This window comes from Furipterus horrens, unplaced genomic scaffold, assembly GCF_987537825.1.
Source record: "Furipterus horrens unplaced genomic scaffold, mFurHor1.1.pri manual_scaffold_10, whole genome shotgun sequence".
Taxonomy (NCBI): domain Eukaryota; kingdom Metazoa; phylum Chordata; class Mammalia; order Chiroptera; family Furipteridae; genus Furipterus; species Furipterus horrens.
In genome coordinates, this window is record NW_028327180.1 from 38,059,502 (window position 1) to 38,337,440 (window position 277,939).

At 50.8% G+C, this 277,939-nt stretch overlaps 14 protein-coding genes, 1 long non-coding RNA gene and 1 pseudogene across 18 annotated transcripts; 8 read left to right on the forward strand and 8 right to left on the reverse strand.

Moving 5' to 3' along the window:
• Positions 1 to 2,178: 2,178 nt before the first annotated feature.
• Positions 2,179 to 8,550, reverse strand: LOC149999613 (uncharacterized). The gene is made up of 2 exons (XR_016513355.1): positions 7,926 to 8,550; positions 2,179 to 4,335 (listed from the first exon to the last, which is right to left on the reverse strand). It is a non-coding gene; the product is annotated as an uncharacterized LOC149999613 (long non-coding RNA).
• Positions 8,551 to 8,719: 169 nt separating this feature from the next.
• DOT1L (DOT1 like histone lysine methyltransferase) lies at positions 8,720 to 67,408 on the forward strand. Its single transcript, XM_090289219.1, has 29 exons — positions 8,720 to 9,020; positions 20,257 to 20,300; positions 25,730 to 25,804; positions 28,803 to 28,866; positions 29,380 to 29,608; positions 31,351 to 31,445; positions 32,002 to 32,064; positions 38,836 to 38,891; positions 41,802 to 41,881; positions 44,020 to 44,088; positions 44,790 to 44,896; positions 45,382 to 45,423; positions 46,401 to 46,511; positions 46,789 to 47,023; positions 47,435 to 47,548; positions 48,423 to 48,514; positions 48,920 to 49,021; positions 49,387 to 49,524; positions 50,228 to 50,353; positions 52,212 to 52,696; positions 52,868 to 53,003; positions 53,563 to 53,709; positions 54,870 to 54,999; positions 57,522 to 58,102; positions 58,394 to 58,599; positions 60,181 to 60,245; positions 60,680 to 61,615; positions 62,379 to 62,999; positions 64,681 to 67,408. The coding sequence occupies exons 1-28, from the start codon at positions 8,940 to 8,942 to the stop codon at positions 62,963 to 62,965; spliced, it is 5,196 nt and encodes a 1,731-aa protein (XP_090145345.1). The 5' UTR covers positions 8,720 to 8,939; the 3' UTR covers positions 62,966 to 62,999; positions 64,681 to 67,408.
• Positions 67,409 to 67,936: 528 nt separating this feature from the next.
• PLEKHJ1 (pleckstrin homology domain containing J1) lies at positions 67,937 to 70,143 on the reverse strand. Its single transcript, XM_090289218.1, has 6 exons — positions 69,939 to 70,143; positions 69,766 to 69,833; positions 69,622 to 69,688; positions 68,732 to 68,822; positions 68,583 to 68,646; positions 67,937 to 68,507 (listed from the first exon to the last, which is right to left on the reverse strand). Exons 1-6 carry the CDS (start codon positions 70,030 to 70,032, stop codon positions 68,436 to 68,438), a joined length of 456 nt encoding a protein of 151 aa, XP_090145344.1. The 5' UTR covers positions 70,033 to 70,143; the 3' UTR covers positions 67,937 to 68,435.
• A 60-nt stretch (positions 70,144 to 70,203) lies between these two features.
• Positions 70,204 to 80,068, forward strand: SF3A2 (splicing factor 3a subunit 2). Its single transcript, XM_090289220.1, has 9 exons — positions 70,204 to 70,664; positions 74,168 to 74,331; positions 75,679 to 75,750; positions 76,749 to 76,795; positions 77,302 to 77,411; positions 78,367 to 78,416; positions 78,496 to 78,636; positions 79,020 to 79,088; positions 79,203 to 80,068. Exons 2-9 carry the CDS (start codon positions 74,206 to 74,208, stop codon positions 79,938 to 79,940), a joined length of 1,353 nt encoding a protein of 450 aa, XP_090145346.1. The 5' UTR covers positions 70,204 to 70,664; positions 74,168 to 74,205; the 3' UTR covers positions 79,941 to 80,068.
• A 700-nt stretch (positions 80,069 to 80,768) lies between these two features.
• On the forward strand, positions 80,769 to 83,709 carry AMH (anti-Mullerian hormone). Its single transcript, XM_090289222.1, has 5 exons — positions 80,769 to 81,283; positions 81,984 to 82,123; positions 82,309 to 82,438; positions 82,527 to 82,686; positions 82,769 to 83,709. Exons 1-5 carry the CDS (start codon positions 80,863 to 80,865, stop codon positions 83,634 to 83,636), a joined length of 1,719 nt encoding a protein of 572 aa, XP_090145348.1. The 5' UTR covers positions 80,769 to 80,862; the 3' UTR covers positions 83,637 to 83,709.
• Positions 83,710 to 83,903: 194 nt separating this feature from the next.
• Positions 83,904 to 87,770, reverse strand: JSRP1 (junctional sarcoplasmic reticulum protein 1). Its single transcript, XM_090289221.1, has 7 exons — positions 87,712 to 87,770; positions 86,623 to 86,712; positions 86,128 to 86,165; positions 85,837 to 85,966; positions 85,281 to 85,451; positions 84,568 to 84,662; positions 83,904 to 84,458 (listed from the first exon to the last, which is right to left on the reverse strand). Exons 2-7 carry the CDS (start codon positions 86,675 to 86,677, stop codon positions 83,994 to 83,996), a joined length of 954 nt encoding a protein of 317 aa, XP_090145347.1. The 5' UTR covers positions 86,678 to 86,712; positions 87,712 to 87,770; the 3' UTR covers positions 83,904 to 83,993.
• Positions 87,771 to 98,096: 10,326 nt separating this feature from the next.
• OAZ1 (ornithine decarboxylase antizyme 1) lies at positions 98,097 to 101,627 on the forward strand. The gene is given in 6 exon segments (XM_090289223.1): positions 98,097 to 98,328; positions 99,830 to 99,887; positions 99,889 to 99,975; positions 100,423 to 100,595; positions 100,924 to 101,009; positions 101,304 to 101,627. Coding segments are annotated over 6 exon segments (684 nt in total). The 5' UTR covers positions 98,097 to 98,182; the 3' UTR covers positions 101,438 to 101,627.
• Positions 101,628 to 104,152: 2,525 nt separating this feature from the next.
• On the reverse strand, positions 104,153 to 107,982 carry PEAK3 (PEAK family member 3). The gene is given in 9 exon segments (XM_090290176.1): positions 104,153 to 104,311; positions 104,962 to 105,149; positions 105,152 to 105,253; positions 105,256 to 105,322; positions 105,325 to 105,353; positions 105,356 to 105,383; positions 107,446 to 107,503; positions 107,505 to 107,628; positions 107,631 to 107,982. Coding segments are annotated over 9 exon segments (1,107 nt in total).
• A 1,576-nt stretch (positions 107,983 to 109,558) lies between these two features.
• On the forward strand, positions 109,559 to 110,249 carry LOC149999621 (anaphase-promoting complex subunit 13 pseudogene; annotated as a pseudogene).
• Positions 110,250 to 114,892: 4,643 nt separating this feature from the next.
• On the reverse strand, positions 114,893 to 116,900 carry LINGO3 (leucine rich repeat and Ig domain containing 3). The gene has a single exon (XM_090288722.1). It carries the CDS (start codon positions 116,854 to 116,856, stop codon positions 115,078 to 115,080), a length of 1,779 nt encoding a protein of 592 aa, XP_090144848.1. The 5' UTR covers positions 116,857 to 116,900; the 3' UTR covers positions 114,893 to 115,077.
• A 17,899-nt stretch (positions 116,901 to 134,799) lies between these two features.
• On the reverse strand, positions 134,800 to 138,156 carry LSM7 (LSM7 homolog, U6 small nuclear RNA and mRNA degradation associated). Its single transcript, XM_090289228.1, has 4 exons — positions 138,078 to 138,156; positions 137,890 to 137,980; positions 136,563 to 136,634; positions 134,800 to 135,097 (listed from the first exon to the last, which is right to left on the reverse strand). Exons 1-4 carry the CDS (start codon positions 138,081 to 138,083, stop codon positions 134,955 to 134,957), a joined length of 312 nt encoding a protein of 103 aa, XP_090145354.1. The 5' UTR covers positions 138,084 to 138,156; the 3' UTR covers positions 134,800 to 134,954.
• Positions 138,157 to 138,198: 42 nt separating this feature from the next.
• SPPL2B (signal peptide peptidase like 2B) lies at positions 138,199 to 155,848 on the forward strand. 3 transcript variants are annotated; one of them, XM_090289227.1, is made up of 15 exons: positions 138,199 to 138,293; positions 142,635 to 142,754; positions 143,625 to 143,807; positions 144,380 to 144,469; positions 145,413 to 145,552; positions 146,120 to 146,262; positions 146,461 to 146,557; positions 147,603 to 147,719; positions 149,511 to 149,592; positions 150,129 to 150,203; positions 150,292 to 150,354; positions 150,432 to 150,531; positions 150,986 to 151,063; positions 152,663 to 152,889; positions 153,950 to 154,013. In XM_090289227.1, the coding sequence occupies exons 1-14, from the start codon at positions 138,240 to 138,242 to the stop codon at positions 152,842 to 152,844; spliced, it is 1,524 nt and encodes a 507-aa protein (XP_090145353.1). In that variant the 5' UTR covers positions 138,199 to 138,239; the 3' UTR covers positions 152,845 to 152,889; positions 153,950 to 154,013. The 3 variants fall into 3 exon arrangements, with proteins under 3 accessions (XP_090145353.1, XP_090145351.1, XP_090145352.1); XM_090289225.1 differs by having other exon boundaries at positions 138,201 to 138,293; positions 152,663 to 152,823; positions 153,950 to 155,848; XM_090289226.1 differs by having other exon boundaries at positions 138,201 to 138,293; positions 146,123 to 146,262; positions 152,663 to 152,823; positions 153,950 to 155,848.
• An 18,218-nt stretch (positions 155,849 to 174,066) lies between these two features.
• Positions 174,067 to 196,618, forward strand: TMPRSS9 (transmembrane serine protease 9). The gene is made up of 18 exons (XM_090289231.1): positions 174,067 to 174,208; positions 176,809 to 176,936; positions 178,726 to 178,793; positions 178,902 to 179,081; positions 179,998 to 180,035; positions 182,201 to 182,314; positions 182,511 to 182,682; positions 183,478 to 183,752; positions 186,535 to 186,671; positions 187,605 to 187,923; positions 188,556 to 188,727; positions 189,367 to 189,638; positions 190,380 to 190,516; positions 191,067 to 191,466; positions 194,431 to 194,602; positions 195,247 to 195,512; positions 195,627 to 195,763; positions 196,278 to 196,618. The coding sequence occupies exons 1-18, from the start codon at positions 174,067 to 174,069 to the stop codon at positions 196,437 to 196,439; spliced, it is 3,291 nt and encodes a 1,096-aa protein (XP_090145357.1). The 3' UTR covers positions 196,440 to 196,618.
• Positions 196,619 to 196,929: 311 nt separating this feature from the next.
• On the reverse strand, positions 196,930 to 197,935 carry TIMM13 (translocase of inner mitochondrial membrane 13). Its single transcript, XM_090289230.1, has 3 exons — positions 197,767 to 197,935; positions 197,615 to 197,683; positions 196,930 to 197,419 (listed from the first exon to the last, which is right to left on the reverse strand). The coding sequence occupies exons 1-3, from the start codon at positions 197,884 to 197,886 to the stop codon at positions 197,321 to 197,323; spliced, it is 288 nt and encodes a 95-aa protein (XP_090145356.1). The 5' UTR covers positions 197,887 to 197,935; the 3' UTR covers positions 196,930 to 197,320.
• Positions 197,936 to 209,587: 11,652 nt separating this feature from the next.
• Positions 209,588 to 236,008, reverse strand: LMNB2 (lamin B2). Of its 2 annotated transcripts, XM_090289232.1 has the most exons (12): positions 235,682 to 236,008; positions 229,117 to 229,253; positions 223,695 to 223,851; positions 223,377 to 223,502; positions 215,625 to 215,795; positions 215,360 to 215,485; positions 214,873 to 215,093; positions 214,308 to 214,593; positions 214,121 to 214,228; positions 213,454 to 213,573; positions 213,075 to 213,188; positions 209,588 to 212,173 (listed from the first exon to the last, which is right to left on the reverse strand). In XM_090289232.1, the coding sequence occupies exons 1-12, from the start codon at positions 235,883 to 235,885 to the stop codon at positions 212,132 to 212,134; spliced, it is 1,812 nt and encodes a 603-aa protein (XP_090145358.1). In that variant the 5' UTR covers positions 235,886 to 236,008; the 3' UTR covers positions 209,588 to 212,131. The 2 variants fall into 2 exon arrangements, with proteins under 2 accessions (XP_090145358.1, XP_090145359.1); XM_090289233.1 differs by lacking the exon at positions 209,588 to 212,173 and having other exon boundaries at positions 213,081 to 213,188; positions 213,495 to 213,573.
• Positions 236,009 to 253,989: 17,981 nt separating this feature from the next.
• On the forward strand, positions 253,990 to 256,178 carry GADD45B (growth arrest and DNA damage inducible beta). Its single transcript, XM_090288597.1, has 4 exons — positions 253,990 to 254,206; positions 254,296 to 254,397; positions 254,973 to 255,195; positions 255,455 to 256,178. Exons 1-4 carry the CDS (start codon positions 254,163 to 254,165, stop codon positions 255,566 to 255,568), a joined length of 483 nt encoding a protein of 160 aa, XP_090144723.1. The 5' UTR covers positions 253,990 to 254,162; the 3' UTR covers positions 255,569 to 256,178.
• Positions 256,179 to 277,939: the final 21,761 nt, after the last annotated feature.

Consider the following 277,939-nt stretch of genomic DNA (forward strand, 5'->3'; position numbering starts at 1 on the left):
GTGAAGAGCTGTCAACTTTGCCATTTCCCTTCTGAGGGAAATTTGGTGAAATCACTGAGAATTCCCAGAGGAGCTGGAGACAAAATTTCATCCTCTGGATGCATGTCTTTGCCATGAAAAAAATTCCCATTGTGGTCCTGGGGTTCTCAGATATCATAAAGGCCATAAAAGTGTAGTAGAAATAGTCACAAGCTAAATATTCACTGGAAGAAAATGTAGCATAATGGGGAGCTGAAGTGTCTGGGATTCTGTGTGGTAGAAAAGAGGGCAGATAAATAATTCACTGCTTCTTGTGCTTTGAGCCCCAGTAATCAGGGACTCAATAAACCACAACACCCGGGGCCAAGTCTAGCAGGAGAATATTGGTGAGGTTAGTTCTACATTTGGGGATATGCAAGAGATAAGTACATACTCTGCTGCCTTACATCAGGGGCTGGCACACTTTCTGCAAAGGACCATGGAGCAAATATCTTTGGCTTTGCAGCCCAGATGGTTTCTGTCACAATCGTCAACTGTGCAGTTGTAGGAGTAAAGGTGCCACAGATGATATATAAACGAACGCATGTGGTTGTGTCCCAATAAAACTTTATTTATGAAAAAGAGGGGTAAGCTGAATTAGACCTTGTCTTAGACCAATCCTCCTTAGGGGAGAAGGAATGGGCCCTTAAAACCTCCCCAAAGGGCCTCAATAATGGGAAGCTTCCATCCTTATCCTCTTACAGTCATTAGAACACCATGATGTATGAAAGCCTGGCTCTCCCATTATGGGATAAGCCCTCTAGGTCAGTCGGCCTGCAACTGACCCACTAAATGACCCCACATATGTGAGTGGCAAGACCAGCAGAACTGCCCAGCTGGGCCCAGTCCAAATTGCTGACCTACAGAACAAGGAGTGAATTGAACAATGGTCGTTTTAATCCTAGTCAGGGGGACAGGGATATATGCTCTGACAGTTCTCCTGGGAAGCCCTGCAAACTCACGTGGTAAAGGGTGAGGATGTGCACAAACAGTCAGGAGCAGCAATTTCCTCCTCCATTCCAGTGCTGACCACTCACTGTAATGCTTCTCTTACGAGTCAGGAAGACCTTGCTTACATGCAAGCATATTTCAAGTATGTGTACACATATATTTAAATACAAATATCAGCTTGGTTAGCACCTTGCTTTTTTCACCTAACATGTCACTATATCATGTACGTCTTTCTCCATGTGGACATCTTTCAGACATCTTTCTGAAGTTACGTCTGCTGGATGAGCTTAACTTGGCATACAGATTTACAATACTTCTTCCCTGCTGACACAGAGGCATCTGTGCCTCCAGTCCTGCCAAGAATGATCTCACTGACCCCAGGACAAAGCAAATGAGGCAGCAGGAATGCAGCAAGGGGACTGTCACAGGGTTCTAGATTTCTATGGCACAAGCCTACCCTTGTCTACAAAGCTGGTCAGTGTGATTCTATACACTACAACTGTTGTTGTTTTTGGTATTAAATGATGTTTCAGGGAGGTGTACAATTCTATATCATCTGTATACTGTATTGTGTGTTTACCATCCCAAGTGTTTCTTTTTAAAGTTGCAAAAAAAATGTAAATAACATTTACCATCTTAACCATTTTTCGGTGCACAGCTCAGTGGCATTAAGTACACTCCTATTGTGCAACCATCCTTACCATCTGTCTTCAGGACTTTCTCCATCTTCCCAAATTGATACTGTACCTATTAAACAGACTCTCCCTCCCAAGCCCTTGGTACTGGCTATCCACTGTCTGTCCATGGATTTGACTCCTCTAGGGACCTCCTATGAGTGGAATCACACACAGTATTTGTCCTTTGTGTCTGGCTATGTCACTGACCTTAATATCCTCAAGGTTCATTCATGTCGTAGCATGGGTCAGAATTTCTTTCTTTTTTATGGTTGAATAATGTTCTAGTGTGTGGATGGACCACATTTTGTTTATCCATTCATCTGCTGATGGAAATTTGGGGTGTTCCTGCCTTTTGAATATTGTGAATGATGCTTCTATTAACATTGGTTTACACTGCAGTGGTTCTCAACCTTCCTAATGCTGCGACCCTTTTAATACATTTCCTCATGTTGTGGTGACCCCCAACCATAAAATTATTTTCGTTGCTACTTCATAACTGTAATTTTGCTAGTTATGAATCGTAATGTAAATATCTGATATGCAGGATATATTTTAATTGTTACAAATTGAACATAATTAAAGCATAGTGATTAATTACAAAAACAATATATAATTACATAACGTGTTTTCCAATGGTCTTAGGCAACCCCTATGAAAGGGTCATTCGACCCCCAAAGGGGTCATGATCCATAGATTGAGAACCGCTGGTTTACAGTATCTGAGTCCCTCTTTTCAATTCTTTTGGATATATACCTAGGCGTAGAATCAGTGAATCATATGGTTTAACTATGTTTAACTTTCCTAGGAACTGCCAGACTGTTTTCCACAGTAGCTGTACTATGTACCAATCCAGACCTAGTTTTATGTTATTCTTTATTTCTTTTATTATTATTTGAGGGGTGACATACATATAAAAAGGACACAAATGTGCTGGTGTTAAGTGAATACCTTAATACATCTTATCTCTTTCTGTCCAAGTAACCACCACTCAGATCACAATGTAGAACATACCCATTCCCCAAGTTCCATATGCCCTTTTCTAGTCAACATTCCCCCAGATGACAACCTCTATCTGACTTAACTTCCTATAAATGGAGTTATAAAGCAAGTCTTATTTTTTCTGTTTGACTGCCTTCACTTAACCACTGTGGTTGAGACGCATCCAGCTTAGTGCGTGTGTCAGTAGCTCCCTCCTTTTTAAATGCCATGTGGTGTCCCTTTGCGTGAAGATACAATTTATTCACCCATTCTGCTCTGGAAGGACATTTAAATCATTTCCAGTTGGCAACTATCATGAATAAAGCAATTGGGAACATTCTAGTGCACCTTTTTCAGTGGTGACATAGGCACTCATTTCTTTTGGGTGTACTCCACCAAGAGGAGCTTCTTAGACACAGAGTACATGCAATTAGTTTTTGTGGATTCTGCCAGTTGTCCAACGTGGCTGCTCCCATTTGCACTCCACTAGCAAAGCATGGGAGTTCTAGCAGCTTTCCATCCTGACCAACACTAGTTATTGTTAGTCTCTTTAATTTTGGCTCTTTGGGGAAGGGGAATGTCCCCCATGCTTTGAAAGATAATAGTGGCCAGGGGATCAAGGTTAACATCATCAGTCATAAGTCCTGCTGATGATGTGTACCCTTGATGTGATCTGATGAGAAAAGCATTTTATCTGTTTGGGTCTTCTTCCTCATATCCCTTAAACTTTAGTCTAATCATAAGAAAAACTCCAGAAGAAAAAAATCACAAATTGAGGGACAAAATACCTGACCAGTACTCCTCAAAGCAATCAAGGTATCAAAAGCCAGGAAAGTCTGAGAAATTGGCATAGCTCAGAGGACACTGGGACTGAAAAGGATGTTAGGGGAAAACTAAAGAAATTCAAATAAAGTCTGGACTTAATTAATAATGTATCAAGAACGGTCCTTTAAAATGCATCATACTAATGTGATATGCTACAAGGGAAACTGGGTACAGGGTCTATAAGCATAGGAACACTGTCCAATCTATACTACTTTTTGGTAAAGTGTATTTACCAAAGATTAAATAGTGTATTTCCTTGATTTGAACATGCCTGGACTTCTTTTCTTCTTTACATATTTGATATCTGGATGTATGCCTCTTATAAGCAATAACAAAGGAAAGTTCCCAGCCCCTGGGCAGGTGTGGGTGGTAAGGGGATTTGCTCTGGAGCTGGAAACAAGATCATGGGGGAAGTGTGACACGTCTGGGAGTATTTAGAGCCATGGGACAGGATAAGCCAGCTCACTTAGGGACTGATTCTGACATGGTTGGTGCTCTGGCCTTTTCTGTTGGACGTGACTGTTTTGAGAGTCCAACAGCCAGCATCTGTATCTTGTACCTGAGGACATGTCCAAGAGTGTGCAGGCCAGAAGTGCCTGGGAATTCACACCTCCATTCAACACCCGCCCTGCAGAACCCATAGGTTTTGGTGTAGAAGTACTCTAGTTCCCTCACTTCTCGGTGGGCTAATTTCAAGGCGTGTGTACCCATTCCCTCTGATGGTGAAGATCCCAATTGTCCCCTGTGGCAGCTGGCACGAGAACCGCTCTGTTTTGGTGTCTTCTCTTCCTTTGTGTTACCACCACCATGCCATGCCGTTGTCTGCCCTTCTCAAATCAACAACCTGCACTCAAGCTCTCGTTCTCCAAGTCTTGAGGAGCTCAACCTGCGAAGGAACAGTGACAATGATGAGAGGAAATACTAGGGAAAGATACAGAGAGGGCCACAGAGACATCACAGCTGGTGTCCAGTGCCACTACTCCAGCTCTGAGTGGCGGGTGGGATCGGCATGGCGTTTGTCATTTCATCCACAACGCTTGTCTGGACCCTGCCTGGCTGCCCCAGTCCAGGTAATCTCAGGATGCAGAGATGAACAGGAGAGAGTCCCTGCCCTCCTGGATTCTGCAGGAACCAACAGATCAGAATAATGTTAGAGCAGGGTCTCCCCTTGGCACTGTAGGGTGTTAAGCAGCATCTCTGACCCCCAACCACTAGACGTCAGAAGTACCCTCAGTCATGACAACTACATATGTCCCAGTCATTGCCCAGTATTCCCGTGGGGGCAGAGTCACCCTGGTGCAAACAGCTGTGTTGAAGCTGCCAACATGGCCCTGGGCAATGTTGGTCCCTTTAGGGTCACTGCCTGCACGGAAAGCTGTCTCTCCCTCTACTCCTCCCCTGTTTTAACTCTCCCTGAAACATCACCTCCATATAATAAATTGCATCTTGTCAGTTCATTGATCACTGCCCTCTCCAGAACAGGAGCTCTGTGAGGACAGGGATCCTCAACTGCTCTCTTGGCTGTTACGTCTCCAGCACCAGGATGAATGTTTGGTATGTAGTAGGTGCTTATAAACACTAGTTGAATATAGAGTTGAACAAAGGCATGAGTGCATGAATGAATAAAGGGTTACAAAGAAGGAAGGAAGGAGGGGGAGATTTCCTTTCCATCTGTGTGGGAAGATCTAAGGGTTAATCTTAAATGGAGTGATTGGCCATCCAGTTTGCCTGGGACCAAGGGGTTCTCCGGATTACTCAGATAGTTGGTCACACTACCTAAGAGCAATAACAACTGCAGCAGCAAGAGTGACGGTAAATAACTTACATTGATCAGGCACTGTTTTAGCACTTTCTATACTAACTCATTGAACCTTCACAAACATTCTGATGTCGGGACTATTAGCAGTGGCTGTTTGTCAGAGCTTAAGTGATTTACCCAAGGACCCAGGCAGGGAAGGGTGTGCCAGGACTGGAAGTCTAGGGGCACAGCGGGGGTACAAGGTATATCCTGGGGCTTGGCCTTGTTGGGGGGAGGTGCAGGAAAGTTCTGGAGAGAGTGAGGGGAGGGTGAGAGTGACACCAGAGGGAGGAGTCTAAGGAAGAATGTTCTATGCAGGGCAACAGCACATGTAGGTGGCCCTGGGTCCAAGGTCCCACCAGGCCAGGGCTCGCTTTGATATCCCTCAAATGGGGGGTGGGAGTGCACATGGGAGGGTTTGGACCCTAGCAGCTGCTGTGAGCCGCTCTCTGGTTGGCTGCCTAAATCAGGGTCTGAGAGGACCCTGGGGGTCTCTCTGCAGGAAGTGGGGGAAAGGAGACACAGAGGGGGAGGGAGGGATGGAGAGGGGAGAGATGAAGGAGGAGGGAAGGGAGAGAAAGAGATATGGATGGGGACAGAGAGATCCAGGAGGAGGGAGGGAGAACATGGGGAGAGAGAGAGAAGATAGAGGAGGGAAGGAGGGAGGGAGCACATGGGGAGAGAGACAAAAGATAGAAGAGGGAAGGAGGGAGGGAGAGAGGTAAAGGAGGAGAAGAGAGAGGGAGTTTCCTGAGCCACTGGCTCCAGCTGCTGCTGTGTCTTATGGGAAGAAAGCTTAAAATAGTTCCTAGTGTAGGGAGTTGGGAAGCCCAAATGACTGACTCTCCTCCCTGGTAGGAGGAGGGGTGGCTCTGGGCTTTGGATGTCTCAGGCTGGAAAGGGGGTATTGAGAAGGGAGAGGGCAGGGGCCCCTCTCTCTAGAACCTCCTAGGCTGTCCTTGACTCGCAGAGCGGAACCACTCCTGGCTGTGAACATCCCTATGTAACCCCCCCCACCCAGTGGTAACCACCATCCACACTTCTAACCCCTCAGTCAGTGGGCCTTGGCTGGGGCTTCACACAAATGGAAGCGACCACATCTCCTCCTTCAGATCTGGTCCCTTTTCCTCAGCACTGCTTGTGAGAATCACCCATAGGAGTGTGTGTGCTGCTGTCAGAACTCCACAGGGCTCCATTCTCAGGCTCCCCACCTTAAGGCTGTGTGAACTTGGGTACTTTGCTAAACATTTCTGCCCTCGGGCACCTTCCCCTGGGACAGTGTCACCTTCCCTTCTGGGCAACTGTGACACTTAATGGGACAAGTGGTTGGCTCCCTAGCTGCACAGAGCCAACATACATATATAATATATACAAAATATACTCATACACACATACATGTATACAATGTATATACACAGATATATAAATGTATAGCTGGCATAGAGTTGTGCTCAGTTGTCAGTCAGGTGGCTGTGTTGGTGAGGATGTCCGAATAGAATCCATGGAATGTGTGTGTACACACATATGTACATATATAAATACACATACACACCTATATGTAAGTATGGGTGTGTAATATACAGTATGCATACCATTCACAATACACATACATATATACTATATATACCTATATATTTATAAGTGTTTATGTATAGTACATGTATATAAAGTATATATAGTACATATAAATGTGGGTCTGTATATATACACTTACATGTATAATATACACATTACACCTACATATATATGCATACATATATAAACATACATACAGGTGTGTATATACGGTATTTGTATTGGGTCAGTCAAAAAGTCCATTACATTTTTTCCGTACGATGGCTCTAGTATTGCTTAGTTGTCTTTAACTCTACTAAAAACAATTCTGGTAAGATTGCATTGTGACAGCTGTCATATCAATGTGCATTAAAAAAAACCACATCAAAATTGGTGAAGTTTTGTGCAGCCATTTTAATATTGAAGGTGGAAGAAGATACACAACATTTTTTGGATTTTATGCTTTATTATTTCAAGAAAGGTAAAAACGCAAGTGAAATGCAAAAAATGATTTGTGCACTGTATGGAGAAGGTGCTGTGACTGACTGATCGAACGTGTCAAAAATGGTTTGCCAAGTTTCTTGGTACTATTGACATTTTGGCCAAATAATTCTTTGCTGTGGGGCTGTCTTATGCATTGGAAGATGTTGAGAGGCACCCCTGGCCCCTACTCACTAAAAACCACAATAGTGGGTGACAGCCGACATACTCAGAATATCCAAATCAATAAAGTTATTGGTGATAATGAAAAATGTCACCGGCCTGTGAATCAAAAGGTCGCGGGGTTCGATTCCCAGTCAGGGCACATGCCTGGGTTGTGGGCCAGGTCCCTGGTTGGGGGAAAGTGAGAGGAAACCACACACTGATGTTTCTCTACCTCTCTTTCTCCCTCCCTTCCCCTCTCTCTAGAAATAAATTAATAAAATCTTTTTTTTTAAATGAAAATTATTTTACGGAAAAAAGTAACGGACTTTTGGGCTAACCAAATACATGTATAATATACATACACACTATATACACATATACTTACATATGCACTATATATGCACACATAAACATGTATGTGCATATTCGCTACGTATACTATTACACACATATAGTTTTACGTCAAGGCGTTGGCTCACCTGACGGTGCTGACATCACGTCAGAAATCTCCAGTGTTCGGCCTCAGCGGGAAACCCATGGAAAAGCTGGAGTCCACAGGCCCTTAGAAGCAGTTTCCTCTTTCTAGGAAATTTCATTTTCTTCTCTTAAGTTCCACCCACACTACAGCGGTCACAACCTCCTTTACACAAAGTCGGCTCGTTTCAGTGTTAATCTCATCTGAAAAATACCTAGGGGCCACATCTGTGATGAAGTTTCAGGGCTTGGAGCCTAGCCCAGCGAACATTAAGATTAACCATCCCGTGACATTTGTGACACTTATCGTCCTCCATTATTATTGTCAGTTAAACCGGCAGCTATGGGGTAATGACTTCTTCCTTGCTAGCATTGAGTGCCTGGGGTCTGGGCCTAGATGCTCGATAAGCGGCATTCCGGTTGAGCGAGTTCTGTATTTCGAGCTGGAGCAAAGGCCTGGACGCCGGCCATCATATATAATAGAGAATTATGGCTTAATTTTGGGGGGGAGACTGTCCCCTTTTTTCAAGGGCGGGGCTCGAACTCCTCAGTCCATACCCCGTGGGGTCTCCCCGGGACCCGCTTCAGCCGGCTGGGGCAGCCGAGGGCAGCCGAGGACGCGCGTGCGTGCGATCGTGAGGGAGAGTCCATGGGGCGGGACGTCAGGGGAGGCGCATGCGGCCGGCGGGCGGGGCAACGGGCGCGGCTGCTGCATCGCGCCGGTCCCCCCCCCCCGCGCGCGTGGAGAGTGGTTCGGCCCGGTCCCGGGCTCATTGTGCTCGCTTCACGCCGGCCCAAGATGGCGGCCGCGCTGGGGGCCCGGGTCCTGTGACCACAAAGAGGGAGCCGGGGGCCGGACGGGAGCGCGGCGGCGGCGGTGGCGGCCGAGGCCCAGGTTGGGTCCCCTCCCTCAGCCTTCCGCCCGCCTTCCTTCACTATCCTGCCCCGCCCCCGCCGGCGGCGCCCCGCCCCTCCCCCAACTGCCCGACTAGCATGGTGCGACGGCCGCGCGCGCCGACATGGGGGAGAAGCTGGAGCTGAGGCTCAAGTCGCCCGTGGGGGCCGAGCCCGCCGTCTACCCGTGGCCGCTGCCGGTCTACGTGAGTACCGCCGTCTCTTCTCCTTCCGCCCCTCTCTACGGGCCCCCACCCAGCGCGGCATGCATTAGGGGTCCACCGAGCAACGGAAGGACTCAATTCCAAAAACACTCCTGGGGACTCCTTTTCCTGTCTGCCGGGGGTCTCCGCCGCCGTTTTGAGCCGCTGCGCAGAGGATAGGCAGCGGGGACTCTGCGCCTCCGAGGGGTGCCCGAGCTCGGGCTACCGTTGCCTATGCGGGGCTGGGACCCCGGTCAGGGTGCTCGGCGAACTTGCTTTCCTGTGTTTCATGTTTTGACATTCAGGATTTCTTTCGTTTGGTAGTTTATTCTTTGAGCTGTCAATAGGGTTTATTTTTATTTTTAAGGGCATCTTTTCTTTTTCCCTCCACGTAGTGTGTGTGTGTGTATGTTTTAAAGCAGTTTGCCCTTTTGATCTTAAAAGGGCAGGACTGGCCGGACCAGAATGAGGCATTCTATCCAGTAATGTTAAGTGGGTGAACTGGCCGGACCCTTGGAAGTGAGACATTCTGTCCCCCTAATCTTGAGTAGGTGGGCTGGCCGGACCCTTGCAAACGAGGCATTCTGTCCCCTAATCCCAAGTGACCCTTGGAAAATGACAGGCCGAGCGGAAATTTACTAAAGCGTCCCCTGGGTGATTTTAGAAATGCAAGGCGCAGGATGGGTGCCTCGGTCTCTCGCTCTTGGGTGCATTGTGGTCCGTGCTCGGGCCGGGCACTGTGCCGTTGGGAGGGAAAGCGCGGCAGGCGCCCTGGGCAGGCGTCTTTGGGGCGTCCTTTCGCGCGCTGGTCTTGCGGGCGGGGGCGGGGCCTCCAGGGGACCCGGTGGGGAAGCCCGAGAGCCCTCGGAGTGTGTCAATTTTTGGAAACGACGCGTCCGGGGCGGGGTCGAGACGTAAGGACCGCCCGGGAGCCGGTGTCGTGGGAGGGTTCCGTGGTTTCCAGCCTGCCTCTCACACTGGCGCGATGGAGTTTTTTGCTCATCCGGCACCCAGAGGCGAGGTCGATCCCGGCTCTGGCTTTTCCGGTTGGGCAGCTCTGGTGTGCATCTTGCTGGCAGCCTGAGCAGTGGGCAGGGCAGAGAGACAGCGAAGACGACAGGAAACAGAGTGGGGAGAACCTTCAAACTCCAATCGTTCCCACCAGCCTCTGTGGCAGCCCAGTGAATTGTTTAAAATTTAATTATTTCATTATCTTGAGTGGCACGCAGTACAATTCACTTTTTTGAGGATACAGTTCTAGGGGTTTTGACAGGTCCATGGCAACCAGGCTGCAGAACAATCATGTCATTCCCCAGTGTCCCTTCTGCTGCCCTTTGCCACCAACTGTCTTCTCACCTCCTGGCAATCACAGACCTCCTCTCTATCCCTACAGTTTTGCCTTTTCCAGAAAGTTAGATCAATGGACTCAGCAGCACACAGCGTTTTGATTCTGGCTGCTTTCACCCAGTAAAACATACCTGAGAGTCATCCATGTTGCAGCAGATAAAAAACAACTCCTTTTTCTTGCTGTTTTATCCTGATTTTCCACTGAGCCATTAGGCTGACAGTGGCAGGACACTTGGGATATTTCCAGTTTGGGGTGGGGGGATTACAAATAAAGCTGCTCTAAACATCTGTGCCCAGGTTTTTATATGAACTTGAGTTTCACCTCTCTTGGGAAACTCAGAAGCAGGACTGGAGTGGGTGTGCTGTACTGAATGTATGTTAAGCAACATTTGTGTGTCTTATAAATTGGTATTTTTGAGCATGGGAAGAGTTAAACCCACTGTGACTCATCATTCAGGAATTTTATACTAAGGTGAAAATTTACCCAGGACACTTGTTACCATCACCTGCTTTCATTCAGGGTGGGATAAGGCCATGGGGGTTTGTAACCCTTGCACTTAAGGCCTCCTGGGTTGGGGCCTAACCTTCTAGTAGCAGGGGTTTCTGCACTATAAAGCATCTTTCCTTTGCAGGCCCTAGCCTTGCTTGGCTGGGGTGGGGCTGTGCAGCTCTTCAGGCCAGGTGTGCTGCTGCCTGATGTCAGCAGACCCCTTCCTGGTATGGCTGTCTCACTGCCAGGCCATCCTAGTGAAATTCTCAGCCAGCTGCCAGGGCTTAAAACAACCTTAGAGCTTTGCAGTGATGTCTGTCAGCCTTAGTTTCCCCACTGAGGAATTTTGCTTTTCACGGGAAATGAGGAGGCAGTACTTACAGAGTTCATATTTTGTGATGACTTGATGATGAATATATGAAGAAAACGGGCTACTTTAGAAGCTTCACTTTTTGAAAGGTCAGATTACTCATGTGACCACACATTTGAAATGACTGAGCTTATTTGTTCACTGATTCATTCCCTCTTAGCACCTCATGAAAATATGCAGCATTCCTGAGGGGCACAGAGGGCAGTAAACACTGTACTTATTCTCGAGAAGCTCATAGATGGAGGAAGGTGGGTCATGTATAAACACAAAAGTTAGCAGAGTTATAGTGCCCCTATAAAGGGTTAGCTGAGGTTCCAGAGAAAGAGGATGCCAATTTTGCCCTGGTGGAGGTGTGGGTGACTTCTCCTAGGAGGGGCATCTGTAGGAGGAAGTGCAAACAGCCACAGTGGGCCACACTTACAAGTGTCCAGCCTTGGAAACTGGCTTTTATGCAACTGACAAGCATGAGTGGGAGGCCCGGCACATTCTGTTCCTTCAGTGACTGAGTTTCTGATACCCACTTGCAGTTCACAGTGGCATCACTTATAAAGTAAGGATGGCCCTTCTTGGGTGGGAAACCAGCTCACAACTCAGAAGGGAGTAAATGACATCTTGGGTGGCAGGGCAAAAATCTTCAAGAGGAAAGCATGCAAGGAAGGGTCCTATGCCTGGGTGACTTAGTAGGGCAGGGTGTGGGGGTGGGGGTGGGGAGCATCCTCAGCATGACTGTCTCCACCCTCGACTTCCTACTGGGAACCCACAGTTCTCTGATGAGTGTCCTCTGAGCAATCATGCCCTTAATGCTGGCGGTGAGTAGTAGCTGAGTGGGCAGGCCAAGTGAGCCAGCCATCCTGTGACTCAGAAGATATTTTCTGATCTGACTTCTGCCCGTGTGAGTCCTGCCTAAACCAAGTTCAGGTGAAAGGCAGATTAACCCTCCTATGGCTTCGTGTGGGTGAAGTAGCCAATTAACAGGGGAAGGGATGATCCAAAAAGTTTGGTGTTCTACATATGACTGTTAGTTTTTGTACTTTGGTCCCTAAGGTCTAAATGCCTACTATGTACTCTGGTCTTGATGGGTTGGTGCTGGAGGGAGCTAGAGGGAGCCCAGGAACTTTGAACATTTCCTAGGGAGGAGAAGATGGAGCCACAGGAGACCCTTCCCTCTGGGAGTTCTATCCTTTTTTTCTTTATTAAACTTTTTGTTTGAAATAATCGTGGATTCTCATGCAGCCTTAAGAGATAATACAGAGACACCACATGTTCTCTTTTAAAAAAGATTTTATTTATTTTTAGAGAGAAAGGAAGGGAGAGAGAAGGAGAGAAACAGTATTGTGTGGTTGCCTCTTGTGCTCCCTCAACGGGAGACCTGGCCCGCAACCCAGGCATGTGCCCTGACTGGGGATCGAACTGGTAACCCTTCGGTTCGCAAGCTCGCACTCTATCCACTGAACCACACCAGCCAGGGACCCCATGTTCTCTTTACCCAGTTTTCTTCAGTGGTGACATCTTACAAAACTAGAGAATAATACATAGTAATATTCATCTTCCAGAAACCCTGTCCCTATCGGCAGTCACTCCCATTCACCTGTCCAGCCCCCAGCAACCACTAACCCAGTTCCTGTCTCTGTGGACTTACCTGTTCTGGACATTTCACATCATTGGAATCTGGCTTCTCTCAATCAGCATCATGTTCGAGTTTTGTGGGTTTTTAAAAAAGATTTTATTTATTTACTTTCAGAGAGAGGGGAAGGGAGGGAGGAATAGAGGGTGAGAAACATCAATGTGTGAGAGATACCTCAGTAGGTTGCTTGTTGCATGCCCCTAACTGGGGACCTGGCCTGCAATCCAGGCATCTGCCCTGACTATGAGTCAAACCGGTGACCTTTCAGTTTGCAGGCTGGCACTCAGTCCACTGAGCCACATCAGTCAGGGCCATATTCAAGTTTTATCCATGTAGCGAGTGTCAGTGCTTCACTCCTTTTCATGGCTGAGTTATAAGGAAAGGCCAGATTGTGGGCTCTTTAGGCACTGGTGAGGCATTCATTTGGCCCTCATCCTGGTGGTAGGGGTGATCCCAAATGAACTGGTGTGGCACTAATAGTGACTGCTTGCTGGAGGTAGAAACATTTGGAGTTCTTGAGCATATTGTGTCTTGGCTTCCCAGATCTCAGAGTTGAGTCTTTTCTGCCACTTGGTGGCAGGGTCTCCTGGGTGAGTTCTCCCAGTCAGAGGGGCCTCATCAGTTCCTGTGCTGTCTCCCTTCCCCTCATACCCTTGGCCTCAAGCTGGAGTGGTCTGTGGCAATAAAGCATTTTTTTTTTTCTGATGAGAAAAAAATGAAAAGTTCTGGGGATGAAATTTTGGTTCTCGTGTCCCACTGTCCCACTAGTGTCACTTCATGAAGACCTCCATCATGTGGTCACTTGGCATTTGTAGAGGGGCTTCTTTGGAGACGGGGCACCTCAGACTGTTACTGATGAGCTAGCTTTTATTAAAGCAACTGAAGTTTTCTCAACAAACTGCCTTTGGTCTTGGCTCTGTTCCCTGGGGCTATAGGTGGCACTTGCCCTCCTGTGTAGGTCTAAGTGCCCTTTGCACACCTGTCTCGACCTGTGAAAGACACTGCCCAGGGCACTGGGTATCACATACCTGGTCCCAGCTCTGCAGGGACCCCAGTCTGCTGTGGATTTCATGTTCAGGATGAAGCCTAAAAATGCTCTGTCAGTTACAGAGGTAACCCTAGGGTACATGAGGTGATCTCTGGTGGGACTAGCACATGAGCCACACATGTGATATCAGCATTTTCAGTAGCCATGTTAAGCAAGTCAAAAGAAACATGTGAGAAAAGTTTTTAAAATTATTTCATTTTGTGGACAAAATTCTATCATTTCAACATGTGATTAAAATGTCAGGAACAACCTTTTTTGTTGTGTATTCTAAGTCTTTGAAATTAGTGTGAGTTCTGCACTTAGAGCACAGCTTGGTCCAGGCCAGCTTATATCAAGTGTCCCATAGGTGGCCCGTGCCTGCCATAAGGATAGCATACCTCTAGATCCCTTCTTCCTCCCAACCGCAGAGCTTAGCGTGCAGGGCTGTGGGACTTTGTTTGCACCCTCGGTGTCACTACCGAAATGAGGTCCAGGGTCCTAGCTGCTTGCTGCTCAGCAGGTAGTGGGGTAGTGAAAACTAGTGGTGGTGCTGAGACAGTGTTTGGTGGGGCTTCCTTGTCCCATGGAGGTGGGGGTTGTAGGGGCTGCAGGTCTGGTGGGTAGGGCATGTGTAGATGCAGATCTGTCCTCTGGCCAGCCTTGCTTGTTGCCTTGCTTGTGCAGGGCAGAGCTGGCATTGAGCATCAGTGAGTGGGGCGGTGTAGCCCTGCAAGGAGAGCTGTCACAGGGGTGATTGTAGGAGATGAGCCTTCTGTCCTGGTGAGTCACTGCTGGTCGTTGACTCAGCTCTGTTTTCTGTATAAGCAGAAGACATTCCCTGACAGCAGGAGTAAGCATAGGTCAGGGCTGGACCAGCCCGTGACAGCACCGACTCAGTACCTTCCCCCGCACAGAGCAGCGTCATCCACCCCTTTCTGTCCCCTTTTGTAACATGACATTATTTGGAGGGCCATATAAGCATAGTTCTTAAAACTGGTGAGCTCAAAAGCAGTGAGTGGGTGAACTTGACTTTTTCTGTAGCTTCTGAGAGTGCGTTCACTGCAATTGATTGAGACGTCTTGCCTCGCTGTTCCTTTTCTCCTTGTGCTGCCCCCTGTCCCTGACAGCAGACTCAGAGCCTAGTATATGTTGCTGTGAGGACACAGGTGCTGTGAACCTGGGGGATCATCTCCACAGATCTCTCCCTGGGTGGGTACATGAAGGTCTGGCAGCAGGACTGGGACACACAAGAGGGCTTCCCAGTACACACATGTCCTCACAGGGTCCAGTGTACAGATGAGAGAGCCATGAGCTGGGGCTATGTGATCTGTCCAAGATCCCATTTCTAGAACCAGCACTGTTGGATTCAAACTCCAGTCTGTCCTGCCTGCAAACCTCCCTGTAGAAGGGCCTGGCTTGGCTGATGCTCTGCAGTTGCCACTGGAACTTGCTAAACATTTCTGAACAAGGCACCCACATTTTCCTCTTGTCTTGCATCCCATGAATCTGGCCACCCTCAGCCCATCTGACCCACCATCTTTGGCCTGGGTGCCATAGCAGCCAGGTGTCTCATCCCACAGACCTGACCTCTAACTGCCCACCCTGCATCCCATCAGTACCTGCTCTTTGCCCTGGCCATTTGCCAGGTGGTTTTTTATTTTTTCCCTCTTAATTTTTTTGGACATGTGGCTTCTCTTTTGGGTTTCCTGCTTATTTTGAGTTAGTGAAGGTACTATCATGCTCAGTACTTGAATTGACCATATAAAGAATAAACCATAAACTAATTACTGTCACTCCCATCTGAACAGCAGAGGGCCTCAGGCCCAGCTAAGGTGCTTAGCCTAATCTGTGAGCCTGCTGCCTTGCTTTAGCTGGCACTGGAACACTCAGAAGCAGGGAGTGGGATAGCGAAGACAAGGGCCAGTATGGGATAGGCACCTGCAGGGCCTGGCAGCCCCACTCTGCCTCCCTGGCCACACCCTTTTGGTTTTCCTTTGGTGCTGACGAGAGTTTTCAGGATGTCTATTGACAGGGTGTAAGTGCACCAAATCCCATCTCATTCTGCCACTCTTCCAGCCAGATACCTGCTCATCAAAACCCTGCCATTAAAACATCTCATCTCTTCCCTTTGTCCATGTTTTAAAAGTCTGTTCATACATCATATTTCCTGTCCTCTGTGACCCCTATGTCCATCCACAGCATACATCTGCCCCTCTGCTCCCCACCCCCGGCTGGTCCAACTGTGTTCATGTGCCCCTGAGTGGACCTCTTCTGCAGTGGCTGCTTGGGGGGCAGCCAGCAATGGCCTGTCCTGGGTTCATGTGATCTGTACCAGAAACCATTTTGTTTGACTTGCTTTGGCTTCAGGGACCGTGTGTGATGAAAGTGGCACGGCACTTCCACCCTAGGGCTCCAGAGTTGTGTGGAGCCACTGGAAAAGAAGGCAGCACTCTAGAGATCAGGAAGCAGGTGCCCTCGCTGCAGGACACGTCCTTCTGCCTACCAGAGTAGTCTGCCCTATTGTCTTGGTAGTATTTCCAATCAGCTCTTATTTCCCCGAGGAGAGAAGGGAGAATATTTCCTACCTGCCAATGTAAGCTTTTGTTCTATCAGAGGGCGGTCCATGGGAACTTGTTAGGAATGCACGTTCCAGGCCTCCAGACCTCATGAATCTGACACTTAAGGGCGGGACATAGGGTCTCTCTCACGAGCCCTGCACAGGATTTTGATTCTGGTCATCATGTGAGAGCCCTGCTTCAGAGGACCATGTGTACTGCCCTCCATCTGTAAATGACCCTGTGGGCACTCCCTGCATATCATTTTCCTGTTGCTAATGGGAGTGAGGAGGGTGAAGTTGACAGTGGATCCAGTGCAGCAGCAAATTTATTGTGCCCATTGTGGGCCCCTAGTGTTGATCTCTTGTCTCTGCCTCTCGCTTTGTGTACTCTGGGCACACAGACTCTAGAAGTCCAAGTCGTGCAGACTTGGAAAGAACAGGGCTGAGTGTTCAGAATGGTGGACTCCTGCCGGAGATCTGAGAGACCCTTCTGTCTAAACTCCTCAGAGGGAGATAGGGGAACAGTTGGTGACAGAGCTGGAGTCACATCCCCACCTGTGGCTGGACCTTGAGTTCTTGTTGTGGGTGCTGTTCTTAAGTTTATCTTTCTGGTGAAGGAGGAGGCTGGGCACCTGCTGAAAGTGACAGCAAGGGTCCCCACACTCACCCTCCCTCCCTTTGTCTGCACCCCCTCCACGCAGCCCCTGAGCATGCAAGGGTTAGCATCTGGAAGAATAAGCCACAGGCCTCACACATGAGTTGGGGAGGTGAGTGGTACCATAAGAGACAGTTTGGTGTCATCTCAGGGCATGATGAAGGCTTCTCGTGCAGTGCAAAGTTTAAAATGAAACAGTTGTGCTTATTGTGAATCTTTTCACATATTCCTCAAAGAAGGGGACTTGGTGAACCCCAGATACCCACCACTCAGCTTTCCCAGATGTCAATATTCTGCCAGACAGATCGTTATGGGAAGAACCTCTCTCAGCTACTTCTTTTGGGTGCTCTAGTACAAGAAGTGAGAAGTGCATGGATCAGTCAAATAGAACTTCCTGCCATGGGCCACGTGGGGCTGGGAATGTGGGCAATGAAGGAGGCAGTGAAGGGGTGTCCCTGCGTAATGAGCAGAGGGCTGGGCTGTCAAATCAGTGTCCAGGGGTCCTGAAATGCAGGGGTGGGGGTATGAGGAGGTGTCCTTGCATAATTAGACAAGGGCTGGCCCATCAGTCCAGGGCTCCTGTGGTGCAGGAGGGAGTATGAGGGGGTATCCCTGCAAAACAAGAGGAGAGCTGAGCTATCAATCCAAGGATTCTTTGGGGCTATTCCCAGTCTGACCTTTCCTGGTAGGCATTTGACATCTCTCTCCTCCAACGGCCTGTGGAGAAGAAAGAAGAATCCATGGTCAAGAGGCCATGAGATCTTCTGATCATTGATAGTGACCAGGGCTTCTAAAGTTATACCTCTCAGTACTGTGTGAGGAAACTGGCCCTGCCCTAAAAGGATCTCTGTGAGACCTCAGACGGTACAGTTGTCAAGTTTTCTTTTCCTTTGTTTTGGTTTTAAAGCTGAGAACTCATCAGTTCATCTCATAACAGAGACCAAATTCCAGACTCTTGTGTCTTTGCAGGCTGGCGTGTATGTTTGGGCCAAGATAGTTAATTCAGTGAGGGCCATGGCCTGGTGACAGCTGCCAGCTGCATTGCTCTCTTGGTGATTGTGAATCATGGTGCTGTGAATGCTTACATATGAGTTTCTGTGTAGATGTACGATGTGTGTCCAGAAGGTATCTAGCCATGTAATATGAAAAATAGACACATTTATTGAAGAAGATACAACATACAAAAAGCATTGTACATTCGGCAGTGATGCCTCAGTCCCCTTCAAAGTAGGCACCTTGGGACCTCACACAGTTCTCCCAATTGCCATTAGCTGCCTCATCGTATTTTCCTGAATCTCGTCGATGGTCTGAAATCTCTTCCCATTCAAAGATGATTTTAGTTTTGGGAAAAGTCAGAAGTCACAGGGCACCAAATCCGGGCTGTAGAGGGCTGAGTCACCTGGGTAATTTGATGTTTCCCCAAAAAATCTCTGTACAAGAAGTGATACGTTATTGTGATGAAGCTGCCAATCACCAGTTGCCTCATAGCTGCAGACTTCTGAATCATCCGAATAGTTTCTATGATAGAGTGTTCAAGCTTAATGCAAAATTTCATGCAGATTTGTTGCTCTACTCGCTCAGTCATTTTTAATGCAACGGCTACACAGTACACATGCTCACTCAATGGTGTCTACTGTCCCCACTGACTAGTGCCACGAAGTTGTAATTATTCACATACGTGGATCCCAGTCTACTCTCCTTGGCTGCCGGGTTACATTGATGTCATGCAAACTGTTCCTGTTATATTAACAATGACTGAACTTTTTCTGGACAGACCTCATATAATTTCATCTTGCCCCCACCTTGTCTAAATGATAGCAGTTTAGTATTTGTTGCTTGATTCTTTGTAAGTGGGAAAACATCATCCTGAATACTAGAAAGATGGTTTTTCTTTTGCCTTTAAAAATAAAGCATTGCACAAAAGGCCATGTAGTATATGGTTCCATTTGTGTGAAATGTCCAGAAGAGGCAAATCCATGGAGACAGGAAGTGGGTTAGTGGTTGTCAGAGGCTGGGAGGGGGCTGGCGAATGAATGCTGATGGGGGTGGAGCTTCCTTTTTGGGTGATAGAATATTCTAGAATTAGTGTAGTGGTTGCACAGCACTGACTACTAAGAACCACTGAACTGTGTACTTGAACAGGTGAGCTCCATTCTATCTAAATTATATCTCAATAGAGCTATTATTTAAAAAATAATGCTTAGGACTCAAGGGTATGTAAAAAGCTGTTTTGATTCTATAATTGAATGCTGAAACATGTGAGGTACTCTACTGTGGTCACTGTCCTGTTGTAAAGCAGTGGAAATGGTGGCCTGGGCTAAGAGGCATCATTACTGTCACAGAGCAGCTGTTGGCAGGCCTCTCCCTCCAAGCCCATTTTCTTGAGCCAGTCCTCTTTGCTGACCCACTTGCACTTAGGACTGTATTAACCCTCACCACAATGCAGAAGGCATAGTGCTTACATGAGAGAAGGACAGAGACGGGGGCCACTTGGTGCTTCCTGATCCTGGTTTCGGTGAGGTTTTGGGTTAGCTTGCCCACACCCTGGTGAAAGACCTGGAGCGACTCCTGAGCTTCCTTTTGAGGAAGAAGCCCTGATGAACACGCCCCCACCGCCATGAAAACACACACACAGTGAGCAGAGTCCTGGCGGGCAGTGGAAGTGGTAGGAGGTGTCTTCATTCAGGCAGGAGGACGGCCACACACGATCTCATGCTGGTTGTTATTGGCATTTCCCATTTTACAGATGGGGAAATGGAGGGTCGGGAGGTTCAGTAACTCAAAGCCAGGTCTGTGGCATCCAGGCCATGGGAACACCCAGGAGAAGTGCCAGTGGGCACTGGCACAAAGGGGACATAGACTCTGTCTCTTCCCAGCAGCCTGCTGAGGAAAGAGCACTGTAAGAACAGGTCCTCCCCTAGGCCAGCATGTCCCAAGTAGGGCGGCGTTCCAGGACAGCACCCCAGTGCCATGGCTGGGCTTTCTGGGAGGTCCTGCCTGGGTGCGGGGCTTGGGAGCTCTGTGAGTTTGGAAATGCAGAGATGGGAAAGCCCAGGAGCTGCTGTGCCTGACTCCTGTGGTCCCTGGGCCCCAAGATGACCAACCCACCTGCAGTGGAGGGTAGAGGAACCTCTCGGTCAGCTCTTAATGCTGTCATTTTATCTTTCAGGACAAACACCATGATGCTGCTCATGAAATCATTGAGACCATCCGGTGAGTGTGGCACATGTGGGGTGGGTCTGGCCTGGGGCCAGGACCCATTTCTATTTTTCCAGTGGCCCCTCCCTTCTGCCAGTCCGTTCCTTCTTGTCTTCACCTCTTGAGAAGACTTGAGAAGTGGGTGGGTGTTAGAGCTTGGTCAAAGGAGTTCAGGTCGTCTGGGTGTGGCCTGGATAGGTCCTGGTACCTCTATGAGCTTCAGCTTCCTGTGGAGGGTGATGGACAAGGAAAGTTCCCTTCCCTCTTCACCTTGTTTTACTCTCTCTTCTATCTCTCTCTGTCTCCTACCTGTTGGATTTGGTGTTGATTCAGCCACAGCCCCTTGATGGACTGATTTTCCCTCAGTACCCTTGGGAGCCCTCCAAGAGCCCAATCCAGGACAGTGCAGGGAAGAGCACAGGGTATATCAGTGACAACCTTGACAAAACCAGGAGGAAGGTACCCTTCACTCTGTCTCTCATGGACCTTTTCCCCATACTGGATTGAGGGTCTGGAACAAACTTGAGGGATGACAGTAGCTGCTTTTTGCCTTGCATAACCCATGCTTGGAAACCCCATTCTTCCTCAGTTCCCTTGATAAGCCCACGTGTGTGTTTACTGGCATGTTGCTGTTGTTCCCTAACATCCTTAAGCCATGTAGCCACCACCTTGGTCACATGCTATGACATCCACGTGAACCTGCAGCAGCTCATGGTAGGGCCAGGCTTTGGTGTGTGTGGAAGAGTCAGGTTGGACGTCCCCACCCTGCCTCCTGGGAACTGGTGACTTAATAGTCCCTGTGGCTCCCCTGGTTGATTTGGTTTGCTCTTGGGGCTGAGCAGAGGCTCCTTTCAAGGTTGTTTGGAAAACTGAGTGAAATGGATTTTGTGGATTTAGCATGGTGGGCCTGACCTGGTGCCATTATTGAGATTTGGGATCTACTTTTTTTTCTGGTCTAATCCATAAATCATTCAGTTGGTGTTACTGGTTGCTTAATTTTATTTATTTATTTTTAAAGAGGCTGCTGGTTAGGAGGTGGGAGTGTTGTGGTTGAGAGAGGGAGGGCTCTGAGCAGACAGTCTGGTTCTTGTCCACTCCCTGAGGGTGTTCCATGGCAGTCAGCTTCTCCACTGGGTTTTTCTCTGCTAAGTGGGGTGTCTTCTCATCCTACAGTGTGGGGAGTCAGACCAGTTTGAAGCTGTTAAGCCTGACTTTTGTTGGGGATCTCCAGTTGGCCTGGTCCTCTCCCAGGCTGGCAGTGGTTGCTGTGCCTCATGTCCTAAGTCTCAGAGCAACTTCATCTTCTTCCCTCTTTGTCCCCACAGATGAGCTCTGTTCATTGGCAGAAATGGGCCATTACCTCAGTCTTTTCTGTCTTCCCTTTTGCTTTTCTTTTTTTAAAAAAGATTTTATTTTTTTATTTTTACATCGAAGAGAAGGGAGGGAGAAAGAGAGGGAGAGAAACACTGATGTATGAGAGATACATTGATCAGTTGCCTCTTGCATGCCCCCAACTGGGGACCTGGCCCGCAACCCAGGCATGTGCCCTGACTGGGAATCGAACCCACGACCTTTTGGTTTGCAGGCTGGTGCTCAACCTACTGAGTCACACCAGTCAGGGCCCCTTTTATAATGGAGAATTTCCAACATACACAGAAGTAGTAGAGGGTGCTCTTTCTCATATCACTACTTTTAAAAATGCAATTGAGTTACAACTGAGGCACAGAAACTGCGCATGTGTGAATTGTGTAGTCTGAGTGGGATGGCTGTACACATATCCATGCAGAGCAGTCATGGCAACAGACATCTCTGTCCCACACATTTCCTCATGGCCCCTGTAATCCATCTCCCCCTTCACTTCTGTCCCCAGCAACTCTGATCTGCTTTCTGGTACTGTGAGTTACTTTGCATTTTCTAAAGTTTTACTTACGTGGAATTGTACAGCATGTACTGAATGCACAGTTTTGAGATTCTCCGTTGTATGTACCAGTAGCTTTTCCTTCTTATTGCTGAGGAGTGGGTGGTTGTAGGAGGGACCATAGTTCCTTTATCCTATTCACCCATCTACCACGTAATGGATGTGTTTGGGTTGTTTTCAACTTTGGCCACCTACTGGGGGCTCTTCAAGTTTGTCCCATGCCCCTCTGACTTGCCCCAGCATATTCTGAGCACAGCTTCACTTTCTGGAACCACAGGATGCTCCAGAGTCGTCCCGAGTTTCCCACATTGCACCTTTAGAATCAGTCATTTCTCCAGGGAGCGCTACTTTCTTTGCTTGTAGAACAAGTTTTGTTGTTTTTTGAGACTGAGCTGTTTGTCTCCCCCTAAATTGTAAGAATTCTTGACATATTCTGGCAGTGAGTGCCTGGTGAGGTGCTGCATGATGTGTAGTGCAGCTGACTGCGGTTTCAATGGTACCTCGATGAGTGAAAGCTTTTAACTAAGTTCATTCTTTGATGGTTAGTTGTCTGGGTCGCATCCAGGAAATCTTTGCCTCCTGAATTACAAAGATACGTACTGTCTTTCATGTTCAAGAAACTGTGGTTTTAGCTTTTACGTTCAGGTTTAAAATCAGTTGTGACTTAATTTTGGTGTATGTCAAATGGGGTTTATGATCATGGGGGTGAAGATTCATCTTTTTTCCCATCTGATACTCAGTGGTTCTAGCCTTATTTGTTGTAAAGACTCTCTTTTCCCCATCAAGTTGCCTTGGTGCTTTTGTCAAAATTTTGTTGTTTGTATGTTTGTCTCTCTGGATTCTGTGTTTAGTGTCACTGCTCTACTTGTTTACCTCCATCCAGTACCACACACTCCTGATTATGACTGATTTGCAGTAAATCCCAAAAGGAGGTAGCATAAGTCTTGCTATAGTGGTTATTTTTATTTTTTGAAAAAATATTTTTTAAATTTATTTTTAAAGAGTGGGGAAGGGAGGGAGAAAGAGTGGGAAAGAAACATCGATGCATGAGAGATACAGCGATCGTTTGCCTCTCACATGCCCCCAAGCTGGGACCTGGCCCACAACCCAGGCCTGTGTCCTGACTGGGAATGGAACCTGTGACCTTTCGGTTCTCAGGCCAGCACTCAGTTCACTGAGCCACACCAGCCAGGGCAGTGCTGTTATTTTTAAAGATTATTTTGGCTGTCCAAATTCTCTGTCTTTGTATGTAAATTTTAGAATCAGACACTAAAATCAATCACTTGTATCTTCCTCCAAAAAAGCCTGCTGGGCTTTTTATAGGGATTACTTTGAAGTGGAGTTTAGTTTAAGGAGGAGGTTTAACAATATTGAGTCTTGGATCCCATGAACATTGTTTGTTTATGTTGTCTTTAACTTTTCTCAGCAATGTTTTGTAGTTTTCAATAGAGCACTTGCAAATCTTTCATTAAAATGATCCCTAAGTGTTCATGTTTTAATACTATTTTAAGTGACATTTAAAGTTTTTTTTTAATTCTTTGATGCCAGTATATATAAATATAGCTCATTATTGCATGTTGGCCTTGTGTCCTGCAACCTTGCTGAATTCACGTTTAAAATTCTAGAAGCGTCTTTGTAAATTTCGTAGGCCAGACTATACACTGAATCATGTGTCTGTGAATAGAGACAATTTTGCTGCTTCATTTCCAGCAAAGACTGTCCATTTGTTTCTCTTGCCATGTGGCACTGGCCAGGACCTCTGTCTATATAATACAGTGTTGAAGGGAAGTGGGGCTTACAGGCATCCTCACCCGTCCCCACTCTGCTGGGTGTGTGAGTCTTGCACCTAGTTTGGTGTTCACTATAAGGCTCACGGTCTCCTGCCCAAAACCACATGTGCTGCTGATCAGAGGATTCCTCAACAGGAGGTTCTCACTAGGGGTAAAAGGACTTGTAAGCAAAGGAGGAGAGAGTGCTAATGCAGCCCAGGGACAATGACTTAGGCACCCTCGGGTCTGGGGATCACTTGGGAGGTGACATGTGAACTGCCCAGCTGGCCCTGGTGACTGTGAACTTGTTAATGGGTCTTGAGGGGAGGGCAGCCAGACCTCTGAGATGGGAGTGTGGTCTGTGTGTGTGTTTGGGGGCGACTGGAGTAGGGCTCATAATGAAGAAAACTGCCAGCTGGATTGAGCAGCTGTTACAAGAAGTAATGTTTCATGCTGTGTGAGGAAATCTTACTACATGACCCAGGGACCCAGGGACAGAAAGAGCTGTTCCTGTTTCCTTCTCCAGTCTCCTTGTGCCCCCTCCCCCCAATCCCCTGCAGAGCCCAGAATGGAGTCAGCAGATAAGGTGGAGCCAAAGATGAGTTTCTTGCCCAGAGACAATAGCTTCACACCTGACCCCATGTCTTTATTAGGTTGAGGACGGCTCTCCCCATTTCTAGTTTCCTGAGAGTTTCATCCTGAGTAGGAATTTAATTTTGTACGTGCACTCTCTGCATCTGTTGAGATGACTGTACTATTTTTTCTCCTTTATTCTAATAACGAGGTTAACGGCAGTGATTAATTTTAGTGTTAAATAACTTCATTCCTGGGATAAACGCCACTTGATCAAGGTGTGTTGTTGAATTCATTTGACTAATATTTTTGAAGGATATTTTGTCTGTTCACAAGGGATACTGGTCTGTATATTTCTTTCTTGTAATGTCTTGACAAGGCTTTGTCTTCCTCTGGTTTTGGTGTCAAGGTAAGTTGGCCTCATAAAACTGGCAACATTTTGTTTGAATTGGTGCTGTTTCTTCTCAAATGTCTGATAGGATTCACCAGCGAAGCCATCTGGCCTGGTTCTTTAATTGGATAGGGCTATTCAGATGTTCTGTTTCTTCTCATGTCGGTTTTGGTAATTTGTCTTTCAAGGAATTTGTTCATCTAAGTTGTTGAATTTATTGGCACACCATTTTTCATCATATACTTGCTTTGTCTTTTATTCTCTGTGCAATCTGTAGTGATAACTGCTTTTATGATGTTTTTAAAGATTTGTGTCAGGATCCAATAAGGGTTATTATTATGCCTTGGGATTGGCTGATATGTTTTTCTCTTTTAATCTGTAGATTTCCCCCTCATCTCCTCTTTTCTTGCAATGTGTCTCTTGAAGAAGCCCCATTGTCATGGAATAGTTAATTCTTCAATAATAGTTCTTTCATTTCTAGTTAGTACACTGCTTTTAAATCTGTCTGATTTGAGCTGATTGGTTTCCTTCACCCTGTAACATGTAAATCCATGTAGCTTCCAAGCCAGCATTGCTTGACCTTGCAGCTACATAAAATTTGCATAATTTACAACTTCATCATAAACTTGACAGTATTTATTTTGAAGCAGTGCCTCCCTTTTCTTTCACATTGTGAGTTGAGTAATGAGGATGTTTTCTTTTTATATTTGGGAATAAACGTGCTTAAGAAAGTTGAGAGAAATGTCAAGCCTTAATAATCATTGTCATTGTTGTTTCTGCTTTTGGATTTCAGATGGGTCTGTGAGGAAATCCCAGACCTCAAGCTTGCAATGGAGAATTATGTCCTAATTGACTATGACACCAAAAGGTAAGCGGACTTCGATCCGAGCTGCTTCTCCGCTAGCTGAGCACATGGTGGGGATACAGCCTATAACTAGTTCTTCTTCGATGGTGCAGACTGATCTGAAGTTTCATTTCAGAGTTGACCGTAGTCTCTGTGGAGCCATTTTGGTAGGAAATTTTTATCAGATATTGGCAGAGACTGTCAGAGTGAGGACATAATTGAGATTGCCACATCATGGCAACAGGATTTGATCTGTGTGAAATCACTCTGGGTTAGTAGTCACTGTTTTTATAGCAGGTGATTCCAGCAGCCAACCTTCCTACCAAGAGCCACTGCTAGCTTGGCCTGTGGAGCTCTGGGCCTTGGCTAGCCCCAGTCCAACTCAGTAACTGCATGCCCAGTCCTTTGGCCTCATCCAGCAATTTCCTGCAGGCACATCCTGATCTCAGAGGAGAGTCCTGTGGGTGGAGGAGGGCGAGGCTGGCCGTGGAATACCCGCTTGGAATTTGTTTTGTTTTCCTTTGAGAAAGAAAGATGACATTCCAGGCTCGTGGCTGTTTTAGCTCTTGGCAGGCTCGAAATTGGCACCACGAAATGGTGGTGCTGTCTGTGGGCTTAGGTATCTTGCTCTTGATGAAGAACATGGCCCAGAGGAGCCTAGGAGCCCCACATAGGGCCTGACACCCAGGCGTACCTGACTTAATCTCACTTTTGTGTTTGGAGGCCTGCTTGGTCCGCAGGTCAGCATTTTCCACCTTTGTCAGCTCCTGGTTCTGTCCTCTCACCTCTCGCTCTCCTCCCAATCTAATAGTTGTTACCTGGTGTTGTCAAAAGAAGGGCATTGCACTCTCCTTGCCCAGGGCACCAACCTTGCTGAGGGCCCCATGAAAAAGTCCTCTTTGACCGTGGTGTGAGGGTATGTAGAGGCTTTGGCTCCTGCGTGTTAGTTGCATAGTCACTGAAGCACACCTTTAATAAGGGGTTGACTGCTGTGTGCAGGGCCTACAGCAGCAAAGGCTTTAGAAATGCTTTTGCTACAAGACACCTGTGGTGTGTATTTGATGTTCTTCCCTTCATGTTCAATCAGCTTAGAAAACACTGGAAGGATGTCAGAGTCTGGCAGAGAGCAGTGGGGCCAATCTGATGGTGTCTTTCCAGGGAGACTGTTTTCTTGTAAGCAAGGGACAGTCTGGGGCCAGGGTGGAGAAATAGTCCAGGTGCTCTGAGCTTGTGTGTCTGCTCATTCTCTTCCCCCCTCCTCAAGATTTTATTTAATTAGAGAGGGAGGGAGAAGGAAAGGGGAAGAAACATCAATGTAGGAGAGAAACATCAATCAGTTGCCTCTCACACGCCCCCAACTGGGGACCTGGCCCTGGCCTGCAGCCCAGGCTGTGCCCTCTCCAGGAATGGAACTGGCAACCTTTCAGTTTGCAGGCTGACGCTCAATCCACTGAGCCACACGAGCCAGGGCTGTCTGCTTATTCTTGCAGGAGAACATCTCCCATGGGTGGTCAAAGGCTGCGAGTGGTCACTGTGGTTGGATTGAAGGGGTGATGTGAAAGTTGGAGCACAGGAACTAAAATGCAGAGTAGTTAATAGTGCGGCGTCTTTTCCCTGAGGCCTCACAAAGTGGGAGCCCAAGCCCAGGACCTGCTGCTGAGTCATTCTCCCACCTGCAAGATGGACTCAGGGCCAGAGAGCCAGGAGGGCTTCTGTCCCCTAGGAGCATACTGTCCCCTTTGGAACCTCTTGTCACCTCCCCCCGTCCTCTGTGTGCAGTTAGTCCTCTGCAATGTGCTAGAGCTTGTTTCTCCTGGGTTATTGACTTTCTGATGTTTCTGGTCACGGTCACTATCCTTTGGAGAATTCTTCAGGTTTTTGCGGTTGCTGCTCTGTCCTGCCCTTGATGTCTCTAGCTTTTTCAACGGCAGCTGCCATCCAAGGAAGTTGCAATCCTGTTGTGTCGGCTCTGGTTTTAGTTGAATCTGTTACTTCTGTTGGGAGGGGAAGTACCTGTAAACTCAATAAGTCTAGGACTGAGGATGAGGGGTGGGTGGGTATCAAAGATGCGTGTGGAGAGTGATAGCTCTGTGTGCTGGGTTCGGAGGAGCCTATTACTCAGCCGATGTCACCAAACATCTCCCAGGCATAGAGAGAGCCTCCCTTCTATAGCATTGTGGATCAGGGCCAGGTCACTCTGTACAACCGTCCTGGGCACTGTGGGATGCTGAGCATCCTTGGCCCCCACCTACTTGATGCTAGGAGCACCCTCAGTCATTACAACCACGGATGTCTGGAGACATTGCCCAGTGCTTCTTAGGGGCATGACCACCCCAGGTGAGAACCCCTGAGTTAGAGGATTTCTTTGCAAATTAACACCTGAAATAAAATTGATCATATTTGGGAGAATTTAGTTTCACTTAAAAACTCCCCCAAACTCTCATTAGATATCTAACACATGCTGCTCATATCTTTGAAAGTGCTGGAAACTTTTAAAAAGTTTTAATAAACACAAGTGATGTCAGTGTGAAGGGGGTAGGTGCTGCCCTTTTTTCTGCAGAGTCAGGGTGTTGGGCATGGTCCAGCAGAGCCTGTGGGTGCTCTCAGTGCCCATCTGAGTCAGGGCCGAGGGTGGGAGGCCCACTGGATCCAGCCAGGGAAGGAAAGGCCCTGGGAGCCTGCCTGACTGAGTGTGGGGTAAGGGTCTGATCTGGGTGTCACTCCCTGTGGGGCTCTAGGAATGGCTTTGTGAACCCTTTTTCTTACCTAAGGCCTGGTGAGCACACAATTGACCTCCGATTTGGTCTGTAAGCACATGATACAACATCTTAGCTATTACCACCTCAGCCCAAAACTTCTCAGCCCAGCCTTGCTGCCCATGTGAGGTACTCTTTGGTGCCCTGTGACCTCTGGGTAGGAGTCAGGCTCTGTTTGACCCTGAGTTACCTGTTCACATGCCATCCCCTCCTGGTGGCCTGTTCTGAACTTGGCAGTGACCAGCACCTTCCTTTTGCCTTTTCAGCTTCGAAAGCATGCAGAGGCTCTGTGACAAGTACAACCGGGCCATTGACAGCATCCATCAGCTGGTAGGTAGCCTTGCACTTCCCTCAGGCCTGTCTTCTCATCTAGGACCCAACTGTGGTTCTTGACCCCATTGCCCGTCTCGTTACCTGATCCCTAGTGGGGGAGACCAAGGCCAAGGGGTGCGGCTTTAGGCCCATTTCTTCTCCCAGGTAGATTTTTAGTAAGACAGCCATTCTGAGGCCAGGGTTCCAGAGTTGACAGGCTAACAGTCCTGATGTCCGATGAGGTGGCACAGCAGCACCATGGCCCAGGCAGTGAGCATTTTGTGCATTGTTGGGTGTGCTGTTCACCAGTACTCACCCATAGGCATGCACACACATACTCGCATGCACACCTACACATGTATGCATACTCTTATACACGCACAGGCTTGTACACAGACATGCTCATATATACACACACTCATATACATATGTGCACACTTTTTTTCAATAAAGAGCAGTAACCTGGTGTTGAAGTGGTAGGGTGCATTGTCCCCTGTGTGATGTGTTCTGGACTCTCCTTGATGTCTGCAGTGGAAGGGAACCACGCAGCCTATGAAGCTGAATACGCGGCCATCCAATGGGCTCCTGCGGCACATCCTGCAGCAGGTTTACAACCACTCAGTGACAGACCCTGAGAAGCTTAACAACTACGAACCCTTCTCCCCGGAGGTGTATGGGGAGACCTCATTCGACCTGGTCGCACAGATGATTGACGAAATCAAGATGACAGAGGATGACCTGTTTGTGGACCTGGGAAGTGGTGAGTGTGGGGCAGGCATTCCTGGGGTCATGCTCTCCAAGTCCCCGTACTTCCTCCATGAAAAGTCCAGAGTGTGGGGTTTCTGGACATGGCAGGTCCTCCCTCACACCCACTGCCCCAGCCAACCTTCGTGTAGAGACCCTGGCTCCTCCAGAGATGGAGGAAATTGTTCCATCTTAACAGACTTCAACCAAGCCCCTTTTTTTCCTGTTTCTCAAGGCCTGGTGGGGGCATCACAGCATTCTCTAGCCCCAAGAGCCCCCTACTTCTTCTTAGAAAGAGGGAAAGGGAGGGAGAAAGGGAGAGAAACATTGATCGGTTGCCTCTTGCACGCCCCAACTAGGGACCTGGCCTGCAATCCAGGTTTGTTCCCCAACCTGGAATTGAACTGGCAACCTCTTGGTCTGCAAGATGACGCCCAACCCATGGAGCCACACCAGTCAGGGCCAGCTTCTTAGTTCTTTGTTATGGGACATCCTCAGAACCAGTGGAGGCTCCTAGGGGAAGGTCCTGTCTTAGCAGGACATCCATGGGGGCCTGGCGGGTGTGCACAGATGAGCTTTATAGAATGAATAGACATCAGGCTGGTTGATTCCTGGGTAGCATGTTTTGATCGGGGTGACGGGGCTGATTATGTGACTGCCTGTCAAACATCAGACTGTTCTACTAGGAACCCTCTGTACAGCCCTCCTCTGGGGTGTCTGCTATGCCCATGTGACCTTTTTTCTAAACAGGTTTGCACTTACAGACTTCAAAGCCCTGTCTGGAACAGGCACACGTGTCCTCAGCACTCTGGGACAGCATGACTTCTTTGGTGGCATCATCCTTAGTTTAAGTCCCTTTCAAGCCCACAGTTTATATCTTAATTGGAATGCATGTGGTTCAAAAGCCAGTTATCTAGAAGGCTGTTAAAGTTCTCTCTTAAATGGAAAAGCTGATGATTTTTGAAAACATCCTGTCTTCTTGTGCCTGGCTCTCACCACCTCCATTGACCCCGGCAGGGATTCTCATGACCTCTACCTGTGGGCCTTCATTTACCCGTGTTTCTAAACAGTATGCTTATTTTTATTATTTGAAGACACTATTCAAAACGGAAAATTGAGGTGCTTGTAACACATTATTTGAAACGCACAGGCGACCTCTTGTGGGAGGAGAGGTTGCTGGCTTAAGGCACACGGTGCTGCACACTGGCACACAGTGCCCCTTGCCTGGACTCAGACAACCTGTTTGTCAGCTGCTTGGCCTGCTTGTTGGGCTGCACAGCAATGCCACCAGTGGCAGTGCTTTGGAGACCCCATTTCTGTTCTCTGGGGGCTCTCCTGCCACCTCCAATCTCTTTTTAAACCTAGTCGATGACAAGCATTGATGGTGTTCTCAAGGCGTTGTCAGGTCTGGCGAGCCTTGCTGTGGTGTGGATTTAAGGTGGATGGGAGCCTTACCAAGGCATCAGTCTCACGGGCTATATCTGTCGGGAGAGTTCATGTCACATCTGTTTGTAGACCAAGAACGATTCCCATTGTGGGAGCCGAAGTGTGACAGCCATTCCCTAGTGGAAGGAAGTTCAGCTCAGTCTAGGTCATTGAGTTTCCTCAGCACTGCAGACAGTGCTTGTGCCTTCATAGAGAGCCTAGGGGCTCTGCCTGTTACCCCTGTGGCCATCGCCCACCTGGCCTCTCACACCCTGCCCCCCCGCCCCCATAGTGGTGCTACATCTGTGACAGTACCCTCTCCCTTCTCTGAAGGAGTGGGCCAGGTCGTGCTGCAGGTCGCCGCGGCCACCAACTGCAAACATCACTACGGAGTCGAGAAAGCTGACATCCCAGCCAAGTACGCGGAGGTGAGCTGTTCTGGGGACTCATGTTTGCGTCTCTTTTCTTTCTCACATTTATTTGCCTCTAACCATGGGCAGGGGAGGTGTGTGCTGGGATGCGGGGGCAGAGGGGCATCCAGGCAGGGACTCTGGGGGCTCCTTGGTCTCCAATGTGAGTTTGGGCCCATATGAGTGTGTTTCTGTTCCTCGGGATGCTACAGCCTCCTTGTCCCCAATGTGGGGAGTGGATGGGTCTGAACATCATCTTGTCTCACAGAAACATTTGTGGTTTGGACTTTGTTGGCCTCAGGTTCCCTGGAGGTTGGGAACTGCCACAGGCCCCACAGTTTGCCATCCATGGGACACCCAGAATCCTCCTGGGGCTGCTGCTCATGGGTTGTCTGGGTGGAGGAAGTGTAGACTGGTGGTTTCAGCTTTTATCTGTCAGAGCAGGAGGGGGACTAAGGGGTGGACAGGCCTCGAGAAGCCACAGGCCGCCTACCTGAGCATGTGGAGGGGGCCTCCTCTGCCTCGCTAGCTGTCCTGGGTTTCTGATGGGCTGTCCAATTTTGTTCCCTTGCAGACCATGGACCGAGAGTTCAGGAAGTGGATGAAATGGTATGGAAAAAAGCATGCAGAATACACAGTGAGTGCCATCGCTCCATGCCCCCGTGGCTAATGAGTCCCCTGTGTTTCCTCCTCCTCCTGGACCCGCCGCTCGTCTCTTTCCGTGGGATCCAGCTTATCCCCACTGGGGCTGCCCCTGCTCAGCCATTCTTGCCCCAGCCTGGCCTGAGCCAGGCATGTGGTGTCACTAAAAGAAGTCCTCCTTAGCTCCCTCCAGGAGCCCTTTGGCCAGGGCAGCTGACATCACCCAGAAGTTCTCCCTGCTCTGTTCTCCTATCTCTTCCCCACCCTTTCCTGGCCATACTTTCCCTCCTTTCTCAAGGGCCAGTTTGGAGGAGCAGGTCTAACTCCTGCTCTGTGCTCTCAGAGAAAGAGGTAGCACATTGCAGTATCTTTCTTTCTCAGCCCTCGGCTGCACAAAGGTAATTGCCTGCTTTCTTTGTGTCCCTGGGCACCTGATGAGCTCTCAGGGAGCACTTGGGGCTCCTTCTGAGGCAGTCCCTCCTTCCATGTCCTGCATGTGTGTGTGTGTAGTGTAGCTGGTGCCAGGTGGGCAATAGGGTGTAGAGGAAACCCCATCCACTGTCCAACTGAGTGGCATCTTTCTCTTGCTGCCTTCCTGGCAGCATGTGACCCAGCCCCCAAGTCCCTTTTCTTGGCAAGGCTGGGATTAGGGGCAGCATTCTCCATGGGTCTTTGGGCTGCACCACAGTCTCCATCACTGAGCCCCACCTTTTGACACCAAAGTTCCTTGGGCCCTGGCCTTGAACCTCTGGTCTCACTGCTTCTTCTGCCCAGGATATCTATGTTCATAGCTTGAAATGCATTTCTTTGCTCAAGACTCCCTATTCACCTTACTACCGGGTTTTTTTTCTGCTGATTGTGGGCACACAGCTGCCATGCAGGCTCTATTTATTTGATGTGGATTCAAGACCAGATCTTTTAACAGGTCCTTCTCTTTCCATCTTAGTTCATTATCTGCCACATACCCAGTTGTTGAGACCAAAACCACTTAGGTTCCACCTGGTTCCATCGGCTGGTCCTGTGGATGTTACCTCCCTAAGAGTTCTCACCACTGTTTAGTCTTATTCCTCCCCGGTGTCACCAGCTTAGAGCAGGCTGTCCAAAGGGGTGTTGACTTTTGAGCTAGATTCTATATTTCTTATTATGTTAGGGAAATAGAATAAATCACGTAATCATAGTTTGGGGATCAATTCAGGGATGCAGGAGATAGGGAAAGAGGATGTTTCCTGTTTCTTAGAAACAATATAACAGCTTCTTTCACTGGATCATGCTTTTGGTGTATTTAAGAGTCCTTGCTAAACCTAAGTCACTTAGGTTTACTCTCAGAATATCTTAGAATGAGTTTTATAGTTTTGTGTTTTGCATTTAAGTCTATGATCTGTCTGTTAATTTTTGTGAAGGATGTAAGTAAGGTCTGTGTCTTGATTCATTTCTTTCTATGTGAAGGTCAAGTTGATCCTGCAACCATTTGTTGCAAAGACCATCTTTGCTCCTTTGTCAAAGATCAGTCAGCTATGTTTGTGGGGGGTCTGTTTCTATGCTCTTTGTTCTGTTCCATTGATCTATGTGTCTGTCATCAATACACACTGTCTTGATTATTGCAGCTTCAGAGTAAGTCTTGAATTTGGGTAGTGTCGGCCCTCCCGACTTTGTTCCGCTCCTTCAATATTGTTTTGCCCATTCTGGACCTTTTGCCTCCATGTAAACTTTAGAATCAGTGCGTCAACTGCATTGAATCTGTAGGTCGAGTTGGGAAGAACTGACATCTTGACAATATTGATTCGTTCCATCGACAAACATTGATCATATCTCCATTCATCTAGTTTTTTGCCTTCTTTCATCAGTTTTGTAGTTTTCCTCATAGATCTTGCACATATTTTTAGATTTATACCCAAGTATTTCTCTCCTTTTGTGATGCTGATAATAAGTAATATTGTCGTTTTAATTTCAAATTTCACTTGTTCACTGCTGGTTTATAGGAAAGCAACTGACCTTTGCCTGTTAATAATACCTTTATACTGTAACCTTGCTGTAATTGTGTATTATTAGTTCCAGTGTTTTTGTTAATTTTTTTCAGATTTTTCTATATAGATGTTAATATCACTTGTGAACAGTTTTGTTTCTTCCTGATATTCACACCTTGCATTTACTTTTCTTATCTCATTTCATTAACTAGGACTTCCAATACGGTGTTAAAAAGCAAGGGTGAGGGGATATCCTGCCCAGTTCCTGATCTTAGCAAGAAAAGCTTCAGGTTTCTTGCCATGGAATATGATGACCTCTGTAGGTTCTTTCTCAAGTTGACAGAGTTCCCCTCACTTCTTATTTTCATGAGAATCCTTATCATGAACAGGTGTTGGATTTTGTTAAAAGCCTTTTCTGCATCTGCTGATACAATCACATGGTTTTTCTCCTTGTGGCCTGTTACGGGATGGAGGTTTGTTGAGCTGTCCATCTATACTCGGGATAAATCCCACTGGGCTCATGGTGTGTGTTCCCACACATGTTGGGGTTTTTGGTTTGTTCCTGTCTTGTTGAGGATGTTTGCATTTATGTCCTGGTTAGTGATTTTCCTTTCTTGTACCACCTTTGGTTTTGGTGTCTGGTTATGCTGGCCTTCTACAGTGAGTTCAGAAGTGCTCCCTCCACTGCTATTCTGCTCTCCTAGGACTAGGACTTGCACATGTAGGGCCTGCGCCCAGCTTTCCTTTCCTTTGCCCTGGTGGAACGTCTTTCCAGAATTCTGTCTGCACAGTGAAAGGTGAGGAGTTATATCCTTTGACTTCTTCTGTTCCTCCCACATCTGAAGTCCTCTGGCATTTGTCCTGCAGGCTGACTGGGTAGTAAGTCCAGCTGCTTTCTGTTCCTAGGAAACTTCTTCCACCTGGTTGTTGTATCCACTGGCTAAGAATTCCAGATGGCTAACCATTTCCTAAGACTTAATGACTTCCTTAAAACATAGGTTTTGAAGTTCAGAAAATACCTCCTGGTTCTGGTGAGCGAGCCCAGCAGATCCAAACACACAGTGTAAGAGTTTTTATTCTGGTTTCCAGAACAGCCCCGATTGATCCTCATGTGGCCTTCAACACTCTGTTGGAAGTGTGGTTTGGAGGAGGCTGGTGGTGGAGAGTACCCTGGGCACATTACTTCTCCTCCCTTCTTCTTCCTCCTGTCACCATCAAGTGGCAGTGCCTAGCCTTGTGGGTGTTTGGGGATCATTGACATATCTGAGCATTGTGCTGTATTGTTGGGCACACAGGAGAAGCTCCCTGCATGGAAACTCTCATGTAGCTTAGGGTGGTCATTAGCCCCATGTGGCTCCTGCGATGTGACAGGGGCAGAATTTGTTTAAAGGAACACTTGGTCCCAGCCTTGGCAGGGTTTGGAAAAAGCTGACCGCAGGCTGCGCAACCATCTGCTTCTGGTATACTGTCGCCTCTATCTGGAGCTCGTCTTGTTGGGCTCAGCCCTGCTCCAAGAGGGTGTAGTGAGTCTAACTGATTGCCAAACGCCTGGCTTTGGCAGGGACACATATCCTGGGTCTTGAGAGACCTCCCAGCAGCTTTCTGTGGCTTTGACCAGGTGCCGGGTTGGCAAGTGCAACCCTGCCTCCTGTTACTTAAGAACCGGAGAGGAAACAAAGCCAATGGGAGCCTAAAAATAGCCCAATGTGCTTGTCTAGGCCCCAGAGCCTGCTTCTTGGGGCCAAGGATCCCCCTTGGCCTGCCTCCTCCTCCTTTTCCCTCTCCACCCGCAGCGGCACCACCCAGGCAGGCGAGGCCAGCCTCTGCCCCTGCCCCTCCCTGATCCTGCATCCTACCAGTTCCCAGGTGACCGAGGACTCTTCTGCCTGCTCACATCCCTTCTTTCATTGGAGCCCTGTCCTTTCCTTCCACGTGGCTTTTTTCTGCTTATCTGCCATACCTCAGGGCACCCCCTCTACCTGGGAGATGCTCTTTGCCCAGGCTGATATCGAAGTTCCCTCAGCACCTTAGTCATCTGCTGACAGCCTGACCGTGTGCTCTTGGCTCATAGTGATGAGCCTAGCACACAGGTTTCACTTGTGCAGTGTATGGCACCTTGGGCATCTGTGGCCTCATGGAAGTGCTGCGTGGGAAAGGTGCCCAGCAGCTGTGGACCTGCCTGTGCCCTTGGAGACAGGTGCCTCTTCAGGAAGTGTCTTGGGACCTCCAGCTGGGTAAGAGCTTCTCTCTTTAGGCTTGTCCACATTAGGAAGGCCTGGTACTGCTGACAGGCAGACCCAAAAGGTGCAGAGCTGCTGGGCACTGGAATGATGGCTCCTTCCTCCTTAGGAAAGCCAGCTAGAGCTGTATGTATTCTGGAGACATCAGTGCACCTTTACTCTGGTCCTGCTTTGTGTTGAGTCCTTGGGAGTCAGGTAGTTCAGCTGGGTATCGTCTGTAGATCTCTGACGACTTCTGGGCAGGTTGGCAGAATGACAAAGCCTAGGACCTCTTGTCAGTGGCTCTTGCTCACCTGTCTTTGGATGGGGCCTGCTTTGGCCTCCCTGTTGGAATGGATGCTTCATGTAGGCCATGCTCTTTTTCCTGGACGTTGAGAGTACATGAGTTCTGTGCAGGTGTGGTTGGTGGCTCCCAGGAAGATGTTTGTGGTGAGGCGGAGCTGGCTGGGACAGAGGTGCGATTGCCCTACCTGAGTCCAACTGTGGACCTGCTGGCTGACCCAGACCCTGAGCAAGTCTGGTTTTCCTGTGGAAAGGACAATCAATGTGTGTGCTGGAGGGTCCTCCCATCTCTTTCCCCTCATACATGTCTTCACAGATGGGGGAAATAGATTTCAGTGATGGTGGAGCTAGTCACAGGGTCTTGCAGGGGAGGGCTGTTCATATCTTTCTGGTCAAAGTTAACTCTGGCTCATTGGCCCCAGTGACACAGAGCCCACTCAGTCATTCATCCTCGGATGGTCACAGCCCAAGAACGGTGGGGCCTGGCAGGCAGAGGCTAGAACTCTGGCTGTTTTCTTGCCTTGAATATGAGGCCAAAATGAGCAGTGGTACTGTGGCTTGAAACAGTGTGGCCTAGATAGGGGAGCCTCCAAGAGAGAGAGGCCACATCAGGAGGACCCTAATGTCACCTGTGTCAGGGCCCCCAGAATCACCCCCAGGTACAGAGATTTACTGGAAAGATCCCAGGATAAAAATAGTCATCCTCACGGCTGTGATTTATAAAGAGACAGGACAGATGTTAGGTCTGCTCTGGGAGCTTTGTCTTGCACAGGACCAGTGAGGACTTTGGACTCAAGTCACTTGCCCATGTCCTGTCTGGGCTGTTCTTGGGGAACAATGGTAGGTTGAGAAGGTTCCTAGGGCGGGGAGAGGATTCAGAGATGGGACACCATCAGGATGTGAGCAGGCCCTCCCTCAGTGCCTCGGTGGTTTAGAACAAGCCACTTTCCCATGTCCTGTGTCATCATGTTACGTCATGTCACGTCACAAGACATTCTAGGTGGTTTTCATGTATGGAGGACTTAGGATTTGCAGCTGCTCCTGCCCTGGGCACGTAGTCTCACTGCATAGCAGCAGCAGCACCTGTAGGGCTCTGCTCAGGGTCTTTCTTCTGTCCTGTCCTTAGAGAGATGCAGTGCCCATCAGGCTCCTGCTGTCTTCTTGAGGAGTGGAGGTTCCTGGTCACCCCAAGGCACTGGTGGGGATGTGGATACCCATCAACAGTCACCCCTAGCCCCTAACAACCACTAACCCACTTCCTGTCTCTGTGGATGTGCCTGTTCTGGACATTTCACATAAATGGAATCACACTGTGTGGTCTTTTGGGTCTGGCTTCTCTCACTGAGCATCACGTGTTCAAGGTCCTTTGATGTTGTAGTAAGTGTCAGTGCTTCACTCCTTTTCATTACTGAGTTAATACTCCAATACGTGGATGGGCATTTGAGTTGTCCTACCTTCGGGCTGCTGTGAATTTTGCTGTTTTGGATGTCCAAGTACAGGTTTTTGTGTGGACATTGTTTTCAGTTGTCTTGAATAAATACCAGGGAGTGGTGGTGCTAGCCTTTTTGAAGAATTATAAAATCAACTTTCTTAGTTTTGTAAATGTTACAGCTCAGAACAGTTCAGTTATTAAGTACTTTGGACAGACTTTGTCCTCAAGGCAGAATGACATCAGTTTGCTAATAAAAGTAGTACTGAGAACAGGTTTTGAAGGTGCAGATGGCACTGTTCTCAAGACAAGCAGATCAGAGAGCCACAGGTGCGTCCTGTGTCACAGAAAGAATTCTAGCCCATGTTGATTTGGCGGGTGGGCCTCTCTCATGGTCAGTGGTTGTGTTCCAGGCAGTCCCCTGAGTGCCTTAAGCAGGTTTCTTGTAGCCCTTGCCAACCCACCCTCTGTCCAGAACAGTACAACTGGTGGGGCGATGACCTTCTCCCACTCTGCGGGCTCTGTGTTGCGGTGCACCCCCTGCTGGCCCTGAGTGGACATGACATCATGACTTTGTGCCTTGGCCCCCCTGGGATGGGCACTGCAGCACTAATCCAGGTACCCACTCTGGTGGCTCATGGTGACCCACACTGTGGAGTGTGGTCTTGGCTTATCCCCAACTGTCCCCTCCTCCCTGCGGAGCTGCCAGCAGCCACACCTAGTCTTATCTCGCGTCCTGTCCAATTAAGTGACTTTGTGCTCATTTCATCTCTTCCTTGCCAGGTAGGGGGCTGGCTTAGGGGCCAAGCAAGACCCATGACGAGCACTTGTCCCTGTTTTCTTCCTTTCAGCTGGAAAGAGGTGATTTCCTCTCAGAGGAGTGGAGAGAGCGGATTGCCAACACAAGGTATGGCGGTTTTGGGAGTCACCACTCACTGCACCTTGAGGACAGCACTGGGGCCTGGCTGGGCAAGGCATCCCTAGAGAGGGTCCCGCTTTCGCGAGTTCCCGGGTGGTGGGCCTGGCTGCCAGGCATGGCTGCCTTTCCCAAAGCAGAGCTGCATGGTAGAGGCAGTTAGAGCGTCCCTTCTCTTCCCTTCCCTTCTGGTTTGGGCTGCCAAGGTTCACTCTCAGCTGTCAGCCAGGCAGGTGGTCAGTGACCAGCCTAGGGCCAGTATGGCCAGCCCCTTGCAGCCTGTTAGGAAAGGATCTTCCCTACCTTTGCAGCCAGGGAGGGAAAGCCACTCAGAGATCTCGGCCCTGAGCTCATCTCTCTCTGTGTCTGTACTTGGATACCGTGCTCTGTGCCTCCTCCCTAGGTTGGTGTGGGGAGGCTGTTTCTCTGCACTCCCTGTGGAGTGAGTGTAGTACAGGTGTGAGCAGCCTATCCTGGTCGGAAACCTACACACATCCTAAGCTTGCTGCAGGTCTGCCTGCACGGTCCTTGGGTGAGAGGCTGCCCCAAAGCCCTCCGGGCTCCAACACGCCCCCCAACCTGAGGGCTTGGGCTTGACATGTGACCTCCATGTCCACCAGCTCCTGAAGGTGTGTCTGCAGTCCTTCCCTGTCGCCTCCCTTGTCATTTTCCCTTTGTCCTTCTGCTGAACTCAGGCTGAGGCTCAGGTACGCAAGGCTAGATCACTGTGTTCTGCCCCTGGTGCTTGGCATAGCTGCAGATTTGATGGGCCTCTCTGGGTCAGCAGGAGGGAAGGTTGGAGTGTGAGGGTCTTGTAGATAAGCCAGAGGTGATCAGGACATAGGTGACTCCACAGGGCCACATTGCACACTCTGGAGCACTCTTCCTGGGGAGCAGTGGGCTGGCCTTGCCGTGGCAGCTCACAGGTTCTCAGTCTGATCTGCTGTCTTGTCCTTGCTTCCCTGTCCTTCTGGGCACACTGACTGCAGGTTGCCCCATGTCCCTCACTGTGCAATTCTCAAGGCATACGGGAACTAAGTATTGCTCTTTCATGGAAGTGTCTCCCTTTCTTGCTGCTTGTGAGCCCACAGTCTCAGTGGCCAGGTTCTCTGCATCTTGAGAGAATCATGCCGACTCCTTGGACATCCCTATTGAACAGGGTCTGGGGCTATGCTGCTGTTGTGGTGAGCTGAGCGGGGTCAGAGTACAGTGAGGGACCTCTCCAGTGGGGAGAACCCCACACTCACTGAGCACTGCCCAGTAGCATAAGGCTGCAGTAGTGTCCTGTTTTCTGGGTGTCCTGGGCCTCTGAGAGCATACTGTAGCCCAGGCCTCTTCTGCCTGTCATCTGCTTGGCCTGGGACAGTCCCGCGGGCTTTGCCCTTCAGCACGGGAGTTTGACATCTTATTCCTGTGAACAGACCCTGGTGACTGAAGAGTGTGGCAAAGCTCAAGGTCAGGCTCTGCTCCTGTCCCCTGGATGTCCCCCAGGCAGTCTGCTTTCTATCAAGTTGTCCCCTCCCCACCAGCACTATTGTCGTCAGGGGTGACCACTGGCTTTCTAGCTTCTTCAGATCTGAATGTGAGAGTTTGAGTTTCTGGAGCCTCTTTCTAGTCAGCAACCCCCAGGGACCTTTCTGGTTTTGCCCTCTCACCGCCTTGGTTACCTTGAGACTGACATTTCAGCCTTCCCAATCTCAGCCCCAAGTGGGGCCACAGCACGGCTCAGCTGGCCTGTCCTCATCATGCTCTGCCCATTGGCACCTGTGTGCCCCCATTCCATTTCACACCTCATTGTCTTCTCGGTTCCTTGCTGCATGATCAAGCAAGGAGGGAGCGCTGGCCTTTATTTACGCCTTCAGTGTCCTTCCCGCCACTCTTCCCTTGCTGTCAGTGCCTGTCCTTGCATCTGTCAGGCCCTTTCTTACTATTTCTTCCCCTGCTTGCAGTGAAGGGTTAAGATTTCTTGATTTTGGAGCTATTAAGACTTAAAACAAGCAGTGTGAGGATGACCGTCAGCTCACTCTTGTTTTCTATCATGTTCAAAAGAGGAGGTGACCCCCATCTGCAGTTCCGTTTCTGGCTTAATTTCTGCCGTGGCAGTTTTAATTTGGCACTTGCAGCAGAGAAGAGAGCCACATGACTTGAGTATGAAACTGTCTTATTTTTGGGCATTCATGTGAACCAGCTGCACAGATGTTTCTAGAGTTTAGCCATTCGGAGAGTTCTTTAAGTGGACAGGGGCCAGGCTGGGTGGGTGAGGGAGCAGGCAGGGGATCACCTCCATCTTCCCTTTGGGGGCAACAGCCTCCTCAGTCATCCCAGCAGGCGTCTATAAGCCAAGGTTCCTTTGGTAATCTGGTGCCAGAAAACTTTTGAAAAAGTGAGACAGGCTGAGCTGCACCCTCCCTTGGAAGAGCTTTGCTTCTGGTTCCAAAGGTCCTTGGGGGTTACATTCAGATTCAGCTTGACTCGGTCATGCTTCCTTCCTGCCTAGATATTTGGTTATCCTTATATCCCTGTCCCCGTGACATTTGTGCTGCCTGCATTCCAGCCCAGAAATGTCCAAGGAGCAAGCAGGGACCACCAACCATTTGGTGCCGGTTGACCTGAGGCCACCTCGGCCTGCACATGTCCATCTTGACTTCTCCAGAGAAGCTAGCAATGTGGTGGTCACGGAAATTTCTGAATTGGTCTACATTAGCAACAGACTAGGCAGCACTCACATGCTATGAGCCCTGGAGCATATTCCCTGAGCTGGATGGAAGTGGTGCAGGCAGAGCCTTAGGAAGCCTTGCAACAGAGCTGGCAGTGGAGGCAGCAGGCGTCATATGCCCTGGTGCTCTGTACACGTGTGAATATGGAACCTTCATTTTACTCAACTGGAATATTATTTTGCAGTGTTATATTTGTGAATAACTTTGCCTTTGGTCCTGAGGTGGATCACCAGCTGAAGGAGCGATTTGCAAATATGAAGGAAGGTAACGTACTCTCCCCTTTTCCCCCACTCTGTTGTGGCTGCTGCATGCTCACCGTGCTTCTTGAGCCACCATCCATTTCTTCTGGCTAGATTTGACATGGATCACAGGTGTGGGAATTCTAAGTTTTCATACCCATTCATTTCAGGTCCATTCAAAAGGCCTCAGGCAGCAGGGATGCCTTGACTGTGGTTCTCACTGTCACCTGAGCTGCTGGGCCAGGTGTCTTCCACCTTAGTATATGGAGTGGAAGAGACCTAATCTCCCTACCACTGCTCAGCTGGCCTGAGGGACTTGGGATGGGTGGCCAGATTAGCAGCTAAAATATAGGATCTTCATTTAATTTCCTATAGATAAGAAATAGCTTCTTAGTACAAGGATGTTCCAGCTTTTACTAAAGTAATATCGTGTATCTGAAATTCATACTTGACTGACGTCCCTGTTTGTCTGGCAGCCCTAACCAGGGGGCACTAAGGGCACTGGGGCATCCAGCCAGGGCTCTTCCATATTTTCTGGGCCTTTCTTGTTTGGGACTGCCACCACCATGCCAGAGCTACCCTACTGCTTCCCTCTGCCTCCCTTTCCTTCATCATAAGTCAGATAGCAGCCCAGTCCAGACCTGGGTTGGGGAGGAGGTCATAGACTGAGATAGCTTTCATTTGCCCTCAGCACAGCCAGCTTGTTGTGCATGAGTGAGTGTGTATGTGCCTGTGTCTGTGTACGTGTGTGTGTGCGCGCGTGCGTGTGCACATGTGGTTCTTAATTATTTGTAAGAGTGAGTGCCCATTGTCCACTGCGCCCTGCATACACCTCATCTCCTGGGCCTTCAGGCTCTTCCCTCAGAACCTGCATCCCCCAAGGAGAGAACTGGGATTACTCCTGTGGCCTTTGGGTCCTGCCTCACCTTGAACTCTGCCTGTGGTCTGGAGCGCCTCTTTTGTTGAGTCCTATCTCTCCAGCCAACAGTCTTGGACCATTGCAGGGTTTTATTAGAAAACAGCCTTTCCATGGGGTGTTTGGGCTCATTGTCCTTGTGGTGAGCTTGACATTGCACCTCTGAGCCCCTTATCTGCAAGTCTCAGTGCCTGATTATATGTAACACAGGAGTCGACTCATGGGCAGGACTGCTTGCCAATGCCTCCAGTCACCAGTGATTTGTTGTCCTGCAGTGACTTAACCTCAGAAGTCCCCTCACACACCCAACGTCTTGTGGGCATTGTGGGATGGCAGAGTCCTAATGAGAGCAGTCTGTGGACCCCTAGGTTTTATTTTATCGTATCCCACACTCTTAAATGCTCCCATGACTTTGAATACCCCTCATGGTCTCCAGCTCCGACTCATTCCCTGGCACAGCAAGGCTCCCACCTGACTATGCACCTGGCCAGCCCTCGGACCCACGCTCCTCTCCTCCTAATGGGGGTGGTGCTCAGGACGAGGCTGGGCACTGGGGAGCTCTTCTGACTTGGGTGTCTTGGGGCTGTGTTCCTGTGTATGAGTGTGTGTGTGCATGTGTTTGCGTGTGTGCCTTAAATGGATTCATCTTGGCTCTTCTATTTTCAGTATTACTTTCTTTTGTATTTGACCCTTTTTTTTCTGACACTGCAAAGTTTTGCATTAGCATGTTTACTACAGTGTTTTCTTCAGTCCGTGTGGAGTGTTTTCATAATCATAACATGAGCAGCACCACTCACGTATGCTCACTGTGGCAGGTGTGACTGTCTCTTTCCTTTGTGGAACAACCACACTAACGTGGGGTATTAGCATAATAACTCTCTTCTGTGCTGGTTCCTGACCTGACACAGAGGCTGTTTCCATCTGGGTGGGCATAAGGGCTGCTGGTGCCTTCTATATTCAGTGTGGGGCACGGAACACAGCTGTGCAGGTGCAGGTGTGGTCACTGGGTCAAAAGTCCGCACCTGTGGGATTTTAGGAGTTTCCGCAGGAACATCATTAGTAGGTCAGACCTAAGCATACCTTAGTTTGCTTTTACTTACAGGATACAGGCAGGACTCACGGTCCCTGGCTGCTTATGTGCTTGTTTATTTGTAGCTCCTCCCACCCTGCTCTTAACTTTCATCGCTCTTTTGTTGGTGTACTACTGTTTTCCCCACAAACAGCAGTAATCAGCTTTTGTGTTTCAGGTGGCAGAATTGTGTCCTCGAAGCCCTTTGCACCTCTGAACTTCAGAATAAACAGTAGAAACTTGAGTGGTAAGAAACTCTCATGTTCTAAATTCTTAATATATATGACCTTAAGTATCTGACATGGGTTAGTGCAGGGTACCTCCTCGGCACTGCTGACTTCAGGGCCTGGTCATCGCTGTGGGTGCTTCCTGGGAACCCACTTGATGCCAGGAGCCACCCCTATTGTGACCACCACATATGTCCCCAGACATTGCCCAGAGTCCCTTGGGGACAGAACGACCCAGGTTGAAACTCATATGTTTGACTCAGTGGTTTCCAAGCTGCTTTGTGTTCATATTTGATTGGCCTGAAGGGCAATGGCTGGTGTGTGCGATGGGCTCCTGGTGCAGACATCTTCAGCAGGAAGAGCTGGACCTCTGGTCTGGAGAAGAGCCAGGTCACTCTGTGGCGCCCAGTCTTGGATCACAATTTCTCGGGTGCTGGGTATCTTAGTAGCTATGTTCTTTCCAAATGGTCCTCAAGTGCTTTTACATCCCACCCAGTCAGGCTCGTTACCGTTTTCCTTGGACAAGCACCTGGGTTAGCAGGGACCATTGTGCGCACCATGCACCTCCCTGACCTGCTAGTGTGCTGATATCCAAGCACCTCGCCAGCCTGGCGAGTGGGACTGCCCCACGTGATGAGGGCACGCGGTTCTGCTCCCTTCCTGTCTCGTCTGAGTCATTCCCTCAGGTGCACAAGGCCCTAACCTGTGCCCATCGTTGCAGACATCGGCACCATCATGCGTGTTGTGGAGCTCTCGCCCCTGAAGGGCTCAGTGTCGTGGACGGGGAAGCCTGTCTCCTACTACCTGCATACCATTGACCGTACCATAGTAAGTGTTCCCTGTGGATGAGGCCCAGGCCATCCCAGAAAGCTTCCTCCCACTTCCCTCCTGTCCGCCCCCACAGTGCTCAATCTGGAGGATCTGTAACATTGTTGTCCTACAGCATGAGTGGGAGCCAGGGGCTCTTTGTCTATCTTCCCTCTTTGCTCCCAGTCCTTGTATAAGGCAGACATTGTCTCAGATGACATGACAATAATGGACTTGACCTCTGTGTCAGAAGCCAGGTCAGTGGGGAGCCCCTGAGCTGGCCAGCCTGGTTCCCACACAGCTTGCTTCATGTGAGACAGCCCTGTGGGTCTGTGTGGCCCCTTAGAGTGGAAGCCTGAGGTCAGGGTGGGTCTCTGGGCAGAGGCACATTCCCGTGACAGCTCCAGGGACATGTCATGTTGGTGTGTCTTGGGTGTTGCTCTCGTCTTGACAGGGTCTGGGACTACCGTCTAAGAAGATTCTTTTCTTTTTTTCCCCATTTTTAGCTTGAAAACTACTTTTCTAGTCTGAAAAATCCAAAACTCAGGGTAAGTATTGTTTCCCTCATTGATGAGCTTGATGGAACTCTAGGTAGTAGATAGGGAGTGCTGGTTTAGGGATGGGGTCATGGGTCCCATGGGACCACACTTCCTGTCCACAGTCTTTTGTGAACTAGATTGAGTGAGTTTAGACCTTTGGACAATGTTGTGGTAACTTGGTGAAGTGTGCAGAATGTGGAACGGGTGATCCATTTATGGCACACTGACCCATCACCTCCAGAACTCAGGATATTCCTTTTCATACACAGGCAGCTGTTCCTAAGCGTTGTGCCACACTTGGTAGCAGGGAGTGGCCTAGATTCTGACATGGTGGTTCTGTTGCTGGTGCCAGTGTCCCTGCAATGACTAGTCCTCCAACCCGCTCCTTCAGACATCCAAGGACATCTGTCCAAATGTTTCTGGAGACTCAGACAAATGTCTGAACAGGAAAGAGCCCCCACTGCCTAGATATCCATGTCATTCCTACCATACGTGAAGTTCCCCTCCGCACCTCTTTGCACAGAGAACAAGCTAAGGCAGCCAGCACCATCCTTATCCCTCTTCCACAACCTTTCCAGTAACCCTCACTTAGCACAGAAGTACCTCAGTGTAGGGGCTCCCGTGTTCCTGGAGAGGAGAGGACTGTTGAGTAGCTTCTTGTCTGGCACCCAGAGCCTTTTTGTCCTTGATTTAATTTCCTCTCACATGTCAAAGTTTAGAAAGCCACAGGTTTCTTGACTGAGAGATCTAGGGGTGTCCATACGCACACAGTAGACACATACACAGCTTAGAGCTGGTTAAGGGGCCAGGAACAGCTCATGGGCTTCTATGTGCCTCAGTTTACTCCTCTGTACAGCGGACAGAGGCGTTGATATGAGCATAGCTGGGCCAGGATGCTGGCACTTGGGAACATATTGGCACTTTTGCGTCATGCCCACACTGGAGGACACCTTGGCACTTTGGTGGGCACATCTGATGTTTTCCAGGAGGAACAAGAGGCAGCTCGGCGCCGGCAGCAGCGAGAAAACAAGAGTAATACGACTACCCCCACAAAGGTGCCAGAGAACAAGGCAGCTGTTCCTGCAGACACCTCTGTGGTGAGCACCCCCCACCCTGGCTCAGGGTCCTGCACAGCTGTTAATGGGCACAGTTACTGGTCATCCTGCCCTCATCATAGGGGGAAAGGGTCTCTTCCAGCCAGGGAGGTGCTGCTGGTCAGTGCACGAGTTGGTTGGCACTGATCCCTAGGCTGGAGGAGGGAGGGAGTTCCTGGGGTGCGGATGCTTCTGTTTAGTCGCTCTCCTGGAGCATGTGTTGTGGGCTCATTACTATTGAGGCATGGGGGTTGCTCTCTCAATGACCCCTGTCCACTAGGATTCTGGTGCTGAGGAAGAGAAAGCAGCAACAACTGCTATCAAGAAGCCGTCCCCCTCCAAAGCACGGAAGAAGAAGCTGAACAAGAAGGGACGGAAACTGGCTGGCCGGAAGCGTGGACGTCCCAAGAAGATGAGCACTGCAAACCCCGAGCGTAAGCCCAAGAAGAGCCCTACTGCACTGGACCTGCTACACGCCCAGACTGTTTCCCAGACGGCCGCACCCTCACCGCAGGGTGAGCAGGACCTCAGAGCCCTCCCCAGGGCCCTCTCATGTGCTGCTCAGCTTGGGTCATGCTCCTGAGGACACCTTGGGATGTCTTCAGGGTTCACCTAGGCCTCTCTTTACCCCGATAGTCTGCCAAGAGTGAGTCCTGGTGGGCTTTCCTGTCACATCCTGCCAGCAAGGGCTTTGATAATACCAGCAGCTGCGGCAGAAATGGCAATGCCCATAAATTTCTTAGGTTATGAGAGCATTCATCTCAGCTTCTAGTACTGCCAAGATGTGGTGATTGGTCATGCCTTTGGATTCCAGGAGCTGTGTTGAGTTTTTTAAAAATCTGGAGAAGTTCCCTAGAACAATCTGAAAAGCCCTAGAAGAATGTGCTAGTCAGTTGTTGACACATGAATGCTGCTATTTCTTGCAGATGCGTATAAGTCACCTCAAAGCCCGTTTTATCAGCTACCTCCCAGCGTGCAGCGACATCCCCCCGACCAACTGCTGCTGGCACCCACCCCGCCCGCACTGCAGAAGCTGCTAGGTGAGCCAGCACCACCAATGCTGTGGGTTCATGTGCAGATTCCAACTAAACAGCTCTGCAGGAGGGGGCAGGGTTTGAGGTTCTGCCTCTGGCAAGCCTCCTGTGGTAGTACCTGCCACAGGCATACCACACTGAAGTCCCAGGGGCCCAGTGTCAGTCTTGCCAGGCTTTCAGGCCAGCAGGGCCTGTGTAGTTGTCTTAGGCTGAGGTCCTGCCCTCCAGAGAACACTGGGCCGTGTCTGGGGACATCTCTGGTTGTCACCCTGAGGTGCCCTAAATAGAATGGGGGGCAGGGATGCTGCCCAGTCTCCCACAGCGCCCAGGATAGCCCCACAAGGGCGGTGCAGCCCCAGTGTTGCTAGAGTGGGGAAGGGCCTGTCATGGATGAGCTAGAGCTGCGAGGGAGCAAGCCCTGTCTGAGTTGAGCACCTGCTCACCTTGTGAGACTCAACCAGGAGGCCTCTCATCTCTCTAAAAACTGTGTGAAGGAAATCCCTTCGAATTGTGGGAGCCATCAGTTTCCTCAGTTCACATCAACAGCATGTGCTTACTGGGAAAATTGGCAGATTTGGAAACCCACAGTCTGTGGAGAAAGAAAAAGCAGGTGGTGGTGGTAGGAGCGGCAAAGGGCTCCAGTGGGGGGACTAACCATAGGGGCAGGTGGGTGGGTGATGCTGAGGCAGCATGGGAACCAAAGGTGCTGACACAGTAACAGCGATTTTCAGCAGCATCTGATGACAAGGCGAGGGGAGCTCCCAGAGACATTCAAGCACCCCCCTCACCTCCCTCCTCCTCCTCCACCACCACCACCACCATAGCCTTTAGCCTCAGCCAGTTGGCTTCTGCACTGAGACCTTGTCCCCATCTCTCCTAGAGTCCTTCAAGATTCAGTACCTGCAGTTCCTAGCATACACAAAGACCCCTCAGTACAAGGCCAGCCTGCAGCAGCTGCTGGACCAGGAGAAGGTGAGGGGATGGGACTTCTGAGTTTCCAGCGCACTGTAGAGGAGTGAGCCAGGCGAGGCCCTCACCTGGAGGTCTCTGATAGCCTTCAGCCTGCCCGGAACATGCCTTGCTTCCTGTCATGTCCCCTTATCCCTGCTCAGAGGGCCTGCTGCTGCCCGCGCTGAGTTGCCTGGTGCCGCCTTCCAGTAAATTGCCCGATGGAGGACTGTCCAACATCTCCAGTGTATGCATGCAATGCCACGTGTCGGCATAGGGCAAGTGGAAGCTCTCACACTCCACGGAATGACAGTGCTCTTTATCAGTGAAATGGGCTGAGATTTGTCACATCAGTGCTCCTCCTTTGAGTCTGAAAGGGAAGGTTGGTGGGGTCAGGCCTTACACTCACCTGCCCTCTATCTCCTGCAGGAGAAGAATGCCCGATTGCTGGGTGCCGCACAGCAGCTATTTGGCCACTGCCAGGCCCAGAAAGAAGAAATAAAAAGACTCTTCCAGCAGAAACTGGATGAGGTAGAGCCGCCCAAGGCCAGGATGGCCCAAGTACAGGATTAGGGGGTGGGTGGGGACTGGGTGAGGGGCACTGCCTATGACAGCTGAGATCCAGAAGGATTGTTTTCTTTCTGGTGCTTTTTATTGATAGTCTGGGACGTGGGCTCTGGGCAGGGGGCTGTTCCCAGTTCAGCCCCCATGGAGCCTGTGCAGGCTTATACCTGGGGTCACTCTATATATCCCCTCTCGGAGGGACTCTACCTCCTCACTCTTGTTTGTGACCAACACAGTGCCACCTCAGTCTGGGCGTGAGTAAGCTAGCCCCCTCCCCTTCCCACCATGGCTGCTCCTCCCGCAAACCCACTCTTCCTGTTGTGTGTCCACAGTTAGGAGTGAAGGCTCTGACCTACAGCGACCTGATCCAAGCACAGAAGGAGATCTCAGCTCACAATCAGCAGCTGCGAGAGCAGACGGAGCAGCTGGAGAAGGACAACAGGGAGCTGAGGAGCCAGAGCCTACAGCTGGTGAGTGCCCAGGGAAGGTGGCAGTTCCAGCACATTTCAGAGAGAGATGAAGCCTTAGACCCCAGCCAGACCAGGCAGAGGGCTGGGTGTCCCTCAGTTGACAGGCCTGGTGGCCGGTGTCCTGATATGTGTCCCAAGACAGAAAGATGACCCGAAGGTGCCTGCGGGGCCCAGCACAGGGTTTCCCATGACCCCCTTAGACTGCAGTGAGAAGACAAGGCCCTTCCTTATCTCTCCATTCATTCTATGAGTGTTGGAGCCGCTTTCCTTGGCTTTCAGAGCACATGCGCACAAGATGGGCCCTGGGCCAGAATGTGGTTTCTTAAATTCCTGTTAGGGGCATCTTGGAGATTCATGATCTCACTAGATGGGCCTTTTAAGGGGGCCTGGACTTCCCTCGTCCTCACTCCTAGGACCCCCGGACATACAGGGGCCTCCCTTCTAATGGGCCCCCTGCTCCATCCTGTGGGACCCCTCACCACGCTCCTGTGGGCATTTCCGATGGGGACCCTAGTTTCCTTGGGCTGCCTCTGCAACCTGGCCTTCCAGAAACAGGAGGGAAAGAGGGACCATCCCCCAGGGACACCTGCCCTGTCAATTCCTCAGAGCCCATTGTTGGGTCGGGAAGCAGGCTTGAGGATGCCATTTGTGCCTCCCCACAGCCATGCACGTGCTCATGGCTACAACTGCCCTGTCCCCACAGCTGAAGGCTCGGTGTGAGGAGCTGAAGCTAGACTGGTCCACACTGTCCCTGGAAAACCTGCTGAAGGAGAAGCAGGCCCTGAAGAGCCAGATCTCTGAGAAACAGAGGCACTGCCTGGAGCTGCAGGTAGGGGTCCAGGAATGGGGTGCATCAGCCATGGTGTTAGAAACATGGTTAGTGCTATTGGCAGACCCAGCAAAGCCATCCTCCTTCCGAGGACAGGGTACTAATTCCAGGTGTCAACATTAACAACAGCCTGATGTCCCATTTCAGCAAGGAGTAGGGCAGATGGGTGCCCTATTCTGCCTCAGAACATCTTGCCTAATTCCAGACCTAAAGGGTGCCTGAGCACCTCCTGGTGAAGCATTTCTGACATAGTCACTGAACAGACTGTGTTTCCGCATTAAAACAGAACAGCTTGTACTCTTTCTAATGGTGTAACTCGTTCCTCAAGGTCAGCTAGAAAAAAGTGCGGGGAAGGAGAAAGCATAACATAGAGGCCATGGCTGAGTTCCCGAGTATGGAACTTTCAAGTAACAATAAGGAAGGTAAAGGGAGACCTGCAGCATGAGCCTTGGTTGTTACAAAAGCTTCATGTGTACAGACTGTAGTCTCTACTACATCTCAGCCCAGCTTCATAACACATAGCGCATTGCTAGCCACCAGACCCTGGGGGACTCTTTCAAGTGGTTTATTATTATAAAGTGAAACGACAATGAACTCCTCTGTACTTTGATTCATTTTAAGGGTATTTCCTTAAAGGCATAGTCCCCAAAGTAGATCTGTGAGCAGTTTAAGGTCCTGTGATTCATGGCCCAGGTGTCTTTTGCCTACCAAGCCAGCAGTGCTTGTTGTAGAGAGAAGCTTGCAGACCATTACCAAAGCCAGGCCTCGTTTCCATGGACACGCTTACAAGAAAAGTCCCCACAGGGAATATATTGGGTAGGCCAAAAAGTTCTTTTAGTTTTTTCTGTAAAATAGAAGATACATTTTTTATTTTCACCAATAATTTTATTAATTTGAGTATTTTGCATATGTGGCCTATCTCCCATTATTGGCTTCTAGTGGGTAGAGGCCAGGGGTGCTGCTAAACATCTTCCAATGCATAAGACAGCCCCACAGCAAAGAATTATTTGGCCAAAATGTCAGTAGTACCAAGAAACTTGGCAAACCATTTTTGACATGTTAGATCAGTCAGTCACAGCACCTTCTCCATACACTGCACAAATCTTTTTTTCTTTTTGCATTTCTGTTACGTTTTTACCTTTCTTGAAATAATTAAGCAAATATGCCAAAAATGGTACATATCTTCTTCTATCTTCAATATTAAAATGGCTACACAAAATTCACCGATTTTGATGTCTTTTTAAATGCACACTGACCTGACAGCTGTCAAAATACAATCTAACAAAATTGTTTTCAATGAAGTTAAAGACAGCTAAACACTACTAGAGCCATTGTATGGAAAAAACTAAACAAACTTCTTCACCAACCCAATATTTGGTTTTTGGCTCTTCTGTGTAATAAAGAAATGATACATGTTCTTAGAGTGGAAAAAACAAAGTGTAAGAAAAAAATGCCCTGTGTTCTGACCCATGGAAGAAAACGCTATTTCAGGGTTTTTCCAAGTGTTGCATACTCATGGGAGCACTATCCTCTGTTCCTTGCTCTCCTGGGGAAGTTCCTTCTGTGTCAGCAAATGGGCATCTTCAGAACCACCCTTGACACTCTTGTGCTCTCTTGTCCATCCACTCAGAGCACCCCGACCAGGTTTGGCTGGTTGGCTGCTCTGACCTCCCTGTCACACACAAAGCCAGTCTGCCTCCTACAGTCGCTCTGAGTGGGCATTTTTCTCGCTCTCCCGGGTTGTTCCCCTCCAGTGGGCTGCTGAGGGGCTGGGCCAGCCTCTGTTTTGGGGCCTTCAGCAGCTGTGCAGGAGCCTTGCCCCAAGCAAGTTGTGGGTCTGACACCCTCGGTCTTCCAGATCAGCATCGTGGAGCTGGAAAAAAGCCAGCGGCAGCAGGAGCTCCTGCAGCTCAAGTCCTGTGTGCCACCAGATGACTCTGTGTCCTTGCACCTACGAGGGAAAGGTGGCCTGGGCCGGGAACTAGAGGCGGATCCTGGCCGATTGCACCTTGAGCTAGACTGTTCCAAGTTCTCGCTGCCCCACTTCAGCAGCATGAGCCCGGAGCTCTCCATGAATGGCCACTTGGCCGGCTATGAGCTCTGCAACACACTGAGCCGGCCCTCATCCAAGCAGAACACCCCCCAGTACCTGGCCTCCCCTCTGGACCAGGAGGTTGTGCCCTGTACCCCCAGCCATAACAGCCGGCCCCGGCTTGAGAAGCTGTCTGGCTTGGCCTTGCCAGACTACACCAGGCTCTCCCCAGCCAAGCTGGTGCTGAGACGCCACCTGAGCCAAGACCACACGGCCAGTGTCAAGGCATCTGCAGGCGAGCTGCACCCACGGTGAGTGTGGCCGGCGGGTCTGCCCCTGACATCCTTGGGCTGTTGTGGGGTCTTGAGAGGGTTGCTTATCAGTTTGGAAGGGTTTGCTAGGCCCCAGCTGTCAGCTCTGAATGCAAAGCCACAGCCACAGGGTCTCCCCAGAAAATGACCAAGCTATGCATCTCATTCCAGAGCTGAGCACACCAAGGAGAATGGCCTTCCATACCAGAGCCCAGGCCTCACCAACGGCATCAAGCTGAGCCCTCAGGACCCACAGCCCTCATCCCCCATGGCCTTACAGATGACAGGAGAAAAGGGCAGTGAGAAGGTGCAGGCAGCCACCGGAAGGGGCCTTTGGGGCAGGGGCATTGGGGTTGTCTTACCTGTATCTGAGCGGGGGGTGGTTGGGAGGTGCGCTCATTGGGCATCCTGAGTAGGTCTGTTAGGAGAGAGCATTCAGGTGAAGGCGATGGAGTTGGGAGAATGTGGGGCAGGGATGGAAGGCTAGGGCTTCATCAGTCAGGTCCACACCCTTAGTTGCCTTACCATCCTTAGGAACGAGTATGGCAAAATAGTAGAGTCCTCTTAAGGAGACATTGCCTGTGGGGACAGGAAGGAGAGGGTGGCACTGTCTCTGTTCAGGTGGCAAGTTTGAGAAACATTGGAAAGTCAAAATGTGAGGAACTGGTGATTGGTGGTCATTGGGGTGATGGGTGGGGGCCTGGAAGGTCAGGAGGAGCAGTTGGAGGGGTGGGTGTTACTGGAATGAGAGAATTGTGCTACAGAGGTCCCTTGTCCGTGGCTAGAGGATTGCTGTGTTCTTTGGGTGGTACTCGTGACCTGGGGTTCATTAGTCAGCAGCAGCAGGTGGTCTGCTGTATCTGTAGGGTCTGAAGGAGCGCACCTACGCCAGCAGCGGTGAGGCCATCACCAGCCTACCAGTCAGCATCCCACTCAGCACTGTGCAGCCCAGCAAGCTGCCTGTCAGCATCCCCCTGGCCAGCGTGGTGTTGCCCAGCCGTGCCGAGAAGGTGGTGAGTGGGCTCTGCAGGGGTGGGGACAGTTCAGTGCTGTGCTGCTCCAGCGGTGTCAGCAAGACTTTTGTCTGGTTTTTGCCCCCACAAGACCTGGTTTCTTTTTGTCAAATTGCATGCTGTTGAATTTCAAGAAAAATAGAGCATTCAAAATCCAGGTTTAATTACATTAACATCTTGCCATTTTTATCTGAGATTCTTTTTTGTTGCAATGGTCTTTGCGGGTGGAGAGTAAATAGAAATGCCTGATGTGGTAGAAGCTTGAAGCCCATCCCCTTTCTTCAGTTTATACCTGCATTCTCCTGGTTCACACGTGTGGACTCTTGAGTACAGGACCTTATAAAATGCAGGCTTTTTGTTTGTTTGATTTTATTGAGATATAATCCATATACAATCCACTATTTAAAATGTGCATTTCAGTGACATTTAGTATGTTCACAGGGTTGTGCAACCCTCACCTCTGTCTAGTTCCAGAGTGTTCCACCATCCCAAAAGGAAGTCCCATTCCCATCCACGGTCACCCTCATCCCCCACCCTGCCCCTGACAACCACGAAGATCTGTGGATATGCCTATTCTGGACATTCCACATAAATGGAATAACACACTGTGTGGTCTTTTGTGTCTGGCTTCTCTCACTGAGCATCATGTGTTAAGGTTCATCCACATGTAGTGAGTGTCAGTGTGTCACTCCTTTTCATGGCTGAGTAATATTCCAGTGTATGGGTGACCACATTTGTGTATGGTTTCCTCGATAGTGGACATTTTTTGTTCCCCCTTTTTGGCCATTGTGAACATGCATGTACAGGTTTTTTGTGGACAGTGTTTTCATCTTATTTCACATAGGAGAGGAATTGCTGGGTCAGATCCTAACTGCAGCTGCAGCCCTCACTGTTGTCCCTGTACCCTTCTTCCCCACCCTGAGTGCATTAGCCACAGTGGTCCTTTAGGACCCAAGTCAGACATCTGGTCAGATCCTCCCAGTGGCTGCCCACTATGCTTACATCCTGAGCAGGTCACTTCCCCTTCTTCAAGCTGCTTCTCACACATCTGTCATTCTCTCTGCTTGAGCCCCTTGGCATATCCCGTGGCCTGGGACCCCCTCCCCGACATTCACATACCAGGCCCAGCTCAACTGACAGTGTGTATTCTCACTCCGCAGAGAAGCACCCCCAGCCCTGTGTCTCAGACCCGAGAGTCCTCATCCACACTTGAAAAGCAGATGGGTGCTAATACCCATGGTGCTGGGAGCAACGCTGCTGGGAGCAAAGGCCTCTCCCTGGCCCCCACAGGTGAGGGTGCTCCTTCTGTCCCTGTCCCATTTCTGGAGGTCAGCTTCTGCCTGTGCCCCATGCCACCTCCCCAGAGGCTGGGCCAGCAGTGTGAGGTGTGAACAGTGTCACATAGTGAGGCCCCCAGAGATGCTGGGCTCAGAGCCTAATTCCTCCTGTCCATGAGCCTGAGTCAGGCTATTGTCCCCCTTAGCAGCAGAACTCTCTGATGTGGTTGTGCTTGGTCTGGCTATATTAGAGCCTAGGTGGCATGGTGGCTTTGTCCTCGTGAAACCACTGTGGGTGCCCGCCCAGGCCTCCCAGTTTCTATTGGGTTGACCAAAAAGTTTGTTCAGTTTTTTTTTTTTTTTTTTTTTTTTTTTTGTAAGATGGCTCCAGTAAGCGCTTAGTTGTCCTTAACTTAATTCAATACAGTTTTGTTAGATTGCATTGTGACAGGTGTCACATCAGCGTGCATTTAAAAAAATCTTATAAAACTGGTGAATTTTTGTGTAGCCGTTTTAATATTAAACATGGAAGAAAAACAGCATTTTCGGCATATTATGCTTTATTATCTCAAGAAAGGTAAAAACGCTACTGAAATGCAAAAAAAGATTTGTGCAGTGTATGGAGAAGGCGCTGTGACTGATTGACCATGTCAGAAGTGGTTTGCGAAGTTTCATGCTGGAGATTTCTCACTGGACGATGCTCCACGGTCAGTAGACTAGTTGAAGTTGATAGCGATCAAATCGAGACATTAATTGAGAACAATCAGCATTATACCACGTGGGAGATAGCCAACATACTCAAAATATCCAAATCAGGTGTTGAAAATCACGTGCACCACCTTGGTTATGTTAATGGCTCTGATGTTTGTATTCCACGTAAGTTAAGCGAAAGAAATCTTCTTGACTTTATTTCCACATGTGAATGTGATTCTCTACTTAAATGTAATGAAAACGTTCCATTTTTAAAACAAGCTGTGATGGGCGATGAAAAGTGGTTACTTTACAGTAATGTGAAATGGAAAGAGATCATGGTGCAAGCGAAACTACCACCAACCACACCAAAGGCCAGTCTTCATCCAAAGAAGGTCATGTGTATATGGTGGGATTGGAAGGGAGTCCTCTATTATAAGCTTCTTCCGAAAAACCAAACAATTAATTCCTCCAAGTACTGCTCCCAGTTAAGACCAACTGAAAGCAGCACTTGATGGAAAGCAACCAGAATTAGTCAACAGAGAATGCATAATCTTCCATTAGGATAACACAAGACCGCATGTTTCTTTGAGGACCAGGCAAAAACTGTTACAGCTTAGCTGGGAAGTTCTGATTCATCTGCCATATTCACCAGACATCGCACCTTCGGGTTTCTATTTATTTTGGTCTTTACAAAATACTCTTAATGGTAAAAACTTCATTTCCCCGGAAGACTACAAAATGCACCTGGAACAGTTCTTTGCTCAAAAAGGTAAAAAGTTTTGGGAAGATGGAATTATGAATTTGCCTAAAAGATGGCAGAAGGTAGTGGAACAAAACAGTGAATACGTTATTCAATAAAGTTATTGGTGAAAATGAAAAATGCGTCTTATTTTTACTGCAAAAACAAATGAACTTTTTGGTCAACCCAATAGCTGGGTTCTGGTCTCCTTCAGAGAGCTCTGATTCTTGACACATCTGTGTGTTGACACAGGGTCAATTGGTGAATTTTGGCTCTGTAGCCTAGGCAGTAGCCCCCAGCCTTTTTGGCCAAATTGTGGAAGACAAATTTTCCACAGAATTGGGAGTAGGGGGGATGGTTTCGGGATGATTCAAGTGCCTTACATTCGGGCTTACCTCCTGCTGTGTGGTTTGATTCCTAACAGGCCCGGACTGGTACCAGTTCACAGTCCAGAGGTTGGGAACCCCTGGCATAGAGTGTCTCTGTCATAGCTGTTCAACTTCAGTATGACGGTCCATGGACAGTCAATGGGTGTGTGCCAATAAAACTGCTACACCAGTGATTGGCAGCCAAACCACCAGACCTGCAGGCAGGGCTAGTCTTTGCTGATCTGTGTGAACACATGGCCTTTTGGAAGTTATTTTTCCAGGCATAAAGAACAAAATGCAGAGGCCACTACTGAAACCAGTCTTTCCCCTAGTCTTCCTGCATCACTACTACAACGCAGGGGGTACTTGGTGGCTGGCAGCATGACAAGTTCTGAGCAAGAGACAAATTCTGTCTCAGGCTATGTCACAAGGGTTTCTGCACCTTTAGGGGAGGCCCCAAGAGAGGGCTTAGAGTGGGGAGTTGTACATGGGCTCCAGGGCCTCCAGTGATGCCACATCCAAACATGGGAAGGAGCTCATCATGCCTGGGTGCTCTCATCGGTGCTTGCACCGGCCTGAGGGTGCCTCCTGCCTGATCCCCAAGTGCTGTCCTGAGGGCAGCCATGACATGGAGGTTTCTTTTCAGGGGCTGAGTGTCCTCCCCAGCTCCACCTAGGGCAGTGCCATCCTCCCCTGGGATGGGCTTCCCTGAGAAACTGTGTCCCTTCTCAGCAGGCTTCTCCTACACTGGCTCGGTGGCCATCAGTGGGGCCCTGGCAGGCAGCCCAGCCCCGCTCGTTCCGGGAACTGAGCCCCCTGCCTTCGATGAGTCCTCCAGCTCTGGGAGCCTGTTCACTACCATGAGCTCCCGCAGCTCCACCCCACAGCACCATCAACTGCTGGTACAGCCCCGGAACTCCGGTCCAGCCTCCCCAACTCACCAGCTCTGCGTCAGCCCCCGGCTCAGCGCTGCCCAGGGCCCACTCCCTGATTCCAGCAAAGGAGACCTTCCCTCGGAAGCTGGCTTCTCGGATCCAGAGAGCGAGGCCAAGAGGAGGATCATCTTTACCATCTCAGCTGGTGCCAATAACGCCAAGCAGTCACCTTCCAACAAGCACAGCCCTCTGCCCGGGGGCACCCGTGGAGACAGCAGCCAGAGCCATGGGCAGGACAGCCGAAAGCGGGGCAGGAGGAAACGGGCATCAGCGGGGACTCCCAGCCTGAGCTCAGGTGTATCCCCCAAGCGCCGGGCCTTGCCATCTGTTGCCGGCCTCTTCACACAGTCTTCGGGGTCCCCCCTCAACCTGAATTCCATGGTGAGGCCAGGAACAAATGGCTGGGGCAGAAGGTGGGGAGCCCCCCCTAGCACAGGCAGGCAGGCATCTAGACATTAGGTCTCGTTTCCAGGGCTGCCTGAGATGGGGTGGGTGGGGAGCACAATCAGGAGCCCAGACACATGCTGGAAGTGGGCAGGTGGCAGACTTTGATTTCCAAGAACTCTGCACCCTGGGGAAGGTTGGGCAGGAGGGATCAGAGCAAAGCCCTGGGGTTGGTGCAGCAGGGGAGCCCATTGACAGAATTGTGCTGTGTCTGTGCTGGTTCCTCAGGTCAACAACATTAATCAGCCTTTGGAAATCACAGCCATCTCATCCCCTGAGAGCTCCCTGAAGAGCTCTCCTGTCCCTTACCAGGACAATGACCAGCCACCTGTGCTCAAGAAAGAGAAGCCCCTGAGCCAAACCAATGGGGCCCACTACTCCCCGCTGACCTCCGATGAGGAGCCGGGCTCTGAGGACGAGCAAGGCAGCACCAGGTGAGGTGCAGGGCCAGGTTGAGTGGGCACTCCATCCTTGTGAGAGGTGTGTCCACCAGCAGGGTTCTGAAGGACAGGCCCCTTGTGGTCATGTGTGACCTACCAGGGACAGGCAGCTTCTACCTGCCATTAGTTGGGGGCGGTACAGGGGTTCTTAACAATCACTCCTCATCTACTCTTTCTCCCCCAGCCCCTGGCACTCACCATCTACTTTCTGTCTATGAATCTGACTTCTCTAGGAATCTCATCTGTCACTGAGCATAGTGTCCTCAAGGCTCATCCACATTGTGGCAGCTGTCATAATGTCCTTTTTAAGGCTGAATAATATTCCAGTGTGGGTGGACCACATATTGTTTGTCCACTTATCTGTCCATGAACATTGGGGTTGCTTCCAGTTTTTAGCTATTGTGAATGGTGCTACTTGAACAGTCATATACATGTTTTTTGTCACAATTTACCTAGTACCAAATGGAATTGCTGGGTCACATGGTCATTCTGTGTTTTATTTTGTGAGAACTCACCATCCTGTATTCCACAGCGGCCGCTCCATTGTACGTTTCCACCAGCCACGCCCTTAGGTTCCAGTTTCCCCACATTCTCACCAGCACTTGTTATTGTCTCATTTTGTTCTTAATATAGTAGTCATTCTTATGGGTATGAAGTGGTGTCTCATCATGGTCCTTTCATCTCCCTAACAACTAGCTATGTTGAGTATCTTCTCACATGCTGATTGGTTGTTCAAGGTCCTTGGCCCCACCTTTAATTGGGTGTCCTTTGCTGAGTTATGGGAGTTCTTTATTTTTGATACGTGATCCCTTATCAGGTACATGGTGCGTTGTCTCCTCACTTGCTTGCTGGTGTCGTTTGAAGCACGGAAGTGCTAAATTTTGACAAAAGTCCCCATTTATCTGTGGTTTCTTTTGTTGCCTGTGCTTTTGGTGTCCCGTCAAAGTTATTTTATTTTGCTCCTCTTCCAATACATAATTATGTTCTCAAAAGTTGCACCTGGGTGCTCTTCTTTTGTCTCAGACACTTCTAACTTATTAGTTTCCAGATTCTTTCAGAAGTTCTGTGTCTCAGGAGATCATAGCGACTTTGGGGACAGACTGTAATACAATGATGCATAGAATACACACCATTTATAATTTGGTGCTGCTACAAATTACAGATTGCTGCAGCATATGATGTCCTACATGTTCCATGCATGACGTTCTATATATGACATAGTACACCACAGCAAGCACTGGGTTTTAAACAGAGCTTAAGAGATGGTTCCATTTAGGACATGCGTATGTGTCTGTATATGGGGAATTGAAGTCCCTGTTCCTCTGTAGAACCCGAACCCTCAGCCCTGTCCCCACACTAGGGACAGCATTGTGCCAGCAATGGGGCCACAGCACAGGTGTGATGAGCACTAAGGTCTTCCTGATAGTCATGGGTCCTCCTCGAAGGAAGCCTGCAGCTAGCAGGCTCTACAGCTACTGCTGCCCAACCTCTCTGGGCAATTCAGTGAACACATACCTCTGTTAGCGTGCACAGGGATTTCAAACAGTCATCTTTTTTTTTTTTTTTTCTTGATAGAATTGAGAGAAAAATTGCAACTATCTCCTTAGAAAGCAAATCTCCTCCGAAAACCTTAGAAAATGGTGAGTAACAGTGCTCCATTGCATGAGTCCCCAGTACTAGGTGACATGCCCATCAGTTTTGCACAATGGTGCCAGGAAGACCATTCCCACCACAGGCCAGTCTCAGTACTGCCAGGTGCCACGTCCTCGGTTGCATGGGTAGCGGACCTCTTTCCTTCCTGGTTAAATGGCCAGAGTCTGATTTGTGTTGACTCACCCACCCACTTGCCCTCCCTCCCGCAGAAACTCTCCTTTGATCTTTACCTTCTCCTGTAGTCCCACCCCAACCACACACAAGACCAACCTTTTTTGGGTGGAAGGGCATCATTCTGAGCTACGGTGGTCTGAGCCCATGCAACTCCCTCCCAGACCCCCTTGAAGACTTTGCACCACAGCTCCTGCCCCACCTGGCCCCTCAGAGGCACCCAGGCCTCAGCCCTGCCTCTCCTCGTCAGGTGGCAGTCTGATAGGAAGGAAGCCGATGCCCTCCAGCGAGCCCATCAACAGCAGCAAGTGGAAGTCCACCTTCTCGCCCATCACCGACCTCAGCCTGGCCAAGGCTGCCGACAGCCCACTACAGGCCAGCTCCGCTCTGAGCCAGAACTCCCTGTTCGCTTTCCGGCCTGCCCTAGAGGAGCTTGGCTCAGTTGATGCCAAGCTGGCCACCCACCCCAGGAAGAACTTCCCGGGTGCACTGTCGGGGGCTGGCGGGCTGAGCCCCATCAGCAACCCTCCCAACGGCTTCACCTTCAGCGGGGGCCTGGCTGCTGACCTCAGTTTACACAGCTTCAGTGATGGTGCTTCTCTCTCCCACAAGGCCCCTGAGGTGGCCAATCTGGGTGCCCCCCTGAGCTTTTCTGCCCCTAGGGGCAAGGAGGGCAGCACGGAGCCTGGCCCCTTTGTGAACAAGAGGCAGCTGGATGTACTGGGTGGCCCAAAGGGCGAGGGGGTCAAGGGCAGGGAGGCAGAGGTGAGCCTGCCCATGTGCACACCCTCAGACAAGGCCTCATCGCATGGCAAGGTGGGCAAGGGCCGGGACCGCGAGCCTGACTTCAAGAATGGCCACAATCTCTTCATTTCTGCTGCTGCCGTGCCTACTGGGGGCCTCCTCAGCGGTCCAGGCCTGACCACAGCAGTGTCCTCAGCAGGCGGCACAGCCCCCTCCTCCCAGACACACCGGCCCTTCCTGGGCACTTTCGCACCTGGCTCGCAGTTTGCCTTGGGCCCCATGTCCCTGCAGGCCAACCTAGGCTCGTCTGTGCTGCAGTCCTTGTTCAGCTCTGTGCCGGCTGCCGCTGGCCTAGTGCACGTCTCATCAGCTGCAACAAGACTGACCAACTCGCATGCCATGGGCAGCTTTTCCTCTGGTGTGGCAGGCGGTGCAGTTGGAGGTAGGCAGTAGCGCGTCTCTCCTGTCTGACTCTGGTCCCCCAGGACCTGCTATGGGGTCTGAGATGCCACGCCGTCACTGAGGCCTCCTGAACCACTGGGTTTAATCACAACTGCTTTACAGGTTCCCTTCCAGAGCCCCTAAGGGGTGAGAGGCTGTCCTCGCGTGTCTCTTTGTGTTCACTTTGCACCCGTCACCTCTGTTTCTTTTCATGAAACACAGATGTTACTGTTACAGGGGCAGAGCACTTATGTGTGAATTGGCCTGTCAGGCTCTCCAGTTGTGACTGTCTCTCGTACCTTCAGGAGAGCTGGCGCCGTGACTAGGGTTTTTCTGCCTCCCTGTGGAGGTCACTGTCAGACCTGACATAGGCCATGGGCTCTAGGCAGGCTTGGGGACTGACATTGGGAAGAGAGTAGCCACAGTGCCTATTGAACTGTGACTCTGTGTAGGGTGGAGCGGAGCCACGGGTTTGGGCCCTCTGTGGTCCTAGACCTCCACAGGTGGCTCCTTGCTGGGCATAGATGGGTGAGATGCTCACAGCTGGGAGCTCAGGAAGGCATGCTGAGGGGGTTGTGGCCTTGGGCCATCCTGCAGGTAAGTCTCACCTGGCCACCTGCACTCTTGCTGCCTGCTGCTTTGTCCCTGCACCTGCGTGCACTCAGAGCTGCGGCTGCTCTCTGCTTCCCCTTTTTACGTGTGTCTCTTCGCTTGCCTGGAGAATGCCCGCCTGTTGAAGCTGAGTTTTTCTCTCCTGTTTGCAGGTATCTTTAACCACGCGGTGCCTTCCTCCTCCACTCATCCGTTTGGAGCCAGTTTCGGCAGCGGGGCTGCTTGTCGCAGCACCACGCTGAGCTTAACCCCCATGCAGGCGGTGGCCAGTACCCCCGCCTCTTCCTTTCAGGCCCTGTCTTCTGTGGAGACGAGGCAGCCCCCACCCCAGCCACCTCTGCCCATGGGTCGGCCCCCTGCGGGGCCACCAGCACTCCACGAGCCCCGCCCTCCTAACGTTGCCTTGCCTCCTGCTCCTGCGATGCTCCCTGCTAACTCTGAGCCCGTGCTCCTACAGAAACTTGCGCCCCTCCCGGCTAACCAAGCTTTCTTACCTGCTTCCTCTGTTGCCTCTCTGCCTCCTGCTAACGCCTCTCTGTCTATCAAGCTTGCCTCCCTCCCACACAAGGTCTCCCGCCCCTCCTTCGTGGTGCACCACCAGTCCCTGCCTGGGCTGGCCCTGGCCCAGGCCTCGTCCATTATCCCGCAGGCCAGCTCCACAGGGCCATCCGCCGTGTGGGTTTCCCTTGGCATGCCGCCTTCTTATGCCGCGCGCCCTGCAGGGGTTAAGCCGCGATAAAGACCTTGGTTAGCTAGCCGTTCTGTTCTGTAAGGTAAGGCTAGAGCCCAACCAGATGGCCCATACAAGAAACTCACCTGTCCTTTTTTCCACAGAGAGTGGATGGGCCCATAGGGCTCTGTGGAGGGACCTGGGACTATTGGTTCTGAGAGGCACCAAGGAAAAATAAGAACAGGGCGGGAAGGGAAACCATGGCAGCCATCCATATCAGCCTCTGAGTGTGGCCTAAGCACCACCACAGAGCCTGGGAGGGAGTGACCACAGCTCTTGGTGCACATCAGACCTTCCCACCAGGTCTCACAGTGTTCCAGCCTGAGGAGGCAGCAGATCATGGAGCCCCCACAGGCTGGATGGGCAGGGGACTGCACTAAATCCTACAGGGAGGGAACCAGGAGGTAGTGGATGAGGCCATCAGCCTGGCTCATGCAGCCCAGCTCCATCTGGCTGCCACATTTCAGTTGCATTTCTGTAGTGGTCAGGGAAGCAGACAGCCCCAATGTGGGGCCGTGGGGGCAGCTCTGAACCTCAGCATTGCCATTTGCCCACTCATGGCCTCAGCTTGTTTCACTGAATGTACCTCATGGTTTTAGGAAAACTTCATGCATTTGAGGCCCCTGGTATTTAGCAGGCTTTCAGAAGTTGATTGTGCGTTGAGCTACTTAGAGGTCCCTGCCTGCAAGCCCCAACCCATATGTATCAGGGGCCAATGGATAATGGGATGAGCATGGTGTGCCCACAGGAAGGGCTTCCTGGGCAGGTGGTTGGTGCTCCACTGGCCTCCAAGGAATTGGGCCCGTGCATTTTGGATATAAGTGTGGTATCAGAAGAGAGTAGTGTAGGAAGGACCTAACTTTTGGAATGGGGTAAGGAAGGTGGCTGTGAGGCCTTCCTTTGCTCGCAGTGAGGGTGTTAGACAGCTGAGCCTCTAGAGCAGCTAACCCAGCCACTGCTGGTGGGGCAAAAGGCCCTCCTGGGCAAGTCTGCGGCCTATGGGATGAGTACTTCAGGTACAAGGTGGTTGCTAACTGGGTGACAGGAGCCAGGTGTGAGGTCTGCCTGCTGTACTTAGCTGTCTGCATATGTTTAAGAGGAAACATACATGAGGCCACAGAAGTCTGATAGCCTTCCAATAGTGGCTCAGGTCTGGGGATGGACAATGGCTTGGTCCTGGTGGAGAAGCCTGGAAGGTAGGATGGCTGCAGTTCACAGTGGCTTCATGCTGTCAGAAGGCACTGTGACTGGTATCGGCTCGAAGAGGTCAGAGGTGTGTACATGGAAGATTCTGGGTGTCAGTCTCCCTGTCCTGACATACAGCAGACAGCTGCCTTTCGTCCTATCCTGGGCCCATTATACATGGTCTCCCCAGCCTGGACAGTGATGACCTCACTTTGGGGTGTGCAGGCCTGTCAGTGGGGCTGCCCACAGGTGCAGCACCCCCCTTCCCATGAACTGGCATGTGGTGACCAGGGAGGGTCTCGGTTCTAAGGCTCCCTGGGAGGAGGGGAGGCTGGGACCCAGTGCCCCATTAAGGGCCTTGGGATGGTGATCTCCTGCCTCTGACTGGGCCAGGGGCATGGCACAGTGGTGTCTGCAATGACTAAGTTCCTTCCATTTATCTGTAGGCTTTGATTCCTGGCCTGGGGATGTATGTATGGGCCTCTCTTGAGTGAAACACTAACGCTATGCTGCCTTTCCTCCTGCGCCGGTCTCTGCAGGTAACTAGGATTTCTACCTCAACCTTGAGACCTGTGCAAGGACAGGTGGGCCGTGAGGCTGGTGGCCAACCAGATGGCGGGACGGACCGAGGACAAGGCTCTGCTGTGAGTCCACGCTGCGCAGACCTATGGGAGATGCTGGGCCTGGCTCCAGTTTATACTGTCGATAGTTTTAGATAAAGTATTTATCGTTTTTTAAAAAGTATAAACATTTTGACTTATTCCACGGAAGTTATAAAGGCAACCTATTAAGAAATGTAAATACTATATATGAGAGGATCTATATAAAGACATTGACCCAACGGACTGGCCCGCCAGTGGAGATGCCAATAGCCGGGCCCGGTGCTATCTCATCGCCAGGCCTCGCCGTCTCCACATTCTCTTGGTGCTGACTCGAGGTTGACCAACGCCAAAACCAGTCCTTGATGCGTCTGTCCTGTCATTCCCACGCTTTCCCATACCAAAGGCACACCTGTCTCCTGGTTGAGGGTGGTTCCCTTGGTTAATGCCCCTCGGAAAAGGCCCTCTCCCCTACCCCATCACTGTGAATGCTCCAGCCAGATCATCAGCCCTGGTCCCTGGGATGGCACCTTTGGCATAGGAAGGGCCAGTGGGTGGCCTCCAGATGCTGTTCGAAGGAGGGCTGCTATGAGTGGTGCTCATGGGGCAGGTCTGGTACTTGACTCCAATGTGGGGCTGCTGGGGAGCAAGTGCTTTATCTGTATGTCTGTACTGTCTTGGGCTTGCGCAGTCCAGGGGGTGCTGGCCTGGTCATGGGGCAGGTTAGCCGTGGGTGCCTGGTGTGTCTGTACAGAAAAGAGTCACTCTGACAAGTGACAGTATTTTATAGAGATGTGATGAAAATTTATAAATTTCAGACTTGACTTCATTTATTTTTAGATGGTATTAATGCACAGTAAACTTTTTAAAAAAGGAGAAAAGTAAGGGGGGAAACGTTTTTATTTATTCAAGTGTATACAAGTGGCATTGGACCAGGGCTGGAGCGCTCCATGTCCCCCCTGGTCAGTCTGTGCTGCTGCTCTGTGACCCTTCAGTCCCACAACTGGGGTGACAACTGCCTCCACACTGGAGCAGCCTCCATGGTGCTTGGGAATGAATGCACCTTGGGTGAGCATTGAGGGCAAAGGCTGGCTTTACAGGAATGCAGGAGAGGTGTTTGGGTGCTTCCAGAGGTCGCCAAGAGGGTTCTCGGGTCCCTCCAGCACTGCTGTCTCAGCCAGTCCTGGGTCTCTCAGTTGAGCAGTGTTTGTTGTCCCTGAAAGGGCGTTTCCAGAAAGCCCTCAGTCCTCTTGAAGGGCATCCAGCCAAAGGTCCTGGCTGGTAAGGGGGCACCACTCCAGCCTGGGTAGGTTCAGTCAGAGCCCTGGCTGCTCTGGTGCATGTCCCCATGATGTGGCTCTGCCAGGGGACATGGGAACTCAAAAAAGGCCTTGAGCTTCCACTTTCCCCAGCCTGGCCAGTGCAGCTCACCTCTCCAGATATGGTTGCCAGGGGCCCTCTGCCTGCCTGAGAGGGTTGGTGCAATAGGCCTGACCTGGCCCTGCTCCCTCCTCATTCTTGGGGGCAGGGCTGGAGCTGGCCTTTCTGGGGAGGAGGCAGTGGTCCTGTGGAACACAGGCCCAAAAGGGTGCAGAGCAGGCTTTGCCATTGACCTGACCTCATTTCCTCAGGTGGGTCCTGGTAGAACCTTGCCTTCTGCTTGCCCTGGGGTGATGCCTGGCCAGGAACAGTAGTTGAGGCTGAAGATGGTGCTTGGACAGGTTTTCATAACTTGCTGTCCTGTAACTGCTGCCCTGGCTCCCTTACCTCCAGGTCTGTGCTTCTGGCACATGAAGGTGCTGTGCTCACCCTGTATCCCACCACCCCATCCCCAGCACAGGGCAGCGTTCTCCGTGTCAGGAGCACAGGGGTCCCTAAAAAGCTGTACGGCTAAAAGTAGGAAAAGTCACAGCATGTGGCAAGTCCCTGGTCTAGAACCAAGCAATCCTGTACTCAACACTGCATCACTTCATGGTGACTGCACCACCGTGTAGGACCTACTACTGATGTGCCATGTCTATGCTCCCCACACAACCAAGTCTGCCCAACAGCAGGCAGAGCTGGGTTCTGGTTAATACTGTGGTCTCCTTTCTAGGCCCCCCATTTCAGCCCTCCTGACTATGAGATTGAATGGCCACTGTTGGCAGCAAGGGCAGCTGCAGGAGGGAAGGCCAAATGAACCACCACACCACCACCATCGTGGGGAATGCGTTCTAGTCTCTGGGCAGAGACCCAGTGCTGCTCTGACTATGGGCAACTTCAGAGATGCCCAGTGCTGTGAGGGCACTTTGCTCAGGAAAACCTAACTCAGAACACCCTCCCAGTCTGGAGGAACCAGCCTTCCCTTCCAGTTGTGACTTGTGATTTATTTAAGACACGCTTGTCCTTTATTTATCCGTGCCGTTGCAGGAGACTGTTCATTTCCTCACCACCCTGTCATTCCCATTCACATGGTCCATCCACACCGACTTGTGGCTTTTGTCTTGATGACCTCAACTGTTATTCAGACTGGCCCTGCTTTGTCATTCTGGTAGACCATGGTTCAGTTGGGGTCGCTGTTGTGGCCCACCCCTTTGGGTTGCTGGCTTGACCCTCTTTCCCTAAGGAAACCCCACTGCACTCTTATTTCCGTCTCTAGACTGTAATAAAATGTTTGTTTTCACTTGAATCTGGTCTGCTGGCATTTCTCCCTGGTTACCACATGGTGAGACCGTAAGAGAGACTTGAGGGCCCCATGTGCTCCAGAAAGCAGCTGCTGTGACTGGTGGACAGGGAGTGCCCACATCTGGGAGGCCTAGCCTCCCTAGGGCTTATATCTGACTAGGTCAGCAGCCATCCTCCCAAGAATGGCCCTTTTGATAACTAAAACCAAACCTGTCTCAAGGTCCCCACACCTGCATGTAAGGGGGAGGCCTGTGATTGGAGGTGGGATCACAGGACATCTAAGGATCCCATCACCACCACCCCCATTCTCCCTCAAGGACTATAAGCAGGGCTCCCAGCATTCCCTGCCTTTCTAGGATCTAGGGTCTGGGTCTCCTCCCCTAAAGTTGAGCAGCCCAGCCTCTTCCTCCCAGGCACTTAAACCTCAGGCCTGGAGAGGACCTCTGTTCCCTAGGAGCCTCACTTCCCTCAGGAACCAGCTTTGCCAGCCTATGGACATATGTCCCTGTTTGCATTCACTGCACCACTGTCCTGTGTGGAAAAGAGGTACCTTTTATTTGAACAGAACAAGCATGCCAGCTTGAGAGCAAACGCTTCCAGCTCTGTCTAGAGGTGTTGGCTGGGTCCTCGCCCTCAGCAGAATTCACAGCAGTCCAGGAGGCACGGCCCCCGCGCCCTTCACAGCGTTATTTAGCTTCATACATTCAGCTTGCACACGGCAAGAGAGCTGCGCCAGCCTCAGGCACCCACCAGGTCCTAGATGGACGAGCCCCAGGAACCAGGTACAACTCCTGGGAGTGGACACTTGTCCACTAGTAGCAGCATGTGGCACCGAGAGGTGCTAGACTAGTCTGATGAGTCCTAAGGCACAGCCTCTGCCCACCTTCACCAGTCTTGGGCTATTGAAAGTCTTTAAGCCAAAACACCTCACTCCGAAAATCCAGGTTTGGCCAGGAAATCCAGGGCCTGGCCAAGATGGGGAGGGCTCCTTCAGGCCCCAGTGAGTCAAGCTGAGGAGCCCAAACTCAACCCTAGACTGGTGCCTTCAAGCCACTCAGCTGGAACCGGGCCTCCTCCGATATGCCGAACTGTTCCAGGGGGTCCTGTGTGGTGGATGGGTGGCATGAGCCGGGACCCAGGAACTCCCCCACCCCCCATTTCCCGTGCCCTATGCACACCTTGCCAGTCATCTTCTGGATCTCATTCCTGTAGAAGATGAGGCTCCGGCGCATGAACTCGTAGCTGGGGAAGGAAGTGGCCTGTGCTCATAGGGCCCGGCTCTGCCCCTGCTCCCGGGCCCCAGACCAGCCCACACCCCACACCCCACCTGGCATGACGCAGAGCCCCCATCCACTCCTGACATTGCTCCTCACTGCAGCACTCAAAGTGATACTTCCTCTCTGGATCCTCGTCGAAGCCTGCAGAGGAAGGGGCTCCATTTCTCCTTGCTCACTCCCATGCCCACCCACAGGTCTTAGCTTACTGTTACCACTGTCCACTACTATCCCCTCCTCCAGCCCCAGCTTGGGCTCATTGCTTCCCATCAACTGTAGCTTGAATTGTATCCCTGAAAGCGTGTGTTCAAAACCTAGCCCCTGTAACCTAAGAACAGGGCCTATATAGATATAAAGTAGTTATAAGTATAATTAAGGTCACACTGGAGTGGGATGGACTCCTAATACAATAAGATTGGTGTACTTATAAAAAGGAAAAACTTGGACATAGACATGCAGGGGAAAGGCCACAAAGCTACAGAGGCAGAAAAAAGGGTGATGCTTCTATAAGCCGAGAAATGCTAAAGACTGCCAGACGACTCCAGAAACTGGGAAAGCATGGCACACATTCTCCCTCAGAAGCAACCAGTCCTGCCAACTCTCCAACCTTTAACTTTTGCCCTCCAGCACTGGAAGAAATAAACTTGCTGTTGAAGCCCCACTCTGTGGCACTGCGTTAAGATTACAGGAAACCAGAAGCCTCCCCTTTCTCTGCAGACTCCACCCTCAAGTGGAAGCACCCTAAGAGGGCAGTGCTCCCCAACAGGAGTGCAAATCCTGGTGGCCCTGGCGGTGGCAGTTAGAAAGTAGCTGGGACAGGTGCGCACAGCCTGCCACCCAGGTAAGGAACCCAGCTCTGCCAGGGACGGCGGACTTTGTTTCTGGGGAGAGACAGAGCAGAGCTGGAGTTACCTCCTGCTTGGTCCCCGACTCCCGCACTCACTGATGGAGAAGCCAGTGGGTTCTTCATGGGTGACTCTGCAGTGCTCCAGCAGCAGGGCTCCTACGGGCTGGGGGCAGACGGGCCGCATAAGCGGGTGTCCCGGGGACTCCATCCCCGCGACCCCAGCCCTCTGCACCACCCTACCTCCGCCTCGTCGGTCCGGAAGTAGAAGAGGAAATTGACCACCAGCTTCACCAGCCTCCGTTTCACCACTGTGGACACAGGGCAGGCTCGCGCAGGCTCGGCGACCGCCCACCCCTCTCCGACCCTCACCCTCGCCCGCCCAGTCCACGGCCCACAGCCCCTGCCCCGCTCACAGCTGCCCTTCTTGGGGCTCCGCATGCCCAGCTCGGCCGCCAACTCGGCTGGCTGCCGGGACAGCGCCTGCAACTCTTTCTCGTTGTAGCGCATGGCGCCTCAGGACTCAGAACGCTGAGGCGCGCCACGACCTCCCGGCCACCGTCCCCGCTAACACCAAAAAGTTCCACGGCGCCTTCCCGGAAGCGCTCCCGAAACTATTGCGCCTGCGCGTTCCCGGGCCCTTCATCCTGTCAATCACCGGCCACGGGCACTGGCGTCTCGGGGGCCGTACGGACAGAGTGGAGCGTTAGTGGGGCGTAGGGGATAGTGGGTGAGACGGATGATTGTTGTATGCAATAAGTTGGACTCCGGGTGGAAACAAAGCACCCCTACGACTGATGGCGCCTTTCACTGAAATACACAGGAATAGGCGGAGCAGGGGAATCGCAGCCCTCTCTCCCGCGAGAACAGTCCTCGCGCCAATTAAACCGATTGAGGTAGTTTTGAGAGCCTGGTGGGCATGCGTACTTCCTCTGCCGGCCCACATTTTTCAGCCGCGCCCCGTTCCCTCGAGCCTCCAGTGTTTCGCCTCCATCGCTGGGCGGGCCGAACATGCGCACGTGAGAGATCCCGCCCCTTTTGCCTCCGGAAGTGCTTCCTCAGCCCGCGGCGCCTGTTCGCTACACGAAGTCGTAGTGGCGGTGGCGGCTGGAAAAGCGACAGAATCGCGGCCTCGGGTGCAGGTGAGCAGCAAAGCGAAAGCGGCGAATCCGGATCTCAGAGTCCGCTGGAAGGGAGCGAACGTGGGCGAGGGGCGCCTGCGGTGCAGACTGAGGACAGACGACTGCGTCGCCCACTACTCAGGAACTTTAGGCCTGTGTCCCCGGCGCCCACTCCAGTTCCGCTCACTTAGAACTTTCCAATGACCCGCTGAGATTGAATTGGGGTCGCAGCTCACATGGTGCCTTCCGTGTAACCGAGGAACTCTCTTGAGCACTAATTTGCATCCGTTAGTACACTGGCTCTGTGGTCCGGGAATCGTGGTTCCGCTGAACCTGTTTCTATACCTGGAATGGGGGTAACAGTGGTCACCGGTTCCAGGCCAAATAATAATTAAGGTCCTGGAGACAGTCCAATACGGCGCCCAAGGCCACCAGAGCCCTTTAGCTGGCCCCATGTCGCCAGCAAAGACCCGAGATTATTAAATGACTTTTCCCACCGGTCAGACTGTGATGCCTGAACCGCTCTTTCGTATATACCTTTGGCAACGCAGAACGAGTGAGAGAAGCTCCTGATACTAATTTGTTTGCCAGTTTTAAGGAGATAATAGCCTGCTTATAAAAAGCTATCATTCATCCCTGCTCTCTCCTTGGCCCCAGAAGCCACTTCTGCTCAGTGCTTAAAGCCAGTCCTTTGTAAAGAACAATTCTTTCTGGATGTGTCGCCTTTCGACCCGGCCTGCTGACTTCCTACTGTGATTGATGAGGTCTTATTTCTGCCCCCCCCCCCACTCCATGCGTGGATGTGGTTATGTCTTGAGCATTACACAAATCATTAGTTCTATTTTCTGAAGCTAAAAATATGATATACTGTTAAAGCAAGTAACGTTCATCTGTGCCGCTTTTCCTGTACTATTCTTTTTTCCCCTCAAAGCTAATTCATTTTCTTTGCCAGTTAAATTTTTTTCTCAAAGCTCCAGCACCTCAGACACCAATAGGTTGTATTTTTCCACAGATTTAAACGAATTGATCCTTTTTTTTCTTTCCCCCACGGAAACATTTCTCCCAAACGCTGACACTCTCCTGCTCCACTTTGTTCTGGTTGTTTACAGTGAAGCAGTTGTCCTCGAACTTTATGTTAGTGCTCTGCTAGGTTGGGTTCTGTTTGTAATCTAACCATTTCTTCCTCTTTCTTCTATAAGCTTATCTCCTGTTAGTTTTTGAAGAAATTGATTCAAGATTGGTTAATTTATTTTGAGTCCTTGGTTAATTGAAAATGGCTTTATTTATCCTCACAGTTTGGGTATAAAATTAAAATTCCAAGTTGAAAATCTGCATTTAAGGTGCGAGAGCGTTGCTCCTCTTACCGGATCAGTGCTGTTCTGAAAGGTCTGGTCCCATTCTGCTTTCTGACCTTTTTTTTTTTTCTGTCTAGTAGAAACAGCATTTTCCTCAATGGTGTAAAGTTTCATGAGCCATTTATTGAGGGTCTTTTTGTTTATATGGGAAGAATTAGATAATTTTCAGTCCTGAGACATTTTCTATTCTATGGTAATGTTTATTTCTTTGATAATACTCCCCGTGTTTCTTTCTGTTCTCACTCTGGAATTTCATCTAGATTCTTGCTCTGCTACTTTTTATTTTTTTGTTTTCCCTTATGAGAGATTTCTTTGACTTTTATTTATTTTAAAGATTTACTTATTTATTTTTAGAGGGAGAGGAAGGGAGGGAGAGAGGGAGAGAAACATCAATATGTGGTTGCTTCTTTCACGCCCCCAAGTGGGGACCTGGCCCACAGCCCAGGCATGTGCCCTGACTGGGAATCGAACCAGCAACCTTTCAGTTCATAGGCTGGCACTCAATCCACTGAGCCACACCAGCCAGGTTTCTTTGACTTAAAAAAAATTTTTTTTATTGATTGATTTTTAAAGAGAGTGAGAGCCCCGACTGGTGTGGCTTAGTGGGTTGGACATTGTCCTGCAAACCAAAAGGTCACCAGTTCCCTTCTCAGTCAGGGCACATACCTGGGTTATGGTCCAGGTCCCAGTTGCAGGTGCATCAGAGGCAACCAGTTAATGCTTCTCTCCTTCTCTGGTCCCTCCCTTCCCCTCTCTCTAAAAATAAATAAAATCTTTTTAAAAAGAGAGAAACATTGATTTGTTGTTCCACTTATTGATGCATTTCATTGGTTGGTTCTTGTATGTACCCTGACTGGGGATTGAACCCACAACCTTGGCATATGGGGACAACATTCTACCAACTGAGCTCCCGACTAGGGCAGATTTCTTTGACTCTTACCTCTAAGCATTTGTATTCAGTTGTTTGGATCATCCGGTCTCTACTTTCCAAGGGTTCATTTCCCAGACTGACCTTTAGCATCCTGTTCTAGATTTTTTTTTTTTTTTTTAAAGAAAAAATATTTTATTTATTTATTTTTAGAGGGAAGGCAGGGAGAGAAACATCAGTCGGTTGCCTCTTGCATGCACCCTGACCAGGGATAAAGCCCACAACCAAGGTGTATGCTCTGATGAGGAGTTGAGCCTGAGATGTTCTTGCTTTGCGGGACAACGCCCAGCCAAGTTACACTGGTTAGGGCTCCTGTTCTAGTTTCATGGTACAGTAACGTCTCTGATTATTAAGGAGGATGTTACTTTCTGTTGAGGTTTCCATCAGATTGCTTTTTCCCTGTGTGCCATGTGGTATTTTTGTGTCATTTATGTGAAGTTACCAGCTCTTTATGTGAGAGCTGTGCTTCTTGTCTTGTAGGTCTCCCTGCTCAGTGGATCTGGCAAGGAGCTGTTGTTTTCTTTGGGGCATGAGGCTCTTTCAGCTCTTAGTGCCTGAAAATACTTTTCCCTGGTATTCTTTCCCCAGAAAAATCTCCTGAGGTCTCCCTAGGCAGGGGGCCTCCTGGCTGGGTCAGTAGGCAGGTTTTGATGGACTCCCCCTTTTTTTCAACCTGGCCCTCACCCGCAGCCTCATCTTGTGCCTGCCTTTCCCACCTGAGAGGCTCCTCATTCTAGTTTTTCTCAATATGAAACTGATTTCCCTGGGGAGCCAGTGGTACCTGGGCAGGGACCTTCATTCAGGGTGGGGATGCTGCCAGGGCAGGAATGATATGGGCTATGAGTAACCAACAGTTTGGTTTCTGATAGTTACTTACTTTTACTCTAATTTGGTGAGCAGTTAAGTATTTGCTTAAGTTTGAATTTCCTTGAGCCAGTCAGGTTTCTCACAGCAGGTACTTCTCAGCACCAGCTGGCCACTAGCAATTTAGGAGCTCATTCTGGCCATTTCGGAAGGAACTGGGCTTGTTCCAGTCCCATGAAGATGGGTCCCATGGGGGGTTTTAGATGTGGTGTGGGGTTGCGGAGTGAGGGGTAAGAAATGGGGGTGGGCCTGTGGTCTCCCTTGCCTGCTCCCTCTGCCAGGCTTAAGTACCCCAGGCCCAGGGAGGCCCCAGTGACAGACAGCCATGTTCTGTAAGCTCACCACCTCTCCCCTTTGCCCCCCACCTCACCCCTCAGGTTTCTCTCCAGTCTGATAAAGCCCCACGGTCCTCACCATGGACTTCCAGCATCGACCTGGGGGAAAGACTGGGAGTGGGGGAGTGGCCTCCTCTTCCGAGAGCAACCGTGACCGCAGGGAGCGCCTCCGGCAGTTGGCCCTGGAGACCATCGACATCAACAAGGTGAGCTGAGGCCAGAAGGGGGTTCCTACAGCCTCACTCTCACCCTGGAGCCACATTCCAGATGCTTGCACCTGTGCTCTTGAGCAACGGCCTTGGGCTTCTCATCTGTAAACAGGGGAACTTGACCTAGAGCAGCAGGTCTCTACTGCTCACCCAAGACTCCTGTCAGTTATCCCACATTTAAAGGGTTTTTTGTTTTCCTTTTTTGTTTTTTTATTGTGCAGGGCACTTTGGTTTTGTTTGTTTAATCTAGCAGCATGGAAAATCTCCAGTGGGAAGGGCCATGATAGTATCACATGAATTGATATCATTCCAGCCATAGGCAGTGAAGGGCAGCATTTTAGTTCAGCCACACAGAGGTCTTAGTAGACTAGTTCTCCCCCTGGGCACTGCTGACATTGGTCAGTGTCAGTCTGTGGGGGCATCCTGGCCACAGTGGGGTGTCGAGCAGCATCCCTGCCCCCCAGTGCCAGGAGCACCCCCAATCTGATGACCACAGATGTCCCCAGATTTCTCCCGGTGGCCCCTGGGACAGAGTGGCCCAGGTGAGAGCCTGGAGATCAGTGTATGGTTCCCTTTAGACTTTGAAACCCCCTGAGGTATATGGGGCCCTTGCATGTGCTAGGCACCCCCAAAGTTCCTCAGAGGCCTCACTGTGATGTCGGTTCTGTAAACTGTCAAACAAACAAAACCATTATTCCAGATGAATAAACAGTTGGGGAGTGGGGGTCATTGTCAAAGATGACACAGTTCCTGGACAGTGGAGTTAGGATTTGAACCCCACAAGTCTGCTCCATGCCTGCAGTCAGCAGCACTTCCCTGATGCCCCATTTTTGCAGTCACCTGTCCATGGCCTTTCCCTTAACCTGCTTGCTTGTGTTCTACCTTGTGCTGTGACACTTGGAAGGCTAGGGGGGGACTTGTGGCCAGATCCCTGCCTGGCCCAGGAGATGGACAACCAGCAGTGCTCTTTGGGCCCTGCATCCTTGCAGATCTAAAAACTGATACCAGTAGGGAGCCAGGGACTCCCCGGAGACCCCTGCTGCTCAGAGTGGGGTTCAGGGACCAGCAGTGTCACCGCCCACCCCAGGAGCTTGTGGCAGATGCAGTCAGCCCCCAGCTCCGCGAGTAGACTCGGGTAGTCCAGCAGCACTGCCCTTGCAGGCTCCTGCCATGCCAGCCCCAGGCTTCTTCTAGTCCTCAGTCTCAGAACATCTGCCCCAGAGGACAACAGCCACCGCTCCCTTACCAGCCAGAGGAAAGCCCTGCTTCTCAAGTACTGTTTTCAGCAGATGGTGCCACATGGTGCTATCTTCCTGGCTCTGATGAACTGTGCCTCTTTCCCAGGACCCTTATTTCATGAAGAACCATCTGGGCTCATATGAATGCAAACTGTGTCTGACGCTCCACAACAATGAGGTAAGTTCTCAGTGACTGCTCCCCACGTTCCCTCCCTGTCCCAGCAGACAAGCTCTCTGGCAGGATGTGCTGCTCCCACCTGTCCTCCAGGCTCTTGTCTTGTTAACCTGACAGTCATTCAGAATGTGGCCAAGGACAAAGGTGCTCTGATTGGTGCCTGCCACTCATTCCTTCACTGAGCCCAACTTCAAATGCGTCTTCTTTTTTTTTTAATATATTTTCTATTGTTAGCTTTCTAAAAATATATATATATATATATTTAGATTTTATTTATTTTCAGAGTGAAGGGAAGGGAGGGAGAAAGAGAGAGAAACATCAATGTGGTTGCATCTCACGCTACCCCAACTGGGGACCTGGCATGTAACCCAGGCATGTGCCCTGACTGGGAATCAAACCAGCGACACTTGGCTTGCAGGCCCACGCTCAATCCACTGAGCCACAGCAGCCAGGTCAAATGTGTCTTTTTAGGAGAGACACTGGTCACTCCAAATGAAGGCTGAGCCCCCTCTATTCCCAGCCTTCATCTTGCTCTCTCAGCCCCACTGGAGACCGTCAGTGCTTCGGATTTGCTGCTTGTCTATTTTTCTTTAATACTATTGGTGCATGACATTGTTACACAGATATGCATCTGTGAGCATGGGGCACATTCCAGAACATTTGACATTGGATTATGAGGTCCCTAGTGGTGTGGCTCCAGTTCATTTCCTTTGATGACTGAGATCACCCATACAGAAGTCTTGACAAGTGCTCACGTCAGGCTTACCATGCAGGGATGAACAGGTCCTATTTGTCCGTTCCCCATGTTGTTGAACATTCGCTTTATTTTCGAGTTTGTTCACAACTAGACAATGAGCCTGTATGTCAGGGTCTCTCCCTTCTGCACTGTGGACACTGGGGCCCTGCTTCCAGCAGGAAGAAAGGAGGGCAGGCCTGGTTATATGGCATCCAGTCCCCATCCCTGCTCACTTTGTCTTGAATTGTGTCCCTTCCCACTCTAGGGGAGCTACCTCGCACACACCCAGGGGAAAAAGCACCAGACTAACTTGTGAGTATGTCACCCCCATACTTAGTTCAATGCCCTAGGTCCCAGGTCAGGGGCTGGCACTTCTCTGGGATCTCTGTGAGCCATGCCAGATGATGCAGAGGTGGTCTGGGGCCAGCCTGGCCTGTGATCCGGGCATTGAGCCCTGCCTAGCAGGGGTGGGTGGGTGCGGTTGCCCGGTGCTAGGGGAGGAATAAGACATGCTCCTTACCTAGCAAGAGTGAGGGTTCTGTAAATGGAGAGAGGTGTGGGGTTATCAGAAGGTTTCCTAGTAAGGGACAGTGGGAAATGTGACAGAAAGAGAAAGATGTCCATGCATGTCTCATCCATTCCATTCATACCCTGGGACCCCCATCTGACCCCCATTTCCCAACTCCTTAACTTAGCAGAGGCTCTTCAAGGTCAATGCGGGGGCAGGATGGTTCCTAGCACCTGGGCCTGTGGCCTTGGCAGCCTGTGTATGTGGGGGGGGGGGGGATGGGGGGTACAGTGCTGTGTCCATCCTGCAGGGCCCGGCGAGCAGCCAAGGAAGCCAAGGAGGCCCCCGCCCAGCCGGCGCCAGAGAAGGTCAAGGTAGAAGTAAAGAAGTTTGTGAAGATTGGCCGCCCAGGCTATAAAGGTAAGTTTGTCTGGGGGTAAGTTGGCCCACAGCTGGCATGGGCAGGAGTGAACCTTTTGGCCAGGACCCTAGACCCATCTCTGAGCCATACACATACTGATCTCCACCTGCCCACACCTCGCTGCTTTCAGGGACCACCCATCCCACCCCTTCCCAATATGAACTTTCTCAAACATGACCGTGTGGACATCGTGTCCCCTGTGCACCTGCCAGGCTGTTGTGGGAGCTAGTAATTCTTGGCATTCCTAGTGGAGATGAGTGATGTGTTGGGAAGGGCAGGAAGCCTGGTATGCCCCTTTCTTGTTGAGCTTGGAACTGGATCTTAGAAGAGAAAGTGGAGTGACAGGATAAGGGTCTGTGTTACCTAATTCAAAAAGCCAGTTACATGACCCAGGTGGAATATAGGGAACTGTGTTCTAACAAAAGATGGGAGTGTCCTATGTGCGACTGGCATTGCAGACAGGACATAGTGTGCAAAGGCCCCTGGGCATGCCGGCTTATGAACCAGGTCCACAGTGGCAGGATCCACATGGGGCCACCAAAGGCTTTTTGGCTGTGATAGGCCTTCGGTCTCTGTCATGAGTGTAGAGGAAAAAGCTGGAAGGCTTATGGGGAAGTTTGACGTGCCCAGGAGCTGCGCCGAGGACAGCATGGAAGCCACAGGGCTCTAATGTGAAGGGCACCCTCTCCTGGAGGCAGGGGTATAGGCCTCACTTGCCCCACACACCTGTTGCCTCCTCTCCTCAGTTCCTGCTCACAGTGCTGTCCCAGGCTGCAGGGGTCAGGGTAATGCAGAGCTGTTCTGCCACCATCTGTATGGTCTTAGGCAGGTGGTACCTACAGCACAGAGTCCTCCCAGGCCTGGGTGGTGCCCTACAGCCAAGTGACCTCCCTGGGGTCCTGGCTTTGGGAGGGTGACAAGCTACCCTGGACCTGAGACCCTCCTGTGTTGCAGTGACCAAGCAGAGGGACACCGAGATGGGCCAGCAGAGCCTCCTCTTCCAGGTGAGATGAGGCCCGGTGCCCAGTCATGAGGGGAGGGGCTTCTAGGAGGCAGTGCTGCCACTTGGCTGTATCCCACCAGATTGACTATCCCGAGATCGCCGACGGCATCATGCCACGCCACCGCTTCATGTCTGCCTATGAGCAGAGGATTGAGCCCCCAGACCGCCGCTGGCAGTACCTGCTAATGGCTGCTGAGCCCTACGAGACCATTGCCTTCAAGGTAGCTTGCGCTGCGCATTCTAGGGGTGCCTTTCCCAGTAGGACCTTGTCTCTGGGGTGGGAAAGGGCATCCTGAGGAAGTGGCCACTAAGAGCGGAGCCCCCATGTGTCCAGCAGTGACATGCCTCTGTACCAGGCTAGTCAGGGATTCCTTGACTGTCCTGTGCGTGGGAAGATACTGGTGAACAAAATAGCATAAACTATGACTTCCCTGGGGTGAAGAGCTAGAATGTAAGCCGTATCTAGTACCCCCAAACCAAGCCCAGTTCCCTCACAAAGTCCTCCCCGACTGGGCCTGCTCTAACACTGAGGTGCAGTCCCTGCCTGAACCTGGGCCCTAGGGTCGCAAAGGCCCATCTTTGTTCCCTCCCTCGCCCTTCACAGGTGCCGAGCAGGGAGATTGACAAAGCCGAGGGCAAGTTTTGGACTCATTGGAACCGAGAAACCAAGCAGGTAAGTCACTCTAGGTCTGGGCAATTCCAGGACCTTTTGTCAGTTGCCCTGGCTGTCCTGTCTCTCCACCCAAAGCCCCAAGGGACTCCATTCACCTTTCCTGTTTCTTTCCAGTTCTTCCTTCAGTTCCACTTTAAGATGGAAAAGCCCCCTGCTCCACCAAGCCTGCCCGCTGGGCCCCCTGGAGTGAAGAGGCCACCACCCCCACTGATGAATGGTTTGCCCCCACGACCACCATTGCCTGAGTCTTTGCCTCCACCTCCACCAGGAGGCCTGCCTCTGCCTCCCATGCCTCCCAGTGGGCCTACACCCTCAGGGCCCCCAGGTCCTCCCCAGCTGCCCCCACCAGCTCCTGGGGTCCACCCGCCAGCACCAGTGGTCCACCCACCAACATCTGGGGTTCACCCTCCAGCTCCTGGGGTACATCCCCCAGCACCAGTGGTCCACCCACCAACATCTGGGGTCCATCCCCCTGCTCCTGGGGTTCATCCTCCAGCTCCAGGAGTTCACCCTCCAGCTCCAGGAGTCCATCCTCCAGCCCCAGGTGTTCACCCTCCCCCATCTGCTGGAGTCCACCCCCAGGCCCCAGGGGTACACCCATCAGCTTCTTCGGTCCACCCACAGGCCCCAGGGGTCCACCCCCCAGCCCCTGGGATCCACCCTCAGCCTCCTGGGGTCCACCCCCCTCCTCCTGGAGTTCATCCTCCAGCTCCTGGGGTACATCCCCAGCCTCCTGGAGTTCACCCGTCAAATCCTGGGGTCCATCCCCCAGCTCCCATGCCCCCGATGCTGAGGCCCCCGCTGCCTTCAGAGGGCCCTGGAAACATTCCACCCCCTCCCCCAGCCAACTGAAAAGCTTTCCCCTCTCCCTGCGAGTTTACTCTCCTGTTTCGCTGTCTTTTCCCACCAGGTTGAAGTTTGGTGGTTTTATATGGGGCTGTGCCATGTCCCCAGATCTCATTAAACACCTTCCCCAAGCACTTGGATGCATTGCTGTGTCAGTGGGTGGGAGGGCATTCTGTGGCAGCCCCTCTACCATATTTGGGAGTGACTTGGGGTCAGGCTTGAAGACACTGTGGCCCACCAGAACACTGGTAGTTGGCCCTACATGTCAGCTGTGTCCTGAAGACTACAGGGTATATAGATGACAGACATGACACTGCCAGCCAGCCCATCAGCCAGCAGTGAGTCTGGGATCCATCCTTTGGGAGAGCAAAGCAGAGGATGCTCTGTCCTTGGTGTCTCCAGGCCAAGATTCCTGTGGTCCTGTGGTCCCTTGATTCTCCAGGGGCAGAGTGAGTGAACAGAAGACTCGGGGAGCCTCAATTGAGTCTGGAGACCACCCACCTCTAGCCGTGCCCACCCACCTGGTGGTCTGAACACATCCAGACAGCTGGTACCATTCAGGCCCAGCCGTGCTCAGGGAGGGGGTTCTGCCCCTCTGCCCTCCTCCAGGCCCAACCCCACAGTTGTTGATGTTTGGCCCATCTGGGCTGGTCACTCCCTGCTCACATTCCCACTCCCATCTCCAGAGGGAAAAACTCAAGGACAGTTGGACACATTGGTCACAGGCCATACTTTCTATCACTGGTAGGAAGGAGATAGGCAGCCAGGCTGGAACAGAAGGGGCTTTGAGGAGGTCCAGGCTTGCAGTGGATCTCAGGCATTGGCCCCCAAGGCCATGTCCTGGGAGGCGTTAGGGGCTGTCTTCTAGCACAAACACCCTGGGCTTGCCCATATAAGCAGGGTGGCCCAGCCCCTCACAGTTCCCAGGATGTGGGCTGCACCTCTCTCTTGGCTGGTTCTGCTATGGGCAATGGGGACCCTGCTGGGGGCCAGGACCCCCAGAGAAGAGGCCTTACCTGGGGAACCTCCTGCCGGCACCAGGGGTCTCATCTTCCACCCAGACTGGGACTGGCCTCCAAGCAGCCAACAAGACTCCCTGTGCCTGGTGGCACTGGGTGGGGGTGACAATGGCAGCAGTCCCACCCTGCAAGTGGTGGGAACCCTAAGGGGCTATGAGCAGGCCTTCCTGGAGGCCCTGCGTCAGGCCCACTGGGAGCCCCGTGACCTGGTCACTTTTGGGGTCTGTACCCCCTCCCATGAGCATGCTGCCCTACTCCCTCTACAGTGGCTTCAGGCGTGGCTGGGGGAGCCACGTGGGCAGCAGCTGGTGGTCCTGCACCTGGATGAAGGTATGTGGGGCCCATGTCTGCGACTGAGCGGGATACCCTGCTGTGCTCCCCAGTCATTTCCATTACATGATGACCATTCTCCGAAGTAAGATCCTAGGCCCCTCCCTGGCCTCCTGGGAATGTTGAGGCCTATGGCCCTGCTCCCTTGGGCTGGAGAGTCTGTAGCCTGGGAGGTGTGTGCCCTTATCTTTGCCATGTCTGGGGCTGGACGTCCCCAATGAATGTCCCATGCCAGACCACCCCTCCTGCAGTGCCTGGAAAGGTTCCCACTCCAGGAAAGGGCCAATGGGGGTGGGGAGCCAGTAACCCTAAATGTATAGTGGAAAAGTGCCCCTCCTACATAGCATGAGGCTTGGAGTAAGAGGTAGCTTGTCCCTAGGGGCCACTGACCTCAGATACACAGGGGAAGGGGGCTGCCCAGGTGACACATGGACCTTTGCCCAGGAGATCCCCAAACCCAGAGACCTCAAGAGTTCAGGGATGACAGGCAGTAGCTCACCCCCCTCCCCACCCTGTCAGTCCTCCCATGTGTGTCCTGGCAAGGTCTTACACCTGGTGTTCAGGAGTGTCAAACCACTCCTACTAGTGTCCTATGGCTCCCAGTTGGTATGGAGCTCTCCCTCCCTGCAGAACAGGCTTGGGCAAGGGGCTCAGGCCTCAGGGGCTCAGCTATACCCCTTTTCTGTTGTCCTGGTGGCAGTGAAGTGGGAGCCAACACCCTCGCTGAGGTTCCAAGAGCCTCCACCTGGAGAAAGACCCCCAGAGCTGGCGCTGCTGGTGCTGTACCCCGGGCCTGGCCCAGAAGTCACTGTAACAGGGGCTGGGCTGCTGGGCTCCCAGGTACCAGGATTGAGTAGGGCATTCCCCTACCCCCATGAACCCTCACCCATAGCAGGAGAGGGAGGGAGGGTTTTTTTTTAACTGTGCTCCAGGGAAAGGCCTCAGGTGTCCCTGGTAAAACCTGGAAGGGGTAGTAAGGGTAGTGGGCAGAGCAGGGCTGGCATCCTACGCCCCTGCCCAGCCAGGCTGAGTCCCTATTTCCTCAGAGTCTTTGCCTATCCCGGAACACCAGTTACCTGGCGCTGGCCGTGGACCATCCCGCGGGAGCTTGGCAAGGCCGGGGTCTCGTCCTAACTCTGCGGCACCGCAGAGATGGTAGGCCAGGCCGAGAGGAAGTGAGGGAGGTGAGAGGGGAGCTGCCCTGGACCTCAGCCCTTGACTCAGCCTGGGGCCTTCCCCTCAGGTGCCCCCCTGAGCACCACCCAGCTGCAGGCGCTGCTGTTCGGCTCTGACACCCGCTGCTTCACGCGGATGACCCCAGTCCTGCTCCTGTTGCCGCGGTCCTGGCCCACGCCCATGCCCGCGCAGGGTGGGATGGCTACTGTGCCCTTCCCCTCACTCAGGTGCGTGCTGGTCCAGTCCAGGGTCGCGGGGAGGTGGGGATGTCTTTGCCTCGTGCCCACACCAGGAACCCTCGCCTTCCAGTCCAACCCTGGAGTCCGAGGAGTCGCCGCCCAGCGCTGACCCCTTCCTGGAGACGCTCACGCGCCTGGTGCGCGCGCTGCGGGAGCCCCCTGCTCGGGCCTCGGTGCCACGCCTGGCTCTAGACCCCGCTGCACTGGCTGGCTTCCCGCAGGGCCTGGTCAACCTGTCGGACACAACGGCGCTCGAGCGCCTGCTTGACAGCAAAGAGCCCCTGCTGCTGCTGCTGTCACCAGCGGCTGCCACCGCCGGGGACCCCAGGTCACTGCAGGTCCCCGTGTCCTCGCCCTGGGCAGCGGACCTGGCGCACCGTGTGGCCGCAGAACTTCAGGCAGCTGCAGCTGAGCTGCGTGGCCTACCAGGGCTGCCGCCCGCCGTCCCACCGCTGCTGGCTCGCCTGCTCGCACTGTGCCCTGGGGACCCCGGGGACCCAGGCGGTACTGGCGGCCCGCTGCGTGCACTGCTGCTGCTAAAGGCGCTGCAGGGCCTGCGTACAGAGTGGCGTGGGCGGGAGTGGAGTGGGCCGGCGCGGGCACAGCGCAGTGCGGGGGCTGAGGCCGCAGACGCGACCTGCGCGCTTCGAGAGTTGAGTGTGGACCTTCGTGCGGAGCGCTCCGTGCTCATCCCTGAGAGGTACCAGGCCAACAACTGCCAGGGCTCATGCGGCTGGCCGCAGTCCGACCGCAACCCGCACTATGGTAACCACGTGGTGCTGCTACTCAAGATGCAGGCCCGCGGAGCTGCCCTGGCGCGCCCACCCTGCTGCGTGCCCACGGCCTACGCTGGCAAGCTGCTCATCACCCTGTCGGAGGAGCGCATCAGCGCGCACCATGTGCCGAACATGGTAGCAACCGAGTGCGGCTGCCGATAACCCTGCGCCGCACACCAAGTGGCGCCTCTGTCCATATTTATTCAGACCCCAAGCATTATCCCAATAAAGACCACAAGCATACGGCTGTGGAGCCTGTGCATATTTGGGGGCAGGCGGGCTCCTTCCACCAGTTCTTTAGCGCACAGAACTGGATCATCCCAGTTGGCACTGCCTCCCCATTTCGCTACTCCACGCCTGTCTGAAATTCCCATCTCTGTCATTCAGGCCCTGGGCCTATTCGGGGTCGAGATGCAAAGGAGCAGAGGATGTGGGGGTCGCAGGACTCGCTTTATTTTGCTATAACTGAGGGCTTCCTAGAAGAGGTCTCGGGATTCTGCTGCAGGACCCAGGCCTGGTTCAGTCCCGCCCCTTCCCGGTACGGTGCTTCTGGCGGCCCAGAGGCCCGTCTTCCGCATCGGGGTGCCGCAGGGACGCCCAGGCCTGACTTTTTTTGTGCTCAGGGTCTCTGGAGTCCCGCACCCAGGACCGATGGCCCCCTTCGCCTGCCTTCCAGTGCCGGGGTAGGGCTTCCCGGACCTCTCTCGTGGCCCGTGGTTTCTCCGGCTTTCGCGATCTCTCCTTTCGCGGCCTCTCTTCCTTTCGTGGCCTCTCCTCCTTCCTTGGCCTCTCCTTCCGTGGCTTTTCTTTCCACAGCTTCTCCTTGGGCCCTCCGTGGGCGAGGGGTGCGCGCTCCCCCCCAGTGGCCCCCCCAAGCTCCCCTTCTCCCTCTTCTGCAGCCTCCATGCTCCTGGGAATCTCGGTCCTTTCTTCTGCCTCCTCCTGGGGCACAGAGGGTCCCGAAGAGGGGGCCAAGGGCTTCAGCTGCAACGCAGAGAGTGCGGGGTGATAGGATCAGTGTAAACCCACAGGCCTAGGCCCCTCCCTCCGAATGAGTGTCCAACCGCTCACAGTTGTTGAAGGAAACGCTTACCGGGGGTGACGCTGGCTTCTTTGGTGCCAAGCTTGGCGGCGGCACCCATGGCTTAGGGACAGGTGCAGGGGCGTCTGCCTCCCCAACCACGACGTCTGGGAGGGGACAGGAGCAGTGCAAATCAGTCTGGACAAGAGCCCGACGGTGCAGTCCACCCCAGGCCTCATTACTAAAATTCCCTCTTCCCAGGGAAAGGCGAAGGGAACCGGTAGTTCCATTGGGCAGTTGGAGGCTGGGCTGAATCCCTCTGAGCTTTTGGAAAGAGTTCCCAGTCCCCACTGCTGCGGGCGTCCCCTTCCCTCCAAATCTTCTTCATTCGGGTTGCAAAAGGGGCAGGAGCGCCCTGGCGCAAGAGGAAGGCTCACACCATAGAATGGGGGGTGGAGGAGGCTGGAGCATGCAGCCCATCCTGGGCGTGCAAGGTCAGGTGCATGGGAGGGGGTGTTCATGGGGGAGGGAGGTGCACTAAGGTCCATGGTGTGGGGACCCAAAAGAGGCACTAAAAGTCCATCCTGGAGAGGGGCCCAGGCCAGACCTTGGAGATGCACGGTGGTACCTAAACAGGAAGTGCACAAGAGGGGAAGGAAGAGGAGGACCCCACATAACGTTCATGCTAGGGGTAAGGTGGTGCTAGGGAAGGGGGAGTGACGTGGGCCTGTCCCTGGCAGGGGTGGGGGACGTAAAAGGCCCTGGCCCTGGAGGCACAGGCTCACCGCGACACAGCTGGAAGGCTGAGCCCAGCAACGCCATCAGCGAGGCAAGTACCAGGCACTTGTTGAGTGATAGGTCTCCCCAGGGCAGCTCCTCGCTCAGGGCTGGGGGTGGTGGTGGCGGCTGCTGAGGTGGCGCAGCCTGCGCCTTCTTGCGTGACGGGCTCCGCGGGGCTTTGGGAGCAAGTGTGGGGCTGGAGGCAAATCCAAGGGGTGGACCTGCACCCTAAATTCGGTTCAGCCCTGCCTGGCTGTGCTGCCCTGGGCAGGGGAACTAAGTTTGGCAGCTTCACTGGGATCCTGAGAATATTCTAGATAATTAGCTGAAGCTTAGTAGTGCACCTTAGCTGGTGTTATCATGAATTAACAGAGGCTCCCAGACATTTTGGTTATTCTTGTGACACCTGGACACCACTCAGCCTGAAGCCCATATGGAAACACCCTGTCTCTCCCTCCCACCCCAACCCCCACCCTCAGATCCAAGGACCCAGCCCAGGACCTACTTCCCATGTCTGTTCATACCCACCCCCCACTTCACCCCTGCCTCATGCAAACCGACTTGCTCCTGCTTTCAGCCTCTCCTTGCTGAGTCCTGGGGCCACTTTGGCCACAGGCTCCTTTTCTGTCTTCTTGGGCCTGATATCCATTCCACCTGCAGGTCTCCTCTCAGCCTCTGGCTCCTGAGAATTCTGTGAGGAGTCACCAGTCACCAGTTTTTTCTTTCTGTCTTTCCTTTAAGGGAGCCCAAGCCCTTCCCATGGGCTGTAGAGACCCACCCTCCTTGGCCAGTGTATCCCTGCCTCCAGGGAAATCCTGGGCTGAAACTCAAGGACCCTGGCTGGCTACTCACGTGGGGCCAGGTGCTGGAGTCGGCCAGCCTGGGCAGCACTGTTAAGTGGGAAAAGAGGAAGACTCAAGGCCGTGGGGCTCCCCAGGCTAATCCCACCCTCCTCTGAGCTCTGCTAGGCGAGCAGCAGGTGGTTGCTCCCACTTTACAAATTGGAGAGCAGACAGGTTCAGAAGCAGCCTCACCCAAAGGCATACAGCACTTTCCTGAGAGGCTGGGATTGGAAACCTGACCTGTGTGGTTCGGCTCCTCTTTTTTGGGAGGCTCCTTACAGACACCTGAGGCAACAATGGGCCAGAGGTGGGGAACAGGAGCACAGTTTAAGCCAATGCAAGGGTCCAAGTCCTGGTTCTCTGTAGGTGAGCTACCTTGCTCAACTGGAGAATGGGGGCATGAGCTTCATCCTGCCAGCACTGCCCCCCTACACCAGGCTATCTCAAGCCCTGTTCTCCCAAGGCCTGCCTGGGCAGGGATCAGCCAGGGCAGGGAGGTCCTCACCTGCCTGGCAACTGCCCAGGCCTCCATCTGGCTCCTCCAAGGCCATGGTTGTCATAGAGATATCTGAGAAGCAGCAGGTCCAGACTTGAGCTGTAGGGGCAAGGAGGTGGGGTAGATATATCTTGCATTTACTGAGCCCCTGCTGTGGGCCTAGGCCTGACTTGGGGGGCAGGGCTCTGAGTACATGTATTATCCAGCCTCTACTTCCCCCCGCCCCTTGAATGACCCTCTACATTGAGCCCCCTTCGCTTGGTAAATTCAGATTCACTCAGGGCATGGCCCAGGCACCCTTCCTGAGCCCCCCAGGCCTGCCTTGGGCCCCTCTCTATCACCCAGCATCTCTGAGCACACAGTGGAGGCTGCTGTGGCCCAGAAAGGGCTGCGACCCGTCCAAAGTCACAAAGAGATGAGCAACAAGCCCAAACCAGAACCCTGGGCCCCAGAGTCAGCTCATGTTCCCTGAGACCAGAGACTATTTTTATCTGTTGCCCAAGGCCCATGCTACAGGCCAGCATGTGGCCCATCCCCTTCCCAGGCCTTTGCCCTGAGGGTTTCCCCTCTGGACAACCCTCACCTGTCATACCTGGTACCCAGTATACCCCCGGCCCCCTAAATCTAGGAGCTAAAGTTCCAGCAGCCAGGACTAGCCTCACTTTGGCCACAAGAGGAAGAGAAGGGTGAGGGGGCCCTGGGGGCCTCTTTATCCCAACACTTGGGTCCCTGTCTCCTCCCACTGCCTCTGCTCCCACAGGGCAGAGGAAGAAACTGAGGTTGGGGACAGAGGCATTGGCCAGAGGTCGTGCAGAACTTGAGGTCAAACCCAAGTCTGCCATCTGTCCAAAGCCCTGCTTTTCAGGGTCCCCTGTGCCTCTGGCTGCCTGTGTTAATGTGTCCCATCCCTGGGCAGAAAGGTGACCCTTCTCTGGGACTGCAGCCGGGCAGTGGGGGAGCCCAGTGGGCATGGTGTGCACCTCTAGGTATGTAGGGGGGCAGACACAAGAGTTGGGGACACCCATGGACTTCAGAGACACCCTCCCCAGGCCCCTGGAGACCCCCACCTCTGCACAGGACTCCCCCTTCCCCACTTACTCCACAGCCGCCACGCTGGGCCTGGTGGACTGGATGGAGGGTGGCCCTGAGAAAGACAGCAACAGGTGGCCAGAAGCAATGGCAGCGGGGTGGGCCAGTCAGCTCTGTGGCCAGAGCAGGAGGGGGAGGAGGAAGGCCAGGCACAGCTGTGGCATTCCCCCCCTTGCAGGAGGGCCAGGCATTGGCTGAGGAGTGACCCACCCCCACTTCAAGATAGAGTCACTGTCAGGTTGGCCACATTGACCCTGGGAATGTTATTTCTTATCTCTGAGCATCAGAAAAAGGGGTTCTTGGGGTTGAGAGCACCACAAAGGATGTTCCCCTCACTTTCTCTTGTGGATTCTGTCAGCAGGCCTTTATGAAATACCAGTTGTGTGCCACCCCTATAGGTGGCATGACCTGCAGAGCCCAGGGACATCAGGGAGGGCTTCTTGGAGGCCCACTCTGCTGGCTGACCTGGGCTAGGCACCAGCTTGGAAGCCTCATTTTCCTCATCTGGAAAGTGGGGTCACTTCCTCCTGGAGGGGAAATGAGGTCAAAATGAGTTACTCCATATTAAAGAATCACTGGATAACTAGAGGCTGTGTCATGTCACCTAGTCATACATGCACACTTTAGCTTAGTCCATCATCAAACATGCCCCCTCCCAACCTAGCCCAGTGGTATGGGAAATTATTTTGCCTTTTTTTTTAAGTGACAGCTTTACTGAGATACAATTCACACGCTATACAGTTTACTCTTTGAAAGTGTACAATTCAACAGTGTTTAGTACATTCGTACAGTTCTGCTACCATCATCTCTATTTGCAATAATTCCAGAATACTCCATCACCCCAGAAAGAAACCCCATCCCCTTTAGCAGTAGCTCTATAAACCCCCATCTCCCCCAGCCCCTGGCAACCACTAACCCACTTCCTATCTCTGTGGATTTGCCTGTTCTGGACATTTCACATAAATGGAATCACACACCATGTGGCCTTTTATGTCTGACTATATGCACATATAAGTACAGATACTAAAAATATACACAATATTAAGGAACTAGTAAAGAAATTATTGGTCATTGCTAGCTTGGAGGAAGTTATAAGGAAACAGAGTAGCAAAAACGTATTTGAAAATTATCCTGCATATGATTTAACTGAAAGAAAAGGTTTTATAAAGCAACTGTTAAAGAACTAATTTCTTGAGCTAGAGGACAGAGACAGATGACTTTTTCCATGAATTTAAAGAGCTGATTCATGGCCCTGAAGGGCATGGCTCAGTTGGTTGAGTGTCACCCACTGAGTGAAAGGTCACTTACATGCCTGGGTTGCGGGCTGGTCCCCAGTTTGGATGTGTGCAAAAGGCAACCAATGGATGTTTCTCTCACACATCAATATTTCTCTCCTCTTTTCTTTCTCCCTCCCTCTCCTCTCTCTAAAAATAAATAAATGAAATCTTTTAAAAAAGTAAAGATCTGATTTACATCATTATACCAGCAGAGAATGTATTTCCTTTTCTAAATCCTTGAAAGCATTGTGTTGGTAGAATTTACTGCTGACTTTTTTATCTTGAGTATTACGTAAATTTGAGTTTGCCATTTTATTTTTTAATCCTCACTGGAGGACATGCTTAGAGGGGAAGAGAGGGGAAGGGGAAACATCAATATGAGAGAGAAACACTGAACCTGCAATCTAGGCATGTGCCCTGAGTGGAAATGAAACCCGAGACCTTTAGATTTATAGGATGACATTCTAACCAACTGAGCCACACTGGCCAGGGCTTGAGTTTGTGATTTTAAATTGCATTTCTATGTAGTTTTTAGTTTAAAATTTTGCATTGCTGTAATTGTTCCTTGCTTTTATAGTTGTATTTTGTACATTATTGGTTTCTTTATATGAAATCATAGGTTCTTGGACTGTTGTAGTTTTTAGTGCAGTTAAAATTAACTTAAGACCTACTTTTAATCAAGTAGAACATAAACTATAATAACTGGCATTTATATATGCAGAGACCAATGCAGTATTTAGTAAATAAAATATTCTGAATATACATCTGTCAGTGTAAAAACTCAGGAGCAGTGTGTTCATATTAAGAATATACAAGCAGCTGGCCCTAGCCAAGTAGGTCATTTGGTTAGAGCACTGTCCAGATATGCCAAGGTTGAGGGTTTGAGTGATTCCCAGTTAGGGCACATATAAGAATCAACCAATGAATACATAAATAAGTGGAATAACAGATCAGTGTTTCTCTTTCTCTCTCAAAAAACTCAATCAATAAAAAATTGTTGTATATAAAGTTCTTTTGTGTAGATCAATTTTTAAACTCATATACATAGGTATCTTCATAATTATAAACTGTGAAATGTCAGTGTTCAGCCACATGGTATCACAGAGCAGTGAAAGTCAGAATTCAGTGAAGAAAACAGTGAAGGACCAAGTAATTCTCCTCTTTGCTTTGAAAGTGTCATCAATTTGTAGTTTTAGTGTCAACTCTGCAGTGGCATCTATAGATACATTTTATGTTAGGATAGACCAAAATCAACATATCAAAACTTTAAAAATTTGGGGACAGTGAGATTAAATACAAGTACATTAGGCTTATAATAAATGACATATTTAAAAATTTTAAAGAACAATTTGAGCCCTGGCTGGTGTGGCTCAGTGCTTTTGAGTGCCAGTCTGCGAATCAAAAAGTTGCTGGTTCGATTCCAAGTCAGGGCACATGCCTGGCTTGCAGGCTGGATCCCCAGTAGGTGTGTGCAAGATGCAACCAGTTGATGTTTCCCTCACATGTCGATGTTCCTCTCTTTTTCTTCTTCCCTCCCCTCTCTCTAAAAATAAATAAGTAAAACCTTAAAAAAAAAAATCAGTCATTTATCCCTGGCCAGGTAGGTCAGTGGGTTAGAGCATCGTTCCCATACACCAAGGTTGCAGATTTGATTCCAGGTCAGAGCACATACAAAAAATAACCAATGAATTTGTAAATAAGGGGAACAACAAATTGATGTTTCTCTCTCTCAAATCAATTTTTTTTAAATAAGAAGATAAATTATTTATTTATTTTCAGAGAGAAGAGAAGGGAGGAAGAGAGGGAGAGAAACAGATCATTTGCCTCTCCCACTCCCCCAACTGGGGGCTTGGCCCACAATCCAGGCATGTGCCCTGACCAGGAATCAAACCAGCAACCCTTCTGTTCACAGGCTGATGCTCAATCCACTGAGCCACACCAGCCAGGGCTAAATGACTGATTTTTACTCACTGCCTTTGCCCATATAAAATGTTGGTATTTACAGGACACTTGGCCACCTTCATAATTATGACAAAAAGTACCAGGTGTAATGCCAGAAGAAGATAATGTGCAGGCAATGGTGGGCATCTCTGACAAAGTATTTTTCAAAAGTGATATTAGACATTTTTAACATTAAAGAAATTTAATATATTTATGGAATTAGAGCTGTTACCCAATCAGGATTCTAGGTGATCAAGATATGGGCTACTCTTGAATGGAACTAATCTGTTTTTTAAATTGAATGTCTTAATCAGTTTATTAAATAATTTCTGAATTTTAAAATTAAACATGCTACTTATAAGAGAATTAGGCCTTTGATAAACTGTTTAAAATAAAAATATCTTTGCATCACAGAACAGAAATATATAAAAATATGTAGACTGTTAATAAGTATTTTCAGTTTTGACTTGTTACTTAAAAATGTTTTTTAATTGATTTATTTTTAAAGAAGGAGAGAAACATTGATTCGCTGTTCAACTTATTCATGTGTTCATTGGTTGATTCTTGTATGTACCCTGAGCAGGGATCAAGTCCACAACCTTGCTATATAGGGACTATGTTCTAATCAGCTGAGCTGTCTTGCCAGGGCTTGACTTGTTTCTTTTTCTTCCTTTTTTTCTTAAAATGTTTTTTTTATTTTGAACGTATGTTTATTAAAACTCAGGACAGTGAAACAAATGAAGGACTTAGGGTTGGAGAAGTAAGAGAGAGCCTAGGCAGTGCTCTGCTTTGGCTCCCTAGAAAAGTTCTAGGAAAGGAGTGAGCCAAGGCAGATCTGCTGTTAGCTCGCTAGTATTGTCTTGTTTCTTGATGAAGTTGTTAAGACATTAACGAAAGGTACACTTAATACAAATGAATGAAACTAAATGAGACACACACACACACAGCAAAAAAGTTCCAGTAGATATACCCACATCTATTTAGTTTCCCCAGAGAACACCCACTGCTTTTATATTTAGCAACAAAAACTCTATAGAGCCCTGGCTGGTGTGGCTCCGTTTCTTGGACATTGTCCCTCAGAGCTGGTGCACATGCCTAATTTTCGAGTTTGGTCTCTAATCGGGTCGTGTGTGGTAGGCAACCGATGTTTCTCTCCCTCTCTTTCTCCCTCCCATCCCCTCTCTCTAAAAATAAATAAATAAAATCTTTAAAAAAAAAACAAACAAAGAAACTCTATAGAAACAGCCCTGGGTTGTTCAGTTGCTCAGAGCATTGTCCTGATACACAAAGGTTGTGAGCTCCATCCCTGGTAAGGGCACATACAAAAAGCAATGAATGAATGAATGAATAAATGGAACAACAAGTCGATGTTTCTCTCTCTTTCTCTCAAATTCAGAAAAAAAATTTTAAAACTCTATAGAAATGAAGGTGGTAAAAAGAAAGGCATGGGGCAACATGGGGCAGGAAATAGATGGCAGAGCAGTTACATTCAGACTTAGCCTATAAATCTCTTCTCTATAACGAACCTTCTCAAAAAGATTTGAAATATGGCAATGAAAAGTGTTGAGAAGTGTATTGAGGAGCATAAAAATATATACATTGAGTAGAAAACAAAACAAAACAGTCACCAGTTGGAGATAGGCCCTGCTAATTCTGTCACATGTCATCTAGTCGTGGGCATGCAAGTGTTTTTTCAGAGCTGCAGCAATGGCATGGACACCTTATCACCCTCTGCAGATGTGTACAGTATATGGATTGGTGGCCAAATCATGGCGGTTGGAAGCCTTCCTTGGCCCTGCCTCTCTCCAGTCTGTTTGATGCATATTAAAGCTAGTCAGTTCTGGCCCTGACCAGTGTGGCTCAGTTGGTTGGGCATCATCTGGAGAAGTGAAAAGTCGCCAGTGGGATTTTCAGTCAGGGCACGTGCTTGGAATGTGGGTTTGTCTTGGGGTCAGGGCATGTCAGAGAGGCAACCAATCCACGTTTCTGTCTCACATCGATGTTTCTCTCCCTCTTCTACTCTCTCCCTTCCCCTCTAAAAATAAATAAATAAAAACTTAAAACTAGTCATTTCTTACTTCCCTTTCTCCTTGCTGCTTGCTCAAGAGTTTTTGTTCCTGAGAATCATGTTAGGAGACGAGGCTAGGCTTGAAAATAACAGTAAACATCGTGAAAGTTGATCCAATTAATCTTTTTTACTTTTTAGCATTTTATTTTGAAAATTTTCAAACATACAGAAAGACTGAGGGCGTTTTATAGTGAAAGCTCACATACCTGCCACTCAGATACTACAGGTAATATTCTGCTGCATTTGCTCTGTTTCATCTCCGTCTGTCTGTCCATGGCTTCATCAACCCATCTCACTTTTAAAATTACACTTCAGCCCTGGCTGGTGTGGTTCTGTGGATTGAACACTGGCCTGCAAAACAACAGGTCGCTGGTTGGATTCCCAGTCAGGGCACATATCTTCGTTGCGGGTCGGGTCCCCAGCTGGGGGTGCTCGAGAGGCAATCACACATTCATGTTTCTCTCCCTCTCTCTCTCCCTTCCCCTCTCTCTAAAAATAAATAAATAAAATTACATTTCACAGTCAGTTGCAGGCACGGAACCACTTCAGCATGCACACCATGTGCTGGAAACCAGTCAGAACATGTGTGTGGCTTTCATGTTTATGTGACATTTATTTATTTCTGTTAAATTTACATTGAATGAAAAATAAAGTCTTAAGTGCACTGTTGTGGGGAACCACTCCTCGTGGTTTAGGGAATTGTAGCCCGGGCCTGAGCATGACTGCCGCCGGCATTCCGGCTCTGCTCTTCTTTAAGTTTCAACATACGGCTGTGTGTGAGACATAACCGAAAGCCATTCAGAGGGTTGCCGTGGGAATTAGATTTAAAGAATGCTTATTATGCTTTAGAACTTGCTCTGCTTTCTTTATCATTAATGTAACATAAACAGTCTCTAGCAAGGAATGTATGAAACCTTGCACCTAATGCCAGTGTGGCGTCAAGATGTTTGATAGACCCTGACTAACACAGACTGGTCACTGTACCCCCTGTACTAGTACATGTAATCTGTTACTGTCAACTGTAATCCTAACACCTCCAAGCTATTGATGATTCATGAATCTTGACCTTGTATCTCTCATGCGTATCCTCCTCAATGAAAGGCACGAAGGAAGAAGGTCTAATCGCTGTTCTCCACTAGAGAGGCAGCCACCTTCCTTCCCTCAGACATAATGAAATGTCCTGGGTAAAAGTTTGTTCATCGGACATAATAAAGTGTCCTGGGTAAAAGTTTGTTCCACCATGGTCATGGAGACTCTGCTGGACAGAGCAGCTGAGCAGCTTCCAACTGAGCCTAGGGTGTGGAGGCACATCCACCTCACACTGTCAGATGAATTTTGTCAAATTGCATACACCAAATGTCACCCATCTAGTGACATACTTCCATCATCCCATGTATGAATCTCCTGTGACTGCTGTAAGAAATCACCATGAATTTAGTGGCTTAAAACAGCCATTTATCGTTTCGAAGTCCTGGGGTCAGGAATTCCACACAGGGGCCTCATGGGCCAAACCCAGGTGTGGGCAGGGCTGGTCCTTCGGAGGCTCCAGGGAGAATCATTTCCTGTTTATTTCCAGCTTCTCCAGGCACCACGTCCCTGACTCGTGGTCCCTTTCCTCATCTTCACAACCAACAGAGCAGCCTCTTCCATCTCTGATTCAGACCTTTCTGCCTCCCTTTATGAGGACCTTTGATGACACTGGACCCCCTGGTAATCCAGAGTCATTCCCATCTCAGGAGCCGTAACTCCCACCTGCAATGTCCCTCTGTCACATGAGGTGACATGTCCATGGGTCCCATAAATTAGGAGTAGATATCTTTGGGGGCTATTATTCGATTGACTACACTCTGGGAATCACTTTTTAAAAAATCATAGTGAGATTCCCTGATCTCCTCCACCCACCCACACATCCAGATGCCTAACCTTGCCACACTGATTTCAGCTGAACCCCAGGCATGGACCTTCCATCTTTGACATGCCCATCCCAGGACCTCTGCTGTCACTTCCCAACAGCTCAGCAGACTTCCCTCTCCTAGCAGAGCACTGCGCCCATCCGCCAACCGGTGGTCTGATTTCTCAGTTCCCAACAAACCTGTGCTGATCCTGACCCTTTATCCACCCTAGTCTGCTGAGTGTGGTTTCCTCTCTCACGGACAGAAGAAAGAGAAAGTGACATTTGAGTAGGGACACTGGGGAATGTCTAAGGACATCTGTGGCTGTCACCCATTAAGTGGGTGGGGCCAGGGATGCTGTTAACCCTCTACAATGCCCAGGATGGCTTCACAGAGAGTGATCCAGCCCCGGTGTGGGTAGTGGGAACTCATTTCTGCCTCAGCAACCAAGTACTATGTGCTCAATAATCAAGATCCAACACCAGGCAAATCTGTCAGTGTTGGATGAAATCTGGAAGAAGATTCTGGTCTGGCTTCAGTGCTTACAATCTTAGACATGGCAGGTATCTCAGTCTCCCCACCACTGCCACATAGGGAGCAAAGCAGACAACCTACCACACCCTGCATCGGCTCACTCCCACCTCCCTGACAGCAGGCAGAGGGAGCTATCCCAGAGCCAGAGCCCTCTGTCCCCACAAGGGTGACATGACACTGCTCCCCACCTCCTTGCCCAGACTGGGAGCTCTCATACACCCTGAACTCCTGCAGTGATTTTCCCCAACCTGCCCTACCCTGACACCCAAACAAACCGCATTTCTCCTCTACCCTTGCTTTTTTGTAGCATGCTACTCTCCTCTTTTTTTTTTTTTTTTTTAAGCAAGGGGCTACATTTTCCCCCATTTCCACCCACAATGATTACAAACTAAAGCTTACTTTGGCCAGAAACAGCACATGGCCTGCCAATGAAGAAAGAACCCTCCCAGCCCAAGTCTTGAGTCTTGGGTTCTGAGGCTTCTGCTGGTTCCCAGAGAACTGAAGAGGGTGGGTGTTGCCTACATTTCATCCCCCAGAATCTGGCCTGGCAGGTGAAGACATCTTGGAAACATCTCACTGGACCAGTGCCGTAGGGGCTGCAAGGACACAGTCATACTCACTGTGCTGGGGGTCAGCTGTGACCTCAGTCACTTTCTGTCCTCAGTCGTGGACTGTAAACACAGTGTGACCCAGTGACCAGTGGCCGGCCATTGGCAGGTCCAGATTCTGGACTCTTGGCCCAGTATCACCGGTCTCTGTAAGACACTAGAGAACTACCAAGAGGAAAAAAAACAGATTTTGAAACCCTGAGGCTCCTCCAGCTTCAACAAAACAAGGCCTAAATAATAAAAATTATACTAACCATACAAATAACAAGGATAGCCCTGGCTGGTGTGGTTCAGTAGATAACCCACCTGTGAAGTGAGAGGTCGCCAGCTCAATCCCCTGGTCAGGTCATATACTTGGGTTGTGGGCCAGGTACCCAGTTGGGGATGTGGGAGAGAAAAATAATTGCAGTTTCTCTCATACATTAATGTTTTTCTCCCTTTCTTCTTCTCTCTAAAAATAAATAAATAAAATCTTAAAAACAAAACAAAACAAATAAAGAGGATACTTAAGAAGCACGCTAGGGTGGTGGAAGTGAGCCCTCCCAATAAAAGTGCTTCTGTAGAAAAGTTGAAGACAATATAAAGCTAACTGAAAATCCATTTACTTTATGTTTTCCCTATGAGCTGTGATCCTAGACAAAGTCATCGGTTAAATGTTCTTTCCCTGGAAAATTCTTTAGCTGACCCAACCTTTGTAATTATTACAGTTTTTTCTTATTCTTTTTAGTTTCAATAATGTATATTACTATAAATTAGACAATTTTATTACTTATCAATATTGTATAAGTAATAAATACTGCATTCCACGTAGAAAGGAATTCAGAGACACACAAGGACTAGACACATACTTTGCAGAGTAAATTTCTATCAGTTTTGGCCCTGGCCCTGGCTGGGTAGCTAAGTTAGTTAGAGTGTTGACCCAATGCACCAAGCTTGTGGGTTCCATCCCTCAGTCAGAGCACGTACAAAAGGCAACCAAATGAACGCATAAGTGGGTGGAACAAGTCCATGCTTCTCTCTCTCCCTTCCTCTCTCTCTCTCTCTTTAGCTCAAAATCAATAAGAAAAAATTTTCTATCAGTTTTGTAATCATTCAAGTTCTCTTTGGAGAAAGTTTGTGTTTCTAACCCCAATGGACATAGTAGAGTGGGAATAAAAAAAGAGAAAAATGACTGGCAGGGATTGTTAAAAAAAAAAAGAGAAATGAAACAAAGAGGAATTACTTCAATCCCATGTAACTTTTTGAGTTTCTATTTGTGCCTACAACATAAAACCATGGAACGCAATGGGATCTACAAACAATGGTATTTTTGCGTGGTAAGTGCAAAATTTAGTTCTTTCGTGAAATGTGCTTCTGAATTTAACTGCCAGGAGTAACATGTTTGCTTGGGGAAATTTGTAGTTCGCACATGAAATATCTCAAGTTTATCTGCAAAGAATAATATCTTCGTTAAGTCCAAATTTTACACAAAACATTTTACTAAATTTGAATATCATTAACTTGAAAATTCTTTTTCATTGTAAGTTGTTTTAAAACGTGAAAAAACCGAATCCAGAAAGCCATCATTATGACCCATCATTAGGTTATTACTGAAAATAATTTTGTCCTATTGGGGGTGGCAGCACTGAGACGCCTTCCACCAATACCCGGGGGCTTTGTCGCCCCGAGATGTCGGGGGAGGAGACCCAACTGGGGAAGGGAACACTAGCGACGACGATGGGGACCACGGCAGAGACTGGGCCACCACGAAAACCCAAAAAATGGACCCCACGGAAGCCACCGCCAGCACAGTCCCTCCCCGCCCAGTGATGGGGGCGGTGTGGTGCAAGCGCGCGCCCGCGCGCGCCGCGTTCTCGGCGCCAAGGCCGCCCCACTCCCTTCGCGCGCCCGCAGAGGGACGCCAGCGGGAGGGGGCGGGACCCTAAGCTTTTAGCCCAATCTTTGGCCAATCAGACGCCGTGAGGGGCGTACGAGCCTTGTTCCCCGGCGGCTCCGCCCTCTCGCGCGGCCGCGTTCCCGGCGGCGTAAGGGGAGTGGCCTTGCCGCGGCGCCTATAAAAGTGGGCAGCGGCGGCAACGCCATTTTGCGAACGGCGAGCAGCGGCGGCGGCCCGGTGAGGCGCAGCGGAGGTTTTCCTGGTTTCGGACCCCCAGCGGCCGGATGGTGAAATCCTCCCTGCAGCGGATCCTCAACAGCCACTGCTTCGCCAGAGAGAAGGAGGGAAATAAACCCAGCGCCACTGTCCACGCCAGTCGCACCATGCCGTTCCTCAGCCTACACAGCCGCGGCGGCCGCAGCAGCGAGAGGTGAGCGCCCCGCCCCTGCCCGAAGCTTCCAGAAGCGGCGCTGCGCAGGCCCGCGGGGACGGCTTCGGAGCACCACCGAAGTCCCGGGAGCGCGAGATCCGTCTCTTTGTCGAGGCCACAGTCGCGCGGGAGGCGGGTTCTTTGTGGGGTAGAGGCGGAGTGGGCAGCGGGACCAGCCTGGGGTCTCGGGCCTGGCCGGCAATCGGCGGACTAGGGGCACCTGGTTGGGTTTGGGAGACAGCGGGGGTTCGGGGTCGGTTGTGGAGGAGGGCCACGGGATCGGGGGTCGGGTTGGCCCGAGGCCGAGTTGGGCCCGCGAGACCTATGATTCTGCACTTTGTGGGCACGGCCAATTAACGTTGACCACGGGGATCGCAGCACCCTGCTGGTGGAAAAGCTCAATCAAGCGGGGTCCCCCGCCCGGCGTCCCGTCGTGGCCGCTCTCGTGACCCCCATTTTTGGCCTCAAAGCGCGTCGGTCTGGGTGCACCAGGCCTCCGAGGACGGGAGGAGCGTGTTTGCGCCACGTAGACGGCTCCTGGGGCTTTTTTCTGGGTGGCTGCTGGGTCCACCCCCGCGCCCATATTACTCCCGCTCTTCTTGCCCTGCCCCCTTCTGTTAGGGAAGTTCTGGCTGAACGTGGTTGTGTCCTATTCCGGGGGGCGGGGGTCCGATATGAAGTGTGTGTGCTAGCTGTAGTTGGCAAGGTCTCAGACATCCCCACCACCACAATCTTCTGGCTTTCCATTAGCCTCGTGGGGATCCTGAGCGGCAGTGCACACGGGCCGGGGCTTGAGGGCGCCCCAGATGAGAGCCGTGCAAAATGGAGGCGACTTTGGGACTTGTTTACACTGCGCAGCAAATGGCTGCTGGCGCTCCGACTGCGCGATTGTGAAAATCTCCCCCGGGGTGCAGGGCAGCTCTGCTGAGATGACGCAACCGAAGTCCTGGGGGCGGGTGGTGCGGGAGGGGCACCTTGGTGAGCCTCGCCCCGCAGAGCACCCTGCCGGGTGGTGGGCGGACAACAGGAGGTTACTGACTTATTATCGTGTTATAATTTCGGATCTTTGCTACAGACTGCAAAATGAGAAGGGGGAAGCTGAAGTGGTCTGAGTTAGAAGTGGGAAGTAAAATCTGGAGGGAGGGTTGGGTTGGCGAGACTTTTTGTTTGTTTTAACGTAATTCAAGGGTAAAAGACGCACTAAGTGCAATATTGCGTTGGTAACCAAGCATTGCCCAAAAACACCCATCTAAGTAACCTTTTGTTTCTGATTACCGGTTGCAGGGGTTGGAGCTTTTGAGCTACCTTGATAGTCTACTCTTGATTTTGACCCCTTGACTCGTGTAAGCATCGGATTTGGGATGGGGAGAGCAGGGTCCCAGGTGGGCACCACTCTGGCTTGGACTCTGGAATGCCTTAGCCTTCAGCTTGGTCTAGCTGAATGAAGCTCAGGGCCCTGTCAGTGAAGGCCACTGCCACTAACCAACCTGTTTTCTTCCAGTTCCAGGGTCTCTCTCAACTGCTGTAGTAACCTGGGTCCAGGGCCTCAGTGGTGCTCCTGATGTCCCTCACCCACCCCTGAAGATCCCAGGTGGGCGAGGGAATAGTCAGAGGGATCACAATCTTTCAGCTAATTTATTTTACTCTGTAAGTATCTGGGTCACTGGGCTCCCTGGACCTTGGGGAGGTAGGAGAGGCTGTCCTGACCTGGCCAGACCTACAGTCTCTGCTTCTCAGCAGTAGAGATTTCTTACACACCTGCTATGTACTAGGAATTCTTATCTACATTATTTCATTGAATTTTCATAATTTGAGGGTCAGGTAACACACATAGTTGCAAGCTTCAGTCAAGGCTCTTACTGTGCCACGAGCCACAAGTTGCCCATGTCAAACTCCTATGTGTGTCCCAACCTGGGGCCACCTCCCATCAGAGGTCTCAGAGGCCCTGCATGCAGATGACATCACTGCAGGGGGCCAGGTGACTGGTTGATTCGGTGCTTTTCTGGGTATCCCAAATTGTGGCATCGAGAAGGAAGATCCCCAGCCTCTGAGGGTTGTGTCTTAAGATGTGGACTTGGCTCTCTTCTTGCACAGGATAATAGGCTGAATGTAACAGAGGAACTAACGTCTAATAACAAGACGAAAATTCTCAACGTCCAGACCAGGCTCACAGATGCCAAACACATTAACTGGAGAGCGGTGCTGAGCAGCAGCTGCCTCTACATTGAGATCCCAGGCGGTGCTCTGCCGGAGGGGAGCAAAGACAGGTGAGGGTTCCCCTTTTTGAGTAGTGGACTAGTAATTCTCAGAAATTTCCTCCCCAGGGGACACTGAGTCATGCCTGGGAACATCTGTGGTTGTCACAATTGGGGGGGAGGGGTGCTCCTGGCGTTGAGGGGATGGGGCCAGGGATGCAGCTCAACCTCCCACAGTGCCCAGGATGACCCCCCAAAGAGAATGATCCAGCCCCAGTGTCCTCAGGCCTAGAACTGGAAGAGGTGACATTCCCTATAAACCAGGCCCCTGAGAAAAGTGGGAGTGTGGGCTGGGCCTTTAGAAGACGGGGGCAGGCAGATCCTGATGGTTATACTTCAGCTTTGCAGTTCTTCTTGAGTTTGCTGAGGAGCAGCTGCATGCTGACCATGTCTTCATTTGCTTCCACAAGAACCGCGATGACAGAGGTAGGTGACAACCTATTGTCAGTTCATGCCAGGGATAAGGGGTGACATGGGCACCTACACCAGCCCCAGGGTGGAGCCCTGTGGCCCAAGGTCCTATTGTCAAGTCTTAGTGCTTGGTCATGCTGTTTATAGGACCCTGTCACACCCTGCTGTGTATCCTCAATCTGTCCTGCCCTCTCCCCATTACCGCTGCAGCCCCTTGGAGGCTTGTGGTCGGGGCCATCTGCGTAGGTGGGTGGCCACAGAGTCCAAGTTGCTGGAGGCCAGCGGGCTCATTGGCAGTTTCCCCCACAGCCGCTCTGCTCCGTACCTTCAGCTTTATGGGCTTTGAGATTGTGAGACCGGGGCATCCCCTTGTACCCAAGAGACCCGACGCTTGCTTCATGGCATACACGTTTGAGAGAGAGTCTTCTGATGAGGATGAGTAGCAGCTGTGCCGCCTGCGCCCCTCACCTTTGCTGCCACTGACAGATCATCACAGACCATGGCCCCTTTTTGTGTCTTGTTTTGTGCGGGTGGTGTGACCTACTGCTACACTGGGGTGCAAATGCCAGGCCTGTTCCCCTCTGGGTTTGTCCGCATGTTGTAATTTTGCAAATAAACGCTCACTCCAAATTAGCGGTATACTTCTTGAAGTTTAATATTGTGTTTGTGATACTGAAGTATTTGCTTTAATTCTAAATAAAAATTTATATTTTACTTTTTTATTGCTGGGTTAAGGTGATACAGATTATCCTTGTACTTTGAGCAGGAGTTTCTTATTTGAAGTTTTGGAAACAGTTTTAGGTCTTATCTTGGAAAGATAGGTATTAATCCACCCTTCTATTGCTTTCAAAAATCTGAATAAAGGTGATTACATCTAGACCTGTCTAGGCTCAGTGGTGTTTAATTGGCTTGGAGGGGCTTGGAGAGGCTGGCAACTAGCTGGACCTTGAGGCCAGTATGGGCTGGGGTGGTTTGCATGTAAATAATGCATCTTGAGCTGAGTGACTCCTTTTAATGGGAAACATGCCTGGGGTGGGAAGACTAGGTTCTGTGGAATGTGCTGGGTGGCTCAGACCCATGGCTTTGAGGTTTCAGAATGCTGGGGCTTCACCCTGCCACTTCTAAATCTCACCTTCCTGCTCTCAGGGCAGACCCAAGGCAGCTCTGGGTGGCAACCTGCTCCACCTCACCCACACCTTGGACCTGTGGGCCCCATGCCCTTCCCTGGGTGGCCAAGGCTGGAGGCTGGCTGGCTTCCTGCACCTGGAATAGCCTCACCTTTGCCTGAAACGAGCCCACTGGGATTTTCCCAGGGCAGTGTGGGTATGTGTGTGTGAATGTGGCCCCCCACACACACTTAGCAACTGTGCAGACCCTTTGCACCTCAGTTGCTCCTGGGGTGGAGCTTGCAATGCCGTGCTGGGATAGCAGCACTCTTTGGGGAGACTGGGTCTTGCAGTTGGGGGCTGGGGTGAATAGGGAAGCTGAAGTCTTGATGGGCAGGACTGCAGCGCCACCTGCTGGCTGCACCTGGGGGCATGTTCCAGAAATTCACATTCAGGCCTTGGCTGCGAAATAGGCTGCAAAGGAGGGATCTTTTACAGATGAGGGAAGGTACTGGGAGTTACTTGAGTATATTTGGGGGTGGAATTGGACATTCAGCTACCTAAGTGATGTTTGAGCTAGTTTTCAAAAGCTTGAGGGGACAGCTGGACACACTCCAAGGCTATGCGGGCAGGGCAAGGGCAGAGAAAGGATATTAGGTTTGGGCACTGAAGGATGAGTAGGAGTCTGAAGCAGAGGTGTCAAGGGGTGGGTGCTTCCAGTGGAAGAAATAACATGCAAGGCCTGGAGGCCAGAAAGTACGGCAGTACGGCAGGAGAGGTTGGCCAGAGCTTACAGAACTTGTGTAGTAGTTCCACTGTATTCTGAGAGCGTTAGGGAGTCATAGAGGCAATTTGAACAGGAGAGGAACTCGGTCATATCAAGTTAGAAAGATTCCTCTCAGGATCATCATGGTAGGGGAGTGGGAATGAGGAGGGAGGTAGGGGTGGAGTCCCCAGATAAGGGCATGAGGCCCCTTGGGCTCCTGTGTCCATTTTTTGGAGGCATAAACAGTGGAGACCCAGTTCACTCCTTTAGGTCCCCTGATGAACCTTGCATACCAGTTTATCATCCTGTGCTATTAATAAGCACCTATTGTGTGTTAACACCTGGCCCCATTCCTTGGGGAACTCAAAGCTTGATGGACAAGGTGGACAAGTGACAGGTAACAGATAAATACTTCCAGGTGTTCATAAGTGCTCTGGGGGTAGAGGGAGGAGTGGAGGGTGAAGAGCTACGGAGAGCACAGGAGGGGCAACTTTAGTTAGAGGAGGTGAGGTTGGAACAGTATAGCAGAGGGAACAGCCCATGCAAATGCTGGGTGGCTGGACAGAATTAATGTCACAGAAACAGGAGGCCATATCGGGTGGAGAGAGCTTAGGCAAGGTGGCAGGGCATGGGAAGGTGAGTTTAGACTCCCCTGAGGTGAGCTGTGCTGAGTGGGCCTCTTGTCCCCCTGGAGACCCCAAGTAGCTCTTGACAAAGACTTTCACACTGGAGGAATCACTGGCCATTCTCAGCACCAGTGGATGCTCCAGAGCCAGGAATGTCTCCCATACTAGCACTGGAAGGCATGTCCACACTGCTCTTGTGGAGACAGTAACCATCAGATCCCAGCACCAGAAGGGTGCCCTGGCTTCTAGTGGAAGGTGGGGTGAGGGGTTCCACACATTGACAGGGTGGCCACACCTCAAAGGGGTGGGTGGCCCAGGCCTCTGGAAACCTCAGCTAGCCCTGGCAATTAGCCCCCAGCACTGGAAGGGGAACACCTGCCTTCTAGGAGAGGCCTTGGGCCTAAATCCCCAACAAAGGAAAGGGGCAGGCATTGGAGGAAAGGGGTGTTCATTCACCTATTGTGGAGACACTGCCACCAGCCCCAGCCATGGAAGGAGTGTCTGCCTTACAGAGGCCCTGGAACAGGCACGTCGCTCTAGGAGGGTCAGTCCCACAGCAGCAGCCGGGTGTGGTCCTGTGAGGCCTCAGTGGCCTCTGCCAGATATTCACAGATGAGCCATCATCCCAGCCGGGCCCCTTCCCACCTGCAGCACGCTCCACTAGGTGCAGTCCAGGGCTGAGAAGCTCTTGATTCCGGGCCCCAGAGCAGAGCCTGCAGCGTGCAGCAAGTCAGGGCCGCAGAGCATCACACACGAGCCGGCTGGGCTTCCAGGAGGCCCAGGCAGGCAGGGGGCCAAGGTATGGCCAAGGGCATAGGGCTGAGCAGCAAGAGGAGCAGGCGGCCCAGCTGCGATTCGTGGATGTAGGGAACCGCTTCTCGTGGTTTAGGGAATTGTAGCCCTGGCCTGAGCATGACTGCCGCTGGCATCCCGACCGTGCTTGTCTTTAAGTCTCAACATAAGGCTGTGTGTGGAACATGACTGAAAACCACTCAGAGGGTTGCCATGGGAATTGCATTTGAAAAATGCTTATTATGCTTTTATGCTTTAGAACTTGCTCTGCTTTCTTTATCTGTAGTATAACAAGCAGTCTCTAGATAGGAATGTATAAAACCTTGCACCTAATGCCAGTGTGGCGTCAAGATGTTTGATAGACCCTGACACAGACTGGTCACTGTACCGCCTGTACTAGTACATGTAATCTGTTACTCTCAACTGAAATCCTAACGCCTCCAAACTACTGATGATTCATGAATCTTGACCTTGTATCTCTCATGTGTATCCTCCTCAATAAAAAGCATGAGGGAAGAAGGTCTAATTGCTGTTCTCCACTAGAGGCAGCCACTTTCCTTCCCCCAGACATAATGAAATGTCCTGGGTAAAAGTTTGTTCCACCATGGTCACAAAGCCTCTGCTGGACAGAGCAACTTCCAACCGAGCCTAGGGTGTGTGAGGTACCTCCTCCATACGTGGGTACTAAGGGGTTCAGGCGGCCATGGGTGGCCAAGGCCCAAGTTCGAGAGCAGCAGGCGCAGGGCCCTGGAGGCTGAACAGTCCCATGGCACCACCAGCAGTAGGTTCTTCAGGCACAGCTCCGCCAGGAATGCACCCTGGGCCTCCAGGTGCTTCAGGGCCGCGCTCAGCTACCGAAGCAGTGGGCCACAGCCTAGGAGAAGTCTTCAGGCCTCTGTGCTCCCACCTCCACCAGCCACTGGGCCAACATGCACTCAGGCACCTCCACCACCAGCGCCATGGGCTGCTCCAGGGCGCCTCCTGCAGTGCACCCTCCAGCACCAGGCCACACAGCCTATGGAGGTTGAAGTGCTCCTCAGCAGCAAGGCCTGCAGTTCCAGAGCCCACAGTGGGGCTCCTTGGCTCCAGGATGGGGCACCTGCGGGGCAGAGGGGACCCTCAGGGCCTGACTGGGGAGTCCCCCCAAAACAGCACAGCCTGACCTTGAAGCCATCCTGCCTACTCCAACCTGCTCCCACTCTGGCTTTGGGGAGGAGTACAGACTGTATGCTTCCAGAAGCAGGGGTTAAATATTACTTTGGTTGTTAGTCACCAAGATGATTTTAAGGAAAACTACACCAGAGAGGATGGCATGTAGGGATTAAACTCTCCAGTCTACCAAAAGTGCAGGTTCTTACCATTTGGTAAAGTGGGAGGTGACAACTAAGGTATCAGAGCTGGGTTGTCCAGTAGAAATACATCACAGGCCATGGTGTCATTTAAAATTTTCCAGTAGCCAGATTTTTTAAAAAGTGAAAAAAAATAGATGAAGGTAATTTTTAGGGTACATTTCATTTAACCCAATATATCCAAAGTGGTATCATTCAAATGGTTATCAATAAGAAATAAATATTGAGACGTTTTGTATTATCAGTTTTTGTCACTGAGTCTTTGAGATCAGGTATGTATTTGGTATCAGAGCCTGTCTCAGCCTGAACCAACCCCATTTCACACGCACAGAAGTAATGTGTGGCCAGTGGCTGCAGAACTGGACGACAAAGCTCTTTTTAGAAGGTCACGAGAATATCAGGTATGGGGATTATATTAGAATAATCTGGGGGAGGGGTTTAAAAATTACAGGTGTTGTGGAGTTTCGGGGTGGGGGGTTCTATATTTAAAAAATAAAGTCTCCAGAGGCCTCTGAGATGGAACCAGGACCAAGCTGTTCACTAAAGAACTCAAAGTCAGCAACAACTTATTTACTGCATACTCCAGTCTGCAAAATGGTCCCATAACAGCACATCCCACCAAATCAATGACGTTCCTCTAACATGGTGATGTGCCTGATGCTTGGTGATATGGCTTATTTAACAGGAATATTTTAAAAAATTTTTTTAATCTTTTTTTTTTTCAGAAAGTGGAGAAGGGAAGGAGAGGGAGCAAAACATCAGTCAGCTGCCATCATTTGGCTGCCTCCCGCATGACCCCAACTGGGGACCTGGCCCGAAACCCTGGCACCTGCCCTGACTGGGGATCAAACCAGCAATCTTTTGCTTTGTAGGTGGTCGCTCCATCCACTGAGCCATATCAGCCAGGGCTAACAGGAATCTTTAAAAAATTTTTTTATTGGTTGATTTTAGAGAGAGAAGGAGGGAGAGAGAGAAACATCAAATTGTTGTTCCACTTATTTATGCATTTATTGGTTGCTTCTTTATGTGCCCTGACGGACCATAGACCCTGAAACCTTGGTGTATGGAGACTGGGAGCATGCTCTAACCAACTGATCTGCTCAGGCAGAGCCCAACAGGAATCTTTATTTTTTTTCCTTAGTGGTACATAAAACAAGCATCTGAAGATGAAATGTGGCAACACATCGTAAAGTCAGAGTGAGGATTAGATGGGTAAATGGATCTAAAAGTTCTTAGAACAGCCCTGGCTGGGTGGCTCAGTTGATTGGAGCATCGTCCCATACACTAAAAAAGACGCAGTTTTGATTCCCTGTCAGGGCACATACCTAAGTTGCGGGATCGACCCCCAGTCGGGGTGTGTATGCGAGGAAACTGATCGATGATGTATCTCTCTCACATGGATATTTCTCTCTTAAAAAAAAAAAATCAATAAACATATCCTCGGGTATTTTAAAAGTTCTTATAACAGTGTAAGATACAAAGGAAGTACTTGATACATTTTGGAGATTGGTGATTATTGTTATTATTTAATGTGGTGGCTGTCAGCTGGCTGTGGCTCATGAACTCAGTGGCTTTCTAGCCAGAATCTACTGGGAAGAGAGTTAAAATGCAGGTTCCTTGGCCCCCAAAGAGCATGAGGAGGGAGTTTTAACAAGACTCCCAGGTGATGGAAAAATGTGGTCACAGGAGCTGACTGTGTTAATTCATAACAGTTGCAAAATAAGCAATTAAGCTCAAAGTGCAGGTGTTTTTTGTGCCTAAGATGAGAAGTTGGGAAGCCCTTCTAGGAGCAGGGACAGAGGTGGGGCTCACCTTGGCCGCCAGGACATTCCAGGCCTCCTGCATGTGGCAGGGTGGCAGGGGCCCAGGGGCCCTCCAGGAACTGGGCTGAGAGCTAGTCGTGCACAGCGCAGAGGCCCTCCAGCTGCCAGGCCTCCAGCACAGCATGTACGACCTCCAGGCATTGCAGGCTGTGCAAGGACAGGCCCAGCTCGTGTCCAATGAGCTGAAGGGCAGCTCTGCAGGGGGACAGGCTGGCCCAGCTTTGTCATTGCCTGCCTGAGTCTCATCCACATTGAGGAACCCCAGAAGAGGTCTCCGAGGCTGCCCTGCTGGAGTAGGGTTGGGGCTGGCAGCCCTGTGGGTGGGCAGGGACCAGGCCCGGGTCAGAGTCTTCTTAGACAGGGGCTGCAGGTCATTTGAAGAGGAAGGGCCCAGGTGATGGGAGCAGCAGGCCTTGGAGGGCAGCAGGAGGGCACATACCTCACCTGTAGGGGGAGGGAGGGATGAAAGAGTGAGGACACACAGAGTCTGGAGCCCTGGACATGTGACTCCACCCCTCAGCCCCATGTCCCCATTTCTGAAATGGAAATAATACCAACACCCAGCTTCCCTGCACCCTCTGAAGTAGGGATGGCACCTGTGTACAGATGAGGAAACAGGCTCAGAGGAGTGACAGTCAGTGGCAGAAAAGCATCCATCCAGCCCAGCACTAGTTGACCCCCACACCCTCACTTTCCTGTGTGGCTCTGGGCAACTGACTGCACCTCTCTGAGCTCCAGTTTGCTCATTTTTACAAGCTGGTGAGCCCAGCATTTTTTTAAAAACAAAGGTAGTAAAAAAGCTAATATAATTGAGTTAAACCGTCATTAGGCAGAAACTTCCTTATAGTGAGACTCCATCCTTTTTTTCTGGTCACCTCAGAGGGGTCTGGCAATCTGCTGCCCCCCAGCCCAGGGTCCCTCTCAGTGGTTCACCAAGATTGCTGTATGTGGGCTGAGTCAGCAGGTGAGGGTGTCGGGTCTGGCGGTGGGAGGGTCTTGGTGGGTGGCTTGAGGCTGCTCATGCAGCTGAGTGGGGGTCATGTGTGAGTGGGCACAAACCTAGATGAAAGCAGGGCAGTCACACACCTTGGCCCTCTTGCCCAGCCTTGATCCTGCTGAGTGGCCCTGGGCAGGTTTCTTGCCCTCTCTGGGCTCCTTTCTTCATCTGTAAGACAGGAATGTTGCCCATTAACATTTCAGGGGGCTGGGAAGGACCCTGTAATTTTGTGACTTGGGGTCAGCGACAATATGCAAGGACTTATATCTGGGCTTCATCCCCAGAGCTCATCTTCTTCAACCCAACAGCAGCCCCACACCCAGCCCTGCCTCACACAGATTCCAAGTCGCCCTGACCTGGAAAATTTGCTGCTTCTGCTCTCTCCCTACCCAGCACCCCTCTAGGAGCCTCCAACCTTCAGGACAGGAATGACCACAGGGCAAGGAGCCTTGGGGATCAACTCCTAATAGCCGTACCGCCTGGCCTCCCAGGACTGTCTGACCTGCCACTTGCAGCAAACCGGAAACGCCCCTCAACGGTTATACCACAGGCCTAGCCAGTGTAGGGATACCTATTCTGCATCACTTTCCTGGACCAGCTATGCACTCCTCAAAGATAGGAACAGCATTTCAGGCAGAAGAAACAGCCTGCATAAAGACTAGGAGGTGAGACCCGGAAGTCCACAGTTCCAGGGTGGGGAGCAGGGTGGGGCAAGTAGAAAAAGACAGGTTGAGGTCCCAAAGGTCATTCCAGGTGAGCAGTAGTAGGTAGACTAAGGAGATTGGGAGGAGCAAGATGTTTCACATCTCCCACCTTTGGGGAGGACAGGGAACCCCCGCAAAGACTATTTAGGGAGAAACCCAATGAGGGCTCTTTCCTCTGTGGCTTTCATTTCCCGGAGAACCACTTCCCCTTCTGCAGGACCATCTGTGAAGCCCCCAGTGCTGGGGGGGGGGGGCGCTCCACCCATCCCATTCAAACCAGCTCTGTTCTGACTTGCTGTGTGACCTTTGGCAAATCCCTACCACTCTGTGTTCAATAAAGAAAAGTGTCTCCTACTCTCCTAACAGCCACACAAGCTAGATTTTTCTTTTAAAAATTGATTCATCTGGGCTCTAGCAGTAGCAGTTTCAGCGCTGGATTGGGTGCCAATTTGATAAGATCAAAGCTTCAGGAGAATAGTGAGGTACAGAAAGATGGAAGGATCTTGGATTTGATTGATGATACTTGTTGAGGAGATAAGTTGCCTTACAAGGATGTTACAGTACTACTGAATAAGTTTCCTGAACGTAAACAGGACAACAGTGGTACCGCAGAATCTGTTAAAGAGCAAGAAATAAAGTGGACTGATTTGGCCTTACAGGACCTCCATGAGGACATTTCCCCTACAGGAAACTGACACTTAGCTCCTTCTTCATGGATGGACTTAAAAATATATGTAGAGAGAGACCTCTGACCAGCATGGCTTGGTTGGTTGAACGTCATCCCTCAAAGCAAAGGGTTGCAGGTTCAGTCCCCAGTCGGGGCACATGCAAGAGACAACGTATTGATGTTTCTCTCTCAAATCAAGGTTTCTCTCCCTCTCTGTCTCCCTCCCTTCCCCTCTCTCTAGAATCAATACAAGAAAAAATAAAAATAAAAACATAGATACAGCCCTGGCTGGTGTGGTTTAGTGGATTGAGCGCTGGCCTGTGAACCAAAGGGTCACCAGTTCAATTCCTGGTCAAGGCACATGCCTGGGTTGCAGGCCAGGTCCCCAGTTGGGGGTGCGCAAAAGGCAACAACATACTGATGTTTTTCTCCTTCTCTTTCTTCCTCCCTTCATCTCTCTCTAAAACAAACAAACAAACAAATAAAATATTTAAAAACATAGTTACAAAATGTTTTCTTTCAGTCTCCTAATTCAAATCTTTTAGTGACAGAGTAACACTTAAAAATGTACACCTGCTTAGGTTGAGGTAGCAAAGTGTAATGTGGAAATACTCACCAGGATGAGAAACTGATCGAGATTTCTCAGAAGTGCAGAATATTTGATTCTTTGAAACTAAAGTTCTTGATTTTAACCTGTGTATAAACACGTTTGCATAAATATCTGTTTTTAACTCTAATTTTGCTTTACTGTCAGAGTTTGACACTTCACAACTACTTATATTTGTCTTTTGACAGAGGTAATTGAAGATATGAAAGGAAAAGGCTAAGAAAGAGCAAACCAACATAGGAGGCATTAACTTCTTTTATATCCCCACTCAGAGAAGCAGTCTGAGTGGGTGCATGTGGAGCCCGTAGATATAATGGATGTTTAGAAGCCCATTCACTGACCGCTGGGATCTCTTGTTTCTTTTCTTTTTAAAATATTTTATTTCTTTGTTTTTAGAGAGAAGGGAAGGGAGGGAGAAAAACATCAGTTGTGCAAGAGATACATCAATCAGTTGCCTCTCGCACACCCCCAACCTGGGGTCTGGCCCACAACCTAGGCATGTGCCCTAACTGGGAATCAAACCAGCAACCTTTCAGTTCATAAGCTGGGGTTTAATCCACTGAGCCACACCAGCCAGGGCTGGCTGCTGGGATTTCTAAGATCCTCCATAGTGTTCTCAAACTTTGGATACATTTATAAATTAAAGAGTATCTGACATGTCCCTCTGCTCTCCTTACCACTTAAAAAAAATTTTTTTTAAATTATTTCTTTTTAGAGAGAGGGGAAGGGAGGGAGAAAGAGACGGAGAGATACATTGATCGGTTGCCTCTCACATAACCCCAGCGACCTTTGGTTTGCAGGCTGGCATTCAGTCCTCTGAACCACACCAGCCAGGGCCTTACCCCTTCTTTTGATGCCTCTGGAAAGGCTCTTTGGCAACATGGCCCACTAATTTTTATCTAGTAATGAGATTTATTTCACACCTGGACACCCTACAGCACTGTGGAATATAACTGAAACACCATAGAGTCAGCATTTAGTTATACTGAGAACTTGTATTTTGCAAAACACATATCTTTAACTCCTGGAATTATTTGCTTTTGTTAGGTGATGTCTGTCTTGTTCTCTATTCACATTGTAAAACTCTGTGGGAAGAGGCCCTGGCTTATACTTCTATGTCCATCATTTTAAAACCGAAAACACTGAATAACTGAAATATCTCTTCTCAAAAAAATAATAATAAAATTGAGTCATCTAACTCCCCTTCCCCCAACTCCAAGAATAAGTAAGACAGGACTGGGAAAACCCTGAATCTCTTACCTAGTTTGAACCAGGGATTCAGCAAGACTTTGTGGATTGGGAAACTGAGGCACATAGGCAATCATTTGCCTGCCTTTGCTGCAGGAGGAAAAAGGAAAATGAGGCCGCAAGCCCTGGGGGAGGAAGCCACCAGCTCCAGAAGCACAGTGGGGAGGGGTGGGCTGTGCCTCACTTCTCCTTTCTTCCCCCCATGCTGGCTATGCCCATAGCCCATGCCCCACTTTCTGACTTCTTTAAAATCAGGTACCCCACAGCCCCTGACATGTCCCTATTCTGCTTCTGTCTCCTGCAGGGCAGAAGAGAAAACTTTTTCCCGTTCTCAGGTGGGGAAACTTAAGGCACAGAGAGTAACACTTGACCATGGCTTCTGCTGACTGCTCTGAGTTGGTCCACCGCCTTCAAAAAAGAGCACAGGCCTTCAGAGGCCAGTGGTGTTTGAGCCCTGACACCAGATTCTGTGCCTCAGTTTCCCCATCTATCAAGTGGAGGTCATAGAATGAAGCACTTATTAGTATTACCTCCAGCACTCAGGGCTACCTGCCTTTTCCCAGAGCCCCCAGAAACAGGGAAGGTGATGGGCCCCCTCAGAAAAGGATACTGCCCCAAACCCTGAAAGAGGAAGTCACCAGTTCCAGAGGCACAGTGGGGAGGGGGTGGGCTGTACATCGCTTCTCTTTTCTTCTCCCCTGCTGGCTCTGCCTCCAGAAGAAGCTTAGGGTAGGTAGTTGTCTGACAACCAGGTTCCACCCGCCCCTCTCAGAGCCTGTGTATCCCTTGCTAGAGACTCTGGGCAAATGCACTCCAACCTCTGACTCTCCCTTTGCTCATCTATAAAATGGGATCATAGCAGGATTCAGCTCACAGAGTGATCATCAGTGTGAAAGGAGTTAATATAGGGGAACAGCGCTGGACACAGCATGAGCGCTCCTGAAGTGCAACCTCCAACTTTTCACCATTCATTTTCTCTCCATAAACACCCTGTGACTCAGGGTCAGCCTTGGGGCTAGAGCCAGGCAGCTCCCCTGGGGGACCCCAGCAGCCCCTTATCCCTCGTCCCTACTTTCTGCCCCCACTCCTCCCATAAAATATATATATTTTTAAATCAGAGGTTTGTTACTAAATCGTTTTCATTTTTATTTGATTCGAACCACATACAGCAGGGTAGGGATGGGAGACTGGGGAGGTGTGTCTTGGTCATGTTGGGACTGGGGGCAGGCAGAGGGGGATGGGAGGTTCCACTATGTATGATGTTCTGTAAATCCTAACATTGCTAAACACACACCCCCTCCCTTCTGGATGATGCTAAAGGCACTTGGATGTCATTTTGAAAGGTCCTCGGGGTTGTCATGGGAACCAAGGTCAGGAGCGTGCTAAGAGATAACACTGGTTGATTCTGCCCAACTCATGTTGGGGTATGAGGCTGCTGGACATCCCCTTTGACTGTCACTCACAAGTGGTGTTGGGATGGAGTCCCCACCTGGGCTGGCCATGGTCAGTGACACCCCCACCCCCGCCACCATGCTCACCCATGTGGACATCATAGGGGCAGGACTGGGCCCTCTGACATTCCCAGACACAGCCCAGAGACAACAGCCAATGTCCCCTTTCAAGTTTTGTCTGAATCCTTTGTTCAAAACCTCCAGGGTTGACCTGGCTTTCTCCCTGGCTCATCTCAGATGATCCTGAGGGATCCAGGATTCAAGTCCACCATCAAGCCTATCCACAGGCCCAGCCTCTACATGTGAAGCAATGACTTTAACAGGTTCATTTTACAGAGTTCAGGTGGTTGTCAGTCACCAACCAAGATTATACAGCAGGGCAGGACCAGTGCTGGTTTTTAGCCTTCCTACAAGGTCCTTGAGAACACTGTCCTAACCTGGCTCATGGCCAAGCTCCTTTCCAGCTGAAGTCAGGCCCCACAATATTTCCTGTGCCCCTTCCTCACAACAATGCCCTGTTGTCTGGCTGTGGTAGAGTAGGGGCAAAAACCAGGCTGGGGGAGGCAGGGTCATGGGCAGTCCCTGTCTGGTGTCTGAATACTTCTGCAGTACCTCAGCTCCTGCTTGCTTACCCTCAATGACAGGGAACTCACTTTCTGGAGAGCAATGGGGCAGTGACCTTGGAAAAACACTTTCTTAACCTGCGCTACAGTCTGCCTATGACTCTATTCTTTGGACCTAGAGTTGCAGAGACCAAGATGCCTCTGTCACCTTCTCTCAACAAACTAGGTCCAGGCCTCCTACAGCCTGAACCCCTGTCCTGGCCTGCTCCCCACTGCTACCCTGCAGTGCACATGACAGGGACCCTGACAACTGCTCACACTCTCTGGTCTCATTCCCCAGGTGAACAATGGGAAACCAGGCTGACTCAGGGGTAGTGTAGACTCAGGACTGAAGGTCCATACAGCTGGCTTACTGGAGGACACCCAGAAGTTATGCTCCTGGGCCAAGGCCCAGGGAAGCTGCCCCTTCAGCATGGTGTGGGCTAGATAACCAAGTGGCAGCTCTGAGGGTGGTGGAGACACTTGGGGAAACGGCTTCTCGTAGTGGCTAATGGGTCCTGGTGGGAGGGAGTCTGGGCGAGGGTGGGGCTCGCATGTCAGGGACCACCTAGCATGCTGGGTGCCCTGACCAGCTTAACAAGATCTTAGCCCAGCCCCCAAGATACCCCCAGAGTTGGCCAGAAGAGCAAGAGTATGGTGTGTCCCAGGTGTGAGCTATGTGTGACTCAGGTGTGAGCTGGGTGTGTTCCAAATGTGGGCTGCTTATCTCAGGTGTGAGCTGTAGTCTCATGAGAGCCCTGTGTGCTCATTGTTAGCTTTGGAACCTGGGACACCCATTTAGTGTCAGCTGGGTGCCAGGTGTGTGTGTTCCACTTTAGAACTGTGCGTCTGATTGGGTCCTAGGCATGAAATACATGTGTGCTGCGTGTGAGGTGTGGGGTGTACAGATGTGAACACTATATAGGCTTTCCTGCACCCTTCAAGCGACCTGGGTGTAGACCATCTCCCCCAGGTGTACACTATCAGGGGGGCTCTGGGGGCAGCAGCTGTGTGCCTCCAAGTGTGAACTGTTAGTGTGAGGCCCCTAGGGTCTCTGAGCCCCCTCTACCCCATCCCACCCACCCAGCTCAGGGACCACTCAGGACCAGGGAGACAAAGAAAAACCTTTAGAAAATGCTTGAGAAACTGCAAAATACATATCCTGATGAAAAAAGTCCTGTAATTCTGTCTCTACAAAAAAAAAGGGAAGTTCTGCCTGGAGTCAGCTTACAGCCACTCCTCTGGAAAATGCATAGGTGTCATCAGACAGGCCAGCGAGGGACTGACTCATGGGGACAGAGACTGAATCTCCTGGCAGGGCAGTTGGAGGTCGCCCTAGGACCCCTCAAATCATCTTCATGTTGAACTTGCGGGCGCTTCCCTGGCCGGTGCCAGCGGCCGGACCGTCCACCTTGCGGAAGGAATACTCCACGGAGAAGTTGTTCTTGTGCTGCCCACGGCCTCGGCTCCACACGAAAAGCAGCAGGAAGCAGAAGAGGACGACGCCCAGGAAGGTGATGCAGCCCATGGCCGTGGACACCAGGATGGTGGTGAGGTCTAGTGGGAAACGTGCGGCCGCCAGTGTCTCGTTGCGGCCCTCGCCCAGGGTCCGGTTGGTGGCCGGCTCTGGCTGCACAGTCAGTGTGGCGAAGTAGGTGTCGTTGCCGCCCGCGTTGCTGGCCACGCACGTGTAGGTGCCGCTGTCCTGTGGCTGCGAGTCCCGGATCTCCAGCGTGCCCCCAGGCAGCACGCGCGCCCGGCCGGCGCTGGCGATGGTCACCGCCCGGTGCTGAGGCGTCACCCAAGCCACGGTGGGCACCGGCTCGCCCTCCGCGCGGCACTGGAAGCGCACGTCCTCACCCGCGGTGGCCGTGACCTGCTGCAGCAGCCGCTCGCGAATCTTGGGCTTGCGGCACACGAAATATTCAAAGAGCGTAGAGTCCGGCAGGTTGCGCAGCGCGTCTCCGCGAACCTCGGCAGGGGTGGCGCAGGCGGGCAGTCGCCCGTCGAAGTTAAGGGTCTTGCGGCGCTGCACGATCCACAGCAGGCGACAGTCGCAGGCCAGTGGGTTCCCATCCACGCGCAGAGTCTCCAGCGTGTTGACCGAGTGGAAGGTGCTCTCTTCCAGCGTAGACAGCAGATTGTTGGAGAGGTTGAGCAGACGGATCTGACGTAGCCCCAGGAAGGCCTGCGGCTCCACCACAGCCAACAGGGCCCCAGCCAGGTGCAGCTCCCGAAGGCGGATCAGGTCACGGAAGGACCCGCGGGGCACTGTGCTGATTGGGTTATGCGACAGGTTGAGGCAGGTGAGGTGTGCCTGGTGGCGCAGCGCGGCGGCTGGCACAGCGGTTATGTTGGTATGGGTGACGGACAGCGAGGTCAGGTTGAGGCCCTGAAGGCTGCCCGGGGCCACCTCCTCCAGCAGCGGCCAGTTGTCAATCTCCAGGTGCAGCAGGCCCGGGAGCCTACGGAAATTCTGGTCCTCCAGGGCAGCGATGGCCAGGTGTCGAAGTCGCAGGACGCCTAGGCCCCGGAGGTGGCCCAGAGACTCGCCCGACAGCGCTGTGAGGTTGCAACGCTCCAGGGTCAGCTCCTCAAGCGCCAGCAGCCCCGCGAAGGCCCGGCGCGAGATGAACACCAGGTCGTTGTCGCCCACCTCCAGCCGGCGGAGGTTGCCCAGATCTTGGAAGGTGTAGTCCAGTAGGATTACTAGCTTGTTCTCGCTCAGGTCCAGCAGCGTGAGGTTGTCCAGGCGCGTGAAGACTCCGGGCGGAATGAGTTTGAGCAGGTTACCACGCAGGCGCAGGACGCGCAGGCGTGGCAGGTTGGCGAAGGCGCCGGGCTCCACGTGCGCGATCAGGTTCTCGCTCAGGTCCAGCTCCTCCAGCAGAGGCAGAGCGGCCAGGTCGCCTGGGTTCAGGCAGCGGATGCGGTTACGGCTGAGCTCTAGCAGGCGCGTCTCCGCTGGAATGCCGTCGGGCACAGCCGTCAGCCGGCGCCGGGGACAGGCCACCGTGCGAGTCTGCGCTGTGCACTCACAGCGAGCTGGGCAGCCCCCCGCCGGGGGCGGGGCCGCAGGCAGGAGCAGGAGTTGCAGGCTCAGGACGCATAGCCAGCAGGTCATGGTGCGGAGGTGAGGGAGCCTGGGCCTAGGGCCCCGCCAACATCCTCATGGGCACCTGGGGGCGGGGGAATCATTAGCACCAGAGTTCTGCCTCCCCTGATCACCCTAGTAGCGCTCACGTGAGCCGTTATCCACTGTGGGACCCACAATCCCACTCCTGGGTGTCTACCCAAGAGGGCTGACCACACAAAAATCTGTACACCCTTGTCTACAGCAGCAGCAGCATTCCGTTAGCCAAAAAGTGGCAACAACCCAAGTATTCATATATGGATGAAAGGATAAACACAGTGTGGTCCATCCACACACTGAAATATTCAGCCGTGGAAAGGAGTGAAGCACTGTCACTCGCTACAACGTGGATGAATCTTGAACACATGGTGCTCAGTGAGAGAAGTCAGACACGTGAAAGGCCACAGTGTGTGTGATTCCATTTATATGAAATGTCCAGAATAGGCACATCCAGAGACAGAAAGTGGAGTGGTGGTGGTCAGAGGCTGAGAAGGAGGATGGGGAGTTTCTTTTGGGGTGATGGAATGAATGTTCTGGAATATGATAGTGGTGATGGTAGCACAATCTTATAAATAGACTAAAACCACTGAACTGTGTACCTTAAATGGGTGAATTTTATGTTTTGTGAATTTTTCTCAATTTTAAAAATTACAGAAGCATTTATGAAACTGGATAAAAATCATGAAAATATAATGTAAAAAATTTTGGTATCCCGAACCTCCCCATTTATTGAGTGCCTAGTATATATACATAGCAGGCTCTGACTACACCGAAGAGCAGGGCAGATGTAGATCCTGCTCTGTGAGGGCTCACATTGGTCAGGTGGCGATATAGATGGTCTACATGTCCTCTTCTTTCCCCCAGAGCTCTTACCAGGTCCCCTACCCATCTTGTCCTCCCTTTGTTACCTGTCTGTATGAGTCTAACCATCATGTGAAATTATAGCGTATCTTAAAACCCTTTTCGTTGTTTCTCCTCCAGCGGGGTCGTAAACTCTCTAGGGTGCCTTAATCAGAGCCAAAACTGTTCCTGGGACACAGCACCTGCCTGATGAATGTCAACACGTTCAAGACAGTACTTTTTATTGAAAACAAGTTGACCAAAAATCTGTCACAGAATTTTGAGACCCATTAAAATAAAGCTTAATGAGGGGGGAAAATCCCCACAGGTAACGAGACCAGAGGCTATGAGAAGCAGCACAGATGGATGATCATAGTGACCAGGATTGATGAAGGGGTGACTTCAGACCAGGAAAGGTGGCATGCTAGCTGGACTCCATAGTGGGTAGAATTGACTCCCCCAAAAAAGATATGTTGAAGTCCTAGCCCCAGTACCTAGGCATGTGGCCTCATTTGGAAGTAGGGTCTTCGCAGATGTGATTAGTTGAAATGTGGTTATAATGGAGTAGAGTGGCCCTAATGGAATGATTAGCGTCTTTATAACAAGAGGGGAATTTGGACACATGTATAGATACACACAGAGGGAATAAAGCCACATGAAGATGGAGACAGAGATTGGAGTGAGGGGGTGAAACGAGAGCTTCCATAGCTGAGAATGTGGTCATGCCATGATGCAACTGAGGAACCCAGCTGGGGAACATGGTAGGGAGGCTGAGGGAAAGGAGCAAGAGCTGGTTGATTGTGCCTTCTCACTGCAATGGTCTTAATCCCAGCCTGGGCATTGCACGAAACATAATCCTTCCCTGAGGCAAGCCTCCCTTCCGAGGCTCTTTTTCTAGGTCATTCTCTCCCATGTTGTTGCCATGGACAGCACATGGCAAGGCTGTCTTCCCGGTGGGGACAAGTGAGCCAGAACGGATGGTTCCCTGTTCAGCCATCCATCTCATGCCTACTTTTAACCTGTCCCTGGCTTTGAGGTCACTCTCAGTTCCTTGTTATGCTGCTCCCTATGGTCAAGGGAAACTGTTCCCTTGCCCAGGAATGGGGGACAGGACCTCAGCAGCCTGGTCTGGAGAGTCAGACCTCCCTGGCTCTGTCTCAGGGAGGAAATAGCTGATGTTTTTCAGCCTCCCAAATATAGGCTCCTTGTGGGGCAGAGCTGCCTGGCTTGTTCTTTCTGCAGGAAAGAATTTCACACCCCTGGAGTAAAAGTGAAAGCCTTACCAGTTTCCACAGGCCCTGAACAACCTGCCCCCAACTCCCTCCCTGCCCTCACCCCCTCTCCCTCTCTGCCCCTCACTCACTCTGCTCCAGCCACATGGGCCTTCTCGCTGTTCCTCCAACATGCCAGGCACCATCCTGCCTCAGAACCTTTGTACATGCTGTGCCAAATACCTGGAACATCTTCCCTGAATGGTTCTCACCCTGACTTTATTTGGGACTCACCCCCAATGTCGTTGGTTACTCTCTGTACTAATGTCCCCACTTTAGTCTTCCTGAAATGCCACTTAAACCTTCATTTACTGCATCAACATCACCATCATTCACCATAGTGAATACTTCTATAGTTCCTGCTCTGTGCCAACGTGGGGCTAAGGGCTCCACCTGTATTGTCCTCTTTAGTTCCACAACAACCTCATGGTGGGGGGGCACTGCTATCACCCCCGCTCTACAGATTGGAACCTGAAGCTCAAGGCAACTTAAATCACCAGCTCAGGTTCACACAGCACATCAGCGGTGGCAGGGGAAGTCTCAAGGAAGAGTGGGAGGTAACACTCAGTAATTGTTTTTTGCTTTTTTACAGAGTCAGAACAGGGTCCTGGTAGCTCATCCAGTTGTTTTTGCTGGACCACTTCCTGAGATACCATAATGCTGGTGCCCCTTCTGTATTAATTTAGTCTGTCAGACAACAAACAGGTACCAGGTGCTGAGCGTTTTCCGGGTGCTGAGGACACAGAGCACAGAAGACAAAGAGGTCAGCTTCTGGGAGCTGATTGATACAATATAGCCTCTCCTGCCTCCGGTGCATATATGGAGAAAAATAAGTCCAGGAAAAGGGCGATGGTAGGTGTCAAGGGATTGCAATGATCTAATTAACTGAGAAAGGGATGTTCATGCAGACTTAGAGGAGAAAGGGAGCCAAGCAGATGGCAGCAGGAAGGGCAGTCCGTGGAGGGCACAGCAGGGGACAATGCGGTGAGTGTGGCCCTGCAGTTTAGGAACAGAGGCTGAGGGGCAGGTGCTGCTGTCAGAGAGACGAAAAAAAACTTTTCAAAAATGTTAAGTTGGAAATAATTTTAAAAAACAGTTGTCATAGAATGTGGATAAGGACAAAATCACGAAGCACTCCAGTGACAAAAGGTCAGAACAGCTAGGGGACAGCTACTGTGATACAGTCACAGAAAGGCTAGCAGGAGACTTCAGTTCTGATGGGCTACTGTGTGACCTATAATGAAAAACACACCCTCTCTGGACCTAGCCTGTCAAAAGAAACAAGAACTCTTGGGGCATTGGAGTTCCAGCTCTATAATTACTCCCAGGTTGAGAAGACAGCTGGTCCACAGGCCAGGCGGGAGGCCACTCAAGCTGTGACCCAGTTTGTCAAGTCTAACCTCTCTCTTAGGCGAGGCCCTGTCATCTCCTCTACAGGGGTTGTGGAGCACAGGGAGGGGACTTGGAGCTGGGCTAGAGCTTCTGATGCTTTGCCCTGAGGTTCTGGTTCCCCCACCTTGTGAGAATGCCTGGTTCTTGGGGAGAGGACAATGGAGACTCGATTCTGCCTGCAGGACCCCCATTCCCTCACTTTCCTGGACACTGGCTGGGCCTGAAAGTGGGAGAGCAAGTAGGAAGACAGCTCCAGGTGGAGCGCCCTGTGGGGACTGCAGCCAAGATGCCTGAATGCCCCTCAGGCTCTGCCATTCTCAGACGATAAAGGGCTGGCCCCCCAAGCAAGTGAGAACCCCCCACTGGGTCCCTCCCTGTTTCCTCTCCCTGGAGGGCTGGGTATTATGGTGGAGTTAGAAACCCAGTTCCCAATTAGGATGGGGGTCTGGATTCTAGTCCTGTTTCTGCAGGGCTAAGTTTTTAGGGCTCTCCAGGACCCCTCCCTCCCCAGAGATCTGCCGCCCACTTGAGATCTCTCCTCCTGTCTTCCCAGGACTAAACACCACCGTTCACTGATGACTCTTGATTTTGTGACTCAGCCACGACGTCTCCTCTGAGCTCCAGGCCCGGGACCCAGTTACATCCCTGACCTCTCCCAGGAGGCTCCCCAGTGTCCCAACCTCACCCCTGGCAACAGGAGTGGTCCGTGCTTCCCCTCCTCTCACACAGATTGGAATCCTTAGAATCCTCTTTCACAAATCCAGACCACCACCTCCTTACATCCTGGATCTACCCCTGTCTGCCTCTCCCACCTCCACCAGACTGCCCCCCCTTCCACCACAGGCTCCAGCTCATACCCCAACACTTAGCAGATACTCTTCCTCCTCTGCCTCAGGGTTCCCATCTGCAGACTGCAACTGAGAGTGTGTGAGGGTCTCTCCCCTGCAACACAGCTGACAGACTGGGTCACTCTCTATGGAGGGCCATGTGCGGCACTGCATGGTGCTGAGCAGCATCTCTGGCACCACCCACTCAATGCCAGGAGCACCCCCAGTGGGATAACCACAGATATTCCCAAACATGGCCCAGTGACCTTGGAGGCAGGATTGCCCCAGGTGAGACCCCTGCTGAAGAGGGGACCAGGCACAGAGCAGGCATCCCCAGCAGGAAATAGGCTGATTGTCAGCCTTTGTCATTGATAGGGAAGCAGAGGCCCAGAGAGGGGAAGTGACTTGCCCTGGGCCACACAGCTGATGAGAAGCAGATTCAAGACTCAAAACTCAGAACTCTACACCCGATATTCCAGAGCTCTCCCAGGGACGGCGGACCCCTGTCCTCCGTGGGACCCTGACTTCTGCTGGCTTTGCAGACCCAGGGGCCTGTCCAGTGCCTGTCAGGCAGAACTACGAGGCCTCAGAGCTGCCCTTGGCAGAGCAAGCTTCCCTCCTCCCATGCCACAGAAAGCTTTGGGGTCAGCGAGCTTATGGTGACATGGACAAGGGCAGAGGAGCCTCAGGGACTGGGCTGGGCCTGAGTTTCCTCCATTCCAGCCCACAGGGGAAGGACTGGGGTGGACAGATAACATGTGTTTCAAGGACAGAGATTCACCAGCATGCATGACAAGCCACCATGGAGGCCTTGGGAACCTTTGGCAGGGCAGTTGTGGTCGCTATGGCCAGGAGGCAGGGGCCTGCCCACACAGACACCCTGCTACCCAGTCACACTCTGGGTCTCTATTTCTCCTTCCATGCCCTCCCTGAGCACAGTGACATTCCAGCCTTCATGGGGTGCATTTTTTCCCAATTTCAAGTATTCAAGTCAATGTTTTTTAGTACACTCATAGATATGTGCAACTATCGCCACTATCTACTTCCAGAACATTCCATCACCCCCCAAAAGAAACTCATCCCCAATAACAGTCACTCTCCATCCCCCCCACCCCCAGCCCCTGACAACCACTAACCCACTTCCTGTATCTGTGGCTGTGCCCGTTCTGGACATTTCACATAAATGGAATCACACACTGTGTGTGTGGCTTTTCGTGTCTGGCTTCTTTTGGTGAGCAACGTGTTGAGTGGAAAAGCAGGCAAGAATCATGCAAACAAATACATGAAGTAGATGCTGTGGGGAAAGTGGAGGTCTGTTATGGTCCAGTGCTTTTGTCCAGCATGGTTGGGGGAGGCCTGTCTGAGCTGAGACCTGAATGGTTGGCAGGAGTCCACCAGGCCAAAGTCTGGAAAACGGTGTTCCATGTGCAGACAGCCACTAGGGCAAAGGCCCTGAGATGGGAATAAGCTTGGTGCTCAGAGGAGCAGAGGCTGTGGCCAGGGTGTGTCTGAATTTGGGGGTGGGAGTTGGGATTGGCAAAGGTGTAACCACACAGAGCATTCAAGACACTGTGAGGTGTTCAGACTCAACTGTGAGGGCAGGGGCAGGCGTCAGGGGTTTGAGCAAGAGCATGATGTTTCTGAGTTGCAGGCTGAAGATGGTCTGATCCTATCACCCTATGTCACCTGAGCCTGGAAAGTCCTGTCTCCTCCCTGGACAGTGATGTTATGAGAACAAGGACCGCATTATTCCTATTTCTATCTCCAGTATGGGTCTCCAAGGGCCTGGTAATATCCAATGAATGGAGCAGAGAATCAGCAAGAGCCTGGGATCAGACTCCTGGGTCCTCATTGGAGCCCAGTCTACTGCATTGGCAGGGACTTTTAATGCCCTGAGCCTCAGTTTCTTCTTCTGCAAAAGGAACTCCCATGACTAGTAATCACCTTCCCAGATGATGGGGGGTGGGGGTGGAAATTAGAAATCAGCTGAGAAGGTACTTTGTAAACCAGAATCCTTCTGGAAAAGTCTCCACTGAGTGCCGGATGGGGTCAGGAGCCAAGTCCTAGGCCCTGTTCTGCTGTTGGTTAAGTCTTTACCACATTCATTTGTTCATTCATTCATTCACTCACTCCACAAGCATTTAATGGGTGGCTGTTGTGTGCCAGGTGCTATTCTAGTTCTAGCAGGAAACAGCTTTGAACAAAACAGACAAAACCATCATCATTCTGTCTATGGGTGAGAAGCAAAAAAAAGAGTTAAAGAGAGGCCACATGTGGGCATTGCTATGGAGAAAATCAACAGAGAAGGTGGGTCTGTGGGCAGTAGAACAATAGTCCCCCCAAAGACAACCATGTCCTAATTCCTACAGCCTCTGAATTTACCTGATGTGGCAAGGGGATTAAGTTTGCTGATGAAATTAAGGTTGCTAATGAGTTGACCTCCAGATGGAGGAGATGGTCCTGGATTATCCGAGGGGACCCAGTGTCATTGCTGGGTTCTCATAAGAGTGAGGCAGGGGGGTCAGAGTCAGAGAGATGGAAGAAGGGTGCTGCTGGATGTGACAATGGAGGGAGGCACCTCTAGAAGCTGGAAGAGGCCAAAACTGTTCTTACCTCGGACCTCCAGAAGGACCAGACCTCCCACAGCCTGGTTTAGGACTTCTGACCTTCAGAACTGTGAGAGGATAAATCTGTGTTGTTTGAAGCCATTAGGTTTGTGCTGATTTGTTACAGCCACCACAGGAGTACACATAGGGGTCTGCAATGTTGAAGAGGAAGTGGGCTATCTGCCAGCTTCAGGGGCTGGGAAGGAGGAAGAGGCTGAGCTCCTCCACAGAGTCTGCCATCAGCATCAGCTGAAGTGAGGGACCTACCTAAGGACGGGCCCCAACTAACTTGCCATGAAGCTCTCAACACAAGGGTGAGATACAATGTGGCTGAGTGTACCTGAGCCCCTCTCCTTGGATCCCAGCCACTTCCCACCCACCGCCTCTATTCGGAGTGAGCTTTCTCCTTCACAGGTCACATGGGAGAAATTCTTCTGTCCTCTCCCAGGCCAGGGAATGCTGAAGACTCCTTTGGGCAAGACCAAACCACGCTGGGCTGGAGGTGGTAACTGAATCCACAGGGAGGGCTGGGGAAGGGTGGGGAATAGATGCAGTGAGCTTGGCAGCTCTGCTCCCCTGTCTGGCCCTGCTCCTCTGCCACAACTGGGGCCTGAGGGAGCAAGAAGAGTGTGGTTTGTCAGGCCCTGGTAGCGTCCCCATTCAAGCTTCAGACATGGGAGGTGGGGGGCCCTTCAAGGCCTGCTTTTGGGGATACACTGCCAACGCCCCCCCCCCCCCCCCGCATAGTCATCCTGTGTCCTAGATCTGGGTGCTCCTGTGGCTCTCATCCATGACAATTAATTAAGCCCTAATTAGCCTCCCTCTGCTGTGAGTCCCTGTTAACCCTTGGGGGACTGGGGGCCTCCAGACCCATTTTCCTTGCCAGCCTGTGGGGGATAGGGGAGGCTGTCAACTGCCCTCTGCAAGTGATGCCTCTGGATCTGGGACTACTTTTTGGATGCCCATTAGTCCAGCCCTGAGAATGGGAATAATGAAGACCATTTAGGAGACCTGGCAACACAGCTTGAGAGTCAACATTTGAACCTGGGTCTGATGCTGGCTCCTTTCCACTAAATCCCAGAGCCTCGCTGGAGAGTAGAGGGCAAAGGGCTTTCTTCTGAGCATCAGGGTTGACACGTGCTGGTGGGTGGCCAACCTGGTACAAGCTTTGTTTGGAGAGTTCTCTACCTGGTGACTAGGTGGTGACTCAGGGGTGCCCGGGAATGACAGCATTGTGGGACGAGAAATCAAGCTGCTGCCTCATATCTGCTTTTTATTCCCACTCAGCAAGGCACCCTCAGATCCCAGGCTTAGTGAGGGGGTGGCTAGGAGCAACCACCCCCATTCTACAGATAAGCACACTGAGGCTGAGAGGGTGCAAGGCTGAGCTGCTGCAATAGTGATAATGGTAATAATGGTTCCTTATTAACTAAGCATCTAGTTTATAGCAGCACCAGGCTTGCGCATGATGCATAGCCATTTGTCTCAGCTTGTATGAGGTAAATCCAGTGTTTGTGTCCGTCTCAAAACTGGGGCTCAGAGAGAGGCTGTCCTTTGCCAGGTCACCAGCCAGGATGGGGACTAGAACAGCAGGAGGAGAAAGGCTGGGTTTAGCCTTTCTGAGCTCCATCCGATGGCTGAATGGCCCCTTCCTGTCAACCCATGTAATCCAGGTAGAACATGAGCGCTGCATCTGTAGGGGAGCCCTGAGTAGGCTTATGGGGTCTTCCAGCTCAGACCCTGTCTCACATGGCTGCTGCTTGAAGGCAATGAGCCCACAGCCCACCAGGGCCCAGGCTCCAGACAAAGACCACCCCCCCTCCCAACTCACACACCTGGTTTCCACTGCCTCATTCGCACTGAGACCCTGCATTCACCTCTGGGCACTCACACACCACAACCTTCCCACCCTCAACATCTCCTCCACAGAGCCCACCTGGGTTGCTCCAGGTCTCAGCCCTACTGGCCCTGAAGGTCTCCCATCATCAAGTCCCAGATGGTCCCCTTGCCTGTTGCCATGTGATTCTAAATGCTCCCTTCCTACCCTGTCCCCCCAGAAGCAAGAGGTTCTCAACCATGTTTGTGCACACATGAATTCACCGGGGACTGCTTATTAAAAATGCAGGTTCTGGGGTCCAAACCACCAAAGTTCTGATTCCTCAGAAATGGAGGTCTGTCTTTAGTGCTCAGGGCACATATTGAGAAAAAGAGGTTTCAAGGTGCTCTCCAAAGAAAGGGCTGGGTCTGTTCTTGCGCACAGACCGAGGCACTAGGTGCTTTCCCCCACCCCCCAACTTGTTGAATGGGGCTCAGTGGCCTCCATGGCCAGACCCCAGAGGCCTTGGGGGCATCAAGGCCCAGCTTCAGGGGAGGGAGAAAAGCTCCCTATAATCCTTGATGCTGTTTGGACACTAGTCTGCAGCGCAGGGGGCTCAGCCTTGCACCCTTAAATTCCTCCCACCAGGCTGAGCTGTCCCCAGGCCCAGGGATAGAGCAGGTCCTGGTGTGGAGCTCAAAAGCCCCCTTTACCTTCCTGGCAGCTTGGCACCCCCCACCCCCACAGCCCCCTGGAGCAGACCCCAGTGGGGGATGGACAGGAAGGAGAGGGGCTGCAGCCTTTATCCCGACTGTCTCGTCCCTCCGCCCCAGCCAATGTCTCCTTCTTCCTCCGATGGAGGGAGGCACATCCCCAAGGCGTCCCCACTGCCCCAAAGAGACGCCCACCCGACTCCTCATTCCTCGGCGCCCCTGTGGAGGGGCGGGGGACCCCAGTGTGGGCAGTGGCTCCCAAAGTTGCCAGGGGGAGCGCGGGGGCCTGGGGAGGGGAGATGTGCCCCGGAAAGGAAGCGCGGGGCGAGTGCCACCCCCCTACACCCTGGGCGAGGATAGGAGCTGCTGGGCGCAGGCGGAGCGGGGTCGCCACGGCCCGCGCGGCCACTCACCTGGGCGGCTCCGCCGCGGACACGGCGCGGGCTGCGGCGCGGGGGCCGTCGGAGCCCACAGGAGCCGCTGCCGCCGCCGCCGCCGCCTCCCGGGCCAGCCGTGCGCGCTCCCGCCGGCGCGTGCCCTCCGACAACCTCCCAGTGAGTGGGGCGAGGGCGCGCGGGGCTGTGCTCGGCCGTGCGCGCGGCCTGCTTGCTGGGGTGTGGGTGCCCAGGCGGCAGGTGTCCGGGGCTGCGGGCTGCGCGGGGACACGTGCGCGCAGGTGCCGGGACGCGCGCCAGTGGGTCTGCAGGGCCGGGGACCAGGATCGGGAGTGACTGCGCTTCAGTGTGCACCCTGCCCGCGTTGGGCCTCGTCTGAGGACCCCTGTGGCCATGGTGGGACTGCTGAGGCTGCGCTGTGGAAAGCTCAGGGACCCTAATCTGTGCCCTTCTGGGACCTACCCCCTGCTCGATGCCCCGCAGTCCAGGTCTCCACCACCTGGCAGCTTCTTCCACTCAGGCCAGACCTCCAGGCCCATTCCCCACGTGCGTCCTAGAGAAAGCTTAACCAGAGCCAACTCTGGCTCCCTTTGGCCCTCAGGATCTCATCTAAACTCTACCCTGCCTTCTTCCCTTATTCTAGTCCCAGTGCAGGTCCCCTTGCTCGTCCTCAAAGATGTTACACTCTCCTGGCTCAGGGCCTTTGCACCCCCTGTTCACCCTGCCTGGCTGCAGTGCCTTTCCCTGCATGCTTCCTTGCCCAGTTTATAATAACTTGTGTTTGTCTGACTAACGGGGCTTTTTCACCATTGCACTCTCACCTGGCCTGTGCAGTATGAGGGCACTCAAGGGATGTTTGTGGGAGCATGAGAGTCTTGCTTTTACACACAGTGAACAATGTAGGGGCTCCCACGCTGGGAACCTCATGTTAGGAGGGGGCCTCCCTTGGGAGGGGGAGTCTTATTGGAGCAAACAACCTAGAATCATGGATCATTGAGTGAAGTGTCCCTATTCCCCACTCTCAGGATGGAATATGCAGTGGGTGTCCTGACTCTCTAGGTCCAGGCCTGCCCAGTGCTGGCCAGGAGGGAGTGCTGCCCCATTCAGGAAGCTTGAAATGAGTCTGGCATAGGAGGCTGGGTGTTACTACGGGGTGTGTGGCGCAGGGGCAGAGGACAAAAGGCAGGCATGGGGCCTTTCCCCATCATGCTAATAACTCCAGCTGAGATGACCAAGCACTTACTGTATGCTGGTCTCCATTCGAAACAGGGGGCCTCAGCTCCTTGCTGCACCCTCACTGCTACAAGCTGACACATTCATTGTTCCCATTTCACAGATAAGCAGACTGAGGCTCAGAGATGCCATTTAACCCAAGGGAGAGGTTCAGGGCAGGCCTGGCTGCCCTGGGCATTGCTCACATGTAACCTCGCACTTACCCTCCCGCTCCCCAGCCCTTCCCGACCACTGCGTCCTTCTAGCTGCTTTGATGGTGGCCTGGCATCAGCTCAGCCACCTGTGACTCAAGCCGGCTCTGTTCCCAGACTGTCGCGTTGGCCGAAGGCCCAGAAACTGCATCCCAGGAGTCCACAAGCCAGGTCCACCACAGGCTGAGGGGGGTGGTTCCCTGCCTGACCCCTGACCACCAGAGGTGCAGAAAAAGGATGTGAATGCCCCTCCCTCATGGGTTCCTACCCTCATGGCCAGCCCAGGGACCTGCACAGAGAAGTCATTGCTGGGATGAGCTATGTGACCAGGGACAGTCACTTCTCTTTCCCGAGCTTCCCTCTCTTTCTCCTGATGCCTGCCTCTCAGGGTGCCTTGGAGGGAAGCTTATGGAGCACCTACTATGTACCAGGAGAGAGAGATGCTGAGGGGAGAACAAGGGGACTTGCCATAGGAGGAGGGTAGAAGAGAATCATGAAATAATCACAAGGTGGGGTGGAAAACTCAGAGGGATCCCAGCGCCTGACTTAGGCTGGTGGTCAGTGATATTTCCCCAAGGAGGGATAGCTGGAAATGAGTTCTACAGGGTGAGGGGGACTAACCAACACAGGGGCCTGGGTTCAAATCTTGATCCTGCCACTTCCTGGCTGTGGGACTGTGGGAGACTCCTCTAGCCTCAATTTCCATATCTAGGACTGTAAAGACTCTGCTTCTGATGACAGAGGAGGACAACAGGGTGCTGGTGGCTCTGCCTAGCTTGTGGTCATTGCTTTGGACACCTGGTTGAAGGACAAGGTGAGGCCAAGGGCACATGCCATCTCAGGACTTTGGCATGGCTGTTCCCACTGCTTGCTCCCTTCTTCCCCTAGACATCTGCCCAGCTCCCCTTCACTTCCTTTCTGACTCACCATCCCCCCATGCCTCCTTCTATCCCATCCTTACTTCCTCACCACTCTCCCCAGTTAGGATACCCTGTAATTTACTGGTTTATTCTGTTTATCATGAGCCCTTTTAAAAAATGGCTGTGGCACACATTAGGCGTGCAATGAACATTGGTTGAATGAACCAGTGAGCCAGTGATGTTGAGAGTGGTAGATTTTGCTTCCAGAGGTGGGGTTTCTGGGGGTCTGAGGGGGTGAAATGGCACTCTCTTTTCCTCCAAGTGTCTTCTGTTCCCTGAAACCACTGCTTGTCTTCTCCTTTGCATCCTCAGCCAGCATCTTCCTACAACCTGTCCCTAGTGTAAGCCCACCGAAGGCAGGGACCACTTCTGTGTTTGCTCACTGCTATGACCCTGGAGTACATAGTAGGTGCTCAGCAAATGGTTAGAATGTGCACTTTGGCATTTGGAAGGAGAGGGTGGTGGGCTCAGCTGCTGGGTGGCCTTTCTGGGCTCAGCATCCACAGTGGGATGCTGCTACGGGGGACAAGAGGAACATGGGAAAAAGGTGCAGCCCTGAGTTAGAGCCTCTCAGGCAGTGGGGCCTCAAGGTTATCTGGTTGCTAAGGTTACAACCACCTGTGATGGGGATGTTGCTATGGAATCAGACCACCTGGTTGCTCCAGATGGAGAAGCCATGGGAGGGATTAGGGGAGGGATACAGCTGCCTACCCAGAGGGCTTCCCAAGTCCCATTGGGGAGAGGGTTGCAGCAGGGACTATGGGCTCTCTATCCTGCACCCTCCTGCCTGGGAAAGCCAGCAAGGGCCCTTATGCAGTTGTATTTATTTCTACAATTAAAAGTCCTCCTCTGGTTCTCTTTCTCCAACAAGATGTACAGATTGGCAGTTTCAGCTGGTGGAGGGTGGCTGTGGGGGCAGGTGGCCTGGGAGCCTCAGGTGTGGCCCCAGACAAGTGGAGTCCCCTCTGTAATCAGGTGTGGAGCCATCAAATGCTGGGTGGCAAAAGTGCATGCAGTGATTGAGACCTTGGGTTCTAAATCCAGATCCCTGGGGTCATGCTGGGTCCCTGCTGTGTGACCCAAAGCTAGTGACAAAACTTTTCTGAGCCCCAGTCACCCTATCTGTAACATGGAAATATTATTAATCCCTCTAGGTTGTCTATCTAGCACACCAGGAAGGTTGTTTTTTGCCTACGGCTCTTCATTCCTGGGTGATTTCTGACCCCTCCTGGCTCTGGTCAGCATGGCATGGCAGGGATGGGTGGGCAGGAGTGGCAGGGTGGGTAAAGTGACCCCAGGTTGCTGCCCTGGGTCCCGAATGAAGGTAGAAGGTGTGAGAAGACAGGAAGGCCCTCATTCAGTAGATGACATTTATTGGGCATCAGAGATTCCCTACCCTCTAGCTCCTAGTCTAGTTATTGGGGGGACCTGTCCTGTAGACAGTGGGGGCTCTGGAAGGACTTGGAGCTGGGGAGGGATATGTTGAGAGCAGCAGCAAGTAGGAGGGACAGATGGAGGGGTGTCTCACTCTCTCAGCCTGGGCCAACCCTAAGCTCAAACCAACATCCCTAGGGCTCCAATACCCCCCCCCCCAGTTTGCAAGTTACCCATTCACTGAACCCCCTTTCTCTTACATCCATATTCTTGTCTGAGTCCAAGCAGAACTAGATTTCTCTCTTGTTTCACTGACCAGAAACCTGGGATCTGGAAACAGACAGCAACATGCCCAGATGCTCTTGGGGACTTCTGGGCTCTGGGGCAAATGGTCCCAGGCTATAGGCATTGTCCGGTCCTTTTGCTAGAGCTGGGGGATTGCAGTGAGGTCTCCCCTTGGCTGTTGGTGGCAGGAACAGATCTGCAGGATGAGAGCGATGGTACCTGCTCCCTCTCAGCTCCTGGCTGGAGCCAGGGCAGTAGGCAAGGATTCCTTCCCTTCTCCATTTGCTGCTCTCCTTGGGCTTCAGTTTCTGCACCCATGAGACAGTCGGCTTTGGTGGCTTTAGAGCACAGGAAAAGTGTAGGGAGCAGAGGTGCAGGAGGCTGTGTGACCCTTCAAAAATTGATCAACCTCTCTGGGCCTCAGCTTCCTCATCTGTAGACAGAGATAATTAGGGTTTTGGGGAGGGCTAAGTGAACAAGAAAGGGTCAAGGGTCATTAGCCCATCTTTTACAAAAGCTGTTTTGGGGACAAGGCAGCTGAAGGGAGGAGGGATGGAGTAGTCACTAATGCCAAGATCCTGTCCACCTTTCAGAAACTCCAGGATCTGCAACTGGGTGGCGGGGGTGGTGGTGGTGGTGGTGTTATGAGGCTCTCCGGCTGGTCTGAGCTCAAGCCAGGGTCTGCCCCTTTCTGCCTGTCTGCCAGGGGCTCTGGTGATGTCTCTCAGAGTGGGGCTTCCACAGACAATACTCAAGGCCACTCAGACAGCATCATGATGCCCATCTGCATGTTAGCTGGGCTGGACCCTTGGTCTGGTGGCAAAGCCCCTACCCAGTGTTCTGAGGCTGCAAGGACGATAGGCTGGGATCTGGAAGGGCAGGATCTGGTCAAATGGCATTGTGAGCTGGCTGGTGGTCATGAGGGCCAGGGGTTTCTACCGGGTACAGGAGGGCAGGAAGCGTGAGGATCCCTGTCACTGGCCAGGTGGCCATATCCTCATTTCTCTCCCTCTCGCTGCCCTGTATCTGCCTCTGTCTGCCATTCCTTTCTTTGTAAATCTGTCTGTGCATCTCCCCATGTGTTCTGGCCTTCTCTTTCTCTGGCTCCTTGTAAAATATTAAAATTTTCATATAATACTAAATGTAAAGTATGAAATATTAAATTTCTCCTTGTGAAATATTAAAATGAGAATAGGCTAACAGACTCCTTTTATCACCAGCTTCAATCCCAGGTCAGCACAGTTCCTTTCAGATCTTTCTCTATACATTTAGAAGTCCAATGCACTATCCATTGCACTACGGAGCCTCTATACATTTAAAAGCATAGAAACACAAGATATTTTTAATTTATTATTTTAAATAAATGGTATCATACCATATGTATCAGTGTGATAAATTTATGTTTCTCTGTGCAATGTCATAGGCCTCAGTGAGCAAGTCTTAGTGACCTGTCACTGTGTAACAAATATCGTCCAAGCTAGTGACATAATACAATTTATTATTTCTCATGATTCTGTGGGTTGGCTGCAAAATTCCTCTTGGGTTAACTCAGGAGGACTCAGATGCTTGCAGAGTGCACCGGAAGTTCTGACACTCTCCCTAGTGCACAGGCATGTGGTGCTGGCTGTTGCCCGGGGGCCTCAGTGCTCCTCCACAGGGCTTCCCAGCCTCCAGGAATCAGCTCCAGCTTCCTTATGTCAGGGCAGTGTTCCTAGAGGACAAAGGTGAAACCACAAGATGCCTTTGCAAACTAGTCTCGAGTTCCCACACTGTCACTTCTGCCATCTTCTTCCTTTTATATTTAAAGATTTTATTTATTTATTTTTAGAGAAAGGGAAAGAGAGGAGGAGAGAAGGGAAGAGACAAAAATCAAGGTGAAAGAGACACATCGGTTGGTTGCTTCTCAGATGCACCCGCAAACCAGGCATGTGCCCCAATCAGGAATCGAACCCTCAACCAACTGAGCCATACTGGTCAGGGCTCTGCCCTATTCTTATCAGCGAAACAAGCCCCCAAATTCCAAGGGGTGGAGAAATAGATCCTTCCTCCCTTGCTAGGAAGAGCTGCAGAGAATTTGTGCTTATATTTAAATGCCCTGCACAGAGATCAACATCTTTGTAAAAAATTGTCTTGTGGTTGTTGGAGGAAGCTGGGTTTGTATAGCAGATCCCCCAAGGATGTCAGATAGGTTACTTCCAGTCTTTTACAAGCTAGGTCAAAGCGATTCTCTAGGGCGGATATGGTTCACTGGCAGGAGCTCATTACACCTCCCTTTCTGGAGAGTTCTGCCCAAGCCTCCAGGAAGTCAGGGTCTCCCACTTTTGGGCTCCCATAGCATTCTGTTCTCATTCTCAGACTTCAACATAAAGCTTTGTCCTCTTAAAAAACTCCCCACACAACTGTGGCTTAGTGCCTGGCCACAGAGTGGATATGCAATGCCTTTGCTTAAACTTGAGAAGTTGAGGCACTTCCTCTAAGCCACCCAAGCGGCGGAAAGAGATTTGAGCCTTGGACTTGGTGGCTGCTGAGGGCAGCTCTTGCTCTCATCGGTTCGCTAGGAGGTCAAGGGGCAATAAATGGAGGAGAGTGGTGTGGAGCCTGGGTGCTGCCTTGCAGGGCATAACTGTGGGGTGTGTGGGCACCAGGCACAAGCCTTGCTTCTTCTGCTACAGAAGCTGGGGGCTGGAAAACCAGGTGTCTCTCAATCCTGGCCCTTGGCTGCCCAGAGGCTCTGAGGTCTAAGCCTGTAGGCTTGCTGCTCCCCACCCCATCCCATCCCAGGGTTGACCCCTGAGCCCTCTAACCCCTAGCTCGTAGATCTCAGTGTCTTGACTTCAGACAGTGCAGGCAGGATGTATAGAAAACAGACCAGGGGCTTGGGTTCAGTCTCTCCACTGTGTGGCCTCCCTGCCCAAGTCCCATCCCAATTGTCAAGTGAACACAGAAATCGCTCCCCAACATTGAGGAACAGAAGGTTGGATGTGGGCATGCCAGGTACGCCGAAGTTCTAGGTCACAGCCTTCCTTGGGGATGCAACCCACTCACAGCTAGGCGAGCACCCCCACTGCCCAGCTGTTGGAGGCTTTGGCTCTGAATGAGGCCTCTGATACGGGACTGGCAGAGGTGGGCAGGGCCAGATGGCAGGCAGGAGGAGGAGCATGTGCAGGAGGTGGCCACACTGTTGCCTAGCTAATTCCCAGCAGCTGGCACTAATGCTGCCTGGCCACAGCAGAGCCCAGGTCCCGAGACGAGCAGGGAGGCAGCCAGTTTGTTTATCTGGTAGTGCTTGAACCCATCCAGCTGCTGCTTCCTGCGTGACCTGTTAGGGAAAGAGTTGCCAGCCTCCAATTCCCAGCTTCGCTCAGCCCTGCTGAGTGACAAATCAAGACTGATGCAGCTGTTCTCAGCAGACAGTACTGTGGGGGTGATTCCTAACAGACACTGAGTATATGAAACGGTGGCCAGGAAAAACGCTGCTTTTAAAGATGGGGTATTGAGGAGCATTCATGAACATGACCCCTGAGTGGACCAGCTAAGGGGAGTGTTGAGGTGGAGTCCTGGGCTGAGAAGAGCGGGGAGAAGGGCCCTGGGTGGGTCTGGGCTGGACTGAGGGAAGGGAGGTGAGAAGTGGCTCAGAACTTAAGAGAGGTGGCAGGACCAGGCTGAGATCCAGGCTCCATCTGTGTTGTGTTTTGTGAGAACACAGCTGTGAGGATGTGACCTGTAGGCCCTGGTTTGGGGGACCACTCAGGACGGTGTATGGAGGCACTGAAGTGGCAAGGCAGACAAGAGACGGGCTCCTGGGATCTGCTTGCTGAGAAGGCTAGCAGCCAGTCCACCCTCCTGGAACCACAGGAGGAAGAGAGGAATGCCTGCACCTGCTTTGGCCCTTAGGGGACTCTGCAGAGGTTCCGGCCTCACACATCCCTATCCCCCAGCCTGGACTGTGCATGCCTTGGTCATCTTGGAATGCCACAGTCCCCATAATGGACAACAGCTGGCACTCGGCAACCTGGATGAACTGAATCCCTGTGACCAGGCTTTCCCAGAACATCAAGGCTGAAAGCATAATTCTGGGGCTTCTGGAAATGAGGTCTGCAATTTTATTAAGAAAACAAAAAATAACCTACACATACACACAAAAGTTCCATTTCTGTGGGCAGCACGGAAGGCGGAAGGGACAGCTTAGAGTCTGAGGGCACCCTGGTCTGTGTCCTCCCCGCCTGCTAGGCCTCCTGCTGCTGGATGAAAGGGTTGGGGATGGCCTCCATGCCATCCTGGGGGCAGATGAGCACCACGGAGGTGCCCCTGCACACCACCAGGCCCAGCTGGCGGGTGTCCTCTGTGAGTTTGTATTGGTCATCAGGGTCTGCAGAGGAAGAGAGGGCAAGAGTAAGAACTTGAGACCATGCCTGGGGCAGGATGGGGTCTGAAGACCTGGATCAAAGGGTACTCCAATCACTTCCCCCACCCCACCACCTGGGACTTTGGAGGGACATGCTGGCTGGGGTGGCAGGCCAAGCACCTCCCAAAGCCAGAAATGCAGCCTTTCTCCCTGCAACAGCCCACATACTGGGAGTCGGAGTTCTGGAAACAACCATCTGAAGCCTGCCCCCATTTTGCTAATGAGAACACGAGGCCCAGAGGACGGCAGGGATGCTGGGTATTGAAGCTAATTGGGGGCACTGGCACCTGGGCCAGCAGAGACCCGGAGGCGTAATCAGACAGGCAGCTGGAATACAAATTTGTGGAAGCCCTGTGGGGCCACTGTTCACCCGTGTCAATGGTGTGTTAACAGCAGAGAGGAACCCCATGGAAGTGACAGCAAGCTCTAGGGCTCTTTTAAGGTCATAACAACTAAAAGTCTCCATTAATGTTACTGAATGATGTGGGGGAGGGGAAAACAAAGTGGCCCAGTGAAATCAGAGACTCTCATCTGAGAGGCAGCCCTCCAACCTCAGATCCTGCAGAGACAACAGCTGTGTGGGCCTGAACCTCCCATCCTCTATCCATTCGAATGGGTCCAGGCCTCCTTAAGGGGCTGTTCTGGAAGCTGAGGGTACACAGACTTCCTCAGCCAGTGAGGCAGGCCCCTGGCAGGAGAGGCTCTGTGGAAGGAGCAGTGGGGGTGTCTTATAGATGAGGAAAATCATCCACCCAAGGAGGTCGGGCTAGGACTCTGGGGGGACCCAGGCAGGAAGAGGAAAAATGAGAGCAAAGCAAGAGGCCCCCTGGAGTTGGCCAATGGAGCTGAGCCCATGTTTCTCCTGTGAAGAGGGCCTCTCCTCAGTAGCCCTGTGACACTCCTGTGTGGCTGCATTAACTTTTCACCTGAGTAACTTGGGTCTCAAAACACTGATGGGGTGAGGAGCAAGACCTCCTAGGTCTTGACATCCCTTTAACGCCTGACTGGCTGAGCTGAAGAAGTTGTTGGCTGATGAGCCAGGGATGGCCTGACTGCTGTTGGTTGCTGTAGATGGAGGGTCTGGGGACTGGAGGGTACAGGGACCATGGGCAAGGTATAAGGGGAATGGGACACTTTGTCAGCAGCAGGGGTAACACACCGGGACGGTAGGAGACAGGGCAGGCCGGGCCCTGGCAGCAGGTGCCTCATGATCAGTGATGGATTAGCAAAATACTTCCACATCCTTTAAGTCTCTGAGAGAATGGTCTATTGCGCTTGTCTGGAATGCTGGGACAGTGAAAGATGAAACATATCGGCAACTGTCTGCTCTACAAGGACCATGTTCGTCACTCAGATGGCAGATTAGTGGGTCCGGAACAGTAAGAAAGGCCCGGCAATGAGGTCTCCAAGCCCTGCTGGCTGCGCTCACCTCTCATGTATTCGATGGTGCCATCAAGCACAAGGTTGAGGAGTGGGTCAAACCCTTTCAGGATTCCACTGGCTTGTAGGAACCACCAAGAAGAAAAGAGAAATGGAAAGGTGTAACGTCGACAGTGGTTTGGGTGGCAGGTACCAAACACCACTAAATTGCATACCTTAAAACGATTACTTTTATGTGAATTTTACCTCTCTCAGGAAAGCAAACAAGTGTTCTAGGTTAGAGCTCCTTGACCAAATGACCTATCTTTGTACCTGAGAAGGGGTGATTCCCCCAGTGCCCGACAGGCCATCCATCTTCCCTGCCCTCTAATGCCTCTGGGCCTGCAGATCTTCACACTCATCTGTGCTTCTGCCTATGATGCTCCTCCTCCCACCCCTCCTTTCCAACTCCTCTCATCTTCCAGGCCTCTCTTCACCTTGGTCTCACCTGATGGCAGCAGGTACCCTACTATGCCAGCACTCTGCTTGCCCATTTTCCCTGAAAGGCAGGGACTGGGTGCTGTAGTGCCCTCTTCTCACTAGATGCCAGCAGCAGATGTAGAGGTAAGTACGTTTACACATAAAGCTGCAAACTCTGACAGGTGCTACCAGGGAAGGCGGAGGGCTCAGGGAAGGCTTCCCAGAGCTAGTACCTTGAGGTGAGAGTAGGAAAATGACTCTGGCAATTAACCTGCTAAAAGCATTCCAGGCAGAGAAAACATGCACCTTTACAGCCGGGTGGCAGACGAGAGCTCTATTAGTTACTGAGAGGTACCAAAGGTTTGTCTTTACCCTGGGACAATGAGGAGCTCCCACAGGGCTGAAGACCGAACAAGATTTGATTTATTTTTAACAGGTCTCTCTGATCCACACGTGCAGACTGACTGTAGGGCACTAAGCGATATCTGGAGACATTTTGGTTGTCAAAACTAAGAGATGCTTCTGGCATCCAGTGGGTCGAGGCCACGAATGCTGCTCAACACCCCATGGTGCCCAGGATGGCCCTTATGAGCAAGTACATTTGGGCCCCAAAGTTAACAGTGAGGAGCGTGAGGAACCCTGGTGTAGGGGCATCAGTGGGGAGCTGCAGCGACAGAACCGCAAAGGAGACGAAGTCTTGCATTCCAGTCCCAGCTGGGCTTTAAGTCTGGTCACCTTTCCATGCCTCAGTTTCCCCAGCCGCAAACTGACATAGCAGCTCTGACCTCCCGCGGTCGCTACGAGGCTTGCACGAGTTATCCAGACAAAGCGCCTAAACGGTGCTCCCGTATCAGCTGACACTTTCGCCCCTAATTACTTCTTGTAAATCATTGGGGGTGCGGAAGCGAGTGCCTCACCTTCGCGGCCTCCCTGAAACTTCACCCGGATCGTCTTGTCGATGTACTTGGACAGGTCCAAGATGCTCTCCTTCTTCTTCTTCTCTTTGTCCTGCAGGGGAAGCACAGCGCATAAGGCAGGGAGCACGGCCAGCCCCACCGGCCCCCGCCGGTCTCCGCCTGTCCCGCCAGCGTAACCTCGCGCTCACCGCCATTTTGCCGTGCTGCACCACGCCGCTCTGCGCTGGTGCCGCCTCCGCGCTCTTTGACCCCTCCTCCGTACGCAAGCGTGGTACCTGCTCGGCGCTTGCGTCGCACGCCGCGCCGGGGCGTTGCTGGGAAACATCTGGCGACGCTTGCGACCCGCCAACATGGCGGCGGCGCTGGCGTGGCTCACTGCTGCCAGTCTTCTCCTCGCGGAGCAGGTGAGGTTTGCCCCCGCCCCGCCGGTCTTGCAGGATGCGGTGACCCGGCCCCTAGGCCCCCGGCCGCGCGCAGAGCCCCGCCCGACCCGGCCTGGGGACATTATCAGGAATCCGCGCCCCTCGCGCGGGCGGATCGCGGGGCCCGGAGCCCCGTTGTGACCTTGCGGGTCTGTCCCCGGCTCAGCTCTCTTCCTCTCTTCAAAAGCACTTCGCGCAGGTCTGAAGTTTGGGGGCCCATTTCTCTCCCTCCGGCTCCTCTGGTCCATCTATGGGGCTCCAACCGCCACCGGGGACGCTCCTGTTTGTCTCCGTGGCCTTGGCTAGGTGGCTGCCTCTCGCATTGTCTCCCCTTACACGGGATGCTAGCGCTCACCCTCGTGGCTGTGGTAGGCTGTCAAGCCCGACACTAGGTAGTGTCGGGGAGCAGCCAGGAACCCTGGAGCGAGGTCGAATTTCTGTCTCACTTTTACTCCGTGACCTTGGGTGAGGAAGTTTCTCGCTTTGGGGCGTCAGTTGCTTCTCTGCAAAAGGAGCTTAAGAATGCAGCATGGGGCGATGAAAACTAGCATGTTTGTTTCTTCTTTGTCACTTATCGTTAAGGGTCCTTCAGGTGCTAATGAGGGACCGACCACGAAATGGCTGATGTACATTGTCAGGGGCGCATCTTTTATTTCCAAATCCTCCCTCTCCCCTCTGTTCAGCAGCTCAGGGAATGGTTCCTGTAACAGCCCTGAAAATGCGGCCATTAACCTTGACCTTTTCATTCTACTCCAACCCACCACCACATCTCTGCTGTAGCTTCCGGTGGGTGGCCAGCGGGGGGTTTCTCCCCAAGGCCACTTTGTCCTCCACAGTCCCAATACATTCTCAACACAGTAGCGATCTGTTTCAAAGTGTGTCAGGTCTTGTGATCTGGCTGCTCAGGAAGCACCTCTCCCTTCCGAGCTCTATTTGATTGAAGGCACTCTGCTCTTTGTTTTTTTCTGTTTCTCTGGACTGCTCTGATCATCCTTCTGGTCTCAGCTAAGCTGTCCCCTCTCCCCCAAGCTCTCTGGGATGCCCCCTCTCATCTGTTTGCCAACCCCCTGTGTTTCCCCCAACCCTGTTTAATCACCAGTTTGAGGTCTGAGCAACTTGAGGGCAGGGTTTGAGCTCTCCAGACATTTCAAATGAGGGCAGAGTGAGAGGGCAATGAAGGATCATGTGGACACCAGGGAGGGAGTGATACAGTTTGCCTTGAAAGGGTTTCTTTTTATTTATTTACTTATTTATTTTTTAAAGATTTTATTTATTTTTAGAAAGGGGAAGGGAGGGAGAAAAGGAGAGAAACATCGAGTGCACAAGAAACATCAATCAGTTGTCTCTTGCACGCCCCCAAGTGGGGACATGGCTGGCAACCCAGGTAGGTGCCCTGACTGGGAATCGAACCAGCAACCTTTCAATTCGAAGGCTGCTGCTCAACCCACTGAGCCACACCAGCCAGGGCTGCGAAGACTTTTTAGAAGCAGTGGTGTCTGATGGGTATTCTGTGGGGTGTTTGCCACGTCCTGAAGGCAGAGGGAAGGTGGTGCAGGAGGTGGGAGCAGCATGAACTGGGTGGAGGTGTGGGAGCAGATGACTTATTTGGGGCCTGTGAAGGATCTGCTGTGGTTGGTGTGTAGGGTGGTCTAATGCTTGCACCTGGAGAAAGATGCCACCCTAAAGGAGATACTTCAGGTACACTTGATGACAGGCTTGGGTTTCCCCTTCAGCTGGAGGGCAGGGGCAGAGCCAGCAGTGGGAGTGGCTCCAAGCAGAGGGTAAAGGGCAGTCCAAGCATGTGCTCTTCTTGGGTATAGGGGCACAGGCTGAGCAGATCAGAGCCAGGTGATGAAAGATCATGGTGTTGGGGCCTTTGGACTTTATCCGGGGCAGGCTGAGGACTTTGAACTTTATCCTGAGCATGGAGAATCAGGAGAGTGTTAGAGAGAGTGAGGAACACAGTAGGGACTGCTCTTCCCAGAACAGAACCCTGGTCAGAAATATGCCCTGAGATGGCACAGCACCTTTCCTTGCGTGGGTGTGTTTCTTCATGGTTCCTCTAATAGACTACCTTTCCCCAGGGAGAGGGGGTGAATGCTTGCTGACAGCTACTTGCTACCATTTTGTGATCAGTGGGAGATCTGACCTCCCCTAATAGACACTCTTCTCTCAGTTGCTATGAGATACGTACATAAAGGCTAGAACAAGGCTATTACTCATCGGGTCGTAACTAATGTTAGTGCCTTCCTGCCCTGCGTGCACCTGTTCTCCTTATCCCTCCTCCACCTGCCCCTCTGCCCCTCCTCCACCTGTCCCCCCTTCACTTCTCCCCAGTCCCTCCTCCACCTGTCCCCTGCACCTCCTTCACCAGTTCCCAACCACCACCTGTGCCATCCCCCCTCACCGTGCCTTCCACCTGAACATCTCTTTCAAAACGTCTGGGTCCTCATTTCTCTGCCCTCTCCCAGAACTCACCACATCTTCCGAGAAGGAAGAAATCTGGACCCATTAACCACTCTCAAAGGCCCTGATGTGGATGCTTTCACAGTAATCGTGAAGCATAGTATCCCTGGAAGTTCCTGGACCTGCTTCATGAATGGGATTTGTCAGAAGGTGGCTTGTCTTCAGTAGTCTTGGCTGTTTCTGGTTCTCCAAATTGGGATGGGCTGTGTTGGAACATAGGCTGGGCCCTTTGCAGGAGCTCCTGCCTATTTCTTTTAACTCAGAGGATGAGGGAACTGTATTCAAAGTGAAACCATGACTCCCTGGTGTCTGATACAAGCACAGGCTTAGTTGTACAAGTTGTGGGGAGGAAAGTCCGTGAAGTATGCTTATGGGCTCTTAAATGACATTTCGTATAAAAGAACCAGTTTCTATCTATTCCCATTTTACACAAATGATAATTTTCACCAGCAGCCTGGCTCCCATGGATCAGGGATCAGCAAACTTTCCAGAAAGGGCCAGACAGTGAATATTTTCGTCTTTGCAGGCAATTGCACGTCTCTGCAGTGACAGCCAAGAGCAGTGGAGGCCCTTCATACAGGCATTGGGCAGCCACGTTCCAATTAACCTTTATTTGCAAACAGAAGGTGGCTGAAGAGGGCCAGGAGGTTGAGGGACTCTACTGCTCCCCACTGTGGCCCAGGGTGAGGAGGTGCCAGGGGCTCTGAGCATTGGAGGGCCATATACTAGGCACCGTACTTGGAGCCAGGATGGGGGGCACCCTTGGGGGTTAATCTGGTGGGGAGAACCTGGAAGAGGGGCCTCCTCATCCTGTTCCCGGTCAAGGGGCTGAGGCAACATGTGTATGGAGGTTCTCTGGGGACAGAGGCAGGTCGGGCAGGATGCTGCCTTAGTGAAGTGCTCTGAGACCCCTGGTTGGCCTCAGTCCACCATCCTGCCCTTTCTTTCTGTGAGTCCTGGTGATAGTGGCCCCAAACTGCTTTGTCGGTCAGCACCTCACTCCAGGCAACACGTGGAAGTGCCAGAGCTGATGGGCTAGCTGGAACAGTGGCAGTTGGAGACTATGGAAAGTGAGACTTGCACCCAGTGCCTGGTGTCAGCCTTTAGGTTTTGGGGCACCCTGGGTTTTTCTCCACGCTGCCGCCACCACTGCTAGGTGACTAGGGCGAGAGTAAGAAGCTCCTGCAGTGACCTGGCTGTGCTTCTGCTGAGAACCTGGCCAGTCGGTGCCCCAGGTGTGGTGTCCGCCCTCACAGTCTATCAGGACCCTTGGCCAAATCAGACACTCCCTTCACTCCCCCACCTTGGCAAAGCCACATCCACAGAATGGGTGTGGGTTCCACTGTGCCAGCTGATGACTGTCCCCCTCATGCATCCATTGTTGGGAGCAGCTGCCACCTGTTTGTGTGACAGACTCTGGGAAAACCACGAGTGTGTTCTCCAACCCTCTCTGGAGGCATTTGTAATCCAAGGGAAGTGGAAGCTACAGTAGGACAGGCCCAGGAGCCTGAGGTCTGCAGAGCTGGATCAGGATCCAGATGGGCCCTTCCAGCTCCAGGAAGCTCAGGGATTAGGAGGGGCCAGGGCCCGTGGGCATGGTGTGTCCGGGCCCACCAGCTAGGTGCTGACATGTCTGAGGTCATACCCCAGATCTCCCTGTAGAGACTTGTCCCTGTACTTGCCTCCCTTCCTTGTTTTTTCCATCATGGAATATGTATACTTGTGCCCCTTCTTGTCCTGTCTGAGGAAGGAAACCAGCCCAACCCTCACGGGCATCTTCATTTAATCTGGACCCTGTGTCATCTGGGTGGTCTGGCCCCCACCCTGAGCTCACTGATCCCTGCTCCCTTGCTTCAGGTGGCCTGTGAGTATGGTATGGTACACGTGGTCTCTGAGACGGGGGGCCCCAAAGGCAAGGACTACTGCATCCTCTACAACCCACAGTGGGCCCACCTGCCACACGACCTCAGCAAGGCGGTGAGTACTAGATTGGTGGTCCTCCCTGCTGGGTGGCTCTGAGCACCCCTTCTAGGTCTTGTCTTTCTTGTTGCCACCCCTCCTCCTGCCTTGAGGAGACTCATCTGCAGAGAGCCAGCTGGAGGATGGAAGAAGGACCTCAGCAGGGAAACCATGGGGTGGGAGCTGGTCTCACTCAAGAGGCCTCTGGGGCATCCCCAGAGGGGCACCACAACCTCTCTGGGCCTCAGTTTCTTTGGTCATGAGTGAAAGATGTCTGGAGTGCTGTCTAGGCACAGACCCTGGTGTAGACACTGGCCAGGCTTCTACTGGTTAGATGGGGGCTGGTTGGCAGAGGAGTGACAGCAGAGTGCGGGGCGTGGAGGGGCAAGGGCCTTCCTCTTCCTTTTAGGAGACCTCCCTACCTGGTCTGGCCTTGATTCTCCACGCAGAAGGGCCTGGAAGATGCTCTTGTGGGGTGGGTTCATGCTACAGAGGCTGGTGCTCCTGCCCCTTTTGTTCCATCTATAATAGATGCTGGAGGTGGATATGGAGATGCAGGAAGGATTTCTGAGGGGTTTGCTCTGAGCACATACCGCCCTGTCCCAACTCTCTGCCTTGTGCTTGATGTGTGTCGTGTGTGTATGAGCATGCACACATCTGCAGGCCCTGCCCATCCTCCACCCTCATCCTTTCTTGGAGCAATGGGCTGAGATCCAGTGGGAATAGAGGGGAGAGGGCATCAGGACAATGCTCACTGTGGTGATCTGGATACTGAGTGCTCAGCTCAACTGGACAGGCTTCTCTTGATGCCTTGGTTCCTGAGAAGACTTGGTCTGGTCCTTTCCTGGCTTTTCTAGAATAGCTTTTGTGAACCCTGCCTTCCCTCAGTCTCTCCTGCAGCTGCGGGACTGGACGACCTCCACGCTCTGCTCTCCATCCGACCTCCCCGCCAAAGGCTTCAGCAACCAGATTCCACTGGTGACTCGGGGGAACTGTACCTTCTACGACAAAGTGAGGCTGGCCCAGGGTAGTGGGGCCCATGGCCTGCTTATCGTCAGCAAGGAGACCCTGGTACAGCCACCTGGGAACCCCCCTGGGCTGCAAGACCCACCTGGGGCAAGGGTTGTAGGTGGGAGGCGGGAGGGAGCCCCTGGGCCCCAAACAAAGTGGGCATGGACACTGGTTGCGGTCCAGGTGGCCACAGTCAGGGGAGATGGTTTGCTAAATGTCTTGGAGGGTCCTTGTCCCAGAGCAGTCCTGGGGGTTAGGGGGTATAGGGCCTTGAGGTAGAATTCTGGGGGTGCCTCCTGAGGAGCGGGTGGCATGGGCCCATGTGCTGCCTATCCTCCAGGCCCTCACGCAGGGCAGATTGACTTCTAAACCGCCGGACCCCAAGATCTGAGTGAAAGGTGAGTGCTTCTTCCCCCAGTGAGAAGTGCGGAGCCTGGAGGCCTCCCTCCTGGAGTGTCCCCCTCCCATGCTACCTGGCACCTGAGGACCCAGCACATACTAGCGAATCCCCCCTACCTCAGGGAGGGCTAGCTCTGTGAGCCACACCATCACACCGTCAGGAGGGGTTGACTATCTGCCCCATCCTGGGTGGGCCTTGGTCAGCCAGGGATCTGCTTCCTTTGGTCTCCCAGGTCCCCCCAGGAGGCAACAAGACGCAATATGAGGAGATTGGCATTCCTGTGGCCCTGCTCAGCCACAAAGACATGCTGGATATTTTCAAGGTAGGGGGTTCCTCCCCCTGCAGTCGGCACTGACCCCAGGGCCTGAGTAAAAGATGGGTGGGGCTTGTGGCAAGTCTGCCCTGTCTGGCTGGCCATGGGTGGGTGGGTCTTCCTTCCTTCCTTCCTTCCTTCCTTCCTTCCTTCCTTCCTTCCTTTTTTCTTTCTTCTTTCTTCTTTGTTTATTCGTTTATTCATTTATTCATTTATTTATTTATTCATTTATTCATTTATTTATTTATTTTTAGAGAGAGGCGAAAAGAGAAAGAGAGGGAGAGAAACATCATTGTATGGTTGCCTCTCACTCACCCCCAACTGGGGACCTGACGTGCAACCTAGTCATGTGCCCTGACTGGGAATCGTGGGTGGGTCTTATTCACTGTGAGTCAGCCAGGTCCAGTGCCACCTGAAGTCAGGAATGGAGACCATGGCCCTGAAGGGCCTGTGCAGCCAGTTGTAGTAACCCAGGCTCCAGGCTTGGCTGGCCAGGTGCCTCCCATACGTGAAGACTGAGCATCACTCCCTCCTGGCCAGCTGTACACACCTGGCCCAGGCCTGTCTGACCCAAGACCCATGCTCATCTTCCACTGGGGGAGCTGGGTCCAGAGAAGGCAAACATCATTATATAAGTAAATGGGATCGCAATCTTTGTGGAAACTTTTAGAAGTTCATAGTAAACACCTGAATGCGGGCCTCATGTCTCTCCCCACGGGGCCCCAGTGGGCCACCTGGATGTTCCCAAGGTGTTGTGCACCCTCGTGCGTACACGTGCACGTCTCGGCTCAGGGTCTGTGTTCTCACTCAGGGCTGCTCGCCTGCCCTCATTTGCAGCTTATTTCGTTAGAGCTGATTGCTTTGGGGTCAGGAGTGGTGGATGAAGGCCTGGGGCGGGCCGCCTGGGGGTGGTTGCACCTGGCCTTGAACTCTGATGTGTTCTCCGAGGCAGAGTTTTGGCCGAGCAGTGAGGGCAGCGTTGTATGCCCCCCACGAGCCCATGCTGGACTACAACATGGTCATCATCTTCGTCATGGCCGTCGGCACTGTCGCCCTCGGGGGCTACTGGGCTGGGAGCCGGGATGTGAAAAAGTGAGTGCCTTGTGTGTATGTGTGTACATGTGTATGTGACAGGTGACCCTAATGCTGGGAAGTGAAAATATGAAAGTAACAGTACTGCCCAGAAGAGGGGTGTCCACACTCCCAGAGAAGCTTCTGGAACATAGTTGCTATGAGTACCTGGGAGACCCAGTCAAAGGCCCTCTGGGTCCTGCCCCTTGATACCCTGCTGTAGTGTTGGGACCCAAGCTTGGCCCTCGTGGGCCAGGGCTGCACTTGACAGGCAGTGTCTGGGCAGTCCCAGTGGCGCTCCGGCCTACTGCAGCTGCCTGTGCACAGCATGGCCCGCAGGTGGCCAGAAGCCCGTCTGCGGGAGCTCCGTCTACAATGACCCTGAGCTCCTGGACAAGGATGTGAGGTCCTAGGGGCAGGTTTGGCTTTCCCATTGGCGGGGGGCACTGGGGGCACCGTGGGTATGGAGAGGGTGGACAGGCCGACACATGAGCTGTCTCTGTCCGTCCTTCCTGTCTCCATGGTCCTCAGTCCTGGGGACTGTGTCAGCCCACCAGGAGTCCCCATGACCCATCTGTGCTTCTTAAGAAGGTACATGAAACACAAGCGGGATGACGGTCCTGAGAAGCAGGAGGATGAGGCTGTGGATGTGACGCCCGTCATGACCTGCGTCTTTGTGGTCATGTGCTGCTCCATGCTGGTGCTTCTGTACTACTTCTATGACCATCTCGGTGCGTCTCCGCTGGCTGTGGCTCCTCTGGAGAAGTCCAGTGGATGGCAGGGTGAAAGGGGCTTCAGGCGGGGTCTGTCCCTCCCTCTACTGGGCGCAGGTCACTGTGCCCAGGTGCAAGAGTGCAGAGGGCCCTTCCCGGGGGTGTGCTGGGACCCCGGCAGCCTGACCTTCTCCTCACTGCCACCCTGCTCTACAGTCTACGTGATCATTGGGATTTTCTGCCTGGCCTCCTCCACGGGCCTCTATAGCTGCCTGTCACCATTGGTCCAGAGGCTACCATTTGGCAAATGCAGGTGAGTTTTTTCGGTTGGCATATTGCCCAGCCCTACCCGGCCTCTTGTCCACGGCTCTGCTCTTGAGGCCCTGCCCTACAGCCTCTCCTTGGCCCCACCACTCTGCCTCCTTTTTTCTGGCCCCTGAGGCTCTAAGCACTGCTTCCGTGATTTGAGGACCCCCTCACTCTTTTGTGGCCAGTCTGGCCAGCACAGGCAAACAGCAGGTGCTCACTCAGTGCTTGCTGGGGGGTTCATGGGTCTTGGGAGCAGGACAGAATACGAGGTGAATGGGCTTTATCAGGCCCCCCACCTCCTTTTCTCAGGTGGCCTTCCTCTCCCCATGTTTCATTCCAGGGCTGACAGGCCCAGTGGGCACACAGAGCCTAAGTGGGGTGATGTTGGTACTAGGCAGGGGTGCCAGTCAAGGCAGGGCTGGGCCACGTGGCCAGATGCACTGGCGGTTCCCTGCTGCCAGGAGCCCAGTCTGGTTCTTATAGGGCAGATGGGCAGCTACTCAGGAGTTTGGACAAGGGGGTTGAGACCTTTTAGGTTGTCATACAAGGGTGAGAGGATGGGGACCTGGAACCAGCGAGAAGACACGGTGCTGAGCTGAGGGCTCCCATGGGTTTTCCTGGGCTTCTAGGGGTGCTTGTGAGCTCTTGCAAGTTTCAGTGGGCTCTGGGTTGTTGTGGGCAGGCTGGCTTGGAAATTGGCCAAGGTTTGCTCACCCTAAGTGCCTGCCCCCACCCGGATCTGCTCTGCTCTGCTCTTGGGAGCCTCCCTTTTAGACATGTATTAAAAGGCAAGGGGATTGTGGGTTTAACAGAGGACACGGAGTGGAGGAAGGCAGGGCCAGGTGGGCAAGGTGGCAAGTGGCTCCTCTCAGAGCAGAGTGCCGGACAGCAGGGGGCCTGGGGGTGAGTGGGACTATTGGAGTCAGGACTTGGGGGTGCCAAGGGGCTTTTGGGCAGGAGTTGAAATGATCCTTCTGGGTGCTGGGTGGGAACAAGGCTATAAGGACCAGAGGTTGATGACCACCCCCTCCTCCCCTACTTGTCCCCAGGGTCTGTGACAACAGCTTGCCCTACTTCCACAAGTTCCCTCAGGTCCGCATGCTGCTCCTGGCACTGTTCTGTGTGGCTGTCAGCGTGGTTTGGGGAGTCTTCCGGAACGAGGACCAGTGAGTGCAGCCCCCTGGGCGGCCCCTGGCCTGTGGGTGGCCCCTCCCTCTAGAGGGTTGTCCTCAGATGCTCTGAGTGCTGGACTACAACTTTCCTGTGCCTCCCCTGAGGCCATTTGGGGGCACCTGGAGCCAGTTCACCTCCTTGGTTATTAAAAGCCCTCCTTTCAGTACTCTGGAAGCGGTGGCTGCATGGCGTCCAGATGCTGACTGGGCCCAGCTGACAACTGCCCAGCCGTGGCTGCCCTTCCTGCTGCCCACGTCCAGTTTCATTTGGTTTGTCTGGGTGCCACATGAACTGTGACTGGATCTGGATATGAGATGCTGCAAACCCTCTTGGCCCAGGCGTCCCAAGTTGTGTTCTCCAGGACGGCCTCAGTGGGAGGGGAAGCCGCTCCCCAGCCCTGGCGCCACTTGTCCCCACTGCTCCCACAGTGGTGCCCAAGGGGTGTGCTCAGCCAGCACTGTCATGGATGGTTCGGGGAGGCTGGCTTGCTTCTCTGATGACTTGCTTCCCCTCAGCTCGGTCCCTCCTGGGAGGCAGCACGCCTGCTCCGTGGCCTGGAGCCCAGGCTGGGCTGGGAGGACAGAGCCAGCCTGTTCCCGCCCAGCCCGCTCCTGCTATCACTGACACCATCTGGCACTCCTGATGAGCCTTTCCCAAGGCAGTTAAACGTTCTTGGCGCACCTGCGTTTGGAGCCATAACAGATTTAAGTGGCAGAAGGAAAATGGGAAAATATTTTGAGTCCTTTGTACACAAAGAGAATATGAACTCTCACAGTTAAATCTAAGCCAGGAGACTTCTCCATTGTATAAAATTAGAACAGGCTGCAGTTACTGTGCCTCTGGGTGCATACAGCTGATTAGCTGGGCACCCACCTGCTGCATTCGAACTTGTATTTCTTCAGCCCACCCTGGCCAGGAGATGTTTGATCCTGTGCCTAGTGAAGCATCTGACAAGAGGTGGGCAGGCAGAGCCCTTACCAGGGCGCAGGGTGAGGCAGGAAGCGGAGGGCAGGGCCAACGAGGTTGGGACCACACCACCCCTAAGGCCTTGGCAGGTGGGGCTGCACAGGGTAAACACGCCATGTCCCCGCTGACCCCTCTGTGAAGCTCGTTATTTCTTAGAACATTGATATGGGACTTCACAGCACAAATTCAATATGCAGATGCAGGAGTGTGGCTGTGGGTTGTGGAACCTGGGCGGTGCTGCATTAATGCAGATATGTGAGATGGGTCTCACCTCTGCTTCTCGTTCCCACAGGACTATTCAGGGGTGTTTTCAGATGCTCATTCTCAGGGCCTGCCCCTGGTGGTCTAAGCCCTAACTTCCCATGGGCCCAGAGAGTCTGGAACCTGGCTAGGCACAAGTTTCTGAACTATTTAAAAATTATTATTGAAAGGAAATTTAAATCAATAGATATATAGTTCCCTCACCCTGTCCTGTGGTCTGGGTGCAAAAGCCACCATGGTGGAGGGACAGAGGCCCCAGTATGTCTGCCTCTCTCTGACTTCTTGGCATCAGGATGAAGGGTCCATCCATTCACCCCCTGCCTTGTCACCCATCAATGCCCCGCCTGTCCCAGTGAGGTAGGGCCCGCCCTACAGGTTTTAGAACCATACTGCTGCCTCTGTCAGCACGAGTCTTCGAAACACGGCAGGGTCATGCCGGGTATTGGATGTTCAGACTACTTGGTATGGATGAGGTGGCCGAGGAGGGAGGGGCCTGGGGGGTAGTGGCTCTTGGTGGAGTCTGTCCCAGCAAGTGATGCTGCTGCTCTGCCCTCCAGGTGGGCCTGGATCCTTCAGGATGCACTGGGCATCGCCTTCTGTCTCTACATGCTAAAAACCATCCGCCTCCCCACGTTCAAGGTGAGGGACCTAGGAATGGGTCCCGGGGAGTTGGGGCTGTAAGGGGCCTGAGTCCTGAGGGCCTTTTCTGTGTCAGCTCTATGCCTTGAGCAGCCAGGCCTTCCTGTCACCCAGCTTGCCCCGGCCTTCCCTTCTGAGCCTGGGGCTCCAGGTTATTGTCCACAGACCTGTCGGAAATACCTTAGAAATACGTGGGGAATGTGAAGAAGGTCATCACCTCCCCAGACCCACAGCTGACGCATCACAGAATGAATGTCTCCCTACTGCTTACCTTTGCCACCTTTCCTGTTACTGGGACACCTGAACAGTGTGGCTTGTGCTCTGCCTTCAGCCATCCACTGGATATCGCTCTGGAACATTCCCCCCATCTTCTGTTGCTCGAGGGCTGGGGCAGGTTTTGCTCAGGATTTCTCAGAAAGGCTTCGTCCCGGTGGGAATAGTCTGAGCCTTGCAAGGGGAACTGAGGGTGTGGGTCTGTGCCAGGGGGTCTGTGTGCCTGGGGTGCTGGGCCAGCCCCTCAGGACACCTCTCCCCAGGCTTGCACGCTGCTGCTGCTGGTGCTGTTCATCTATGACGTCTTCTTCGTGTTCATCACACCCTTCCTGACCAAGGTGAGTGTCCCTGACCCCTGCCCTGCTCCTCCTGTACTGCCTTACCCCAGCCCTCTGCCCCCACTCTGATGTGGCTCCCCTGTGTCAGAGTGGGAACAGTATCATGGTAGAGGTGGCGACCGGGCCTGCGGACTCAGCCACACATGAGAAGGTATGTTTAGGCCCTGGTGGCTGGAGGGGAGCAGTGGGCTTGGGCTGGTCTGCAGGCGCTGCCTCCTCTCCCCACAGCTGCCCATGGTCTTGAAAGTACCCAGACTGAACACCTCACCACTGGCCCTGTGTGACCGGCCCTTCTCCCTCCTGGGTTTTGGGGACATCCTAGTCCCAGGTATGGGGACTGGGTACATGGGTGGGTGACCCCACGGCCCTGAGGGTACCCAGGTGTCCTTGTAGTGTTGGGTCAGGGGCCCACTGGGTGGAGACAGAGCCCAGCAGGTGGGGCGGGTGGTAGTGAGGGCTGGTGCATGGTGGAAGTGGGCCCTCTCTGGCCCCCAGGGGCAGCCCTGCCCTGCCCTGCTGGTCATGGCTGCACAGATGTGCCTGCCTGTCCAGGGCAGGGTCCACCTAGGCAGGATGTCCCCCACTCAGTGCTATGTGGTATGTGCTGGCTTACTGTCTCAGGTTACAGCTCCATCCTGAGCTGGCAGTGGGGTCGTCCATGAAACAGCAGTAATAGCTGTTAGAGAAGACCATGCACCGTGCCCAGCTCTTTCCATGGGGTCCCCTGGCCCTTATCTGGGGCTCTGGCTCAATCCCTGGCCCATGTTCTCTTCCCCAACCAGGGCTGCTCGTGGCATACTGCCATAGGTTTGACATCCAGGTGCAGTCATCCAGGGTCTACTTCGTGGCCTGCACCATTGGTAAGCACGGCGCTCAGGGAGGGCCAGGCTCAGCCCCCGTTCCCCCATTCATCCTCTGTTCTCGCTGGTGGCTATGAGCTGGGTGGGAAGGGGGCGGGGCGCAGCCTCTGCACAGTCCTTTTCCTCCTTTCTCTGTGATTGGTGTAGTTGTTTTTCTTGTCTCCTTTTTGTCTTTTTCTTTTTTTTCCCCCTTCTGTTGATTTCTTTTGTTACCAAAGCCATTGACACAAATTTGACATTTTCTCATTTTGTGTTGAGCCCTAATTGCTTCTATAAGGTTCCTAGCCAGTTTGATGGTCCCCACCCGGTCAGCTCTCGAGGAAGAGAAGTGCATCATTCACATGCTCTTGTACATACCCACCTACTTCCTCAGGAGAACCAGGCTGGTGGCATGTGCTCCCCTGACCCCTGGCCCTCATCGTGGGTGTGGAGCAGAGTACATAGGCCTGGCGACACCCACACCAGTGGAGGGGGACCCTATAGATGCCACCAGGAGGGCACAGGCTAACCTTTGGGCACCTTTTGGGGTCATTACAGTTCAATCCTGCCCACCCTGGTGCCTGCAGTTGCTGGCACATTGTATCTGAACCTTCTCTCCGAGTTACAGTCCTCAAAACTATCCTGTAAAGGTACAGAGGCTTCCCTGTAAGCTGCATTGTGTCAGGAGGTTCCCATAGTTGCCATCGTCTGCCTTTGTTAGGACACATGGGCAGTTGACATGGTTGCAAAGGAACCACCCCTAGGTGAACACATCCCTTGGAAATGTGGACTGAGGATCAGGACAGAGCCCAGGTGAATGCTGTAGATGGGCTCTGGGCTCTGGAGGAAGCTTCCAGTTAAAGGCTCACTTTTTTTGTAATTGTATCCTTTGAAATAACGGCAGGGTTACTGTTTTAAGATTAGTACAAGAGACTCCACACTCCTGTTCTCACATTGCCCAGTGGCTGATGTTTCATCACAGTGGCCTCACTGTATTCTCTCTCTTTGCATAGCATGTGTAACTGGTTACATACTTACACTCACGTGCATTTAATTCTGAGCTGTGAGAGCGAATGGCAGATATAATGCCCTTTCACCCTCGGTGCCTCACCGAGTGTCTCATAGGAACTCAACATTCTTTCCCAGGGTTGCGATTAGATTATCAGAGATTTGATTTCCTAATTTTGTATGTACATTATTGTAATTCAAAATATTTCTAATTAAAGGTTTATAAAAACAAGATATTTGGGCATATTCACAGCACTTTCTCCAGCCACTTCTATGGTTCTAGACCCTTCCCACAACTGCTGGCTGCTGATCAGAAAGCCCCATGGTCTCCCATTCCCGTCCTTTCCCCAGTGTTCCCAGCCTGTTCCCAGCCTCTCAGCTGCGCCTTTGCTTCCTCCTGTCTTCTCATTGAAACTCACGTCTTGCCTGTCCCCTTGGGGCCAGGTGGGGCATATGTCCTAGAAGATGCCAGAAGGTTTTGTTCACTTCTGGGAGTGCCCAGATCCTGTTGGCTTTCTCCAGTGTTCCCAGCATTCCTGCAGGTGGTTGGGGAGGGGTTGCCTCAGGGAACCATTGGCCCAGGTAACACCCTGCTCATCTCTGTTCCTCCAGCCTATGGCATCGGCCTCCTGGTGACGTTCATGGCCCTGGCCCTCATGCAGCGTGGCCAGCCAGCCCTCCTCTACCTGGTGCCCTGTACGCTGATCACCAGTGGCGCCCTGGCCCTGTGGCGCAGGGAGCTGGGCATGTTCTGGACGGGCAGCGGCTTTGTGGTGAATACCAGTTTGCTATGACTGTCTGCAAGAAATATTAACCCATAAGCCCTAACTAGAATTAAAGTTGAGTAAAGCCTCTAGTTTTACAATTAAACCCTGCAGCCCCCATCCCATGGTTAGTGTCTCCCCATTTCTGGAAGTTTTTTTATTTTTTATTTTGATTGATTGATTTTAGAGAGAAAGATTGATTTGCTCTTCCACTTATTTATGCATTCATTGGTTGATTCTTTATGTGGCCTGACCAGGGATTGAACCCACAACCTTGGTGTATGGGGATGACGCTCTAACCATCTGAGCTACCTGGCGAGGGCTATTTCTGGAAGGTTTTATGTCTGTGTTGCTCTAGTGGCTCTGAGCCACCCTTGTGGAGAGCACAGCATCTGGCTGTCATGCCGGGTGCAACTTGAGGATCACCCACTTGACGGGGCATTGACTTCTGACTGCTTCCAACATTGAGAACACTGTGCCAGGCTGGGGCTGGGCCCCAGAGCCCCTCTGCGAGGGCAAAAGCTGTCACAGCTCAGGCTCTGGATTCTGTAGGGGACCTGGCACCTCAGTCAGGACCAGCCATGAACGAGTGACAGCAGGGAGAATATGGGCCAACTCGGCCCTTCCTCACCTCAACATACTGCCCAAAGGAAGGGGTATCAGCGGGGCTTCCCCACCTATGACACATGCCAGTGATACCATAAATGTGCTGTTACTGTGTTCTTGCGGAAGTTAAAACATTCCTCCCATCTGTCCTGGCATAGAGATGCTAGAAAGGAGCAGGTCTCCAGGTCTGACCCTACCCCGGGCCATACCCTCTCCCGGGCACTCAGGGAAGGTGTCCTGGGCTAGCGCCCACTGTCCTCAGTGGGTCTTGGTCCTGACTGATATTGGCTTTGCCCCAGCTAGTGGGCTGGTTCTAGAAGGTTCAGGAGTGGGGACAAGCCAGGGATGTCAGAGTCAGGTTTCTGCTTCAAGTCCCCTTCTGTGGCCTCCATGCTGGCTTGTGGGACTGGACCTGTTTGTTCTGGTCCTTGAGCCTCACCCTCTAGGGACAGTGATTCCTCCGCTTCCCCTCCCCCAAGGGCCCACTGGCCTCACCCACACCTTACCACAGGCTTCTCTTCTCTTACAGAAGGATATACCTCAGCCTCCTTGGGTGCCAGCCTCAGCTGAAGGCCCACAGCCTCTGAAAGACTCTGAAGTTGTGCTTCCCCGGCAGCCTCCTGGAGAAGCTCAGATCAAGCCCAACCTGCCTGCAGAGAAGCCTCCAGAATTGGCTGATCCCCAGAATGTGGCCGGTGTGTCCACCCAGGAACCCACGAGTCCTGCCACCTGTGCCCTCGAGCCCACAGGCCTGCCGGGCGCCTCAGCCTAGGGGGGCCAGTGCAGCCTCAGCCCCTTGCTGTCCCCACAAGACTGGACCTGTCAGCCCCACAACTTGGTGCTCTGGTCTGGCCGATGCTCACATTTCCTCTGCCTCCTCGAGCCCAGCCGCACCTGGACCCTGGCCCTGCTCCCAGCTCACGTGGCTACCGCACACCCCTTGGACTGCCAAGGTCCCTGTTCCATGAGCCCAGCCCATAGTCTTTCTAGTCAGTCGTTTGGTGGAACCTCAGAAGGGGCAGGATGCATCACCTCCACCTGCCGAAGGCTGCAGATCTGCCCCATTTGGTGCTTACACCACGCTGCTACTTTCCCTGAAGATGCCCTGTCCTGAGCAGGAGGGGCATGGTCCGCCCCCGAAGGCCATGGCTCTTCTGTAGTTCAGCTGGTCAGAACACTGAGAGCCCAGGCCCAGAGGTATGACCTTAGACCCTCAGCCCAGCTGGCATGGGGTCTAGACTCACCTCTAGGTTGGTGGGGGAGCTGGGCTAAGAGCTGCCAGCAAGGCTGGAAGTAAATGGACAAGGGCTCTTGGGTTGAGCCCTGACTCTGGTTCCTCCATCAGCCTGGGAGGTGTCTGGAGCCTGTGCTCATCCAGCCCCTCCATGTCTTAAACAGCCACGACTTTATGAAATCCCAGTGGTGTCTCTCTTGGACTGCCCTCCCTGGAGGCAGGATGGGCGCCAGGCCTGGTAGCCAGGCCCTCGGGGCCCACATGGACCGGCACCCCAGAGCCCTCAATAACCAGCTCTACCCTTTGCGTCCGCTCCACTGCCTCTCGGCACAGAGGGACTGGGGCTTCACTTTCCACATCACAGGCACCTGCACGTTCCTGACACCATCCCAGCGCACGCAACTCGCCAGCCTCCAGCTGCAACATGAGCAAGGTGAGCACACTGCGAGGAGCTTCTGGAACGTGGGAGAATATTCTGGAACTGACATTTCGTTTTCTACCTCTGAGCCTCATGACTGATGCCATGGCAGAGCTGGCCCAGCGGCCCCATGCCCTGGCACCCTACCCGACATTGTGTTGCATGTGTCACCACCACTTTGAAGCCAGTGAACTTGAGGTTGGCAGGACTGTGTGGCCCTGGGGCCTGCTTCTCCCTGTCCATACACACACCTCCAGGCTCATGTTCAGAAGATGTTTCCCTTGGCATGATGTGAAGGCTCAGACCCTCCAACCATGCGGTTTTAGTCCTCTCTTGTAGACCATAGGCACAGGGCCAAACCATGATCCAATCCAAAAATACCAGCACCAGAAAGACTTGCAAACCATCTTTGTTAACCACACTTCTCAAGGGAGACATTTTATTCAACAAACAAACCATCTTCCACTTGTTTTCCTGTGTTTCCCCTGGGAGAGAGAGCAGCTGGACCTGTGGCCCCACAGGAGCTCCTGGACTTGGGGCTGAAACCCAAATGTAGCCATGGGGCGGCTTGGGCAAAGGACCCACATGGACCGTGTCTGCCCCTCGGCCTGCGCCTTAATCTAAGCCATTTTGTACATCAGTGTCAAAGATGGGAATCTTTTCTGTTTTGGAAATTAGACAAATGTCATGGAATTTGAAGGCAATGTTCCTACACTTCATTTGCAGTTTTGGCCTTGCTTCTGTTCGAGTCTTATAATTAAACACAGCTTTTGTTATGTGGGACTCGACCCTCGCCTTTTCTGAGGTGCAGTGAGCTGGGGGAGCCTGGCACAGCTGCAGGTGATGGCAGGGCTGGGCGCGATGGGCTGTCCTGTGCGGACACATGCCTGAAGGTATCTAGCAAATCTACAGCTTGTGCTGGCTGGTGCTGAAGCAGGGCTTTGGCTGCAGTGCCACTAATTGCTGTGGGAGTGTGGTATCTTAATGGCATTTCAGAGTTGAAGGAATCTCAGAAGTAACTCAGTCTGTTCCCTGTGTCTTGGATACTGTTAGGTCATCCATGGTCACCTAAGAGGTCTAGAAAGGAATCACCTATAGTGGGGGCTGTAGACCTGCCATAAAGGCCAAATGGTGATGTTTGGGGCTTTTCAGGCCACACAGCCTCTCACAACTAGTCAAGTCTGCTGCTGTGGCCAGAAGCATCACAGACAACATGTGAGTTCAATGCAGTTTTCACAGGTTATAAGATATTCTTTTTTTATTTTTTTAAAGATTTTTAAAATTTATTTTTAGAGAGAAGGGAAGGGAGGGAGAAACAGGGAGAGAAACATCAATGTGTGGTTGCCTCTCGCGCACCCCCAATTGGGGACTTGGCCTGCAACCCAGGCATGCGCCCTGACTGGGAATCGAACCAGCGACTCTTTGGCTCGCAGGCCCCCACTCAATCCACTAAGCCACACCAGCCAGGGCTGGTTACAAGATATTCTCTTTGATATTTTCTATTATTTAAGAACATAAAGCTCTTCTTAGCATGCATCTGTGCAGACAGGCAGGGGGCCAGATTTGGTTGGTGTGCTCCAGAGTGTGGACCCTGAGCAGGAATGCAGATTATAAAGACATGGACTCTGTGGGGGAAAGGTTGCTGGCCAGAGTGTTGGGCCAAGTGTTTGTTCTGTTGTCACCGACCCCTTCTTTACATATACAGGAGCTGAGTCTCCAAGGCCAACCAGTCTGCACCAAGCCAGCCAAGATATGAGCAGAAAAGTGAACTCCTCCAGGTGCCAGTGTCACCATCTTCCCTTGGTCAAAAAGACCCCAAGCCCCATGAGGTCAGCAGAAAACAAGATGTAGCCAACAGTGAGGTTTAGGGCAGACCAGCTGGGATGGGATGGCTTAATCACTTCGAGGTAATTCTAGAATATTTAAAATCACAGCTATTTGTACTTTTAACTATTAGTGATCTCCAGCAAGGTTTTCTTTTTCTTTCTTAAAAAGCCATTTATTTATTTTTTTAAATATTTATCTGCCATGGCTGGTGTGGCTCAGTAGATTGAATGCGGGCCTGTGAATCAAAGGGTCGCTGTTTCGATTCCCGGTCAGGGTATGTGCCTGGGTTGCAGGCCAGGTTCCCAGTTGGGGGCGTATGAAAGGCAACCACACATTGATATTTCTCTCCCTCCTTTTCTCCCTCCCTTTCCTTTTTTTTAAAAAAAGTATTTATTTTTAGAGATAAAAAAGTGTTTATTTTCAGAGAGAGGGGAAGGGAGGGAGAAAGGGAGAGAAGCATCAATGTAAGAGAGAAACATCTATCAGTTACTTCTTGTACATCCTCCAACCAAGACCAAACCCACAACCTAGGCATATGCCCTGACTGGAAATTGAACCAGCGATCTTTTGCTTTGTGGGATGACACCAAATCAACTGAGCCGTACTGGTCAGTGCTCCAATAAACTTCTAAAAGGAGTGGCCCACTGTGGTCTTGGGCAGGTGGTTCACCCTCTGTCTCTTAGTCTTCTGTGACATGGAGGTGATGACATACCCACCACCTGTCACAGGGGATGACCTTCAGGCCAGGCGCAGACTTGGTGGTCTGTCCATTGTACATGACTGATGGTGGGTCATGCCTTTGTGAAGGTGGTAGAGCCCAGCAGTCGCCTCGGTGGGGAGGGCCCCACACACTTTTCACAGTGGAAGCAGTAGCTGCATGTTGGCTCTGGAAAGACCATGTTTTATTTCTGTTCCATTGGGGTGCACAGCTGAGAGTCTTGAACAAAGCCGTAAGGGCAGTGATTTACTAAGCAGGCCAGAGCTTACATACTTTTTATTCATCCATTCATTCATTCATTCAATCCAGTCTTGAGTTCCTGCTCTGTGCCAGGTCCCCTGCATGGGCCCAGCAATGAATGTGTGACTTTTGGACCTTGGTCTGGCCCGTGTGGCTCAGTCTGGTGAGGAAGGACAGGACATGGGTCAGCACAAAGAGAAGCCCCCAGCTCCACCTTGTGGGGCAGGTATCAGGAAAGGCTGCCTGGACGAGGTAACTGTTGGCTGAGCCCAAGGGAGAGGTGTTTCTAGGCTGCAGTGAAAAGTGAGTGTGGCTGGTGCCAGGGTTAAAGGATGGAGGGTAAGAAGGCTGGCTGGAGAGGGGTGGGGATTGCCAGCCACGTGGGGAAGACATTGGCATGTCACAGATGGTTATAGGAATGGAGCTCCAGAAAGAGCTCAGCAGCCGGCCTGAGGGAAAGGAGAGTGGCCCTCAGGAGTCACAGGCTCTTCCCTGTCTACCTGTTTTGGCTCAAAGAAGGAGGCAGCAGTAGGAAGAACCCAGGTCTGAAGCTGTGTGGCTTTGGATACATCACTGCCCTCTGGGGCTGCAGCTGCTTCTTCTGCCAGGAGTGATAGCTATTTCTGCAGGATCATTGGGAGCACCAGAGAAAATCTGCACGTGCTCAATAAATGGGAAAATGAATGGGACCCTGCTCCTCCAACACCAGGCTTGGCCCCTGTGGCCTGCAGCATTTCCCCAAACAGTAAATCACCACTTAGGGCACAAAAATGTTGCAACTGATGGTGGTAAAATGACTGGTTCAAAAAATATCCTTAAGTATTCTGAGCAAAGATGGTGGCCTAAGGGAGGACATGGTCTCCTAGAGGGAATAAGCAATTTAAGATGCAAGGGGGAGGGGATGCTGGCCTGCCCTGTGGCCCTGCCAGGTGGGTCAGAAGAGATCAAGCCATTGCCCCAGCTGGACCCTGAGAAACACACCCAAAGAACCCAATAGAGTGATGTTTACCAAACTCCTGAGCCCTCCTCACTCACAAGAGGAATGTCTGAAGAACTGTTGCAGCCTAGAGGGGCCCAATGAGATGAATCTCCTGTCACATGGGGCCCTGGGACAGATAAAGGGGAAACAGGAATCGGAATATAGTGTATGTGTTGATATTAGTTTGTTAATTGTGACTATGTCCCTCACTAATGTAAGATGTCAGTAATGGGGGAAACTGGATGCCAGGTACATGGAAGCTCCAGTACTATCTTCATGACTTTTCTGTAAATTCAAAACTGTTCTAAAATCAAAAGCTTATTTTTAAAAAATATTGTAGTTATTTACACAGGGTTCCCCTTCCCCAAGCTCTTCTGCTCTGAGCTGCTGCTTCCACGCACTGGTCCCTGCGCCCCACCCCTGCCCTCTTTCCCTGGCCACCTGCCTACGCGGGCTCACCCGCCCGGGCCCTGCCCGCCACCTGACGGTGGTCCCATCCGCAGCAGCCGGAGGGTCCAGAGCGGACTGTCCAACCCCGTGACTCCAGGCACCTGGTACGTCCACTTCCCTCCCTCTGCTAGTCCGGCCCTTTTCTCGAAGCAGGTGGTCGACTTACCGGACTTCACCCGGGGTTAAGGGGGCCGCTCCTGACCCGGCCTACAGGGCCGGCGCACCAGGCGACCTCTCTGAGCCCCTAGCCGGCGGGGCTGAGAGCGGCAGGGCGGGGCTCAGATGCGCAGGGGAAGGGGCGCACAAGTGGCTGAAGGGGTGGTGGAGGGCGGGTGATGCCCGAGTGGGGGAGAGGGAAGGCACCCCCAGCCCTGTGACCCCAGAGAGGGAGGAGAACGGCGCCCCCAGTCCGTGCCGCCCTGAGCGCAGGTCCCGCCCCCTAGCCCAGCCCCGGCTCCCAGCCCAGGTGTGTCCCCAGCCTGTGCCGCCCCCAGCCCAGGTCCCGCCCCCAGCTCAGGTGCCGCCTCGACCCAGCCCGTGATGCCTCAGCCCCGCCCGGCTCCCTACGACCGGGGCTCGGTTTGCGCAGCGGGCTCAGGACGCGGTACAGCCTCGGACGGAGCGCGGTGAGTCCCGGGTCCGCGGGCGCGGCGCTCCCTCCTGAAATGGGACAGGACAGCCCCTCCCTGCGCCCCAGTTTTCCCGGGCCTCGCGCTGTGTGGACGCAGCTTTGTAGACGCCTGGACGGGCTGTATGGCTGCGCCCGGGGTGTGTGAATGGGGCCGGGCTGTGTAAACATGTGGACAGGCTGTGTGGGCACAGACGGGCTGTGTAGACGCCCCTGGGCTGTGTGAATGTGGCAACCTGTGTAGATGCGGTGCACATGCGTCGTGCACACTGCGGGCAGGAGGTTCTCATGGGCTCCCATCCCTAATGGCAGTTTTTCTGGCAATTCTGTGAATTAATGTGACTAAAACCAAGCGTGGTGGCTCAGCCCGGAGCCTTGGGGTTGTGCTGGGAGACTGGGGCGTGCGCAGGACTCAGATGGACAAAGATGGGTAAAGGCTGTCCTGTGTTTCATAAAGAGCGGCTCTGCTTCCCTCTCTATCCTTTGTCTCAGCGTCTTAGTTGCTGCTGAGTGAGTAAATGACAAGGATTTGGGGGTAACAGTTTGGGGAGGGTGTGGTCATAGGCCTGAACTTGCGGGTGGGGTTGTCTTTTCCTGGGAAGGGGCTCCCATAGATTTAGTTACAGGTCACAGGGAAGCCATTTTCAGCACACTTTTTGTGATGTCCTCAAAGTTCTTGCGGTTTGATTAGAAATTTTCATATTTCTCATGACTTAGCTGAGGATGGCTGAGGTCCTCACTCTTCTTACTCAACTTACAGGGGTCAAAGCCAGGCTGCTAGGACCTCACAGGGGAAGGCATGGGCTTTGGGGTGGCCAGAGGTTTGAGGAGTGTGTGTTCACATCCACACAGCCCCCCTCCCCCCACTGACTCAAGTCAGTGTCCACTTATTGAGATTGTGAAGAGAAGCCTTTGTGAACCTGGGCATACAGGTGGCACATTTTGTGCATCATGACCGTGGGACATAGTAGCCGACCAGCAGTGGTGGTGGCTTCCATGGCACCTCTGTGCCCGTGGGGTACTGACCCTGGAGACCCAGAGCCCACCCTGTCTGCCTGTGGCCCTGGCCAGGTATGGTGTGTGTATGAGATTGTGTGTGACTGTGCCTGTGGTCATGACTGTGTGTGGTTGTGTCATTATGTGTTTGTGTCTACGGTTGTGTATGATTGTGTGTGGCTGTGTAATTGTATGTGGTCACATGTGTGAGATTGTATGCTGTGTGTGGTTGTGTCATGTGTCTGTAGCTGTGTGACCGCATGTGTATGGTTGTGCATGTAGTGATAGTGTGTGGTTATATATGATTGTGTAATTAGTGTGATCATGTGTGACTGTGTGTGGCTGTGTCATTAAGTGTTTGTGTGTGTGTTTGTAACTAAGTTTGTGACCACATGTGTGCTATTGTGTATGGTTTTGTTGCAACAGCGTGTGGTTGCTTGAGGTCGTGTCTATGGTTGTGTGTGTGCAAACTCCCCCTTACTAGTTTCCTAATCTGGAAAATAGAACAAGAGCCGCCACTGCTCACATGGATGTAACAGCCACGCAATGAGTCCATGTTGCAGCAGACAGCACTCTTGTCCCAGCAAACAAAAGCCCATGTGCTCACACAGTGTGGATTCAACGGTGGACCCACAGCCCATCCTGGCTTTGGACTCCACCCCTGCCGAACGTCTGTGTGGTGTTCAAAGTTTTCTTTGCAGAATTCTGAAAGTTTAGGGCATAAAATATGTAGCTTGCAGTCTGTAGACAGAAGCATGTTGGATGGCCTTTTATGAAGGCAGGGACTCTGACCCAGGACAGCCTGCTACAGAAAACTCGGCTCCTGTTATCATAGCTGTCTGTCTAGGGTAGGGAGCAGTGGCAGGGCTGTGGTGGCAGGGTGGCGGCGGCCCCGTCCAGGACCTGGGGACTGCAGAGTAAATGGGTAGAGGCAGGTGTTCCCCTGACTATGGCCAGGTGGGTCCTGTTGGTTCTAGAGGAGGCTGGTACAGAAGCAGGGGCTGCAGAGGTCTGGGCTGCTGTTCTCACCCTGTGGGAAAGGAAGGAGAGAGGGACAGGCAAGGAGAAGGGGTGCATTTGATGAGAACCATGGGGATGCCATTGTCCCTGGTCCCTGTCTTCATGGCTTGCCTGCCTCACCTGGATAGCAGAGTCCTGGGGCAGCAGAGATCCGTTTCATGGTAGAGAAGTCACCAGCAAAATGGAAAGAATTCCTAAAATTTTAGGAACTGGGTGTGTGAGAGAGCAGGGGGAAAGTGGACAGAGAGAGACAGAGACAGAGATATAGAGACCAAATCAGAGAGAGGCAGAGACGGAGATAGACAGGGACACAGAAAGACAGGCAGGCAGGGAGAAGACAAAGAGACAGAGAAGCAGAGAGAGACAGAAATATGTAGAAAGAGACAGAGACAAAGAGGATACAGTCTCTCCAAGGTTCAATTTTGTCATCTGTAAAATGAGGATAGTGTTCCGACCCTCTGAGGGCTACGTGAACTTCCTGAAGTCTGGGAGCGGCACAGGGGCCAGGGGTTCTTGTGGCATAAGCACATCTCATCCATGCAAGCAGCCACAGCGAAATGGCTGTTCCAAGTTAACTATGTGAATCTGTGCGGCTCTAAAGTTAACACAGAGGGTAACCTATTCAGGCTTTGTTGTTTTACCCACTTTACTTCTGTTAGTTAAAGAAAATGACTCTGGAATAATTTTAGTTTCAAAGATTAGCAGGAAGGGTCCCCAGCCACCCCTTACCCAGCTTCCCCTGGTCTTAAAATCTTATGTAACTATAGCACAATAATCATGACTAAATAATTAACATTGCCAACACTCTCAGAGACTTTATTTTTCCATGTTTCCACTCATGTCTTTTTTTGTCTTGGGATCCAAGCCGGGGACCTCTATTGCATTCAGAACCTGTATTCATTTTAAATTATAGATGTCATAAGTGATTGGAGGTTTGTTTTTTGAATCTGCACGTCTTTATCTATTTTCCTGAGTATCACCTGTGTTTATCAGCTTCTCCCCTGGACGCCACCCCCCCCACAGGATCTCCAACTGCCTTTCCCCTGTGCACGTTATAAAGCTACAAGAACACAAGATATCATCATCGCAAATAGTTTTCTCACAAATACCTCTTCCCATGAAAACCTAACAAAAAGTCCACAGACAAAAAGGGAAAAAAAGCAGACCAAACTTATTAAATTTCCTTTAGGCTTGCTGAGTGATTTATTGCATGAAGTTGGGGCAGAGTGGGGGAAGGGTTTCCTGGCTTGGTTTGAATCTGAGGACGAGGATGGGGAGAAATGGGAGAGGCTGCGGTACAGAGAAGTCATGCCTGTTCCATAAACAGGCTTTAGCAGTGGTGGGACCGTAAATGGGAGACATGTGGGATGGGAGATTCTAAAATCACCTTGGATTAGGAAAAAGAAAAAAGTCATACAGTCAGGTGGGCAAGATGGTTGCAGAGTTGAGAGTGAGTTGGGGGAGAAGTTTATGTGGCCAGAGGCAAAGCCGAGATCAAGTTAGGGGTTAGGGGTTTTGTTGAAGTTGATAGCTGATCCTGCTTGGAAGAAAGTGAACCCAAGCACTCTGTTTCGCCTTGAGAGGGTGAACCACCATTTCAATCATTAAAAGCAAGGGGAGAATTCAGGGCAGGCACTTGGCGGACTATGGGAAGGCTGGGAATGCTAAGGAGGATATGAAGAAAAGGGTACAGGATAGACCACCGAGAGGAGCGGGTGCTTCCTGGGAGGGAACAAAGAAAGCCAGACAGAAGTCCTGTGTATTAGTTATCGGTTGCTACATATCAAATTATCCTCAAATTTAGCAGGTTGAAAAATATTATGTCAGTTTCTGTGGGTAAGAATTCAAAAGTGATTATCTGAGTGGTTCTGGCTGAGGGTCTCTCAATCAAGCCTCTGGCTGGGGCTGCCTCATCTGAAGGCTCGACTTGGGGTAGAGGAGCAACTTCAAGAATGCTCCCTTGTGTGGCTGTTGGCCGAAGGTTCTGCTTTTCTCCACGCGTGGCCCCTTTGTAGTGCTGCATGAGCATCCTCACATAATGGCAGATGACGCCCCCAGTGAGTGATCCCAGAGAGAGTGAGGAGGAAGCCATGCGTCTTTTATGATGTAGTCTCAGAAGTCACGCTCCATCGTCTCTGGTACATTAGGAGCGAGTCATCAAGTCCAGCCCGCACTCAAAAGGAGACAAAGTTGGCTCTATGAAAAAGAGGGTGGCAAAGAATTTGTGGACATGCTTTCAAAGCACCACATTATGTGATCTTGGGCAAGTCGTGTAGCTCCTGCGTGCCTCAGTTCCCTCTTCCGTCAGAATATGGCTGGCCTCCCAACACAGAGGCAATAGTAAATCAGAGAATACATGTAAGTGTTTAGTGTGATGCGCTTCTCTCAGCGCATTTTCATTCTCTGAGGAACGATGTACCAGCTACAGTCATCAAACTATAACCCTGGAACTGCAACGCCAGAGTGCGGAGTGAGGTCACTCACTCTCTTGGTCAATATTGGGCTAAAGAGTGGAGAGAACATGGTGGCTGTTCTCTCCCTGGCTCCCTTCTCAAAGGACCCACTGCTTTTCCCACAGGGACTCCAAGCTCTTCACCCTATAAGAAACCACCCTGCCATCTACTCCCAGGACTACAGCTTACAAAATTCAGGAGAAAACAAATGGAGCAGGGGATGTGGAGGTGACTGCTGTGAGGCAAGAGATAAGCACAGCAGGTGTGGGGGGGCACAGCACATGCAAAGGTCCTGAGGCTGGGCTGCACCAGGCCTGTTTGAGGAACAATGTTGAGGCCCATGTAGCTGGACCTGAGGGAGGGAGGAGGTAGAAGCTGAAGACAGAGGCCAAAGATTGGTTGGGACCACGGAGAGTAAGAACCACAGGGAGGTTCGAGCAGAGGCAGGCTGTGGCCTAACTCAAGCTTTAGGTGGCGAGGATGGAAGCAGCCAGCCCTCCATAGGGCCAAGGCAATGTTCTCCTTATCCCAGGGCAAAAATGGTGGAGGTGACCCAACTCTAGATATATTTTGAAGGTGAAGCCAACAACACTGTCAGGGTAGATGGGGGCTCTGAGAAAGGTGTCACCGGTGGCATTTTGGTCTAAGTGTTCGTAGAAGCGGTGATTCTGAGACAGGGAAAACTGTAGGAGGAGCAGGTATTTGGGAGCGTGAGAAGAGCTATCAGGAACTGAATTTGGTGTGTGTCAGGTCTGAGATGCTTGTCAGTCATTGGATTGTGGTGCCAAATTACCACAAATACGGTGACTTGATACAGTTCCTATTTATTAGCTCACAGTTTTCTGTGGGCCAGGTGTCTGGACATGACTTAGCTGAGTTCTCTGCTCAGGGTCTCACTAGGCTGCAGTCAGAGGGTTGATGGGTTGTGTTCTCATATGAAGGCCTGACTGAGGAAGGACCCACTTCCAAACTCATTCAGGTTGTTGGCAGATGATGAAGGGCCGGGCTTTGGCTAGATGTGTGCTGGTTGCCACTCTCAGCTCCTAGAGGCCACCCCACAGTTCCTTGTCCCCAAGTTCTCCAGCACGGCCACTTACTTCATCAAGCCAGCTCCAGTCTGCTAAAGCAGAGTCTCACATAATGTCATATAATCATTACAGTGACGTCCCATCACCTCTGCCATAGTCTACGGGTTAGAAGCATGTCACAGGTCCTGACCCACTCAAGAGGAGAGGATTACACAGGGGTATGAACACCAAAAAGTGGGAATGAAGGGGGTCACCTGAGGTCACTCAGAAGAAGGTTCCAGTAGCTATTTGGACCCAAGTCAGGAATTCAGTTCAGAAGATGAGTCTGGGTAGAGTTTGTAGCCATCAGGGATGATATTAAAACCACAGACTGGAAGCTGGTGCGTAGCTACAGGTAGTCTGTGAAAATAGTTATTTAATCTTCTTTAAATGGCCTATTTTCCAAAGGTAAAAATAATTTTTTTTAAGGAAACTTAGTCACTGACATGTACAAATAGAAAACAAGTGAGAGAATGCAACTTTTCAAATAAATGGGAAGAAAACCATTGTCCTCAAATTGCTGCTACCCTCCAGGGTCCAGATTTCGGTGAGGCAAGCAGAACATTTAAGGGGCTGCCAAAAACTCGATGACCCAGAGAAATAATATCAAAGTGCAATATTGTAAAATATCAAGTGAGTGCAGAGGAGTCCTCGGTAAGGAAAACAGCAACATTTTAAGAAAAACAGGGCAGGACAGGGCTAGGATTAGGAGGTGGAGAACAAGATGAGCTGGACAAGTACAAGGTCGGACCCTGTCTTTAGGGAAAATGTTGCGATTCGGTGGGTCATGGATTTTTGGTGTTAATTTTAATTTTTTAAAAATTGTGGCATGAAAATGTTACTCATATTATGGACAAAGGTTTTTGGTGCTGCCTTAAATCTTGCCCTCTGAGGCCAGTGCCTTGACCACCTCACACGAGGCCTTGACCTTGGCCTGGGTCTCCTCCCAGAAAACTCTGCACCTGAGGTTCACTCTCTTTTTGGAAACAAATGCTGGCAAGCGTGAGAGTGGCATTAAGGACACGCTGGCCTTAAAATGAGACTCTCCGTGTCACCGCCAGGAGGCTGCAGGCAGACGTTGTTCCTGCCACATCCACAATTATGGCTTAGTGCACGAAGTCCTCTTGCTTAGCACCTCCTTAGAAAACCCCCAAATTGTTCTAGACCTTTACTGGCAGATGACCACAGAAGGGGAGTAGGTGGCCAGATGTCCTGCCTTCCAGATTCAAGCTAAAACAGTTCCAGGTGGCCCCGGATGATCAGTCACCTCAGATAGGAGTGACTCACTCAGTGTCACACCATCTCTGCTCTGCTGGGATGAGAGTCAGGCCTTCTGCCTCCTGCCTAGGGCAGAGGACGGCAGCATGTGTAGAGCTGGAGGCTGGTTGAACTGCAGGCTCGAGTTGGGGACGTCAGCGCTAACAATTCAGTTTCGTTCTGCTCTATATCTTGATTCCTTCCCAGTATCTTGGTGAACCTTCAGATCTTAGATCTGGCGCCAGTCCTTCTCAAAGCTGCTGGGACCATTCCTGGAACTGAGGACAGCAAGTCCCTCACCCACTCGTTCCTCTTATTTTACAACTGCACATTCATTCTTTAGCTTTGTCTGGGGTGTTCTCATGTATCTCTCAGCTCAGGTGGTAACTTATCCTCCTATGTGGCTTTCAAAAAAATTATTATGCCTCATCCTGTTGGGCTTTCTCTGAGCTCCCAGTGGCCGAGCGGAGCCAGCCATCAGTCACCCCTTGTGCTCTCTCTTATTTCTTGTAATCAGCTATATCTTCCCTCTTTCTACTCAGCTTTTGTATCCTGTTCTCTCCCACCCCCAATCTTTGCAAAAAATAAAATAAAGCAAATTCTAGAAGAGATTTGTAGTCTGAGATTAGGGGTGTCAAGGATCTTCCAGATCCTCCCATCCCTTTGCCTCTCTCTTAAGCAAAACACCCACTTGTCCGAGACAGCCTGTCTCCATTCCAAGGAGTGAAAAGAAAAAGATACAACTAAACAGGCATATTTGTTTTTCATCTACTCAACACCAAATCATTTATTTGGCTGACTTTTCTTTTTTTTTTAAGCCCTAAATGAACTTTACATCTTGGTCAGAAGTTAACTTCAATATAGAAATATGGGTGTTTGGGAAGAGTTGGGTGTTAAATGGATGTCACCTTATGGTTTGATAATTAGCCCATGACAACTCCAGCTTCTGCTTCTCAACATGAGATGGATGACACAGCAATCCAGACAGGTCGCTGCTAGATGTGTGTAGTCTACTTTGCAAAGCTAATAAGCACAGGGCCCATTTCTTCTTTGGCAACATTGTCAACCTTTTACTCAAGCAGCAAAGGCCTTGGCTACACCAACTGTTGGCAAAGACTGCGGGGAGATGAGAGCAGCAGAAGGGGCAGAGGCATGTGTCTGTCTTTGAAGAACTCACGGGTACTGCAAAGGTTCTGTAAAATAGATGCAGCCATGTGGGACTTTATCATCACTTCCCAAGCCAGCCCCTGGCAACCCCATTCTAATTTCTGTCTCTGGATTTGATGATCTTATGGACCACCAATGAATAGAGTCACACAGTATGTTGTGACTGGCTTATGTCACTAGACGCAATGTCCTCAAGGTCCGTCCGTATTGTAGCAGGTGTCAGGATTTCTTTGGGAGCAGAATACATATGGAATAGCTTGATGTGGTGGATGCTGAGTGATGAGCTGGGAGGGCTTGCAGTCGAGACTTGAAACTTGGTGCTAAGGGCAGTGAAGAGCTGCAGAAGAAAAGAGAAGCAACACCGTAGTATTTATATAGGTCAGGCTTCCCCCCCCGGGCACAGCTGACAATTCTAGGCATCCTGGGCACTGGAGCGTGCTGATCAACACCTCTGACCCCCACTCACTTGATGCCAGGAGCACCCCCAGTTGTAATGACAGATGTACCCAAATGCTACCGAGTGTCCCCTGGGGGCACACTCACCCCTAGGTGAGAACCCCTGATGTAGGCAGATATCTCTAGTTGTATGAAAAAAAAAAATGGATACGAAAGGACAAACTTGGAGTTAGCAAGAAAACCACTAGCCCAGGGATGGGGTGAAGGTCATGAGAGCTGGGATGAGCAGATGAAGTCCCTGGAGAGGAGGAAGGAAGTAGACTGGCTGGCTAGCTTTGGAGGTGACCAGCAAGGAGGGTAAGGAGGAAGAAAGAGTGACAGAAGACTCTGGGGCTGGTCTAGAGTGTCAACCAATAGGAGAGGCAGTACCCAATTAGATGAAGGAGTACTGTGACTGGAAGGCCTGGGTCCAGTGGGAACCAATGACCAATGGGGAGAGAGATTAATACTGTGACTGGCAGGCCTGGTGGCCAGATGGGTCAGGCACCATGGTACAGGCACCGTGATTCCCAAAGAAAGGAATTCTGGGAAGACAAATATGGCATTGTCACCCACATGCGATAGAAAAATTAGCACTAAAGGGAATTAAGGAGCATGGTAGGAGGGAATGGAATAGACAGAGAGAGGTTGAGAAGAACTCTATGCACAACTAAAGGACATGGTCTAAAAGGGGGGGACAACTGGAGGGAGGGGGGCCACCGGGTGGAGGGGAGAAGAGGGAAGGGAAATTGGGACAAATGTAACATTATAATCAATAAAACACATTAAATAATAATAATAATAATGTGTTGAAATGAATGAATTAAAAAAATAAGTATTTTGCAAAAAAAAAAAAAAAAAAGAAAATTAGCACTAAAGGGACAAACCTGACCAACAACCAATGGTAACGAGGTTGGAAGAGGTTAACTGCCTCTGGGGGTCATAGATTAGTCAGGTTGAAGCTGGAATGTGGACATTGGTCTGATTACCAGAATTCCTCCCACGTGTCCCAGAGAACAGTGGGGGAAGGACAGGCCCCATTTTCAAGGTGTTCTTCCTACAAAGATGCCCAATGGCCAGATCAGCACTCAACCCTCTCTCCCAGGTGAGCACTGCACAGCATTGCCCACAGAGCCCGTATTAGTTTCCTATTGCTGCTGTGACAAAGTGGATCTCACAGGGCTAAACCGAGGGCTGGTCCTTCTGGAGACTCCAGGGAGAACTGTTTCCAGCCTTTTCCAGCTTCTAGAGGTGCCACATCTCTGGCTTGGGGCCCTTTCCTCCATCCTCACAGCCAGCAGCGCAGCCTCTCCCACCTCTGATTGTCCTTTCTGCCTCCATCCTGTGAGGATGCTGTGATGACACTGTTCCCCCCTGACCCGAGAATACAGGGTCACCCACATCTCGGGGGCCTTGACTTGATCCCACCTGCAAAGTCCCTTTGCCATATGAGGTGATGTGTTCACAGGTCTGGGACCAGGATGGGGACGTCTTTGGAGGAATTGTTCTGCCTGCCACAGTGCCCCAATAAAATATCATTTCTATGGAAGCACCAGAGACACTGTCAGAATTTTTGGATCAAACAGTCACTGCCTTTTCTGAGCCTTGCTTGGTTCAAAGGCAGATTTTGTAGCCTGATTTTTATCTGCTCTCCACCAGGCCTGCCAACTGCTAGATGAGGTTTCTCTGCCCTCCGAGGAGGGCCATGGCGGGGTCGAGCCAGGGCATGGGTGCCCCAGCACGGGAGAGGCTTGGAGGCATAGCTGCCCCCGGGAGCTTCTCCTGGGTTTCCTTGTTTGTTCAGAGATACTTACTGCTGGCTCCCCTCATCGTAGATATTTCTGTGTAGAAAGAGTTCCAGTGGTTCTGAGACTGACTATCACCTGCACCAGCTCTTTCTTCTCACATTTCAGTTTCCGGTATAGTTCTTCTCTTTCACTCTCTCAAATTTTTTCCTCCCTTTTTATTTTTTGTAACATAAAATTCGCCACCTTAACCATTTTTAAGTGTACAGGTTGGTGGCACTAAACACATTCACATTTTTGTACAACCATTACCACCATCTATTTCTAGAACTTTCTCATCTTCCGAAAATAAAACTCTGTCCCCATTAAACACTTACTCCCCCTTCCCCAGCCCCTAACTCCCACCATCTACTTCCTGTCTCTATGGATCTGACTCCCCTAGGGACCTCCTATGAGGGGAATCTCACAGTATTTGTCCTTTTGTGTCTGGCTTCTCTCACTAAGCATAATGTCCTCAAGGTCCACCCGCATTGGGGCAAAGGTCAGTGCTTCACTCTTTTTCATGGCTGAGTAATATTCCAGTATCTGGATGGACCACATTGTGTTTATTCGTTCACTCATCAATGGACATGTGGGTTGCTTCCACCTTTTGGCTGTTGTGAATCATGCTGCTGTGAGCAGAGTTGTGCAAGTACTTGTTCATGTCCCTGCTTTGAATTCCTCTGGGTATCTACCTAGAAGTGGAGTTGCTGAGTCATGTGGTGACTCTATTTAATATTTTGCATAACCACCAAGCTGTTTTCTAGTCAGCTGCCCCATTTCTCCTCACCACAAACAGTGCACACGCATCAGGTTTCTCCACATCCTCACCAACACTAGTTATTGTCTATTTTTTTGATAGTAGTTATCCTAATGAGTGTGAAATCTCCCTTAACTTTTTTCTTTTGTGAGGAGTTTGGGGCTGACTACCAGGTCAGAGGTCACAGTTTCCATGCTAGTTTCTATGGTAGACAGACGTCTAAGGCTGTTCCTAGGAATTCTGCCTGCTGGGGTGCACGACCTGCATAATCCTTTTCCGTGAGTGCGAAGAGCCACTGAATGTGGTGCCATGGGCCCTCTCTTGAGTAGGTCACATTAGATGAGTACAGTGACAGTGTGGGCCCCACGATTACTTTATATTCTATAAGACTCCATCCTAGCTGAGCGGAGTTGGTTTCTCCTGGTGACCTTGATGAAGTCACTGGCATGTTGTCAGGGGGCCTGTGAACAGGGGGCCCATAGGTACTGAAAGTAGCCCCTGGCCAACAACCAGAAAGAAAATGAGATCCTGACCCATGGAAACCTTGATAGAGTCAATGTGCCTCGTTTTAAGCTGCTATGTTTATGGTAATTTGTTACAAAGCCATAGCTGACTGACACACTTTCTCTTCATTGGCCCTTCCTCCCTCCCTCCTGCCGTGGGGCTTATTTACATACTTTGTTCTTACTGTGTGAACATCTGTTCCTTCCAGTGAGCACTTACTGAATTCTTTTTATTTATTTTATTTATTTAATTTTTTAGAGAGAGGGGAAGGGAGGGAGAAAGAGAGGAAGAGAAACATCGATGTGTGGTTGCCTCTCAGGTGCCCCCAACTGTGGACCTGCCTCGCAACCCAGGCATGTCCCCTGACTGGGAATTGAACCGGCAACTCTTTGGTTCACAGGCCAGCACTCAATCCACTGAGGCACACCACCAGTGCTAAATTCTTATTTATCCTTCAGAATTTATATACTCCAGCCTCAGGAAGCCTCCCTTGATCCCTTGGTCCCCTGTCTAGATCAGAGCTCATGGGACCATGGATGCATCTCTCTTTTCAAGCCTTTTTTTTGTCACTGCAATTTTAATTTATTTAGGTCTTTGCCTGTAAGGTTTAAGCTCTGTGAGCTCAGAGAGTCACATCTGCCTCTTTCAGGGTTGGGTACACAGCACAGGGCAACCAGGTCATAAATATCAGACAGATGGAGAGCCGAATGAATGGTGCTTCTATATTCGATGCTAAATAGCAGTAGGGCCCCTTCTGTGCCCTAATGATGATGATGACAAGACAATTTAGAGAACACAGGAATCCTTAGAAAACCCACGGGGTGGTGGTAGCAGGGGCAGCTGGGGCTGAATGAACTTAGTGTCTGTGTTTGGGGTGGGGGGACTTCAGTGAGCTCAAACACTAAATTTGACTTTCCAGCCCTAAAAACAGAAGTGAATCTTGGTGCCTTTGTCCCTAAAACATTTCATCAAGTGATTCTTAGAGATTCTTGGCTCCTCAGAAGGCAGTTCAGCTCAAGGGTGAGAATAAAGGGGCGAGTGTTATGCAGCCTCGCTCCCCGCCAGCCCTGTGCCCAAAGCCCCCACGCAGCTCCCCTTTCTCATCATCTCTGGATGGTGGCTGTGAGGCACAGAGTGGCCTTCCCCAGCAGGGACACATTCCTGCGATAGGATGGAACATTCTGGCTGGGCCCCAGTGTAGGGTTCCAGACTTAACAATAAACATACTCAAATTTACACTCAGGTAAATTTGAATTTCAAATAAACAACTAATACTTTCTCTAGTATAAGTTGTCCTAAATATTGCACAAGACATGCTTATACTGAACTACTTATTAGGGACTGTATTGCTCCAACAGAGTGGAGAAAGAGAGATTTTAAGGAACTGGTTCACACAGTTGTGGGACTGGCAAGTCTGAAATCTGCAGGGCAGATTGGAGACCGAGGAAAAGTTATGTTGCAGCTTGAGTCCAAAGGGAATGTGGAGGCGAAATTCCTTCCTTCTCAGGGGAGCTCAGTCTTTTCTCTAAAAGCCTTCAACTGATTAGATGTAGCCTACCCACATTGCAGAAGGTCTTCTGCATTAGTCTACATCTACCAGTTGAAATGTTAATCTCATTTTAAAATTACCATCAGACAAATCTCTAGAATAATGTTTGATTAAATAGCAGGGCTCCATAGCCTAGCAAAGTGGACACACAGAATCATCCATCCCAGGGACATACTTATGCTATAGAAGTATATGCTGTTTACCTGAAATTCAAATTTAACAGGGTGTCCTGTCATTTATCTGACACCAGGCCTGCCATTCATCATAGGGGCCTCCAAAGTGATTCCATGACCCTCAGGGAGGCCCCCCAGGTAAGTGGCATTTCCATGAAGCCCTATCACAGAAAATAGGATGGGATTGTCACTCCAGCTTTCTTCTCTGTGGTTTTCTGATGGAGAAAAATGTGTCAGAGTCCAGGGATGACTCCCCTCCACCCACATGGTGCAGGCAGCTTTCCAGGAGTCAAGGAGAAGGGCGGGTAATGAGAGCCACCCCCACAGAAAGCGTGCAGATGATTCAGCCTTTCTGGAGAGAGGCTCCTCTGTGGGCTGAGAATGTGGGGGGTTTGGTGCAAAGGTCTGCTCAGGTCTTGGGGACCTAAGAGAATCATCCAGTGTGGGGCTAGGCGGCTTACTCAGCCAAGGTGCTGTCTTAGTCATGAGTGGCAGAAACTAAGTGCCTTACATGAAAAAGAGCATTTGTTGGCTCTTCACGAGAAGTATCAGAGGCAGAAGTGCCAGGGCTCAGCCCCTGACTGCCTCTCAGCTCTGCTCTCTGGGAACTGAGACCTGGAGCCTCCAGAAGGATCATAGCCCTCTATTTTGAGATTTCTAACCTCCAGCACTGCAAGATAGAAACTCTGTGTTCCTTTATGCCTCTGGGTTTGTCACAACATGTTACAGCAGCCCCTGGATACTCACACATATTCTTTCTAGCAATGGATCCTGTTGACCTGGGAGGAGCTCACAGGCACAGCCCAGCCACTACATTGAATCCATTTTTTAGGGCTTTTTAGAGTAGGGTGTGCTGGTACCTTGGGCACTGTTGATGGCTGTCGCATCTGCACATGATGGGGTAGGGGAAGAGAAAGGCTCCCAGCGTTGATATTTCTCTGCCCCATTTTTGCTGGCATCCAGGTGGTCTCTGGGGGTCTGGGAGCCATGGAGTCCACCGTTGGTGAATTACAGCTCATCCCTGACGCAACAAAAGAACTTCCTGCTCCAGACACTGTGTGCTGCCGAGCGGCCCTCTCTGCTGCTGTGGCCACCAGCATTGTCATCCTCACTCTGGCAGTCCTTGTGGGTAAGTGGCTGAGCACTTGCGTGGTTCATATGCTGGGCGACTTACACAGCGACGCTTGGATGTGACTCAGTGGTATCCACGTGATGATCCCAGAGACAGAGGGCTGAGTGCGCAAACGTGGAACTGAAGGCTGGCCCTTCAGGTCACCCAAGGGATGAGACTAGCAGGCCAGGTGCCGAGCCACAGACTCTGGGGTGGGTGGGCAAGTTAATACCTGTGTATTTTAGTTTCCCACAGCTGGGTTCTCCAAGAAAGTTTTCACAGCCAGAGTAAAATGAAGACAAATAGGGATGGGGAAATGAACTTTTTAAAAGTCTTGAGAAAATTGAGAAGTATTAAAATATGAACAATCATCTATATTCCCACCACTCAGTGGCTCTCTTTTCATATCTGTTCCCAATGGACATTCATAGAACTTAAGATGAAACATGCAAACTGATGACCCATTTGGTGTCATCATATATGGTGTGGGCCTGCAGATAGGAAATAAAGGAAGTTCTTTTTATATTTCAATAGAATGAGCTGCAGGTCCCTTCAAGTTGTGCCATGTTCCAGCGCTATCCTGCATTCCTGCTGTCCGTGATGGTAGCACTGAGCCCTAGTGGCTGTTTAGAGTTAAGGCCATTAAAATTAAATAAGCTTCAAAATTAAACTCCTCAGTCCCCACCAGCCACAATTCACGGGTGGCTCATGGCTACTGTATTGGACAGTTCAGATTTAGAACATTCTGTCATCTCAGGTAGTTCTGTGGCTCTGGAACAGGCTTACTCTTTAAAAACAATTTTTTTTTTATTGTTTATGCTATTATAGTTGCCCAAATTTTCCCCCTTTTGCCCCCTCTCCCCAGCCCCCCTCTTCCTACAGTCAATCCCCACACCGTTGTTCATGTCCATGAGTGATGCATATATGGTCTTTGTCTAATTCTTTCACCTTCTGTCAACCAGTCCCTATCCCCCACCCCCCTTACAGCTGTCGGTCTGTGGAACAGGCTTATTCCGAGATGATAAGCTTCTTACAGTTTTGTTTGGAGGTGTGGAAGTCACATTGCTTTCATGAAATGATGATAATAAGTTGTAGTTTGCAGGAAAATGCTCTAAGATCTCATGCAGCAAAATAATAAGTAGGCAATCCTACTGGATCCCCTTAATTTAAAATATATATGTATTTGTGGAACATCGGGAATATTTTACAGCCAGGCCCAGCTCATCAAGGCCCCTAGTGGCTCTTGGCATCAAGTGCAGGAAAATTGGACTTATGTGCATCTGTGTGTGCATGTGTATGTGCATATGTGCAGGAGAGTGTGTGTGAATGTATGCGTGAGTGCATGTGTGCACGTGCATGAGGATGTGTGTGTGCATATGTGTGTGTGTAGCCTTGCACCAGGGAGAGGCAGGAGCAAGGCTTCACACCTTTATTCTAGAAGCACAGATACATTTTGTGAACAAGAGGTAATCATAATCCCCAGCAGGACCCCTGAAACCAAGGAAAACTTTAAGAAGTTTAAATAATTAAATAATTATTAAAATTTAAATAGTTAAAAAACATTTTAAAGTTGAAAATGAAAATGTATCCCTTTCCCCATAAAGACAGCTCACAATCTCAGGTCGAGGCCTTAGTTAGCCTTGGGGGGCCCTGGAGGAGGTGCTGGGACCTCTCTGCTGTTTCTCCAGCTTCCTGGGAGTCTGGGACCATTTCCAGGGGAAACAGAAAGGCTTAGTTAGATACAGAACATAAGCAATTTTGTCTATACAACAGGATGCTTTTATTTTTTTTAATTTTTAATTTCTTGAAGGAGAAGACAAACCTAAAAACAAAAATTTTAGAATTGTTTTAGAATGTTTACATTATTGAGTGAACAAATATCTAAATATCTGTCTAAATTAATATTCATTTGGAATAAGTAAGATTGGGGCCTGGCTTTCACATTTATATGGCTGCTACTGTCATTTTTTTTTTAAATTGCAATTATTAGCATTTTTTGATAGGGTGTTTTTTTGACAGTTTCGACATATTTTCAACAGTTAGAAATGTGTTTCCATGGTTGATTTGGTTGCTATTCTTCATTTAAAATTTGTATAACTATCACTCCTTGCTGGTGTGTGCTTGTGACAGTGTTTTTGACAGCTGGAGAGATGTGTTTTTCAGAGAGTGGCATCCAGGGGCGGTGGGTGAAGGGTCCTGATGCCCGTGGCTGTGGCCACGCCCTTACAGTATTTGGTGTCCCCTTCCAGGGAGCGGGTGGGACTGTGGTTGCAAAGTGGAGGGAAGGTATCCTAAGGTCGTTTCAGCCGCTTCTGGCGGAAGTTGGCTCAGGCCCTGGCCATGCACGGGCAGTGAGGCCAGGACGACTGGGAGCTAGCTCTATGCTCAAGCAAAACCTGGGGGCCTCTGGGGCTTCGTGCGGGACCTGGGGGCCCCCAGGTGGGTGACATGTGAGAGCTGAAAAGGAGGCAGTGTAATAATCATTCAGGACAAGCCCTGGGGGGTCAGCCCACCCACCTGTTTGTCAGGCAACCAGGCCCCTAGGTGGTGGGGGCCTCCGAGGCCCCTAGCTGAGCCCCGCAGTGGGCTCTCTCACGGAGCCCTGGTCTCCCCCGCAGCCTCCCTCTCTACACAGGGCGTCGATGTGGAGCACACCGCCGTGCTGCGAGGGGTCCGCTACACCCACAGCCTGCAGCAGGAGGTGTCAGAATACTACCGTGCGCTGACGCCCACCCTGGAAATGCTGGTGAGGGGCCCCTGAGAGCAAGGGGGCAGGGTGCGCGGCCAGGAGCTCCCACCAAGAAGCGCTCTCATGCAGAGCGAGTTGAGCAGGGGGCGGCCCAGGCGCGTGCAGCAAGGAGGCGGGACACGCGGGAGCAATGGGACAAGGCTGGAGTGGTGGAGGCTGTCGCATTGCAGAATGCAGGGCAGAGTGGTGTCTCGTGGGAGCTGGCTCTTGCAGGGCTCGTAGGCCACGTGTAAAGGTTGTAAAATGTCTTCCAGTGGAGAAATGAGACCCCTCAAACACGGCTGGTGGGAATGTGAAATGGGGCAGCCACTGTGGAAGTCTAGCTATTCATCAACAAGTTAAATGTAGAGCCATCCTATGACCCAGCAGTTCTGTTCCTCAGTATCCACCCATAGAGATGGAAGCACACATCCACACAGAAGCCCGCACATGCATATTCACAGCAGCAGGATTCATAACAGCCAAACAGTGGAAGCAACCCTGATGCCCATCAGCTGATGAATGGATACACAGATGTGCTCCCTGCACACACGGGAATACTACTCAGCCATGAAAAGGAGTGTGTCACTGACACTTGCTGCAGTTGGATGGATGTTGAACACATGATGCTCAGTGAATTCAGTATCTGTTTTAAAATTTAAGCATGAATTAAAATGAACTAAGATGTAAAAATTAGTTCCTTTGTGTCACCAACCACGTTTCAAATGCTCAGTAGCCATGTGTGGATGGTGGCTGCCATACTGGACAGGGCAGACGTAGAATATTCTGGAGATTTGTGAAATGTTCTATAGGACTGTGCAGGGATAGATGCAGGCAATAAGGACATGAACTGGTGAGTCCATCACCCCAAAATAAGCTCTGTCCCCATTATTACCAGGGAGACCTGAGTTAGGGGGCTCCCCCTCCTTGGTTCTCATCTCGCTTGCAAGAGGTGCTTTCAGGCAAGAGACAACATGTATAGTGGAAATGAGATAGCAAGTTTATTTATGAAATACTCTTGAGCATGAAGCTGCAAGCAAACACCCAGCTAGTCTGAGTGCCTCAACTATTTGGATTTTAAGGGTTTTATGCTTGTAGTCAGCTTCTAGGTTCCCCTTCCCCCGCCCTTCTCCAGACAGTGGGATTAATATACAGTTACAAAGGCTTTCTTTCCCAGTTAGTGGAAATGATACACACAGAATTTCAAGGACTCCCCTCCTCTTGTGCTACTATAGTTTTTCTTGTGATTTTCGGAACACCTGGCAATCTTATCTGACCAGGCTCAGGACTGCTGAGTTATTGAGTGAGACATGTCTCCCTCCCCCTCCCTGCCTTGGTTTGCTATCTATCCTGGCCTACCACTCCCCATGACCCAACCCCACTTCTAGCCCCTGGCAACCACCAAACCACTTTCTGTGGGTGTGCGTGTTCTGGGCATGTCACATAAATGGAATCACACACTGTGTGGCCTTTTGTGTCTGGCTTCTTTCATTGAGCATCATATTTACAAGGTCCATCCACTTTGTAGTGAGTGTCAGTGCCTCTCTCCTTTTCGTGGCTGAATAATATTCCACTGTGTGGGTGGACCCTATTTCATTCATCTGGTGATGGAGCAATATTTTCGTAAGAATAAATTTGAAACATTCTTTCCTGTCATTATTTGGCTCTGTGAAATCGCTGCCTGCATTGGGTCTAAGAGGAGATGCTTTTCCATCTCCTTACTCCAGCTCTCCAGACATGACAGGCCTTCTCAGGGACCGGTGCTTGAGCTGTGGTCTCAAATTTGCTACTGTTGTTTCCATTGCAGTTTGTAAGCAGCTTTAAGAAGACAGAGTTGGAAGCCAGCTGCATGGGCTGCACGGTGTTAAGTTACAGGTGAGTCAGGGCCTCCTTGGGGCTAAAGGAAACTTGGTGGACCCTGGAGATGCTGAAGGATTCCAGGGAGAGGAGCCCTCCCTCCACGGGCCTGTCTCCTACCTACAGGGACGGGAACTCCAGTGTCCTCGTGCATTTCCGGCTGCACTTTCTGCTACTAGCCTTGCAGTCTCTAGACGTGGACCTGGAGCGGGAGCTGTTGCAGCAAGGACTCCGAGTGAGGCTGCAGGGCCATGGCATCCCCCTAGCTGCCCATGGCACCATTGTGTCTGCTGAGCTCATAGGCAAGTAAGCAGTGGAGACCCAAAATATCAAGAGGCAGGCCCTGGCTGGGGTGGCTCAGTGGACTGAGAACTGATCTGTGACCCAAGGGGTCACCGGTTTGGTTCCCAGTCAGGGCACATGCCTGGGTTGCAGGCTGGGTCCCCACTTGGGGGGGTGTGAGAGGCAAAATATTGAGAGGCAGAAGGGACGTGCCATAAGAGAGGAGCTTTAAACTTGAGTTCTTAATAATTGCTCCTTCCACAATGAGAAAACACATGTGCATTGCTTCACCCTCAATGGTATGGACCTGGTGTCAACAACCTGTAAATGGCCAGAGTGTAACTACTTTTGCCTTTTAGCCAACTGGGTCTTTGCTGAGACACTTGACTCGCTATTGTAGCACAAAAGCAGCCCAAGACAATGTCTAAACAAATGGACATAGCTGTGTATCAATAAAACTTTATTTACAAAAACAAGCGGTGGGCCGAATTTGGCTCATGGCTGCAGTTTGTTGACCTGTGGTATAGAAATAAGATAAATACTAAATTCTAAAATCTGAGGATGCATCAGAGACTATTGTCAGAATAAAGATTGGTCACCTTGACATTGCTGTATAGGACACTTATTGTTCCCTTCTCACCAACCCTGATGTACCAGTTTAGTCTTAGTGGCCTTGACATTAACACTGTCTAATAGAATTTTCCATCGTGGTGGAAATGTTTCATGGCTGTGCTGTCCGCTTTGGTAGCCACCAGCCGTATGTAGCTATTGAACACTTTGTCATGTGGCCAGTGAGACTTCCTTTTGGTTTCATGTTAATTGACTTTAAGTGGCTCCCTCCGTGGATAGCACCGCTCTGTGCTTTGCAATGCAGTGTTATCAGAGAATGTCGCCACTCACTGAAGGAGCTTATGTCTCTTCTCCATTTCACTACAGGAAGCCAGAAGGAGCCATTGACAGAAAGAGACTTGAAATCAGGTATGTTTTCCTCCCTTCTGTGAACTCCTTGCTCTCTGCCAGGTTTCCTCTGATTGTGGTCACTGCGAGAGGGCTCCTAAGACTTGTTCAAGTGCACAAAGGAAACCCTGAACACAGTGAACGCTAGTTCTGTACGCCAGCCTCCTATAGGGGATAGGTTCACAGCTGTGTGCACATAGCATTTACAGATAACGGGGATGTAAAGTACAACACAGGGAACATAGTCGTCGTTGTCGTCGGCAGCCGTCCGTCTCGAGAGACGATGGTGTAGCTTCTTAAGAGTCTATCTGCACCGCCGAGAATGGCTGTGCAGTCCGACTCGGGAGTGACACGGTATCTGTCTCCTCCCGTGTTGAATTGACATCTTGCGATGACGCTGGAGTGTCCTCTCCAGTGAAGCTGAAGCTACAGAGCCTGGGCAGGGTGATATGGAGGGTCTGCTGTTGCCCATGCAGCAGACCCCCCCTCTCTTCGCAGCTAAAGGGTCCAAGGGAAAGACGGAGTCAATACAGCTTGGCTTCAGGTGCGCCGCAGGAGTTGCCGGTGTTGACTACAACGTCAAACCGCCTTAGGGACTCCGGCTCCAGATTTTCTGTCGGGGTTTACTCCCTTAGCCTTTCCCCTGAAGAGGTATGCTGCAAGGCAGCGGAGGTTTTTTGGAGTCAGAGTTTTCCTTCTCTGATGTGCCCTGACTGGAAGATCGAACCAGCGACACTTGGCTCGCAGCCCGATGCTCAATCCACTGAGCCAAACCAGCCAGGGCTAACAGGGAACATAGTAATATTGTAGTAACTATGCGTGGTGTCGGGTGGGCACTAGACTTATTGGGGGAAATCACTTTGTAAGATATATAAATGTCTAATCACTGTGCTGCACACCTAAAGCTAACATAATATTGTATGTCAATTGTAATTGAAAAGTAAGTTAAAAAAAAACTTTTTAAGATGAAGCACTTTGAGTTATATGTGGCCAAGCACGATTACTGGGGTTTTGAGTGGTGTGTGTGTTTTTTTTTTTTGAAAAGTGGTGGGAAGCCGTTGTTAAAAGAAAAAACAAACAGTTTGAGGGAAAAAAAGAAAAAAAGATGCCACCTGGAATCTCATCACTTTAATATTTTAGTGACTATCCTTCCAGAGAGCTCAAGACACATATATAGATACATTTATTTAGCTTCACATCAATGGTCCTTTACTAGGGGGTGAATCTGCCTCCAGGGGACACTGGGTGATATCTTGAGATGTCTGTAGTTGTCACAACTTAGGGTGTTCCTGGCATTGAGTGGGTGGTACCAGGAATGCTGCCCAACCCCCCACAGGGCCCAGGATAGTCCCCCACAGAGAGTGACCTGGCCCTGATATGAACTATACACTTAAAACGGTTAAAATGGAAAATTTTATGCTGTGTATTTAACCACAATTAAAAATTTTAATTTTACTTATTTCTTCATTAAAAAAAAAATTTACTTATCTTTAGAGAAAGGGGAAAGGAGGGAGAAAGAAAGGAAGAGAATTATCAATGTATGGTTGCCTCTTGCATGCCCCTAACTGGGGACCCGGCCCGCAACCCAGGCATGTGCCCTGACTGGGAATCAAACCTGTGACCCTTTGGTTCGCAGGCAGGCTGGCACTCAATCCACTGAGCCACACCAGCCAGGGCTTATTTCTTACACTTTTAAAACCCGGTCCTAGTGCCCTGGCTGGCATGGTTCAGTGGGTTGAGCGCCAGCCTGAAAACTAAAAGGTCACCGGTTCCATTCCTGGTCAGGGCACATACTTGGGGGTTACAGGTTTGGTCCCTAGTTGGGAGCGTGTGAGAGGCAGCTGATCAATGTTTCTCTCCCTCTCTTTCTCCTTCCCTTCCCCTCTTTCTAAAAATAAATAAAGTCTCTTTTAAAAGATAAAAAAATAAAATAAAACATGGATCCTAGAAATGTGGAGTTACACACACGCACATACACTTCCGCTGCCCGTCCCTGGCCTCGGTGCTAACTGATGTTCTTGTGGTGTCCCATGCTAATTTTGAGAAAATCATTTCAGAAATACTCACAGAGGAGCAAGTGGACAGGAGATGTTGTCTGCTCTGGAGGTGGTGAGCGGAAAGCAGAATCTCACTGCAGCTGGGAAACATTGGGTGAGGTCAGGGACTGGCTTCTTCTCTGCCCTCAGGTCGCTGTCCAGGGAATGCCTTCTCCTGTGAGAACAGCCAGTGTGTGACCAAAGTGAACCCGGAGTGTGACGACAAAGTGGACTGCTCCGATGGATCCGACGAGGCCCACTGTGGTCAGTCCACCTGTCTGGCCTGGTCTTGGGCCATGTCCTCTTCTCAGGGTCAGCTACTGGCAAAGCCAAGTGTGGGACCGTGAGCGTGTCCTTAAACGTGGGGGCCGTGGGGATGAGAGACTCAGAGATAGACGTACCGGGAGCATGGCCGGTGTCCTGCCTTCTTGGGGGTCCTGGTTGGTGATCTGTCTTGCAGACTGTGGTTTTCAGCCGGGCTGGAGGACAGCTGGCAGGATTGTGGGCGGCGTGGAAGCGTCCCCTGGGGAGTTCCCTTGGCAAGTCAGCCTCCGAGAAAACAACGAGCACTTCTGTGGGGCCGCCGTGATAGGGGCCAGGTGGCTGGTGTCCGCTGCCCACTGCTTCAACGAGTGAGCCCCATGTCCCTGAGGCTCGGCGCCCACCCCATCCCTGTACCCACCCTCCCTTCCTCCCTGGAGTTGCCACAAGTCACCACTTCTCCTGGGTGTCTTTAGAGCCCCTTGGAGCTTGGTTTTTCTTTCTTTCCCTCTTTTCTTTTTTGAGTGAATCTGAATGCATTCTTTTTTAAAAAATTCCTTTTAAATTGTGGTAAAATATACATAACATAAATTTACCATTTGAACCATTGCAATTGGGTGGCATTAAGTACATTCACATTGTTCTGCAACCATTTCCACTGTCCCTCTCCAGAACTTTGAAAGCCTGTCTGCAGTAAACACTAATTCCCCTCCCTCCTCTCCAGCCCCTGGCTCCTGCCAGCTACTTTTTGTCTCTGTGGATTTGACTCTTCTAGGGACCTCCTGTAAGTGGAATCACTCAGTTTCATTCATCGAGCATAATATTCTCAAGCTTGTAGGAGGCATCAGAATGTCCTTCCTTTGCAAGGCTGTATAATGTTTCTTAGTATGTGTACATATATTTTATTTTGTGCCCCTTGATATCTCTCACCCTCACTCAGCCAAGTTGTATTCTGTCTTTGTTTAAAATGTTGCTAATTCCCACACCATGGATGTTTTTTGCATTCATTATGATTTCTGACAGTGCTGCTTGAAAATATCAGTCTTGATGACTGAGTTTTAGGCCACCCCTTAACAACTGCCCCCAGAGATGGCCTTGATCTTCTAACCCCCATCCTGAGCCTTATCCACAGGGGGCCTCTGAGCTGCCATTTGTTTGCCCTGCAGGTTCCAAAACCCCGCCGAGTGGGTGGCCTACGTGGGCACAACCCAGCTCAGTGGCTTGGAGGCCAGCACAGTGCGGGCGCGCGTGGCACAGATCATCACTCACCCTTCCTACAATTCGGACACAGCTGACTTCGACGTGGCAGTGCTCCAGCTGGGCAGCCCCCTGCCCTTCAGCAGGCACGTCCAGCCCGTGTGCCTGCCGGCTGCCACACACATCTTCCCGCCCCGGAAGAAGTGTCTAATCTCAGGCTGGGGCTACCTCAAGGAGGACTTCTGTAAGCACCCCTCCCCACTGGGCCACCAGGAGGAAATTTGGCCACACGGTCCTCCTCCTTATATGCCCACTTGCTAACCCTGCTTTGGAACCCCGAGTGGATACAAATGGGAATGTTGTGCTCATTTGGGGACATGCACAGAGCCATGAAAAATTTGAGTTGAGGACAAGCATCTTCTCATTTCAGGTGGGACAAGGTGATGCCCGCCTTCTTGTTTCAGCTCCGCCTATAAACGAGGGTCCTTTTCATGGTATATGCACTGCCATGCTTTTTGCTTTCATCTTTTTTTCTTTTTTGCATTTTTGTGCTTTTTGTGGCTGATTTTGCTGTTCCTAAAGGAGAGAGCTGAAGTGCTGCCTATTATTGCAGAGTGCCAGAAGGCTGGCGTGTGCCTCAGGTAGAAAACATGTGCTGAATAAACTTTGTTCAGGCATGAAGTACAGCACCGCTGGCCTTGAGTTCAGTATAAACCAATCAACGCAGTATTCTCATTAGGAAACATAGGCCATGGATATTTAGGAGAAAGGGAAGGGGAACAATTACATTCACAGAAGGGAGGCATTGCTATTGGTGTAGATAACATGACATAGTGATGCTAATTCAAAAGAATGCTGTTAATAATCAGTCCAGTAGCTATCAGCCCTGTACTAAGAGTATCTGCTTTCTTGTTATCTTTGCAAACAGTTATTTGGAACATAGGTTTCCCTAGGCCCAGTCCAAAGGTTATTTTGCCCTATTAAAAAAAAAAAAAAGATTTTATTTATTTATTTTCAGAGAGTGGGGAAGGGAGGGAAAAAGAGAGGGAGAGAAACATCAACATGTGGTTGCCTCTTGCACACCCCCAACTGGGGACCTGGCCCGCAACCCAGGCATGTGCCCTGACTGGGAATCAAACCAGCGACCCTTTGGTTCACAGACCAACACTCAATCCACTGGACCACCCCAGTCAGGGCTTACTGTACTAATAAAACTTTACTTATAAAAAGAAGCAGCGGAAGTTCAATTTTAAAAAGAAAAAGCAAAAGCAGATGGCTGTAGCTGGCCTGAGGGCTGCAGCTTGCTGACCCCTGCTCTAAATCACAGTGAAAGGTTAGTGGGGACAAAGATATTTCAGATGCTGATTTTGCCCTGTTTTTAATGTTCCCAGTTTTGGGGTATAAGATGTGCAAGGCAGTTCCTCTGGGATGGCAGCTCTGACTCCATTTTAAAGTGGCTTCATTTTATTTTTTGACAAATGTATATTTAATAAGGTATCTAAAAAAAAAAAACACGTAACACAGAATTATGTATCAGTTACTTGAGGAAAATGTTGTGACCAGTCTCACAGGAACCTAACCCTGCATCGTCCCAGGAACAGTAGTTCCATATTCACGAATCCAGTGTTCCTGGCGACTTTAGGGAACAGAAGTGCCTCAAGTAATGAGTATCAGTTGTGACTGGGTGGCGATACTGCTGGGGAGGAAACCAACAGGGCACTGTAAGGACAATGAACTGGGGGTGGGAGGGACAGCATTAGGAAAGGGCCCAGAAAGGGGACACCTCAGCTAAGACCTGGCTGGTGGACGGGGCAAACCCAGGCAAGCAAAGAGTCAAGGCACAGGAGAAAGTCCCATCATCGAGAAAAGTTCTCTGGGACAATGCTGGTCCAGAACATTCTAGAGCTACGGTGTCCAATACAGGAGCCACTAGCCTCAGACCAGCTCAGCAGGTATACAGTGCCTGTCGATGACTCTTGAGCTGGGGTGAGGCTCCTCGTGCAGGAAGCCCTAGGGCTTCCAGAGTCCAGGGTTCAACCTCCCTAGCAGGGCCCGCTGGCCTGTGTTCTGGGGTTTTCCTAGGTTTGTGCCTGCCTGAGAAAAAAGAAAGCTCCTGGAAGATTAGGATTGTTGTGATAAGGATAGACATTTGTCACAAGAACTTAATCAGGAGAGAAAGTAGTTGATGACTGAATTCAGTCAATAAACATTTGAGCCCCTCCAGCTCACCAGCCACAGTTCCAGGAACTGGGCAGGAAGCAGCAAAACAGAGAGAAATCCATGCCCACTTGGAGCTCCCAGTCCAGACCAGCACCTTCCAGCAGAACCTTCCCTGGTGATGAGTGTGCTCTATGTGCCGTCCACTGTGGGAGCTGACAGTCCATGAAACATGGCCAGTGCAACTGAGGACCTGAGTTTTACATTTTATTTCATTTGAGTGCATTTAAATCTACATTTAAATAACCATATGTGGTCACTGGCTAATTTACTGAACACGGCAATTCTGGTGGCAATAAATACTAAGCAAGATAAGTGATAGATGGTAATGAACGCAATGGGGAAAAATAATCAGGATAGGGATGGGAGGGGGGCTGCAATTTTAAATAAGGAGGTCAGGAGAGGCCTCCTTAAGAAAGGAGATGAAGGAAGAAGGCTAGCAGATTCCATGGGGTCAATCATGCTAGGCAGCTCGAACAGGATGTACAAAGGCCCTGAGGTAGGTGGTCCAGTCTTGGGCATTTAGACGGAGCCAGGGTGGGGTACACTCCCTGGAGGATTTGAGGGGGAAAAAGGGTGTAATCTGATTTAATGTTTTCTTAGTCCCTGGCTGTCGGGCTAAGAAAGGACTTCAGCAGGGTAGGACTAGCGTTAACAGCAGATGCAGGTAAGGGGAGGGGAGATGTGGAGTCCAGTTGCAGCTGGAGAAACTGAGGCACAGAGAAGCAGTGTTCTTCAGTGTTCCAGCTCAAGGTGACTGCCAGGGGCTCTGGAATGCTCACTGCACTTGTCCCTCCCATCCTGGACAGTGGTCAAGCCAGAGATGCTGCAGAAAGCCACCGTGGAGCTGCTGGACCAGGCCCTGTGCACCAGCCTGTACGGCAACTCACTCACAGACCGGATGGTGTGTGCCGGCTACCTGGACGGCAAGGTGGATTCTTGCCAGGTGAGCCTGGTGCCCACAGGGGCCTCAGTCACCACCTCACCCGTGGAGGCCACTGGGAAAGGCCCTCAGGTTTCCACCCCAGGGGCCCCCTCCCCGGGGCGGGGGGGGACTCCCCACAGTTTCTGGTCCCCTACCAGGATGTGCCCTGCTTGATTTTTAGTACAGCTCTGGATTTCCTTCTTTGTGGTTGATATTTTTGCTCTCATTGCTAAAGCCCGGTGGGTGGAGAGAGACTGCTACATGTGTTCAGGTGGTCATATCAGAACTGTAACCTGGAGGAGATGTTGGGAAATGATAAGAGAGTGCTTGTGTTTTAGAACGTAAGACTAGGTGAGTCGGGTGTGAGGAGAAGGCAAAGAACGAAAAGACAGGGTAAGTGAGGGCACACCTGGCACATCAGGAGAAGGCCGCAGCAGCCAGTGGCCTGTCTGGAGGCTCCAGCAGGGCAGCCACACTGCCACCCTAGGTAAGAGGTTACATTATCAAAGATCTAGTGAAATTAGGAGGGAAGGGGATGTTGCTGATTGGGGTTCAGTTTTTTTTTTTTTTTTAAGATGTTGATTTATCTTCAGAGAGAGGGGAAGGGAGGGAGAAAGGGAGAGAAACATTAGTGTGCGAGAGATACGTTGATTGATTGCCCCTCGCACACCCCCAACTGGAGACCTGGCCCACAACTCAGGCATGTGCCCTGATCAGGAATTGAACTGGCAACCTTTTGGTTCTCAGGCTGGCACTCAATCCACTGAGACACACCAGCCAGGGTGGGGTTCGGTTTTTAATTGCTAGTGGCAGACCTGAAAAAGATCTTAAAGGTCCCATTGTCCAACTGTCCTGTTTTATTTTTATAAAAAAGGAAACTGAGGTGCTGAGATGTGAATTATCAGCTGAGGTAGGAGCTCTGACCCCTCCTGAGGGTGTGCCTTTGTCTCCTAGGGTGACTCAGGAGGCCCTCTGGTCTGTGAGGAGCCCTCTGGCAGGTTCTTCCTAGCTGGCATCGTGAGCTGGGGTATTGGTTGTGCGGAAGCCCGGCGTCCAGGGGTCTATGCCCGAGTGACCAGGCTGCGAGACTGGATCCTGGAGGCCATTGCTACAGCAAGCAAGCCTCTGGGTCCCACGGTGGCTCCTGCCCCCACCACCCCCAGCACTGCCTGGCCCACCAGTCCCAAGACCTGGGTGGTCGACACTCCCACCAAACCCCCAGCGACTCCCAGCTCTGCGCCTCTTGACTCAGTGACCACCTCTAAGCCACAAGGTATTTCCTGGGGAGACAGGCAAAGGTAGGTGTCTGCTCCCTGCAGTGTCAGATCGATTGGTGTTGGCTTCCCAAAGCACATTCTATATGTCTTGACTTTGTGGTTTCCAAGGACCCAGGTCCAGTCACAGCCCAGATCTGATATTGATCCCCCTTTATGGTCCCACAAACCTACAGTGCTCTGAGACCATCAAAACTGCTTCACATTAATGTCCCCACACCCCGGCCCTGTACCAACATTCTCTAATAACCAGACTCTCCTTTTGTTGGGTGAGCCCCCCACACGATGATTCAGGTGCGCTGGCTCCCTGCTTGTAGCAAGCCCCTAAAACCTGAGCTTGGGGGCTTCAGGTCTGTGTCTGGCAGGGCTTAGGATGATAGGGCCAGGGTACTCTATAATTTTATCTTCTCATTTTTTACCTATCTCCCCAGCTGTGCCACATACTGGCTGTGAGACCTGGGGACACTCAGGCACCTTTAAGCCTCAGTTTATCCTTCTGTGTAATGGGAATGATTTTCCCCGCCCCAGCCAGAGCCAGGAGGCTGTGCCTTGATGTCCTGAGGTCCCTGTGGGCCCAGGTGCTCCCACACTGAGCCAAGGCACCCGGATTCTATTTTTTGTCCCCTCACAGAGTGCGGTGCCAGGCCAGCAATGGAGAAGCCCACCCGGATTGTGGGCGGGCTCGGAGCCACCGCTGGGGAGGTGCCCTGGCAGGTCAGCCTGAAGGAGGGTTCCAGGCATTTCTGCGGAGCAACTGTGGTGGGGGACCGCTGGCTGCTGTCAGCGGCCCACTGCTTCAACCAGTAAGACCAGCCTCAGCCCAGGAGGACTGCTCAGCTCCCCCCGTCATCACTGGGTCCCCTTCCCCGCAGCCCCATCAAATCCCTGTGCGTTCAGAAGCCAGTTATGACCAAAATGTGGCCATCTGTGCACTAGGGTGGCCACAGCAGAGGCAGCCCCCCAACCCCCACCCCACCCTGGACTCACTATCCCAGTGTCTGGATGTCTAATTGCAAATGAGAGGGGGGAACATGAAGGAGAGGTGGGGGGCCCTGGGGGAGCCTCTCAAAGGCCTGAGCCAAGGCTGCAGCTTCTGGGAGGATGATCTGTCAAGCAGATCTTTGGGGAATAGGAGCTAACTGGGGACAGGAAAAGGGCTCCTTCCCCTTTGCTGCACAGCCAGGCGGCACTGACCTTTGAGAGTCATAAAGCTACAGGGGTCTCTCTTGCTGCTAGGCCAGCTCCCTCTTGTTACAGACAAGGAAATGAGGCCCAAAGGGACTCCCTGCCTTGCCCTGAGTCCCCCAGGCTGGGACTGCTCTGAGGGAGCAGCCATGTGGGCCCCTCTGTCTTCCTGGTGCCCCTCCCCAGAATCTGGGCCCTGCAGCTCTGCCTGGCTTTCTGGGGGCAGCAGGGGTGTCTGAGCGGCCCCTTGTCGGCAGCACGAAAGTGGAGCTGGTGCAGGCCCACCTGGGTACTGTGTCCCTCATGGGCATCGGCGGGAGCCCGGTGAAGATGGGGCTCAAGAGGACAGTGCTGCACCCCCACTACAACCCCAGCATCCTAGACTTCGACGTGGCCCTCCTGGAGCTGTCAGGGCCCCTGGTCTTCAACAAGCACATCCAGCCCATCTGCCTGCCCCTGGCCATCCAGAAGTTCCCTGTGGGCCGGAAGTGCATGATCTCTGGATGGGGTAACACACAGGAGGGGAATGGTGAGTTCCCAGTGGGTTCTTTGCTCCTACTGCCTGCAAACCACTGGCCTTTACACTCCCCCAGGGGTTGCAAACTCCAGCCACAGGCTGGTTTGTTTGTTTGTTTTAAAGATTTAATTTATTTTTTAGAGAGAGAGGAAGAGAGGAAGAAAGAGGAGAGAAACATCAGTGTGTGGTTGCCTCTCACGTGCCCCTAAATGGGGACATGGCCTACAACCCTGACCAGGAATTGAACTGACAACCTTTGGTTTGCAGGCCAGCACTCAATTTACTGAGCCACACCAGCCAGGGCAGGCTGTTTTTTATATATAAAATTTTATTGGTCCACAGCCATGCCCACTTGCTTATAAATAGCCCTTGGAGGCTTTCCTGCTACAACAGCAGAGCTGAGTAGCCTGGCCTGTAAAGCCGAAAATAGTTACTCTGTGGCTCTTTGTAGAAAAAGTTTCAGACCCTTCAGAGCCCCCAAGAGTTAATGCTTCCTTTGAAAACTCAGATGGTCTCCCTACAGGTCACACAAGGTATTACGGAGTCCACTTGGGGGCAGTGGCAAGATCCTAGGGCTTTGAGTTGGGATTCTGGGCTCCATCTTCTTTGTGCTATGTGACTCAGTTTCCCGGTAACACTGTGAACCTCAGTGTCTTCATCTGCAGGATGGGGATTGTACCTTTAAGAGCTAAACCAGACATTGAACAGTGATTATTCTGTTGTTGGTGGTGGTGGGTCTCCTTTTCCTGGCAGCAACAAAGCCAGACACTCTACAGCGAGCGTCCGTGGGCATCATAGACCAGAAGGCATGCAGCGCCCTTTATAACTTCTCACTCACAGACAGGATGCTCTGTGCCGGCTTCCTGGAGGGCAAGATCGACTCCTGCCAGGTAGCATTCAAAGGGGGCTTGGGCAGGATTCACACGAAGTGCCCACACCCTTCTATCTGGCAATGCTATTTGTATGGACTCAAGGACAGAAGGAAAAGGATTTTCAGCCCAGGGAGAATCCGGAGATGAACTAAATATCTTTAAATGTATAATTTAGAGAAATTATAGTATATCCAAGCAGAAGATGAGGTAGCAGTTTAAAATTATGTGGTAGATATATACAAAATGTATACATACTTAAATATATCTCTATATAAATATTTAAAGTCATATTTTACACACACACATATTTTAAAAGATGTACAGTATATAGTAACTGCAAAACTAATCACAGATGAGTACACATCTGACCACAATGTTCCACAGGACTCACTCCTGGAGAGGGGGCCTTGGGGTGAGGACATGGCTGTATGAGTCCCTGTGGCCTCAGGCCACATCCTCCTGCTCCCCTGATGGGCCTCTCCCACTGTGGGAATGTGAGAGGTCCTGGCAATGTCCTCTGCAGAGAGGTGCCAGATGGTCACAGCCAGCACTATTTCCTTCTTTTTAGGGTGACTCGGGGGGCCCCCTGGCCTGTGAAGAGACTCCTGGTGTGTTTTATCTGGCAGGAATTGTCAGCTGGGGCATTGGCTGTGCTCAGGCCAAGAAACCCGGCGTGTACACCCGAATCACCAGTCTGAAGGGCTGGATCCTGGACATTATGTCCTCCCACTCCCTCCCCACACCTGCCCCCTCCACCATGAGGACACCTGCCACCACCATTCATGTCCCCAGGACAGTGGCTGGCCTCACGGTCCTGGGGGTCACAGCCAGCAAACCCACCCTCCGGACCACCAGCACAGCAACCAGCCAACCTGCCAACAGGACTGCTGCCGCCATGAGCACCACTGCCAGGGCACAGACGCCACTTCCAGATGCCTTGTGGACCACCAAGGACTCCCAGCTACCAGGTACTGAGAGGAGTGCAGTGATACATGAGGGCAGCAGGGCTGAAGTCACAACATTCCACAGGCTGAGGGGCTTAAGCTACAGACACTGCCTCCCAGTCCCAAGCCTCTCTCCTTGGCATGTAGACTGCTGTCTTCTCCCTGTGTCCTCACGTGGTCATCCTCTGAGTGTGTCTGTGTCCTGATTTCTTAGGACACCAGTCATACTGGATTAGGACCCACACCAATGACCTCATTTTACCTTAATTATTTCTTTAAAGGCCCTATCTCCAAATACAGTCACATTCCAATGGCCTGGAGATCAGGGCTTTGACTATGGATTTTGTGGGGACACAGGTCAGCCTTTCGTCGTCCTGACAGACGGCACGGGTGCCTATTGGGCAGACGTACACCCTCTAGTGACAAATGCCTTAACCTGCAACTTGTCCCCATTTTAAAAAGGAAACTTGAGGGCCACCAAGGTGGAAAGTAGGGGAGGGCTTCCTGATGGCAGGGGCTGGAGGGGGTCCCCATGAAGGGAATTCTCCATCCACTCATTTCATGCTTATAAAGCCCTCCTCTGTGCCAGGCCCTGTGATAAGCTCATGTGCAGCAGGGAACCAGAGGTGGAGAAGTGAACTCATAATAGAATGGCACATAGGAGTGAAAGGAAGACAAAGCAGGAGGACAAAGCTGGGGCTCGGGGTTGGCTGGTATCCCACGCTCCTGTTATAGGCTGAGGGGGTGTCTCACTGGCCAGTAGAGACATCAAGAGAGAAAGTATGCCTGAGATCTTTCCACTTGTGTCTAAAATGCTGAATTCACTTATATTAACTACTAATCAGAATCTCAGGAAATTGCTGTATTTGTGGTCAAAAATAAAGCCCCATCAAAAATACAGGCAATTTCATACGGCTCAGGCTAAGACTAAGTTAGCAGAAGCTCTCCTTAGTGTCTGGTGACTAAAGAGAAAACACTCTGGCTTCTGCATGTCATGGGATGTGCCAGGTGGACCCCATGTTAGTGAGCCTGCCCATCCCCCAGGCAAACATGAACTTGATGCGCTCTCATCCAGATTCCAGAGACCATGTCTGGGCTGCTTTCACTCAGGTTGGGAGGCAGGGAGGCAGGGAGGCAGGGACCAAGCTGCTTCTGGGAAGCCCCCAAAGGGGACAGATCCTCAGCACACAGGCTGCTGGTCTGTGCAGGCGGCACTCACCTTCCTTCTCACTGCAGACTCCCAGAACGCTCCACTGTCCCAAGTCCCCTGTCATCTTCACGGTGACTCCTTACAGAGACTGATCCAGGGAGATTTCTCTGCCTCTTTCCTCTGTCATCAGTCCCCCTCCCCAGACCTCCCCTAGGTCCACATTGTCCTTCAGCTTAGCGGTGGTCAGGGGTGTGTGTGCATAACCTAACCCCAATACAGAGAAGTTGGGGGAAAACTAACCATAACTCCACTGCCCTATCATATCCTTCATGACATGTCATGAGGGTTCTTACCTTTTCTTCCTGCACATGTCCATACAATGTCCTGGCTCCAGCAGCCTAAGTCATCCAGATACAGACCTAAAACCACCAAGTCAAGTTATGGGCTCTTTGCAACAAGGGAGCTCACACACCTGAGGAACCCAGGGTGGCTCGCCAAATAAAGCAAGTCAGGTTGTCAGGAAGTCAGGATCTGAGGGTGGGGTGGGTTGTAGGTAACTTTAAGATGAAGTAGAGTTTTCATGGGCTCAGATCAAAAGCAGACCATGTGCCAAGGGCCTGGACATGGGTTTGGAGGTTGAGGAAAATCTGAGCCCTGTCTCCTTAGGAACCACAGTTAAAATGGAGGTGACATGCTGAGTCTGGAACCCCCTTATCTGAACCCTGCACGTGGGCTGGAAATCAAGGCAGTTTCAGTGACTTAAAACCCTCCAGGCCTGAGGGACCCTTTCCTTCACAGCATTTTCTGCCAGTCTGGGTTTAGGGTACAAGGTCTCCAGGAGGGGTACTCAGAGAACATGTGTGTTTGATACTGTATAGCTGTAGCTGTTTTGGGGAGAAACACTTCCTTGTTAACTGCCCAACTTTATCTGAGTGTGACCTCTAGCCCGATGATTTTCACTTTTCCAGTAGCTACGCGCTGTGAGTTAACTTGGGGGCCCAGAGGTGGAGGAAGGCCCTGAAATGGCAGGCATTGTCTGCTGTGGGGGCAGATTTTCCAGGAGAGGAACTGCAGCTTCTGTCCAGTTCCCCAGGCTTCTTGGTCCTGGGCAAGGTCCAAATGGTGTCAGGAAGCTAGAGGCAGTGGGGCTAGCAAGGATGGTGCCGTGGCCTCTCGTCTCCGTCTTCTTCCAGCTGAGGCCAGGGAGACAGGCCTTTCCTAAATCTGGAGGGCAGGAGAGGGAGCTGGGTGGTGGGAGAGCAGCTGGGGAAGGGGGCAGACTCTGGAGTGGAAAGTGCCCTGTGGCAATCAGGTGGGTAGGGGTATCTTTGGTGGGTGATAATGGGTCCCTGCAGCACCGGCTTGAAATCACCTTCGTGCTTTCTACAGCTGTGTTCTGAGGGTGCACCTTGTGCTGGGAGTGAGGGCAGTGTCATAGCTCAAGGGTGCCTGGGAAGACAAGTTAGCACAAGAGCTAGTAGGACATGTTAGGGGTCTCCTGGGGAGAGCCAAGAGGTGTGCAAAGGTCCTGGGCCAGCAGGGAACCTGGCTCCTAGGGGACTGAGAGATGCCTGGGAAGGGATGGTGGTAGGAGGGGGCACCACCTTGGCCCCCATCCAGGGAAGAGGCATGCCCCAATGCTGAGGTCATCGGAAACACACTTAAATGCATTTCAAATATTTGAGAAGAGCCCAGAAGAGGCACATTTGTAGGACTGAGTGCCAAGTCCAGTGTTTCTTTGTGTGGAGTTTTTTCGAGGTGGGTCTCCAGCCCCACTTAAGGGGCTGTGCAAAAGACACCTTTTATCTGCCCGATGACCCGCACCTGCTCCCCTGCAGGCTGCGGACTGGCACCAGTTGCCACGCTGACCAGGATCGTGGGCGGCAGCGCCGCAGGCCTTGGGGAATGGCCTTGGCAGGTGAGCCTATGGCTGCGGCGCCGGGAGCACCGCTGTGGAGCTGTGCTGGTGGCTGAGAGATGGCTGCTGTCTGCTGCGCACTGCTTCGACGTGTGAGTCTGGCCCACCCTGCCCCCATCCTTCGGTGGTTCACCGGGACCAACTTCTGACCCCAAAACTTACTGTCATGCTTCTGAGCCTTTGCCCGGAATGCACACACCTGTCTACCCATCACATGGGGCTGTGGAGGCCCATTCCAACCGCCTCCTGATCTCCTTAATCCCTGGGAACCACAGCCTCTCCCAGCCCAGGGCCAGGCTTGCTGGTGACATGGGATCTCCATCCCCCAAAGGCTACACACTGGGAAGCCCCCTTGGTGGCAGGCTGCTCAGTAGGGTGGACCAGGCCAGGGGCCCAGCACTCCAGACATCCAGCTCTTGGGTGTGTGGAATCAGAGTGAATGGGCAGGCAGGGCAGGGAGCCCTCACACTGGGCAACAATGGAGAAGTTTGTGGTATCATCTCATTGTACTGGTTGCATTTTGGGCATAGCTCCCCCTCCATACTGGCTGTCCTAGGAGGAAAGGACGAGTCAACCCCATTTCCAGATGAGCAAACTGAAGTTGAGGTCAGATGCCCTGCCCAAGGTGCCTGGAGCACAGGCACAGCTCCACAGGGCAGAGTCCAGAGGAGCCCCAGGCAGGTGGGAACTGGAGCGCAGGGATCCAGGCCAATGCCTATCTCCACGCGCCCCTCAGCTATGGAGACCCCAAGCAGTGGGTGGCCTTTCTGGGCACACCGTTCCTGAGTGGCACTGATGGCCAGTTAGAGCGCGTGGCTCGCATCCACAAGCACCCCTTCTACAACCTCTACACGCTCGACTATGATGTGGCTCTGCTGGAGTTGGTGGGGCCCGTGCACCGCAGCCGCCTGGTGCGGCCCATCTGCTTGCCTGAGCCCACTCCCCGGGCCCCTGACGGAGCACGCTGTGTCATCACTGGCTGGGGTTCAGTGCGCGAGGGAGGTAAGAGAATGCTGTAGGTGCAGCCAGGCCGCGTACTCTGCGTTAGTGGTCCCAGAGCATCAGGGAGGCCTCTAGCCCAGTCCCGCGTGGCCCCACCATCCGTCTCACCTGCAGGCTCCATGTCGCGGCAGCTGCAGAAAGCAGCCGTGCGACTCCTCAGTGAGCAGGCCTGCCGCCGATACTACCCGGTGCAGATCAGCAGCCGCATGCTGTGTGCTGGCTTTCCACAAGGTGGCGTGGACAGCTGTTCGGTAAGCCCAATTTAAAACAAATGGTGGCTTGGCCAGGGACCAGGTCCCATCCACCTGGGGAGGTCAAAGTTCTCTTCAAGCTAAAGCCCAACTCTTTGGTGCAAGCATAAGCTGATCAAGCAGGGAAACTTTTCCGCCTCAGAGGTTTCAATGGACCACCTTTTATTGGGCATCCATCACCAGCCAGTTCCCACCCCTCAACATAGCCCTGCAGGAGAGGGATGTGAACAATGTGAAGCACGGTTCTGCTAGGAAACCACAGTGCCAGGTGTCCACTAATGTCTGCTAGCCATATGAATGGCTTGTCCTAGCACTGAACCTATTTTCAAGATAATAAAAGTGAGGCTCATAGGGGTAGTCATTCACTTGGGGTAACACAGGGAACCCAGGTGATACTCCTGTGCTGGCCAGTCACCCAGGGTGTGCATATCAGGTCAGTCCTTCCTTGGCGCAAGGACTACTACTGGGGAGATACTGGCCTTCTCTGAGCACCTTCCCTCTCTCCTCCCCTCAGGGTGACGCTGGGGGACCCCTGGCCTGCAGGGAGCCCTCTGGCCGGTGGGTGCTTACTGGGGTCACCAGCTGGGGCTATGGCTGTGGGCGACCCCACTTCCCAGGTGTTTATACCCGGGTGACTGCTGTGAGAGGCTGGATCACGCAGAACATCCAGGAGTGACACTCCATGGCTGCCCAGGCCAGGAAGGAGAGATGTGAAGGCTGTAGGAACCAACCAACCACCGGGCAGTCACCAGCCCAAGAAGGGAAGTCCAGTCCAGGTGGTGGGCGGTGGTACTGTGGGTAGCAGAGTACAGTTTTACTGTATATTTGGTTCCAATAAAAAGTCCCTTGTTCCTAGCCTATTGGATCAGCACCTCCACATCACAGCAGGAACGCCCCGCCTGCCCATCACCCAGGGCCCAGAGACGGGATGAGGGATGTGGGGGGGAACAAGGTCTCCCAGGGAGAGGGCAGCCTGCCCAGCCTTCCGGGATGAGAGTTCTGCCTCATCTTCAAGGCTTTTTGCGTGAACACATTCCTGTCATCCAGGAAACCTTGCTGCAAGCACCAAAGGGAAAAATGGGGTGGGGGCAGACTGAGGCTCAGTCTAGGCAGGGGACTCAGGAACACCAAAGGCCCCCTGCAGGGAAGACACAAAGGGCTCTCTCTACTCCTCCCTCATCAGTTTATTTGTTAGCTCATCCCCAGATCACAGCTCAGGGGGGATCTAACAATACCCACCCCACCCGCAGATGCACAGGAGAATTCTATGGCCAGGGCTTGAGGATGACCGGGGCACACCAGGGGAGATGCCACTGGGCTGCCAGCACGTTGGAAAGGTCCAGAGACCCCAAGGCCCCAACTACTTTCACTGGCAGGAGGTGGGCTGGGCGAAGGGGGGGCGGGGCAAAATCCCAAGTGTCTCAGCACCAGTCTCATCCTCATAAACCAGGGGCAGGCAGCACACAGACGCCGGCCCCCACCTCGCAAAGCACATTTATGGTAATCAAGCACGGGTGGAGTTGGCCCACTGGATAGGCCACGCCCAGCACGTTCTGATCACATGTTGGCTCGTTCTCGCTGCAGCCGCGAATTGTAGGCGCGGGATACGGTGTTCCAGGCATCCATGTAACGGTCCATGCACATAGCGATGCACTTCTGGAGGTGGGGAGGGCGCGCGGCTTAGCTCAGGGCCGTCACAGACACACACACACACCCCCCACTCACCCCCGCCCCCAGGCAGCGGACTACGCATGCGCAGCAGTTTCACCGCGACGCCCTGTTAGTCCGTGCATGCGCAGAGACCCCTTGCCGGTCTCCGCCTGCGATCCACGCCAATCCCAAGGGTCTCACCTGCTCCGAATTGTCCAGGGAGCCCCCCGGCTTCCCAATGCACTTCCGGAAGCACTTGTCCGTCATCCTCTGTGGGGACATGCGAACCCTCAGCTGCGTCTCCCGCCCCCTGGCGGAACCCGCAGCCCTCGGCCCCCGGCCCGACTCCGGACCTGCAGAAGCTCCTGTGCGTTGGCCACAGCGATCTGCACCTTCACCTGCTCCATAATGAGCCCTGGGTCCAACTTGCCGCCGCCCGAGCCCCCGAAATCGGAGCCGAAGCCACCTTCCATGGCTACGCAAAAAACCGGACGAGGTCGCGTGCGCTGACCCGTACCTGCGCCGGAAGTCAGCCTCCCATGGCTCCACGGGAAATGGAGTCCAGGAGTGCTGGAGGCGGGGCAATGGGCCGGACCACCCACAAGTCAGCCTTTACGTTGGGATCCGATATTCGGTGTTCAGACTACGGAACCTGGGCTTCGGAGATGCGGGTGGTTCTGACCTGCGGCAGAGCAAGCTTAGGAAGTGCAGCCTGTTTGCACCTGCCAGTGGGCCTTTCTTTTTAGTATGTGTGGGTCCTAACCATTTCTCAACCGGGAGAACATTTACCTGCCAAGAAGGACTCCTTGTGCTTAACTGGGCTTGAATTCATAACCAGTCTAGCAGCCATTGCCTACAGGGGCCTCTCACCTACATTGCATTTTAGGGAAAAGCTACAGAGTGAGCTGCCAGCCTGTTGACAGTTTTACAGATGTCCCAATCCCACCCCCACCTTTGCCCCCCTGCACCCAGGCCCTGCCACCTTTCCCTCTGGCCATCACCACTGTTGCCTGAGTGTGGGTTATGTATACATGTTCTTTAGCTGATCCCGTCACCTACATTCATCCACTACCCCCTTGCTCCTCTCCTCTAACAGCTGGCTATTCTGTGTATCCATGTCTCTTTTTCAATACTGTTCTTCAGTTTATTCTGTTCATTACATTTCACATGTGAGATCATATGGTATTTGTTTTTCTCCGGCTTATTTCACTTAGCATAATAATCTCCAGGTCCATCCATGCTACCGCAAAAGGTAAGGTTTTCTTCTTTTTAATGGCTCTGTAGTATTCCATTGTGTAAATGTACCACAACTTTTTTATCCACTCATTTACAGGTGGGCACTTGGGGTGCTTCCAGATCTTGGCTACTGTAAATAACACTGCTGAACATAGGAGTGCATACATTTTTCTGAATTGGTGTTTTAGGATTCTTTGGGCATATTCCCAGAAGTGGAACCGCTGAGTCAAAAAGCAGTTCTGTTTTTAATTTTTTGAGGAAACGCCATACTGTTTTCCACAGTGGCTGCACCAGTCTGCATTCACACCAACATTTTCTCCACATTCTGGCCAGCACTTGTTTGTTGATTTATTTATTTATTTTTAATAATTTATTTATTTATTTACTTTTAGAGAGAGGGGAAGGGAGGGAGAAAGAGAGGGAGAGAAACATCACTGTGTGGTTGCCCCTCACTCGCGCCCCCAACCAGGGACCTGACGTGCAACCCGGTCATGTGCCCTGACTGGGAATCCAACCAGCGACACCTGGCTCGCAGGCCGACGCTCAATCCACGGAGCCACAGCAGCCAGGGCATGTTTGTTGATTTATTGATGATGGCCATTCTGGCATGTGTGCGGTGATGTCTCTTGGTTTTAATTTGCATCTCTGATTAGAGATATTGAGTCTCATTTGCATCTTTACTGACCAGAGAACACATGGAGCCAAGAGTGGTGTGTAGGACAATCAAACTGCAAATTTGGAGTCCTCATTTGCATACAGATGGACCAATTGGGAACCGGAGGGGGCCACTCTTCCGTATATAAGTCAGCTTCACCACTGCCTGAAGTGTCTGGCTATATTTCTTTAGTTTGCAAACTGAGGTGTAACACTTGATCCCCTTCTGAGCCCTTCAATTAAGCTCTTTCACACCTGAGCTGGCCCACAGCTGAGCTCATGCTAACAGGCACTTGAAAGGATGCTTTCATAAGGAAGGACCCAGGTGAGGATGCTTATCTTATGAGCATTGATGGGGAACACCACCCATAAGGGAGAGTACAAAATGGGTAACACATGCTCTGTTGGTTGGAGCATTGTCCCGATGTGCCAAGGTTGCAGGTCTGATCTCCAGTCAGGGCACATACAAGAAGCAACCAATGAATACATCAATAAGTGGAACAACACATTGGTCTTTTTCTCTCTTCCTCTCTCTCTCTCTAAACATCAATAATAATAAAAAGAATGTATATTGTGCTTTGGCATAAAGTGCTCTAAATATATCAATTAAATCCCTTTGGTCTAATGTGTCATTTAAGGCCATTGTTTCCTTGTTGATTATCTTTCTGGTGATCTATCCGTTGATGACAACAGGGTGTTACAGTCCCCTATGATTATTGTATTACTGTTGATCGCTCCCTTTAGGACAATATTTGCTTTATATATATATAAGTGCTCCTATGTTGAGTGCATAAATGTTTATAAGGGTTATAGCCTCTTGTTGGATTGATCACTTTATCATTATGAAATGTCCTTTTTCGTTTCTTGTTAAACCTTTGTTTTAAAGTTTATTTTGTCTGATATAAATATTCCTACCCCAGCTTTTTACATTTCCATATGCATAAAATACCTTTTTCCATCCCTTTAAGTCTGTGTGTGTCTTTTCATCTGAGGCGGGTCTCTTGTAGGCAGCATGTGTGTAGATCTTCTTTTCTTATCCATTCAGCCAGCCTGTGTCTTTTAAGATTTTATTTATTTTTAGAGAGGGGAAGGGAGGAAGAGAGGGAAACATCGATCAGCTGCCCCACCTCCTGCCCCCACATACACCTCAACTGGGAACTGAACCCTCAATCCAGGCAAGTGTCCTGATGAGAAACCAAACTGTTGACCCTTTGCTTTGTGGGACGGTGCCCAACCAGCTGAGCCACACCAGTTAGGTCTACCATGTGTCTTCTGACTGGGTCATTTAAAACACTTACATTAGGCCCTGGCTGGTGTAGTTTGGTTGCAGTCTCATCCTATAACCAAAGGATTTCAGGTTTGATTCCTGATCAGGGCACATACCTAGGTTGCAGGTTCTATCCCCTGGTCAAGGCACATATGATCCCCATCCCGGGCATCTCCCAGGAGGCAACCAATCGATGCTTCTCTCTCTTCCCCTTTCTCTCTCTCTCTAAAAAAGCAATGGAAAAAATGTCCTCAGGTGAGGGGAAAAAAATTACATTTAAAGTGATTATTAATAGGTATGTAGTTATTGCCATTTTACTATTTATAATTTTTTCCTTAAAAAGAGTCCTTTTAATATTTCTTATACTGAGATGCACTCCTTTAGATTTCTTTTTTTAATAATTTTTTATTTTTAAATTACAGTTGACATATGGTATTATATTAGTTTCAGGTGTACAGCATAGTGGCTAGACATTTATATAATATACGAAGTCGTCGGCAGCCGTCCGTCTCGAGAGACGATGGTGTAGCTTTTTAAGAGTCTATCTGCACCGCCGAGAATGGCTGTGCAGTCCGACTCGGGAGTGACACGGTAACTGTCTCCTCCTGTGTTGAATCGACATCTTGCGATGACGCTGGAGTGTCCTCTCCAGTGAAGCTGAAGCTACAGAGCCTGGGCAGGGTGATATGGAGGGTCTGCTGTTGCCCATGCAGCAGACCCCCCCTCTCTTCGCAGCTGAAGGGTCCAAGGGAAAGACGGAGTCAATACAGCTTGGCTTCAGGTGCGCCGCAGGAGTTGCCGGTGTTGACTACAATGTCAAACCGCCTTAGGGACTCCGGCTCCGGATTTTCTGTCGGGGTTTACTCCCTTAGCCTTTCCCCTGAAGAGGTATGCCGCAAGGCAGCGGAGGTTTTTTGGAATCAGAGTTTTCCTTCTCTGATGTGCCCTGACTGGAAGATCGAACCAGCGACACTTAGCTCGCAGGCCGACGCTCAATCCACTGAGCCAAACCAGCCAGGGTCGAATATACGAAGTAATCACCTCGATAAGTCTAGTACCTATGTGACACCATACATAGTTATTACAATCCTTTAGCTTTTTCTTGTCTGGGAAGCTCTATCTCCTGTTTGATTCTAAATGATAGTCATACTGTGTAGAGTAATATTGATTGTAGGTCCTTGCTTTTCATCACTTTGAATATTTAGTGCCAGTCCCTTTTAGCCTTCAAAGTTTCTGTTGAGAAATCAGCTGACAGTCCAATGGAAGCTTCCTTGTAGGCAATTAAATGTGTTTCTCTTGCTGCTTTTAAGATTCTCTGTCTTTAAGTGTTGTCATTTTAATTATGATGTGTCTTGTGTGCCTCTTTGGGTTTTTCTTGCTTGGGACTCTGCATTTCTTGGACTTGTATGTCTGTTTCCTTTGCCTGATTAGGGAAGTTTTCCATCATTATTTCTTCAAATAGGTTTTCATTCCTGTTCTCTCTTCTTTCTGTGGTACCCCAAGGTGTGACTGTTGGTACTTTTGATGTTATCCCAGAGGTCCCTTAAACTATTCTCATTTATTTAAATATTTTTTTTCTTTTTTGGCTATTCTGATAGGGTATTTTCTACTATCTTGTCTTCCAAATTGCTGGTTTGATCCTCTGCTTTGTTTAAACTGATGTTGATTCCTTCCAGTGTAGTCTTCACTTCAGTTATTGTATATTTCACTTCTGAGTGGGATTTTTCATGGTCTCCATGTCCTCTTTTACATTCACTATCTCTTTGTTGAAGTTCTCACTGAATTCACCTATTCTTCCCCTAACTTGGTTGAACATCCTATAACCAGTGTTCTGGACTCTATCAGTGTTCTAAACTCTGTATCTGGTTGACTGTAAATGTCCATTTTGTTTAGGTCTTTTTCTGGAGTTTTCTCCTGTTCTTTCATTTGGACCATGTTTCTTGGTCTCTTCATTTTGGCTGTATGAGGAGAGACCCAAACACCCCCCCCCCCAAACTTTTAAAATATGTTTTATTGATTATGCTGTTACAGTGGTCCCAATTTCTTTTCCCTTTGTTCCCCTCCACCTAGTGACACCCTTCCCTCCAGTTGTCCCCCACCTTAGTCCATGCCCATTGGTTGTGCATACAGTTCTTCTCAACATCTTCCTGTCTGCTCCACTCCCTCCTACTATGCTTCTTAATTCCTGTACCATCTCCCTCCCTTTCCCCCCTTCCCCCTCCCTGTTGACCTCCCCCCAATATGTTCCCCATACCTATAACTCTTTTCCCACTCTCGTTGCCTACTTAGTTTGCCTTTGTTTCGGTTCCCTAGTTCCTGTTGTTGGTTGTTGTGATACAGTTTTCATTTTAATGTTCATAGTTTTGATCCTCTTTCTCCTAAACAAGTCCCTTTAACATCTCATATAACAGTGGTTTGGATCTAATGAAATCATTCAGTTTTACTTTATCCTGGAAGCACTTTCTCTGCCCTTCTGTTCTGAATGACAGCTTCGCTGGATAGAGTAATCGTGGCTATAGGTTTTTGCTTTTCATTACTTTGAATATTTCTTGCCAGTCCCTTCTTGCCTGCAGAGTCTCCTTTGAGAAATCAGCTGAGAGTCTTTTTGGGAACCCTTTGTATGTAATTCTCTTCTTCTCTCTTGCTGCTTTTAAGATTCTCTATCTTTAATTTTTGACATTTTGATGATAATGTGTCTTGGTGTGGTTTCCCTGGGTCCAGTTTTTTTGGAACTCTCTGTGCTTCCTGGACCTGTAATTCCATTTCCTTCCCCAAGTTAGGGAAGTTCTGCTTCATTATTTTTTCACGTAATTTTTCAATTTCTAGTTCTTCTTCACCTTCTGGCAGCCCTTTGATTCGGATGTTGGTCTGCTTATAGCTGTCCCATAGGTTTCTGAGCTTCTCATTTTCATCACTTTTTGTTTCCTCTTCTTGCACTGGTTGACTGTTCCTTCCCTATGTTCTGATTTGTTGATTTGATCCCTGGTTTACTTTCCCTCCCCATTAGTTTCATATGTGTTTTCATTCATTTCAGCAGGACTAGCCTTCATTCCTTCCCCGTCTTGTTTAAGATCCACTGTTAGATCTGTAAGCTTTCTTATAACTATAGCTCTGAACTGAGCCTCAGAAAGATTATCTGCTGTTCCGATAGATCATATATTTGCTCTCTGGTCAGCTGTGTGATTGGAACCTCTATCATGATCTGTGCCATCCTGACAGTTTTGTGTTTACCTTTGCTTCCTGGGTGGGGCTGTCACACTTCCTACACTATAGGGGGCGGAGCCCTGTGCACTCCTCACAGCTGAGCGATCCTTCTCACCACGCTGTGCCATTTTCTGTGGGGGTGGGGGTCCAAGATGGATTCCTGCTGTTCACTCTCCACTGAGAGACCAGGAGCCTCCTCCTCCGTCCCCACGCCCTCTGGGTCTCACAGTCCCGAGGCAATGGGGGTCTGCCTTCCCCGGCGTTGGAATCACGAGCTGACAGGTTTGGTCTGCAGCCAGGGGTGCTCCCCAGGCGCTTCTTGCCTCCCCTTAAATCCGGGTGTCTGTGCTTACCGCACTCCTGCCACTGTCGCTGCAGCTGCCACCCCCAGCACAGCTTCGCCCCTCCTACCCCTCTGAACGAGCACCTCCTGTTTATAACTTCATGCATTGGACTTCCATGTAGCTTTATTTTCTGGAACTTCTGTTTATTTGTGGTTTTGTGGTAGTTGTAGTCCCAAAATATATTTATAAAAAATTGTGTATTCTTCTTGTTTTTTAAATTAATTAATTAATTTTGGGCGGGGGGACAATTCCGCCCTCTCATACTTAAGACCCTTTATAATCTTATAAAGGACAATGGGCGAAGGTCTCATGTTCCTCTAGCTGCTTCAAGCTGGACATGGTCGTCGTCCTACCTACCCTTGGGTCCAGAAATCCCTAATAAGTGTGGGGGTGTGGAGGGGAGGGAGGCCTTCCCACATGGGGAAGGATCTTGCAGACTCTAGGTCAGTTGGCTGTCCCCGGACAATGGCATGCTTGATTTAACGGGCTGGCATCCTTGTTGTATTCTGGGGACAACAGAGTTAAAAGGCATCATTCAAATCATAACCACTAGATGACAAAAGGCAGGGATTCATTTTTCAATGTCCCACATTAGGGAAAAAAAAGGCTTTTTGGGAGGAAGGTGTGCAAGGTATGTCACACCTGTCCAAAGCCCTTTTGCCCACTATACTTAGTTTGGGCTGGGGGGAGTATTTTAGGTTTCACTTGTATTTATTCTTACATGTTTAGACTTCAGTCATCTTCAAAGTACTCTCCATTTGATGCAGTACACCTATCAAGATGGTTTTCCACTGCTCAGATCAGTTTTTGAACTTGTCAGTTTTGATGCCATTTAGTGCTTCTGCCTTTTTTTGTTTGTTTGTTTCACCTCTTCCACATCTGCAATATATTTCCCTTTGAGGACATTTTTCATCCGGGGAAACAAAAAAAGGTGCTTAGGCCGAGATCAGGTGAATAGGGAGGAGGGTGGGGCATGGAGGTCATGCCATTTTTGGTTAAAAATTGCTGAACACACAGCGCGGTGTAGGCAGGTGCACTCGTAAATCACCCATCATGAAATGGGCAAAAATGTCAAAAGAGTCTTCCAAAAAAAAACTTCAGGGAAGCTGAACACAGCCTCTCTCAGGATCTCCAGCTGGTACACTGATACAGGTGGGTTCCTAGAACACTCACATAGTAGGGGGAAGCCTGTACTACAAGGGGTCCTCCCTCCAGGGATAATTCCAGGGTTTTTGGGGGGCGCTCCTTCATACTTCTGTGTTTGTTTCTATGTGTTAGATAGATCTGCTCTCTCTTGGTCTTGGCAGGGTGGCCTTGTTTGCAGGTGTCCCATGGGACCCTGTGGTTGAGTCTGCCTGGTTACCTGCATTGGGTGCTCCAGGAGTACCCCTTGTGTTGGTTAAGTGTGCCCTCCTGTTGTAGTTGAGCTTTGATTGATATTGGCATGTGAGTGGGTGCAGTTGACTCTGAGGTGGACTGACTTCGAGGACTGGCCGAGACCACAGTGGATGAGCTATGAGCTGCTGCTGCATAGCTGATGGTGGGGCTCCTGCCGCTGAGATGTCCCTTCTAACTTTCATACAGCACACATGGGTGTGGGACAAGCCCATTCCACCTCTGCACCCCTTCTTAGTTTCTATATGGCTTCTTTATATTCCAGATATAGGAGTTGATCAACTAACCTTCAGATGGTTCTCCAGGGTGATTGATTTATAATTTTAATGTGGTAGTGGGTAGAGGCGAACAGAGTTTGCCTCTCCTGCCATCTTGATCATAAGCAGCTGTTTAATTTTTTGAGGAACCTCGATACTGTTTAACATAGTGTCTACACAAATTTAAAATCTGCCAACAGTGCATGAGGGTTCCCTTTTCTCCACATCCTTGCCATCTTGTTACTTATTGACTTATTGATACGTGTGAGATGGCCTCTCATTATGGATTACTTTTTTCAAGATTTTATTTTTAGAGGGAAGGGAGGGAGAAAAAGAGGGAGAGAAACATCAATGTGTGGTTGCTTCTCCTGTGCCCCCAACTGGAGACCCAGACCACAACCCAGGCATGTGCCCTGACTGGGAATCAAACCCATGACCCTTTGGTTTGTAGGCCAGCACTCAGTCTACTAGGCCACACCAGCCAGGGCTCACTTTTTTTTTTTTTTTAAAGTATATTTTATTGATCATGTTGTTACAGTAGTTCCAGTTATTCCCCCTTTGCTCCCCTCTGCCCAGTACCCCCCTTCCCTCCAGCAATCCCACCCCCCTTAGTTCATGTCCATGGGTCATGCATATAAGTTCTTTGGCTTCACCCTTTCCTACACTATTCTTAACATCCCCCCTGTCTATTTTGTACCAACCAGTTATGCTTCTTAATCCCTGCACCGTTTCCCCATTTCTGCCCCTCCCCGCTCCCAGCTGATAACCCTCCAAATGATCCCCATACCTATGATTCTGTTCCTACTCTGGTTTGCTTAGTTGGATTTTGTTTTTATTTTTTTAGATTCAGTTGTTGATAGTTGTGAGTTTGTCATTTTAGTGTTCATAGTTTTGATCTTTTTTCTTAAGTAAGTCCCTTTGACATTTCATATAATAATGGCTTGGTGATGATGAGCTCCTTTAGCTTCACCTTGTCTGGGAGCACTTCATCTGCCCTTCCATTCCAAATGATAGCCTTGCTGGATAGAGTAATCCTGGTTGCAGGTTGCCTTTCATCACATTGAATACTGTTTGCCAGTCCCTGCCTGCAAAGTGTCCTCTGAGAAATCAGCTGGTAGTAATATAGGCAGCCCCCTGTAGGCAACTTTCCGCCTCTCTCTTGCTGCCTCCAGGGCTCTGTCTTTATCTTTCACCTTTGGCATCTCAGTGCTCGCCCAGGATCCTCCGCGCTTCCCGGACCTGTATGTCCATCTTCTTCACAAAATTTGGGAAGTTTTCTTCATTTTTTTTCAATTCTTGCTTCCTCATTCTGCACTGGTTGACTTTTTTTTCTTCCTTATGTTCCAAATCATTTATTTGAACCCTGGTTTCCTTCCCTTCACCATTGGTTTTATGTGGATTTTCCTTCGTTTCGCTTAGCATAACCTTCACTTCTTCTCTTATGCGTATCTATCAAGCCTGTGAGCATCTTTATCACCAGTGTTTTGAATTCTGTGTCTATTAGGTTGTCTGTCTCCTCATCTGTTAGGTTGGCTGTCTCCTTGTCGCTTAATTCTCCCACTGGAACCTTGATCCGTTTCCCCTTTTGGGCCATACTTCTCTGTTTCCTCACTCTGACAGGCTCCTGTGTTTGTTTGCCTCCATGTCCCAGGTAGAGCTGTTGTTCCTGTTCTGTTGTAAGGGGCGGAGCCTTAGGGATTCGTCAGTACAGGGTGACCTGTCTCACAATGTTGTGGCGCTGTATGTGGGGAGGGGTCCAAGAGGGAACAATGCCACCTGCTCAGCACTCGCCCCTTTCCCAGGTACCTATCCTACTTCTGCACAGGACTGGCACCCCTCTAGCTGCTGCCCTGGCCATCATTCCCAGAGTGGGTGGGTCTGCGGACATTCTAGGACCGTGGGGGCGCTTTAAACAGGCCGACTCTGCTGAGATGGGCAGTTTCTGCCTCCACCCCAACCCCCACTGGTCTGCAGTCAGAAGCAATGAGGCTTGATTTTCCCCAGTGCTGGGACCGTGGGCTATGAGGTTTGGTGGAGCTGGGAACAATCCCCAGGTGTCCCTCCTGACTTTTTAAAACCTGTGACTGCGCTTTCTGCCTGCCACTGTCACCGCTGCTGCCGCCACCACACCGTGTCCTCTCCGCCCTGCCTCCACCCCTCCTACCTGTCTGGATCAGTATTTCTTCTTTATATCTTCGTTTGCTGTACTTCCATGCAGTTTGATTTTCTGGAACTTCTGATTGTTCTTAGTTTTGAGGTAGTTGTATTTCTTCTTAGATGTGGAGACACAGCATGTCTGTCTACCCCTCCATCTTGACCCTCACTGTGTTTTTTATTTGCATTTCCCTGATTAGTGATGGTGAGCATCTTTTCATGTCTATTTGCATGAGCTCTTTAGAGAAATGTCTATTCTGGTCCTTTGCCCTTTAAAAAAAAAATGATTTGAAAGAGAAACATCAATCTGTTGTTCCACTTACGCAATCATTGCTTGCTTTTTTGTATGTACCCTGACCAGAGATTGAACCTGCAACCTTTGTATAGTGGGATGATGCTCTAACCAACTGAGCTACCTGTCCAGGGCCAGTTAGGCTAATTCTTTGTGTGTGCAGACACCTGCGTGTTTGTGCACACATGCATGCGTGTCCAGTGACTCTCAGTTTAGGAAATCAAACCCTTTGCAGTATCCCTCTCCAGCCAGTCTCATAAGATCACAAGTCTTATAAGTGGTCTGCAGATTTATCTGCCCACTTCAGTATCATAGATGGACCCTTGCATAGAGGAACCAACTGAACGTGTGTAGTTTTTCCTTCCTACTGTACGTTCCTTTCCATTTTACCCTTCAGGTCTGCTTGCTTCTTTCTTATACTTTCAAATCTTTGTTGATGTTCTTCCCAAGGACCACTTGAGTTTGGTGAGCATCCTTATGACTGCCTCTTTGGATTCTTATCAGGCAAATTATTATTTCCGTTTTCTTAAGATTTTTTAACCCTCTCATTCCTTTATTTGAAAGATACTTCATTTTTTCATATTTTTAACTTTGTGGGTTGTAAGAATGAGACAAAATAGCTCTCTCCCTGTTGTGAAAAAAACTGGCCTGATGTAGATTCAGTGTAGGCTGTGTCTGTGGCAGTGGCAGGCAAATCAGCAGGAGCTGAGCTGGTGCCTAAGGATTGGCCCTGGAGTGGGGAGGCCAGGTGTGTGTAGTAATGCTGTGATCCTGCTTGCTCCCTTTGTTCAGGCCAAAACAGGCTCAGGAAATATATGACAGAACACAATATACCTTGCAGGTAGGCCAGAACCCCACAGCTCTCTGCTTCTCTATAAGCTATTTCTCGTTCTACAGAAAGTGGCCTCTCTGTAGATTGTGTGCCAGGTGAATTTGGCAGGTTGGTAGGAGCCTAGTGGGTACTTAAGCATCATCAGTTCCAGGAGTGGAGGCCAGGGGCCCTGTTGTCCCCTTGTGCAGAGGCAGAAGGCTCTGGGCAATGTAGCTGAGAACAACTGCAGTGATCCCCATGGTCCTAGGGAGGTGGAGGGGACGTGAGCAATGGTGCTCAGGGGCCGAGGGCTCCTAGCCTTCTGTTTGTCTCTGCCTTGTGGTCAGAAGCTGCTCGCTCAGCCCTCGGTTGTCTCACAGGAATAACTTGTCTGTGTACATGTGCATTTGAGTTTGCTCAGGGAGGGGTGAGATCAGCGGGCTCCTGTGCCGCCCTATTCCTGGACCCCCATAGTGGCTCTCCTTCTAGGAAGAAGGCCATTGGCATTTTAGCAGCTGGGCTCTAGCATCCCAGCCTCAAAGTAAATGCGGAGGCACAACTTAAAAGCAAAATGTTTATTGGAGTGTTGTACAAAAAGGTTTCCAGTCAGAAAATGTATATTACAAAGCATTGGAGGAAAAAAAAAAAAAAAGACCACACATTTGGCATGCACCTTAAAAACCACCAACACATGTCTGAAATGAAAGTTAAGACCCGCCACAGTTCTGGAAGCCGACTCCACTGCACACTGTGCTGACGCAGACAGGACTCCTCCGAGTGGCTCTGCCAGCTTGGAGGAATGTTAGTCCCACTCAGATATGCGAATGTGAGCAGAACTGTGGGGTCTCCAGGTCAGAGCCTCAGTTAGGAAACTAGCTGAGTGATCGTGTCCTAGGTGGCGTCCAGGCCTGGGCTCTGGACTCCGTACTTGCACAGTTGCCTCCCTGCAGGCCACCCCCTCACCACTGCTAGGGACCCAAATCTGGTTGTTCTCTAGGAGCTGTGCTGGGCTCAGACAGAGGCATCACCTCTGCATCATTCTAAGGAGCGTAAAGCTAAGCTTACGTAAGGACATGTGCAGTTCCCCAGGCCATAACAAGCAGTTTCACATTGATTTCTGCTCCATGTTTCCAAATACTTGATTACCCATGAGCATCACCACCCCATCCAGATGACCCTCCACCTTAGGTGAAGCCTGGGCCACTCCCCAGCTCCAGCCAAAGCCTCTCCCAGACTCCAGGGGGACCCTCTCCTTTCCTGTCCATGGACTAAGAGCTAGGCAAGACTGTTAGCAAATCATAGAACCAAATTTCAGGACATAGCTGTGATCCTTCAGATTCCCAAAATATGTCACTGGACATCAGTGCCCCTTTTGTTTGGGGGCCACCAAGAGCCACTCTCCCAGCACCTCACGGCAAACTCTCCAGGCCCTCAATGTCCATGCAGTTCATGCTAATAGGTGAGTTTGGGGGGGCGGGGGGGCGGTGAACAACCCTTGGACTCAGGGGCCCTTGCAAGCACTCCCAGGAAGGGTTCCAGTGGAGTAGAGCATGCTGCAGCCCTAGGGCAAGCAGCTCTCCAGGGCCCACCAGAACCATCCATGAGTTGTTCTAGTGACACACTTCCCTCCATGGCCTGGGCACTTAGGGTGGCCATGGGAAGAATTGAATGTAAAGCAAGGGTTGTGGGTGAATTCGAGACGCAAAAGCACCTTTAGATTGTCAGCCACTGGGGCCCTGGCCTCTGCCCCACCTCACCGTAACCAGTTCCCAGGGAAAGCCAGGCCTGCGTGTGTGAACAGGGCAGACAGGCTGGTGGCTTCTCCCAGCTGGGGAAAGCAAGTGACCAGCCATCGGACTGCTTGGAAACTGCCCACCCAGGCAGCATGCCACCCTGGCTCAGTATTCAAGCTGCCCTTACTGAAGGAGTTTGCCATCTGGAGGCTCAGAGTTCACTGAGACAGCCCCTTGAGGACTGTCCCCATGACCCTGGCCTGAACCACTGAAGCAGAATCGGCAATCTGAGTACTGACCAATGTAAAAAAATAAATATCCATTAAAAAAATAATTTGTGTATCTAGGTGGGGGACTGTAAACGATAGGCTAATGCGGAGAGTTGCTGGGCGACCAGAAGCTGGCTCATGACATGGAACCACCCTAAAAGGGGTCAGTTGGCAGTGGCCTGAGTAACATCGTTTCAGCAAGTTATATGTAGAAGCGAGAGTAGCAATATATATGCAGAATACATATGAAATGGCAGGAGGCTGGCACTCAGCCCTGGGCATAAGGTGTGTATGGGGGCAGGAAGTGGTGCTTACATGTGGACATGGTTCTGAAACCCAAGGCATTTGCTGCCAAGGTTGTCACACTTCTCTCCACTGTTTACCTGGTTACTAGCCTTTGATCAGAAGTGTCCCTGTCTTCGGGTTTCCTTGTCTCCTGTCCTACTGGTTTTGCTCCAGAAACGCAAGGGTCAAACAGCCAGAATGGGAACAAGGAGCCTCCCCCCGACCCCGCCACAGCACCCTGATTCATGCAGGTGGACAAACCCTGCCTGCCACCCAAAGCCTTCAGAGGGGGAGTTGCAACAATCCTGGAAGCCAGGACGACAGTGAAAAACCCAAGACTCCCAAGTGTTCCCGTGGGCAGAGTCACCCAACTCCACAGGGCATGCCCCTATCCCACACCAGGCAGGAACCTGGATTCTGAATTTGGTTTTCAAAAGCTTAATAATACATACAACAACTTCTGAATTCCTACAACTTCTCAGTCTACCTTCAGGCACAAGGGGCAGCGCCCCTCCCGCCCCAGCCTGTCTGTAAGGGAGGCAAGGAGAAGTGCATGGGCCCTCCAGCTCCAATTCCAAACCCATCGACCATTAGGTTCCTGGGTCTGGAATCTAACCCACAGGGGAAATGGGCACTGAGAGGAGTCTGGACAGTGGTGGAGGGTCCCCAGAAACCCACTGATAGAATAGAACAAGAGACCCACCCCACATTCTGGCAGTTTGCTTAAAAATTCCCTAGAAATGTATCAAGGACTAAAGAAAGCCAATGATATAAAAATAGTTTTCAGTGGCTCTGGGTAAAGAAAGATGTGTTCTGTTCACATGACGCGGCAGCCTCTTGAGGTGGTCCTTGGGTCCCCCTGGGAGGAAGGACAGCAGCATTAGGTGGGACCGAGAGGCCAGGAAGGTAGCTGGTGGCCCCCACCCCCGCCAGGGAGGGGCAGGACCCAGCCCAGGGCCTGAGCCACCTCAGGAAGACCAGCCCCTGAAAAGATGACAGGGCCAGTGGCATCAGCCTCAACTGTCCCTATTCCAGAACCTTCCATGTCTCTCCCTTAACTCTTTTATGCTTTACAACACATCACAATCTTGTTTTAGACATCAGAATCTCATAACTTATATCTAATGTAGTATGGCCCTAGGTCCTCCATCTTCTCCCCAAAAGCCATTAAAAATTTTGTTTTAAATTATTGATTTGTTTAGAGAGAGAGAGGGAGATAGAAACATAGAAACACTGATTCGCTGTTCCACCCAGTCATGCATCCACTGGTTGCTTCTTGTATGTGCCCTGACTGGGGATCGAACCTGCACCCTTGGTGTACTGGGCTAATGATGCACTAACCAACTGAGCTACCTGGCCAGGCCAAAGCCATTATTTAAGCCCCCATTCTCAGATGAGAAATCACGGTGCCAGAGAGCGTCCTCTGGGACCACCAGGACAGTACCAGCGCCACTTAGGCAATCAGCTTTCAACACCCCACTTCCAGGGCTGCCTGGACTAGTACCCAAGGTCCACACAACAGGCAAGATCTGGAGGCAAGGAACGCTGCCTCTGTGGCCATTTCCAGTTACAAATGTGGGACCCAGCAGAGCCTGGAGCTGAGGGGGCCTGGGTGGTACCAAGGGCCAGCCAAGGCCAGCCATGCCCAGAGCTGCAGTAGCCCATGTAAGCATGTGCTGGGGGCCAGCCAGCAGGGCCCAAGGGGGTGTGTGTGAGTACGTGTATATGTGTGTGTGCCGAGTGTTCCCTGGAGCCCCTACCTGCTGATGGAAAAGATCCTCCTCGCCAAATTCAGCTCCCTCCTCTTCTCCCTCCTCCCCATTCTCAGTCTCCCGCACCACCGAGGACTGTTTCACGGTTCTCATGGCCACTTCCTGTGTAAGACAAAAGCCATGTCTTTCAACCCCTCAGGTGCAAGGGCCCAGCCCACGTTGGTGGCAGTCAATATGCTTGTACAGGGTGTCAACACATTGCATTGTCAACTGGGGACCAGGCCCAGGGCTGCCTTCCCTGGCTCCACTGGCTCTGCAGGAGCCCCAGGGCTGCACTGGCGGGTGGGGTGGCATGGGGTGGGATAGACAAGGGAGATCCCAGGAGCAAGACAGTGGAACCCCCACATCCCAGGCCCTAGGCACGCACCTCTCCATTGGCATTGACCAGGACAGTCCGGAAGTTCTCACCTATGCCCCAGCTATTCTGACTCTTCCACACAAGCGTTGATGGGGGGCTGTGGGCCACCCCTGCACCAGCTGCCCACACCTGGGGAAACACAGGAGGGCCTCCCTGTCAACACTGGCTCTGGTCCCGATGTATGTACCACTAGCCAGCCCCTTATCAGAGCTCCCCTTTGATGCCTCAGGGATTTATTCCTTCCAGTGTTACTGGGTCCTACCCAGGAATGATAATCACCAGGGTATGGAAGAACAGACTCAAGTTCACAGTGGCCAAGGACACTCATCTTGGCAAACAGGCCAATCTGGATCTGAAGCCCATCAACTCCAGGGCCCATGCCTATTATATCTCTTGCCAACATCTGGACTCATACCACCCCTGCCATGGGATCCTGGCACGTCACTTAGGCACTCCAAAGGGCCTCAGAGCAGGCCCACTGGAACAGTGGCGGCACACAGGTGCTCTGTGACAGCAGGCAGCTGTTCTCAGAATCGGGCGCTCAACCACTACCCTACCCCACAAGCCAGGTCCTGCTTCTCCAGCCCCTATCACACAGTGTCACCTCTGTGGTTGCTGCTGTCACCTCTCTCCCACTAGTGGCCACTCTCCCTACCCACGCCCCAAGTCCACCTACCGTGACGGTCTGGCCAGCTCGCAGCACATACTTGGGTGTGAACTTGTAGGCAATCTCCTCCCCTTCTAGGACCTGCCTCTTGATCCTCCAGTTCCCCAGAGACTGGTCCTGCAAAGGGGACAATGCCTGACACACAACTACAGAAGACTCAACTGGGGAACCCCTGTCCTGGGGTCAAGCCCCTTACCTTATCTGAGCTGTTCTTCAGCTGCACAAACTTGCCCTCTAGGTCGATCTCCTCAATGCTGATGCTGCCCGAGGCTGAGGCCTGCTGGGCCAGGTGGAAGCTGCGGCTGCTGCTGCCGCTACCCGAGCTGATGCCACTGGTGCCTGTGCCCAGCGGCTCCTCTACCTCCAGCCGCCTCCGCTTACTGCGGGCTGTGCGTCCCGCCATGGACACAGTGCTGCCGCTGCTGCTTGAGGTGGCCCGTGAGATGGTGACCCGTGATGATGGGCTGGGAGACAGCTTCAGCCTGGGGGGAGGGGGAGAAAAGGGTGACTGATGATGGCAGCCAGGAGCCTCTTGACCCAAGGTTGGACCAGGAAAGCCCAGACAGTGAGGTGGGCAGACTCACTCACCAGCCCATCCTGACCTGCCCAGGCTGGTCCCTCCTCCTTACCCCTCCCCTAAAAACTGCCCCCAGCCCATATCCTGTCCCCTTCTCTTCCTGGCTCCACCCCTCATGCCACCTGACCTTTCCTTCTGGCCCAGCACATCCTCCTCACCCCACGACCTCTTGCCCCCTCCCCACCTCTCTTCCTCGCCCTCCAGGAGCTTGCGATAGGCGCTGATCTCCATGTCTAGGGCCAGCTTGATGTCCAGCAGCTCCTGGTACTCAGCCAACTGCTGCTGCATCACATCCCGCATCTCCGTCATCTCCAGCTCCTTGGCATCCAGCATCTTCCGGAACCTGTCACGCTCCCCGGCCATGGCCGCCTCCAGCTCTCGGATCCGGTCCTCAGCTGCACTGGCCTGGGAAGGGGTCCGAGGGCCAAGTCAGGGTGGCCTGTGTGGGTTGTGAGGAGAAGCCCACCCAGCTCTGGGTCAGAGACAGAGACCAGGCCTGGAGGAGGGGCCGGGGGGCCAGAGGGACAGCAGCTGGGTAGCCTTACTATGGCACAAAAGGGATAGGATGGGGACGGCCAGGTGCCTGACCTTTGAGATTGTATCTGCTGCCCAGAGGCAGGAGGAAGGGCCCTGCTGGGGTTGTGGGGCAGGAGTGGACTCCCATGAGTGACCTGCTTCTGGAGGCTGGAGAGTTGGTAGCTGAGGGACTCGACCCGCATGCGTGCCTCCTTCAGCTCCTCACGGGCAGCGCTGGCAGCCTTGTCATTCTGGTCGGAGCTCAGCTTGGCACTGTCCAGCTGAGGGGATGGATGGGCAGGTGAGGTGACAGATATGGAGCAAGAGAAGCCACCTGTACTTTCCCACCTATTTGTCCCTGCCCCATCCTACACCATCCCACACGCCCCATCCGCCGTCTCATACCCCCTCCCAACGCACCTTGGCCTGGTAGGCCTGCTCCAGCTCCAACTTGTAAAGCCGCACTTGCTCGTCATGCTGGCTGCGCAGCTCCTCGAGGGCCTGCGCCATCTTGAAGTCGTACTCCTGCTGCCGACCGCTGTCTACCTCCACCAGGTGCCGCTCATGCCGCCGGCGTGTCTCCCGCACCTCCTGGGGAAAGAGCACGTTGACCTGCTGAGGCAGGCAGCAGGGCTGGCAAGCTGGGGATAATCGCCCCCAGCACTGCCACAGCCCCGCCCCGCTCACCACTGTCCCCAACCCGAGTTCCAGGTGCAAGCGAGAGCTCAAAACTGCAACAGGGAACCTCTGGGGAGTCGCCCCGGTTACTTGTTCACAAATTATCAATGAATACACACTTCGCAATTACCCGAACACACAGATGAATGGGCGACCACACGTGTCTGCGCACAGATTACTCAGCCATAGATAGGAATGAAGCGCTGACACTACAACATGGATGGACCTTGGGCACATGACGCTCAGGGAGAGAAGCCAGACACAGAAGGCCACACAGTGAGTGATTCCATTCATGTGAAATATCCAGAACAGGCACATTCACAGACAGGAAGTAGGGGATTGGGGATGACTGCTAATGGGTGCAGAGCTTCTTTTTGGAGTGATGGAATGTCCTAGAATCAGAGGTGACAGTTGCTCAACCTTGCGATTGTAATAAAAACCCTTTATGAGCTGGGACCGTTGCCCCCCAGAAAAAAACAGAATTTATTTATAAAAAATTGTGTATTCATGCCTTGGCTGGTGTGGTTCAGTGGACTGAGTGCTGGCCTGCAAACCGAAAGGTCACTGGTTTGATTCCCAGTCAGGGCACATGCTTGGGTTGCGAGCCAGGTGCCGGGTGGGGTGTGCAAGAGGTAACCATTCAGTTTCTCTTCCTCTTCCTCTCTCCCTTACCTTCTTAGTAAGAATAAGTAAATAAAATCTTTGTTAAAAATTGTGTATTTATTCTCACATGTTTGAACTTCTATTGTGATGCCTTTTAGTGCTTCCGTTGTTTTTTGTTTCACCTCTTCCACACCAACAAAATGTTTCCCTTTGAGGACTTTTTTCATCGGGGAAACAAAAAGTCGCTCAGGGCGAGACTGGGTGACAGAGAGGGTGGGGCACTGCTGAACAGTCAGCAAGGTGTGGGCAGGTGGGCTCCTAAATCACCAATCATGAAATGGGCAAACGTGTTGAAAGAGTCTTCAAAAAAATTCACTGAAGCCAAACACAACCTCTCGCAACAATGCCAGCTGGTGCACTGATACAGATGGGTTCCTAGAACACTCACCTAGGGAAAGCCTGTACTATAAGGGGTCCAACCTCCAGAAGATAATTCTGGTTTTCTGAGGTCCCCTCCATGTAAACTGTATACTTTGAAAGCTTTATGATATGGGAATATTTCAATAAGTTATTAAAAAATGAATTCCTAGAGGCAAACACACACTGGAGACTTCCAGCCAAGATGGAGGCGTAGACTGACATGCTCCAACTCCCTCCACAACTAAGAAGGAATACAACTACTGCAGAACCACAAATAAACAGAAGTTCCAGAAAATAAATGGAAGTTCAACATATGAAGTTATAAACAAGAGGTGCTCGTTCAGAGGGGTAGGAGGGATGAAGCTGTAGTGGAGAGATCAAGCTGTGCTGGCGGCGGCAGCATCAGCGGCGATGGCGGTGGGACGGCGGTAAGCACAGACACCTGGATTTAAGGGGAGGCAAGAAGCACCTGGGGAGCACCCCCGGCTGCAGACCAGACCCGTCAGCTTGCAATTCCAATGCCAGGGAAGGCAGACCTCCATTGCCTTGGACTGTGAGGCCCGGAGTGGGTGGGGACGGAGGAGGAGGCTCCTGGTCTCTCAGTGGAGAGTGAACAGCAGGAATCCATCTTGGACCCCCACCCCCAAGGAAAACACCACAGCGTGCCCCCTATAGCGAAGGAGGTGTGACAGCCCCGCCCAGGAAGCAAAGGTAAACCCAAAACTGTCAGGATGGCACAGATCATGATAGAGATCCCAGAGACGCAGCTGACCAGACAGCAAATATCTAATCTAACAAAGCAGCAGATAGAAAATCTTTCTGAGGCACAGTTCAGAGCTTTGGTTATAAAAATGCTTACAGACCTAACAGCAGATCTTAAGACAGCAAAGGAATGAAGGCTAGTCCTGCTGAAATGAATGAAAACACATATGAAACTAGTGGTGAGGGAAAGAAAACCAGGGATCAAATCAACAAATCAGAACATTGGGAAGGAACAGTCAACCAGTGCAGAAATAGGAAATGAAAAGTGAGTAAGATGAGAAGAAGATCAGAAACCTATGGGACAGTTATAAGCGGGACAACATCCGAATAGTTTTGCCAGAAGGTGAAGAAGAACTACTAGAAACTGAAAAATTGTGTGAAAAAATAATGAGGCAGAACTTCCCTAACTTGGGGAAGGAAATGGAATTACAGGTCCAGGAAGCACAGAGAGTTCCAAAAAAACTGGACCCAGGGAGAACCACGCCAAGACACATTATCATCAAAATGTCAAAAATTAAGGATAGAGAGAATCTTAAAAGCAGCAAGAGAGAAGAAGAGAATTACATACAAAGGGGTCCCCAAAAGACTCTCAGCTGATCTCTCAAAAGAAACTCTGCAGGTAAGAAGGGACTGGCAAGAAATATTCAAAGTAATGAAAAGCAAAAACCTATAGCCACGAATACTCTATCCAGCGAAACTGTCAATCAGAATAGAAGGGCAGAGAAAGTGCTTCCAGGATAAAGTAAAACTGAAGGAGTTCATTAGATCCAAACCACTGTTGTATAAAATGTTCAAGGGACTTGTTTAGAAGAAGGAGGATCAAAACTATGAACATTAAAATGAAAACTATCACAACAACCAACAACAGAAGCTAGGGAACTGAAACAAAGGTAAACTAAGTAGGCAACGAGAGTGGGAAAAGAATTATAGGTATGGGGAACATATTGGGGGGAGGTCAGCGGGGAGGGGGAAGGGGGGAAAGGGAGGGAGATGGTACAGGAATTAAGAAGCATAGTAGGAGGGAGTGAAGCAGACAGGAAGATGTTGAAAAGAACTGTATGCACAACCAATGGGAATGGACTAAGGCAGGGGACAACTAGAGAGAAGGGTGTCACTGGGTGGAGGGAAACAAAGGGAAGAGAAATAGGAACAACTGTAACAGCATAATCAATAAAGCACATTTAAAAAAGAGAGAAGAAATTAGTTACCTATAGGGGAGTTCCCATAAGACTGTCAGCTGATTTCTCAAAAGAAACCTTGCAGGCTAGAAGGCATTGGCAAGAAATATTCAAAGTGATGAAAAGCAGGGACCTACAGCCAAGATTGCAGATAAAGAGCTTCCCAGACAAGAAAAAAATAAGGGAGTTCACCATCACCAAACCATTATTATATAAAATGTTAAAGGAATTTAAGGAAAAGATCAAAACTATGAATAATAAAAGGACAATAAATATGTATCTATCAACAAATGAATCTAAAAAATAAACAAGAACAGACACAATCATAGATGCAGAGAATGTTTTGATGGTTGCCAGGTGGGAAGGGGATGTGGGGTTATTAATGGGTCAAGAGGTGAGGGGATTAAGTACGAAGAGGTAGTTACGGAATAGCCACGGGGGTGTAAAGTACAGTATAGGAAATGGGAGAAGCCAAAGAACTTATACGCATGATCCATGGATATGAACAATGGTGTGGGGATTGCCTGAGGTAGTGGGGTGATAGGTGGAGGGGAGCAAAGGGGGAAAAACTGAGACAACTGTAATAGCATAATCAATAAAATATAATTTTTAAAAATTTAAAGCCTGTATCAAAATATTTTTAAAAAAATAAAAATATGAATTCCTGACCAAGTCCATCCCAGGTACCCAAGGCCCAAGACGCCTGGCTGTCAGGACAGCTGTGGGACGTGATAGTGACAGCTGAATAAACCAGTCTACAGAAGTCCAAACCATGTGTGCACCAATGCAGCTGCCCCAGGCTCATGGTGGGGCCAGGTGCAGGGCAGGGCAGGGCAGGGCAGGCTGGGGCCTCTGCCACCACAGAAATCAGTAACTGCCTCTATGTCATCGGTTTATAAGCACAAGAGGAGTGTTGTCCCATGAAGCCAATAGTGTTCAGAGAACTGATAACCCTCGTGAAACCCACAGCAGTATTCCTACCCTCACCACGCACCCCACAGCTGCTCACCAGGCCCCCCCTTGCAGCACCCTGAACACAACCCCTCACTGCACCACTAGAGGCTCTCTTCACAGTCCTCTTCATAGTGCCCCTCCAGAAGCTTGTCAGAGACCACCTCAGGGACCCCCTCCACAGTGCTCTCCTGTCACCCCAGCAGGCCTCTTCATTGGTCCCCTGATAGATTACGGTGCCTTCACTGGTTCCTCCTCAGCTCCCCTGTGGAGCTGGCTGTCACAGGAACTGGCTGGAGTCACAGACAACTCCTCAGCTGCATGTACACCCTCCTGCCAGTAGCTCTTCCGGGGCAGTGACCATGAATCACCTGGCCGCAGGTTTCCATTCAGAGCCACGAAAGCAAAATGGGCCCTGTGATGATGAGGTAGGAGGGCCCCCACACCAGCCCTCCCAAAGGGCACAGGACCCCAGCTCTACCTGCGGGAACCTCAGTCCCTCCTGGACAGGCCTGGCCAAGCCAGGGAGCTGAAGTCCAGGATTAGGAGGTTGGGGAGAGGAGACCAGACCCAGGAGCAGAGGGGAGGGCAAGGCCTCCACCCTGTCCTTTGATAGGGAGGGACTAGAGTGGGCCAAATGGTGGCCCTATCAAGGTGTACCTGTGTCCTATCCCCCAGAACCTGAGTGTGACCTTATTTGAAAAAAAGGGACTTTGAAGCTATAATTAAGTTACAGGTCTCATGGTAAGAACACCCTGGATTATCCAGGTGGGCCCTAAACCCAATGACAAGTGTCCATCTTAAGAGACAGAACGGGAACTTCAGCACTGTAGTGCAATGGGAAGACCCTTTCATCTCTCCCCTTGAAGTTACAGCAAGACAGACAACTGTAACTCAACAAAGGACCCTTGGCTCAGTATACATGTCTGAGAGAGTCATGCATGGGACATCTAAGATAACTAAACTGCAACAAGCAGGGGAGGAGGGACAAGGGTGCACAGAAGACACATTCCCACCTGAGTGGCTGCTGCCTATTTCAGCTCAACAGAGTGACATGGGGCAGGGATGCAGCCCTGTGGTGTAGCAGCTGTGGACAAGGCAACTGCAATTACATACAAGGAGGAGAGCTGCAGACTCACAAAACCCCTCCCTTCACCCACCATGTGCCCACTCATCGCAGCAGATCCCGGTAGAGGGAGAACCCAGTAGAGGCAGCAGAGACGCCTCGGACAGCACACTCCAGCAGCCTCTGGTTACAAAAAGGCAGCGCTGGAAAGCTGCAGGCCCGGAGTCCCACCTGGCCCGGACTGGGGATGTCTGCCATCGCAGGGTATATAGGACATTTTCAATGACCCAAGTGATACCGCTCCACCCAGAGCCCAGAGGTGACCTTGTGCAGGTGAGAGGAAAACAAATGTGCACTACTGGACTTCCTGCAGGAACAGAAAAGAATGCCTCTACTTATGAATCTGCATAACTGTTAGCAGTAAAGCAGTATCTAAATAAGAGTTTACTGCCTCAAACGCATAGGCAGCAATACAATGCATGAGGTACCACGAATAACCAAGGGTATCATACTCCCCGACTTCAAACTACATTAAAAAGCCACAGCAGTCAAAACAGTACAGTACTGGCAGAAAAGGACACACAGACCAACGGGACAGAGTTGAGAGCCTAGAAATAAATCCATTCACATGGTCAACTAATTTTCAACAAAGAAGCCAAAAACACAATGCTCTTTAATAAAGAAAAGTTTCTTCAACAAATGCTGTTGGGAAAACTGGACAGCTACATGCAAGAGTGAAATTAGACTGCTGAGACCATACACAGAAATTAACTGTAAGACCTGGAACAATAAAACACACAGAAGAAAACAGACACTAAACTTATGGACCTTTGTGTCACACAGGTTCTTGTGATCTCGACCCCAAAAGCAGGAGAAATAAAAGGAAAAATAGATAAATAAATGGAACTACATCATACTAAAAAGTTTCTACACAACAAAAGAAACAACAAAATAAAAAGGCTACCAACAGAATGGGAAAAGATATTTGCAAAAAATACCACTGTTAAGGGCTTAAGACCCAAAATACACAAAGAACTTATACGGCTCAACAATGGAAAAACAGAGGGCCTGAATAAACACTTTTCCCAAGAAGACACACAGATAGCCAACAGACACATGAAAAGATGCTCAATGTCACTAATCTTCAGTGAAATGCAAACTAAAGCCACAAGCACAATGATCTCACCTCACACCTGTCAGAATGATCATCAATGAATGAACAAACAAGTGTTGATGAGGATATGGACAAAAGGGAAGCCTTCTGTTCTGTTGCTCTGTTGGTGGAATTGTAAAATGGTGCAGCCACTGTGGAAAACAGTATGGAGGTTCCTCAAAAATTAACAAGAGACCTACCTTATGACCCAGCAATTCCACTTCTGCATATTTATCTGAAGAAATCCAAAACACCGATTTCAAAAGATATATGCACCCTTATGTTCATTGCTCTGTTATTTACAATAGTTAAAATATGGAAGCAATGTAAATGTCCATTGACAGACGACTGGATAAAGATATGGTTCATAAATACAATGGAATGTTACTCTGCCATAAAAAAGAATGATATCTTGCCATTTGTGAAAACAGAGATGGACCTATGGGGTATCATGCTAAGTGAAACAAGATAAATATCGTATGATTTCATTTATATGTGGAATCTAAAGAATAAAACTAACAAAATAAAATGGAAACAGACCCAAAGATGCAAAGAACAGACTGATGGCCACTAAACGATAGGAGGTTATGAGAATTGAAAAATAAATTGCAAATCATATACCTGATAAGGGGTTAATATAAAAAGTAATTGATTAGCACTGCTCAAAATATTCATAGACTAGTCATAATGTTGTCATATTTCAGTACACTTGCTTTTAATCTGTCCACCTGGCTTTATCACCTTGATAAAGAAAACCAAAAAGCAAAAAACACTGCTCTTCATTCTCTGGTTCGTTTGAACACTGAAATCTGTTTAACAACTACTTTCTGCCCATACAATTGGTTCAACCACGCAGGCAGTGGGTGGGACATCTGCAGGCCACTTACAAGACTTGTTATTTAATAATACTGGCCAGAGGGCTATCGCAAAGGGCTTGCTTTCCTAAACTTTTATAAGAATCACATTGCTGCAAGCACATGCACACACACACAGAGAATTAAAACAACTAATCCTTAACTTTATATCAAAACACAGTAGACGCCAAATAGCCAAAGAGATTTTGAGGAAGAACAAAGTGGGAGGTATCACATGCCCTGATATCAAACCATACTATAAAGCTACAATAATCAAAACAGCATGGTGTGGGCATTAAAAGGGACATATATATAGATCAATGGAAACTGAATAGAAAGCCTAGAAATAAATCCTCACTAATATATTAAATTAATCTATGACAAAGGAGGTAAGGATATACACTGGGGTACAGACTGGATCTTCAATAACTGGTGTTGGGAAAACTAAAGAGACATATTTGTAAAAATGAAGGTGGACTGCATTCTGACACCACATGCAAGGCTCACCTCCTCAAAGACACTCTTGCGGAAGTCGAGCTCCTCCTGCAGGCTCTGACAGCGGTTCTCCAGGTCCACGCGCATCAATGTCTCCTTCTCCAGCTGCTTCTTGGCCACTGAATGACCATCCTCTGCCTGGGAGATGCAGGACAACAGGCTGAGGGAACAGTCTGTCTGCTGCACTCACCTGTCTGGCTCCTCATGCCCAGGGATCTCCTTAAATACGCAAACTCACACCTGCGGCACTTTCCTTGGCCACCCTGGACCCACACATATGTATCAGCTCAAGGCCTCCCATCTGCAGACTGGGGCCTTCCCTGGGCTTACCTTGGCCAGCTGGGCCCGAAGATCAGACACATCGCTCTCAAGGCTTCGCTTATCACTGAGGGCAGCAGCCAGCTCCGCCTCACTCCGATGGAACAGGGACTCCAGGTCCTTCACGCGGCCCTGGGCCACCGTGAGCTCACCATCCCTCTTCTTGGAGCTGAAAGTCAAGAGCAGAGGTTAGCTGGGAGCAACTATGCAGCTGGAGCCCAAGGAGGGCCAAGGACAAGTTCATTTCTGCCTGTGAGCAGGCCCTTTTGCTCTTAGGGCTCGACTCTTCCCCCACTCTCCGGTAAAGGAGCCTCGCCTGTCAGCACAAAAAGTGACCCTTCCTCAAGCCTGCCCTGCACCATCAGGACTCTGTTGATCTACAAATACAAGTGTTCAAGAAACCCTCAAGGCATGGGTTTAAATTTCCTTTTCTGAGATTTTCGGTCATGAAAAGGATCATTTAGGCGAGAACTGATGTTTAAAAAAATCAATTTACTATTTATTGAAGTTATAAATTCTGGCCTTTGAAAAGTTAAGCTCCTATGTGAATGTTAGCTATTTCATACAGAATGACCTAGTATTCTAATAGACAAGTATCTCCAATATCAAATATTTAAGATATCAAATGGATTCTTTAACGTACAACTCTTTAAATAGCATGAACTTTAGGCTCTTATACATTTCTGAATGTAATTCAAAATCTTCTTGGGGTTGAAAACTTACCTTTTCCCCAAGAAACTGACTGGGCCATCTCCAGAAATTGTGGGGACACTCAGCGTCTCCCCCTCAACACTGGGGACACTGGGGCTGGGTCATTCTGTGGGGTCATCCTGTACACTGTGGAAAGTTGAGCAACATCTCTGACCCCCACCCCTTTAGTGCCAGGAACATCGAGTCAAGATGGGCACAAATGTCTCCAGACATCACTCAATGTTCCCTGGGGGCAGAGTCATCCTAGGTGAGAACCAAAGGGGATACTGCATAAGCTTGTGTGAACTGGGGTGGTGTAAAGACCAGTGACTTCAGCCTGGAGAACACAGTCCTCACATAAGATATACATCCGGGAATAGCCCTGTCCACATGAAGCAGAAAAAACAGTGAAATATGCTGCCTGTCAGACATGGATCCGTTTTAAGGACAGATGAAGCAGGAAAGACAGATGGGGACCGAGCATGTGCCAGATGGGAGCTGCATCTTTAAGTGGTGCAGGCCCGCTATAGGAGGGAACCCTGAGAATGCACCAAATCCAGTATTTCCAGCAGAAGAGGGTTCAGGCCCAGGAAAGAGAAGTGCAAAGGCCCTGGGGTGAGCTGTGCCCAGCAAGTTCAAGACTGACAACAAGGCCAGGGTGACGGGAGCACAGGAATCAGGAGGTATGAAAAATTTCTAAACAACTTTATCCAATTTTAAGGTTCTACAGAACTACACAGAATGGTCCAGAAAGCAGGGGGAGCGGCAGCTCTCACTGGCTTATTTGCCTGTGTCTTAAGAGTTGCAAGCTGTTAAACTAGATTCCTCACCTGCACAATTTAATTCCTGGAGGATTATTTGGGGGAATCTGGCATATTCGTTGGGTCCTCCACATAGCTACCCACGATTCTACCATCATGGGGACTTGGTGATAAATTAGTCAGGAAAAGAAAAGCACTGGATGTTACCTAATGGGAAGTTCGCCACTTTTGGGGTTACTGCCCTGGGAGGACTTGAAGACAAGGAACAGGAAGTCAGGTAACCGAGAGAAGTGCCTGTAGATCAGTAAATGCCGAAGGCCAGAGACCAGGAAAGGAAAAGGCCCCAGGCCCACAGAGTCCATGAAGCCATCTTTCCAGAGTGGGGGCCTTAAACAAATGAGTTGCCCACAGTGCCCAGAATCAGGTCTTGACAATGGGCACAGTTGTCACCCAAAGAAGCTGTCACAGGACAATGAATGGGACCAGTCTAACTGAGCCATGACAGTCACTGGGACATCATGTCACAGGACATTGATAACTCAGGAGACGAAGAAGCTCGCTACACCAAAAGAACCTTATCGTTCTCCGTGACCACATTTGGTTTAAATTACAAAGGTGGAAAACATGTGTACCAGATCGGCCATGGCGATTCCTGAGTGGAGGCTCACGGACACTTATATTTTTCTCTTTAAACTATTTTGCATTTTCCACTTTCCCAACAGTAAGCATCTATGACTCTGATAAACAGAAAAAACATGGGACTTCTGGCCAAGATGGAGGCATAGGCAGACACACTTTGCCTTTCTCCACAACCGTAAGAAGGAATACAACTACCTCAAAACTAAAAAAAAAACAAAAAAAACAGAACTACTAGAAAACTGAAACTGCATGGAAGTCCAACAAACAAAGATATAAAGAAGAAATACTCATCTAGACAGGTAGGAGGGGGAGAGCTAGGGCAGAGGACATGGTGTGGTGGCAGTACCAAGGCTGGCGGAAAGCGCAGTCACACATCATAAAAGCCTGGAGGGACACCTGGGGAGCGCTCCCAGTCCCAGAAAATAAAGCCTCATTGCTTCTGACTGTGAAAACAAACCCATGGGGGTTGGGGCAGAGGCAGAAACTGCTGGTCTCTCAGTAGAGTCCGCTTGTTTAAAGGGCCCCCAGGGTCCTAGAACATCTGCAAACCCACCTACTCTAGGAACCACAACCAGGGCAACAGCTAGAGGGGCACCAGTCCCATATGGGAAGAGGGAGAAGTGCCTGGAAAAAGGGCAAGTGCTGAGCAAGTGGCATTGTTCCCTGAGACCCCTCCCCCACATACAGCACCACAATGTGGTGAAATGGGTTGCCCGGTACTGACAAATACCTAAGGCTCTGCCCCTTACAACGTAACATAGCAACAGCTCTACCTAAGACACACAGGCAAACACAGGAGGCTGTCAAGTTAAGGAGACAGAGAAGTATGGCCCAAAAGAGGGAACAGATCAAGGTTCCAGTGAGAGAACTAACTGACGAGAAGATAGCCAACCTAACAGATGTAGAGTTCAAAACACTGGTGATAACGATGCTCAGACTTGACAAACAAGATTAAGTACAACAAACACATAAGGGAAGAAGTGAAGGCTATGCTAAGTGAAATGAAGGAAAATCCACACAAAACCAATGGTGAAGGGAAGGAAGCAGAGGTTCAAAGCAACAATTTGAAACATAAGGAAGAAATAAACAGTCAACCAGTACAGAATGAAGAAAGAAGAATTGAAAAAAACAAGAAGAGGCTTAGAACCTCTGGGACAACTTTGGGTGTGCCAACATCCGAATCATAGGGGTGCCAGAAGGAGAAGAAGAGCAAGAAATTGAAAACTTATGTGAATAAATAATGAAGGAAAACTTCCCTAATTTGGCAAAGGAAATAGACATAAAGTTCAGGAAGTACAGAGTCCCAAACAAGGTAGACCCAAAGAGAACCACACCAAGACACATCATAATTAAAATGCCAAAGGTTCAAGATAAAGAGAGAATCTTAAAAGCAGCAAGAGAAAAGCAGAGTTACCTACAAAGGGGTGCCTATAAGACTATCAGCTGATTTCTCAAAAGAAACTTCGCAGGCAAAAAGGGACTGGAGCAAGGACCTATAACCTAGATTACTTTATCCAGCAAAGCTATCAATAGAATGGAAGGGCAGATAAAGTGCTTCCCAGACAAGGTAAAGCAAAAGGAGTTCATCATCACCAAGCCATTATTATATGAAATGCTAAAGGGAATTATTTAAGAAAAAGAAGATCAAACTATGAACATTAAAATGACAACAAATTCACAACTATCAACAACTGAACCTAAAAAATAAAAACAAAAATGAACTAAGCAAACAACCAGAAAGGAACAGAATCATAGGTATGGGAGTCATTTGGAGGGTTATCAGCTGGGAGGGGGAAGAGGGAGAAATGAGGAAATGGTGCAGGGATCAAAAACCATAACTGGTTGGTACAAAATAGACGGGGAATTTAAGAATAGTATAGGAAAGGGTGAAGCCAAAGAACTTACATGCACAACCCATGGACATGAACTAAGGGGTGTAGGATTGCTGGAGGGAAGAAGGGTACTGGGCAGAGAAGAGCAAAGGGGGAAAAAAGTTGGGACAACTATAACAACATAATCAATAAAGTATAGTTAAAAAACAAAAACAAAAAACAGAAAAAACATGACTTTTTGGCCCAGACCAGGAACAGCAGCCGGAATGTCAACTCTGAACTTCAGTCAATAATAATGTATAGACATTAACTCATCATTTGCAACAACATAGCTCACTCAGTACCAGATGTTGGTAATGGGGAAACCCAAGAGGGGATTTTTGAAATTGAACCTTCCACTCATTTTCCTGTAAACCTAAAATTGCTCAAAAAAACCCTCTACTAATTACAAAAAAATAAAAATTAGAAGTCTCTTAATCAAAAAAAGAAAATGCTGTAAATATGAAGGTGGCTGTTGGAACTACAAAGAGGGATTCAGGAACCAGGGTCCAGGCCTCGGTCTTGGTCACTGCCAAGCTAAGGGACATTGGACAAGTACCGGACCCAGTGCCTTAGCTTCCCCCTCTGTAAATAGAGATGATGATAGTCCGGCCCTGCTAGGGTCACTATGAGGATGAAAGGGGATCATGTCCGAACTTGGTGTTACTCATTGTCTCTCCTTTATTACTTGATTATTTAAAATTACTTTATTACTTTTGTTACTATCATCACCAGCACCACCTTGTTCTCTAAATTTTCGCCTTTTAGTCATAAGTAGGCAAAAGAACATGCTTTGCAAACAAGAGAAAAGGCTCAGCCTGAAGGCCGCCTGGCTGCAACAGGTCCAGCTGGGGTGAGGGTGGGGTTGGGGGGAAAATCTGGCCCCAAAGTTTCCCAGGTGGGGACCCTAAAAGGAGGTTCGGAGGAAGAAGGTCACTTCACCAAACTTGAGGCAGTAGGTCGGGGGTGGGGGCCTCCGGGGTTACCAGAGACAGGGGTTTTGGCACACCAGTGGCACCCAAACCCAGAACAGAGGAGGGCAGCAGAGGGTCCTTGGGGAGGCTGGGCTCTGTGGCCTGAAGGAGGTGGTCCTGGCACTACCAGCTCCGAGATTCAGTCCCAGGAAAGCCGCTCAGGTTCAAACCCAACTTGGGCCAAATATGTTGGGGGTGGGGTGGGGGTGGGAATAAAAGTGGTCGGGGGCAGCGAGAAGGCCAGGCCACAGAGGCCACCCCACCCACCCAGCAGCCAGGGCACTCCCAACCACCAGCCTCCAAGAACCCTCGGGGCCAGGTCCCAGGTCTGCCCGAGTTGGGGTTGCCAGCTTGGACACAGCGCCCAAGGGTCTCTGGTTTTCTCAGAATGACCTCGCCACATGGGAGGTGGACAATGCCCTGCCCCCAGCACCTGTCTCGCCCTCTACATACCACAGCCCCGGAATCAGAGCGACATCACTCCAGCTGCACCCCATACCTTTTGTTGGCCTCTTCCACCTCGGACTTTAGTTTCCCTATTTCAATCTGCAGCTGGGCACGCTCTCGGGCCGTCTCATCCAGCACTCTGCGGGCATCGGCCAGCTCCGACTCATATAGCATCTTGATGCCACTTACCTGGGGAGACAGCAAGGCCCAGATGAAGAAGACACCCCGCAGCAGCAGGTGTACCAGGCTGGCCTGCTATGGGACACAGCTCCTACTAACGCCAAAAGCCACCCGACCAGCTCAGCCACCAACCCTGGGCGACTCCAGGCTGCCTGACCTGCCCCTGTCACTTGTTCCCTGCCAGGGGACACCCAGCAGTTGGGCACACAACTCTTATTTCCCATCAGCCTTACTGTCCCACCTTCCCCCGTGGAGGTGCACATGTGTTTACAAATACCTAGAACCAAACCAGGACAGTGAGACACCACCTCACCCCAAGGGGACAGCTAGAAAGTAAAAAAGATGGATGATGACAAGTGCTGGGAACCCCCATTCATGGGTGGTGGGAAGGGAAAATGATGCCGCTGAGGAAGGCAGCCTAGCAGTCGCTCAGATGGTTAAGCCAAGAGTAAAGACATAACCTGGCAATGCCACTGCTGGATACCCACCCAGGAGAAATAACACTTACAAAAACCTGCACATGTGTGTTCACAGCAGCCAAAAAGTGAAAACAATAAAAATGTCCTTTGACAGATGATGGATACACAAATGTGGTCCCTCCACACACTGGAATATTACTTAGCTATGAAAAGGAGTAAAGCACTGACACCTGCTACAACGTGGATGGACCTTGAACACATGGTGCTCAGTGAGAAGCCAGACACAGAAGGCCACACAGTGTGTGATTCCATTTATGTGAAATGTCCAGAACAGGCACATCCACAGAGACAGGAAGTGGATTCGTAGTTGTCAGGTGCTGGGGAGGGGCTGGGGAGTAACTGCTGATGGGAATAGGGTTTTTTTGGGGGGTGACAGAATGTTCTGGACTTAGTGGTGATGACTGCACACTCTAAATATATATTAAAAACCACTGAACTGTGGAGTTTAATTAGGTGAATGGTATCAGATGGAAGTTACTGTACATCTCAATAAAGCTGTTAAGACTCCACATGGTGCTGACAGAGAAGGCAGACAGGACAAGCAGACCCACTCAGGGCAGCTGGCTTAGACAGATGCACCATGTGCCACAAAGCTGCAGGACCCCAGCGAGTAGCTAGCTGTATTGTGGTGCAGGGTCAGCCTAGGTCCTCAAGAGGGCCACTCCCCACCCTATCAAAGGAAAGGTCCCTGATCAGAGGGGTTTAGGGGAGTTGCCAAGGACTTGTCACTTGATAGGGTGACCAATGGTCCTGGTTTGCATGGGACCAAGGGGCTTCCTGGATGGGGGATTTTCCAGGGTGAAAACCAGAATATCCTGGGCAAATCTGGATAAGGTGGGACTTAACAGCCAGTCTGAGACTCCAACCTCCCACCTTCTCAGGCCTGGATGTCCCACCTCACTCTAGTAGTTCCCAGACCTGTCATCCCACAGGGCAGGATATGGGCCCCTAGACCCATGTCATAGATGGAAAAACTGAGGCACGGAACAATAAACTGCCCTCTCCTGACCTGCAAAGATACGGAACAAGGCAGGTCTGCTGGGGGGCTATTTCGAGAGCATGACACAGTACATGGTGAGGGGAGCAGAGACAAAGCAAGCTCCCTCCTTATTCTGGCCACTCCCCACTCCCCTGCCCCTCTCCCCACACACAGCAAGGGCCCTCTCTCCCACAGAGGTGTCACCTTGGGCCACCCCTTCCGTTTCCACCTTCTAGGAACTGCCTTCTGGAATAAACTGTGAATTCAGAGTTGGCCCCACTATCCAAAGATAGCTGGGCTCCTGGGTTCACATGCCTGTCTGCCCTGTCTCCTGCTATCTCAACTTCCAGCACCCTGAGGGAGGGGGTTACAGACAAGGTTCCCCTTCCACTCCCCCAGACTGTATGCCTGCTGGGGCCCTTTCTCTTGTACCCTCGCCTCCCTGGACAGGAGTGTCTCGGGACACAGCAACACAACAGGAAAACAGATTAGAGCTCGGGCAAAGGGAAAACCTAGCTTTAAGTGTTTTGTTTTGTGTCCTCACTTGAAGATATTTTTTTTCACTGCTTTTTAAAGAGAGGAAGGGAGAGAGAAACATTGACGCAAGAGAAAAGCATCCATCAGTTGCCTCCTCTACACACCTGGACCAGGGATTGTACACACCCAGCTGGGGGTCCGAACCCACAACCCAGGTATGTGCCCTTGACCTGGAATAAAACCCACAGCTTTTCGGTTATGGGACAGAGCTCTTGGCTTTACATTTTTTATATTTTGTTCACCATGGACTTTTTGCATTAATTCCAATCTTCAAAAATATTTCATTAATATTGTACTCATCCCATTCCCAGACAGACCATGAGAAAAACAGCAGAAGACCCCAATAGAGGGGCATCTAACAAATTTCTGCCCCGTCCTCCTCACGACTGTCTAGGGCATGAAAACTGAGGAATGTGTCAGGAACATCACAGCCCAGAGGGGTCCAAGGAAATGTGACACCTGACACATGGGATCCTGGGTGGGGTCCTGGAACCTCAGGGGAAAAATAAAGAAGGAAATCGGAACAAAGCGTGGGTGTTAGTTAATGATGACATATTGGTATTTTTAAGGTGGGTCTGAGAAACACTAATGTAAGATGTTAACAGGAAAAACTGGGTTGAGGTACACAGGAAATCTGTTCTACCTTTGCTATTTTTCTGTAATCTAAAACTGGCCTAAAAATAAGGTTGAGTAAGTAATTACAAATATACAGTATATCATTCACCTCCATGACTGAGACTCTGGCGTCCCCATTAGATTCTGTGCCCAAAGCAAGTGCCCCACTTGCAGGCCCTTCTCCAAGCTCCTGGCCCATCTCAGTGTCTTGTTTAAAGCACTTTGTTCTTCTCCTGGCGTTCTTAAGGCAATTATCTCTAGCAGGTCAGCAAACTCGGACCCCCGGGCCTACTGCCTCTCTTTGTCTAGCCTGCAAGTCCAGGATGGTTTTTTACATTTTTAAATGGCTGAGGGGTTAAAAAGAAAAAATTACTTTGTGGCAGAGGCAATTCCATGAATTCCCATTTCAGGGTGCACAGAGCTGTACTGGCACTCAGCCTGGCCCATTCCTCCCTGTCGCTGTGGCAGCTTTCCCACTAGAAAGGGCCAGTTCAGTAGCCATGACCAAGACCATCCAACCCAAAGCTGAAAACGACTCTGGCCCTTTTCAGAAAACATCTGCTGACCCTGATCTACAGCACTGGAACAATTGAGAAAATTCTTGTCTAAACAAAGATGAACAGACAGACAACTTCCCAAAGACTCTTTGAGACCACTAACAGGCGCTCTCTGGACAGGCCTTCGTGTTTCTGCACCTGTGACCATCACTGGGGGTCACACTGCAGACGCCTGGGGCACCACAACGGGAAAGAAACAACTTGGGCCTTTTTTTATGGCTTGCACAAGTGCCAAACATGAGAAATCTCAACAAATGTGTGAGCACATGTTGGCCAGGGTGAGGCATGTGTGTGTATATACAGATAACCTGAGGTGGCCTTTTCTTGTTGCCTGTGTCCCTCGGGGGACAAAATCACAGCTCTGCAGATAAAACCCAAACATGGGCTCTTGAGGGTAGACACAAGTCCTACCCCAAGTGATAGCTACTCCCCACAAGCTCCAGGAGCCCAGCCCCTAACCCTTGGGTCCATCTGGGGAGCACCACCCCCACCCCAGCAGCAACAGGACACCTGGGCAGGTAAGAGAAAAGAAACTGAAGCCGAGAGGAACTTAACACCAGGCTGGGAGACTCCCTGAAGAACCACCCCTTCTTGGCCCACAACACTCCTTTACAAGCACCCATGATCTTTCTCAAACAGAATGTGGCCAGCCCCAGCCCCCTACCTTCCAGAACCCCTACAGTGATATCTGCAGTGGCAATTCACCCACTAATGCCCACTTGGCCAAGAGGTGTCAACTGACATCTAATGGGAAATGTCTGGAATGCACACATGGCCAGGTCTGTGTATCAGCAAGTATGAAGGAGTGTCTGTGGACCAGACACTTGGCCAGGATGGGCAGGGAAACTTCAGTTTTATCTTGGGCCCCTGGATTGCTTGGATATGCTTCTAACATTTTAAATGGCATCTTCAAAGGGCTCCTTAAGTGGCTTCTCAACCTTGCCACTACTGGCATTTGGGGCCATCCTGGACACTGTAGGGTGCTGAGCAGCATCCCTGGCCCCACCCACTCAATGCCAGGAGCACCCCCAGTCATAACAACCCGAAGTGTCCCCAGATACTGCCCAGCGTCCCCTGTTGGATAGGATCATCCCAGTGAGATGATACTGTACAAGTAACAGGCACACTCCTCAGCGGGACACATCCATGTCTCTCGTAGCACAGTCACCTTCCCAGGACCCACTCATTACCCACTTCCCACCAGCCTGAGCTGAGGCTGCTCACCAACTAAGGCCTCACCCTGTCCCCTCACAGCTTGAAGCCTGGGCCCCCCTGTAGCCCAAGGCCATTTGCAGGTCACTTCCTCCTTACATAGCACTGACCACTCCACACCCGCTTCTCCAGCAGGTTACCAATCAGCTCCTTCCACTCACCAGCATTTATCATCTCACCCCCTAAGCAGCAGAGAGCTCCAGGAGAACAAGCTGGATGAAACGCCCTAGCTCCAGCTGTGAACACTTCCGTCATCACCTGGAGCACCACCCTGCTTGTGGGGCAGGCTTATCCCCCACAGCTATCTCTTGCTCCCAGGTGTTAGCTTGCTTTCCAGCAAGCCTCAGCAGCTGAGAAATAAGCCACACTCAGTCAAGAGGTCTAGACCATGTGTCTCCATGGAGCCCACTAAGTTCAGTGCCCCCAAAAGTCAGTGTGGGAGTCTCAACCCATTTGCAGGTGGGACAACATGAGGGTGGGGGAAGAGACAAAAAACCAGCTCAAATATGAGGCTGACCAGCCCAAAAGGAAGAAACTGGGCTGGCAACCTGAGGCCCCTCCCACTGCTAAGACAGGTGGCCATTATCTGGGTGGGACAATTCTAGCCCCACTAAGCAGGTAAAACTGAGGCTCCAACAGGCTGAGTGACTGCCCAAGGTCACACAGATTAAAAGCAGTTTGGACTCTGAGTTTGAATCCAATCCCAAGCAACTCAGAACACCACTACCAACCACCAGATGGTCTTCCCCTCCCAAAACCCCAGCTCCACTTTCTAAAGGAGTCTCTGTCCCAGCGACTGTTAAACAGGGATAACAGAACCCAGAACCCAGACGAGTGCTTCTGCTGTGCACCTGTCCTGTATTCTATTCTTTCTTTTACAAACATTAACTCATTTTGGCTCCACAAACAAGCCTAAAAGATGAGTATTTATTATTTACACTTTACATAATAGACAGTGAGACCCAAGGTCACATAGAGGACAAGTGACTCCCAGAAATGACCCCCCAGATGCTCTCTTCCTGTAAGTCTGTCATTTGGCCCATGCTCCCGATGGGGAAGGTGAGGCTCAGAGGATCTGGCTCTCCCACCAGGCCCACATGGAAAGCACGAGGTGAGCGAGCACTCCTCCCTTACTCGCGGGACTCACCCTTGGGTTGGGCAGGGCCAGAGGGAGGGAGAAAATGAGAGGTGAGTTTGCCTATGCAGCTTGGGACAGACCCCACCCAGGAACCCCGCCCCCAGGCACCGGGCCCCACATTCCCTTAGGAAGCGGGCCTTACCCGACCCCTACGCCTTCAGTCTGCAGTGAAGCCCCGGGCCCAAATAGGAACCCATAACTTCCCACTGGTTCTCCAAGACCCCGGGACTCCTCCTCCCCTCACATACCCTCGGGGCTTCAGGGCCTACCAGGGTCCAGCCCAAGAGTCATCGGTGCGGGGTCAACTGAGGGCTTCCTAAATTTCCCGCCTGAGCCCTCCTCCCCGAGACATCAGACTCTTCCCCTCGGACCCCACCCCAGGCCTGGGTAGGAGATGGCGCCTACTGTCCAACCCCCAACCAGCCCCCTAACTCCCCAAGACCCATCACGGGACCCCTGCAAAACTCCACGGAGAACTGACCACGTGAGTCGCCTAGGGACCCTCCGTGAGACCCTCCCGCCACTCCTCAGTGAGCCTGAGTTCCCCAATCTCGGAGACCAAAGAATCATCCTCAAATTTTCTCCCAGGACGCCACAAAACCCAAACACATCCGGAGAGACTCCCCACAATCCCTTTAGGGGGCGGAGCCTCACCTGGCTCACACCCCCTCCACTCAAGGGACCCCAGATTTACTCTAATCCCTCGGTGGGCGGGGCCTGCCCCATCCCCACCTGTCCTACAGTGGGGCCCCCAGATCTCCTGGGGAACCCTCAGAGAAGGGGTCTGCTCAAAACTGCACCCTTAGGGGATACACAAAGCCCCCTGGGAACCCCTTGATGGGAGGGGCCCACCCCGGCATGCACACCTCGCTCAAGACCCCCAAGTCCCCTGAAGACCCGTCGGTGGGGCCCGTACCCACCTCGCGCGTGGTCACCTCCTCCCGCTCGGAGATCTTGAGCAGGAGCCGGTCGTTCTCCAGCTCCAGCGCGCGGACTCGGTCGATGTAGTGCGCCAGGCGGTCATTGAGCTCGCGCAGCTCCTCTTTCTCCTGTAACCTCGACAGGCGCGTGGGCGACAGTGGCGTGGCGGGCCCGCCCACGCGGCCGGACAGCGGCGTGGCCATGGTGATGGTGATGGTGGTAGTAGTGGCGGTGGTAACGGTAGCGGCTCACGGCCCGCGCGGATCCGGAGGGCAGCCACGACTCGGCGGGCTCATTCAATCCGCGCCGCCGACCAAGATGGCGCCCGCCGCCCGCTGCCGCTGTCTGGAGGCAGACTGGGATTTGTAGTACGGCCGAGTGCCTCGCGTGGCATGCCGGGAGCTGTAGTTCTGGCGGGGTTGAGAGTGAGAAACTCCAGCTCCATTTCACCGGGTGTTATTAGCTATTCATTAAACAGCTAGCGGACGGTGCCAAGTCCAGAGCCAAACCATTGGGCTCCAAAATCCCAGCTCCGTCACGGTGTGACACTGAGTTGCTTAAGAGTGTCTCAGTTTTCCCACTCGTATCACCTACCTATCTCTTTCCTTATTGTGGTGAAGAACACTTAAAAACTTCCTCAGTGATCTCACTTATACCTGGAATCTAAAAAACAAACAAACAAACATTATAGAATGGCTCATACATACATAAAACAGATGGGGGCAGGCGTAAAATGGATGAAGAGGGTACAAACTTCCAGTTATAAGTCATGGGGACACCATGTACAGCATGGGGGCTGTAATTAGCAATACTTCATTGCTAAGAAAGTAGATCTTTAAAGTTCTCATCACAAGAAAAATATTTCCAACTATGTATGGATGGTAACTAGACTTATGGTGGAGATCATTTCCCAATATGTACAAATACCTAATCATTAAGTTGTACACCTGAAACTGTAATGTCATTATATTCAGTTCAGAAAAAAATATGCTCAGTGAAAGAAACCAGACACAAAGGCCACATACTATATGATTCCACTTACGTAAAACGTCCAGAAGAGAGGCAACTTGATAAAGTAGGGTCTGGGTACTGTGAACATTTGGACCCCATGCCTGGTGTGGTGGAGGGCTATCCTGTTCCTTGTAGGATGTGGAGCAGCATCTCTGCTCAGACCTGCCCCCCATCCACACACACTACTTGATGTCAGTGGCACCATCACTACCTCCAGTTGGGGCAACCAAAAATGTCTCCAGACACTGCCCCATGTCACCTGGGAGGCAAATCATCCCCAGTTGAGAACCACTTCCTTTCTGTTGCACTGGAACTGGCCAGGTGTTCCTTCTGCCAGAACCCCTCCTCTCCCCACACATCGCACCTGGGCACTTGGCTCAGCCTCTCTCAGGGACCCCAGCCAATCCACCAGGGAAGGGTACTCACCTGTTCTGAACACCTGAAGCAGATGGCCTGGCACGAGTGAGTCCCCGACTAGACTATGACTATGCTGTCTTCTGGAAAATTACCTGTGTCTTGTAGACCCACTCTTTTTCTCTCCTACTGGTAGAAATATAAAATATCTAAGGCAGTTGTTGTTTAAATCAAAATATAAGTGATACTACAAGAGGCAGAGCCAGAGGGAAGAATATGACTGAGGTTTGGAGGTAGCATGGGGTCATCTTTCTTAACCTCCACCTCTCAGATTTAGCTGCCTACCCTCCCCATCAAAGCTTAGCTGACCACCACCTTGGGGCCACAGTGTGACTCGCCTGCCTTTCAAGGCTCTGCAGCGTCTCACCCGCCGCCCACCGCGCTGACCCCTCTTGGCACTTGCTGTTCCCATCCTGGCTGCGAGGGCAGGCCTGGGACTATCTTCCCCTCTGCTAAATGGAGTCTGGTTCCTAGTCCTGGTCCTGATCTCTCAGCTCTGGTCCGGAGCACCCCGCCCCCGCGAGACCCCCGGGGGGCTGGACTCCAAGTCCCAGAAAGCCTTGCGCTCTCCTCCCCTAGCGCAGTTTGGGAGGCGTTGGCAATTTTCAAATTTTGGCGCTGAGCGGGCGGGGCGGTGACAGCTGAAGCCGTGCCCCCACCCCTACCTCCACCCCTTCCCCGGACACTGGAGGTCTGAGGCCCCGGCCCAGCTGGCCCATCCACTCCGCGGGAGGGCCTTCGGGACCATATCCAAGACGGGAAACTGAGGCACCCGGAGAATTTTTTTTTTTTTTTTAAGGGAACCTGTCACGGGACCCCAGCAGGGGCGTGGCGAGGTCCGCATTCGAACCTGGGACCCGCTGAACCCATGGCGCTAGAAAGTTAATGGACTACTGCTGTCTGCTTTGGGGGTAGTGTGTTCGGGCGGTGGGCGAGAAGTCCGCGAGCCCAGCACGGTCCAGCCCCGCAAGCCCTGTCCCCATCCTTCTCCATCTCCGCAGCCACTACCCTGCGCCTTGTCCGACACCCTACCTCCTGCTCCATCCCAGAGACAGGCGCCAGATTTTTCAAAATCTCAGTGCAACGGTTGCTGCTGGCACCCGGCCCGAATTGCGAGCCTGGATCCTGAATTCCGGACCCTGGAGGCATGGGGTGGGGAACTGATTGCGAAGCCTGGGTCTGGGGATCCCGAGTTTCTAGGCCTAGGGTGAACCTGATTCTGGACACCCCTTCATTCTAGAGCCTGAGGTGGGTGGATTCCGGAACACAAATTCCAGAGCTAGAAGGCTAACCCTGGAATCTAGGATCAGAATTCGGGAACCTGGGGCTGGAATCCTGTAATCCCAACTGAAACTTTCAAGGCAGGTAGTGCTAGAACTTATAAAAACAGCTTTTTGTTAAATGGATAAATGGAATAATGAAATCAATAAATGTCAATTGATCATCTCCTGTGTCCTAGCACTGGGACTGCATCAGAGCTCAAAACAAAGACCCTGCTCTTGGGGTGCTGACATGGGCAGAGTAGGGAGACAGGAAACAAATACACATAACAACTAAGTAAATTATATGATATGTTGGAAAGTAGTAAGCGTGGAGAAAGAAAGCAGGGTAACGGTTTGGGACCCTACGGGGTAGGGGCTGCATTTTTAAATAGGGAGGACTGTGGAGAAGGTGATATTTGAGCAAGGACTTGGAGAGAAGGCAGGGATGAACCAGGTGGATATGTGGGTGGAAAGCCTTCCGGTGGGAGGGACCATCAAGTGCAAAGTCAGGTTTTTGGCGTGATGGACGTGGCAATGAATGAGAACTTCCCATGGTATTGTTACAGAGTGGGGGTCCCCCAAAATCCCCAGAGCCTGCAGGTTAGGGGATGGGGAGAAGGGAACAGCTTTTAAGATATCTTTGCATAACTATGGCTAGTAGCTAGTGTCTTAGTTATGCAAATGGTTTGGTTCTTCCAAGGCCCCAAGGAGATAGGAAGGGTTTTGACCATGGAATGGTGTGGAAAGAGCACAGAGAGCCTGCGCAAGGTTCTGCGAATGGTCAGAACTGGTTACCACACCCACTGCATCACAGGCCATGGTCAGGGATTTAAAAATAGGTGGCAACCATTTTAGAGGAGGAGAGGAGAGCCACATGGTTTGCAAGGAGGGTGAAGAAGAACTCCATGCGGCCTTGAAAGGAAGGATACCATGCGGCTTTGAAAAGGACACAGAGAGAGAACCTTCGTGATCCAGTGCAACAGGGCACATTTTTCCTGGACTGTTATATGAAGGCTGATGACATCGTACCCCAGATCCTGAAAGACAGAGCTGACAGATAAGGGATGGGAAACTTCTGGGAATGTTTTTGGCTTCTAGTCTTTTGGGGAGCAAGGGAAGTGCTGGGTCCCATGGGAGAACAGGGCTCTGAAGCTGAAGTGCTCATTCCTCTCTCTAGGTTGGAATACTGTAAATAAAGACCTGTTTTCCTCAACACTAGTTATTGGATTTTACACCAAGGCGCCGAGTGAAAGAACCCCCTTTCTCTCTGTAACAGTATTACAGAAACAGATATTAAAGAAGGAAAACATATGTAATGTAACATTCATGTATTAGTTATCTATTGCTCTGTAACAAATAGCTCCAATATACAGTGGCTTAAAGCAACTTTTCTCAGTTTCTGTGTGTGAAGAATCTGGTGGCCACTTAGCCAGGTCATCTGGCTCGAGGCTTCACAAGACTACAATCAAGGCATCATCTGGGGCAGAGTTGTTGGAAGGCTTCAGATCATTGGGCCAAGAGCCTCAGGCCCCTGCTGGCTGCTTTCCAGGTGCTGTCTCAGTTCCTCATCCCATATGAGAGGATCTGATTTGGGCTTTGAAACCTCACTGTTGCCCTGGCTGATGTGTCTCTGTGGATTGAGCACTGGCCTGCGAACCAAAGGGTCGCTGGTTCAATTCCCAGTCAGGGCAATTCCCAGTTGGGGGCATGCGACCACACATTGATGTTTCCCTCTCTCCCTCCTTTCCCCTCTCTCTAAAAATAAGTAAATAAAATCTAAAACAAACAAACAAAAAAAAACCTCATTGTTTGCCGTAATACAGGGGGAAAAAACGGAAACAATCCAAATATCCATCAATTAGTACAGACTAATACCTTTGTGTAGATTTACACAGTGGAATATTATACAGCTGTGAAAATGAATGCAATCCAGCAACACCTATCCACAGGATAACTTCCCCAATACAAGAATACCTACAAGACCCTGTCATTTTTATAAAATTCAAAACCTGGCCAAACTAGCTATGTTACTTAGGGGTTTCCCAAATGTGATAATTGAAAGAAAAGGGGGGACATGGTTAACCCAGAAGTCAACATAGTGGTTCCATCCAGAGGGGAGGGCAGTTGGCACGAGGCAATGGGCCCACACACAGTGGGGTTTTGACGTGGTAGCCATGTTCTATTTTGTAAGCCCAGGGTTTGTGAACATCTCCATAAATTGGATGTATAAGTCATGAATGCTCTTTGTGTGTTGGATATAGTTCTTGTTTAAAAAATGAAAAAAAAAAAGGAAAACAACCTCACGCAGACCTCTGTGTAGAACAACATGGTCCCCTCACAAAAAAAGAAATAATTAGGTGGCCTGATAGAGGTGTTAGCAAATGCTATGGTGGTAATCATGTTGCAATATATAAATATGTCAAATCAACACACCTTAAACTTACACAATGTTATATGTCAAGTATATCTCAATTTTTTAAAAAAGAATATCCTAAAAAGAAACAAATATAAACCACATATTAAAATTTAGTTCCTCGATCTCACTGGACACATTTCAAGCCTCAGGTGGCTACCTGTCCAGCACAGGTGAAAAGGGTGCTGGGAAAGTCACCCACGTGAGGGACCATAGTGGCCTGGGCTAGGGTCATTGCTGCACTTAGATCTGGGATATTCTCTTCTGGACTTGTGCCTATACCTTCCTTTTTTAGGACTCATGCAGCACCCAGGACTCCCTGGTTTCCAACATCTGGGCAGATCTGATCTCCTGGTGCCTCCTCCCAAAGGCAGGCTTTGCCCACATGTGCACATTCCAGGCCCCAGAGGTGGCAGCTGTTTTGGGGGAGTGTGGATTTGTGAGATGCAAGCTGCCATCTGTGTGCAGGTGAAGACCCTCACGATAAAGGATGAACCCTGCAGAGAGAGAATACAGAGACAGTGGGCCACAGGCTCAGAGCAGAACTGAGAACTGAAAAGGTGACTATGAGTTGCCAGGAAGGCTTGAGTTCAGTATATTGCTGTGTAACACACTATCCCCAAATTTTATTATATCTCATGATTTTGTGGATCAGGAATGCAGGCAGGGTTCAGCAGGGAGGATCTCCTGTCCCATTTTGAGTTGACAGAAGTTGCTGGGTAGTGTCCTGCTTGTGGCTGGGCTGGGGGCTTTGAGCTGCTTCTGTGGTCAGCCTGGTGCCTCAGCTGGCCCCCTCTCTTTCAGTATGACCTTAGGGTCTCTTCCGTGCCCACTCCTGCAGCACAGTCAAACTTCTTAATGTGGCATCTCAGGACTCACTGAGAGCCAGATAGAAGCTGCCAGTCCTCTTGAAGTTTAAGGCCCACAGCTCATAGGGTGTCACTTCCCTAATGCCCGTTTAGTCAAAGCTGTCACAGACCCAGCCCAGATGAAGGGGAGGGGAAATTGGATCTGCCATTGGGAGGAATGTCTATGAATTGCAGCCATTTTTTTTTTCCTAACAATTTAAAGGACATACAATTTGTCCTCTAAAATGTATAATTCAACCCTGGCTGATGTGGCTCATAGACTGAGTGCTGGCCTGAGAACCGAAAGATTGCTGGTTCTATTCCCACCCGGGGCATATGCCTGGGTTGCGGGCCAGGTCCCCAAGTGGGGGCATGTGAGAGGCAGTGCGGGAGAGGCAGCTGATAGATATATCTCTTGCACATCAATGTTTCTCTCCCTCTCTTTCTCCTTCCCTTTCCCTCTCTCTAAAAATAAATAAAATCTTATTAAAATGTATAATTCTATACGTTCTTAGCATATCCTAAAGTTGTGTGACCACCACCACAACAAATTTTAGGACATTTTCTTCACCGTTAAAGGAGACCCTGTTCTCATCTGCAGTCATTCCCCATCCCTCACTCCCAATCCCTGGCAACCAGAAGCCCACTTCCTGTCTCTGTGGATGTGTCTATTCTGGACACTCCACATAAATGGAATCACACACTGTGTGGCCCTCTCTGTCTGGCTTCTCTCATAAGCATCATGTGTTCAAGGTCCATCTATGTCACAGTGAGTGTCAGTGCTTCACTCTATCATCAGTTGATGGACACCTGAGTTGTTCCCACTTTTTGAAAATTATAAATATTGCTGCTATTAACATTCACAAATAAAATTTTGTTTGGACATAGGTTTTCAGTTCTCTTGGGTAGATAGGAGGGGAATTGCTGGAACCGACGGTAATCGTTTGTTCAACCTCTGGAAGATGCACGGGACTTGTCCACCGCGGCTGCACTGTCTACATTCCCGCCAGCAGAGGATGTCTCCGCATCCTCCCAACACTTATTATTATTACCTGTCCTTCCATGTAGCAGTCCTAGAGGGTGTGAGGTGGTGTCTTATCATGGCCCAGATGCAGCCACTGTTAATCCTCTGGAGCATTTGTCCCCATGGAGGGTAAAATATGTTCTGTTCAGCAGTTTGTCATTTGATGTATAATTTTTGAATACTTAGTCATGGGCTTGCGGCCCTCTTGAAGTCTTGCCCTGGGTCTCACAAATGTTAGGGGCAGGCTTCTCTGTGGTTGGCCAAAGGATGGAGGGAGGGATTGATTTGAGATCTGTTTTGGGCTCAAAGCCAATGGATTTGATATTGGAGAGGAGGTAGGTGTGAAGGTTAGACCCACCCAATCCCTCCTGCACCCCATGCCCCGCCACTCTTGCAGCTGAACTGGCTGTATATCTGGCCCCCCTCCATTCAGGAAGCCCCAGATCTTTACTGTCTGTGTTGAAGTGAATGATGTCCCCCACTAATTGACACCTACCTGGAAACCTGTGACTGGAACCTTGTTTGGAAACAGGGTCTTTGCAGATGTAATTGGTTAGGATGAGGTCATCTGGATTAAGGTGGCCCCTAGTCTAGTAACTAGTGTCCTTATAAGAAGAGGAGATTTGGACATGGAGGAGAGAACACCATGTGAAGACACAGAGACATACAGGGAGATGGCCCCACGGAGACAGAGGCAGAAATTGGAGCCACACATCTACAAGCCAAGGGCACCAAGGATGGCCGGCAACCACCAGTGGGGCCTGAAACAGATTCTCCCTCAGCTCCTAATGGAACAGCCCTGCCAACCGGTTGATCTCAGACTGCCCTGCAGAATCAGGAAAGAACAAATTCCTGTTGTTTTAAGCACTTCCCTCCAGTGTGTGGGATTGTGTTGTGTGCCCCCTGCAAGGAGACTCACACACTACGATCATAAACCAAGCACTTTCCTGAGTTTTGAGTCATTCTAGTGAATCACTGAGCCCGAGCACCCTGAATTTTCAGCCTGCTAGTCTGAAGGGAGGGTGGTCTTGGGGGACCCCGAAGTTTACAGCTGGTGTCTAAAGCAACAGCACTCTTACTGGAACTGTGCCCTCAAACATGAAGTCGACTAAATTCTGTGCATCTGGAGACGCAGAAATTATCTGATGAAAAACTGTGGATTGTTCTAGGAAAATGTGCACCTACTAAGCAAATTCATTTCCGTATCCTGATTGCCTAGAAATGGGTGGTTCTTTGAGTTCTTTGAACTGGTGGTGACATCTTTCTGGTTCCCTCACTAGTTAAAATACAACCTTTGGCGCACGTACATTGTATCATGCTTCTTCCTTTTTAAAAATGTATCCTTTTAACATAATGTGGAGCCCCTCAGAGTGTTGTTGGGGACTCATTCAGTCATTCAACCAGCATATTTAGTGAACAACTACTATATACCATGAATACCACACTGAGCAAAACAGACCAAAACTCTTGTCCTGGTGGAGCTGACATTTCAGTGAGGGGTACAGATAGTAATTATGATGAATAAGTAAAATATATAGTATGTTAATGGTGATCAGTGCTAAGAAGAAAAAAGGGGGTATGTGTGTGTGTGTGTGTGTGTGTGTGTGTGTGTGAAAAGTATGGCATGTGGCCCAGGGAATCCCCACCTAGAGAGGGGACAGAGCAGAGGCAAGATGACATGGAACAGGGAAGGGTGACTGGAGAGGGGAACCAGCAAAAGAAAGGCCTGCAGGTGGGACGTGCCTGGCACATTCGAAAGCAATGGGGAAAGGTTGCCAGTGGTGTTTGCGTTTGGAGGGTGAGCAGAGAAAGGACATTGTGAGACAGGTTCTGGAAGGGGCCCTCTGGGCATCACAGGAAGAGCCAGCAGAGGGGGCATGGGTATCCAGGGAGGAAGGGGAGTAGCTTCAAGTGGCTTTCAAGGTAACTACAATAGGGAAGGTGTGCAGAGCACTTTCTCTGTGCCAGGCCCAGTCTAGGTCACTTTTTTTCCCCCAGCCATCCTTTCAACAACCTGGTTTTCCCATGATAAGGAGGAGTTTCAGAGAGGTTAAGTCACCAATTCAAGGACACACAGCTTGTGACTGGTGGAGGTAAGATCTGAACCAAGTGAGCCTGACATTACAGTAGAGCCCCCCACCGTGCCTGGCCTTCCAGCCTCCTCACCTTTCTTTTCTCTTGCCACTGCCCACACCTGGTGTGTAGTCTCTACTTCCTGGCAGCCCACCCTGTGTTACCAACATCTTAAAGTTCAGATAATGACTCATCTCCAGCAGGAAGCCTCTCCCTGGGAACAGGAGTCACTCTTGTTCATCTCTGCAAAAGAACAAAACAAAACCAAAAAAAAAACAACCAAAAACCCAAGGGTACGGTCACACCTCAGAGCATATGCACATGCGGTGCCTGCAGCACAGTCCTTCACAGCTTCCCAAGCCTTCTTCATGTCGCTTAGGTCTCAGCTCAAAGGTCACCTCCTTAGAGAAGCCCACCCAACCACTCCACCAGAAGTAGCTGTGTACCTCCCCCAGGGCTGAATCACCACGTAGTAGAACTTCAATTAACGTCTAAAAGCCAGATAACAGCCCCCACATACTGAGCAGTTCCTACGAATATGGGCCAGCGTCTTCTAAGTATGGACCAGAATGAACTCATTGCATGCTCAAAACAAGCCTAGATAATGCTATGATTTCAATTTGCAGAGGGGAAACTGAGGCATGAGTGTGCAGGTGGGAGACTAAGGTGCCCAAGCTCACCCTGCTGGTCAGGAGGGAAGTTAGAATGCAAATGCAGGTAGTCAGATGTCTTGGTCACCCCCATCCCCTCCCATGTGCCATTTCAGAGGAACTGTCTGCCCCCTATTCTCCTCACCCCAGCCCCTCATATTCCTCTTCTCTTGGTCTGTTCAGGCTGCCATTGCAAAATGGCATAGATTGGGCAGCTTAAACAATAGACATTTATTTCTCCCAGTTCTGGAGGCTGGAAGTCCACAATCAAGGTGCTAGTATGAGAAACGCTCACAATAAACACCAGGACATAGGACTTGAGCAGCAAAGCAAGGCATTTATTTACGAGTCTGCAGAGTTGGGCGCACAGCCAGCCAGGGGTATGCGCGCACGAAGTAGACAAAGAAAACGGGTTTTATACTAATGCGATTAGCTCCCCCTCCCTAACACAATTAGCCCCCCCATCCTCTCCTTCTCCCCAGTTTCTCCATTACTGGTTAATCAGGGTTCACAATTTAACGCAATTAACTGCTTAACTCAAGGTGTGATTAACTAAGGGTAATCTAGTTATAGATCTATCTCCAATTTATTTGCAAAGTTATCTAGCTACATCTTCCCATTTCTCTGTGCTTGGTGATGACAACACTGGGGAACATAATTTTTGTTGAGTTAGAGCTGACACTTGTTTTTGACTAACTTTTGGCATCTGAATTGAAAAATGACTCAGTTTTTCTCTATCACATCAACTTTTTAAGGTACAAGGTAACCTCCCTTTGTCTCAAAAAATCATACAAAATAAACATGCAAAGGAAAATAAAGAAAAAATTACCTGAATAGATTGCTTATTTAGTTATTTTATTCATATAAAGGCTATATACTCTTACTGTCAGAGAAGGAAAACTCTGATTCCAAAAAACCTCCGCTGCCTTGCGGCATACCTCTTCAGGGGAAAGGCTAAGGGAGTAAACCCCGACAGAAAATCCGGAGCCGGAGTCCCTAAGGCGGTTTGACGTTGTAGTCAATACCGGCAACTCCTGCGGCGCACCTGAAGCCAAGCTGTATTGACTCCGTCTTTCCCTTGGATCCTTCAGCTGCGAAGAGAGGGGGGGTCTGCTGCATGGGCAACAGCAGACCTTCCATATCACCCTGCCCAGGCTCTGTAGCTTCAGCTTCACTGGAGAGGACACTCCAGCGTCATCGTAAGATGTCGATTCAACACGGGAGGAGACAGATACCGTGTCACTCCCGAGTCGGACTGCACAGCCATTCTCGGTGGTGCAGATAGACTCTTAAGAAGCTACACCATCGTCTCTCGAGACGGACGGCTGCCGACGACTCTTACTGTAAGTCAAATTGTGTACAAGTAGTAAAGTTCTGCTACCAAACATACATATTAAGGTATTTTATCTTTTCAAATGACAGGCTAGGAAATGTCAAAATGAGGTACTTGAAACGGTCTCCTTCAGTTGGCAAAGCTTTAACAAATTGCTTCATGAGACCCAGTTTTATGTGCAGAGGTGGGAATATAATGTTTTTCTGTCAACAAGTGGCTCGTGTAGAATATTTGGATCACCAGGTTTGAGGTCAGATCTTGGAGGCCAATTCGACTCTACCCAATGCTTCTCAAGAGCTCTGCTGTCCCACATACACAGAAAACAGGGTGTATCTGCATTGCTGACCAAGAAGGAAGCAGACCATTTTAAGGTCAACACAGATGATCCAATTGTGCTTGTGATATTGCAACAGACCAATGACTCTCTTTATATCTTCATATTCTTCACAAAAACAAACTGAATGGCCCATTGGGACTCCACCAAATAAATTGCCATTGTAGAGGAGAACACACTTCAAGCTCCACTTTGAGCTATCGATGAAAGTCGCCATTCAATTGCGTTATAGATTGGAATTCCCAATTCCTCCATTAAACCATGTATGTTATGGCAATACAGAAAGCCACAGTCACTTCAAAAGTACTACAGAAATGCACTTTCTCTTGATCAAAAGTAGGATACCTTCGATCCTTTTTCAAGCAAGTTTTTCTCATGCAGTCTTGATGCTAGTGTTACAGAGAAAGGGGGATCTTTCACGTGGTGCCTTGGTGTAAAACCCAACCACTAGTGTCGAGAAAAACAGGTTCTTATTTACAATATTCCAACCTGGGGAGGGCAGTGTGCACTTCAGCTCAGAGCCCTGTTCTCCCACGGGACCCATTCCTTTCTTGCTCCCCAAAAGGCTATAGGCCAAAAACATGCCCAGAACTTCCCCATCCCTTATCTGTCAGCTGTCTCCCTCAGAATCTGGGGTATGATGTCGTCAGCCTCCATATAACAGTTCAGAAAAACATGTGCTATGTTGCACTGGATCACATATGGTTCTCTCTTTGCCCTTTTAAAGCTGCACGGTATCCTTCTCTGCTCTCCTTGCAAACCGCGTGGATCTCTTCTCCTCTTCTCTTCTCTTCCTCTCCTCTTTTCTTCCCCCCAAATGTCTGCCACCCTCTCCTTAAATCCCTGACTGTGGCCTGTGACACAGTAGGCATGGTAACTTGTTCTGACCATTCACAGAACCTTCCATAGGCCTTGCTTATTCACTGCTCATTATTCCTTGGAGCTGTGGAAGAACAGAAGTTATTTACATAATTAAGACCCTAGCTACCAGCCATAGATATGCAAAGGCATCCTGAAGGCTGTTTCCCTTTCCCTATCCTCCAAACCACAGGCTCTGGGGGTACTTGAGGGAGCCCACTCTGTAACTCTAGGCATTCTGAAACCTTTGAGGATAGTCCCAAATCTCGTGCCAAATCATTCAAGTCATGCTGATCAAATTCCTTACGAACTGAGTCATCTTCAATTTCAAAATCTTCATTGTTGCTGTCACTTAGTTCTTCACCATACTCCTGTTTTTTGAAAGAGGGTAGTTCATTGAAAACTGGCACTGGGATTTCAACTGAATGAGGCGCTGGGCATATAGCTGATGGTAGACTAGGATACTCTGTTTTACATTTCTTTTTCTTGTTATATCCTGACATTTTCACTATACAAAAGTAACAGTCACTTGAATGATCTCTGGGCTCTCACCAAACCATAGGTATACCAAATGGCGATTTATCACGTGTTCCCTTCATCCACATCCGTAAACTCGACACATTGTTTGCACACCTTGTGAGGGGCTCAAGACTTATCTTGATCACAAAGTTTTAGTTAAAGTATGCAAAATAGGCTTGCCTGACAAATGCACTGATGTTTGTCCTTTGGGAATGCTGAAACTGCCACAGATATAACAAAATGAATCAGGGTTGTTTAGACACTTATGACAAGAAATAGCAGAGGCAGACATGATCTGAAGGAAAGGAAATAAGTATGTATGTAAATTAAAAAATAAATTCTGCTAACTCCTTGTATATAGACAAGAACTCGGATTACACTTCGGAATACGAATCACTATATAGAGCAGCACACAACCTCTCACCACACTGTCTCATGTGTAACTGAAGAGCCTAGACAAGTATGAACCTATCTCTGGTCTCCAAGGTCATCCCTCACCAGTCTCCACTCAAGGGAGGTTTGATCTCAGCCAATAGGAGAGCACTAGTGCTTCCCTTGATCCAGGCTCTATCCAGCCTAGAGTAGTCGCATTAAGATAAGCTGTAGAGAAAAAACTTGATGAGATAGAAGAAAACTAACTGCAGTTTTGATGTCAGCATGCCTCTTTAAGTCTAAAACAGCTGAAAACTCAAACTCAACAGGAATTATGTTAAAAATAGTTCCCTGTGCAATCTTCCTTTGTTTAATCGCAGAGATATATGTGAAGAGCTGTGAAATGTCATTTCCTCGCCCCTTTTCCATGATTCATCTGTTAATTATCTCCTTCTGGTTTGAGAGTCACCGGCTTCATTATCCCTAACACTAGCAGGGTCAGCTCCTGGTGAGGGTTACTTCCTGATTTGTAGATGGCCACTTTTTCACTATGTCCTTACTTGGTGGAGAGAAACTCTGATCTCTCTTCTTCTCCTTATAAGGACACCATCCCATTATAGATACTCACCTTCATGACCTCATTTAACCCCAGACACCTTCCAAAGGCCCCATCTCCTAATATCATCCCACTGGGGGTTAGGGCTTCAACATATAAATTTCAGGGGGACACAGACATTAGGTCCATGACACCTCCTACAATGAAAGAGACCTTAGCTCTACACTCATCTCTCTCAAACGCCCCTCCCAGGCCCTGATCCCTAATCCACATTCCAGCTACCACCCTGGGAGGGAAGCCAGGATCTACCCCTCCTGGGTAGACCAACTCCCCAACTTCCTGGAGACTTGGTTTGCCCTATGTTCACTGGGAACACCTCCCAAGTTTGCTTATAGGGGGCTGGGGTTTAAAAACAGGGTGTCCCAAGAAGCAGGGCTGGTGTACTAGTGTGAGGCAAAAACTCAGTCATGATAAGAAATCATATTTTAGTGCAATAAAATTTTAAAAAATGCAAAAATATTTTCATGCTGGAGACATTTTCAAAAAAAAAAAAAAAACCAAGACAGGATTAATCATAGCTATTTTTTTCTTTTGGCCTGGGCTCCAATATGGCTTGGTATGGTGCTGTTACTGATCTGTCTTGGTGGGAAATTTTAATATTCCATTCATCATGGATGTTGTAACATTTGTTTTGACTTAAACCATCCCATTGAAAATATTATCTCATTCTGGAGTAGTGGTGACAGTTACATGAACTTTTGACTGCACAAAACCCCACTGTACTGGACACTCTAAAAGGGTGAATCCTATGGTATGTGAATTAAATATTACTTTTAAAAAGTGAGGAAAAAACTTATTTATCTCTATACTGTTTTTTTGGGGCCCCTTAATTTTTGTGCCTACAACTTGAATGCTCGCCTCAGCTACAGAGGGCAAAGCAGGGTCTCAAAGAATATGTGTCCGGGTCCTTCCTTTGCATCAACTGTAATGTAACAGAACCCCTGGGCTGCTCCAATTGAAACAGAACCCACGGGCTCTTTAGTTAGGGGCCCGATCTCCTGCCGCCAGAATTATAATTCTCAATACCAGAGTTTAGTGAAAATAAAAAGAACTGTTTATTTAACAGTTATATAGATTTAGATTATTTGCAGATTTCTGCCGTTAAGTCTTATGTTCTTTAAAACACCCACAAACACATAGTTCTGCCTCCCCCTACCAAACCAGGCTAGTTTTAGAAAAGTTAGAAATACCGTTTCCCTACTTCCTAGACACAGTTCAGCTTTCCCAGTAGCTGCCAATCATTCAATCCTGATTGGGGAGGTCTTTCTGTGTTGTGGTACCCACCAGCTTTCAATGCAGAACTGCATGGATTCTCAGCCTCCTTGTAAACTGCCTTCTCAAAGCTGCATGGTGTTTCTCTCTCAAAACAGCATAGAGAACCTTCTCAAAACCGCATGGAGAACTCAGCTTCTTTAATCCTCATGGAGAACCTAGCTTCTCAAAGCCACATGGCAAAAGTTTCTTCTTAAAGCAGCATGGAGAGTCCCGCTAAAATGTCTGCAGCAGCTTTTTAAAATCCCTGACTGTGTCCTCTGATGCAGTGGGCGTGGCAACCACTTCTGACCATTCACAGAACCTTACACACGCTCTGTAAGCTCTTTCAGTATCATCCCATGGTCCAAGACCCCTCCCATCTTCTTGGGCCTTGGAAGTATCAAAGCCATTTGCGTAACAAAGTTACTAGCCACTAGCCCCAGGCATGCAAAGGCATCTTAAAAGCTGCTTCCTTTTCCCCATCCCCCAGCCACAAACTCTGGGGGTTTTTGGACATCCCCATTCTGTAACAATAACACTCTTGCCCCAGAGGCCAAGCCTTTGTCTGGGCTGTGCGCTCTCTCAGGAAAACAAATACTCATCCTTCAGAGCTCACTTTGCTTGGTCTCACCCCAGTCTGACCTCCCTGACCCACATTCCTCCTCAGGCCTCTGCCTCTAGACTTCAAACATGCCATCCTAACTTCCTCCCCATCTTGGAATACCGACAGTATCTGGGAATATCCTCAGGGAACTCCAGCTCTGCGCCCTTGAACCAATAACACTGTCTTCCTGAGTCGCCGTTCTTTCCTTGGCAAACCTGAAACAATCACACCAGTGCTATCACAGGCACTGAAGTAGAAACTGCTTACAAAATGCTTACCACATAGAGAGCACTCAAATGATTGTTCTTATTAGTATCTTCAAAGCAATACAACATTAATAAAAAGAGTAATTACATTTACGAATTCTCATTTGCAAGGTGGGTATGGATATGCCTGTTTTTCTGTCTGGGGAAGTCCCTGCCTCACACATTCTTCAGTAGGGGGCTTGCGGGTCACCTCCACCCCCTGTAGATGGGCCACCTATCCTTGGAGCAGACAGGGCCTAGGGTAAGGAGAATGCAGCATTAGCCTCAGGAGTAAAATTTAAGGTGGCACCAAAAAACTCAATCATTACGGTATTTTCACGCAATAGTTCAAAAGGAAGTCAGAATCAATGCAAAAAAAATCCATGATAAATAAAAATAAATCAAAATTGTAAATAAACAGGATCTGACCCTGTACATGTACAGCTCATGTCTCTGGTCTTCCCCTAAGTCCTGACCCTAGTCCAGGCTACATTTTAAAAATCTTAATATTTTGTTCATCATGGGTGGTTTTTTCTTAAAATAAATATTGTTTTTTAGAAACCTATTGCATTAGGCCCGGATTGGCTAGCTCAGCTGGTTAGAGCAACATCTTCATACGTCAAGGGCCAAGGTTTCAGGAACCATTCTCATCAGAGCACATACAAGAACCAACCAATGGATACATAAATAAGTGGAACAACAAAGCAATATTTCTCTATCTCTCTCAAATCAATAAATTAAAATATTTTAAAATATTGCATTAGGATATTATTAAATTCATGTTGTATGTGTCAAATATTCTGTGTATAAAATATTGCACAGTCATCCAAGTTTTCCAGCCCTCCTCACCCCGCTGCCCCAGCCGGTCTGCCTCTTCCATCGTTGCGGCCGCAGAGACCCAGATCCGCCATCAGGTGGCGCCTCCACGCCTCTCAGTGTCTGGAATCTTTCGCGCCTCCATGGTGGGCGGCGAGGAGGTGGCGCGATGCGTCAGCCGAATCGCGAGCCTGGGAGTCTGAGGAACCGAATGTGGGGGCCAAGGCCAGGCCCCGGGCTGCCGGGGAAGAGACACAGCTGTGAGTCACCGAGGAGCCCCCGATCGTCCGTGGGAGACAGTCCCCCGCGGGCCTGCCTCCCTGGCTCGTGAACAGCCTTCACTCAGAGACTGAGACTGGCGGGAGTCCCTGCGTGCGTCGATTCCTGGTGCACATGTGCGGCTCCAAGAACAAGTAGACGGTGGCTTGGGGGAGTGGCGGCCTCACCAAGCCTCAGTTTCCTCTTCTGCATCGTGCAGATAAGTGTGGCCCCTGCTTCCCGGGTCCTTAAGGATTAAATGAACCATTATACAGGGAGCCTGGTACACTATATGCTCAATACATATAATACATATCAGCGCCCACCCCGGACGGAGGAAATAAAAGTGGCGACCATCATTGTAAGGGAACCTTAGGTTATAGCGTGCGGCGCAAGCATGAACCATTTTACCCAGGCTTTCTCTCCGACCTCGATTTCTCCCCAGGCCAGGTGTCCAGGTGTGGTCAAATTATGGAACGCGAGGTGCCGGCAGGGGGCGCGCAGCGCACTGAGACCAGAGCCTCAGACGCACGCCCCACCCTGAAAATCTCGGCGAGTGGGGAGGGGGTGCCCGGGCTTGTCCCTAGAGGGCCTAGGACTTTGCAGCCCCTGCTTCTGGGAACCTCGAGGCGGTTTACCGCCACTACCAAGTGATATTTAGTGCTTATTGTGTGCCCCTTATTTTATGTAATGCTTCCTGCAACCCAGTGAGGCCGGTATGCGTGCTCATAGGACAGGTGGGGAAATAGGCGGATCTTCGCAGCCACCAACATTGGGGACCTCGAGGCAGCCTCCCGCGATCACCACATTTACTTAGGCATTTATAGTGCACCCCTTATTTTTTTAACGCTCCTTCCAACCCATGGAGGCCGGCATTGCCTGTCCTTTAGACAGGTAGGGACACAGGGGCCCAAGAATTTAAGGCACCCATCGTCTAAGGATCCTTGGGACACCCACCACCACCGCCGCCACCTGGGAGGGATCAGCCTGCAAGCCGAGCCCTCTCCCCTTACAAGCCCCCAGCACTATCTGGGAAAGGCGCAGGCCGGGACTCTCCGGAGGACTGAGAGGGGATTCCAGGCCCCCTCGAAAGTCCGGGCCACCTCGCGCGCTGGAAATCCCGCGCGCGCCCCGAAACGCGGCGCGGCTGCCGGGAAATCAGGAGAAAAACTTCTGCTTTTTTTTTTTTTTTTTTTTTTCTGGCACTCACTCTCCCCCTGCACCCTCCTCCTGGCTCTCGCCCCCACGTGGGGTGCCCCGGAGCTGCGCCCCACCCCTTTCTTGCCGCCAACCAATCGCCTTGTGTTTCGCCAATAAGCCGGGAGGATGGCAGCTGAGGCTACGCCCCTGTTTGCACAAGTCTTTAAAAGGCGCCGCTGGCGGCCGCGGCGTCAGATCGCCTGGGTTATTCCTGGTCTGGACTTCACGATTTTTCCCGGCTTTCAGGCGGAAGATTTCTCTACCTTGCGAGCGCTCGGGCTCCCTACGAAGGTTTTGGGCTCTCTGGCCTTGGATTTTACATTTTCTCCTTTGGGACTGTCGTGGGCTGCTTTTCACTGTGGATTATAACTGCAACATGACTCTGGAAGAGCTGGTGGCGTGCGACAACGCGGCACAGAAGTAAGTAGCCAGAAGTTGGCCGGGCCAGGCGGGGACCTGAGGGCCTGGTGACCGGCTGGGCTCTGACCCCCTCTTCTCCCCTACCCCAGGATGCAGACGGTGAGCGCCGCGGTGGAGGAGCTGCTGGTGGCTGCGCAGCGCCAGGACCGCCTCACCGTGGGGGTGTACGAGTCGGCCAAGCTGATGAATGTGTGAGTCAGACCCCGTCCCCCGGCTGGGCGCGGGTGGGGACCCCCTCTGCTTTGCACGCTCTTTACTGCACCCTTCTCTTGCATGGGGCTGGAACTTCCCCAAGTGTGGATGGAGAACCTCTCCGCCTTTTTTTTTTAAGTTGATTTTTAGGGAGAAAAGAGGGGTGGAGGGGAATGTAGACTTGTAGTTCCATTTATTTATGCATTCATTGTTTGCCTCTTGTATGTGTCCCGGCCGGAGATCCAACCGAAACCTTGGTGTATCGGGATGACGCTCAAACCAACTGAGCTACCCAACTGGGCTACCCGGCCAGGGCTGGAACCTCTTTGCTTTTTAGCGGGGGCGGGAGCTGCAGTTCCTGACGCTGCATCATTTGCAAGCACCCCCCATTATGTTCCTACCTTACCTCCCCCAATACTTTGAACCCTGTATCTTCCTCCTACCCCTCCAGCTGCAAGCACACAGCTGTCCTCTGCACACCTGTGGTTTCTCTTTGTTCTTGCAAATTCCCCTGTGCACTGTGGCCCCTCCCCAGGCCCCCAGCTAACCTGTCCTCCTCTTCTGGCCCTCTCAGGGACCCTGACAGTGTGGTCCTTTGCCTGTTGGCCATTGACGAGGAGGAGGAGGATGACATTGCCCTGCAGATCCACTTCACGCTCATTCAGTCCTTTTGCTGTGACAACGACATCAACATTGTCCGGGTGTCTGGCATGCAACGCCTGGCACAGCTGCTGGGGGAGCCAGCTGAGACCCAGGGCACCACTGAGGCCCGAGACCTGCACTGCCTCCTGGTCACGGTGAGTTGGGCATACTGGGTCTGCCTGCCCCACCCCAGCACCTGGGCCCATGTTTGTCAACAAAGTTGAGCTGGCCAGTCTTGCACCAGCTCACTGCTCAGCTACGCTAGGCATGTCCCGTGGACAGCCCCGACCGGGCCTCGTCACCCAGCAAGCTATTTTGAGCCAGCCTGTTTTCCCCACAGGGGCCCTGGGTGAGGGAGGCTCCCTGCAGACTCCTGGGGCTCCCACTGAAACACATCTTTTCCCCCTCCCACAGAACCCTCACACAGACGCCTGGAAGAGCCACAGCCTGGTGGAGGTAGCCAGTTACTGTGAAGAGAGCCGGGGGAACAACCAGTGGGTCCCCTACATTTCCCTCCAGGAGCGCTGAGACTCCTCCCAGCATCAGAACCTGTTGGAGTTGCTGCCAAAAAAATATAAAATAAATATTTGACCCCTCCCCCCAGAACAACCCCTCAAAACAAACTAACCCATGAGACCATCGGGGGCAGAATCCTTGGAGACTGGAGACAAGGAGAGGGGAGTGCTTGGGCACCCCCTGGGCCGTGAGCCTGGAACAGCGCCAGTGGCCGCCACTGTGAGAGGAGGAGAGGGGAACTCAGGCCAGCAGAAGAGAAGACCCTGGAGCTCAGGCCTTGTGACAGAGCAGAAGCTGCAGTGGGGGAGGGCCTGGACGCCACACTTCAGGGGCGGGGTGAGACCAGTAGCACCCCTCACCCTTCTTGAGGCTGGAGCTGACATCTGCAAAGAGGCCTTGGTTGACGAGGGTCTGCAACCCTCGTCAGGACTAAACTTTGGAACTTGGGAACTGGGGCTGATGTTGCTCTGTACCCATGAACTCCCAGTATGCAAACTAAATAGACAATCTATTTTGTTACTTGCACTGTGACTTGAACCACTGAGAGAGACGGGAAGCTTACAGATACCTATGTCTATTTTACTTCTACCATGATGGCCTTGTAATAAATTTCTAAAGCTTCTGGGTTCTTGTGTTTGTGCTGCCCTGGAGAGGGACTGAGACCCTATTCCCCCACCCCACCCAATACGCTGCAGCAGCCCTGCCCCCAACCCCCTCCTGCAGGCTCACCAGGAAATGTTACTTAAGTCCCTGTTAGCAGCTCCAGGCTCCTTCGCAAAAACAGTGCCTCTTCTTTCTGCAGTCGGCGCCACCCAAGTCCAACAAATCTTTGCCTCCTTTTTTTTTCTTCTCCCTCCTCCTGCCCTGTAGCAATTAAAAGACCGGTTTATTACGAAACCTGGCCGCCGTGCCACTGCTGTTACAGGCTGCGCTGGAGCCAACCCCAAGGTCTGGGCACATACAGACAAAACGGAGAGAGCTGTAGCCCCTGCCTGTCCTGGCACCACCATAGCCCAAGGTCCAGAGAGGTCAAGGGGGCACCTGTGACCACACAACGAGGCTGCCTCAGGCCTCTGTGCTGGCTTGGACCTTGCAGGAAAGTTCTGGTGATCTCCCAGGGTCAGGGTGCACCCCCTACCGGGGCCTTCTCCCTATCAGCATGGGCCTCTTCACTAAACAAAAAAAATTAAAAAATACTTTTTCCCCCTAAATGAAAATCAACAAGCAGGAAAATACTGCAGGAAGTCTTGTTCCTGGCCCAGCTGGGCTTGGCATGTTGCTGCGTTTTGCCTCTAAACCGAAACTATAGGGGCGGCCACCTCTTTGTTCTCCCTGAGTTATGTGTGCTGACTCCCCTTGCCCTGGGCTGGGAGCTGGAAGGGGCCTCAGTCTGGGGGGGTGGGCTCGTGCCTTGGCAATCTTGCCTCCCCTAGGTCCTGCAGCCTGGCCTAGGTACTGGGGCAATGGAGGTGGGTGTGGGAGGAAGGAGGTGGGTCCAACCTCAGGCCAAGACCTTTCCACGGAGCCCGCCCACATGTGCTCGTGAGGAAAACCCCAGGCAACCCCCAGGAGTCATGGGGCTGGGGGAGCCCCGCGGGGGAGGATGGAGAGAAGAAAGATGGGGAAGTCCCAGAGAGTGGGGAGGAGTGGGATCCCTTCAAGGGTTGGGAGGAGGAGAAAGCACAAATGGGGAGGGAGCCTTGAGTGAGTAGGGAGCCTGGGGTGGAGGGACAGAGAAACCTGTAGAGGGTGGGGGGGAGATGGATTCTAAGAGGAGGGACCCAAGCCCCGCAGGGGTGGAGTGGGGAGCATAGGGATTATGGGGGGAGAGGTGGAGGGAACCCAGAGTGGCTAAGGGAGGGGCTGAAATAAATCCCTGTAGGGGGTGGGGGATAAGGGTGAGGAGACTGCAGCCCCCAGTAGATGGAAGGGGTTCTCCAAGGGTATGTGAGGGGTAGATGGGGGGGAGATCCCTGAAATGAAGCTGGGAGAGAGGGAAGGGGCCAGGGGAGGGGGAAAGCAAAGGTTGAGGGATCCCCCCTGAGGTGGGGGGCTCACTGGGGGAAGAATGAGGCTTAGTCCAGCTGTGGCCTGGAGCTCAGGCTCTCCTTGCCAGGTCAGTTTCTTCCAAGGAGGTACATCCTTGCTGGTTCCACCCATTGGCTGGCATGGGCCACTCTGTCCCCATGGTGACCTTGGCCATCCAGAAGGGCCTAGTGACCTCTGACCCTCTCATCCCTAGGCCTCCCGTGCAGTAGGAGCAAGACCCCAGGCTTATGGGCCCCAATGAGATGTAGGGAATGGGTGGGACTCCAGCTGTGTGACCCACAGCCAGTTCCTTAATTTCTCTGTGCCTGTTTCCACCTCTGCAAGATGGGCGTGATAATGCTACCTACTCTTAGATTGTTGAGGTTCAATGAAATGTATATTCCTTAGATCAGCACCTCCTATGTAGAAAGTATAAAAAGGATTTGCCAGTATTACTAATACTACTATTATCAGCACTGTTACGTCCCTGCACTTCCAGAATCATCTCTAATCTTCTCACAGCTCTCCTGTGAACCAGCCCAGTGGAGACCAGGGTGAGGCATTCATGTAAAATTTAGGAGAGCAGCCTCCAAAAATTCAGTCAGCAATATAAAGAATATTGTTAAGTATTACTTTATAAATGCAGATGCACAAGAAAACTCCATAGTAAACAAAACTATAAATCAAAATAAGATCAATATTGCTGATTTTTCCTTTTGCTCAGTCTCCCAACACCTCTCGGCTGGTCCTGTCCCCCTCCTGTCTTATTTAAACTTTTGATATTTGGTTTGCAGGTGGGGGAGTGAAGGCTCAGGGGGAAGTGAGACTTCCCAGGACTTCTAACTCTGTGCACTGTCATCAGCATGAATGCTGAGGGCCATGGCTTCCATGAGTAGTTCTTCCATTATTATTATGTTATTGTTGCCTGTATCATTGTTGCTGTCATTTTTGTTGTTGCTGTCATTAATAACAGTATTAAGTTTTTCTGACTGAACCTAAGGATGTCCAGAAATCAACTTCAAATGCTCTGTTTTGCTGAGTTAATAACAGCAGTTCTGTCTTCCCTTAACCTTGACCGCAGCCCCATGAGGATAATGCCATTGTCCCGTTTTCCAGAAGAGGAGACTGAGGCCCAGAGTGGAGGCCAGGAATCTTGCCTTGTGGGTGCCTGGCTAGTTAGCCCCTGGGGAAAACCCAGGGTGATGGGGTGAAGAGAACACACCAACTCAGTACCTCCCCACAATACCAGAGTTCACGCTGTGCTAGGGAGAACGTGCCACAGGTTGCCAGGATACAGTCATGGTTGTAGGTGACTCTCCTGAGCTCCCACAGCTGGGGGCTGGGCACCAGGAGACACTCTGCAACCTTACAAGGAGGGTGTAGGCAAACACATTTCCCCAGCTCACCTTGGGGTACCCATGCTGCCTCTGTCTACACCTACACTCAGGGGCCCAAGACACACACGCATGCAGGTACATACCCCACTACGCGATATACGCATACCTGGAGCCATGCACACAGCTTCCCAAATGCCATCCACACTGTCTCCCACTCAGGTCCACCACGCATCCCAAACCCCTAGGGCCAGCTGCTTAGCTTTTCTGAGCTACCCTTCCATGTCTGTTCAATAGACACACCACCTCTCTCGAGCATATGCCCACATGTGTACACACACGTCAGCATGGACACAGAATCATGCATATGGTGACTGATGTGTAAATACACCAGGAGTCTAGGGTTGATAGGATTCTAGCTATTTCCTGGAACCCTCCCTGCATGGAGAAGGGAGGATGGCTTTGTAAGCATGTCATGAAGCATATAATACCTCTCTGGACTTGGGGACCAGGCTCTTACGGGGGCCAAGAGTGACACAAATGGATATGGAAGCAATGTTGGGAGGAGCAATATAAAAATCACCGATGGGGCACTGGGCCAGCCCTTCTACTCTGTCATTTTTTCGTTCTCCCAACAACTTTACAAGACAGTTATTATCTACTTTTAAAATATATTTATTTATTCATTTATTTTTAGAGAGATGGGAAAGGAGCGAGGAAGAGAAACATAGACCGGTTGCCTCTGACACACCCCGAACCAGGGACCTGGCCTGCAACCCAAGCATGTGCCATGATTGGGAATCGAACCAGCGACCCCCTGGTTCGCAGGCTGGTGCTCAATCCACTGAGCCACACCAGCCAGGGCTATTATCTACTTTTTACAGAAAGAGAACACAAGGGCTCAGAGAGGTGCAACAACTTGCCCAGTGTCACACAGCTGGATGATGGCAGAGTCAGGGACCAAGTCAAGGCCTGTATGATTCAGAGTTAGGACTTTATATCTATTTATATATAATGGAGATATATACCATAAAATATTTCATGTACCATAAAGTTCACCTCTTTAGAGGATAATTCAGGGATTTTTCAGTGTATTACACAAAATTATGTAATCATCACCACTATCTAGTTCCAGAACATTCCACCACCCCAAAAGGAAACCTCATGAGCAATCCATCCCCCATTTCCCACCCCCCAGCCCCTGACAACTACAAATCCACTTTCTGTCTTTGTGGATTTGCCTGTTTTAGACATTTCTTATCAATGGAATCACATTCTGTGGCTTCCTTCACTTGCATGTTTGGGGGGTTTCATCCAGGTGGTAACACGTGTCACTCACAGAGTCTGGGCTTGTATTGCTGACCTGTGTCTGCAGTCCCCAGTATGGGCACTTTAGCACCCTCCTGTGTAGACAGGATACACAGGAAGGCACTATGAGTCACGAACATGGTTTATAGTTAGCAAGTACTCCCCTCCACACACACACACACCCTGCACCCAGACACTGCTTGCACACCTTGCCCTCTAACCCCTGGCTTATGCATGTGCTGATCCCTCTGTCTAGAACTCTTCTCCTCTCCCCCTACACCTTTTCCCAGGTGAATTCCTACTCTCCTTTTTGCTCTGATCATTTGTCTCCTCCTCAGGGAAGCCCTCCAGACAGGACTCTTAGAGCCTTTCTCCAACTCTGCCCCAGCACCTCCCCTGTTTATAATGACATATTTAGTTCTGCCATCATTGGCTTCTGGTCTGTGTCCTGTGTTAGGCTGCAGACTTCAAAAGAGTTGAAAGAGGGTCTTTTCTTCTCACTCCTGGCCCTGCAAGGCAGAGGTCAGGATTTGGGGCTTGGGTGGCATGTTTGTGGCATAAAGACTCAAACCCAAGACCCGAGTCATGTACAACTAGAGATTGACCCATCAATGACCTCCTCCAGGACAGATTGTTTTGTCCCTAAAGGACACACACTGGCCTGCCAAGGGCAGGGTCCTGGCCAGATACAGTGACACAACCCAGCACAGGGAAGCTAGACGTTGTCCCTGTGGAGACGGCCGGCCTCATGCCCTTCAGCAAGTTGCTTCACCTGTTTGGACTCAGTCTCCTTACCTGTCCAATGGGGAGACTAGTGGGAGTGACCATCTCTCAGGGTTATTGTGAACATTAAACCAGTGAAAATATTTCAGGCATTCAGAATGGTGGGGAGCCTTCCAGGGTGTTAGCTATTATTGTGTGAATTGGTATTCAACTGTTTATGATTCTCTCCACCTGGACTCGGTGTCTGCCTGTCTACCTGTGTGCTTCTGAGTAGGACTAGTCTATGAACCTCTCCACGCAGCTGTGGTTCGGGAGTGAGGATCTGTGCTGCTGTGTGGGGTCATGGCAGTACACATGCATGTGTGGCTGGGCCTCGAATTCCTGGAGTCCCAAGAGTGAGCCTGGGCTCCCAGAACTCCTGACCAACTGGGTTCCCATGATTCTACCTCAACCCTCCCGCTTTACCCCAACTGAGAGATGCTGGTTCTGCAAATGGCTTTGCATCTCCCTGAGAAGAAAGGTGGCCCCAGGGCCCAACCTCTTCAGGGAGGCAGATGTGTCTGGGGGCCCAAGGACTGTTTATTCTAAGCATGGATGGCCACACATATGCATGCAGGCACACATGTGTGCTTGCACATGCATAGCAGACAGGTACTCAGACTAGCAAACAGGCATGGACACACACACATGCACACACTATTGTTCTTACCTTCCCGAACAACTATTGAATGAGTTTCCTGGGGCAGCCATACAAGGAACCACTGACCGAGAAGCTTCCCTGATAGAAACTTATGGGCTCCCAGTTTTAGAGGCCAGAAATCTGAGATGAAGGAGTAGATAGGACTGGTATCTTCTGAGGCTGTAAGGGAGGATATTTCCAGGCCTCTCTTCCCGCTGGTGGCCTCTGATGTTCATTGGCATGTAGGTGCTCTTCTCCTATGTCTTCACATGCCCTCTCAGTGTGACTCTGTGTCCAAAGGTCCTCTTCTCAGAAGGACACCAGTTGTATTGGCTCAGGGCCTGGCCTGCCCTCTCTCATGACCTCATCTTAACTTGATCATCTACAAAGACACCAACTCCAAATAAGGTCTCATTCATAGGTGGGAGAGGGTCAAGACTTCATCATCCTTTAAAAATTTTTTTTTTTATTATAGTCTAAAATTCTTTTTTCTTTTACTGATTTTAGTTTTTTTTAAATATTTTATTTATTTACTTTAGAGAGAGGGAGAGAAAAACATCGATGTGTGAAAGAAACATCAATTGGTTACCTCTCACACAACCTCAGCCAGGGACCTGGCCTGCAACCCCAGCATGTGCCCTGACCGGGAATTCAAATTGGCAACCTTTCTATTTGCAGAACCCACTGATCCACACCAGTCAGGGCTTCATCATCTTTTGGGAGAACACAATTCAACCTATATAACACCCCCACTAACACCCAAACACGTACTGCCAGACACACATGGAGATGTTGGAGCACCTGGGCTCACACTGACAGACCAGTACACAGGCACACACACCACCAACAGACACTTCTCTTTACCGTGTTCTTCCAACACTAGCATAGGTCCTAGGGCACAGCAAGGGTCCAATAAATGATGAGTAAAAACACACACAGGTGCACCAACTCTGCTGAAGCATCAACTTCCTGGTCTTTCCTGCCTACCCTGAGGGTGTCTGAATAGAGACAGGCCTCAGGAAAACTGTGGGATGTTGGGAATCACCATAGGCAGTCTCTCTGGGGTGGCTGAGGGGATTGGGGTAGCCTCTGAAGAGTGGTTCTCAGACCTCAGGTTTATGGACAGCCCAGGGGCATGGCATCATTCAGTAAGTAAGATGGTGCCCAAGAGACCAGGTATCCCCAAGTGTCAGAGCCTTCTCTGGCACTGTCCCACACTGGCCCTCACCTTCTCCCTTCCCTCTACAAAACACCACCCATCATTTCCTAGCTCCCTGCCTTGTCTCCATGGTCCCTTCAGTGGTCCCCTCTGCCTAGGATGTTTTCCCTGGGCCTCTGGCACATGGCTCACCCCTTCTTCTTTCCTCTCCTGACCTCAAGTCCCAGGCAGAGAGTGTGGCCTCTCTGCTAGATTTTCAGGGTCCCAGTGGTGCCCAACCTGAGCTGCGCACACACGAGTGGGGAAGCATCAAGGAGCATGGTTTTAAGTGTTGGAACTGGGAAGTCTGGGAATGTTGCCCCCTGGAGTTGTGCAGTGATGGCACCTCAGAGGCCTGCACACTGGCACCCCCAATCCTCAGTGTAGTAAGGTAGGCACCCACGTGACCGTGTATGCCAGTGACTAAACAGCCTTGCAGACATCCAGAGGCCCATGGTGACCAGCAATCACCTCCAGAGACCCAGATGACCCAGAGTGTCACACAGCCCTTGTGACACTCCTCCCCCAAGGATGACAGGCCAGGGAGAGGGCAGACACTTTACAGACATAGGCAGAAACTCCATCTGGAGAAGGGGCAGGGGGGTTTCCTTTCGCAGCCCCTCCCTGTTCTTTCCCTTCATTGTTCCATCGTCCTAGTTCCCACCCCACCCCCTCCTCTTGGGCGCCAGAAGTTCCCAGGCTCCGGAGCAGGGCTGGAGTGGGGCGAGGAACAGCAGAAGACCCTCTTGCACACAGGGTCTCGTGCGCTGCCCCATGCGTAAGCACACACGCGTTGAAGCGCGAGCCTGCGACCACACGAGTGCTCGTGGGGAGGTGTTTGTGCCACAGGTATCCACCAGGCGCGCCATAAATGCCTTTGGGATAGTAGCAGAGGTGAGGGGGAGAGTTCAGGCCACACAAGGAGGGACAGCTGCAGAGCTTCGGATTCGAATCTGGTCTTGGCGTCTTACTAGCTAGCGTCAAGAGGCAAGCGTGACTCAGTTTCTCCATTCATAAAAGGGAAAGTCTCGTCGCCCTCCCACGTGGCGACATGAAACCAGATAGTGCAAGGAAGCGCTTAGCACAAAACTGGCCTTGAGAACCCTCATTACGCCTTCCTTCCACCCCACCCTCTAGCCAGACACTCTGGGGGTGGAGAGGGGCGCTGACCCAGGCCCCAGACACCCCTCCCTAGCAGGCAGGAGAACCGACTTCCTCGGTCTCTAAATTGGATAATTGGAGACAGAGGCGGCTGTGCAGGAGACAGAGAAATCCCCGAGTGGGCGAAGTGCAGGGGCCTGTCCTCCTAGTTTCTCCACGTTTAAGGCCCGACCCTCACCAGCGTCACCGCGGGTGCGCCCTGGGCGCGCAACTGGTGCGCTCGGGAGCCCCCAGGGCCGGCCACCGACCGCTTCCCGATCCAGGCGGTGCCAGCCTCCTTCTGGTGCCCGCCAGGCGCGGTGTCTACGGCTGCACGGGGCGGGGGGTGCGCGCCGGCGGCGGCCCCAGCGGCGTCTCCCTCCCCTAGCCCCAGGCGGCCGGCGGCCGGGCCGAGGGCGGGGCGTCTGAACACACCCTCCTTTTGTGAGCGGCGCCTTCCCCCGGCTGCCTGGCGCGCAGGGCCAGGGCACCGCGCCAGCGCCCGGAATAGCCTCCCTGCCCTGCCGGCTGCCCCACGCCCTGCTGGAGCCGCTTGACCTGCCCGGTAGGGCGCGGGGGTGAGGAGGCCGGGCCACGCGGCACGAGACCCGGTGCGTGCTCAGTGGCACCGGGCTGCACCGCGAACAGCCACAAGCGGCCCGCGAGCTGCAAGGCCTACTGTGTGTGTAGCCTTTCTGCTGTGTGCAAACGCCCATTGTGTTGGCCTGTTTGTAGGCAGCTCCTACTGTGTGCAAGACCTCCACCTACATACAGTCGCCCACTGTGTCAGCCTGCTGTTTGTGAACAGCACCTACTGTGTACAGCCCCTCTCTCCCACGCAAAGCCTACTGTGTGCAGCCGCTCTGCTGGGTGCAAACACCTACTGTGTCGGGCCCTTACCCTCTCTCTGCCTGCAGGGCATACTGGGTGCAAACCCTCACCAACATGCAAACGCCCACTGTGTCAATCTCCTCTTTGTACAATGCCTACTGTTTGCAGCCCCTGTGCAGGGTGCAAATACCCACTGTGTGCAGACAACTGCCTGCATCCAAAGCCTGTATGCACATCCCACCCGCATACAAACACCTATGTGCAGACTTCAGCCTGCATGTAAGACCCACTGTGTGAAGAGCCTCACCTGCCTTACAAACACCCACAGAGAGTACAGTCTCATATGTGCAAGTGCCATTGTGTGCACACTGACATTCAAATACCCACCTTGTGCAGACACTGACTTTCAAACACCCACTGTGTATAGCACCTGAGTGTGCACACACCCACTGAACACAGGCACAGACACTTGTCAAACACCCATTAGTGGTGACGTTCCATATTTTGAAATGCCCTGGTCTATGCAAACACCCACATGTGGGTAAAAACCCTCATGCGTGCACACCTGCATTCTGACGTGCACGTGTGTGGTCATCAGGATAGTGCAAACATCCCAAGTTCAAATGTTTGCTGTGCAGAGCCCTTGTGCCTGCAAACACCCACTGTGTGCAGAGATCCACATGGGCACAGGGACCCGCTCCAAGGGTCGTGCATACGCCTTGACTCCACTTGCAGACTCTGCTCTGCTTGATTCTCCTCTGGTTCTGACTGTGAGGGGTTCTGAAGGTGTGGGAGGAAGTGGGTTGCACACCCCCTGCATTGTGTGGGTGTGGGCAGTGGACTCAGGCATGCAACAGCTGGGGGCTGGGCCTCCTGGGGCCTTCCTGGTACAAGGTGCAAGGGCAGGCAGCTCTGTGGGCAGGATGCCAGCAGGTGGCTTCCCTGAAACTGGGCACAGCAGCTGGGAGAGGTTTCTGAGCCACCCAGCCCCACCTGGCCCCGGGCACTCTCGGCAGATGGGCAGGGCAGGTAGACAATGCCAAGAATGAACCAGGCCCCAGCCTGCACATGCCCGCACAGGAGCCCTGGTGGACTGTGCACCACACACCTGTGTGCATGCATGTGTGAACTCTGCTCCCCACATGCAAACATGTGTATGTGTGCAAACACACAGGCTTGATCATGTGTGTTCAAAGTGAACTGCATGACACAGGCAACAGCCCCAGTGGTTCATATTTCCCCAACGCTTCACAGGACAGTGAATTTTGTCTGCATGGCTCATTGTGTGTCTCTAGCACCTGACGGTTGGCGCTCCATAAATATTTGTGGAGTGAACTAATGAATAAAGGAACACATCATTTTACAACTATGTACTGAGTGTCTACATGTGCTGTGCACTTGTGATCTGTGAACAAGAAAAAGATCCTTGGACTGACATTCTAGACACGCATGCAGGGCTAAGAAAAAGCTCACAACTGCACACACCTGTGAGTACACACACATTGATCAGGAAACAACTAAGTCACTTTAATCCATTCATCTGCATAAACCAGAGCTGGGTTGTACACTCAAGCCCTCATGGGCACACATACATTTTTGTGCCCCCAGTTTTCCAAATTCTTTTCTCCCTGGTAACTGCTTGTGTGATTCATTCAGACATCCCTCCAGGCCCTCCCTTAAGGAAGCCACTGGGTGTCCAAGCCTGGGTTTCGAGTGGTTATGTTACCAGGTGCACCTCTCCCCTAATTCTGCCTGGAATTTCTACCATCTGAGCTCTTCCTAAGACTTAGGCTGTTTCCACAGAAGGTTTGTGGGATTAGAGCTGCCAGGATGCAGGCTCAGAGGAGCGGCTCCTGGATACCCCTGAAAACATTCTTCTGTTTTACAGCCTGGGAAACTAAGAGCCAGGACACTCTGAGAAACAGACACCCTGTTGAGCCTTCTCTTCCTTCTCATCCCCTTGTAGCCATAAACAGTAGGTTCCCAGGCTTGGGTGAGTGGCCTGGGGTAAGGATAGGAAGGTGGGGAAGGCCTGTGGAGGGAGGGGGAGCCTGTCTGCATTCTGGAGACAGATGCAGAGGTAGGCTCACCTTGCGGACAGACACACACAGCAGATAGAGACCTAATCTGGGACACATAGACACTCATGCCCCTTCCTGTGCAGATGCTCTTCCCAAGCCTCCAGATGACCCTTGCCCTGCCCAGACAGGGGTGTTGTGAGGGGGCTGTGCGCGTTTGGTATATGTGTAGGTGACATGCATTTGTGCGTGTGCACGTGCGTGTTTGTATTTTGTGGTCAGAATTATGTGTCTATGGATGTTTGTGTGTGTGCACATATATGTTTATAATTGTGCACGTGCATGGGTTTGTGTAAATGTGTGTTTTGGGTGTGTGAGAGCACATACATGCATTTCTGCGCACACTTCTGTATGTTTGTATACATGTGCTTGCCCACTTAGTGTGTTTGTGTGTGCACATGTGTTTGTGGGTATGCATGTGTGTGATGTTTTGAGTGTGGGTATTGGACAGGGAAGTTCCAGTGCTCCAGGTGTCCCCAGCATCCAAACCCGGGGATCTGACTTCTTGGGGCCTGGAGCAGCTTGCACATGCACAACAACGTCAATAATAATCACAGTTATCATCTATTGTCTCTTTATGATGTATGTATGGGGCATTTTTCTAAACATCTTACATTTATTTTTTCAGTTAGGTTTACTGAGGGGTAATTCACAAATAGTAACTCCATATGTTTTAGGTGTACAATTTGATGAGTCCTGACACACAGATACAGTCATGTAAACCTTAAGCCTTACATGATCAAGGCTCAGAGCAGGTCTATCACCCTGGAAGTCCCCTTTTGCCCCTTTGTGCAGTCAGTCCCCTTTCCTCATTACCAGCCCTTGCAACAATCAATCTGCTTAGTCCCCATAATTTGGCATTTTCCTGAGAGCCACATAAATAGGATCACACAGTATTCAGCCTTTTGAGTCAGTTCTTCAAACTCAGCAAAATGCATTTGAGATGCAGCCTTGTTGTTGCATGTGTAACTTGCTCTTTTTATAAAAAATTGAGCTATAATTCACATGTCAAAAAATTCACCCTTTTAAAGTATATAAGTCAGTGGTTTTTAGTATATTCACAGTTGTGCAACCATCATCTCTAATTCCAGAACATTCTATCACCCCAAAGAAGCCCCATCCCCATTAGCAGTCACCTCCCTCCCCGTCCCTCAGTCCCTGACAACCAGGAACCCACTCTCTCTGTGGATGTGCATGTTCTGGGCATGTCACATAAATGGAATCACACACTGTGTGGCCTTTTGTGTCTGGCTTCTCTCACTTCCAAATTTTTTCAAGGTTGGTTTGTTTCTCTTCATTCGCTGACTAGCATTCCATCCTGTGGATGGACCTCAGTTTACCTGCTCACGTAGGAATGGTGATCTGGGCTGTTTGCAACTTGCAGGGGATTAGGAATAAAGCTGCTATGAGCATTCACATGCGGTCTTGGTGTGGACCTGTTTTCACTTCTCTTGGATCATACATAGGGCTGGGATTACTGAGTCCCATGATGAGTAAACACCTACATTTATTAATTTAATTAATTCATTTGTTCCTCATAGTCTAGGTGGTAAGTTCTATTATTAGATCTATTTATATATAAGGAGAGTAGATTTTCCCACATATCACACACACAGAGCAGACAGAAATATTGCCCCAAGCACCCATGGGAGGCCCTCCAGGACTGTGCATATGCCCAAGGCTCCCCCGTGGTTATCATACCCCACACCCCTAGAACAGATGCTGGTGGGGCCTGCAGACCCAGACATGCTACAGACACACTGTGATTTGTTCATCTTTCCAGCCATCCCGTCTCGTCCTGACAGTAATTAGCTCCCAGACTGAGGGGAGACGGTGAACAGGCTCCCAGTCATCGCCCCACGCCCACAGGCCACGGGCACTGGGCCGTGTGTGTCCAGGCTGGACGTCTTCCCCTCCACCCCAGATATTACAGACAGGCCCCGGAGAGTCAGTTCAGGGTTTTCCAGCCCCTTCTGAGAACCAGCCATGGTGCTTGCCACGCAGGATCCTGCCCTGGGGGTTTCAGACATATGCACCCCAGGCAAGCCCATGCGATGAACTAAAATGGTGTTAGTCCACGCGGGTGCCCCAGGCACTTCGCACTCGTGCAGCGTGAGCACACGGGGCTGGAGATGGTCACGCGCTTCCCAGGCCGGCGTCGGGGTGAGGCACCGCGCGCTAGCACCCCCCACCTCTACGCCCGCCCTGGCGCAGGCCCGGAAGACCTGCGGCAGCGGGCAATGGCGTCACGGGTTTCCACTGGGGCCCCCGCGCGGAGGCCGGGATTCCCTGGCTCAGGAACGCCCGTGACTGCGGCGCCAGCCTGCGTCGGCCGCTGGGAGGCTGGACTCGGCTGGCGATGACATCAGCCCCTGCGTTTCTGGAGCCGGCCTGGGCGGGGAGGGGAGACTGGAGAAACTAAAGTGACACCGGTTGCCAACACTTACTCTGGGCTTTGTACCCGCTGCGCCAGTGGGCTGAGCGCTATGTCCCCATAGTCGCTGAGTCAGCTGCTGCTAAGCTCCCCATTTTACAGATTCATAAATTAAGGCCGGCGGTTTCTTATCTGCGAATCCTGTGTAAAGCACTGAACGCGTGCCTGGCACACAGCCAGTGCTCTGTTCTCATCTCAGGGTTTTCAGAGAGTCCCCCAGTGCAGAGTGAGGGCCCCCTTTGCCTAGCGCCTTCTAGGGTCCAGACTCCCTACCCCCGTGTCTCCTTCTTCTGTAGCAACCAGGTTCAGAGAGGACGTATGGGTGCCCTGGCGCTATCAGGCATGGCAGACGCTCAGGCCAGATCTGTCCACACTACTGGTCTCCCCCAATTCTGGCCCCTGCGGTGGCCAGGGGCAGTGCCCGCGTCCTAGCCAGGACGCTTGGGCTGCCCCGAGGGGTGTGCCCACGGCTGGCTGCCTTTGTGCTGAGGCCTGGACGAACTGACTCTAAAAATAGACCAGGAGGATGCGAGAGCTATTTTTAGTCCGGGTGGCTCCAGGCACTCCCAGTTCCCGGGTCAGCAAATCTGGGCTAGGGCCGTGGAGAGCGGGAAGGAGGCTCCACTTTCCAGGGTCCCCACCCCTCCGGGGCGCCCCCATTTCCAGATCTCAGGGTCAGCCAGCCTAACTTTGTGCGCGTAGCCAGCCCTGCGGAGACCCGCTGGGGACAAAGAACCTGGAGTAGGGTAGTCTTGCGGGTTGGGGGAGGGGTCGCCCGAGGCCACCTTTCCTCAAACCCCACCCCTCTTTGGCCTTTTGTTGGGCGGGGAGGCTGCTTTCTATTTTGGGAAGGTGTTGGAATAATTTCCCCAGCTATTTTTAGCTGGTTTGGGGATTCCTCCAACCAGGCCAGCGGCCCGACCCGCCTGCTTGAGTCTTCCTCCTCCTCCCAGCCAGACGACCTAAGGCTTGCCTTGCTCATAAAGGGCAGACCAGGACACACAGCCCCCTGCAGCAGAGGTGGGGCAGGCCTGGAGTGGGGAGACCCTCATATTTCTTGGTTGCTGGTGGGGGAGGGGCTCTCAAGGGCATTTCCACGTTCCGGGCGAGCCAAACATTCCAGCCTCAAGGAATCCATGACATCTGAATTCCATCTCCTGGGCAGGATGGGGCTCATGGACTCTGACCTTTCACCTCCTTTCAGAGTTGTAACAGGTCTGCCCTGCTGTGAAAGAGTGCGGATCTTCAGGGCCACACGCCACACCCATTGGCTGGGGCTCCAGTGTCTGCAAGAGGAAGGTCTTGTTCAGTGAGAGAAAGCTGAGGCACAGGGAAGACATGGAGGAGTGGGCTACATTTTAGGCTTATTCTCTGATGGCTTCATCTTCATCCACACTGTTTTTTAATCCTCACCCGAGGATATGTTGATTGATTTTAGAGAGCGAGAGGAAGCGGGAGAGAGACATATTGATGTGAGAGAAACTGATCAGTTGCCTCCCATTTGCACCCAACTGGGAATCAAACCCACATCCTAGGTCCATCCACACTCTTAACATCTGGGTAACCTTGGCGGGAGTGACTTCACCTCTTTGTACCTCAGCTGCCTCCTTTGGGAAAATAGGGTAATAATTGCATGGAGTTGTAAAAGTACATTAAAGATCTTAGAACAAGAACCAGGCAGAAGATGGAGCACGTGGTCCTAGAAAGGATGCTGAGATGGGCCTGGCTGGAACTATGAACATTTTGGGTTTTAACTGGCTCCACACCCTCAGAGTACTCTCCAGCTTTCACCTCACTCCTCACAGATGTGAGGCAGGAGTGACACCATGCAATAGGTTAGGAAACTGAGGACTTGGAATAATTTCACAGGCCCAGGGTCTCATGAATGGTGACACATGGGAGGCCAGCATGGTCTCCTGACTCCTCTGGCTCTGACCCACACAGTATTCCACAGCTGCCTTTTGCATTATTTCATTATTCCTTCACTCACTCAGCAAATATTTGCTGAGCACTGTACGAGTTCCCTGGGGCTGCTGTAACAAGTCACCACAAACTCAGTGGCTTAAAACAACTCAAACTTATTCTCTTACAGCTCTGGAGGTCAGAAGTTGGACATTAGTCTCACTGTGTTAAGAATCAAGGTTCCCACAGGGCTGTCTTCCTTCTGATAGCCCTAGGGGAGAATAGGTCTCCTTGTCTTTTCCAGATTCTAGAGGCGCCTGCATCCCTTGGTTCCTGGCCCCACAACTCAAGGCCTTTTCTCTTGTTTCCATCTTCACTTCATCTTTTCTTTCTGACTGATCCTCCTGCCTTCCTCTAATAAGGACCCTTGCCCTTATAAGACTGGGCCCACCTAAATAAGCCAGAATATTCTCCCCATCTCAAGATCTTTTAAATTAAATCCCATTGGCTGTCTGGAAAATATTCACAGGTTCTGAGTACTAGGATGTAGACATCTTTTGAAGTGGGGCTATTATTCAGCTTACCATGGGTACCTTCTTTGGTCATACCCTTCTGGACACTGGACAGTGAGGAATAAAAGCTGATGGGTGCCTGCCCTCTGGAGCTCACAATCTGAGGTCCATGGCCAAACCAGATGGTCACAATGATTCAATGGATAATTATAAATAGGATTGCCACATAAAATACAACACAGCTGTTTAAATTTGAATTTTAGATAAACAAATTTTAGTATAAGCATGTCTCATGTAATATCTGGGACTTACACTAAAATAAAATGTAGTATATCTCATTTAATATTGGAGTCTTATACTAAAAGAAATTAGCTGTATAATATGCCCATGTGTGACTGGACCAGAAGTTAAAGTAGATCATGGAAGGGCGTTAAGTAATAACAAGCAGATATGTGTGTTAGGATAACTCTGGCTGTGGCGTGGATACTTGGGACCTAGTTTCCAAGGTGGGTTCTCCACGCAGGTACCCATTTAGTGCTTTTCTACAGGCTTCTTATCGTGATTCTAGCTCCAGAGTGGGTGGGTCCTATGCTAAAGGCTCTACCCTCTACACCTGCAATGAGCATCCTGTCCTTCAGGGGAGCGGCTTGGCCAAACAGAGGCCGAGACTTAGCTTCAGATTTTGAGGATGCACTTACCCAGCTAGCTCTGGTGCCTTCCACGAAGCTTCCCAGGGTCGAAGCCTCACAGTGTCTGGGGCCTTGGGACGGCTACCTGCGCAAATCCCTGGTGACTACCCTCTGAGGAGCTTGGAAGGTGGAGCTCTGGGGAGGGGCCTGGAGACCCTGATTTGGGTGTCAGGCAGGTTGGGCTGCCAATTACCGCTCTGTGGGCATCAGCCTTAGGAGCGGGCCCCACCACCTGCCATGAACCCTCACAGGAACATCAGGCAGAGTCTAAGAACCCGCAGGTGGGGTCCCTGGTCCCCCAGGCCTCTTTCTCCTGAGAAAGGTGCCGGATCCTCCACCGGTGGTGGTGATAGTGGGTTCCTGGATTCACAGAATGGAGGTAGGATTGCCCAGAGCAGCCCATGAAGGGAGACAGCTGCCTGGCTTCTGAGAAACTGGCCGGAAATGCAGAGGAAGCAGCAGCAGGCCCAGGGGGAAGTCAGCTCAGCCTGGAGGCCTGGCCGCCGTGCCCAGGCCCGGACCTCTTGTCGGGTCTGTGATGGAAGAACGTACCCTCAGACTCCCTGGCCCTTACATTGCCCTGGATCACGGCAGACACACTAGCAACAGAGGGCGATGTGATTTTTGTTTTTTTCCCTTTTAAAATTTTTATTTTATGGTTCTTTTACAGTTGTCCCATAGTTTTTTAACATTTTTTTTCTGTGGTACCAACTGATTTCTGTGAGCCTGTTGCCACTTTCCAAGAGAGGATAGTCTTCCTGCGGAGATAAGGCCTAGGAACAGATAGTAAAGGTGGTTCTGCAAGAAATGCTCACTGGAGTCAGAAGAGACAGTTGTCATAACTTATTTGCACCATAGGTCACTTGGATGTCGAGGGCATTATAACATCTTAGGACTGCTGACCGATTTTACTTGCTGGAAGCTAATTATGTACTTTATGCCTGTTACATATCTTCACAACAAACTTGGTGCTACTAATTCTCATTTTATAGATGAGAAAACTGCCATGCAGAGCCATGACTTGTTGGAGCTAAGTTGGTGGTAGAACCTGCTCTGCCTGTTCCTTTTCCATTTCACCTGCTGCCTCTTGTTTGAATGCTTTGGAGACTGTGCAGATCCACCACCAAGCCACCCTTGCTCCTCCCTCGACAGTCACAGGAGAATAATCCAGGGCCCAAGCCCACTGTGCTCTCCTAATCTGAGGCGTCTTCTGAAAACAAAGAGCCTCCAAGAGCCTATGGAGAGAATGTTCCAAAGTGTGTTGGCCAGGAACAAGACCAGACCTGAAGGTCACTTCCTCCCTCACTCTGCTCCAGAGGTGGCCTGGATGAGGCTGGCAGGTAGACAAGACAGCAGGAGTGTCCGCAGGACAGTAGCTTTCACTACTTCCTCCCTGTGGGGGGATGTTGCTGGGAGCTCAGTTCCATGACCCAGGGGTCAGGCTTTGGCTTTCTTTGGTCCCTTAGGCCAGCCTGTATCATGCTTTCCAAAGGATGGGTGACTAGCTAAGACCCCATAGTTGTGCCCAGTTTGTTCTATGAGACTTTCAGACCCTGGTTTGAGAAGTCCTCCTTTCCAGAGGCAGCTTCCCGCGGCTTTGAGGATGGGGACCTGAGTGTTTGCCAAATGCAAACCTTTTTAGTTCCTCCTTATACTTAGGTAGTATGTTGGGGGCAGATAAACTATCTGGCGACGTAAGTCAGGCTTTTCCTGACCCTAGTGTCAGAATTCACCTTTCTCCTGCTTAAGCCAATCTCTTATCTAGGGCTTGAGGCTTTAGAACGGCAGTGGCCCTACCACTTACTCTAGGATCACAATGCTACTCAATCTGTGATTGTTCTTGATCATAGAAGAATGGAGTAAGGCAACATCATTGGGATCATCTATGGAAATCAAAGGTACAAGAAGGGACGTGGTGGTTATGTGAGCTCATAGAGCAAGTGAGGGGCAGAGCTGGATTAGGACCCCGGACACCTGTTGGCTAGTCCAGTTCTCTAGTTCTCCACCTCACCCTGTCCTGTGTCATGTAGGCCAGCAGATTGCGCCGTTCTGATCAGAGGGAACATTTCTTTCTCAACCTGGGGCTTGGAGTTCTTCCCAGGGTGTTAAATTTGGCGAGAAAGAGTGCCACATTCTTAGGGCTGGCTCACCGGTGAGGCCTTGCGTCACTCTTTCCACTGTAAACCCTGTGCCAGCTTCCACAGATCAGCCACAGGTGTGCTGCAGAAAGTGCTGAGCCTGACGTGGCCACCCAGGGGAAACCCCCCATCATGGGGAATTTGCGGCTGCCTCAAGGCCCCAGATGTGGACTTTTTTCCTTCTCAATTCTTTAGGTCCCTGGAGAAAACTGAATCCTGAGCCCGCCTCATTGGCTGCCTGGGCTCCAGAGCCCAGCCATCACCTGTGAAGCACTTACTTGGAATCACAGCGACTAGCCAGGAGGGTGTGAACTGGCGAGCAGGCAGGCTTCTGCAGGAAGTAAGGTCCCACTGGGAGCGAGTGGAAGCTGGCAGTGGGGTCAAAGGCACATCCTCATAGATGGGATTAGAGTCATTGCTTAGAAGAACACTTTTGCTTCTAGAAGTACCACAGACTTATGAAAGTCTCATTTACCCTTTGATACGAAAACAGACTTCCTAAATACAGTATTACAAATCAAATGTGTGCAATGTGAAGGTTGATGGTGGTACTCTGTTATCTTTTTCTCATTTGTGTCAGTTTCCAAAGGTTTCTCTTCAGTGGTGTTGATTGGTGTCAAAGGCTTACCTATAGAAGAATATTAATTATGAAAGCTAAAGACAGATGAGCCTGGTGGGCATGGTGATGTGCTATCCACATCCCTTTAAGGAAGGACGAGTTGTCCTGGCTTCTGAGAGTGTAGTCAGGGAATACCCTTCAGCTGTCAGCCCCTGCAAGAATTGCTTCAACTGCAGAGAGCATCCTGGTCCAAGGTTACAGCATTCCAGAGGCAGCCCATCCAATGGCTGATCAGGATGGAGATATCAAGGTCTGCATCCTCTGGGAAAGCCTGAGGCCCCTCTGCTCCCTTCCACATGTTTCGATCCCCAAAGTCTTCTCTAATAAGCATCCTGAACACAACATGTCTGCTTCCCAGAGAACCCAACCTGCTCCTATAACACTGCGATAATTGTGTTTGGTTACTGCATTTCCTTTTGTAGGGTGATGAATTTGAAATTACAGAAATGATGAGAGAACTTTAGGACTAGTCGTCTAGGACTCCTGCAGGACCCTTACAGTTCCAAGAGTTCTGAGTGTTGATATTTTGACTCAGTGTTATTAATGAGAGTTTCGTCCTGGTTGTGAATTGTGCCTTTTACCATTGTAAGAAACCCCAGAAAGTCTCATTGGATGCTTTTGGCCTTGTTTTCAGCTCTGAAATTAGCACTAGTTAGAGTGACTTGTGCAAGGTCACAGGGAGGCTGGGCTGTTTCCTCTTGTGGAGGTTTTAACATGTACTGAGAAGAAGAAGTGGAAGAAACACCAAAACAGGATAAAGAAATTGTAGAAGAAAAAATATAGATTGTCAGAAGAAAAGGTATAATACATTATTTACAAAGCAATTACAGGATTTATAAAAATATGAATTAATCATGCCCTGCAGGTGGTGTGGTCTGGTAATGGGACACAGATTTAAAATTGTGTGATGACTATGGTCTTTTAATCTTGTCAATCTATGTCTTTCCCTTATAATTTCTTTTGGAGAGAGCATAAAAGTCTAAAGAGGCTCTATAACCAGTTATTAAATTGAATATAGATCTGGATCTTAATTCAATGGTCTTGCCACCACATTCACACCCCTGTTCTGCACTGTTCAGTATTTTGTATTCATAAATCAAAAGAATGAGTAATAGCCATTGTGCTAACTGACCCAGCTATGAATGCTGCTGTGATGTGATAGTTGTATCTCTGAACATCTTTAAAAAGTGATCCTGAGTTAAAGGTTAACCTCTTAATTTTATAAATGCAGTCATTTTGATTTGAAAGGCACATAGGACTCTTTTTTTTTTTGAAATTCATACCATCTCCTGAACAAAGAGAATTTGTGAAATAGAACTCAAGGTCAGTGAACACTTTCTTGCATTGCATTTCTTGAAAAGCTCATTGCAAATGCAAGGAGGGTTACAGATTCCCTTGTTTTCCCAAGTTCCTGCACTGAGAGGCAGGGCTGGCTTTGTGGGCATGCGACCTGTGTGGTCACCTAAGTTTAACGTCTACTGCTACCATCTTGAAATTATTTTTTGTTTTAAATCCTCACCTGAGGACATGCTCATTGATTTTATGGAGAGGGGAAGGGAGAGAGAGAGAGGAAGAGAAACATTGATATGAGAGAGAAACATCAATTGATTCTCTCTCCTACACGCCCTAACCAAACCTGTAATCTAGGCATGTGCCCTGACTGGGAATCAAGCCTGTGACCCTTTGGTTTATGGGACAACACTCCAACAAACTGAGCCACACCGGCCAAGTCTCGAAATTCTTTCTTTCTTTGTTTTTTCGGGGGGGGGGGGGGGCTTTTACCTCTCTCTTTTTAAAAAAAATATGCTTTATTGTTTATGCTATTACAGTTGTCCCAATTTCTTTTCACTTTGTTTTCCTCCACCCAGTGACCCTCCTCTCTCCAGTTGTCCCCCCAGCCCTTAGTCCATGTCCATTGGTTGTGCATATAGTTCTTCTCAACCTCTTCCTATCTACTCCACTCCCTCCTCTTATGCTTCTTAATTCCTGTACCATCTTCCTCCCTTTCCCCCCACCCTCCTCCCCACTGACCTCCCCCCAAAAGTTTCCCCATACCTATAATTCTTTTCCCACTCTCGTTGCCTACTTAGTTTGCCTTTGTTTCAGTTCCCTAGCTTCTGTTGTTGGTTGTTGTGATAGTTTTCATTTTAATGTTCATAGTTTTGATCCTCCTTCTTCTAAACAAGTCCCTTGAACATTTCATATAACAGTGGTTTGGATCTGATGAACTCCTTCAGTTTTACTTTGTCCTGGAAGCACTTTCTCTGCCCTTCTATTCTGAATGACAGCTTCGCTGGATAGAGTAATCATGGTTGTAGGATTTTGCTTTTCATTACTTTGAATATTTCTTGCCAGTCCCTTCCTACCTGCAGAGTTTCTTTTGAGAAATCAGCTAATAGTCTTATTGGGACCCCTTTTTACGTAATTCACTTCTTCTCTCTTGCTGCTTTTAAGATTCTCTCTTTATCCTTAATTTTTGACATTTTGATTATAATGTCTCTTGGTGTGGTTCTCCCTGGGTCCAGTTGTTTTGGAACTCTCTGTGCTTCCTGAACCTGTAAATCTATTTCCTTCCCCAAGTTTGGGAGGTTCTTCTTCATTATCTTTTCACATAATTTTTCAATTTCTAGTTCTTCTTCTTGGAGGGAGACGCCGCATGTCTGTCTATGCCTCCGTCTTGGCCAGAAGTCCTCCTAGTGAATATTTTAATTGAATTATTATATTCTTCAATTCCTGAAGTTCTGTTTTTTAAGATATTTTCATTTTGTTC

Coding starts and splice junctions, on each gene's coding strand:
- DOT1L (XM_090289219.1), top strand. CDS start 8,940: ATGGGGGAGAAGCTGGAGCTGAGGCTCAAGTCGCCCGTGGGGGCCGAG. Junction 31,446..32,001: donor TCCCAGCCAAGTACGCGGAG/GTGAGCTGTTCT, acceptor GTTCCCTTGCAG/ACCATGGACCGAGAGTTCAG. Junction 49,022..49,386: donor TCCAGCAGAAACTGGATGAG/GTAGAGCCGCCC, acceptor GTGTGTCCACAG/TTAGGAGTGAAGGCTCTGAC.
- PLEKHJ1 (XM_090289218.1), bottom strand. CDS start 70,032: ATGCGCTACAACGAGAAAGAGTTGCAGGCGCTGTCCCGGCAGCCAGCC. Junction 69,689..69,765: donor TCCGGACCGACGAGGCGGAG/GTAGGGTGGTGC, acceptor GTCTGCCCCCAG/CCCGTAGGAGCCCTGCTGCT. Junction 68,823..69,621: donor ACCCACTGGCTTCTCCATCA/GTGAGTGCGGGA, acceptor CTTCCTCTGCAG/GCTTCGACGAGGATCCAGAG.
- SF3A2 (XM_090289220.1), top strand. CDS start 74,206: ATGGACTTCCAGCATCGACCTGGGGGAAAGACTGGGAGTGGGGGAGTG. Junction 75,751..76,748: donor TGACGCTCCACAACAATGAG/GTAAGTTCTCAG, acceptor TTCCCACTCTAG/GGGAGCTACCTCGCACACAC. Junction 77,412..78,366: donor TGGCCGCCCAGGCTATAAAG/GTAAGTTTGTCT, acceptor CCTGTGTTGCAG/TGACCAAGCAGAGGGACACC.
- AMH (XM_090289222.1), top strand. CDS start 80,863: ATGTGGGCTGCACCTCTCTCTTGGCTGGTTCTGCTATGGGCAATGGGG. Junction 82,439..82,526: donor TCTGCGGCACCGCAGAGATG/GTAGGCCAGGCC, acceptor CCTTCCCCTCAG/GTGCCCCCCTGAGCACCACC. Junction 82,687..82,768: donor GTGCCCTTCCCCTCACTCAG/GTGCGTGCTGGT, acceptor CTCGCCTTCCAG/TCCAACCCTGGAGTCCGAGG.
- JSRP1 (XM_090289221.1), bottom strand. CDS start 86,677: ATGACAACCATGGCCTTGGAGGAGCCAGATGGAGGCCTGGGCAGTTGC. Junction 86,166..86,622: donor CCTGGGCAGTTGCCAGGCAG/GTGAGGACCTCC, acceptor CCCACTTAACAG/TGCTGCCCAGGCTGGCCGAC. Junction 84,663..85,280: donor AGCCTTCCAGCTGTGTCGCG/GTGAGCCTGTGC, acceptor GTCCCCTCCCAG/ACGTCGTGGTTGGGGAGGCA.
- LINGO3 (XM_090288722.1), bottom strand. CDS start 116,856: ATGACCTGCTGGCTATGCGTCCTGAGCCTGCAACTCCTGCTCCTGCCT.
- LSM7 (XM_090289228.1), bottom strand. Junction 136,635..137,889: donor GTTTCAGGGAGGCCGCGAAG/GTGAGGCACTCG, acceptor GGTTCCTACAAG/CCAGTGGAATCCTGAAAGGG. Junction 135,098..136,562: donor CACCATCGAATACATGAGAG/GTGAGCGCAGCC, acceptor CTTCCTCTGCAG/ACCCTGATGACCAATACAAA.
- SPPL2B (XM_090289225.1), top strand. CDS start 138,240: ATGGCGGCGGCGCTGGCGTGGCTCACTGCTGCCAGTCTTCTCCTCGCG. Junction 144,470..145,412: donor ACATGCTGGATATTTTCAAG/GTAGGGGGTTCC, acceptor TCTCCGAGGCAG/AGTTTTGGCCGAGCAGTGAG. Junction 150,532..150,985: donor TGGGGACATCCTAGTCCCAG/GTATGGGGACTG, acceptor TTCCCCAACCAG/GGCTGCTCGTGGCATACTGC.
- TMPRSS9 (XM_090289231.1), top strand. CDS start 174,067: ATGGAGTCCACCGTTGGTGAATTACAGCTCATCCCTGACGCAACAAAA. Junction 183,753..186,534: donor CTACCTCAAGGAGGACTTCT/GTAAGCACCCCT, acceptor CATCCTGGACAG/TGGTCAAGCCAGAGATGCTG. Junction 189,639..190,379: donor TAACACACAGGAGGGGAATG/GTGAGTTCCCAG, acceptor TTTTCCTGGCAG/CAACAAAGCCAGACACTCTA.
- TIMM13 (XM_090289230.1), bottom strand. CDS start 197,886: ATGGAAGGTGGCTTCGGCTCCGATTTCGGGGGCTCGGGCGGCGGCAAG. Junction 197,684..197,766: donor ACGCACAGGAGCTTCTGCAG/GTCCGGAGTCGG, acceptor ATGTCCCCACAG/AGGATGACGGACAAGTGCTT. Junction 197,420..197,614: donor CCCTGGACAATTCGGAGCAG/GTGAGACCCTTG, acceptor CCCCACCTCCAG/AAGTGCATCGCTATGTGCAT.
- LMNB2 (XM_090289232.1), bottom strand. CDS start 235,885: ATGGCCACGCCGCTGTCCGGCCGCGTGGGCGGGCCCGCCACGCCACTG. Junction 223,852..229,116: donor GTGGAAGAGGCCAACAAAAG/GTATGGGGTGCA, acceptor CTTGACTTTCAG/CTCCAAGAAGAGGGATGGTG. Junction 215,796..223,376: donor GCAAGAGTGTCTTTGAGGAG/GTGAGCCTTGCA, acceptor CTCTTTCCCCAG/GAGGTGCGGGAGACACGCCG.
- GADD45B (XM_090288597.1), top strand. CDS start 254,163: ATGACTCTGGAAGAGCTGGTGGCGTGCGACAACGCGGCACAGAA. Junction 254,398..254,972: donor TCGGCCAAGCTGATGAATGT/GTGAGTCAGACC, acceptor TGGCCCTCTCAG/GGACCCTGACAGTGTGGTCC. Junction 255,196..255,454: donor TGCACTGCCTCCTGGTCACG/GTGAGTTGGGCA, acceptor CCCCTCCCACAG/AACCCTCACACAGACGCCTG.